General features: G+C 39.3%; 37 protein-coding genes across 63 annotated transcripts in view; 19 read left to right on the top strand and 18 right to left on the bottom strand.

Moving 5' to 3' along the window:
- Positions 1 to 21018: 21018 nt before the first annotated feature.
- On the bottom strand, positions 21019 to 36561 carry LOC6566848 (tyrosine-protein kinase Dnt). The gene is made up of 4 exons (XM_001992764.2): positions 36067 to 36561; positions 23070 to 24249; positions 21997 to 22293; positions 21019 to 21874 (listed from the first exon to the last, which is right to left on the bottom strand). The coding sequence occupies exons 1-4, from the start codon at positions 36224 to 36226 to the stop codon at positions 21763 to 21765; spliced, it is 1749 nt and encodes a 582-aa protein (XP_001992800.1). The 5' UTR covers positions 36227 to 36561; the 3' UTR covers positions 21019 to 21762.
- Positions 36562 to 37615: 1054 nt separating this feature from the next.
- LOC6566998 lies at positions 37616 to 38392 on the top strand. Its single transcript, XM_001992763.3, has 2 exons — positions 37616 to 37819; positions 37890 to 38392. Exons 1-2 carry the CDS (start codon positions 37664 to 37666, stop codon positions 38256 to 38258), a joined length of 525 nt encoding a protein of 174 aa, XP_001992799.1. The 5' UTR covers positions 37616 to 37663; the 3' UTR covers positions 38259 to 38392.
- A 472-nt stretch (positions 38393 to 38864) lies between these two features.
- LOC122322421 (protein GVQW3-like) lies at positions 38865 to 39206 on the top strand. Its single transcript, XM_043214420.1, has one exon. It carries the CDS (start codon positions 38865 to 38867, stop codon positions 39204 to 39206), a length of 342 nt encoding a protein of 113 aa, XP_043070355.1.
- A 1275-nt stretch (positions 39207 to 40481) lies between these two features.
- LOC6566997 lies at positions 40482 to 42608 on the top strand. Of its 3 annotated transcripts, XM_032739375.1 has the most exons (5): positions 40483 to 40714; positions 40881 to 41840; positions 41902 to 41966; positions 42022 to 42081; positions 42143 to 42608. In XM_032739375.1, exons 2-5 carry the CDS (start codon positions 41747 to 41749, stop codon positions 42524 to 42526), a joined length of 603 nt encoding a protein of 200 aa, XP_032595266.1. In that variant the 5' UTR covers positions 40483 to 40714; positions 40881 to 41746; the 3' UTR covers positions 42527 to 42608. The 3 variants fall into 3 exon arrangements, with proteins under 3 accessions (XP_043070381.1, XP_032595264.1, XP_032595266.1); XM_043214446.1 differs by having other exon boundaries at positions 40482 to 40645; positions 42022 to 42211; XM_032739373.1 differs by lacking the exons at positions 41902 to 41966; positions 42022 to 42081; positions 42143 to 42608 and having other exon boundaries at positions 40482 to 40645; positions 40881 to 41874.
- A 7365-nt stretch (positions 42609 to 49973) lies between these two features.
- Positions 49974 to 51198, top strand: LOC6570958 (parkin coregulated gene protein homolog). The gene is made up of 4 exons (XM_001997132.2): positions 49974 to 50177; positions 50232 to 50302; positions 50357 to 50736; positions 50801 to 51198. Exons 1-4 carry the CDS (start codon positions 50079 to 50081, stop codon positions 51073 to 51075), a joined length of 825 nt encoding a protein of 274 aa, XP_001997168.1. The 5' UTR covers positions 49974 to 50078; the 3' UTR covers positions 51076 to 51198.
- Positions 51199 to 60404: 9206 nt separating this feature from the next.
- Positions 60405 to 62988, top strand: LOC6571098 (filaggrin-2). Of its 2 annotated transcripts, none has more exons than XM_032742349.2 (4): positions 60405 to 60644; positions 61764 to 62048; positions 62118 to 62258; positions 62343 to 62988. In XM_032742349.2, the coding sequence occupies exons 1-4, from the start codon at positions 60578 to 60580 to the stop codon at positions 62816 to 62818; spliced, it is 969 nt and encodes a 322-aa protein (XP_032598240.2). In that variant the 5' UTR covers positions 60405 to 60577; the 3' UTR covers positions 62819 to 62988. The 2 variants fall into 2 exon arrangements, with proteins under 2 accessions (XP_032598240.2, XP_001997305.2); XM_001997269.3 differs by having other exon boundaries at positions 62121 to 62258; positions 62343 to 62947.
- A 9-nt stretch (positions 62989 to 62997) lies between these two features.
- Positions 62998 to 65572, bottom strand: LOC6566994 (uncharacterized transmembrane protein DDB_G0289901). Of its 3 annotated transcripts, XM_032739289.2 has the most exons (6): positions 65481 to 65572; positions 65173 to 65185; positions 65065 to 65091; positions 63629 to 64868; positions 63371 to 63598; positions 62998 to 63257 (listed from the first exon to the last, which is right to left on the bottom strand). In XM_032739289.2, the coding sequence occupies exons 1-6, from the start codon at positions 65527 to 65529 to the stop codon at positions 63105 to 63107; spliced, it is 1710 nt and encodes a 569-aa protein (XP_032595180.2). In that variant the 5' UTR covers positions 65530 to 65572; the 3' UTR covers positions 62998 to 63104. The 3 variants fall into 3 exon arrangements, with proteins under 3 accessions (XP_032595180.2, XP_001992795.2, XP_032595179.2); XM_001992759.3 differs by having other exon boundaries at positions 63371 to 64868; XM_032739288.2 differs by lacking the exon at positions 65065 to 65091 and having other exon boundaries at positions 63371 to 64868; positions 65481 to 65551.
- Positions 65573 to 67426: 1854 nt separating this feature from the next.
- LOC6566993 (RNA-binding protein FUS) lies at positions 67427 to 71203 on the bottom strand. 3 transcript variants are annotated; one of them, XM_001992758.3, is made up of 6 exons: positions 71180 to 71203; positions 69347 to 69453; positions 68258 to 68468; positions 68093 to 68164; positions 67820 to 67967; positions 67427 to 67748 (listed from the first exon to the last, which is right to left on the bottom strand). In XM_001992758.3, exons 2-6 carry the CDS (start codon positions 69408 to 69410, stop codon positions 67572 to 67574), a joined length of 672 nt encoding a protein of 223 aa, XP_001992794.3. In that variant the 5' UTR covers positions 69411 to 69453; positions 71180 to 71203; the 3' UTR covers positions 67427 to 67571. The 3 variants fall into 3 exon arrangements, with proteins under 3 accessions (XP_001992794.3, XP_043070538.1, XP_032598174.1); XM_043214603.1 differs by lacking the exon at positions 71180 to 71203 and adding an exon at positions 70512 to 70540; XM_032742283.2 differs by lacking the exons at positions 68093 to 68164; positions 71180 to 71203 and adding an exon at positions 70512 to 70540.
- A 1383-nt stretch (positions 71204 to 72586) lies between these two features.
- LOC6566992 (peroxisomal acyl-coenzyme A oxidase 3) lies at positions 72587 to 79100 on the bottom strand. Its single transcript, XM_001992757.3, has 6 exons — positions 78812 to 79100; positions 75252 to 75451; positions 74252 to 75175; positions 74059 to 74184; positions 73652 to 73997; positions 72587 to 73588 (listed from the first exon to the last, which is right to left on the bottom strand). The coding sequence occupies exons 2-6, from the start codon at positions 75384 to 75386 to the stop codon at positions 73032 to 73034; spliced, it is 2088 nt and encodes a 695-aa protein (XP_001992793.2). The 5' UTR covers positions 75387 to 75451; positions 78812 to 79100; the 3' UTR covers positions 72587 to 73031.
- A 586-nt stretch (positions 79101 to 79686) lies between these two features.
- Positions 79687 to 104587, bottom strand: LOC6566991 (paxillin). Of its 7 annotated transcripts, XM_032739682.2 has the most exons (9): positions 95169 to 95237; positions 92315 to 92441; positions 91247 to 91413; positions 90952 to 91186; positions 90732 to 90873; positions 90574 to 90665; positions 90361 to 90503; positions 83131 to 83877; positions 79687 to 80261 (listed from the first exon to the last, which is right to left on the bottom strand). In XM_032739682.2, the coding sequence occupies exons 2-9, from the start codon at positions 92397 to 92399 to the stop codon at positions 79995 to 79997; spliced, it is 1878 nt and encodes a 625-aa protein (XP_032595573.2). In that variant the 5' UTR covers positions 92400 to 92441; positions 95169 to 95237; the 3' UTR covers positions 79687 to 79994. The 7 variants fall into 7 exon arrangements, with proteins under 7 accessions (XP_032595573.2, XP_032595576.2, XP_032595574.2 ...); XM_032739685.2 differs by lacking the exons at positions 92315 to 92441; positions 95169 to 95237 and adding an exon at positions 104497 to 104587; XM_032739683.2 differs by lacking the exons at positions 92315 to 92441; positions 95169 to 95237 and adding an exon at positions 98028 to 98127.
- Positions 103365 to 106040, top strand: LOC6566465. 5 transcript variants are annotated; one of them, XM_032739690.1, is made up of 3 exons: positions 104370 to 104385; positions 104695 to 104916; positions 105125 to 106038. In XM_032739690.1, the coding sequence occupies exon 3, from the start codon at positions 105137 to 105139 to the stop codon at positions 105848 to 105850; it is 714 nt and encodes a 237-aa protein (XP_032595581.1). In that variant the 5' UTR covers positions 104370 to 104385; positions 104695 to 104916; positions 105125 to 105136; the 3' UTR covers positions 105851 to 106038. The 5 variants fall into 5 exon arrangements, with proteins under 5 accessions (XP_032595580.1, XP_043070657.1, XP_043070656.1 ...); XM_032739689.2 differs by lacking the exons at positions 104370 to 104385; positions 104695 to 104916 and adding an exon at positions 103365 to 103505 and having other exon boundaries at positions 105125 to 106040; XM_043214722.1 differs by lacking the exons at positions 104370 to 104385; positions 104695 to 104916 and adding an exon at positions 103573 to 103676 and having other exon boundaries at positions 105125 to 106040.
- A 2324-nt stretch (positions 106041 to 108364) lies between these two features.
- LOC6566464 (RNA-splicing ligase RtcB homolog) lies at positions 108365 to 110263 on the top strand. The gene is made up of 2 exons (XM_001992754.2): positions 108365 to 109717; positions 109782 to 110263. The coding sequence occupies exons 1-2, from the start codon at positions 108425 to 108427 to the stop codon at positions 110007 to 110009; spliced, it is 1521 nt and encodes a 506-aa protein (XP_001992790.1). The 5' UTR covers positions 108365 to 108424; the 3' UTR covers positions 110010 to 110263.
- A 243-nt stretch (positions 110264 to 110506) lies between these two features.
- LOC6566463 (ras-related protein Rab-9B) lies at positions 110507 to 114014 on the top strand. Its single transcript, XM_001992753.3, has 3 exons — positions 110507 to 110984; positions 113086 to 113280; positions 113350 to 114014. The coding sequence occupies exons 1-3, from the start codon at positions 110793 to 110795 to the stop codon at positions 113761 to 113763; spliced, it is 801 nt and encodes a 266-aa protein (XP_001992789.2). The 5' UTR covers positions 110507 to 110792; the 3' UTR covers positions 113764 to 114014.
- A 4905-nt stretch (positions 114015 to 118919) lies between these two features.
- On the bottom strand, positions 118920 to 124844 carry LOC6566462 (alpha-tocopherol transfer protein-like). Of its 5 annotated transcripts, none has more exons than XM_032739712.2 (6): positions 122592 to 122622; positions 121416 to 121561; positions 121015 to 121194; positions 120127 to 120221; positions 119884 to 120037; positions 118920 to 119815 (listed from the first exon to the last, which is right to left on the bottom strand). In XM_032739712.2, exons 2-6 carry the CDS (start codon positions 121417 to 121419, stop codon positions 119328 to 119330), a joined length of 921 nt encoding a protein of 306 aa, XP_032595603.1. In that variant the 5' UTR covers positions 121420 to 121561; positions 122592 to 122622; the 3' UTR covers positions 118920 to 119327. The 5 variants fall into 5 exon arrangements, with proteins under 5 accessions (XP_032595603.1, XP_032595602.1, XP_032595604.1 ...); XM_032739711.2 differs by having other exon boundaries at positions 122541 to 122620; XM_032739713.2 differs by having other exon boundaries at positions 121416 to 121556; positions 122592 to 122620.
- A 1609-nt stretch (positions 124845 to 126453) lies between these two features.
- LOC6566461 (heparin sulfate O-sulfotransferase) lies at positions 126454 to 128609 on the bottom strand. The gene is made up of 6 exons (XM_001992751.3): positions 128274 to 128609; positions 127945 to 128204; positions 127794 to 127879; positions 127596 to 127734; positions 127305 to 127525; positions 126454 to 127240 (listed from the first exon to the last, which is right to left on the bottom strand). The coding sequence occupies exons 1-6, from the start codon at positions 128386 to 128388 to the stop codon at positions 126997 to 126999; spliced, it is 1065 nt and encodes a 354-aa protein (XP_001992787.2). The 5' UTR covers positions 128389 to 128609; the 3' UTR covers positions 126454 to 126996.
- Positions 128610 to 128808: 199 nt separating this feature from the next.
- Positions 128809 to 130619, top strand: LOC6566460 (inhibitor of growth protein 5). 2 transcript variants are annotated; one of them, XM_032739590.2, is made up of 5 exons: positions 128809 to 128959; positions 129024 to 129383; positions 129451 to 129662; positions 129980 to 130138; positions 130205 to 130619. In XM_032739590.2, exons 1-5 carry the CDS (start codon positions 128923 to 128925, stop codon positions 130304 to 130306), a joined length of 870 nt encoding a protein of 289 aa, XP_032595481.1. In that variant the 5' UTR covers positions 128809 to 128922; the 3' UTR covers positions 130307 to 130619. The 2 variants fall into 2 exon arrangements, with proteins under 2 accessions (XP_032595481.1, XP_001992786.1); XM_001992750.3 differs by having other exon boundaries at positions 128840 to 128959; positions 129451 to 129620; positions 130205 to 130617.
- Positions 130620 to 130854: 235 nt separating this feature from the next.
- LOC6566459 (interferon-inducible double-stranded RNA-dependent protein kinase activator A homolog) lies at positions 130855 to 133545 on the bottom strand. 4 transcript variants are annotated; one of them, XM_001992749.3, is made up of 5 exons: positions 133398 to 133545; positions 132445 to 133275; positions 132088 to 132373; positions 131380 to 131517; positions 130855 to 131265 (listed from the first exon to the last, which is right to left on the bottom strand). In XM_001992749.3, exons 2-5 carry the CDS (start codon positions 133239 to 133241, stop codon positions 131017 to 131019), a joined length of 1470 nt encoding a protein of 489 aa, XP_001992785.1. In that variant the 5' UTR covers positions 133242 to 133275; positions 133398 to 133545; the 3' UTR covers positions 130855 to 131016. The 4 variants fall into 4 exon arrangements, with proteins under 4 accessions (XP_001992785.1, XP_032595478.1, XP_043070620.1 ...); XM_032739587.2 differs by lacking the exon at positions 133398 to 133545 and having other exon boundaries at positions 130855 to 131262; positions 132445 to 133274; XM_043214685.1 differs by lacking the exons at positions 131380 to 131517; positions 133398 to 133545 and having other exon boundaries at positions 132445 to 133273.
- Positions 133546 to 133663: 118 nt separating this feature from the next.
- LOC6566458 (coatomer subunit beta') lies at positions 133664 to 137582 on the bottom strand. The gene is made up of 4 exons (XM_001992748.3): positions 137102 to 137582; positions 136004 to 136623; positions 135346 to 135928; positions 133664 to 135142 (listed from the first exon to the last, which is right to left on the bottom strand). Exons 1-4 carry the CDS (start codon positions 137454 to 137456, stop codon positions 133941 to 133943), a joined length of 2760 nt encoding a protein of 919 aa, XP_001992784.1. The 5' UTR covers positions 137457 to 137582; the 3' UTR covers positions 133664 to 133940.
- Positions 137583 to 137736: 154 nt separating this feature from the next.
- On the bottom strand, positions 137737 to 139243 carry LOC6566694 (coatomer subunit beta'). The gene is made up of 3 exons (XM_001992747.3): positions 138707 to 139243; positions 137959 to 138641; positions 137737 to 137884 (listed from the first exon to the last, which is right to left on the bottom strand). The coding sequence occupies exons 1-2, from the start codon at positions 139053 to 139055 to the stop codon at positions 138070 to 138072; spliced, it is 921 nt and encodes a 306-aa protein (XP_001992783.2). The 5' UTR covers positions 139056 to 139243; the 3' UTR covers positions 137737 to 137884; positions 137959 to 138069.
- A 2157-nt stretch (positions 139244 to 141400) lies between these two features.
- LOC6570249 (coatomer subunit beta') lies at positions 141401 to 142864 on the top strand. The gene is made up of 3 exons (XM_001996265.3): positions 141401 to 141909; positions 141975 to 142658; positions 142733 to 142864. Exons 1-2 carry the CDS (start codon positions 141561 to 141563, stop codon positions 142607 to 142609), a joined length of 984 nt encoding a protein of 327 aa, XP_001996301.2. The 5' UTR covers positions 141401 to 141560; the 3' UTR covers positions 142610 to 142658; positions 142733 to 142864.
- A 1295-nt stretch (positions 142865 to 144159) lies between these two features.
- On the bottom strand, positions 144160 to 145474 carry LOC6571045 (coatomer subunit beta'). Its single transcript, XM_001997217.3, has 3 exons — positions 145126 to 145474; positions 144376 to 145060; positions 144160 to 144301 (listed from the first exon to the last, which is right to left on the bottom strand). Exons 1-2 carry the CDS (start codon positions 145472 to 145474, stop codon positions 144489 to 144491), a joined length of 921 nt encoding a protein of 306 aa, XP_001997253.2. The 3' UTR covers positions 144160 to 144301; positions 144376 to 144488.
- Positions 145475 to 147335: 1861 nt separating this feature from the next.
- Positions 147336 to 149375, top strand: LOC6566693 (protein disulfide-isomerase A5). Its single transcript, XM_001992746.3, has 3 exons — positions 147336 to 148011; positions 148108 to 148719; positions 148786 to 149375. The coding sequence occupies exons 1-3, from the start codon at positions 147336 to 147338 to the stop codon at positions 149046 to 149048; spliced, it is 1551 nt and encodes a 516-aa protein (XP_001992782.1). The 3' UTR covers positions 149049 to 149375.
- Positions 149376 to 149584: 209 nt separating this feature from the next.
- On the bottom strand, positions 149585 to 151564 carry LOC6566692 (stAR-related lipid transfer protein 7, mitochondrial). The gene has a single exon (XM_001992745.2). It carries the CDS (start codon positions 151187 to 151189, stop codon positions 149915 to 149917), a length of 1275 nt encoding a protein of 424 aa, XP_001992781.1. The 5' UTR covers positions 151190 to 151564; the 3' UTR covers positions 149585 to 149914.
- Positions 151565 to 151903: 339 nt separating this feature from the next.
- Positions 151904 to 154434, top strand: LOC6566691 (transcription factor TFIIIB component B'' homolog). The gene is made up of 2 exons (XM_001992744.2): positions 151904 to 153369; positions 153435 to 154434. The coding sequence occupies exons 1-2, from the start codon at positions 152005 to 152007 to the stop codon at positions 154257 to 154259; spliced, it is 2190 nt and encodes a 729-aa protein (XP_001992780.1). The 5' UTR covers positions 151904 to 152004; the 3' UTR covers positions 154260 to 154434.
- A 9-nt stretch (positions 154435 to 154443) lies between these two features.
- Positions 154444 to 155213, top strand: LOC6566690 (NADH dehydrogenase [ubiquinone] 1 beta subcomplex subunit 9). The gene is made up of 3 exons (XM_001992743.3): positions 154444 to 154649; positions 154731 to 154870; positions 154934 to 155213. The coding sequence occupies exons 1-3, from the start codon at positions 154552 to 154554 to the stop codon at positions 155128 to 155130; spliced, it is 435 nt and encodes a 144-aa protein (XP_001992779.1). The 5' UTR covers positions 154444 to 154551; the 3' UTR covers positions 155131 to 155213.
- Positions 155214 to 155393: 180 nt separating this feature from the next.
- Positions 155394 to 156394, bottom strand: LOC6566814 (DET1- and DDB1-associated protein 1). Its single transcript, XM_032739243.2, has one exon. The coding sequence runs from the start codon at positions 155874 to 155876 to the stop codon at positions 155553 to 155555; it is 324 nt and encodes a 107-aa protein (XP_032595134.1). The 5' UTR covers positions 155877 to 156394; the 3' UTR covers positions 155394 to 155552.
- A 195-nt stretch (positions 156395 to 156589) lies between these two features.
- On the bottom strand, positions 156590 to 157937 carry LOC6566813 (immunoglobulin-binding protein 1). Its single transcript, XM_001992741.2, has 2 exons — positions 157731 to 157937; positions 156590 to 157664 (listed from the first exon to the last, which is right to left on the bottom strand). The coding sequence occupies exons 1-2, from the start codon at positions 157860 to 157862 to the stop codon at positions 156675 to 156677; spliced, it is 1122 nt and encodes a 373-aa protein (XP_001992777.1). The 5' UTR covers positions 157863 to 157937; the 3' UTR covers positions 156590 to 156674.
- A 171-nt stretch (positions 157938 to 158108) lies between these two features.
- LOC6566812 (glutaredoxin 3) lies at positions 158109 to 159104 on the bottom strand. The gene is made up of 3 exons (XM_001992740.2): positions 158792 to 159104; positions 158468 to 158730; positions 158109 to 158414 (listed from the first exon to the last, which is right to left on the bottom strand). Exons 1-3 carry the CDS (start codon positions 158999 to 159001, stop codon positions 158237 to 158239), a joined length of 651 nt encoding a protein of 216 aa, XP_001992776.1. The 5' UTR covers positions 159002 to 159104; the 3' UTR covers positions 158109 to 158236.
- A 376-nt stretch (positions 159105 to 159480) lies between these two features.
- On the top strand, positions 159481 to 162046 carry LOC6566425 (ribosomal RNA processing protein 1 homolog). The gene has a single exon (XM_001992739.2). The coding sequence runs from the start codon at positions 159604 to 159606 to the stop codon at positions 161686 to 161688; it is 2085 nt and encodes a 694-aa protein (XP_001992775.1). The 5' UTR covers positions 159481 to 159603; the 3' UTR covers positions 161689 to 162046.
- Positions 162047 to 166377: 4331 nt separating this feature from the next.
- LOC6570087 (phenoloxidase-activating factor 2) lies at positions 166378 to 167698 on the top strand. Its single transcript, XM_001996267.3, has 2 exons — positions 166378 to 166630; positions 166696 to 167698. Exons 1-2 carry the CDS (start codon positions 166400 to 166402, stop codon positions 167551 to 167553), a joined length of 1089 nt encoding a protein of 362 aa, XP_001996303.1. The 5' UTR covers positions 166378 to 166399; the 3' UTR covers positions 167554 to 167698.
- Positions 167699 to 169642: 1944 nt separating this feature from the next.
- Positions 169643 to 170699, bottom strand: LOC122322420. The gene is made up of 3 exons (XM_043214419.1): positions 170450 to 170699; positions 169844 to 170097; positions 169643 to 169781 (listed from the first exon to the last, which is right to left on the bottom strand). Exons 1-3 carry the CDS (start codon positions 170513 to 170515, stop codon positions 169643 to 169645), a joined length of 459 nt encoding a protein of 152 aa, XP_043070354.1. The 5' UTR covers positions 170516 to 170699.
- Positions 170700 to 175858: 5159 nt separating this feature from the next.
- Positions 175859 to 182663, top strand: LOC6567186. Its single transcript, XM_001992737.3, has 9 exons — positions 175859 to 175948; positions 176414 to 176930; positions 177798 to 177917; positions 178706 to 178790; positions 178925 to 179391; positions 179685 to 180394; positions 180809 to 180979; positions 181039 to 181192; positions 181523 to 182663. The coding sequence occupies exons 2-9, from the start codon at positions 176550 to 176552 to the stop codon at positions 182126 to 182128; spliced, it is 2694 nt and encodes an 897-aa protein (XP_001992773.2). The 5' UTR covers positions 175859 to 175948; positions 176414 to 176549; the 3' UTR covers positions 182129 to 182663.
- A 46899-nt stretch (positions 182664 to 229562) lies between these two features.
- LOC6570049 lies at positions 229563 to 244660 on the top strand. The gene is made up of 6 exons (XM_032741916.2): positions 229563 to 229728; positions 237736 to 237854; positions 237912 to 239540; positions 240150 to 240513; positions 243052 to 243232; positions 243302 to 244660. The coding sequence occupies exons 1-6, from the start codon at positions 229563 to 229565 to the stop codon at positions 244035 to 244037; spliced, it is 3195 nt and encodes a 1064-aa protein (XP_032597807.1). The 3' UTR covers positions 244038 to 244660.
- Positions 240577 to 241569, bottom strand: LOC6570140. Its single transcript, XM_001996271.3, has one exon. The coding sequence runs from the start codon at positions 241551 to 241553 to the stop codon at positions 240603 to 240605; it is 951 nt and encodes a 316-aa protein (XP_001996307.1). The 5' UTR covers positions 241554 to 241569; the 3' UTR covers positions 240577 to 240602.
- Positions 241626 to 242518, top strand: LOC6570141. The gene has a single exon (XM_001996272.3). The coding sequence runs from the start codon at positions 241670 to 241672 to the stop codon at positions 242432 to 242434; it is 765 nt and encodes a 254-aa protein (XP_001996308.1). The 5' UTR covers positions 241626 to 241669; the 3' UTR covers positions 242435 to 242518.
- Positions 244661 to 248404: 3744 nt separating the features above from the next.
- The window catches only part of LOC6570061 (probable phospholipid-transporting ATPase IIB), a 12865-nt gene continuing 6031 nt past the window's right edge, over positions 248405 to 255238 (bottom strand). Inside the window, exons 1-6 of one of the 2 annotated variants that reach the window (XM_032741846.1) lie at positions 253192 to 253586; positions 251541 to 252378; positions 250674 to 251445; positions 249258 to 250602; positions 249120 to 249193; positions 248405 to 249056 (exon numbers count right to left, since the gene is read on the bottom strand). In XM_032741846.1, coding sequence (XP_032597737.1) covers positions 248923 to 249056; positions 249120 to 249193; positions 249258 to 250602; positions 250674 to 251445; positions 251541 to 252378; positions 253192 to 253289 — 3261 coding nt within the window. In that variant the 5' untranslated portion in view covers positions 253290 to 253586 and the 3' untranslated portion in view covers positions 248405 to 248922. Of the gene's footprint in view, positions 249057 to 249119; positions 249194 to 249257; positions 250603 to 250673; positions 251446 to 251540; positions 252379 to 253191; positions 253587 to 255238 lie in introns of those variants that run through there. The other variant, XM_001996274.3, reaches the window with a different exon arrangement.
- LOC6570063 (DNA fragmentation factor subunit beta) overlaps positions 253616 to 255238 on the top strand; it is a 13988-nt gene continuing 12365 nt past the window's right edge. The window contains exon 1 of the mRNA XM_043214644.1: positions 253616 to 253634. The gene's annotated coding sequence lies outside the window, so the exon portion shown is untranslated. The remainder of the gene's footprint in view (positions 253635 to 255238) is intronic.

The following is a 255238-nucleotide window of genomic DNA, read 5'->3' as shown; positions in this document are numbered from 1 at the left end:
CTAGTTGTGTACTGTGTATACTGTGCAGTAAAAATTGCAAGCACACAGCTGGCAAAAGTGTCCATTATATATTCTATATGTTTGGTTATTGAATGGAGTGCACAATTTTTTTTGTTTTTTAACTGAAACAAAGTTTGGCTTTTATGGCATTGCAACTGAGTCTGCAACTGTACATTAAATACAACAACCCCAATTCCGACAAGCCCCCGCCTTAACTCCCAATTCAACGGCTCAGATGTTTGACTTCCTCGCTGTGGCCCCGAGAGCCTACTCAGGTAATAAGTGGCCATATATATATATATTTATATGTGTATATATACTTTCATAAAACGTTGCCCAGGAATCTTCGCGTCGTAAAAATGTTGCGGCGGCAAAAAACTCCCTTGGGTTCATGGGAAGGAAGTGGGGGGCGCAACGGCAAAATATTCTTTCATTTTTATATAATTTTAACTGCCACTTGAAAATACTTGGGCATTTGAAAATGTTGCCCATAAAAACATAAACACAACATCACCGAAAAATTGTGTACAAAACAGGCAAATGAAATTCGAGTTGCGTTCGTTGTGGCAACAAACGGCACATCTGCATATTATTAATGACCGGTAATTACCTAGGCAGAGAAAGAGATGGAGAGAGAAATATAGGTGGAGAAAGGAAGAGAGCTCTGTGAGAAATGGCACAAAGAGCCGGACTGAGGGCGCTGCTGCAATTGTAGTCCGATTTCTCGAGCTAATGGCCCATGGGCCACCCCCAGAGAGAGAGAGAAAAGTAAAGATTGGTTTTTGGGTTTGGGTTTGGGTTTCGACGAGCGATTTATTTGTTTATAAACCGGTGCACATACTCGTTACTTGGCCGATTTTATGATGGAAGTGGAATAAATAAAAACTTCAACATATATAATTTAAAATAAACAAATTACCGTAGATAGGGCAGGGCTGCAACTCATCGACAGGCTGCTGATGGTTTTATTGTACAATTAAAAGCGGCCTAGTGTGGAAATGGAAATGCAAACCAAATAAATTGAAATTAATTTCCGTCTCGTTGTTTGAAATATGCCAGCAGCCCCCAAAGATCTCAACCCGTGCGTGGAAGTGGCTGGCGCTCCGCGCTGCTCACGTTTAAAAATAATATTGATCTTCATTGGAACGAAGTGTTAATAAAATATTATTCTTTGCGCCGCCTTTTCATTGCCTTCCATTGAACGTTTTTTGTAATTTGTGCTTACGAAAAAAATAAACGAAAATGAGTTCTAAAATAATCATGACGTTTTTATGATGCACTAATGTTGAAATTATGGCTCACATAAATATATAGCTACCAGGCGGTTGGAGAAGTTGCCTATAAAAAAAAATTATGGTTTATGTGACCGTTGTGCATAAAGAATGTGTCCAGCAAGTAGTAGCTGTGATTCTGTTGACGTCATGATATTCGCTGTGGTTGCTTTGATAATCAGGGAAAAAGTGCAGATAAGCGATTACTATATGGATATTTGGTGAGATCAATCTTAAGTTCAGTCGTGAAGAAAATGTGGCATTACTTTGGAGTTGGGTTCATCACACACATCGCCCGTACGCTAAACAAGCCATAAACCAAATGACAAACGATGCCACATAAATTGTGAACTACCAAAGGCAACAACAGGCGGGCTTTCCGTAAACTTATCAAAACATTTAGGTAAAATAAACGCCAGACAATAAAATGCGAGACAAGCTGGAGAAAAGTTCAGATAATCAACGGCAACGGGGCGACAACGGCGATAAAAAATTAATGCGGAACAACTTTCTTAATGAGCTGCCAAAGGCGGTCAGACCATCCACTCCTGCCTCCCCCTCCCCTCGTTGCATTTCCCCTTAGCCGAAAAACTAAATCAAATTTGAATAAGAAATGATCCCGCTCGTTGTAAAAATCGAATCGAATGGCCCTGTTCGATTGGGCTGGATGTGATCAAGTGATTTCGGCCTTTAGCTATGTGTCGTCGTCTAATCTCGAGAAGATCTGTAGGCGGCTGCTGTGCGGCCATAAAACGATTATCATGCGGCATGGGGCAGTGGGGAAACAAGGCCCCCAATCTGGGTCGATTGGATAAAGAAATTGTAATTAATTAAATTTATGCGACATGTTTACAGTTTTCCCATTGTTAGACCCACAAATTTACATAATTTTTCATGGCATGTCTCGCATTCAGAATCAAAATCACATGTTGCGTGTTTATTGTGGACATAAAATGAACTTGTTCTCCTTCGTTTTGGCCTAAACAATGCCCTTTATGAGCACTTCTTGAGATAATGCTGTGAAGTAGAACTTAGGCCGTGGGGCAAATACTTACGATCGCTAAGTGATATATCAATAATCTGGCTATTCTGCTGAAAACTGTATAGCGCTATTTGTTTTAATGCTCTCTTAAATTTGTATTTCTTTGGAATGTTAAGATCTCTATTTTGAGCAAATTAAAGTGAATTCCTTCCAAGGAATACAGGTCTTTAGAGATTCATAGAATTATGAAATAGATAGTACATTCCTTTATTTCTATTTTGATTGCTTGTGAAAGTGCATTTTTAACCTATAAGAAATATGTATAATAATCTTCCTTCACTTCACTCAACTTTCGCTCAACTTTTATATAAATACCACTTCCATAATTGTTAAAGAGAGAGTATTAAGATTAATAATTAAAGATAATCCAGATTGGATTTACATATTATAATTCGAAACAAAAGCCAAGTCTTTATAAAACTCTTTCTTGTATATTAATTATTGAAACTAAATTTAATTCGTGTACTATTGAGAAAACTAATTAAAGATAACATAAAAAGTAAGTTTTCCAGACGATTAATCAAACTTGCCAACTCTTACAGGGGTCGGGTTTGTTTCAGCTGTCAAGTAAATGTTGCAATTCAATCAGCAATTGTATAAAAGGCCAAATGAAAATGGCAGATGCCAAAATAAACCAAAAAAATGCAGTGTAAATAACTCTTGGTTTGCTTTTTTCCATACTTATAGTAAAGATTCGCTTCGATTCTTATGAAGTAAATATAATGTTGCTGCCAGTTTTTTTGATGTGTTCAAATGGAAATACCAGTGGAAAAGTACAGAAGCTGCTGTAGTGAACAAACATTAAGAAGTTTAGTTAATAGTATTTATTTGACTGTTTTTTAATTATTTCTCTTTCGCTTACAAGATGTATGAGGCTTAGTTGTTTTGGTATGGTAGCATCAATAACTTAACTTAACCCAGACATGCGTCCAATATTTCTTATGCATATCTACCCGGCCCAAAGCTAAAAAGCCCCAAGTAACAAAGCAAATGCATCATTCAAAATCAGTTCGACATATTGAGCAGCAGGGAGCAGCAGCCAGCAAAGTTGCCAGTTACCAGTTACCAGTTAAGAGCAACAGAACCCTCTGTCTGCATTATTAAAACCTCCGCTTGGCTGCTTGACCAGCACTGCAGGTGATTTTGCTAACAAATCCAAGGGGTCATTGTCGAGGTCCGACTGACGATGCCACAAAACAGAAAAAAACAAATATGAGGGGGTAATAAATTTGAATGCATACATCTGCATACGTACATGTCCATACATATAAATATAAATATATATATAAATATGTACACATACATATACAGTGTGTTATGTTTTTCTTGGATATTTATATGCCAAAGTTTGGATTAGCTGCTTTAACAGATTCTTTTGAACACTTTGATTTAGTTAGTTATTAGTAAACTTTCTTTTGATCAAAGGAGTTTGATAAGCTGATTGAAAAAGCAAACTGTTGGAGACTGAATTGAATTCGATGTGTATAATTTGTTAATAATTTTATAAATAAATGCAAATTTAAATATGCTTAGCTAGAAATATTAGATTAAATTTATTGAATATCTGTAGATAAGAGAAGCTGTTCGAATCAGTTAGTTATTCAGTATATATGTATTTATAGTTGTGTTTACAAACTGGTCATATTTATGTGTGTCACTCAATTAAGATGTTGCTCAAAGTCACAAGTTGCAAGTTGGAAGTTGATGCAACTGCGAGTGTCATATGATGATGTGTGTGGGTTTAGTTTTCAACACATCTGCACCAATTATGTTACATGGTGGCCGCCATATTTACGCATACCCATATACCCATATGGATATACATATATGTTTATATACCCAGATCCAGACCGCAGTCAAATCAAAAGATGTGACAAATGAACTGTCAAAATAATGCAAGTGACGACGCGAATGACAACACATGTGTGGCACTGGGTTCTCTGGGCGCGGCCTGGTTCTATCCCTGACTTGGGCTCTGTGGATGTGTTTTTGTGGTGCTCAACTATCAACTGATGACAGCTGAGTAAGCCGCAGACAGAGACAGTTTAGTGGCAGACAAAGCCACAAAGCAATTTATGGCACACTGAACTATGAACTTGGCCGGGACTTAAACAAATTACAAAAACACTTAATTACATGCTTCCTGTGAGCTGTGTGAGTTGTGTGGCTGCTGTGATAAGCGATGTGAGATTGAAGCAATGGACAAGTCAGTGGTGGTCAATGATCCGATCGGAATCGCTCAATCGATCGACTGCAGCAGCAGGTAGGAAGAGGCTCGTTAGCTCGTAGTCGAAACAGCCGAAACTAAATACGAGAGATGAAAGCAAAGCAAACCAAAGCCAAACGGCAGTCAAAACAAGACCCAACACCAAAGATGAAGATAAAGGTGAAGATGAAGAGCGAGAGCAAGAGCAAGAGCAAGAGCAACAGCAACACTAACGATGGGCACACACAATTTCTTGGCGATGCTTATCGGCTGTGGCAAGTCGAGGCAAGATGGCCCAAAGAAAGGGTTCATTACAGGCCTTTATGGCCTAACCTTAAACAGGCAGCGCACGTAGTGGACCCAACTAGAGTGCCCGCTGCGTGCTGTTATTTATTGTGCATGTGTGTGTGTGCGTTGCAAGCTGCGATTGCCTTGTTGTGATAATGTGAGACACACATACTGTACGAAAGAGCAGAGAGCAATCAATTAAAAAGGCAGCAGCAGCCAGACAGCACCTTTTTTATGGTTGCCAGGCCTGGCAAAAACTTCCCGGGAATCGAAGTCGAGCTGTAATGAAGCAATTTCTACCGGAGATTTCGAGGCAGCGATTACAAATGTCGAATTCTGTTTGGGTATACTTTTTTCTTATATTTTGTGTAGTCTTATAAATCGTTTGTGTTATCGCGTCATGTAGGACACAAATACACACACAAACACACTCACACATAGGAGTGCAAACAGCTGGGGCCAGCTGATAAGGGGCAGCAACTGCGGACGCTGTGATTTATGGCAAGTGCAACAATTGTGCAGCTATCGATGCGATTATCGATAATATTTACAAGCTAACAAACTAATGCCCCTCACTCCGGCTAGCCCCAACCCCTACTCCTACTTGGCTGGTACAGTTGCCTGTCATTTGAGTAGCTTGCGGCGCTGCCAACTCGCTCGTTTACACAAATGTCAAAAAGCATGGGAAAAACGTGGGAAAGGAAAAGGAAATACTCTGACAAGGTCGATGTCTGTCTACATGCACAACTGATTTCCCGAAACAAAGCGATACGAATTATGCAAATTAGCTTAAGGCGTTTATCAAAAGCGCGTAGCACTTGCATTAATCATCTATTAGATGGTTACAACGTCATGCATATGTAAGAATCTGTTTAAAAAACACACACACACAATCAGAAAAAAATGAGAGGGAAACGAAAAAGAATGTTTCTCAGTCCTTGTGGTGGTTGTTGCCTGGCGCCAAGTGACATTTTGCAGTTGATTTATTGTCTTGGCTTGTGTGGAAAATATTATAAAAATGATTTATAATCCTTATCTGTGCAGCCAGATCGTGTGTGCTGTTGTCAGGGCAGATAGCCATGGGTGAGCAGAGCGACAGATACGACAGGGATAAGCCAGGAATGCAGGTACCTACATTATCTCGCAGACCCCCCTACCACCCCCTGGCGCATACACATTTCCAATTCAAATGGCAGAGCCATTTGGCTGTAAGCCTTTCTGCTTCACAAACAATTTTGCTTACCGCTAAAACTTTCACAGCAACTTGGCCTTTTCTAGCCAAACGGACAGATCGACCGACTGGGCCGCGCCAACGCCCCAAAGGCGCAAACATCGAGCATATTTCTGTGCATGGCATGCGATTATCAGCGCTGTGGAGTTGGAAGAGCTCAAACTGGGAGTCCAATGCAAAATGTGTGTCAAAGTTCAAGCATAGGAAACGTGAAAGGAAAACGGCCACAACCAGCGAGTGCGGCGTAGTGGGGCAGTGATGGCACTCAGCCACGTTCGCTGTGAGTTATGACCGCGCCAAGCAAATAATTGCAAAATTACAGTCCAGCTGTAGTACCAATCCACCCCCAACCACACCCCCTCTCCTGTGTCTAGTTGAGACTCGGACTTTGACTGCAATTTTGTTTCGCCATCAATTGGCAACAAATAACACATATCAACAGGGATTGTGCCAATCTTCAAATATTTGATTTCTATTTACTTATTTAAGTTAATGCAATCATCTGCTCATTGAGCATTCTATGTTTCAAATTATTAATAAAATCCCAATTTGGTTATTAAGACATCCCATCTGGGAACACGAATCCGAAACTTCATTAATGGATTCAGTTATTTAGTTAAATTAAACATTTCGACAAAAAATATTCATAAAATAGTTCGATGTTGCTTAGTGTAACTTTTAAGGTCGATGTTTGGGGCAGTTCAATATGAAAATGCCTACAAATTGTTGGCTGGCTGGTCAACTAGGTTCAGATGTGGGGCTGTGAGGGAGTGGGAAGTGAGAGATGAGTAGTGGACTTTTAGTTGATGGCATGAACAAAGACGGAGCATGCTTTCAACATAAATTTCCATTAGATTGCGGCAACAACAGCAACAACAATAATAACAGCAACAACGCGATAACAACGACAACAAGTTGCATGTGGCATGAAAAGCTGCTTCAGGAAATATCTTTCGGCAGCCGCAAATAATTCTCCACGTTTGAGCTCGCACTTTGACATCTGGCCAGGGGGCTGCAACTGCCAGAGACAGACTCAGAGTGGCTGAGACAGACTCGCGTCGAGTATCGAGTTGGGATATTTTAATATTTGTCTCTGTGTTGACATTAAAAGGCAATATATGCAGCGTCATTATTATCAGCTGCCATTGAGTTGCATTCGAAAGCCAAAGTAGAAGTTGACGTCGAGACAGTGTAGCCTTTGCCACTGTGCCTGTGGCATGCAACTTTGTGCATTTTTATGCAGCGGTTTTAGTGGTTGTCATCCTCGATGCGTAGGCATATATCGATCTTCATTATTGGTTAGCATTTGACTTTAACAACTCTGCCATTTCATTTAATGGCATATTGTGGCTGTGAAGCTGCGAATATTTTTGCCGTGCTCTGATCCAGAATATGCTAAAAATAAAGCTTGACATGAATTCTAAATTGCATTTTTGCATTGCACGCAATAAATCAAGAAATAGCCAAACGCTATTTGTTTGTTTGACTTAAATGTCAAACCAGACTTTAGAATTTGTGGTGATACCACAGAATATCATAGAGAAAATTGTTTATAATGGATAGTTAATGTTCATTGAACTGAAGCCAATTGTAGATTCTAAATAATTGCCTGTATTTATATTATATTTTAATTCCTTGTGTTTGCAACCTATTAAAGAAAAACTTATTATTATTATAGCCCAAACGTATCCCAAGAGGAATACCCAAACTTCAGTTTATAGAGTTTCCACGAATACGCAAGGACAAAGCGTACACAAATTCCCGCAAGGACTCGCTTAAACAAACATCAACTTCAAACACAGCAGCAGTCATAATATTTTTTGGAGGGCGTAACCCAGTCAATGATTACCTCTCGGAATTAGTCGTATGCTGGAAATGTACCCAGAACAAATGCTACATTCGAGGAGGATGACTGCGTAGAAAGTGTCACGCTGTCTTTATGAAGGTTGGACTGCATTTCACATATTTATCCGGGTACCGATGCTCAGGTAGTTGAGAAACCCTCACAGCTGAGCCGCAAAGGTGATTAGTTCAAAACAAAGCGAGTGGAAAATGGATTAGATAAGGTCTAATTGAGGTCAAGCGCAAGTAAAGTGTGTGTGGAAAATTGAAATAGCCCACGGCGGAAAATGCTATGATTTAATTGATTCAATTAACCTTTGAATGGTAAACAACAATTGACCTATTCAAAAACAGCATTTCACACTTAAAAACAAAAATGGACTTTTGCATTTGACATAAATGTTTAATTGGTTGAGAAGAGAGAAGTGGCTGTTGGGAAGTTGGGAAGAGGCAATTGTTCCAATTATGTTGCTGCAAATCGGTAGGTCTGCTTGTTGTTAACGTCTACTCTAATCTTGGCCATATTCCCATGCAGACCGCAACAGCAGCAATCAAAAGTTTTAATGTAACTGCAGTCAGGCTTGAAATTGAAGCCAAAACAATGCAACAGACAGCAACGAGAAACTATGGACAGTAAAAAAACACTGAAAAGCCAACTGAATGAGAATGCAAAAATACTGAACACAAAAATTGCACCAATTGCAGTTGATTAAGCTGAGGTCGAGGGCGAGTCGGATGCTAAGGCCAAGCACTCGGTTCGGGCCAGGCCAACAACTGAATGTGCAGCGAACACCACAAACAATAAATTCCCGGCTCGAGTCGAGGGTTGCTGGCTGAGGGGCCTAACCGCCACAAAAGTTTAGCCAACAATAATTTCGAGTTAACTTTGACACTTGCAAAACGGGCGGACAACACAGAATGGGACAGAACATAACAGAACAGGACCTCCCGCCAGGAAACAGGCGAGGAAGCTGAGGTTCGCCCAGAGTGGCAAAAGCAGAGACTTTGCTCAGTTACGTTGGCGTTGGCTTACTCTGCAAATGCAGTTGTCATAATTTTGCATTTCACTGGAAGCCGCTGCTGTTGCTGTTGCTGTTGTTGCTGGTCACCAATGTAAAACTCGCCTGGGACAATTTGTGCGGCTGGCGGCCTGCTGTGACTTGTGCCAAGTTGTTTGGCTTTTGGCGCAGAGTAAATGCAAAAATGCTATCAAGTTATTGCTGGGTGACAAGCGACCGGCGACCAACGACTGGCGACTGTCGACTGGCGACCAGTTTACAGGTAGCACCTCCGCAGGTGCCAATGCACTTGGGGGACTGCAGATTGCAGGTGCCTTCTCACTCGTTGCTGGCCACTTGCAGCCCGAGCCCATTACGTGCCAGCTTAGAGCGCCATCTGTAAATCCTCTTGCCATGATAGCCCATTGAAATGTGGGTCAAATCATAGCGTGACAGCTGCAGCATTCACTAAATAGCCATTGCCACAGCACATGGCCAGCATGGCCTCTGTGGTCAGCCGGGCTGACTGCACATAAATCCTGACACTGCAGCTGAAAAACAATTTTCTACGGGTATGTTAAACATCTCGTTGGGGACATGAGCTGACAACGACACCCAAGCCGTTGCAACCAGCAGTCCAGAACCCGCTCCAGCTCCAGCTCCAGCAGGCGTCCGTTCAGATTCAGAGACGACTTTGGCAAAGCAAGAGCAACGACATGGCTGCAATGCCACTTGGGCGGGGCATATCTTTCATATACTGAGAGAAAGTTTTCGAAATCAATTTGGGATTCTTACAAACTAATGACTGAAGTAACCAAAACTACTGCTGCTAATCAAACCAAGGCGAGTCCCTAAATTGTATGAACACCTACAAAAAAAAAGAGAAAAACAATACTTTGTCTATTATTTTTGCTCAAAGTTAATAAGCGAACTCTTGTTAATCTAATTCAATCCAAGTTTCAGCTCCACTGTGAAATAAACCGAAAGAGAAATGTCTTCATACAATTTGAATTAAAGAGCGTTTGCAGTAACCTTGAGAATCACCTGATTTCTTTAAGACTCAACTGGCAGAGCGATTTTGTATGCAGACACTCAGTCTGATAATTTACATGCATATATATACTCGACTTAACATATGTGCATAATTTTCTCACAGTGCACATTCAACAGAGTACTGAAATGACGTAGCAAAATTCAGACGCCAAAAGCAACAGCAAAACTGCAACATTTTTATTTTCTTTGTACTTGCTGCAGATTCTGCTGTTGCAACTGCCGCTTGATGCTGATGCTGATGCAGCAGCAGCAGCAGCCGCTACGGCAGCAAAATGGAAACAAGTATGTCAAAAATCTGCATGTCTGCCACCACTTGCTGCTCCACCAACAGAAACAGCAACGGCGACACGAAATCGCCTTTTTAATTTATTGCACAAGTGTTTTAAAAGACCACAGCAACAACAACAAAAGCCTACGACAAACAACAGCTCCCATCTCCCCCTCCCCTATCGACAACACCCACTCCCGGTCCCAACTAAATCTCCTTCATCTCCGAATGGTGCCTCGGGGTTAGCAGCGGGAGGCAAAATATAACTTGCTTGGTTATTAAATTACAACAACCGCCGCACAAAAGTGAAAAAGACACAAAATTATATTGCTCGAAAACGGGAGACGCAAGACACAAGGCACTCATGAGGGGTATGGGGTAAAGGGTAGGGGAAGCAACCGATTTCTCGTCTCCTCATTTCCATTGAAATTATATTTGCATAAGTAACGCGATACGCAATGCAACAAGCCTACAGTCTCCAGGCTGGCCGACTGGATGATGATGACGACGATGACGATGATGATGATGATGATGATGATGATGATGATGATGATGCCTCCCAAACACGATCACTTGAGCCATTATGGCCATTATGGCAACGAGGCAATGCGTCATGCACGCACAGCATGCGGCATAACAATCCAGGGCGAGGGAGTTGTGGGCGGCAGAGATTAATGGGTGGAGAAGGAGGAGCTGGAATGGAAGGCGTTGTCGCCGAAGCCCACGCTAAGAAATGGCAAACAAGACTGATCCGTAGAATCCAACTTGAGTGAAGTTTCGTGTCCGCTTCAAAAGTGATAACTTTTGGCATTACCAAGAATTCTTACTGTAAGGACAGTGAGGTCCCAATTTAACCTGGAACACAATGTATGACTAAGCATGAGCTAAGACTGATGGGTCATTTAAGAAAAGATATAACAACAATTTTTTTGAAAATGTATATTTATTTATCTCTATAAAGTATACCTTTGACAATTTGGTGAAAATCTTTTGAAATTAAAGATTAATCAATTTTAAATATAAGGCCTGAAAATATCGAAAAATATATTTAAATTATAAAAATTTGTCACCAAACTGTAAGCAATAAATAATAATAAATATATTCTGTGAAATTGACACATGGAAATAATTAAAGTTTAAAAAACGATCTATGTATTTTATGTGTTCTACAAATAAATCAACAATAAATAATAATTTATTTAATGATTTATAAAACTGAGCGCATGTCATTCACATCCTTTTTTCTATACCCATACCGAGCTCCATTTTCTGCTGCGCTTCCCAATCAATACTCAGTTGAACCGAACCAAAACTAACCCATTGGGTCAGTGGCATCAGCCAGCTCGAGGCACCCTCCATCTGTCCAATCATCAAATGCTCGTCAATGTTGCCAGACAAATACGGAAAACATTTTCCGCTTTGAGAACAATTTGCTTTAGATTCTAATCGCAATGGCGGAAATGCTATACCAGCTCCGGTTCGTCCTTGTCAATGGGCCATGAAAATTTGTGCTACACTTGTGACTTATCATAATTAAAAATCAGCAACAGCAATAGCAACTGGCCAAGTTCATGTTGTGCAGTGTAATAGAAAATTCAAACTCACATGTTAGACAGTGTCACAGGCAACTCTCAACCTTACTGTGGACTCTGCAAATCTTTCAAATCTATGCGCATAATTTGCCAGTTGCTGGAGCGCTGCAGTTGGGCCGAGGAAGTTGCCTGATTTGCCTCTGACAGCCAACTGACAGAAATTGATTAAAAAACCATTGCAAGGCATCGCTTTAGTCTAGGCCGGCTCACAAATCTGCCCAAAAGAATACAAAATGCATAGCATTGGCTCCAACTAAAGGTTTTTCAATGCAAATGAAGCCACGTGGGTTTCCATTTGCATGGCCAGAAAGATTTCCATTCGAGATGGACGCGTGAATAAAACGTGATTGTCGTGAATTAGGCCAAATATATTCCAAAATGTTTCATGGTATTTCGCCCTTATGGCTTGAATTATAAGTAAGCTAATCTTAAGTATTGATGAACTAAAGTTTTAATTTCCGCTTTACAATTTCGATGCTAAAAGCGCAAAAACCATTCACCTAAAAACATACGAAGCATATAAAAAATAAATCGTTCTGAGTAAACTTTTATTTGAATTGGTTTTTATTTTGGTCGCAGTTGACGGCCGTGAAAAAAATAGGTGTAAGCTTAAATTTTTTATTAAAGCTTTAATAAATTCGTCAAATTATGAATGTTTACATGCAAAAAACTAAAGCTGACAGGCATACTATCAAAGAGAAAAAATTAATTTTTAACCAATTTTTACATTTTATTTTTTGTCAGCATTCAAGGCACTCATTTATCCAGCTTTTTGGCAATTAAAAATTCCCAAATCATGCACTTACATGCAAAACTGATTTAATACAAGTATAAATGTGAGAAAATAGCAAGTAAATTGTTTAATTCTTTGCAAGACGAAAATAGAACATCTGCATATACCAATGACTATAGAGATATATACGATGATATCTCCATAATCTTTGCATATACCTTCTGAGGAACTTATAAATTGATGGTAATTTCAAAAGTGTTAGAGTAAAAAGTTTCGAACCCTGCTGTTCTCTTGATTTAATTTTAAGCATAACAGTGGTTAGAGAATTTACTTGATTCAATAAAGTTTACTTTTCTATTCATCGACTAATGGACAGAAATGAGACTTTGATTTCATACACTGTAATCAGTGCTGTTAGCACCTTTCGGACATAAGTGCATACAATCATACACTTAGAAAAAAATCGACTTACATTTTAGAAAGAATTTCCTCTTGTTTAAAAAAATATTTCATAGTAATACAAAATATTTCTAGAAGTGAAAAGTAACAAACAAAAGTCCTGATATTAAATACGTTCTAAAATTCAAAAAATTGTAGTGAAATTTTAATTTTTCGGGGAAGAAAATATATATTATATATATATATAACAAAAACAAATAACTATATAAAAATCACCAAGGATTTTAGAGAAATGTACCCTAGAATTTAGAACAGATAAACACTGTTTTTAGATAGGGCCAAGTTATCTTTGAGTTATCTTTGGAGCCAAAAACATTGATTATTTTTCTGTGTGTACAATACTATTGTATGTAGGGGTCTTAAAATACCAACCGACCATCGAGTGACGCAACTAATTTGCATGCAAATGCCAAAACGCGTTGCACCTGCAGCATTAGCATAAGCAGACCTATAGATATCGATGATTGGACATAGATGTGTTAGGTGTATGCAGATCAGCAGCTGGCCAAATGCGTGGCAGCATAGTAGCAGCAGAGGGGGAGGGGTGTGAAGAGAGTAGTGGCAGTGTTGTCTAAGCAACATGCTAATCAATAGGCCACACAAGTGCCAATGATTATTTGGCCATAAAATTCAGTTAGTTCTCTCGAGAGCTATCCCATCGTGCTGAGAACTGGATTCTCGATTCTCAACTCTCGTTGGCGTTCTCCCTGCACAATTTCCAATGGCTTATGGGGGCCAAGTTTGCATACGGAATTAGTTTGCCTTGTTTGGCGTTGTTGCCGTTGCTGCAGTTGCAGTTGGAGTCGCAGTTGTGCCAAGCTTATGCTAAATAAGCCAGTGCCACGCCACACCCCACCGCCCACAGTAGAAGTGATTTCTGGCTGAGACGCAGCTGCAAGCGCTGCAAAACTTTCTGGCCATTAAAGCAACTGCTTAGACTTCAATGCTGGGCGTGGCGGGTGAATAAGAGAGGGGTGTGTGTGTGTGTGTGTGTGTGTGGAGTGTAGTTGAAACAAGACAACTTCAACTGCTTTTTTGTACTGAGAAATTTTCCTCTATTTATTTTATTTCAGTTGACGCCAAAAATTTTTACAGTTGCTCTTCGCCAGAGTATATCTTCTTGCTACTCTTTTTTAATGTGTTTAGTATACTCCACGTAATACGCCTTCAACACCCCCCACAAACACCCTACCCATCTACATTCCCTACTGCCACAGACAATTTTCCGCGCTGCCATAAAAACTCAGCAGTTTGTGCAACATGCGCAGTTTATTTCCGTTGCAAATACCTTGGATTTGTTGCTGTTGTTGATGGAGGAGATCCTTGAGGGTGGAGGCGGTAGCAGAGCGGAGTGGAGGGTTTGTCAAAGTCATCTCCTGGTTGCTCGTGGACCACAGCTGCTGACGTCTGATGTTGTCGGCTGCTTTTGTCAACACTTTGGCCGTTGATGGCTGACAGCTGTATATTAATAGTTAGTATATACTTAGTTGACTATTTCGCTCGCCACTGCCTCGAGGTTATCAAGGGACCAAAGTGCATTGTGTTTTTTGTTTCTATTATACGTGCACGAGTAGCGTTGTTGAGTTGTTGAAAAGATTCCAAAGTGACGTGGTTGACAAACGCGACAATCTACTTGAAACCTTAAGGCGATTCTAATCACTTACATCAAGCTATCCAAAGGCCATTTATCATTGTGTTAGCCTACTGTTCGGGTGCAGTCAGCCAAAGGGATTTGCAAACCTTCCTTCATTAATTGACACTTTGCAGGCCATACAGAAAATGGCAGCCACCACTGAATAGATAATGACCCTCCACATTAACGCACGATCTTTTCACTGGGGCATGTCAAAAGGGTAAGTGCTCTTCCATAATTGCATCATTTATCAAACAAAACCAGCTAAACAAATGAAAAATTAAAAAAAAAACTCACAAGCAGCGGACATTTTTGGCTCATTAATTTAAAACCCAAAATAATAATCGACATTAATCAGCGAAAGAGATTATCGATAAGTGCGTTTAGCCAGCGTTTAACTGGGCTGCCACACATCTGTTGCTCTGCTCTGTGCCCCGAGGCTCCCACTGTCAGCAACGAGACTCTGCGTGTTTACCTTTGGAGCCGCCTAATTGATTACGCCCAAAAAGCGAGCCTCCAACTTTATCATCCTCATCATCAAGAACAACTGCAGCAGCAACAGCAGCCAGCAGCAGCATCACCAACAGCATCAGCAGCAACAGCAACGGCAACATCTTTTTGGCTCCATCTTTCAAAACCAAATCACGTTTAGTTGAGAATCTGTTCGGTTCATGTTTTTATTCTTGTTTCTGTTGTTACCCTTCTCTGCATGCGATGTCTGGGCGATAAGCCGACTTGCTAAGCATATGCGCAGTGGGGAAGAGTAATGGGAAGGGAAGGGAAGGGAATAACTCCGCACTGGCAGGAAGGCTCCCCAGTGATTATTGTGACTGTGATTTTTATCGTTGGCTGTCTTTTGATGTTCTCATCTCGTTTGCTCTTCACTGCACATACATATTTTGTTTCCATATTTTATTTATTTACATTTTAGTATGGAAATATTCAATGCATATTTGCATTTCATTTGGGAATTAGTTTTCAACAAATAAAATATGAGAACGCACAGATTTTTATCGCAGTTTATTAGAAAATCTCTTATCCATAATGCAAATGTCATCTAGATTTTGTTGTTGATTGTTTAGATTGGTTTGGTTTAGGTTTAAGTTTTGTTTTGGTTTGGTTTGGCTTATTTATTCAGCTAGCATTCAAAAATTCATTCGTTTCCATTTCATCTGCTATCCTTTCGAAACTCCATCAATGTGCGGACCAACTAATTCTAGTAAACGCATCACTCGTCCTCGCTCGGCTTGACCCACAAATCCATGCACAAGCCCAAAACAAACAAACATAAATCACCAGAAAACTCACAGAAATGGTATGGAATAAAAACTGAAACGGAGCGGGTCTGAAATTTAAAAGCAATCTGCCAGGCAGTCGCCCAAAGTCCGGTTACTCCTACACCTCCTCGTTGTCCTTCTGTTTCGTTCTTTATTTTTATTTTGTTGTTGTTACTGCTGCTTTTGTGTGTGGCCTTTGGCCAATTTTCTTATTAAAAACAACAGAGTCGAAATTGTTTACAAAACACAATTCCCAGCAAATCCAGCGCTGCTTACTGGTCTAAACTGTAAATAGAGCGGCCAGTGAAAGTGCGGACAGCCCACACGAGAGTGAAAGAGGCTCACAAAAGGACACAAATCCTTACACCACCACATGCTGAGTCTCTATCTGGCCTGCCTGTGGGCGCTGGTATCGGTATCGGTGTCCGGGTATTCTCTATACCCTGGATCCATTGTCTGGCCATCGCAATTGTACCCCACACCCAAGCCACGAAAGGAAAACGTTTTGTTCGAGGCAAAACCGAGAAGAAAAAATAGTCACTGCTAAACCCATTAAATGTGCCTGGCCAACGAAGACCGAACAAAAAACAATTGGATTGACTAAAATACCAGACAAATTGACTCAACAAAAGGATACCCTAAACCATTCACACTACTATTAAACATGACGCAGCGCAGCAAGGCAAGTGTTCTTTGCCGCTGAGCATACCCTATATCTCAAGTACTGGGTATATTCACACAACGGGAAACGAGGGGAAGAAAATAACATCCTATTTGCTGGACTTGCACTATTTTTATATTGTGCTTGTCCTTTGCGCTGACTTTCACTTTCTATTGAGCGTCTGTCGCGGCGATGTATTATTGTCTGCTGCTTGACACTTGGAGCTGGGCATAAATATTTGGACATGGGACTGATTAGAGCGAGCAATGGGACCAACGGGCAAACCAATTTGCTGCCAGCTACCGAAACTTTAATCGAAAATTGAATGCCATGTTCGGTCTCGAATTGGTTGTCCTGTTGGCAAACAACAACTAAGAGCACTAACATCAATCAAGACCCAGGTTTTTTCCCTTCCATTTTCAACATTTTCTCTTTGACGCTCGACATTGTCAAGGAACTCACTCGATAGGTGCTGGAGTTGAGCGGGTGTGGAACACCTTCGACATCGTCTTGAGCATTATGTTGGACACACGCCAAGTGCATTGCATTGGCTCCAGTTCGCATTCGCTTCTGGCTCCTGGCACCTCCTGGCTCCTCCATTTACCTTTGGCTCTTACATGATTTACTACAACATTTTCCGGAGCCACCCGCAAACTCTGCCTCGCCCGGTAGCTGTTGCCATGTTTGACTTGATTTCGTCTAAATTGAGTTCAGTATCAACAGAAAATACTTCCGCTTCCTACCCTGCCAGTCTGTCAGTGTCCCGTCTCTCGCTCTTATCCCCTCTCCGTCCCTCTCTCTCTCTCTCTATCACTCTTTTGGCTTGCTCTTCTATTTAGTCTGTTGTGTACCTCTGCTTGATTTTGCGTTTTATTTTGAAAGTACCAAAGTAACCCATCCAACAAGTCGCCCTTCCTTGCCTTTCCTTTTCATCCCTCCACCTCTTAACCCCTACACCCATCCAACTTTGTGTGTGTGTGTGTGTGTCGATGTCAGACTGTGTGTTTACTTTGGCATCTCGTCCTAGTTTCTGCTTCTAGTGTTAGATCCAGCGCCAGCACTAGCTCCTGGCCGTAACGCTGCTTCATCATCATCGTCATCTTCGTCTTCGTTGAGGTGTTTGCCGTATTTTTAATGTTTTTTATGTTCAATTTGTTTCAATTTAATGTTGTTTTGCCAGAGATCAGCCAGAGCGCGTTATATTTTGCATGCATTTCAGATGTGTGCACCTTGTATGATAAATGGCATTAAAGGATTTGCGTGAATAGGAAACTCACGGCTAACATTGCATAGTTGGCATAGTTGAAAGAGTTGCCCAAACTTTGCAGGTTAAGCAAGAAGTTGCTGCCGGCTTTTATTTTAGATGATGGCATGGAAGTAATGCTCACAGCAATTGCTTCTTCTGCGCAATATGTACATAAGCCAACTCTACATAAAATCGAAGGACTCGCATGAGAATATTTTGATTAAATATCTAATATTTAATCAAAAAAATTATGCTTGATTATAAATGTATTAAGAATAATTTATGAATAATTTATTGAAGTACTAACAAGCGAGATTAAAATATCTTAGTTGATATATTATAAGCAAACTCTGTATTCGAATAATTGATTGATTATATTGAATAATAGTATCTAGATATATTATATATGCATGTTTCTCTTGCAGAATATATATTTCATTTTGTTGTATTGAACCTCAAAGCACCCATAACGATTGTTAAAAAACATATTCTTACATGATTTTATTTTCTTCTCATATATTATTGACATTTATGTGAGTAAATTATATATAAGCTGTCAATATTGAGCACAATGTGTAATCAATTTCAGATCCCTTCTTATCTACTGTAAACTATGTACTGTGCTAAGTTGAAGATTGATTATCTTTTTACAAATGAAGTGTATCAAGTTATTTTATTTTTTATAATCGCTTTCAGTGCTGACCAACAAAAAGTGATAAGAATTATGTTAACTTTAGGTTTGTTAACGTATCGTTAACTTCTTTTTTATTTGTTGTGTTTATTTAAATTATTATTATTATTCCGCGCACGATTATTAACCGAGTTTTTCTCAGCAATTGAACATATTTAATTTCTTTGGAACTGCGGTGTCAATTGAGCTACAAAAGTACATTTTCACTTATTAACAACAATAATGTTCCACTAAATAGTCGAAAGAAGAAGAAGAGGCAATAAGTGCTTTATTCAATATTTGAGCAAAAGCAAAATTTATGCGTCGACAGCGACTATTTTCAAATGAAACATTAAAATTCCATTAGCGGATGCGTTTCACATAAATTTGGAGACTCCAACCCGCTCCCGCGCGGTCTGGCGATATAGGGGGGCCTTATCGCCCGGGCACCGGGCAAATGACCAGAAATTATGCATTTTGTTTGGTTTAATTGCAGCTCACTGTATTTATTTAGTTTTCTACGTTGGATGGGTTGAAACACTGGACTGCGGCGTGGGGAAGCTTTACTTCACTCAGCTCGCGATAATCGAAAATAATTTATAGAAAATAAATATTTCCACACAATGCGCCGTCGATGGGGAAACACAAAAAAAAAAGAAGAAAACAAGAAAAATACAACAACTTGAACTGCTCCGCTTCCTTTCCTGCCATTGTGCAGTTGTTTATTTAAGTTGTCATTAGAATTGTGCAGCAGCTCCATCTACAGCAGCTCCGCAGCTCTGCAGCTCTGCATCTCTGTCTGCCTGGCTGGCATTGGATTCGTGCATAGGCAGCACAGTCGACGGCAAATAAACTTTTTAAATTATCACCGAGGCGCACTGCAAGTGTGTGCCTCACATGAGGAGCGTTCAGGGGTGGGCCGGGCAACCCATTGGGGCGCGTTCAACCGGGTACCACTTGAGCAGCAGACGTATACGTGGAAATCGCATGGCCATGTGAAATGAAAATGGAGCCCCAACCAAGAAACCCCTTCGATGCCCATGCAGCTTCCACAGCTTCCACGGAAATTCAAGCATCGGTCCGACTGTCTGTCTGTCTGTCCGTCTGATCGTCTGACTGACTGGTTGTCGCTGATTGTTGGCGCCCTGGCAGCCGGAAATAGAAGACGGTCTTCTTGCTTATGAAATTGAACTGTTTATTGGCCATGTTTTGGAAATGATGTTGCAACTGCAAAACAAAACTAAATAACACATGTGCATAAATAATAAATATGTTTCCATAGATTTATAAATGTATATATATATATGTATCTATATATCAACATACGAATAACTGCAGCTGTCAGATTAGCCAGTTGCCATAAAGTGAGAATAACCCGGCTATTATCAAAGTAATAAGTATAAACAAACTATGTGCTTAAGCAAACTGTTTACAATGGCTGCTTGTGTGTCCTGTGTGTGTGTGTCCTGGCCGTGGCTAATGCCTCATATATCACATGGCTGCTTTGGGTTTAGCTGCTTGAGGGACAAAGTCAAAAGCAACAGGCAACGGTAAATGTAACTTTAAAGCCGCTTAAGGCTATAACCAAATGCCATGGCAAACGAAGCAGGTCAACTCACAAACACAAGGATTACTGCAAGCCAGGACAAGGCAAGGCAAGGCCAAAGGCAAACTGAGACAGCTGGTGCCGCCCACTACCCAAAGACAACAAAAACAACAACAACAACAGCAACAATAACAAGCATTCGAGGTGAAGCTGGCTAACACAATGGCCAACACGGAAGGCAATCGCAAAAGCGATTCTGTCAAAATATTTACGATATGGTTCTGGCAATGGCTGTTAAATTGTAAGAACACACACACACACACGCACGCACACACACTCACAAACACATGCAGGGAGCACACGGACATGTTTTGTCGAGTCACACACACACACACACACACACACACACACACTCACCTACTTAGCGCAATTCTCGCAATTTGCCCATAAGATATATATGGATATGCTCATCTTAGCCTCCTACATGTGCCATTATCCTTCGCTGTACGTGTGTGCGTGTGTGTGTGTGTGTTTGCGGCCAAGGACAAAGAGAGTTAGAATGAGAGAGAGAGATAGAGCGAGAGTGAAAAAACAAAATTGATTTGTCTTCCTGTTGGCTTGGCGTAGGCGCTAACCAACACTTGCCGAGCATGCCTTTATCTTCTTAGTGCCTTCCATTGTCATGTAAAATTAAAATTTATGGCTAATTTGTGTGACCGAAGCATTTTTATTTCTCATCGGCAGCGTATCCTTGATAGTTGTTGTTTTTTTTGGGCCATGCCAAGGTTCCGCCTCTTCCAATTTCCAGTTTCCAGGCACTGTCCAAGTTTAGTGCGGAGATCATAAATTTTCGCACTCTTTCTCTTCGATTTTATTGTTTTCGCTGGAATATGGAAAATAGATGACTCAGCTTTAATGGGCTTATCGGCTATAATACCCTTGTTTACTGGAAATAATAAAATCCGATTTAGATCGGCTGTTAAACGAACAAAGCAAAGACGGTTTATTTTGATTTTGTGGAATTTTCGATTTATTTCTGTATTTTATTTATATAAATTTTCAAAAAATCAATTTATTTATATTTTAGTTTATTTTCTTTCATCTAATATGTATAATTGTGCTGTTTTATAAATATGTGTGTTATTATCATGTTTATGGTTGTATACTTTTAAAACTTATTACATTAGATATATGTATGTATAACTACATAATTCTATAGATAAATATCACTATATTTGATTTCGGTTCAAGGTTCTTTCGCTAGATATAACTTAATTAATTTGTTGTTTCGATATTAAAATGCTTGCAGAATGCACAAAAACCTGTACAATCTACACAATATGTATGTATGTATGTATGTATGCATGTGTGTATGCGTGTATGTGTGTGTGTGTGTGTGTATGTGTATCTGAGTCTTTCGTTGTTGAACTAAACAAGAACTTAGAACATAAATCGAGTAACTACAATATGTACTATATACAAAAGCACGTCCAACCGCTGAATGAGACTCTAAATATAAGTTTTGGCAATATAACAATGTACATGGACTAATTGGACTTCGGCTAACTATGGTAAGTGAGTGTGTGGAATTCGAGGATTCGAGTTGATGCAACGCCGAAGCTGATAAGTTCAATGGACTAGACACACACTTTACAAGTGCGTGCCCCCCACGACAAGCTGCATATGTATGTGTATGTGTACGAGTGTGTGTGTGTGTGTGTGTGTGTCAGTAGCACCCTTAACTACCTAAACGTAGCGTGTGATCTGTGAGTAAAAGTCCGAGAGGCAGGATTGCAGTTGAGCAAACGTTGGACGCTCTCCGGGCAGCAGAGCCCAGCAGTAAGCCATGATTGTGAACCTGCAGTGAGAGAGAGGAAGAGCGAGAAGGGAGATAATAGAAAGTAGAAAGAGAGAGAGAGAGAAAGCAATTGCTGCATAAGTATCAAAGAATAGCTCGAATTTCTAAAGCTCTATACTCACAGCTCATCGGGGCAATTGAAGGGCTGTGCGAGACGATAGCCATCCTTTAGATAGTGCTCCATTTCAAAGGGATCCACCTCAGCGTATGGCTGCTTGGCCGATGTGCACAGCTCCCACATGAGCACACCGAATGCCCACGAATCGCTGGCCTCCGAGAATTGCTTATGCTGCAGTGCCTCCAGTGACATCCACTTGATCGGCCGATTCTCGCTGTCCCCCAAGCAATTATAGTCCGCGGGGAACAGATCGCGCGAGAGCGAGCTATCCGAGAGTTTGACGCGCAGCTGATCGTCGATGCTGCGAGAGAGAAAAATTAAAAACAAAGATAAATAAATAAATATATATATAGAAAATGTGTAGAGACATCTTAATACTACGCGGGGCTCAATTACAAAATGCAGCTCCGATAAACGAGAACATTTATTCCAAATTGAGATTGATATTATAACCATAGTTGTTTTATATGATGGCCTAGGATCACAACAGTATATAAGACGATCACCTCGCTCATAATCTGTTTCTACATATCATTACTAGATATATCAGATGAATATTTCATTGATGAGCTGCCATTGATCTACAGAATCGTTCAATACCAATGTAGTCAATGTGATGGCTTTGTCGGATCTCAACCAAAAAATACTGTTTGTAATGTTGTTAATCCAACAAGCTTTGAGAGACTGTAAAGAGGTCTTGAACATCGTCTTGAACAACATCAACTGGCGGTTTTGTATAAATACTAAACTTAATATGAGGCATCCACACATCAAATCTAATTTTTTATATTATTTAATATTATTATTTCAGGGAAAGCTTAGTAGTAAAGCTAATAATAATTACAATATATAAATAAATAATTTTATAGCTATCCCATCTTTTAATGTTTATTTTTCTTCAGTATTGATTGCTTGTGTTAAAATAAAATATTCATAGTTTTAAACTATTCTCGAACTATTTTATTTAATATTATTTTAGCCATAGCTGTCTATAATTGTCTATACAACTTTACGATACTATTATCATTAGGGGCAAAGGAGCTGTTATGTGTTTCTTCTTATTTCTTTGCTACTCACATGCAGTTCCTTGCCGCAATGTCCTTATGCACCACGCCGTGACTATGCAGATGATCCAGAGCCATAGATAGCTGGGAGGCCATCATCACAATCTGAATGGTGGTAACGGTGCGAGCACAGGCCGGATCCAGCAGAAACAGTTTCAGATTGCGTGTGTTATTCAGCGCCGGATAGAGAACAAAGGGCGTTGTGTGATCCTCAATGGACACACCCAGAACGGAGAGTATGCCCGAATGGGAGGCGCCATACAGTAGCATGCCCTCTTGGAGCAGGAGCAGCACTTGCATTTGGCTGGCATGCTGGGCGACCGTCTTGACCAGCACATCCTGGGTGTCGTTGTAGGTGCCGCGATAGACGCGACCAAATGTGCCTTCCTGGAGCAGACTGGAGAGTCGCACGCGACAACGTTCCACGGTCAGCTCGGAGATGCGACGATGAAGTTCCTCTGGCTGCTGTTGCGGCTCCATGGGCACGGCCACCTTGCGAGGTAAACTGGACGCGTGCACGGGACCAATGAGCGATGGCGTCATGTAGGCGGCGGAGCCCATCGAGGATTGGCACGGAGGCTGTGTGTTGAGTCGCTGGAAACTGGAGGTACGCATTGGTTGACCGCCATGCTGATGATGCTGGCGCTTTGCAGCCGCGCCACGAACACAATACGCAATCACCAGCAGGATGCAGACAGCACTCATTGCCACCGTGACGCCCACCACCAGGGTGATTAGACCTGTGGGCGGTGGCAGCACCGTTTCGAGCAGCTGCGGATCGTCAAGATCATTGCCCAACGTCTGCTGTAGCTCTTCCCCGCTCTCGCTGAGCAGACAAATCTTTTTGCGTCGAAATACCAAATGGGTCACATTATTCAGGGCACGATTCAGCATCACCTCCAAGCTGATTGTGATGTCCACCGCCCCGGCACGCAATCCGCTGCACTTAAGCGCCACGGCCCACGTCTGAATGTGTGTAGGAATCTCGCCAATCTGTGACACATTGATCGCCGGTCGCGGCAACATCTCCGGATCCGAGCTGACCACATTGAGACTGTACGGCAGCGGACGACCAGACAGCGACTGCCACGTAAAGGTGACATCCCGCACACTCGATGGCACCGGCACAATGAAGTTCAGCGCATAGTTGTTGATGTGACCCTCCCGCACATAGTACACCTCTGCGGAAACGCCTGAAAAGCAAGAGAATAAAATGATTTTGGTTTAGTTTGTGTTTCATTTAAGCCACATAAGCCACTTAAATTAAATCGAAGATATTTTACAAATTTATTAGAATAGGTTTAAATTCTTAGATCAATAACCAAAAGAGAGAATTGAATGAGTTGCTGGAATGCTTTGCTTACTCCTGTTTTCAGACTGAATGAAAACTGATAGTGAGCCAATTTCAATAACAATTCCTTGTCGATTTAAATTGAAATTAACCTCACAAAATTGCTTAATGGAATCAATTGAGTGTTTGGAATGCTTTGCGTAATATAAAACAAACCAAAAGCTGTTAGTGAACAAAATTCAATTACAATTTTATATGAAATTTCTAGTGAATTTAAATTGAAATCAACTTTGCAAAATTACATAACTGAATAAGTTACTTATAAATAATTCCTTTAAAATTGAAATTAACTGCACAAAATTGCTTAAGGGAATCAACTACTAATAGATAATTCCTTTATATTAAATAAACACATACGTAACCAGGCAAATTCCATCAGTTTGTTACCAATCAGATTGAAATGCTTTGGGATGCGCTTTCCACTCGATAAGTTTGTTTTGAAAAGAACTCACTCGATTCGCAAGAATGCGAAACTCGCTTAACCTATTCAATTCCAGTGCAAACAAACCATTCTCGTTCGTCACGTGCGCCACCCAACAAATTTATAAAACAAACTCATGCACTTTACATGTAAATTTATCTAGATGCAGACGCATATACAAACATGAGAATTGTTTGCTTACAGACTGGGAAAGGGAAAGAGAGAGGGGGATAGACAGATAGAGAGAGAGATAGAGAGAGGGCTACGTTTTGTATAAATAAACATGCGCGGCCGAGTTTAGGGAATTCCTCGAAACTATTTTCGAGTTTATCAGTATCTGTAACTGCATCTGCATCTGCATCTGCATCTGTATTTGTATCTGTATCTGTATCTGTATGTGGATATATGTGTAACAGCAAAACAAACTAACAACAACAAGATTAACAACAACAGCCACTCCTCATGTCGCCAGGTCAAGATTCAGATTCAGTTTTAAAGGAGAAGTAGCAAAAAGAAAAAAAAAGGTAACAAGTATGAATGCGACAGTCGAGAGAGCTCGACTAGAAGATACCCTGAGCCCAGCTATGGAATATACTATTGCATCGATTCAAACAGATATCGATGCAGGGCAATGCCCGGAAAATTAGCGCCAACTGATACCTGAGCAACTTTTTTGTTGAATATACAGAAAATGCTGGCGCCTGCTGATTGTAAAGAGTTCAAAGTATTAATTGTAAAGAGTTCAAAGTATATTATGTGTCAATTGGAATGCTCTGCTTTTAAAATTGTTGCTTTTATAACTTGAAATAAGCTTGAACTCTAGAACTTATATTCCAAATTTGAATTCAGTAACTCTTATGAACGCTGAGATTGGATGGACAGGCGAACATGACCATATCGATTTGGCTATTGATGCTGGTGAAGAATATATAGAGAAACTTTATCGGCTCGGAGGCACTTCCTTCTACCAGTTACTTACTACAGCACAACATTATTACACCCTTCATACCCATTTTTAATGAGCTCAGGGTATAAGAAGACAAACAGAAATGAGCCATGAGCATGTCTGAGATTTGTTCGTTCGACGAGTTGGTTATTATTCTTATTCTTATACTCAACTCAATCTCAATCTCATTGTCGTTGTTGTTGTTGCTGTTTTTTTTCTCGTTTTGTTGAGTTTTATTTGCGGTTTGACCAAAAATCGAGTTAATGAGGCAACGCCAACTGCCGAGAGATGTCTGCCAACGATTGCCAACTCATTTCGTGTGTGTATATGGGTGTGTGTGTATGTGTGTGTGTGTGTGTGTGTGTTTGTGTATTATGGTTGTTTATGTTAATGATTGTGAAAAGTGCAGGTAGTCTTTGAGTAGATTATAAGTAGTTCAAATGATTGCCAGCCAACGACCACACACACTGTGAAACAAAATTGTAAATTAACAGAAACGCCTGCGTTGCATTCAAAAATTGATTATTCTAAACTAAATTGTAAAATTCAAATCGCATATAAAGATTATAACATATATCTGAAGCTTTAAGCCTGTTATTTGGTGCATTCAACTCTGCTGAGCTGCACAAAAAAAGCACAGGAAATAATTTACGAAAAATGGATAAAGCTGACAGAGAATTGTAGAGACAGAGAATTGAGAGAGACTGAGAGGCAGCACGGCACGGGGCACACTTCCTTTGACAACTGGCAATAACAATAAAAATCAGTGAACATGTAGGTTGGTTGACAGAGAACTCTGCGCTTGCCTCAAATGTCTCAACTTGGCGGGCATAAATTGTGTCAGGCATAGACACGTTGTTGGCCCACAGTAGGAGGCAAGCCGAGATGCAGGCATACGATGGAAATGGAGATGCAGATGGATGGAGAGAGAGGGAGAGAGGCAGGGGCAGGGGCAGACAGCGTCGTCGGTGCGACTTCCTCTTGAATGTGCAACATGTTGCACGTTTGTACATGCATGTAGCTGCGACAAATTCCACGCTAGAGTTTAAAAATAGCGCCCATAGCTTAATCAAATGCAGTTAGACACACAGACTGAGAGAGAGAGTGAGCGAGAGAGAAAGGGTGAAAGGGAGAAAGGGAGAAAAGGAGAGGGGGCAAACTGTACAGGCCGCACGCTTCCATTGACCCTTTGACTGTGACTTTGCTTGGCTTAGTGTAGAGGCAGCTATTCGATTCCCATGTCTTTTACATGCAGCAGCAGAAAGGAGGCACAGTTCACAGGTTCATGTGAAAGTTGCCGCTGTGTTGCACTTGAGTGGGGGGATGAGAAGGGGCTACAGTAAAAAAAAAACCGATCTGAATTTTAGAACATCTTCCAGAAAACTAAAAGGTTATTTTTGATAAAATTCAAACCTTTACTTTTAGAAAATATAATTCTTAAAAATGGTTTGAATATGTGAAACTTTGAAATACAAATGTTTGTTAAGGCGTCAAAAGTATGGCGAATTCATAAAACGCAAGGTGATTTTATTTTTGTTGAGTGTAGGCTCTTAGTCGAGACTGTCTTGAAGTGGTGTCGCCGTCATCGTCGCCGTCGTCGCCGTCGTCTACCTTCATGTCACGAGCAAATGTCACTCGCATGTGCCCAGCTCGACGGCTCTTGAACTTTTTTAACCTTTTGTGTGCGCCATGTTCATAACTAGCTGTATATTTTTTTCTAGCAGTTTTTCTTCTTCTTTATTTTTTTTTTGTCGAAATTTTGGTGGGGCGTGCCTGGCAGCTACAGTTTGTTGCAGCAGGAGCAGGAGTAGGAGGACGATAGGTGCCCAGGTACAGAACGTATGTCGAATTTTTCAGAGCGTGCAGTCATGACGTTGTCGTTGTTGTCTCGCTGATGTTATTGTTATAGCTATTGTTATTGTTGTTGCTCTTTTTGTTGTTGTTGTTGTTGTTGCTTGGCAGTATTTTTTAATAGCTTGCTACCGAACCGAGTCGTGACCATTGTTGCAGGCAACAACAAACCAAGTTTAGAGGACTCCCAGGCAAAGGCAAGTAAATCTAGCCAACTAGACAACTGCTAACTCTACGCTAGATACTCAAAAATTGTATTTTTTTTTTTTTTAGCTGTAACTTTGAATGTGGTTTGCCATTTTCTTGTAATTAGCGTTGCAGTTCGTGAAGTTTGTTTTTTTTTTTAACTTTTTTTCTGTAGCTGATGCTGATTTGATGATTTTTGGGCAAAATGTTTTGAGAAGGTTCAAGTTACACAGCAACTGATACATTTCTTCATCTGGTGCAGGGTTGGATTTCTCACTTGCCGGCAACAGCTTTATGTGGCAACTTCATCATCAGCATCATCGTCCTCCTTTGAAGCACAGCGAATTGCAATCGTTGACAAATGATGTGCACGTTCCGCATTGAACTTTGGTGTCCATAGGCAAGTTACGCTTATCTAATGGCTAATATGTCACTTGGCTGCATTTCTGCATTGCTCTGGCCAAATCGAAAAATAAATAAAACAAATGATCTGTTGCCCGGACGGAGGACAGCAGCAGTTAGCCAGGTTGCTATACCCAAAACACCCCAATCTCCCCTCAGGTCACACTCTACTCTCCTCTCTTTCTCTCTCTCTCTCTCGCTCTCTCTCTCTCTTCTAATATGTGTAAGCTTATCACGCACACCAATCTCGCTTACAAGCTTACAGCAAAGAACCAAAACGCCTACCACATGTCAACATTTAACATGTTTTTAAGCTTTGAGCCACGTCTGTATTTCCATCTATCTGCAACATGTATCTACACTCAGGTAAAAGATCGCATTGAAGTTTAATTTGCGCCTGAAAATCGCGCTGAAAGCTAGAAAAATGTTCCGATTTATATAAAAATGTAATAATGTAATTTATTATTATTATGTTTTATTTTATGTTATTAATTTATGTTTTATTTTACTATTTAAATTATTTGGTCTAAAACAGTTCACAGTTCTTGAAAAGGTTTCAATTTAAAATGAAAGTTAGTAATTATATTAATAAAACAAGGCGAAGTTAAATAACAAATATATAATTAAGAGAAAAAAATTAAAATAAAGGGTGCAATAAAACATAAAGAAAAAACACCTTTGGATATTGGACATACTTTTTCCTATAATTTAGTCAAATTTACTTAGAATAAAAACCCCTTTAGAATTAGGTAATCTTTCTTTATATAACAGACGCTAAAAATATGTAGATTTTCTAAATTTTGGGTTTGATTTTTTTTCTGAGTGTATGGCTATATAGCTGTATCTATAGTTATATAGCTAACAGCTACAACTGTTGTTGCCTTAGCCGTAGCTGTATCTTTGCCGTTTGCAGACTCACGTCTTCGTTATGATAAATGATGCGCCTTTTCTTCTTCTTTTTCTTCTTGCTGTTGTTGTTGTTGGTTTTGTTGTTGCTATTTTGCCTAATATTTTGTTCGCTGTTCGGTTTTACTGTTTTGTGTTTAGCTGGCTTGTTTTTCGCACTGCTTACACCGCTCTGGGAGCCGCGGGCGCAGCGTTCTCGTTTCTTGTTACTCGTTTACGGCTTTGATTGTAACAAATTTGTGCCAGCTAAATTAGCCATGTTTTTAGGGCCTCGTCTCGTCTTCAGTTGTTTGGCAACCATTTGGCACAGATTTCTGCTTGCCTTTTTTTTGTTTTTGTTTTTTTTGTTGGTTTGCCTCTCGGCTCGTTGCCTCGCAAATTGGCTCAAATTAATCATACAAATTTTTGCGCCTGACAAAAGTTATTGGTCGACGGCAAGGCGGCTGGCTTGTAATGCCCAAAATCAATAGTAATTAACCTTAATCGCCTCGAGTCCAAGTGTTGACTTGTAGAAGCTGCCAACGGAGGCCAACTAAACTCTTAGCCATTAACCATTAACCATTAGCCAAATGCGGGAGGATGGAACTTTTCAAAAACCCAAATCATCAACTTCAAAATCTGTCAAATTTTTTTTTTAATTTTAAATGTTTACATGAAAACCAACTCATCGAAATGTTAATAATGGTGTTTTTTCGAACGTCTGAAAAATGATAAGCGTCTTTTGTTATTAACAAATTCAAGTCAGGTTCAACTAAAATACGAAATTCCTCAAACCAAAATTGCCAACTTTGAGCTGCCCTCTTGCATGACAACTGCTTAACAAATCAGACAGCATTTAAATGTTAGAACGCAACTGATTAAATTGGTTATTGAAAAATATAAAGATATATAAAGATGCCTTTGATTTGAGTACACTAAAATGACGTAAACACAAACAAACTTTAGAGGATTAAATTTTAAGAACAATAATAATAATAATAAAAATAAAATAAATCAAAAATAATTGGTGTGAAATTAAAAGGAAAGGTTCAAGTAATATAAGATGTAAAATATAAAATATAAACTATGAAATATAAAATGAAAAACGTAAAACATAACATAAAAAACGTAAAATATAAAATATAAACTATAAAATAAAAAAAGGAAAGGGTATTAAAATATAAAATGTTAAAAAAACGCAATCACACCAAAAAATGTTTATGACTGGATTAGTAATACACCAAAAATAGAATGGTAAGAATAAAGACAGAGCAAAAGCAGGGAGAAGAGAGAGAGAGAGAGAGAGAGGGGAAAGAATGAAGAGCTGGTAAAAGATATGAACCTGTGTAAATCAAACATATTCATGATTAACGCTGCTGTCTCCAAGGGAAATTGCACTAAAACCTATTTGCACATTTCTCACAGATGGAAGGCAAACGCTCGATTTTATTCACTTGTATCTATAGCATATATGTATATACATATATATATATATATATATATACATATTCATGCTCAAGCAGCTTTTCCGATGACTTTGGGTAGCTGTGAGTTTGGTTTGTGCGCTGCGCCAAATTCCCACAGACTCTCCCAAAATAAACATGCTCGTACAGCTCAATAAACATAACAAAAGATGCAACATGCACATTGGAAACGCTGAATGAGTGCGCTCGGCGCTCGAGTTGCCTGCCGCAAAGCTCGCAGCTCTTATTTTCCTTAACAGTTGCACTGTTGCAAAGTTTCACACTTGCACAGTTGTAGTTGTTGTTGTTATTGTTGTTACTTACGAGCACAGCCGCTGCTGCTGTTGCTGCTGCTGCTGCTTCTGCCACTGCTGTCAGCTGCCTCCACCGAGTGTGGCATGGAAATAAAGTGCGACAGTGAACGAGCTTGAAATTTCATTCATTCATTGTGCCACATCGCTGTTGTTCTTGTTGTTATTGTTTAATGTAAATATGATTATTCCTTTTTGCGCTCTATATATATATATATATATGTATACAGATATATAGAGAGTGGCGACTGGCGGATGGCAAACAATGCAAGTTATTTATTATTGACATCGGCAGCGTGCGCGTAGCCTGGGGGGTTATCAGTTGACAGTGGTAAGTTTGACTCTGCCGCTGATAAGCCCACAAAGCTGCCACTGCACCTTCCCCCCACCCACCTAGCCACCTCCACCGTCGGCTAACTTTAACATCGTATTGCGATTTTACGTTTATTTGATTTGAGTTGATGTATTTTACAATCGATTTTGTGGCCACGCCCAAAATCGCCTTATGCGATTTTTCATTTATTTAAACGCCGTATTTTGTTGAACACTGGAATCCGTTTAATCCAGGGCTAAGTCTTGGCAACAACTTGTATACAAATGGCCCTCGCCTGTTTACAAAATGAGGCACTTCAATGTCATCACAAAAAAAAAGTCGCCGTAATTTGAGACATCAAAATGTGACTCTTTATGAGCTGTCAGCTGCCCAGCGACGTGCTGTAATCGATAATGCAGTCGAGGCCACAGCGATCGATGAGCATTATAAATAGATTGAGCATCAAATTCCAAAAAAAAAAAAACACACACATACAAAACAAAAGTAATGAGCACTAAATGGGATGACATCTTGTCCCCGAACAAGATGGTTCAATGAAAACCAGACTGCAGCCGATAACGATTATCACCAGTGCTTGACTAGGGTCTATTTAAGTAGGTTGCCTCAGTGTTTGAATTAATTTGTAGCTTCAGTCAACTTGTACAGCACTATTTAAAAAAAAAAAAAAAGGGCATTCGTTGAGAACAACAGAAAGCTTGAAAATTTTAAATTTAATAATAACACAACATTTTTGACTTAAACAAAAATAGGAATATGTCAGTCGAGAGACCCCAACTAGGATTCTAAATTCCAGCATCAATCATAAATTTATACTCAGACTGAAGAATATATAGGTTTTGAGGTCGTATATACTTTCTTTTGTCTGTTAAATATATTTACACAACTTCATTACACCCCTCTTGAGCTTTTTAAGAGATGAAAAAAAGAAACAACCAAAGAATGCTACTTGGTAATTTTTAGCGCCTTTTATGAAGCTAGCTGAGAATTTATGGCAAGTTTGATGCAACACCTGTTGAGGGCAGTAAACCTACTTCGCTGCAACACATAATCTGTTAATTGTCTTACATCGTGGGGGAAGACATGGTTATTAGTTGTCACGAGATCCGCTGTGCTTATCGCACATATAGCTTCATTAGCTAATGGCCACTTCATTATGCGAGCAGGGAGAGATCTGGAGAACAGAAGCGCAACAGATTCTTGTTGCTGTTGTTGTGGTCGTCAGGCAGGTAGGCAGCAACAAACCAATTAAAATATAGATCATACCAAGAGAACGAAGCAAAAGAGTGCTGGCTGATGATATCGCAGCGATTCCACAAACCGTTAACACAACTTTGGCCCCCAGAGATCGGCGGCAGTTCGTGGAAGGCATTTAGCACGCAGACAAGAAGATGGAGAGAGCTGGAGCTGGACCTGGTGCCGAAGTTGGAGTTGGAGTTGGAAAAGGAGAAGCCAAGTTGTTGCCAACTACAATCAGCTGTAATGATCTTGGCAAGTAGCGCGAAGAACAAGCCATAAAGCCGAGACGATAATATTGTGGTTGCATGCTTGTTATGGCCAAGCAGCAGCAGCAGCAAAAGCAGCGGCAACGGCAGCTTCTAGGTGCTAAATGTGGCTACTGTGGCAACAACAACAGCTGCCCCTCTTTGTGTATTTTCTTTTTTTTTTCTTCTTAATTTTTAAGCTTGTTTGCCATGTGTGAAACTTGAACTAAGCCCACTTCAAACTGACGCGCCGAATAGTTTCAATATTTATATGCAAATCCGTCTACGTATAGAAATTGGGAATTGGCCAAGAAGAGCGAGCTGCCGGTTTGAGCCCGTTTATCGTTTAGCGCGTAGCTTTGTCTCTTACCTTAATTTATTTAACACAGTTGGTGGTAAATTTAACACGTTCGTGTTATTATTATCTTTTGTGCTGCTGCTTCGCAAAGACTTAACAGTTGCTGTTGCTGTTGTCATGCCTGTTTTAGCAGCTGCGTGCATTGAACACCAAGTTATGCTAGGGTCGATCGTTAAGGGGAGTGGCACTGCTGCAAGTGCAGTAATCTTTCAAGCAGGACAGGAGAGAGAGAGAGAGAGAGATGAGAAATCGTTGTAGAAATGAGAGCGAGTCACTTTCAAAGACACCCAGTAGCGAGCTAGTGAATGAACAATATTTACCAAATGCGTTCTGTATTCATTCAACGGGATTCATTCTCTAGCAATGCTCTTTTATGCAGAGTTGTATGCTGTATTCAGCATCAAAATCTGTGCACAAATGCAAACGCGTGGTTTCCAATCTGTTTTAACATCCCTTTTAATTATTTCAATGGCACAGCTTAGCTTACTCTAGTTTGAACATAGATTGTAGAACACAAATCGAAATCGTAATGGGGTCTTTGCGCTTGTGGGAGCTTAACAGAGATGTTACAAATTTCACCCGTAAAATGCAAGTAATTTTATTATGATTATTGTGTGTATTTTACATGTTTAATGCTGCTTTATAATTACACAATTACTAATAAATAATTCTATTCAGCATTATAATATATTATAATATTATTAATATAAAAGAGGAATTGTTTTCTATAAAATACACATCACTTTTATCTATCCGAATTGTAAAGCTCAACTCCAAAGTTTCCGCTCTCTGTCTTTGTCTCTCTCGCAAAGCTCTCTCGCGGTGCAGTGAACTTTTTTAATGCAGCTTCATTAACGCACACAGCAAATGGGCAATAAAATTAAAGCAAAGCACCCAAAAAATTACACAGCGACCAATGGGCCCATAAAATACATTTGGTTTAGTGTAGAAAAGAAACAGAAAATTCCAAAGCGTTAAAGTCGTAAAAAGTTGTTGAAAGAAAAAAAAACTACGAGAATTGTCGAAAAATGTCCAAAATAAAATGGCATTAAAATTCAATTTAAATAAAATGCCACAGCCAAAAAAAAAAAAATGTCATTTTAAAATGTAGCGCGTGTCACAGCAGAACACATAAAATTTGTGTGCAACGAGTTGTGGCACACAAAGAGGGAGAGAAGGGGAAATAGAATATTATTTACTGAACGACAAGTCGAATTGATCGTGTGTGGATTTTAGACCCTGCCCCACCCAGCTGTCTGGCTGATTATCATATATCATATGCCAGTTTTATGACTAAAGGCTTACAAAATGAAAAATAAAACCGAGCGGCATTGAACTCTGAGGCGACTCTGCGATGACTCCCTGTGGGGATGCTTATAAAAGTGCAATGGAAATAAAAATTAATTCAAGCCTCGGCTCAGTTTCAACTTCCCCTTTTGCCAAAATGAGAAACACACACACACAAATCAAATGCAAATTATGCTGCCTAATTGATTTATGGCCTTAGCGCTTCTCTTTATTGCGCTCATTTATCAAACAAAAGGCAAAGAGTGATAAAGCATAAGGACAAAGAGAAAGAAAAAGAGCATTGGTGTGGTCTGCAAACTTTTTAGCTTAGTCTTAATTAGTCTCAATGCTGCCTGGCTGAAGCTGCACTGAGCGAAAACGGAATGCGCTTAAGGCGCCCACAAACGACTAACGACAAGCGACAACAATCCAAATCCAAACATACGATATTTTGCATATTTGATTTTACGCCCCAAAATTCACAATGCATACGCAAATTATGCGCATCGTCGTCGTCGACGTCGACGTCAAAAAAATGCAGCTCCCACACATGGTTGTAAAAAAAAACTCTATCTAAACTTAACAAGCAGGCAGCATGCCAAACAACAACAACAACAACAGATACATATGCAGTGGGCGGCAGCTGTTTTTGACTTGCCAAAAATACGAGTGCCAAGCGAGAGTCACAGGCGTCGTCGCACAGTGGCCTCAAATGCAATCAGAATGTGCAGGCAGAAGGATATTGAATTGTAACTATTAGAACATAAAATTAAAACAGCTTTTTAAATAATAAAAAATATATATACATATATTATAAATAATTTCTGTTCTTCCTGTTACATTTCCGTTCACGAATTGAGTTTCCAAATTGTGTATGTCCCTTGGCGACCACTGTGCACTGTTATAGCCCCACAAGCACTAACACCAACACAAAAGCAAACACCGACAGCAACAGCAGCACATAACACACACACACACACAGCTGACAAAGATGCCTGCGCTCTCATTGTTGCTGTTCCTGCTGCTTCTGATTCTGCCCTCTTTCGCCATCTCTCCTCTCCGCTTGCGTTTTGTGCTGCTCCAAGTCACGTTTTGGCTTTGCCTTTGCCTTTGCCTGTTCCCTTCGCCGTTGCAGTGTTTCGTTGTTGTTGTTGTTGTTTCCTTTGCGTTGTCATCTCGTTTGCGTGTCGTCTCTCGTGTGTGTGTGTTGTTTTTTTTGGTAGTGGAATTTCAATTCCAAGAAATATTCAAAAAATATTCCCTGGCAGTGAAATAAATTTAATGCTGCTTGTAAATTTGTATTGTTGTTGTTGCTGCTTCTTTTTACGAAGCGTAAAATTTCTTAACGAACCAACAGAAAGTTATGTTATAGAAGAAACAGTTTTTGTTTTTGCTTTTGCATTTGCTTTTGCCTTTGCCCGTTGTTTGTTTATTTGTTTAACTGTTTAACAACACCTGCAGCAGCAGCCACAGCATGCAAGAGCGAGGCAGATAGATGGCTTGTAAGGGAGCTAGAGAAGGATGGTCAAAGAGATCCGTCTAAAATTAAGTCAAAGCAAACAAATCAACATACTCGAAAAAAAAGCATTTTCTCAGTTTTCAGTTCTCAATGAATGAAATAATTTGTTGTAAAACTTAAAGCTGCCGCATAATTGGTTGACACAAATTATGGTTGTGGTTATTTTCTGAGGTGGAGAAATCAATAACAAAAGGAGGGGGAAGGGGTAGACTCACCCAGCAAACGCATCACTTCTTCTGGATTGAGGAACACATTCAAATGGGCTGCGACGCCAACGTTGCTAGCGCGCAGCAGCAGCGCAGTCAGCGCCAGCAGAGCGAGCAGCATTTTATTGTTGTTGTTAATCATATTGGTTCTTGTTGTTGGCATTTTCATTCAAAAACGCTAATTTTCCGCTAGTTTTTATACATTTAAGCACACACACAAATTCGTAAACAATCGAATAAACGGCGAATATGTTGGCAAAGCACACGCGCAGAGAAAAGAGCGAAGAGCGAGGAGCGAAGAGCGCAGTGGAATAACAGTGGCGTCGTACGGGAAAAGCGAAAATCTTTAAAACATCAACACTGGATTGGCTAAAACATTTTTTACACTGGGCACAATTCACTTAGTAAATATTTAACACAAGTTTACTCGCGAAAGTTGTATGTTTTGTCGTTTTTCATCTCATTTGCCGGCCGCAACAACCACACGCTTCAACACAAAATTCATGAATAACAGGCCTGTTAACGCTAAATTGTTTAGCTAACAGCGATAGTTACCTAAAATGTTAATGCTCTGCACAGCCACTGCTAAAAACAGCTGTTTTCGTATTTGGGCGCGCTGTTTTCAAACACTGATTTTTCACTCTTACATTTGTACGCATTTGTGTTTATTATTTAAGTTATTATTTAAATAAATATATTTTAACTAGGTAAGTTTATAGTGTTATTTCGTTAAAAAAAAATATTTAAGCATATTGTGCATAGAAATACACTTCTGTTAAGTGCTAGAAATATAACGCACTAAACTGTTTTCTCTTTCGCTCTGCGTCTGTTGATCTAACAGAATGACAGCAAATCGAGGGAATCGACTGTATGCCAGAAAATTAACAAATGCGCCATCTGTCGGAAATGCCTTTTGTTGAGCAATGTGTAAGCCGCGTAGTACAGTTTTAAAATGTAGGGGAAAATCTGAATTCGCGAGCTGCTGTTAAAAATGTTGGATTAGCAGGATCAATGTTAAGAATGTTTTAAGTTGCTTAATTTTAAATTAAATTTTACTTAGCTTGAAAACTATATTATTCTTTCATTGTTATAAAAATGTTCCATAAAAGGTATCTTAATTTTTTCAGTCACTATTTATTTATTTATTAATAGTAATAACAATATTGTATTTAATATGCTCTTCTAAATTGACTACAGTGCATAAAAACCAAGGACGGAAATACATATATATATATATATATACAATCAAAAATTGATTATATATGTATATAAAGAATGTATAATATAAACTTATATACAGATAAACATGTAGTCAGAACTTGCTGCTGCTTATCAGTTGCGGCTATAGAAAATACCACATCAGAGTGAGAGAGACGCAAAGATAGACAAATGCAGAGCGAGAGAGACAGAGAGAGAGAGAGTATCTCTTAACGGAATTTGAGCACAATGTAACAAAAGCGTTTTATTCCAAGCTAAACAGGAGAAACTGAAAACTGAACTGAAGCTTATAACTGATTAGAGCAATTAATGATTAGGCGTTTCCTCATTGGCAACATGAGGCCAGTGTGGAAATGTATATTTCAGGTGCAGTTCCCTATTCGTCGCGATGCCAAACAGCTGTCAATCTGAGCGTCGCTGGACGCTGCTCCTCTGCCTTGGACTTGCTGCGCTGATTCCCACAGCTGCTGCCATGCGTTGCAAGGTGCCATACGAGAAGGTGCAGGAACATTACTGCTACTTTATAGCTGACGGGGAGCCACTGGTGAGTGACTTTATCCGAATTGCAGCAGACTCTAATCAATAAATATATATATATATATATATATATATAGATGAGCTCTTTTAGCAACTTTTGCTATCGGGAGAAGCGCACTTCGCGGGTCTGCCTGGACAGCGAGGCGGAGATGCACGTCCTGGCCAATTATCTGTATGCGAATGGCTATCAGGATGGCACACAATTCTGGAGCGCTGGCCATCGCTGGCCGGGCGATATGCGTTTCTATTGGAATTACTTTGGACGTGCTCGCGCCCTCAACTACACCAACTGGTTGGAGGGGGAGCCGACTCCGCAAATGGGTCGCAATTGTATGCTGCTCACGCTGCGAGCCGGCGAACTCTTTATGACCACCGAATCATGCCACACGCGGGCCGTCGACATCTGCGAACAGCTGCTCACCAATGAGCCAACCATAATGCACTGACTTCAGATTCTGCAGTTGTACAAACATTCAACGCTAAATGCCTCGCAATCCATTCGAAATGGTTACCCAGAAAAATGGTTTCAATAAACTTGGGCATTCTCGGTTCCAGTATACTACTGTCCGGCTTCACTAAAGCGCACACTTTCCAATCGAATCGAATACCTAATTCAAATCTAATTGAAAATTCTTTCAGAATTTCCTTTAACTCGAAACAAAACTAGGCACTTTTATTGCGTAATTCGTGTCGAAACAAGTCAAATTGGCAATTATATGAGGTGTGTTCAAAAAGTATCGCGAATTTTGAATTTTCGCGGGTTACGTATATTCGAATTTCGATTTTTTTGTAGCGTTATGTTGGTACTCATGTCTCTCACTTATGCCGACAAGCTCGGCCATTTTGAATGTTCACTTAATTGTTGACAGCTGCTTTGCTTGCACGTGTTTTGGATCGTCTTCGATTTTTACCTATTCAAAAAAATGGATCAAAGAACCTGTATCAAATTTTGTGTGAAAAACGAAATTAAGTGCGCGGATGCATTCCGAATGTTGATTGTGGCATACGGAGAAGCTACCTTGGACCGAAGCAACGTTTATCGATGGTACAAAATGTTCTCAGAAGTCCGAGAAGATGTGAACGACGAAGAGCGTGCCGGACGCCCGAGCACTTCAACAACAGACGAAAAAATTAATGGAGTGGAGAAAATGGTATTGGCCAATCGTCGAATCACCGTTAGAGAAGTTGCTGAGGAGCTAGACATATCGATTGGCTCATGCCATTCGATTTTTATCAATGATTTGGGCATGAGACGGGTCGCCGCGAAATTCGTACCAAAATTGCTCAATTGCGACCAAAAACAGCATCGCATGAACATTGCTAATGAGATGTTGGACTCTGTCCGCGACGACCCAAATTTGCTCCAGAGGGTCATAACTGGTGACGAATCGTGAGTTTATGGTTACGACGTGGAAACCAAAGCTCAATCATCTCAATGGAAGCTGCCGCACGAACCAAGACCGAAAAAAGCGCGCCAAGTTCGGTCGAATGTGAAAGTTTTGCTGACAGTTTTCTTCGATTGCAGGTGCTTCGAAGATTGGAAAAACCGTTGGCACAAGTGTATAATATCTCATGGGGATTACTTTGAAGGGGACAAAATAGATATTCATGAATAAATAAATAATATCTGAAAAAACACAAAATTCGCGATACTTTTTGAACACACCTCGTAGATTAAAGATTTTTTTTACTTGTTTTTTTTTAAGTTAATATTTTGGTTAGTTCGCATTAGCAATTTTTGACTGTATATAATTACTACAACTATATCTTCGAATTATACTAAGTGAGTAACTGCTTGCGCTATCAGCTTTTTGTTAGCTTTATTTTCCATTTAACAACACTAAAATATTTCCACGTTATCAACTTTATTGAATTAATTTAGATTGGAAGTCAAATGCGTAGGCTGCTCTGCACTTAACTGCTAAGACTAATAAAAAGCTATTTGTATTTAGCCACGTGGGGCTCCAACTTCAAGCATCAACAACTCATAATCAATTAAATGTTTTTGTTGCTGCTGCCAATAGTAACATTAAATTTATATATTTTTGGTAAGTAATCGTATAAATACAAACTACTTGATAGGGCCTTATCTCAAATAGTTTGTATTTACAAACATAAATATAGAATATAATATATTGAGTATATAGCAAGTCTGCTGATAATTACTACATGGGAAATAATAAATGGGTTGAAAAGTTCAAAGGAATCAAAGTATATATATTCTTGATTACGAGCAACAGATAAATGCATGTCCGTATGAACATGCGGATCTGAAATTAAGAGACTTTCAAATTGGAGTATAAGTTCTCGTATACTTATAAATTATAAATAAAGTTTAAGGGAAAAAACTTCTTATTGATATTGATATTGAAAAAACATAGACATAGTATTGATAAATCATTTCATCTAGGTTCAGGATATATCACCGTCACAGTATTCTAATTCGTTTTGCATATGCATTTTTCCGAAAATGAAGATTAGTTATTCTTATATATATATTTTTAAAAATGTACTTTATTATTCAAATTTATTTGTAATTATTATTAATATATTTTCTACTGTTTATATTTTTCTGAGCCGACTGCATTCGTTTCAATGTTTAATCACACAGAACGGAAATCAACGAGTCAGAATAAATAATTGATATCAGCTTTTAAAACATTTCAGTCTTGTTTCGGATCTGGCGCGAAAACGACGTATAAAAATGAGTATTTCTGCAATATTATTAGTATGCATATTGCAATGGCTTGTTAATACAGCCATTTCCCGCGAATACAATTACACCTATAACAGGATTGGCGATGGCAATTACTTTGTGGGCTTGGAACACACGGTGAGAAACTAAGAGCGTGAAGAAACGCAGACAATTCAAATGCATTTCGGACTCACCATTCCCTTTGAGGTATGACCAAGACATAAAGCGTTTTCAGTTTTCAAAATTTAAGTCAATCATATTATAATCAATATAAAACTTGGGGTAAGTCCAAAACAGCGAAGATGTTCAACGGTCTTATTGTAGAGTCTTGTGTTTAATTTCCCAAATCAATGACTAATTTTAATTGCTTTAGGATCAGGAATTTTTCGATTGGTTCGATGCCCGTCAGAGCTGTTTGGATCATAATGGCCAGCTGGTGTCGGTGCAGACGGAAGCGAAGATGATTGAACTGCAGGACTATCTTGTGGCCAAGGGATATGCGAATGGAAGCACATTTTCCACATCCGGGCATAATTTTAATCAGGAAAATCCATTCAGTTGGGATGCACTGAAACAGCGGTTTAACTACTCCAAATGGCTGCCCAATGAGGAACCGCGCTTAAAGGGTTTTGTGGGTCTGCAACTGATCGGCAAGGAGCTGTTCATGTTCAGATCGTGGGGTTATGATCAGTTTTATATATGTGAAGAAAACTCGATATTGCAAAAGCTTTGGTTACTCCTAGATAGTGTTTATACTCTTATATTCATTACATTTGTTTTAGTTCTATTAATTTGTTATAAAATACGACGAGAAACACGGTCACCACATTGTTACGTCAAACCACGAAATGTTAGAAAATAATATATCACAAAGAGTTATAAAGGCTTGAATATATTTTTAGTTTTTAACATCTTTTAATTAATTAATATTTTAAGACAAACGAAAGTTTCTTTTTCAAACGTGATATATCATGTAATGAATTAACATTTAAACATTTTGGGTTTGTTTCTTAATTTAAAACTTATTGCACTTTAATTGTATTGCTAGACACTGGTCTAAATAAGCTGGTAGACACTGTATATAACGTACCCTAAACACTTGGCCAACTGAACACCTGGATATCCGATACCAAGAAACTTTTGTTGAGATCTTTGCAATTTGTTGCTTTCCACTTGGAGTTATATAAAAGCTGATGTAAGCTTCGATTTAGTTTACAGTTTTCGTTTATTCTATGGAAGATGGCAATGCCAATTGGAATAGCCTGGAATCTATTTTTACTCGTACTCCTTATGTTAACTAGTTATGTATGCATATATTTAGAGTTCTGGAAATGTAAGTAAGCTTAAATATACAATAATTATTTGTATTTAACGCTTTTGGGGCTCATTCATAGCGCGTTGCACGCAACCTTTTGTGGAGATTGGCGACAATTGTTACTTTCTCTCCACCAACAAAGCAGTAAGTACAAATATTAACTTCGCCTATATACGCAACTTATATAAATATATTACAGCCCACCTATGATTACTATAAGGTGTCCTACAAGGGTCACATATTCAGTGTGCCCGCTGAAGTGAGTCGATCCCTCTATCCATCCGTGAATCTTCATTTTACAGTTCCTCCTTCCAACGTAGCTTGATTGGCTGCAAGCCAGATTTGCCTGCGAGACACTCGACGCCAATGCGCAACTGTTGACCATGAAGTCCGTTGAGGAGATGAGCTATCTGGCCAATTATATGCGCCGTTATGCCCACTCGGGCACCCAACCATTCTTCTGGAGCGGCGGACATCGCGGCAGTCTGTCCCACAGTGAGACCGATCTTAGCACCCTGGACAATTATTACTGGCACTTCGAGCCGTATCCCATGAACTACTCCAATTTCTTCAAATCAAATAATTTACGCTTTGCGTCCGGTTTCTGCGTTTATTTGGAGTATATCGGTGGAGAGCTGCTTATGGCCACAGCCAGTTGTAATCAAAAAATGCCATTCGCTTGCCAACTTCAGCCTTTACATTAATGTCCAGTGCTTCTCGCATTCATCATTAAATTTTGAAATAACTTGGGAAATAAATAAGAAAAGTAAAAAAACAAAGAAGAACGAAGAAAATATAAAAACTACAGCAGCTACTAAGTTAAACTAAATTCCATTCATTTCAGAATGTATTATCAAAATCGGTCGTTGGTTTTCATGGTTAACCAATCTAAACCTCATAAGGAATTATGTTGGATTGTTGTTATATCAGCGTATTGCGATTATAGGTTTCTCAATATTAGAACTAATTTTTTAAAAAAAATAGAATTCGAATTTCTAAGTTTTAAAAATATTTTATATTATTGAGAAATATATATTCTTATATTTCTGAAGCATAAAAAACTTTATAGTTTTCAGAGCGATTGTTTTTCTGAGTACCATTCACATTGTATCTCAATAGAGCAAAGTCTTGCACAACAAAATATTCAAAACGAAATCGTGATAGATAAGAAATGATAACGGTCGATAAATCAGAATCTGCCTTGAGATGAGTAAAGAAGATTATTCGTATGTAATACAATATTTAATGTGGAAGGGAATAACCGCAGGCTATTACCCTTAAACCCACTACGAATAAGCATTATTCGCCTTCGCCTCCTCTCCTTGCATATTGATGAACATCTATGTAACTCCCCAAAAAAAAGAAAGGGAATTTGTGCTTTAGTCATGCATCTGTGACGATTCCTTTGACACGCCCTTTAACCTAGCCCCAGCTTGTAATTACCCGCACCATGGTGACCTCAGTAAGATGATATAATTGTGCGCATCATCTTGAGATTTCAATGCGACTCATTTGCAATTGTTCTGTATATATAACATATAAGAAAGACTATGAAATAGAACTAACAAGTGCATGAAACTTTGTACTTTTTTATGATAAGGTCGGGTAATTTCCTTTGTTATTCACAATCAATTGAAACAGCTGTGATGTCAGTCAGCTTTTTTTCCAGAGAATTAAAGCAGCTCTGGAAAGTAAGTAAAGCTTCTGTTAATCTTATATATATGTACACATATCGAATATTTTATCTGCAATATGCATTTATTTGAATAGTTATACAGCTGGTATGATTGATAAAGTTTTAAAATTGAAGAAATAGAAATAAATAAACAATGGCAACTGAAAACATATATTATAATATATTAAAATATATTATAATATTATATTAAAATATATTATAATATATTAATCACTCAACGGACAATACTTTTAAACAATAAATCCGTGTCAACCGTGCTTAGCCTTTCTGGCAACCTTGTCCCAGCACCGGTCTGGCAGCACACCAGTTTAACGATACATATCGCAATATCATATATCGATACTGCGATCGATCTTCTTTACTCTTCTTCATCCACGCTTATTGTCGTGTGCCGTTAGAAAAGTCTTGTTAAATAATTGTGTAAAATAAATACTTGTGCATTTCTACTCTACAAAACAGATATCGGAGATTGCCACAATTATTCAATAACTCATTACGGAGATCACAAAAAAGAGGAAAACCTTGTTTAAATTTGACAAAATATGTAAAATATAATATTTCGATAGTCAATAAATTAGATAGTTGACATGATTGTCAAAGCTTCATCAATTAAAGAATTTCGAAAAATAAATAAGCAATAACAACTGAAAACGGCAATTAAAAAATGAAAATATGTATGTGCATACATAATTATAGATCATAAAATACATTAGCACACCAAGTGTTTAGTTTTTATTGGCACGCTCAGCGACTCCGAGTGTTACTCAAGCACTTTGCATCTTTTGCCGGAAGCTGTTGTAAATTCAAGTCATAATCTGTCAAGTGTCTAATTTAATTATTCAGCTTTTCTTACTTAATTTAAATTTGGCTTTCGTTGTGTAAAACAAATAAATTTCGACTAAACGCTTTTAAGCAGTCGCAAGCACATGGCACAAGACTCACGACGAGTCACGCTGACTCACGACAAGGCAGGCGCTGCAAAGCAGGCAACGCAAAAGCAACAGCAACAGCAACTTGTATGCCACAAGTTGGGGCAAGGCGAGGGAAAGTGTCGCGACGCGTCAATTAAGGCAAATTGATAACGACGACTAAAGTTGTAGGCGTCTGAAAATTGACAAGTAAGGGTTGTTGAAGGAGGGGCGGGGAGTTAATGTGTAAATATGGCTGCCTTCTGGCCGTGATGTGATTTCGTTTCTGCATACAAATGGCGACACATTGCGACACGTACCGGAGCATTATTCGGTTCGGTTCTGTGTTCAGTTGAATTGAGTTCAGTTTTCATTTGGGTTTGGGCTTCGTTTGCCCCTTGGCATAATTAAAATGAAATAATTTTCGACAAGTTGGCTGTTTGTTGTTGTTGTTGTGTTTTTGGCTCTTAACAGCTTTTGCATCGACGGCACAACATTGGCACGTAGCGGCAGTTAGACGGTCTGCCATATGATGAAAACTTCGCAGCACTTTGGCACCTCCTGCTCCGGCTTCGGCTCCGGCTCCGGCTCCTATTCCGGCTCCAGGTCCTACTCCCTTTGGTTGCTACTGCCAGCTCCTGCTCAATGTCTGTTGTGTTGAGTTCGTGTTGGAATTTTTATTTAATTTGCTTGACTGTCGTCGTATGTTTGCTGCTGGCCTGGCTTGGCTTGTCTTCGTTGCCTGTTTGTCTTCTGTTTGCTGCATTGTTTGAAATTAATTTCACTTGTCGTTGCTAGCTGCTGCTGCTGCTGCTGCTCCTCCTCATCATCATCATCATCATTGGGAGGCCGGGCCCGGTGTGCGTGTCGTGAGCAGCGTGTTGCTGTCAATGGCGCCCAACGTTGCATAGTTGAAACGCCAGAGCCGAGGACTACAAGTCGACTACAGTTGAGTGATGTCGCCTCCTTGAGCTTCTCGTGTCAATTTGCACTCAATCGCTTGCCAAATCGGTTCGCTAATCATTCAAATCGTATACGGGTGCAATGCATTCAAGCTCGCCAACAGACTGACTCGCACTGACTCAATCACATATCAAGCACTGTCAACAGCTTGTCGGCCTTCCAACAGAGCCTAAACTACATGCGGAACAATTTTCACGCTAAAATAGTTCTATGAATATAAACAAAAAGTTTTTCTTTTTTCTAGAAATAGTTTCGAAAATCTCTTTAAATTCTTCAGTTTTTCCTGGTTTTATATACTATCTGCCTAATGCAAGCAGTATGTAAAATTTATTATTGTTTAATTAAAACATTTGACTTTCAACGTAGGCAGAAATGTAAGCGCTTTTCTAAAAAAAAATACCACTTTTAAAAACTAATCTCACAAGAATTAAGATGAGTTAGTTTTTCTGTCGACAAAAGTATGGCGATTTTCGAAGTTTTAGTGCGATTTGTTTTTGTGAGTGTAGGCAATCGAAAGCAGTCGCATTCCCCGTTTGGTTCTTATCTTCTTTTTTTCTTGGTTCCTCTGCCGGAAGTAGTAAACCCATAAATGTCATAGAGGGAGAGACTGCCAAGAGCAGCAACGAACGGGAAAACGTTGCTTGTTGTCAGCGCATTTGGTTGGCTAACTTATGTGGCATCCGCAGAGGCATGCCACCCGATTCCCACTTCACTCGTCTATGATGTCATTAATCACTGACAATAATGAACTTCCGTCGTTTGTAGTCGCAAAATGGCGCCGACTTTTGGATTCGAATGCTCACAGATTGCAACTGCTGCTGCTGCTGCTGCTCCTGCCCCATCTTGGGCTTGTTGTCATTAGCGCAATGTTGCAAAATTTATCGTGTGACTTATGAGACGAACAACAGCAGCAGCAGCAACAAGAACACCAGAAGCAGAAAACAGCTGCACATACCACAGCTGAGCTGGGGCTGAGCTGACCAGGACAGACCAGACAAAACCAGACCAGGCCAAGAGTGTGGCGACCATGATGGCTGCTGGCCTCTGTTTTGGTCGTGTGATTTTATCGCTTCGATTTACGACTCATAAAAATGCTAGCAACTTTATATGCGCCAGCATCGTTACTGTTTCTCTAAGCCCCTCCCCTTTCAAATGGTCAGTGCTGTTTTTTCCGATTTTATGCTTGACTTGGTCTGATCCTGCCCCATCTCCACTCCTGCTGTCTGCAGGACAGTTTGTTGCATGAATGTCTCTATATACATTTTTTTTCTACCATATATCTATATGTACTACGTTGATTTTTATGGCCATTTAGTGATGCAGAAAATATTTGGAAATGTTGCTCTCTATTTAGCAACAGCAATCGAACCAAATAAATAAGCTGCGAGCATTGTAAGACTATTAGAAGGTTATGCTAGAAATGAGGCAGAGCTGAACTCTGATTTATGACAGATTGTACCCAAATTCGACTGCGCAAATTTATCATTATTATGTTATACATCGAATCAATTGAAATGATAAATATAAATCTATTCAATATAAAATTTAATGAATGCATAAACAAAAAAACATTTTACAACTGGCAGCATCCCAGGTTTGACAATTTAATAAGCTTTTTTCAAAAATGTTGTCTTTTATGGGCATTGCGAACATTGTGTTACCCTTGCACAGTAATAACCCATTTTGTGTGTCCCTGGTCAATCCTTTGGCTGTTGGGCTCACACATCAATTTGCCGAGCAATTTAGTTGTAATACAAAACCCATTTGACCAACAAGTATCCATCGCCTGGCTTCGATTGAAGTATCAACATGCTGCATCTGACAGTTATTAGATTAACACCTACACATACTAAGTTGAATACTCGGGAATACTCGGATCCTGCTCGATACTCGAATAGGCAGATACTCGATTACTCGCTGCCTGAATTTTAGCAAACAATAAAGCGCTGAAAGTCTATGCGAACATACATAAAATCTCTGGCCAGACAACGAGGATGGTGACAAAACAAAAGCAACTGATGGCAATGTTCGGTCCGGCCCAGGACCAGCAACAAGCGATGTCAATTTCAGACAAACAATCCGGTTATATGCAAACTCGTTGCCATACAGAGAAAAAAATGAGGCATACATTCCAAGCTCAAGTTCGAAATTTAGTTTAGATTGCTTAAATCATTTTTAATATTTACAATATATATTTTTTAAGGAAACAGAAAGCATATAATTTTCATTTAATTTCTTTTATTGGCAATTACTTCATCACTAAATACTTGGAATTTTCCAACGAAAGATACTTGAGCTGAAAATACTTGACTCAAGCAAGTGAGTTTAATATACTATATATTGTTTCTCTCTATGTACACACATTGATACATATACATATAGATATAGATATATGTTTGGCTTGTGTGACGCTCAAGATGTGACAGCCGCCCACCGATTTTCACTCTGTCCACAGATTGCACATTTCGAGCTACATAAAAAGGCGCTTACGATGCGGTCGGTATGGGGAAAGGGGCATGCGGTACAAAGGGAGGGAGATGGGAGGGTAGAGTTTCAAGAGTCGACGGTGGCAAGTTGAAAGCTGTCAGTGGCTGTTTAGATTTACGTGCCGCAGTGCAGCAGTATTAGATGGCAAACGTAGACGGACATATGGCCATCAAGAGGTGTGACAGGCCCAGCATCCCCAGACCCCAAAACAAAAACAAAAACACCCCCAACTTAGCCAGCTCTTCCCTACCCAATGCACTTTGTAACAATGCAAAAAACAACAACAGCACACACACAGACACCACACACAGACCGGCAGTGGGTTGATTGTCATCGCTCTGACTTTTTGTTAATGAAAGTGTCAGCTAGACAAACGCACCCAAACCCAAAGGACATCATCGAACAGTCATTCGTTCTACCCAATCCCAACCCCAGCCCCAACCACACCCCAACTCCATCCGCCTAGTCATGCGCTTTGTTTGAAATGATTTCCATTTTGGCCAATAAATTATGATCAGGCCGATTTTTAGAGGACCTTTTGTATGCATCGGCCCTTAACAGCGTGTGGCATTCCGTGTCATTAAAATGTCCTGCACAGGATTGTGACCGTTATTTTTGTTTAACGCTGTCACCAATGACGAAACTTGTTAATCGAATTTGGGGAAAATGTTGAGATCTTTATTTGGCAATCCACATATATGTCTAAGTAAAGTGCCAGCAAAACCAGCCAGTTACTAAAAAGCACATTGAGTAATATTGAGGCGTGCTGTAATTTACACAAATCTATTTCGATTTTAACAAAAATCAGTATTATCATTATCTGTATTAATCAAGCTATCTTACGTATAATAGAAGGCTTAACTATAGTCTAATCATTGCTGCTACTTTTTTTTTTGTAAAAATAATAACTTTTTAGTTCTCAGTTCTCAGCTTTATAAGTTAACATAATTAATTTAAAACAAATGCAAAATATTACTTTAACTGTTAAGCAATCTGTTTTCTTAGGTTTTCCGTTTAGCATATGTATTATATATTTCATGTCCTAAATCGTATGTTGCTTAAGTGACAAGATCACGATTAGTCAAATAAAAACTTATCTCACGTAATATTTTTATGTCATATTCTCGCGCCAATTTAAACAATTAAGTTGGCATCTCGAATGCCAGCGGCTTTTTGTGGCATTATCCTAAACGCTTTTAACTCAATTTACTTGCCGGGGGCGTGGTCGAAATGGGGCGTCAGGCATACGAATTGCCTCCGCCGCATTATTAAAACGGATAAATCGCGACGTGCAACGGCTCTGAATAAAAGTGAAAACCTGTGCGTGGGTAATTAAAAAGTCAACGAGTCGAGGAGGCAGATGAAACCTAATTCGCATGCTGAATTTTAATTAATTAAGAGCGCAGTCGAAGGCACAGGCAGAGGCTGAGACAGAGAGAGAGAGACAGGAGAGAGAGGTTGGTGAGTTAGATGGCAAGATAGATAGGCAAGTCACGTGTCTCGTTCGCACCCAGAGACTAAAGTAGGTTAATGCGCTTAGAGATACGAGTGCTAAATTGTGCGAGGGTGGTCTGGAGAGGGGTATGGGGTGTGTGCAGGGGGGTGTTGGATCTGACAGACACCGTAATTGGTGGCGTTACAAAATATTTACAGTAACCGTTACATGGAAATGGAAAAAGATGATAAAGTGCGCAAATGTTTGCACTTTCCCTTTACGACTCTTTAGAGACATTTAGGTGTTGAGTTGCCCACCACACCACACCACTTCCCCCGCCCCCTGCCCCTTACATACACTTCGTTATATCCTGTCGATGGAGCAGGCAAATTTTTTTTTTGGGGCGGTTGTTGCTGTTGCTGTTTCTGTTTCTGGCGTGTCGACGTCTTGATAAGCAAAATGTTAAAATAAATATAAATGTGAATATTTCTATATTTATACGAGTAATTTATTTACATACATTTCGGTTGGGTTTAAGGATAGACAGGGCTAAGGGAGACCCAGCCCCTCCCCATGCCTCTTGGGGTGACAGGCAGTTGCTATCCAAGTTGGCCTTAAGGAAAGAGTATTCAGTACATATTTAACTGGCATTTGCTCAGAGTAGCCTGTTCAACTAACAACATTTCGGTCACAGTCACATAAAGTCTTAATATATATATATATATATTTTCTATTTCAAACTCATTCTTCATTCTCATTCACAAACAATGAGCGCTAATAAGTGTCCCGATCTTCATGAGCGCGCCACACGTATTCACGAACCGGGTCGAGTCTGTCGCGAGCAGCTCTATTTGCGCGCCAAGCGGGTAAGTAGCCCAGGATTAGGCTGCAAGTAGTTGCACTAATCCGGACTTTCCAAGGTCAAGCGAGAGGTGCCCGCGTTTACCTATCAGGCATTGCAGAGGGGCACCTTTGTAAAGCCACCCAAAAAGTAAGTGGCTTAATCACTTTGTAGTTTTGTATAATAAAAGATCAACGTTTGCAGAATCGACATATTTAAACGTCAACCGGTTAAGGAGACCGTCTTCAAGATCTACTTTATGCGTGGCGATATTCCTGTGGCTCTCTCCGGTCGCAGCAACAAGCAGGATCCCATCAAGGATCGTCCGTTGCGCTGGCACTGCAAGCCCGAGACTCTCGACTACTGCTACTATCTGCCCATCTTCCTAGATGGCTTGGCCGACATTGATAGCGACACACGTATGCTGGCTGTGAATGCAGCCGTCGATCTGATCATGAGGCAGCCCCACAAGGTGCTCCCCGTGCTGCCCAAGCTCATACTTCCGCTCAAGCGCGCCTTTCAGACACGAGACAAGCGCATCATTATCTCTGCCCTCCAGGTGTTGCAACTGATGGTGCGATTGGGTTAGTTTCTTTTTTTGTATCCATAGCAATTTAATACTGATCTGACATATGTGGTTCCATGTAGGCCCCTGCGTGGGACAAGCCCTGGTGCCCTTCTATCGCCAACTGCTGGCTGTATGCAATCTGTACAAGAATGTGAACGTCAATCTCGGCGAGGGCGTCGATCCAGATCGCAGTAAGCGCATTGGCGATGTCATTGAGGACACTCTGAAGCTACTCGAGTTCTGTGGTGGACCCAATGCCTTCATTAATATTAAGTACATGGTGCCGACCTATGAGAGCAGCGTCTTTCCTCGCTGCCAGGTTACCACTGGGCAAGATGCGGGGTCCATTTCGTGATAAGCATTCCAGTTCCCAAATTTGTTTGGTTCGGTTTCTGAGTTCGCTAATTGAAAACAAATTATCATCAGTTTGGTTCGAAATTCTATGCAATAAATGAAATCAGCACGATCTATGATCCCTGAAGAACTTCCTGAATTCAAATATAAAGTGGCCCCCGTAGGATCTTAACTGCAACATATAAACTTTACTTCCGCTGTATTGCTTTTGTGGCCGATCAGCATATAAACAAGTCAATATTCTTAGTATCAAAGCATCAATTAATAATTATTCCCACTTCCGGTCCCCAATCACCTCTCACTTCAGGTCAAAAGTCCGATTCTCCATTAAATATACATATATAAAGTAATTCTTCATTTTATTTGTTACAAAATATAAATAGTTTTTGATAATTGTTTAAAAATAATAGTTGTAACCAAAAACCATAATAAGAATAAATATTAAGTTTATCAAGCTCTAAGCCATTTTAGGCACAAAAGATTTAAGAACATTAAAAGTACAACTTTTATAAGGAAAATCATATTTTAGTTATAAAACTACGAAACTATGAATTCTTAGATAAATTTGGAAATTATTTAATGAATATTGTCCCTTAATTTTAATCATTATGTTTTACTTTTCTTGAGGAAGTAAAAGTATATATATTTATATATATTTATTTATTTAAATATATACATATGTTGTGAAATAACACAATTGTCTACTTCAGTATTGCCTTGTAAGATTATAAAAAAAAATGAACATTGTTCAACATTCCACACCAATTGTCGTAGCTCTCTGGCAGTAGGCAGTTCTCCCGAAAATGTCAAGCCATCTGTTAGCGATTCTCGATTTCAACAACCACACCAAGGGGAGCCAATGATAAATGCCTAATTAATTTTTAATTTTCAAAACAAGCTTCTGCCGTGCAGACACTTTTCAACAAACGAAACGAGCAGCCGTAAATAAAAAGCTCATTACAATAAATCATAAAGTGAAAATTGTTCAATTCGCCTGCTGCTTTAATGGAATATCCATGTTGAGTGTTCACTTTCTGTCTGCTTGTCTGCCTGCCTGCCTGCCAGCCTGCCTGCCAGCCAAAGTCAGCCAGCAAAGCCAGCCAACCGACCGAAGCGCATTTGTCTAAGGATGCGTGTGTGCAATGGCCCAGAGAGAGGGTGTGTCCCTTCCTCCCTACTGTGCGCTTATGCGATCTCCCTGCCTGAATGTCTGACTCTATCTGTCTCTATCTGTCTGACTGCCTGTCTGCCATTCCCGTATCTGGCCAAAATCAAGCATTGGGCCACACTCTTAACTTTTGACTGCTGCCGGCACTTTTCACAAATCGAAGAACGAGCACGCTCTAAAATTAATTTAGTTAAATTGCCGCCTTAAGGGGGGCAATGCGACTGTGCGACTGGGATGGGGTTCTGAGTTTGGTGGTTTGGGTATATGGGATGCGGTTTCTCTGGTTTCTGTGTGGTTCTGTTGCGCTTTTCAACGTAATTAAGTACACACCCTCCATAATTTTGAAAAACAAATCTTGTTATCAGCGCGAGCCAACACAAAACAGTTGCTGTCCTGGTTGGTCAGTCCTTGTTGTTGGTTTGTATTGCGACCTGTGAACTCCAAACTTCAAGCTGCGGACTGTGTGGACTGCTGACTGTTTGAAACCACCCGGCTGGTTGGCTGGCTGGCTGGCAGGCTGGCTGGTTGATTGTGGTGCGTAGATAAAAACCTGCCAAGTGTTGCAACTCAATTTGCCCCCAATACTGTTTTTATTTGTATTTTTTTTGTTATTTTGGTGAACCACCCTCCGATTGGTAGCTTCGTTCCACAACACAAGTTCTTAATTCACTTTTTGGGTATAACGTCGAATTTTGTGTGTGCGTGTTTTTTTTTTTTTTTAATCTCCTGTTGACGGTAAATCAAGCAGTCCCCCTGGGTGCAGCGGCACTTGACGACTCACCCGCCAGATAAATTGCATTTGGCTGCTTGCGAATTTTCATTTTCATTTTTATTGTGCTTAAGCTGCTGCTGAGGCTGCTGCTGCTGCTGAAGCTGCTACTTCCAATGATGTCGAAAACGTTTTGACATTTTTACACACTTTTTGAGCAATTTTTATTGCGTCTCATCGCTGGCTGTGTCTTCCAGGGCAGGGCACGAGGGCAAAGGGTTCGCCGCGGGGGTGCGCTTAACTCTGATTTAGGTGGAAAAGACTACTACAACTATCCGCCTGGCCTAGACTTCGAGCACTTCGAATTCAATCTGTACGCTGCTGTTGGCCAGAGCATCCCCAACTTGGTTACTCCAATGCCCAGGAGAGCATTTCCGTCATACACAAACACACACACAAACACACACAAACACACACAAACACACACAAACACACACACCCACTCGCACCCACTCGCACTCGCACCACTCGAGAAGCGAGTACATATTCATATGCATTAAGTCATGACCATGTCCGGAACCGTTGGGCTGGAAATTGCTTTAATATACCGGAAATTGCAGGAGAGTTGCATAAATTGACACAAAATGCCCCGTGGGCACAATCCAATCTAATGAGACTCAGACATTAATGTGGCTGAGCAAAATCGAAAGTGTTGCACACATTCGGACATCGTTCTATTTATTTTCTTCTTCCATTTCTATCGGAAGTAAATATTAAAAATACCATTTGCGAAGTGCGATTAAAAAATATCCGGAATTTTAAAAGCGATGGGAATATTTAAATGTGGCTCTTAATTGTAAATAATGATCCAGCAATTATTAAAATTGTTTAATTATTATTATTATCGGGTTTCTCAAATAATAAAACATATATTTCGCTATAGATTATCTGACCTGACAACTTTTATGAGTTGGTTGTGTGATTTAAGTTAAGTGTGCATTGCTTGAATGACTTCACTCTGATCTGAAGTAAACATACACAAATCTATACACTCATTCAGTAGCTCAGAATAAGAATAACTTTTCGAGCAAACTTTGTTCGATTCTTGGATACTTTCATGTGAAAATTCTCTAGAATTGTGCTACCCCAAATCGCCTCAAATACTTACCAAAGCCATCAATGTAGACAGAGATTATGAAACTGTCAAATGTCATAATCTGACTCTCTCCAATTCCAGTCAAGCATTTTGCGAGACCTGTCAATCTACTGCCATCAAATTTAAAGAAAACATTTCTACGCATCAAGCAAAGATCTGATCCTGTTTCCACAAGTGCTTTAAGACTAAGTTTTCAATCCCAATTTGGATGAGGTAAACATGCTTCTTGCCATTGATACGAATTTATCCCTCACAAATGGGTTAGTTCGTCTTGCTTCAGTTGTTCCTGGTTGATTACATTTTTGGGAAATCTGACACCTCATTATAGATGATTGGGTAATATTACAATATTAATATACATAATTTTTATAAAATACTGACATTAAATAAATAAATAAAATACGTTATGTAAATAATTGTACTAACATTGCATTTTATTTTCTAATTCTAATTTCAAAGCTTACTTTATAGTTAGTAAAGCAATTTTTTAATTCGACTCATGATAGGATCAAAATCTTGTGAGAAGGTATCTTTTAGTCTCCCTTGCTGTGAAACAAAAACTCGTTGTAAAATGCTATTTTAAAATGGGAATGCATATTTTTTAATAACTCTTAATGCAAAGGCTTAGTGTGCATAAGTAAATGTATTCAGGATGGCTCTAAAGATGTAAGTCAATCCAGAACATAGAGTGATGAAGTGATGATCTTTGTATATGAATTCGACTCTCTTCGAGCTGAAGGTCCAGTCATTAGTGCTCTTACTATTATTATTATTATTAATTGAAATATTATTTTGTATATAACTGTATTATAGTCAACATATTTAAATAAATAAATGTCAAATTCTCTCAGTACTCCCAGTATATAATTTAGCTATCTGATCAGGCATTTGATGTTAAGTTCAATCAATTAAGCGTTCAACCATTTAACAATGTGATGTGTATTTAATGTGGGATCTTGTTTGTTGTAATACTCAGGAAACCAACGACCAACACGAACTTAATGCAATATTAAGCTCTTCAGATATATTCTGAAGATACGTGTATGTCAATTGTTGAACATTTATGCTTTAAGCTGAGCTGATAAGTAATTGCGTAGCCAATACGAATGTGTCACAGTGCTGACAAGCTGGCATATTTTGTAGCTCCGGCTTTGCCAATAGTCGGAGCCATGTTTATCCAGTCACGAACTGGCGCAAGGAGTGCGGATCCGAGCTCGGCGCAGATGCTCATATTTCGCGAACTGCGTCGAACCACGTGCGCTGCCCGGAAGCGAATCGAAATTATCACCAATTTGCAGTCATCGAAATCCAATTACGTACGGGCGTGTGACTGTGTGTGTGTGTGTGTGTGTTACCCCGAATTCTGGTCCAGGGACAATGGTCGTAAATGCAGACAGAGGTGTACCTCTGGCCATGCGGTGGCCATATGTTGGCATCGATACAATCCAAAACTGCAGCGAGTGCAGCCCTCGAGCCGGAGCTGAATCTGGAGGCAGACATTAATCGGATTAGGTTGGCTGGCCTCGCCAAAAACATAATTTGCGAGAAATGTCACACGGCACACGGCGACTGCCCGGCGACTTATTTGCAATTTGCGAAATGGAAAACGAAGCGAAAGTCGAGTGGAATTCGTACGGGGGATGCAGATGGCAAGGGTGGAGAGTTCAAATGCTGTTTGTGGGGCAGGTTGTAACAGCGCACTAAATCATGCATGACAAGTCGAGTAGTTGTCGTCTCTATCAAACCCATCATAATCGCCAAACGCGTACGCATCATTATCGGGATCGGGCTCCTGGTTTGCTATACGAGCGCATCCGCTCGATGGGGTGGGTCTCGTCTCTCGGGTGCTGCTGTTGTTGTTTAGTTCCGGTATGCGACAGATGCAACAGACGTGTCCGGAGTCTGTGGTGAAACCACAAGCGGCTCTCCAAAGGGGCGCCACCCCAGCCATCATTGTCCACGAAGCTGTCACTGCTCATTGTCAGCTAAGTGCCGGGCAATGGGCGAAGTTGATGACTAGCTGGAGTTGGGGCAGTTTGTTCGGACGCACAACAAGCTGTAGCCGTAACAGCAACAGCAGCATCTGCAGTGGCTAAAACCATTTTCATTTTCAAGGGCCCTAAACCAAATTTTTTGCTCTCAGCGCAACCTGCTCTCTTGGATGGTAAGGTAGCAAAAAGAAACCCTGCATGCACTGTGGAACAAACTTTTGCCAGCTCTCAAAATAAAAATTAAAAAAGACACGTGCTCAAAATACGAAATATTTATTTATTTATTTTTTTAATGTTTACATATAACATTAATCGCAAAACATTATTCTAAATCACAAAGTTTATCATCTTTCAAATGGGAAAATATAATTTATTTATGTATTTTTATTTATTTACTTAATATAAATTAAGAACTGAAAATTAAATAAATAAAATAAAATAAGAATTGAAAATAAGAACTAAAGTTAAGAATTAAATCATATAAAATTATAAGTAATTTGTTTCAATGATTTTGAATTAATATTTTTTTTTATTTATTGGTAATATTCTTCTTTCTTTATTTTTCTTAATAATTAATTTTACAAATTTTTATATTATCAACAAGCTATTATTAGTTTAATTTATATATATTTTTTAACTTTTTTAATTTATGTTATGTGTGAAATATATTTTCCTCTTCAGCCCAGAGTTTTATAGTCGGCTTTTGTTTTAACCCCAACAGCTGCTTAATATCTTATCTCGCAAATAAAATTGTGTACCACTGTGGCTGGCTGTGCCACCCGCTAGGCGGCAACCGCAGCGACAGCGGCGGTGGCGTCTGCGTTGTGCACTCAAAACGGGAAAACGATAAGACGCAAGGACAGAGTCAGGGTTGGAGGGGGAACAGCAGCCATCCCATTGCTTCCGCTGCACTGCAGCCACAACGAGGGTGAGGATGATGCTGATTGTGAGGGTGGGTGTCCGACACCCGACAACAATAAAAGCAAATTCAATGCGTTCTGTGATAATTTCGCACTACAAAAGCAACGAGAAACGAGAAAGGCGAAGCGATAAAACGGAGCACCCAACAACGATTGCACAGCTAAAGCCGTAAACGAGCAAATAATAAAAATTGTATATAGCAAAGCGGTACAACATGAAAATAAAATATTATAATAATGCCGCATATAGTTGTTGGATATGAAAAACATGAGTGTGAATAGTCAATGAGTGTTTTTTTTTTGGTCTAGTGGGGTGGGTGGGTTAAACAGGTCGGATGCGGATCAAGTGATGCTTCTTGGCATCATTGTGGGTGACAGGATGCTCTCGAGGGTGGTTGATGTTGCTGTTGGTGTTTGTATTTGTGTTGGTGGTGGAAATCAAACGGTAACAATGCAATCAAAATTTACGTTTTCCTTTACCTTGGTGCAAATTTAGTTATTGTCTAGACTCTGGAGTCGGAGTCGGGACACTCGAGGGAATTGTTAGGCCATAATTTAATTCAGCTGGCCCATTATTTCATTAGTTGAGCGTCGGCAGCCAACTCCCCCTTTCTGAAAATTGTGCAATTTATTTTCAGTATTGTATTCGGTTGCGTAAGTATTGTAAAATGGCACTGGCAGCTAGACGCATAAATTTGTGTATTTCGATTTTGATTTTGCCATTTTAATTGTTTGTAAACTCTGCCACATGCTTTGCCACTTGCTCCTTTGTCTGTTTGCCACACTCTATATGCCCATCTGTCTGTCTGTCTGCCTGTCTGCCTGTCTGTCCCTGTGTCCCTATGTCTATATTGTCTTTGTTGGGCAAACATGTTGTATCTTTGCATCTGTATCTGAGCAGGCTTTCAGCAATGTTTGTGCAATTTTTGCGTAGTTTGTCTTTAGTTTTTGTAATTAACATTTATGCCGAAAAGCTTGAGATATTCATATTTGTCCAATCTAAACCTTAGCAAAATTTCCAGCTTCCGATTATTCCCATAATTCGTAGAAATATGATTTTTACTCAGTTGATTACCAGAGAGAGAAAATATATTTGTTAGCAATCAATAATTGACACAGAAAATACAGGAAATACCAACACAATAAATCCAGCAATGAAAATTTAAATAAATATTCTTAAAACCCTTGTATTCTATTGCAAATATAATTTTTCTATAGGCTTAAGCAAATCACTAAATAATTGTTACAAAATTCAAGTCGGCTTTTATTGGCATTTATGGATAAATCCTCAATTAAGATGCAAGTATATTTATATAAAATATTCATAGTTACAACTTTTTAAGGCATTTATAAAGCACAAAATCCAGCAGCTGAAGTATTCAAAAAATAATCAACTTTTTTTTAGTTTGTGCCATAAATTGAATGGACTTTTTGATATTTTTTTATTTATTACTCCCAAGCTATTACTTAATTATTTTTTCGCTTCAAAACAATTGCACATTTTTTTTTTATAGAAGATGACTATTCTGATGAATAACGAGATATGTCATTAAAAAAGTTATTGGAATTTTATCAAGATAATAAAAGAAACCAAGTGTGAAATAAATGAAGACTGGATTGGTCACTTGCCCCGTATTTGTTTTCAGTCCGGGCAATATGCAATCACTGCCATTATTATGCATGCCTAAAAGTATGCCGCAAAATATGCAAACAGTGTCAGAACTCAATAGCTCGATGGGTGCTGAGTGAAGCTGAGAATTATGCAAGTGCACAAAGAAACTGTTGAGTGGAATGTGCCGCACTTGAACTTACCAGCTACACTCGAGTGAGTCCACCCCGTCCACTGGGCAAGTGCAACATAAATGCATAGAGACAATGAAAATTAAATTGTTGCAAGCAAGCAGCGCACAACTTTATGCAAATAACAAAAAGACGCAAACGGCAGAAGGACAGTCGGCCGGACAGATGAGATTCTAGTTAGCAAAAGTATATTAAAAAAACAAAAGAAAAGAAAATAATGTCGACAACGAAATCCATCTGTTTAATGGGTCTACAAGAGCCAAGACAGGCCCAACCCAAGCACACACATGATTGTGGGTGCTGCGATGGGTGTGCGCTTCTAATCCGCCAGATTACAAAAGTGTGCGGCAAGGTTGGAGCTGTGGCAACGGGCAACCATGATCCCAACCCCATTAGACGAGGTCCAACCCTTGGCCAAACTATTACATTTGATAAATTCGAGATTAAAGTGAATTTGCAGTTGAGCTGAGGGCAAGACCAGGAACAGAATCAAACCAAACCAACCCAAGCCGAGCCGAGCCGAGCTGAGCCGGGTCATCAAATTTATGGCCATACACATTTGCCAGAATTTTCTTTTGTATGAGCACTTGGCCGACTCGTGCGCCCTTTTAATTATCACACGTAATGACAGCAGCAAATGCAATTGCTAATTAATTGCCACAACTGAAGAGCCCGACCCATCGAAATGAAAGAATTTATGGTGTATACATTTGTCCGGCTTGACATATTATTATTCCAACATGTGTGTGTTCCTATATATACATATATATATATATATATATTGTTCGAATGCAATTTGGCGCAAGACAAAGGACCAAATTGGGGGCGTAGGCTGGCAAATGTCTGCGACTCGCATAGTTCATTAATGCGTTGCGGCTTATCTTAGTTGGGGTTTTACTGGCCAAGGGATCAGATCGGCAACGCAATAAACTTGAAGTTCAACTTGAACTTGAACTGAAATGTGATTTTGGCGTTATTTGGTCATTTTGGTGGTTGTGCGACCAATCTCTAATGAAGATAATCGTTTGTGCTGTCAAAACTGCCACAAAATATAATTGTGATAGCAACACGAATCGCCAGCGCATGATTAACGATGGGAGGCATTATGAAAAAGACCAAAAACAAAAATATACTTAGACAAAAAAAAAATTAAGAAGAAAAAAAAGCAGACACAATGAAATCTTTAAGATACAAACTCGTACGTATGTACAGCGGAAACTTCACTAAAACAATAACAAAAGATGCCAGCCAACCGATTACTGGCAATTTGGCACGGGGCATGGAGAGAGGGGTTCGCCTTTATACGCATTACACTTAGAAGCTAAAGCTGCTGCTAAGGCTGACCAGCCACACACTCCTCCCTCCAGCTGCAACTGCAATCCGGGTACGGTAACAAACTCAGCGACTCACTTAGGGGCCCAAGTCAAGATGTTATCGCAAAAGCTCAAACGTCAAAACATCAGAACAGAAACTGAAACTGAACAAAACAACTGAACAACTGAACAGTTGGCTAGTTAAGTTTTTAATGAATCTCGGTAGATATTTAAAATCGGTTGCCTGTCGCTTTACGTATTTTTTTTTAGTCGTTTGTCGGCAGTTTTCAAGTGCGCACATCAGGCGCGCTTCAATCCAATCCACCAGTTCTCAACAGTGCTTACCCAAAAAAAACCCCATAACTCAAGCCAGTGTCAAGTGTCAATAAAAAAAAAATTGAAACTTCTTTTTAATATAGAAGCCTCTTGTTGTGTGTGTTCCTGAAATGTTCCTGGGATCTGTAGTCTATTTGGGACTGTGCTGCTTTCTGTTGACTCATCATTGCGCACAAGGTGGTACAGCAGATTTAATTCTTAATAGCTTATTTACCAATTAGCGATAAGTGCTGTCATTGTTTTCGATGAAAAGATAAAAGATCCCAATCTCAAAATCCCACCCACGCAAATCAATTGTGGGTTTTTCCAGTGCTTCGCAAATCATTACAAAACTAGCCAAAATTAAACAAAAGAGGTGAAGGAACTTTAGTTCAAAAATGTTGTAAACAACATGATAAATGATTGGGAAAAAATTCGAAATTAAATTTCTTCTCCCAATTGTTAGCTCCTCAAAGCATGTAGGTATAAAATAAACATATTATTGTCTGAGCAATCAGGGATTTCAACATTTGAATTTCCCATTGTAATTCACTGTGCAGTTGAAAAAGTGTCGCATCTTTAATTGAATATAATTGAATATATATAATGAATTATATAATTTATTTTTATAAGCCATCAGGTTCTTTGCTCATTAGCTTTTTTAATTAAAAACATTAAATAATCAGCTGAGCATTGATTTAAAATTTGTTTAAATTTTTGAATTTGTAACAATAATATATTCTGCAATTTTTTACTGTAATAAATTCTACTGACATTTATCTATTTAAAAACTATTCAAGATTAAAGTTATTCCATTCTGAGCTTTAGTTTAGCCCTGTAAACAGTTCGACATGAGTTTGCTTTTCACTTTCACTATTAATTAGATAATTATTGTGCTTGAATGTGCTCAATGAATTCAAATAGAATCCAAAACCAGTTCAGTCTAACCCCATTCTGTAATCAACTTGAGTTGGCAGTGCAAACTTTTAATATTGAAGTGCAATTAAAAATTGGTCAAAGTGCGCCAGGTCCACTCGGTAGGCAGTCAACTGTGTGCGGTGGTTACGAGAGAAGTATCCATAAATAAGTCAGCGTGAGCTAATTGCGCCACTTATAGATGCTGCTGGAGACACGCTCCAGTTCATCCGATGCTCTTTTGGGTTGTGGTTGGGGACGGGTTGTGGTTGGGGTGGAGGTCGAAGTGTTTGCATAACTTAAATGAAATTTCTCCACTAAATCTAATTTCTATGCTAAACCGAAAAACAAACAACGCTGATGATGACTGGTACGTGGACACGGGCCGTAAACCGTAAGCAGGTCAGGCAAATAAAGTGTCATCCAAGCTGGATTTCGATGACATGGAGAGCAACAACAACAACCAAACGGGTGTGCCAGTTATAAGCGGACAGGGGCAGGGACAGGGACAAGGACAGGGGCAACAGGGTAGTGGTAGCGGTGGCTATGATCCGGGAACTGGACGCGCTGCAAATGCAGGTGGGGGCGGAGCAACTGGATCTGGTGGAGGCAACAGTGGCAACCGGCCAAAGATACACGGAGTGCGTGTTACAGTCGATACGGGCGATGGGCAGCAGCAGACGAAAGGTAATTAAATTTGGCTCACTGCAATGCAAAGCAAATGAGACTGAATACAACTAAAAGCGAACTTCAAAGCAGAGTCCAAGGAGAGTGTCGAAATTACGGACTTGGGTAAACACAAGAAACGTGTGGGCATCCACACGGACATCACGTTCGAGATAACGGCCGAGGGGGACGCAAATGAGACGAGTTCCGCCCAGCAGCAGGGGGAGAAGGGTAAGCAGCTTTATAGCATCACCTGCCAGCTCACTTTCACTTTCACTTTCACTTACCCCCATCTCCCCTATTGCCAAATACCAGAGGATGCCAGCGTGCCCATTTATAAGGGTCGTGCCAGCAGCAACGATGGCAAGCACAAGTCGAGAACACACCACGATCCCAAGTCACAATGGAATCCCAACTTCTCCAGCGAGCATCGTGGCTACGATGTCGGCAGTCGAGGTGGCTCACGGTCCAGCTCAGATGGCTACTATCCGCAGTATTATCCACAGCATGTGTATACGAGTGCCGGTGTGGATGCCGGCAACATCTATCGCAACGGGGAAAGCTGGACACACTATGTGCCCGTGTGGACCACAGAGCGTTCACCGCATGAGCAGAGCCAGGTGCAACGACGCCCCTCCTGGAAGCCCTGCTACTGCATGTCCTCATATGGCACCGACTACAGACGTCGTCGGGATAGCAAGACCAACAGAAGAAGCGACACTGGAATCAAGGGTATAGTCAAAAGTCACGCTGTGCACATCGATGGCAAGTTGGAGCAGCCCTTCTCCTGAACAACGCATCTCCATCTAAATTACACTGCTTACAAAAATAACTGCATTGGTTGTGTAGAAAAAATGATTCAATTCCACAAAGAAATGCGCCGAATAAAATGGATTCCAATTATAAATCAAAAAGATCAAAAATCCATCTGGAGACGTTTAAGACGAACGCAAACAACAAATTATTATTATTATTTTTGAAATTTATTTTATTTTATTGTTGACATCTTGTTAACCTACTACGAGGTAGGTGTGAAATTCGTTACTACTACAGTTACAGCTTTTGGTGAGGGGTATCTTAAGAGTGGACACTGTAAGTGCTGACCTTGCCATTGTCATCGACAGAGGCGGTGGCTGCATTGTAGCCAACCTGCTTGCCATTCACATTCTGGCTCTCGCTCTCGCCAGTGGCCAGATCCTTGTAGTTCTTCACATGTCCATCCGAATCGTACTGTGGAAATAATTGAAGATACATAAACAATTAAGCACGCATCTAGACAAATGCACAAGCTTTTGCTTGTACACAAACAATGGAGAGTTTTTCATGTCTAAAATCGAACTCACCTCAGACTGGGAAGACCACTTGGATTGCTTCTCCCATTGCTTGGTCTGGTAGCCACTATTGCCACCAAGGCCTGCGCCAGCACCAAAGTTGCCAGAGCCCGCCAATTGCTGTCCACTTGAGAAACCCGTCGATAGACCAAAGTTATTCTGTGCATTCATCTGGCTGTTGCTCGAGGAGCCGCCCAGCAGGGAGCCACGGTACTGGCCACCCAACAGAGAACCGCCCAACTGGGAGCTACCCAACAGGGAACCGCCCAACAGCGAACCACTCGTGAGGGAGGCACTGTTGCCTGCATTCATTGAACTGGCAGCGTTCAGGGAACTGGCAGAGTTAAGGGAGCTGGCGGAGTTCATGGAGCTGCCCGCATTGTAACCATAGTTGGAGTTGAAGCCACTGGAGCCGCCCATCTGCATCTGATTGGAGGAGGCCAGACCAGCACCGCCGCTATATGAGTTGCCAGAGGCTGCCTGCTGCCTTGCTGTCTGATGAGCCTGGTTGATCAGCTGATTCAACTGGGAGCTACCGGCGCCAAAGTGAACGCCGCTCGTTTGACCAGCGGATAGCTGGGCTTGGTGTCCAAAGTTGCTGCCGAAGCCGACATTCTGGTTGACCTTGAAGGCGGAGTTGGTGCCAAAAGCGGAGCCAGTGTTTGAGGTGTACCTAGAAGCGGGCTGCTGAATAATCTGTGGTGCCGAGGCAGTAGTTGTCACCTTGCGCTGATAATAATGCTCCGAAGTGGACGCGGGCTGAGGAACTGGCACATACTGAACCGTGGGCTGCTGCTCGACAACGCGCTCCACATGCTGCACGTATCTCTGGGCGCCACCGGGCACTGTATAAACCACCTGCTGTGGCGCACTGGACACAACGCGCTCGTGATGCATGTACTCCACATTGCCACCGGTGCTAACTGGTGCGGTTAAAGCCAAAGGTGCCTGCAGATTGCTAGCGTGCAGCGACTCGGAAGTGCTTGATCCTGCACCACCAAAGTTGACCTCAGTGCCAGCATTGCTTGCATCAGCAAACTGCACATTGCTGCCAGCACTTTGTGCACTGTTGTAGTTGGCGCTGGTCTGGAATGCCGAGTTCGAGGAGAAGGCACTGTTCGCTCCGAAAGAAGAGCCACTGCTGGCACCGTAAGAAGAGCCACTATTGGCACCGAAACCAGCTGAATTACTGGCACCGAAACCAGCAGAATTACTGGCACCGAAGCCAGCTGAATTACTGGCACCGAAGCCAGCTGCATTATTGGCACCGAAAGAAGAGCCACTATTGGAACCATAGCCGGAACCGCTGCTCGAGCTGCTGTCGGCACCCTCAACGGCACCCACCGAATCGTAGGAGCTCTCCAAGTTGCCCAATGAAGCACCGCCGCCAAGCGAGAGATCCGCACTGCCACCAACTCCAAGTCCGCCCGATCCGCCAGAACTGTAGCCACTGGAGCCGTAGGCCTTTCTGCGAGCCGTTTCAATTGCCTGCTGATGCGCATTGTAATGGCTAAGGATGGGATTTAAAAGCAAGGTGATTCTTATTAGGACTTAGATTAAAAAAAAAGTATAAAAGTACAGTTTTATAGGTGCCGAATTATTTAGAAGATTATATAGTAGTAGTGTTAGTACCATGTAGCCAATTGGAAATTTCTATTTTGTCAGTTACAAAATGATATCTTCAATATTTGCCGCAGGGCACTTACCGACTGTGGAAATCGTCCCGTTTGAGTCTAAGCATTATTTACCCAAGATAAACAAAATATAATTATCAAAGTTGAAGTTCTTCTTGACTTTCACATTGACCAACTTACCTGTCCTGGAAATCTGCAAGAGAAACATTAAAAAGTGTATTTTTATTATTCGTTTTTTACTATTTTTTGATTGTATTTTTAATTGGGTAATTCAAATAAGTGTGGCGTCATCTAATCTCGACACATGCCTGTAAGTCACACGTTGCACAATTTGTGTTGTGTTAAAAGTTTATTCGGCACAACGACTGATTAAGTCAACGAGTTAAAACACGTTTTGCAATTGTCACCAAATAGGGAAACGTCAAAAGGATTTTTTTGAACACTTTATGCCAGTCTTTGGGCATACATAAATAGGAACAGCTCTTTACCTGCACAGACCACACCCAGGCAGAGGGCGAGCAGCAACAATGATCTCATATTGAGTTGCTTGAAAAATGTATATTTTAGCAGCGTAGAAAAAACCGTGCGAGTCTCACGCCTGAAATTGTACTAATGAGCAGGAGCGTTGGCAACTCGCTTTAAAAACCAGACGATTGGCTCAGACAATTATTGATAAGACCTGAGCTCAACTCGGACTTGAAACAGATTGAAACAGCTTCTTGACCTAGAGAGCAGATAATGTCTGTATGTCTATGGATGTCGATTCAATAAAATTCAAATCGGAATTGGTGCAGAAAATCTTGAAAATATATATATAAATATTTTTTTTCAAACAATGATGAAAGTAATTGCGACATGCAAATGTATATATATATATATACATACATGTAGGTTTATTACCTTGTATGAGCTTCTATATATACAGCTGATAGGAATTGTTTTCGTGTCGAAACCTTGGGATGCACACAATACTCATACATAGCTGCTATGTACAGTTCTGATGAGAATATATATAAATATGAGTATATATATGAGTCTGCCATTGATAGAAGCATTAGAGCATTAGAACATTTTACTACATATATGTCTATATATATATAACTAGTTGTTCTCTCTCTCTTTACATTAGGTGAAGGAATTCATGATTTTCTAATCTAACATTTTCAATTTTTATATTTAGTTTCAAAGATTATGCAAATCGTCATTTAAGCGTTGTTTTTTTATGAATTGTATACGTCAGCTATTCTTGATTGATACTTTTATATACATATACACATATTTTTAATAGTATTATATATTAATTTATTGAAAAATATAATATTTTAGAAATATGTATTTCAAAAAGGTGAACGCTTTTTATTCTTTCTTTCTTATTTGACGTTTGAGCAAGATTGCAAAATTTTACCTGTACAAATCTAGCTAAATCTATATATTTAAGATTTTTAATAATTATATAATAGCTATATAAAAGCATAATTTAAGGATTGGCTATAATTATTTGCGTTCTTATAGCAGTAATTTTTTCCCAACGAGTTTCATTCTAATTTTCAACTATATTTTCATGTTTTGATGAAATAGAAATAGATAAAATATATGCAGTCATTTAGTTGCCATAATTATAGTACTCGTATTTATATATTATATGCAAGAAATTCATTTTAAATAAATAAGAATTAAATATGGTATTCGATTGCAATTTCAAATAATACTCCCTTCACTTAGGAGCAGAACAGGTTCTTTTACGCATGGGTTATTTTTGCGCATTCGTTTCAAGTGTATTTTGTTTGACGTTTCCCGGAATCAAATTTGACTGATTATTTTTATGATCTGTAAATTTAAAAAAAAAATTGTAAGTTGTTTACAAACAGAAGCCTCTGCTTTATTACTTCCGCTAAATGCTAATAATCGAAATTTAACTGATTAGAACTGGAAGTTCCCCTTCAACTTGAGATGTATATGAGATTTGTATGCTCTGCAAAAATTATTATTAATTTATAGTTTGAACTTACCTGAGATTTTTTACGTATTCCTTAAGACTGTTTAGATCAATAGGAACATTGTCTACAGTTTAGCTGCCTTATATATGGTAGTAGTAGGAGATACGAGATAATACAATAATAATTACTGTTCCTAATGAGTCAAATTAATTAACAATACATAGACAATTTCCTGTGGCGCCTGATAAACTTTGCCCGGCTAATAATCTGTCAAACATTTACTCATACATACTATATAGCAGATTGTTCAAATATAATACTTAAGAGCTATTAAATCAAGGTCAATAGGATTTTTGTGAGCAAAAATTGTATTTTTATTTAAATAGACAATTATCAGTAGAAAGGTAGCAATAAACTTTCGCTGTCATGGCAAAAACCCATTAAATATGAAAGTCGCACAAATTGCAAATATGTTATAAGAACTATATATATATATATATATTATATATGTATGTATATATTTTGATTTGTATTGTAACATATAAATAGAGAACTGTTAGCGTTCTTAAGGTTTATAATATGCTAAACACCAAAAATTGAGTTGAGTTGAGCTGAATTCAATTGAGTTGAGTCAAGTCAGCTCTACGAGTGCACCGAATATGACGTCACCTTGCCATTATCGTTGACGGTCGTCTGGGCGCCACGTCGACTGGTGCCATCGCCATTGCTGGTGCTGAACGAGGAGACGGAGACGCCCTTATAGCCACCACCACCACCGCTGCTGCTGCCACCAAAGCGATTCACAATATTGGGTTGGGCCTGTAAAAAGAAAAGTGAAGGTGTAGCTTAGCTTAAGATCCAAGCAAGTAGAATATCACTGACGAACTTACCGGATTGGCGGGACTAATGTAGGCAGTCTGCCTGTATCCATTGGATCCAATCGAGCCAGAAGCAGCGGCATAGCTGGGCGCATAGCGATGCGAATTGTAGCCACCTCCACCTCGGTTGCTATTGGCAGCGATCTGATGCTGAATGCGTCTGTGAAAGTGGATGCGGGAAACGGGACGAGGATTAGCAACTGATTAGCACGGACCACACACGCACAATGCGGATTAGTATAGAAAATTATTGACAAGTGGAAAAAAGCAGTTTTGTGTAATTACGTGTCATCGTCGCTTATGGCAGCATCCGCGGATACGGACGCATCACCAGAAGTGGCCAGTCCCGTTATAGCTCTACAAGAATAGATTACAAGCGCTGTTAGCATCACCATCGCCCACTAAAAACTACTCAAAGATGAACCACCCAACAAATAACATTCAACTTACTGTTGGGTCGCATAGTTCTGGGCCAGAATCTGATTGGTCAGCTGCTGATGGAACAGATAGGGATCCGTGATGCCAAAGTACGGTGTATAGCCGCCGCCATAGTCATCGTAATCATTGTAGCCGCCAGTGTAGCCACCAGCTGACCCACCATTGGCATAGCCACCCGCATAGCTGCCGGCATAGCCGCGACGGCGGCGGACAGCTCTACGTGCTGGAATACAGACACAGTTCGCAAGATTAGAAACGATAATATATATATATATATATATGTAAAAAATTACTTTTAATTAACTAATGGGCTTATTCCTCATTTTTGATGGTCAATAATATTTTTGTATATATTTATTTATAATAGAGCCGATTGAGATAGTTTTTGGCAACAGATTTTTCAAGATTTCCCAACTTGTATTCTCCCTGGTCATTATTTCTGATAGTTGAAATCCCTAAAAAACGAAAATTCAATTTAAGTATCTTAAATTTGTTTTAGATATTTCATTCCTTTTCGTCAATTTAAAACCTTCTTATTTTGAATATAAATTTTATGCCATATCTTAAGATGTTTTTTATATATACTCTAAGTGAGATATTTTGTAAATATTTTGCCCAAACTGGCTCAGGAACTATAAAATTGATACAGGTGGCTTTTCTAAATTTGGTGACTTCTTCTTCAATAAAAAACAATAAAACAAATTATAAAAGTGAGAGGAACATTCGAAGATTACGAAACAGCTTTCTAAAGCAATACACTTAAGCAGTTTATATGTGTTAATTATAAATGGGTTTTTTAAAAGACCACACCAAAGATCAAGCTATTTCTCTCTAAAATTCATATACTAATAGAACGATTAATCTTTGGCTTGCTTTCGGATTCATCTGCTTTGGACAGTAGTTCTTATTTTTTCCATTTCTTTTCATCAGATTTCAGATAAATTAATCTTTGACTCGCAATATTCTTATTTTCTCCACATTTTTTACAATCTCAAGAATATGGAAAAAGTGCTAATGTGTTAAAGCAAAAAAAATAAATGTTGTTGAATAGTAAATATTTAATAGATGTGTGGTGATGACTGTCATTTGTTATGTACTCACCTACGGCATCACTCTCATTGTATAAACTGCTCATAACGACACAAATTAGTAAAAATTTCCACATTTTATTCAATTGGCATTTGCAATATAAATTCGGTTGGTTAATGCTAAAAACAAAACAAAAAAATTAAGTATTAAAAATGAAATATTTGAAACAGGTCTTGGATTATGTGTAAGCGATCCGGTTTCGAATTGAGATGTTATACTTGAGTCGTCTGTATTAATTACAAGATTTTGCTGATACACCTAGATAATGAGCTTATATAAACTTATATGTATATATATACATAGATATATATGGGAGTCAGGAACAAAGTACTCATCTGCAATTAATGCAATTTGTTATAGGAATAGTATCCCATTGTTTGCCATTGTTTCCCGCTTTCTCACTTATTATAAGTAAAGGTTAAGGGGCGGCATCAATTAATCAGAGCTTACCTAATATGACAAACAAACAAATTGATGATGCGATTGCCTATTTAATACTCTTGCACTGCATATAATTGTTCTCGTTTAGAGGGAACATCCCCCAAAACCGGAGATACTTTTGAGCCCATCACGAGGCTTATTCAAACCCATAATTATTTGATCAAATCCTGTCATCGGCTTTGGCCACCCAGTTAATTGCCGTTACACGATTTTTCGATTATGAAATTGCGAAAATGATGTAGAGAAGAGAGTTGATATATGTAAAATAGAATGCGAGCGAGCTGTGAAGTGGGCCTCTGCCGTTAAGTGAGAAAATAACAAAAAAAAAAAAAAAATTTCAAGCGGAAATACCCAAAATGTAAATTAATGGATTTCTATATGACTTTGTATATTTTTCGGTTCGATTTGCTAGCTCAGAGATTTCTAAACCGGTTTCGGTAATTGGTTGCTCTTTTTTTGTATTTTGTTGTTGGTTCTTTATTTATTTGCGATTAACCAAAAATGGTTTATTCATTAAAAGCATTTAAAATTTGGTGCGCATTTTGTAAAACACTTTGAAGATGCGAGCAAGAAGTACTTTGTTGAATATGTTTATTATTATTATAATTATTAATAATAAATTCTGGCCGTCATACGCTGTTTATTTTATGAGTAGTATTATTGCAGCTCACTTTTTCTGCGTTTTTTTTTATTGGGGGTTTTTTGGACTGATCTCAATAATATAATTTGGATTTACCAGCCACTGTGCATATTAAAAACAGAATAACAAATGATCTTTCCCCTCGCCCAGCGCTTTCTTTTCGAGAGCCAGCCAAACCAGACATCAAATTAACATATCTTTCGTAAATTCGCACAGACTGAATGTCGCTGGAGCTTTATTTATGGAGCCCAACAACAACAACAGAAAAACAAAATTGAAGAAGTGTTTTCTTGTTTTTTGACTTTACACTTTTTGTGGTACTAACACGTTTTTGAAGTTCACTGTTTTTTTTTATAAATGTGTTGAACAAGTTGTTCTGCTGATAAGCACTCGAATAAATGAATGCCCTTCCCAAATTTCTAACAAATACACACAATGCCGAAAAACAGACTGAAACTGCGCCACAAATTTGCAAAACCAACAAAGTTATAGAACAAACGAAGCGTCTATTTACAAATCTCTCAGTTCGCGGCTCACAGCACTCTCTGCTCATCAGCTCGACTTGATTCGACTTGGGAGCGTCATAAATTTGATGAGCTCGTCTCTGGCTTTGTCAGAGCTCAATTGTATTGTTATTGTCAGGCCAGACACGATTGTTGTTAGCCAGGCTTACACTCTTGCCGCTCACTCGCTCACACACTGACTGACTGACTGACTCACTCACACTGAATCACTCACTAAACTTTGATCGGAATCACGCTCACCTGCACTCTGCGGCAACTGTGCAACGTCTGAGCTGGAACAGGTAAGTACAGGTCCTCTTATAAACGGGGCTCGCAGCAGAGCCGGCCTGGCCTGGCCTGCTCGTTAGTACACTTATTTATTGACAGTGACGAGCACCTTTTGCCATTGCTGCTGATGATGATGCCTACTCTATGCATACACACACACATAAAGATATATTTACACATGTATATAGGTATGTGTGAGTATATATACATATATATATATATATATATATATATATATATATATATATATATATATATATTTAGATTGCGGTGGGTGTTTGAATGTAAAAAGTTGTTTATACGCTTCGGTAGCTGATTAATTATGACAATAGATGGTTTCTGTTTTCAGCCGTGTTCACAAACGAATAAAAGCTTTTAAGTTATTTCCTTACAAGTCTGACAACTATTAAAACTATTTTAGAATCTGGCTTATAATTAACTATTTGAATTTCGACTCTATCGCAAATCTCTGCATGAGATGGATAAGTGGCATGCTATTGGCCTGCTATGGGTTCCTGGACACCAGGACATTGAAGGCAACTGATGAGTTAGCTAGGAAAGCAACTCTATTACCATATATTAAGGAAGGTATAAGTAGGCCATAGCTACCTGCAGGCTCAATATCAAGGAAGAAAGTAGACGCAGGTCAAATGATAAACGGCGAAAGATCACCCAATATTAACACAAAGCACAGTAGACAGCTGTGAAATCCCAACTCTAACAGGTCACTGGTTGGTCGGCATTCATGCCAATAAACGCCAGGTGCCGCATAATGATTTCTGCAGAAGCTGCAAAGAAGAGGAAGAGGTAGAATTTCCGAAACACTTCTTCTCCTTCTGCCCAGCACTTGCCAGCAAACTGCTGGCAATCCTGAGAAGTTATTCCCTAACTAGCCTATCACAGCTAGCGAACATAAGACCGGCCAGGATTGCAAAATTTATAAACGAAACTGGCTGGTCAAATCTCTGACTTTTTGAGGTATTTAATACACGAGTGTAGGAGAAATCTACCTGAGATCCCACACGGCAACACAACCTAACCTAAACAAGACTCTATCAAATGCAAGCGAATTCTTAAAACCTACGTGGAGCTTAGTAAACCTGATAAGTTTTGACTGATTAAAATTGAACAGACTAAAACAATAATAAAGTCCAAGTATGTTTAGAAAGTCTGTGATGCGATCAACAATTGATAGTTTTGGAGATAACGTAAGCATCGAAACCGGCTTAGGGGTATTCAGTGCTATAATATTTTCTTTTCTTTTCTTTTTTAGTTGCGAATTAATCTTTTCACATATATTAATCCAAACCACTTTGGGTCTGTCGGAGCAGCTTTCCCCCTGCCCAACATTATAAAGCAAAAATGAAACACTTTTTAATACAATTTAATTTGAATACATATATATTTTTCAAAGCACACAATCAACAACATACAAATGAAAAATTAAAATAAAATAAAATATAAAATATATATACAGATACAGAATGATGTTGTTACAGATATACTGAAAAAACGGTCAATATTTCAAAATTAAATACAACTGTAGCCCGACAGTCGGTGCCACATTATGGAAACTGAGGCTTACTAGCAGTGCTAGTAGAAATATACAAGAACTTTGTGAATTGCTTTTAAGTTATAGATAATTTAGAGAATGCGTATATAGAATGGATATTTGTGTATGTATATGGAATGCATTCTATTAGAACTAGCAGTAATACCTGATGTGATATGAAACTATAACAATTGCTGTTAATTGGGTGACCGATCCATCGATCTGCCCAGGCACTTATTCATTCTCATTTCACTAAGCTCTCTCTCTGTCTGCTTATAGCTTTGATTTTTCCTGGGACTGTGGGATGATGACGTCACGCCACCAATCGGGTCGCTGGAAGGCGCCCTCGTTGGTCATAAATTCGTTTTGCAAATTCTCGTAGAGCAGCCCATCGGCACGTGCAATCACCGATTTGAGGGCAAAGTCTGGCGGAGCAATGGCATCTGCCACACTCACAGCCACATCCTTTAGCTTGGCACAGCTCTGCAGCAGACGCTCCTGCACAGCGCCAGCGAAGGCGCCACCGACAGCAAAGCCGCCCACGTAGAACATGGTCATATGCTGCTCCAGCAGCCACATGGCATACACATCGTACAGCAGACGCAGCACCTCCGCATACGGCTGCTCCACACCCAACTGTCGCACGTGACCGACAAAGCCACTGAGCGCCATGTACTCGGCAAAGGCCAGCGACAGTTGCCGTGCACCCACCACCTGCGCATTGTTGCGCGCCTCGAAGCGATGCACGCCTGAGCTCAATTGGGTCTCGATGTGGGCACTGGTGCGGGACATCAGATGGCAGAGCAGCCATTCGTAGCAGCTGAGCGCAACTGCAAGAAAATAACGGCGATTAGTCAATTATCTACAGATGTGTAAATCTTTCGTTTGCTTACACTCCCAGGTGTCCATTGGACTCTGCTGCACCAGTTGTGCATAGTGCAACTGCAGCAGTTGGTGGCGTCGCTCCAAGAACTTAACGCTGCCAATTGGCGTCTCCAGCTCCTTGGCGTTCCATTGGCGCAGCAGCCAGTTAGATGCCTGCTGGCCGAGCACATTGTTATCGCCCTCGTAGGTGCACAGCGGATCGTGATCGGAGCGCATCTGGCCCAGACGGGAGGCTTGCAGATATCCGTGGCCACCACATGATTCGCGCGCCTCCTGAATGGCATCGCGTGCCGACCAAGTGAGACGCGGCTTGGACGCCGAGATAATCGCATGAATCTCAGCTGCTTTCTGTGACTGTAATATATATGGAAGTGTCATATATGGATACACCAGTCTACTGCCTCACTACACTTACAAGTACATCGAATCCATTGGAATCATCCTGAGAGCCAGCTATGATCGCCAGATAAGTATTGCTCAGCTCCTCGACGGCAATCTTTTGCACACAGGCAGCAGCCAAGATGGGAAAGATGCGATATTGCTGCGTGTGTAAATCAAGAGTTTATCCTCAATTCTCAAATTCTGATTCTGGGATTCTAGATTCTTACATGCAACTGATACTCAATGATGGGCATCTCCTCGCCCTGGCGTTCGGGGCCAAACTGTTTACGGACAGCCGCATAGCGGACAGCGATCACAGCCGCACTGCACAGAGTATTGGCCGCCTCCTGCATGATGCCAACGCGTCCGGCGGAGAAGCTCTCGAGTGCGGCGCCCAGCGCTTGACTGGGATCGGTGAAGACACTCTCATAGACGCCTTCGGGTGTCACATTTCCGGTGCGATTGAGATGATTGTCGAGGGGAATGCGATAGTTGGTGAATACCACAAAGCCATTGTCGATGCCATTTAGGCCAGACTTCTCGCCAATATCACCGACAAGTACGCCCGGATACGAGATCAACGTTTTCGGATCACGAATGGGTATGAGAAATCCATGTAGGCCATGATTCTCACCGTCTGCCGTTATCAGATTCGCAAAGGTCATCGCAATGGTAGCCGTTTTGCCCATATTACCCACCCAGCATTTGGCCGCCTCAAAATCCGGTGTATTGATGACAAACTCCTGCATGCGGGGATCATAGGTGGCCGTGGTGCGAATACGCTTCGTGTTGCTCCCATGCGAGAGCTCTGTGACGGCCAAACAGGTGATCACCTCCCGATTCCAGGTAGCCTCAATGTATTTCTTGTGCTTCTCGGTGCCCATGGCGCGTATCGCATTGTTGAACAGGCCCACACTGAGGGCTATCTTCACTGACAGACTGGGCGAGTAGCTCGCCAGCGCCTGATTGATTTCCATCAGATACTTTGTCTTGGCCGAGAAGCTCAGGCTCTCAATCTCCTTGGGCACCAGCTGCAGTTGCTTCATTCGATTCACCTGCATGGCAGCCAGACGCTTCTGTTGGTCCATGGGCGGTGTGCGTGAGGGGTGTGCAAAAAGGGGATCACTTTCCAGACGACGCCACACTTTGTACTATTCGGAATAGATAAATATGCTTCAGTTTATATAAAGTTCTACATATTTTCACTTTACTCTATTCATCACTCACCTTAATGCGCAATCCCTGCTCCTTTTCTAAGATCAAGCGTAAACGCTTCCAGTCAAAATTGGCACGTTTGCGATAAACTTCAAGTGGTCCGCCCGTTGGCAGATCGGGAATAAAGCTTGTGTCCATTTTCTCCATCCTGTACTCCTATTTGTGATGTCTAAACTTCTCTTATCTATATATATATATATAGATATATGTAGCTGCAAATCAGAAATTCAAAGAAATCAAATCAGAAATGAGTGATCAGCTGAGTTGTTTACGGTACTTAGTACGAGAATGTAATGTTCAATTTGGCTGCAATTGAAGTAGAGCACTTCAGCCAACTACGAAGCCCTAGTAATATAGAATTCGTAACCAGAACACAGTCGGTTACCAGCTGCAAACCTTCAGCAAATAACGAGCCGGTTGACTGGCGCAGTTGCAGAGCAACTGTTACATGGCTAACTAGCACGTCGCTGTTTGACAGTCACTGTTCGATGATAAGAGCTTGACAGGCCTTACAGTCACAGCCAAAATTAACTCACCCAGCAGTCAAACAAATTTCAAATATCGAATCTCCTATAAATGATTACGATAAGATCACTCGCAGACACCAATTTCCTAACTCTTGTGAAACGCAAAAGAATTCGAAGGAAGTGCAAAGGTACTTATGATAAGCAAATACTCAATTTTTCGCCCGTACAAAAATCCAGACTTTCTTATAGCAATTATTGAAGAGTAATAAAGTGCGCGACTACGTGAGCACAAAAGTATTTCCGATGGCTATGACAAAAGTGCCGCTTATAAGAAACCAAGCAATCTACGAATTATGGAAGATTATGGAAGATTATAGGTCTAGCCGAAATAGTTTATTTATGAACCATTAACCATAATAAAAAGTTAATATCTTATCAAAAATTTCATATCATGCATACATAAAAATAATATTACATTTTATAAGCCATTTGTATTGTTAATGTTAAAAGTTGCAAATTTATATTTATTTTTTATTTCAAAAATATTAAAGTTAAAATTGAATAAATTCGAAAATTACTTGTAAATATGTATTTAAAAATGAAAACCAATCAAATATTTTAATCAAAAACAAAAATTTAGTTTGCAGCTCCACTGTGCAAATGAGACACAAATTGAAGGTGCTGAGAGCATGTCGAATTCCGCTTATATCAAAAACAATTTAGTAGTTATTAGCACATAGACAGAAACAAAATTCTTAGCATCAGTGTGTGATAAGAATACGACACTGGATGATAAATGGGGAGCACAAACTAAGCGCTTTTTATACATATTCATCTCGTATCTGAAATGCCCTATTAGCACCTCTCTCTTTCAATATCTCTCTCTCGCTCTCTATCAATAAAATATGACTAGACAATAATAAATAGAGGCAGATACAATGTGGCCACTTGAAAATTAGTCGGCATCTATTTATTATTGCCTGTATCTGCCTCTGTTGCCACTTGGAAATTCTTCGACATCTATTTCGTTATTTATGTGAATTTCACCTTCCCAGGGGGTCTCGCTCTCTGTTATTATCTTATCAGACTCTCTTGGAAGCTTTTATGAGTACAGGGTATAAGAGAGAAGAGCTTATATATGTATACCTCAGAGATATTTGAATAAATATAGATTACGCGCAGCATATTTGCATGTTTTACTGTTTTACAGTGGAATGCACAGATAAATGTGTTGCTTGCACTCATAACTGTGGGGAGAAGAAGAAAAATGAGGAAATATGATGCAATCAATTGCTGAGCAACAACAAACCACAGAAGTCGTTTGCTACCCCGTTCAAAGAGAACTGGAATAAGAATAGAAAAGGGGGCGTGCGTCAGCCAATATAAAAACTGTGGTTAATATCGACGAATCAATACTCTTCTTGTAGCTCAATTAATTCCGGTTGGGTTCTAATCAATTCTTAACTTAATTAATTATAAAATTGCGATTTGAGGAAGTTAGTTCAAATGGGTGTATTCTTATCGTAGGCTGACTAAAGACTTTTGAATCTTATCAGGTATATGTAAAGCACAATTTGGATTTGCAGATATGTGGGGATTTTTTACATTTATTGTTTACTCAGATAGTCCATAAGTCAGATATATTATTAATATACCAAAATAAAGATAATTGTTCCCATTCCTGGTAATTCAATCATTGGGTTACGTTTCCGCCTCAATTTGTTCGACTTTGATCTGCAGTCGAGGGTTGGGCACGGCTTTAACGCTTTTGTTTTTGGGCACAGACAATGACGTTAATTTAATAAATTATTATTGAGGTAGAAAAGTTTTTGACATATCGATTTTATTTATTTTTTTCGTTTATGGATATAGATAGCTATTGGAAAGATTATTTCGACTGGGTGCAATTCTCAGATATACATTTTTATATTCATTCATTGAAGAATTTATTATATTTGCATATATATATTTATGAGAATATAGGTAATTATTTTAATTTTTTATAAGGCATCAGAAAGAGTACACTTTATTTTGCAAAGAGACCCACACATTTAGATCTCAGAAAGGTAAATTAAGAAATTGTTCAGTTTGGGCGATAAGCAATGTAAATACAGCATAAGTTGGAGAGCAACTGTTCAGCGTACAGCTAATACAGTCGATCTCAAACAGTGAAACGTACGTGGACGCCTCTAAAACTGCAGACATTTTGTGACATGCGCTTAACTCCATTAAAAGCCAATTTATCAGCGAGCTTGAATGTATGTTTAGATGTAAAAGCAAAACACTGCACATAAAATCTGATTGACGGACAACAAATACTGTTTATCATTAATCAGTAAGCGATTATTGCGTGTTGTATGTCATTCCCACCCTCCCAAATAAATACAAACTTATGTAAATGCATATGTATCCAACACACAGTTTTCGAAGCATTGGTCTGGGATAATGCAGCGGTGTGTTGGGGCGGTTGCTATATGAATTTACAATGCAACTTAAAAATAAATTCAAGTGCCGTAATTGGCATTAACAATAAGAGCAACGCTTATAATAAAAGCTGCAATAGTGAATTTCACTTTTATTTACATAGCGCAATCATTGACAAATTGCTGCAAAAACATATCAACAAACACAGACACAACTTGACATTCTGGCGGGCAATTGATTCCTCTCACTCTCTGTGTGCCTGTATATGTGTGTGTGTGCGCGTGTGGGTGTGTGTAAACTTAATTGTTTTGGTATTCTTGCTCTCCCTCTTTCTCGCTCTATCTGCTTGACGCTGTTGTTTATGCGGGTGGCGTGCGTGACTGAGTCTGATCGAATTTCGACTAGGACTGGCAGTGCAAATAGAAAATAGTCAAAATAAATGACACCCTGTGCAACTGGCACGTTGAGCGCTTTTGCCAGTGTGTTTGTTTTGTTAAGGACTTGAGCATAGGCTCTTATTACATCACCGCAACAATAACTGCATGTAAACAGTTCTTCGGCATGAAACTGAATGCGAATGAGAGTCAAGTGATATCATCTTTGAGTGTGTGTGTGTGTGTGTACAGGTGTGTTCGTCTCTCTGCCTGTGTGTGTTTGTTTGTTTGTTTGTTGTGCACCAACCTGTAGCGCTCCTTTCTGACTCCACCGACAAATGTTGTCCTTTTTCTTTGCTCACTTGCTGCTCGCTCTTATCTGATTACCTTGGGAGTTTCGCGCTCTTTGTTTAAGCCAGGAATACACAGTTTTAGCTATGCAAAAAATGAAATTGGACCGCGTGATTCAGATACAAATGCTGCGATACGAAAAATGTGACGAGGCAAGAGCGGCCAATGCGAATACAATTGCGAGGACCGGCAGCGGCGACTGAACCGACACAGCGAACGGATAAATAGTGAGTGAATGAACGAAGCGACTTCGACGCCGACTGATTCATAACAAACCTTTCGTGATGCGAACCCTACGTTTATAGGGAACGACGCAACGCATACAAACACACATACAACACACACATGCAGCAATTTTGGAGAGAGGGAAGTTAAATACACACATTAATACGTTGGCGTGAGTACGCAGGCTGAGCTCAATGTCAAGTGGCAAGTGCGAGCGAGCCGGCAAGCGAACAGCCAGCCGGCCGGCATCTTTACTAGATATAAGAACCGCACATATGCTTGTGAGAGAGACTGAGAGCGAAAGAGTGTGGGAGAGCATAAGACGGTGTGTGTGCGCAGATGGTGAGCAAATAAGATACATATGCAGTCAAAACTGTAGTCGACCCGCCAGAAACTGACCATTGCCAGTAAGTGATGCTTGCGCGGGTTCGTGTCTTCGCTTAAATGCTTGTCACTATAATTTGCCACCAATTCGGACGATAGCTTTTGAAATAATTACACTTTTCCCATTTTGTATGTCGACTTTTTGTATTACTTGTTTAATTTTGTAACTAATTAATCAATTGTCGACAATCCACATGCATATGTAAAAAATTCAACAGCTCATTTATTAATTATTGTAATGATTTTATTTTCAAATGGCAGAAATATCGTTTGACCATTTTATTGGCTTGGGTATTAGTGTCGTCTAATTGATTATTCTGATCGTATCGAGTGTCTGTGTTAATTTTATATGACTAATTTGACTCGGTTATACAAAGCACAGATGAATTATTGCAAGTATTATTGGTAAAAAGACATAAATCGTACAAAAAACAGCATCATATCATAACTAAATGGGTTGGTTATGCAGTTGGATATCATCGCTCCAGTCCAGTCCATCCAGGCCAACCAGTCCATCTTCACGAACCGTCTCAACCGAATATCTTGTCGAAGCAGGCGTGGCAGTAGGGCTTGTCCTTTTGCTCCTTGAACGTGCCCTTGTTCAGCTGCTTGAGACAGAAGGCGCACACAAAATGTTCCGGATGGAATTTCTTAAACATCGCCGTAATGCAGCGTCCCGTTATGGGCTTCGAGCAGCCGGCACAGAGCGAGCCACGCTTGGCATGATAATGTGTCTCACAGTACGGTAGTCCCTCGTGATCGAAGAACGAGCCACCTTGGAACGGTTGTCGACAGTCCTGCAAAAACACCAAATAACGAACGGAAATCGTGCCGAAATATTTAGAATATGTTACTGCGCCATAAATGATACGACAAATATAATTAAAATAAGCAGATATATACAAGAATACAAGAACACATTTTGAATGATCTATTATAGAACAAGTGTCGTTAAAATTTTCGCTGCCGCGAACGCTAATTACAGCTATAACTTAGCGGTCATATGGTAGCATATAGCATCGCCGATTTCTGTGTCTTGGCTAAGATATATATTTTTGCAAATTGCAATTCCGTGCAATTTTATGCCTGGCCTCAGTAGACCAATTATCATGCCAGAAAATTGCCAGACGAAATATTGAAATGTGATTTGGCTTGTCGCTTGTACCACTGTGCACAGTGGGCGGTGCACGCACACACACACAGATAAAGTCAATATATGTTTCTGCAAGCCAATTTTAAAATGGTCTTTTTGCTAATTGAAAAATAAAAATAAGAATAGCCAACGATCAAAATGATACATTTTGGCACATTTTGGGACGACTTTTTTTTAAAAATACTTTTCGGAAAAAACATTTGTAAATCAGCATCAGCAGCCATAACAACAACAACAACAACAATAGCAATAACAAATCACATTTGTTTTAACAATAACATTTTGCGCACGCTTTTGGCCAATCTGAAAAAGGCGCGACAAAAGTAAATTAAATATGGCCTTGGGGGCATCCAATCACTTTCGGAAATGAATATCTAAATAAATATATATATATATATATCTAAAGTATGCAATTGACTTGGGGCATCCAAAACATTTAATCGGAAATTGAAAACGTAGTCAATTCCAAGAAATATAATTTTCAAAACAAGTTCAACAGATAAAGATTTTGGAATTTTTGGATAATACAACTATTTTGGTCAATGTGCGTAGTATCAAATTTGTAAACTGACTTCCTGCTTGACCGGAAAGCTTTATCTTCAAGTGATTTCAGCGTTGCTGCAAAATTATATTAAAATAATAGCAACAGCTGAAGAGACACAAACTCTTCAACCAAATGATTTAAAGGGCAAAGCTTAACCCAAAATGCTATCATTAATATTATCTTTAATAACAGGCGCAATTGTTTCTTGAAGTATTGTTTTTTTTTTTTTTCAAATTATTAGCAGCTATTTGTAACTGAGGCGAATTCAGAAATGTGCACACATTTGGCATCTTTGCATATAGAAATACTTTCATTGGAATTTATATTGAATGGGAAAAGAATCTGTTATAAATATATTAAATATGCATTCGTTTATTTTTGGAAATGTGCATGTGAAATTGGAAAAGTGACAACTGATAACTGTAGAATGCCCTAGAGAAATTCCTTTCGATTTGTAAGAGTTTTGCACTCGCTTTGATTTCATCAAGCTGTTTTGCACATCAAATTAATATTGAAAGAAATTATTGAGATTTATGGGCAGAAGAAGATACACAATATATGAAAAGTACTTGGTGAGTGCAAACACATCGTTATATATATATATATATATCAAATGTATATCAAATATTTGCCTAAATTTGTTTTGTGTATTTTATTTATGATCGAAACGTCAGCAACCAAAATAGTTTCCACTCAGTTGTGAAGACCATCCCCATTGAAGCAACCCCCTCTCCCTCGCCCTGGCAGGGGTCTAGCGCGTACTTTGCTTATTTACTAATCTAATCCCAAAAATCTATGAAGCAATACTGTAATTTGTTTGCCAACACACACACACACACACACGCACAACAAAAGCAACTGAAGGTCGCTGAAAGCGACATGCGATCATATCGAGAGATATATCAAGGTCAGAGTGCTTGACACTGAACTTGAACTCTGGCAAGGAGTGACCTGGCAAGTGGGCGGGGGGGCATTAGCCACATGCACAACCAGCCATGTGTCAGACTCCAATTGAATATTTGTTGTGCTTTTTGGTTGTGTTTTTATTTGTTTTTTTTTTGTTGTTTTTTTTGTGTGTTGTTTTGTTTTTTTATAATTATTTAAATTTTATTTACAAAAACAAATTACAATATTGCTTCATAAATGTTTAAATTTAAAAAATACCTAAAAACCTTAAGACTAAATTTGCATACATAGAAAAGTTCAACAGTTTTCAAAAGGGGGCGTGGGGGGGAGACTCTCAACAAGGGGCCACACATACAAAGGGGGCGCAGAGGGGTGGTGGCATTTTCATAAACAAGGGAGGTGAAAGAGGAGCGTACGGTTCTTGTAGGCGGCAAACAGCCGACCTGCCCAGTTGCCTGGTGGTCAGCCGTACACCGTTCCCAGAGGAGAACCGACGCCGGGGCCGAAACAAATACACAAAAAAAAAATGGGAGATTCTGCTGCTCCTTTAGACGTTGTTGTTGTTGTTGTTGTTGCTGATGTGTAGCCGTGTGTGTTGCTGCTGGATGGCAGGTGGCAACAAATCGCGGCAAGGGTGAACACACACAAAAATGTGCACACTTTCAACGAAAATAGCCCCGAGAGATGTGAAGAGAGACCGTGTTCTGATTGCGTTCTGTGAGTGAGAAAATGGCACGCAGCTGACGCTGGGTGGATAAAGATACAACAATTTTTTGTATCTAGGCGGGGGCTATTTTCGTGCTGCTGAACTTCAACAAGTTGCTGCTGCTGCTGTTGCTGTTGCTGCTGCTGCTGTTTGCTTACTCCTCCTCGTCAACGCCCACACACTGCGGACAGACGGGCTTGCCCTCCATGGCATAGAAGGACTTGCCACGCACAGCCTTCTTGCAATCCTAGATAATACATACATATACAGTTGGATAAATACAAATCTTGTGTAATTTGTTATAGAAATGTGTTATGAGTAGGAGGAGGCGAGAGCAGGGTAGAGGGGCTAACTTACCCGGCAGACAAAGCAATCGGGATGCCACTGCGAGTTCAGGGCAGAGATATAGTTCTCCATGATGGCACGATTGCAGCCATTGCATTTGGGGGCAAACATCTCAAAGTAATCGGTGCGGCAATAGGGTTTGCCATCCCGCTCATGGAAGCCATCCTCGCCAAACTGCTGGCCACACTGGGCGCAAAAGAAGTGCTCCGTGTGCCAGGTCTTGTCCAGGGCCGTCACACACTTATCGAGAATGGCGCCGTTGCAGTAGGCGCAACGTGGACTGAACAGATTGTGATAGTCCGGTTCGCAATAGGGGAAACCGTCCCGCTCAAAGAAGTTGCGTGTGCCCAGCTCCTGACTGCAGTGATTGCACGTAAAGTGCTCCGGATGCCAGGTCTTGCCCAATGCTGTAATCACCTGGCCAACAATTGGCTTCTCGCATGCATTGCAGCAGCCCTTCTGCACCGTATTGACACCTTGACGACTCATATTGGCCTGTAGATTGCCAAGCATAGAATCCAATTGATCCTCGCGATTATCGTCCTCCTCCTGGACAATCGTTGTCTCCTCGATCGTTTGCGTCAGATGCGCCTGCTGTGTGCCCCTGTTTGGCTGTGCGTAGTCCGTCACCTGCGGCTGCTGATGCTGCTGATAATGATGATGATGCTGCTGCTGTTGCAACTGTTGCGCGCTTCCTGCCGTTTGCTGGTCGTAACCGTTGCTGTTGCTATTGATGTTGCTGGCGCTGCTGCTGTTGACCTGTTGGAATACAGTGCCTCAAATTAGTTGATGTCTATTTGCTTGCTTTTTTTCTTTTCTGAGGAGAAGGAGATTCGCTTACGTCGTTGCTCGATGTGCTCGGCTCGACTGAATTCAATTTTATGCGAGCGCCAACAGAATAACTTTTGCTTTTTGCTTTCTGCTTTTTGCTTTCTTACCCGTCGAGACGCCTCAAATAATTTTTCTTACAACAAAAATGGCTAGATGCTGCTACAAATGTTTTTGTTGTTCTTGCTGCGTGTCGTGCGAGTTTCCATTTCAACATTCAATTTTCTTTCATAAACTTTGTATTTTCATATTCTGTTCTATGTGTGTGTGTGTGTGTGTGTGTATCTGTGTATGCTTCCCATAACTAACCTAGACGCCTAATTGAGTGCTGTACTTATACATATATAATACACACATGTGTGCTGTGTGTGTGTTGTGTGTGTGTTTATCTTTCTTTCCATCTATTTATCTAGCGAGATCAGTGACGTTCTAGAATGGCCAACAGGAGCCAAAGGGGCGCCAAAAGCGAAAGTGTTTTTCTTATTAACAGCTATCAATTTATAAACAACAATTGAAGCTCAAGTTTTTTATACAAGTGCTAAAAAAGTAAAGTCTTTTAAAAAGCAGAATCGATCTAGACATGTCCGTCTACCCGTCTGGTACGAGCACCCGGATCGTGTAGACTTCAAATTTGATATATAAGTTAAGATTACATTTATTTTATTTATCATTATATAAAATATAAAAATGTAATTAAGATCGAATGAGCAACACCCAAAATGCATTATATATTATATTGATTCTCATACGTCGTCATAGATATGAATCTTTGGATGCCCAATCAATAAATATCGAAGAACTTTTTGTTTGAGTTTGGCTTCAGGAACTCAATACAGTCCTTTAATTAATCAAAATACATTTCAGCAGAATAGTTTTTAACTCTTCATTTTTAATAAAATCAAAATAAAATCTTCATCTTTAAATAGATCAAATAGATCCAAAAAACTTTTCTTTACTTGATTTTTAGCTATTTATTTGTTCATTTTAATGCACAGCAGCTGTGTTTATTGGAAAGACATCCTCCTATAAAATAACCTTATACTTTGATGCAATTTTGCTTTTGCTCTTTTTAATATCAGAGACAACAAACATGGTTCGAATTGAAATCATTGGACTAAATGTAAATACAGTTGTGGCTGCTATCTCAAACTCTCAGCTCTTAAAAAAAAACCCCAAATAATATGCGAATCAGTAATTCTTTCGAATTGTTGCCATTTCCTCTATTAAATAAATTCAGTGAAATGATTCTCTATTTGAAAGTTTGATAATAACAAAATTTTGAAGTGCCCATTGCTGAAAACCCCCGCAATCCGCTACTGCAATCGATTTACTTGGTTTATTTTATTAGCGTTGGCGGTTTTTTGGGGGCTATTTTAAGAAAAAGAAATAATGTTGCGTCCACACAAGCCAGATATACTGAAAAGATCAGCAGCTCTCGTTGGGGCGCTATAAAACAGAAAGCTTGTCGGGTGGCCAACAGGATTTCCCCATAAAAAGCGCAGGGGCACGTTCCCGATGCTGCTGCTTGCTCTGTGGCACACGCTGCCCAATATATAGATGCAGCTAAGGTGTGGCAAGGGGAGGGGAGGCTAACGGGCGCAAGCTGAACAGGAAGAGGCCAGGAGGAAATCTCGATCAATGAGCGCTGTTTATGAATGGCAGGGGGCAATTATCGGGTGGTGGCGCAGAGGGAAGCAGTTTCAACAGACAGCAGATTGCCAATTCGGGTCGGCAATGAAAAAGAGCATAAAAATATACAATATTTATCCACACACTGAGAAATAAATATAGACGCACAAAGCACACATCGATAAATACATATATATGTATATATATATACATGTGTGTGTGTGTGTGTGTATTAAAAAACGTGTTCAAAAATAGACGTGCAAATGATTTGCAATGAAAAAGCTACAAAACCAACAACAACAAAAAAGAAGAAAAATCACAAAAAAATTAGAAAAACTATAACAAGCTGCTCTCCGTGAAAAAGTTGTTGACAGGGGGGTGGGCGGTTGTGGCAGTGGCCGCAGTGAGGGGGCGGCAGCATCTGACTGCCAGTGTCGTGTGGGCGCCCCAAAAAGAACCCAAAAGCAAAGCAAAGCAAGGCAAGGCAAGGCAAAGCGACCACAGTTCTAGTTCTGCTGAGGTGCCGTGTGCAATATTGTTTATATACTTTTCATGTATTTTATTTTTTTCGCCTTCCACACACACACACACACCAGACACACGCACAGACACAACTAGCCAATTTCATTTTCATATTTATCATTTCTTTGCGGCGTATCAACAAAAGTCACGGACACGCCACGCCTCAAAAGCGACGGCAAAAATTGAAAATGATATTAAATAATTAACAAACACGGCCACAAAACAGACACACACACACACACATATACACACACACACACACACTCGCACATGTCTCTGCATTCGTCAATGACATTGAATTGCAATTTTCAATAACCCACCTCCCCCCTCCCCAATATACACCGACCCCTTCCACCCATGACTCACGTTGTCTGTATCTTTGGATGACCATCACGAATTGCCAACAAAATCTTCAGCACTTGGTAATTAATTATTAATTAATTACATGTTGGCAGTAATCTAAGGAAGAATCCCAAACTAATTAAGTGCATTACGAGATAGTTTCTGAATTGGCAAAAGATTATTCTCAGCCACCTTTTGAGAACCTGATATGGCCATAAATTGATGTTTCTATATATTTGTCGCAAAAGCAAGGTCAACATTTATATAGAATATTTATTGCCACAAATTAAAAAGCATAGCAAATAAATTCATTAAAAAATTAAATGTTTGCTTAAGCCAAAACCAACCGATTCGAACTAATTTAATATGGCATAGATTTGACAAGGAATATTTATAGCTGAGCATGTTTCAGGGAAATACAGTTTAGTAATCGCATCCTGACCAATAAAACAGTTTTGGAGCAATTGTAACTTGGCTAATTTGAATTAAATTTAGTCTTAAGCAACAGCAATTGTTTGTTGTGTATTTTATTTAATTAATTAATTTAATTGTATATATTAAGAGCCAGATTACATTAGCTATTTTTAACGTCAACCCATTTATTTATTTTTTATTATGGTTTTGCTTGTAGCCAGCCAGTCGTGTTAATAATAGTAATAAAACCGCAAAAGGTTAAGCAACAGGCAAATTACAAATATTTCGACACGAACGACTAACAAAATTATTTATATTGTCAATACTCATTTACATTTGAGTGATTTAATACGAACGACGAAAAGTATTGTCATATTCTCAATATTCATTTATATTTAACGAATTTAAACAACCTTAAAAATATATTTGTTAAAGATAAGAAATATTAAAAAGAATCTTTGTTAAACAGAAATGTTCTTCATGCAAGAAAACATCTTTCAACCGATCGTTGCACGGATCGCTATATAAAAGTCCAACTTTATAGCTACAACAGACTTAAAAATGAATACAGCAAAAATACGTCTACATTTCAAATTCGTCAAGCTCGAAAACTGAAAGAAACAGACGAAAATGACTATAACGCCTCGGCTAGTGATGCTCGATGATCGAGAATATATATAATCTATCAGAATCTTCAACGTGTTGCAAGCTGCTCGATAAAATCATAATACCCACCGCAGGAGTATAATACGATAAACTGTTAAGAGACACTAACAAATAAAAAAAGAGCAAAGTGGCTATATCAAAACTGCCTTTAAAACATTTATGCGTTCTGAAAGTGTCTCCTTAAATGCGTAATACATTTCCTGCTTTTCTTGGCAAAAAAAAAGTACGATATAAATACATAAAGAATATATTGTTCAAAGACGACAACTTGACAACTTGATGCGTGCGTGAAGGTTAAAGGGAATTAAGTTTTCATAACAACATTCAATATTATTGGGAAAAAATACAAACTTTTTGGAAAATCACTTTTGTTTTATATGGCATGAAAATAAACAAAATTTCCAATTATATATACTGCTCATAGCCAAAGAAGAAATAAACAATCAACAAGGATAGAGTATACAGATATAGACTATAGTCTATGCCACAAAATAGGGCAAATATAAACTTTTCATTTCACTTCGAAATCAAAGCATATTCAATATTTCGTAAGTCAATGAAATAAACAGAGTATTGAACCAATGTCAATAAGTAAAGTACATTTCTGTTGAACATTTCTGTTCTGTTATGCACTCAAGTTGATTGCTTAAACAAGTCGTAAATGCATTAATGTGATTGCTGTCACATTGCAGGCGCCAAGGACCCGCCAAGGGTGGGTTGTGCAGCCTTGACCCAATATGGACAAAATACAAAACAAGAAAAGAAAACAACACAAAACTGGGCTGACTGACTTATATGGAACAGGCGACTGCTGAGTCGAATAAAAAATGACAAGAAGAATGCAGAGAACATCTGTTAAGATATATCATCGTCATCATCCATCCGTTGTGCACAATGTCAGACAGCAAGTTCTAAAAACAACTGTCAGAGCTGCGAGATGCGGCCAACTTTCGGCGGCAAATATGAAAGCAGCACAAGCTAAATAAAAATACAAATAATACAAATAATACAAATCCCAGAAATGAAAAGCACAATCAAAAAAGCGGAAACATTTGCGCCTAATGCAAATCCTCTGGTAAATGTTTTGTTTTCGACTTAATAGTCACTGATTGATTGTTTTATGGACCGAGAGACGACTTTAGTTGAGCTGAGTTGAGTTTACTATTTATTATTAATGTGAAGAAATATTGGCATTTAGTTTTATAGCGCCGTGTGCAATAAATCGCATAAATGCGACAAGAATTTTGAATCGTGATCGTTTTCTTCTTTATTGTGTGGCATGAGAATTTATGGTCCACCTACAATTTGACACAGCACAAGTCAAAGTCAAGAGCTATTCGTGTCTCTGACTTTCCATCACTCAATATAAAGAGTGGTATAATTTTGTAAAGGTGCAAGGGACAGTCGAGGTGGCGTCTTTAGATTCGCTTGAGCGACATGCGTCACACGATTTGACATGATATATTTTGTTGGTTTTATAGTTTTTATTACCATACCGAACAAGTTTAATGAGAAACACACACAATTAAACGTTTGTCCACCGATTTGGATGTTGTGGATGTGCTAAAAATATCACAGTGTATTTTTATATTCTTTTTTCTTTTTGTCAGCAAAAGTTCTTACAATGTATACAAAGGAGCCTTTCGCTGCATACGCACATATATATATATATAAATGTATCTAATTTGCTCAGGCGACAGGTAAAAAAGTGAAAACATTTGGTGCCGAAAATAAACAACGAGAAATACTCTGACCAACCGTGAGTTTTTCGGTTTTCAGAATCCATGCAACAAATGTTGCATTTAAATACCGCAATAAATCTTATGGCTTTTTCTTATTTTTCTTTAATTTAAATTATATTTTTTAATTTAATTTAATTTAGTTGTTTATTTATTTATTTTTCTGTCAACTGGTATTAGTCGACACTCAAACAAATAAATAAATATAAATGTAAATGATACCCTATTCTGAGATTTAAAGTGTTTAAAATACAAAAAATGTATTTAAAAATATAATTTTTAAAAATACGATTATAACAAAATGTTGATGGCAAACAGAAGGCAATGTCAGGGCTTACAAATATTTTTAAATAAATGGCGGACGCTTTCTTCTATGAATAGATTGAAATCATAAAAAACTGTATTTGTTCTTATAATATCATAATGGCAGCTAATCTGAATTAACAATTGCAGTGAACTGATTGCATCTGTTTTAATCCCTTTGGTTGGCTAAAATCAATTAAATGCCAGATGTACATTTGCATTGAACAGAACTGGAACGCTTTTTGAAGAAGTTTGTTTATTTTTAGTTGCATCTGAAAAGCTTTTCAATTCGTTCTTATATTGCTAACCCAATTTGTTTGCCAATTAAAATCATCTTTCAGCAAAGCAGAAAGAACTCGTTAACAAATCTAATAGCCTGAACACAGCTGTTAACAATATTCTAGTTTATATATTTGTCAATTAAAAGTTTTGTACATCCAAATGTAAAACAATTAAATCAATGACGCCTGCTGACTGAGAATATACAAACCAAATCACTATTAATTCGTATATCGATCATTTTCCTGATAGTAACATTATCACTGACTGTATGAAGCCTGTTCTCAATCAACTTTACAAAAGGTATATGTACCAATTAATAGTGGGTTGGATTCTGTATACTTTATTGCATTAGTGCATTTTTACAAATGCAATTTGTTCTGATTTTTGCCTAGACACGATTAATGTTGCATACTTTCAGGAACTACCTGAAGAACCTGTTGCACACACACACACACAAAGATTTAATTGTTTAACAAAATGTTGAACCTGGTACAAGAGTATTGATAAGTCAGCTCACCTTGAAGTCAGACAGAGATGCCATTAAATCATCCAATTCCTTGGTGGCCTGCGATGTGTAGCCTTGATGCTGAGGTGCTGGCGCTGCAAGATTTGGTGAATACGATTCCTTCTGTTGCACAATCTGCTCCTCAATGGAACCAACTACAATCAGAGACGAAGAACATTAAGTGAGTAAACTTGCACATAGAGTAAGCTGCACATTGCACAGTACCTGGTCCATCTGGTCCCGAGAGCTTCTCGGTCTTCGTTTCGCGCACAGTGATTGTAACATGTCGTCCTGGCGTCGGAGACTTGTGTGCAGATCTAAAGGAGGTAAAGAAACTCATTAGTTGAGCTCAAGTTGAAGCTATATGCGAAGAGTGCACCTACCCATTTGGCACCGCATAGATGTGGGCAGTGTCCAGCTCATTGAGCAAGCTATCCACAGTGGGTCGCTCCTCGACGGACGTATAGCTGTTGAAGGTGTTGTATTTGGACGCCGGCGAACTGTAATTGACAGGCACATCCACATCTGCTTGCAACCAAAGAGTGGGAAGATGCAGAGATTACAATCTGTGTGTATCTTCATATATCAGTTCTTTCTACTCACCCTTTCGCTCTGTGGCCGAGTTGTTGTAGCGTGCATTCTGCAAATCTTGCAGCAGGGAGTCGAGCTCTGACAAACCAGAGCTATTCTGCGCGCCACCCTGTCCATTCTTGTAGGGCTGACGGGGCAGTGAGCCGGTGGCTTGATGATTCTGATAGCCATTGCTCTGCTGGCTGCTGCTGCCATTAAAGTCGGCAGCCGTTGGGGAGCGGGTCTCAACGCTATAATGCTCCTGATACTGAGAAGAGTGAAGCTAATTAGATAATCATCAATATTAGCTGAATGCTTTGCCACTTACCACTTGTGGCTGCGCCTTGCCCCTCAGGCTCCCATAGCCGGGCGTGTTGTCCACAAATTGTTGCTGCTGCTGCTGCTGCTGCGGTTTGGGCTGAACAGTTCCGTATTGTGGCTGCGACTGTGCCGGCTGTCCCGGCACGCTGTTCTGCAAATCGGCAAGGAGTGCATCTGCAAAAGATAGTTAAAAAGGAACAAGCGATGAGTACTCGAGTGCAAAAGATTATGTAGAGTATCTGAAATCTACCCAAATTATCGTAATCCCCATAGTTGGCCATGGCCCATAGACTCTGCTCAACTAACGTAACTTCTCTGACACATAGCAAACTGATAACTGCAGCCCAACGGCAAAGTTTCTATACGTATTCTCACATATCTTCACGAAAGTAACTGATAAGAAAATACCTCTGAATATGTCAACATTTGTTTGCCTTTCGGGTGGGCAATTTTTTGGCGAGGCAAAACTTGTGAAAACTTGACGGTTAAGTGGGCTTTTACGGTTTAGCCAGGTTTGTGTCTTGGCTCCAACAACTAAGCCAAATAACATCTAAAGCTTTTTTAAAATTATTGGCTAAGTTTAGACTTAGAAAAAAATACATAAATTGAATAAGATAGATAAATGGAGTAGTTGCTTAAAGAGCATCTAATGATTAGTGTTGCTGTCCAAAAATGCATTTCGAACTTGAACTTGGCATTAGAACTCTCTAGAACTCACCAGGAAAACTTTTTAGAAGAGCTCACTAGACGAACTCTCTAGGAGAACTTTTTAGGCTAACTCTATAAGATAACTCTCTAGGAGAACTCTGTAGAACTCTTTAGGCGAACTCACTAGGAGTACTTTCTAAAAGATCTATAGGGGAACTCCCTAGGAGAACGCTCTAGGTGAATTCTCTAGGAGAACTCATGCGAACTGTCTATGAAATCTCTTGGAAAACTCTTTAGGCTAACTCGCTAGGAGAATCATCTAGAAGAGCTTTCTAGGAGAGAACTCTTTGGGCTAATTCACTAGGAGAATCATTCCTCTTCGGTCTGAGCCCACATCGAAAGCTCGTCACATCTGGAATGGACTTACCCAAACGTCTCTCAAACGCGCCTACTTTGAAGCAGTCGTTGAGGGACGTGCTGTGGAACGACGATGATATCAGTTTCGAAGACATTTCTCAGCCCAAACACAAATATGGCCAAAATCGATGAAGACGCTGAACGAGGTATAAACGGTATAACTCCTTTATTGGCCAAATTGAAACACTGGCAGCAGCCAACCAAAGAACAACAGCAAACAAATAATATTTTTTTCTTTCTTTTTTGTTCAAAATTAGTTGCCAACTGACCGAATTTGAACAACGTGCATGAAAACTCAATCGGAAAGCAAAGCCAAAGCCGAATCAACTCCCACACTGTGACGACCCCAAAAACAGACATAAATCGAGGGACAGACAATAGGAGGGGGATGGGGAGGGGGGCAGAGCTGGCAGCGGGGTTAGACGACCATCGAGAGTAGACGAGGTCTAAACACATATATATATGTACATATATACTTATGTTTTTATTTATTTATTTGTTGTATTTGTATTTTTTTTATTTTTGATATCTATGCTCGTGGGACGAACTAGTCGAACGAGCTAAAAATCGCACCAGGGCATGAAATATCGCATATATGATTATTTATATATATATGTATAAATGAATTAATATATATGTGTGTGTGTGTGTTAAGACATATCTGATCAAATTAGCGTTGTTTGCCTTTTGTTTGGCTATAATTTGGCTAAAAGCAACAAACAAAATACTCAACTCAACAAAGGCAGGGCCCCAACGTGATTACTGAGATTTTGGCCAGATGAAAAATGCGTCTGATGTGCACTCGGCTAGCTCTACAAAATGTCAATCATGCCACTTGCCAGTTGCCACTTGAACTGCCCAGCCCAAGAGAGACTAGAAGACAACATGGAAACATGACAGACAGCGATTAAGACATCACTTAACAAGCAACCAACAGAAAAAAAAATACGAAATACAAAAAAATAAATAAATCAAACAAATCAGCAAGTTTTATTTGTGTCTTCTTCTTCGCTTCTTGGCATTGATTCTATGGGATGGGTTCAAAAGTTAGAGCCACCTGCAATTGGGCCAATGCCAACATATACACAGATGCTATATATATATAAATATATATGCATATATAGATAGATAGAAAAGGAAAGCGAACAAAATCACTCAGCATTGAGTTGCGCTCAGTTGAGTTATGTAAAGCTCATCATCATCACAGTGAGTGGCGTCAAAAAAAGGTGTGACGCGTTTTTTTGGCAACCAAATTTATTGTGAAAATAATAAAAATGCCAAATGGCAGGGATTCCGTAGGGAGGTGATGGATAGAGATCGCTGAGCGATAATCTATATTTAAAAGGTTTTTTTTCCTCAGTTTTCGATTTTTGTTTTGGTTTTGGAACAAATGGCAAAACGTTTCGCAATTCGCTTATAAATAAATCGATAGGAACCGATCCATAAAACGGGCCTTCGAACATGTGGTTGACTCTTTGGAGTGTGTCTGTATCTGTAGCCATATATATATATATATTTACATATACAGTTATATGTGTGTATGCTTGCTGTATGTCTAAAAATAGAACTGCTGGGGTTATCAGAGCGTCGCGCTTGAGTGGGTCAACGTCAAGACTGAAAAAGAATTATGATGCGAACTGAGCGAATAGGAAATGACACGGAAAGCGACATGAATCTTTTCCCTCATTCTAAATGCCACTGGGACTGTAAATGATTGCTGTGAGTGGCAGATTCTGTATTAAGTTCAATATTTAGGAAAATATTTATTGTGCTTAGGGCCTAAAGAGACTTCTCGACTGATGGTCTATAAAATAAAATCAGAAATATGCCTGATGCAAAGTACATAAATTTAAGAGAAATATGCCCTAAAAGGGATGCAAGGCTTATTTATTGTTGCACATATTAAACAAACGATGCATTTCAAACTAAATGACTCGTTGAATTTTCAGCTGAGATGCATATATAGAAAAATGCATAGTTTTTCCTATTATTTTCTTGGAATTGAATTTTGTATTTGTGTTCGTCGCCCAGAAGCGCAATGAGAGATTCATTAAAAAGCAATCAAATATCGGCGACAAAATGCAGCCTCGATGACAATTTAAGCGATTGGTTAACATTTTCGTCAAGTTGTTCGTCGCGTTCATAAAAACACAATTAAAATCAATTAAGAGTCAGCATAAGAGCATCGAATGGCGGGAGAGGGAGGGTAAGGGAGAGGAAGAGGAAGAGCATCAATTGAGCGAGCAACGCAACAAAGTTGTGGAGAGATGCAGTTAAACAAAATAACAGCATAGGCAGCAAAGAGAGAGAGGCTTAGTTGCTGACAGCGGACAGCTGCAGTTGCAGTCACAATAGTCGCAGCAGCAGGCGGAGTTGAACAGATGACAGTTGTTAAGACGGCCGTGCACAATGCAGCGCAAAAGGGAAAGAGAGAGACAGAGAGGAAGACAGATGAAGAGAGAGAGAGAGCGTGGGCGAGAGCGGGTCAAGCAGCACGCGCATGTTCAATGGTATGCTTTTGGTAGTTGTTGTTTATGTTATGCTCTTGACTGCGCTGCTGCTGCTGCTGCTGGTGGTGCTAGTACTGCTGCTACTCAACAACTCAACAGCTCGCAATTGCTGTTGACATTGTTACATATATTTGCAGTTTGCGGCTGTCACTTTCGTTTTCATGTGATTCACTTGTTTGTTTGCTGTTGTAATTCAGTTGTTGCTTCAATCGTGATTCGCTACTTGAATTAAATTCCACACTCAGGCATTGCCACAAATAAGTATAAATATTGTTATGGGCACACTCGCACACACACACATATACACACACACACTAGCGCACACAAACAATCGATCGACGATTTTTCACGCACAGAGCAACAGCGACGGCAAAAACAGAGCACCAAAAATTATTTTTCGCTCGGCAAAATCTTAAAAGCAACTGAACAAGACGTTCGACGAAAACCGTTGCTGAAGCTGAGGCTGCTGCTGAGGCTGCTGTGAGACGCACGGCAGCAGCGCACACTGGTACATTGTTCAAAACTAAGTTTTCTATTAAAAAAAACAGCTGGCACATTTGTTGTTTGCAAACCCATTAAAAAGTTAGTTGTTAACAGAGGGTAATAATGTAATTGCAAGTTTAATCAACTTTAGTATTATATATAGCTATTGCTAATCATACAAAAATTATGGTCTTCTTTTTAATATGAATGCGCTATTCAATTACAATTCTTAGAATGTAAAAATAAGTGCATATATATCATACTTTATATCGATACACTTTTAAAGCACTATAATTAAATAAGTCTATTGAAATGTGTGTAACATTTTTTGCATTATCCGCAACCAGTGTGCAGCGCATAACTCACTCAAGAGAGGGTGGGAAAACTCGCTCAAACTCAATTGAGCATTTGTTTGTGTGTTGTTGCTGTTGTTTTTGTTCTTGCTGCTTGTTGATTGCAACACATTTTTATGAGTAGTTGTATAAAAGTGTTGGGTAAACGTTGCCATTTGTTGCCTGCTTCTTGCCTGACTGCCTGCTGTCTGCTTGCCTGCCTGCCACAGGCTGCATTGGGTGGGCGTTTGTCAAAGTGGCGCCACCTGCCGTGCAGAATCATCAAACAGAATGCCGCGCAATTTTAGTGATTTTGTTTGGCCACCGATGACTCACTTGACTTTGACCAAAACTAAAATTAGTATGCAGCAAAAACAGAAACAAAAGCAACAGAAAAACACAACGACGAATGGCAACAAATTAAAAGTGTTGCTGTTGATTATTTTGTATTAATTTGACAGTTGGGTGTTTTTTTTTGTTTGGTTTTTATTTTGTCTCTTATTTTCCTTACGATGAGATACGCAATTGATGGCTCAGATTATTTGTTCTCGGGCAGTTCAATTCAAGGTTAACAAGTAGAAATTTAAATTGACAAATTTATGCCTCGAACTCTATTGTGTACAGCCAAGTAAAGATTATCGGCCAACTGGTTTCGTAGTAGACAACTTCCGGTCTGAGAGGGGAACGCTGAATATTAATCAAAGCAAGCGTTGCATTAACATCTGGCCTGAGTTCATGTTTATCAAGGCTTGTTATTGATATAGCATTGAATCACATTTACCTTTGCAATTAAGAACGCTTACATAATCACCCATACAGGTGTATGCCACACACACACACACAGACACACACGCACACATACATATCGATAGTAAAAACGACAATAAATAGAACGACGCCCACATTTGGAATGGCACTTTTGAGTTGTCGCTGAATGGAATGAATGATCTAATGAATGAACCACGTCGTGAGGGTCGACGTAGTAAAACACGCAACAATTCAACATTCTCACAGATTGCAGCCAGCAGCTTACCGATTTTCATTGCTAATCACCGTATTCACTGTATTCTGTATAATGCACTCCGGGCGACGTCTAATTACAAACTGAATTCAAAATATTCAAATCGATGTCTGACAAGTTTTGAGACTTCACTTTTGATGCAATCTCCCAGTAATGTTTAGGTGTTTGTTCAGTGCACATGTCTCTGTGTGTGTGTGTATGTGTGTGTAATTACGAAGATCCAACTAAAACAAATATCACTGATCTGATCGAGTGTTACAGACTACAAGCTACTCTGCAACCTGTACTTAATAAAAGATAAGTTTAGGGCTAACTCATCCTATAAAAATAATGCATAAAAGGATGAATTTATATAGATATTAATATAAGATCAGTGATATTCTTACATAGTACAGTTAACGCACAATTAAAAAATAGATTCTAGAAGTAATTTTAATAAAATATGACCAATATTAAAGGGCTCTCAAAACTTACAAAACTGTAGTACAAAATATAAAAATCAATTTTTTAAATTAAAATTTTCAAATTTCGGCATAATGTTATCTTCAATTAGTTTCAATATAATTTGCTACCTTTTTGATTTTTTTATGAATGCAGGGTACAAAAAGGTCGACAGAAGCGATTTTCTGATGGGCATCTTGTTTATAAACTTCCGATCGATTTTGGGGCCCCAAAATTTCGACTTTCCATAACGCACAGTTGCAATAAAGTGTGTGTGTTTGTTACGTCATATTTGTGTTGTTTGGGCTTCAATTGTTTACGCAGCGATTGCAAAGCGTTGTAAAATGTGTAAGCAATAAAAACAACAACAAAAATAATTGATATGTTGCAGGAAACAAAAAGAATTTTACACTTTTTGCTTAACAATTTTCGTTACACATAATTAATATTCGTGCTTACAAATGCTGATTGAATAACAGCAGCGTTTATTTAATATTTAAGCAAACACTGCGAAAATGAGTGTCAGTTCTCATTATTAATCAAATAAATCAAATGAATATATGCGAAGTAATTTTCAATAAATTGTCTGTATCTTTAATTGTGGCCTCTAAGACCAAATATGCCCAAAAGTATGCAACGTTAAGTAAACTTTCAGTATATTTATATAAAACGAGACATAGATGGCGCGTTGTGCTGCATCAAATAAACTAAGATTTCAATTGATTAACAGTCTTTTCTGAGCCTAATGATTATAGCTGCAACAATTTGTAAGTAATGGCTATACCTAAATAGTAAAAATAAGAGAATATTGCAAACCTGATCAAACTGCTAGTTGATAGAGCTGAATAAATAAGCCGCTTAATTAATACTTTGTTAATATTTTGAGGGTTGCAACTTGTGTTGCACGTTGCAAAGTTTAGTTTGTGGCATACTTACAGCCTGGCTGGATACCCTTGCTGCGCACCGTGCGATAGGGTTGTCGCGCTCCCGGATCGATTTTACCATACATTGTTCTATCCATTTTTTGTGAAACACTTTGAAATTTGGCTGCATCAAAAAGTCAATAAAAAAAAAACTATTCATAAATCTGGATGCAGCGATTTTGAACTACTTTCGAGATATCCACATACATATATATATATACAACTAGGGGGTGCACCGTGTTGATTTATTTAAAAGCTTTGCCCCCCCTTACTTTCCCCTAGTCTATATTCTGTTTGCATTATTTATAAGCGCATTTTTATTTTTGGCCCGTCGACGGATTTGTCGTCTTGTTTTTTTTTTTTCATTGTTTTTCTCTGTTTTGTTGAGTTTGGCTGTCATTTGGTATCCGCTTGTCTGTCAGAGTTTTGTTCCACAACTCCCCGCCCCGCCCCATTGTGCCCCACGTCAGCTTAATGATATAAATTTGTAATTGTCTGGGAAACAAAATAGGTTCATTGTTTTAAAATGCCGACGACAAAGTAAGTTCAATTAAAATTACAAATTTTACATTTATAAGACTAAATGTCGATTATGGAAATAATTCTAAAATTTATTTAAACTAGAAGGTGTGTTAGCAATTATCTTCCTCACAGTTCGAATAGACAATTAAGGAGAGCTTAAAACAACAGGATGTCAAATCGATTGGGAACATAAATTTGTATATAGATCGTTATAATAAAGATCCGATTCAGATTTGGGTTCGATACCCTTTTAACTGCAGACAAGCAAACATTTATAGAGACAATTGTCGATTAAGTAAATGAGTTCAATAGTTGCTTAAGAAAAGAATATAAATTATCTGCCTCACATTTCAAATAGATAATAAACTACAGTTTAGATCAAATAAATCTCTGCACAATGCTTCCAAAATATAATTTTGAATATCACATTTTGAGTAGACAATCTGTGAGAAAAAAGCCAGATTTATCTCGGATTTATATCATTAGAGTAATCCAAAGTTGGCTGAACAATAAAAATGTGTAAATTTGAAGTCAATAGCTTAATTAAATGAGTGGGTTACTCCAAAGTTCAAACAGTCTTGATACATGAGACTTGATTTATTTATGATCACCCCCGCGGTGGACAAGCGGACATCCATGGCATGGATCGGGGTGATCCGAGCGGTCATATTGGCCAGATTTATGAATCATTAAAATACCAAAATGAAATTATACTGGCACACATACAGCCAACATGTGTCTAAACAAATAACGACACATTGGAAAAGGTAACAAATAATAAACATAAATTAGTGAACTAAAAAAATGAGAGAGAAAAAAAGAAACGCTGAAAACAGCATTCAGGTTTATAAATTCGGATTTTTTTTTGTTGGAATGGATGCTAGCGGGGAATCAAGGTTGCCAAATTACGTCAACAGCATCATGATAGAGAACTAAAAATACAAAAAAGAAAACACAAGAAAAAATAGTAGAAAAAGAATTCTCGCAAATCAAAGGCGACGTTCTCGTCTCGACTAAAAAAAAAAAGCGAAGCGAAAAGCGAAATTAATTAAATAAAAAGCCTCAACATTTCCGCACTGCATTGCCAAAAAGGTAGCCAACTATCTCTCCACTGGCAGCATCCCTGGGAACCCTGACCAAACAAATCCCATGCACACTTTTCCAGGTCTCGCAACGCGTCGGGGAAGGCGCAGAGGGAGGGGCGGGGGAGAGTAGTCGCGATGACGTCGGGGGCAGCGAGAAACAAACGATTGTGTTTGCCAGTTCTAAATATAAAAGTCAAAGGCACCAAATTTTATGGTATACCCTGGACTCAGTGAGAAGGGTATACGGAAATAAGAGATAAATCAGAAATATGCGAGTGAGGCCAGATATAGATATGTCTATAAATATAGAAACACTAAAAACTAAAGAATATTATTTATATGAGTGAATAGATAGGGTTTATTAGACTTTATCGATAACCTGCATTACTTATCGATACTCGATACTTTCGATTGCAATTAAAAGCAAACATTTTGGAGATGTAGCCGTTCATAATATTCTTCAGCTGTTGAAATTTCATTGAGATCAGTGTGGAACCACAGAAATTTGCTAAAGAAAGCAAAATTCAGATTATCTCTGACTGATCAAATACAGGGTAGCTTCTAAAGAATTAAATCTTTGCTTTCCGATTGAATATGAATGATAAAAGTAGAGTGAATCTTCTATTCAAAAGAATATTTTCATTTTTTTTTTGTTGGTAAAAATACAGGGTAGCTTTTAGCCAATAGCTTCTTTACTTTTGATTCCTTGTTGCTTTTGGTGAATAGGGTATCTTCTAGCCAATTAACTGTATGTTTTTCGACGCTATTTTTTTTTGTATTTATTTTTTTTTTGGGCGCAGGAAATTCCAAGCACATTGGCGGCCAGTGCTCGATGGACTTGGACTCTTGTTGACCGACGCCTCGTATGAACTCGTCGAGATCTCTATGTAAATATGTGTGTGAACATTTGATCGGTAAGTACATAAAAGCTGTGAGGGTGTGTGTGTTGTGTGTGGCTGACCTTGCCTCAGGCGCCAAAGGTGAAAACGCAATCTGTGTGGCCCAAAGAAACCAAACCAAACGAGATTTACACTCACGTGGGTGTTCGGATCGGCATACAAACATATAAACACAAATATATACACACATAAAGCTAGGCCGGCCTTTCGCCTATAAATATGCTCTGTTTATGCCACACAATAAAATGTTTTTATATTGGCCAAATTCGATGCATTTGATCAACTGTGGTTGATCATCTAAAAGACTAGCTAATTTTTACACTTGAATTCAAAGCTGTGAAATATGAATGTAAAGTTCTTTAATGGAAATTCGAACTTTTAATCGCAAACTTTGAATAACAAAGTTTATTGCCAATGAATTGATTTTAAAAAAAAAACAACCAAATCACTTCTCAAATACATTTTTATTAACATATTAAAAAAGAAACCCAAAAAAATACATTTATTCATAAATTTTTACGCGTATATATTGGGAAAGTCTCAAGACTCTGCTGCTTAGCTCAATCAGAGAAGAGACAGAGAGAGAGAGAGAGAGAGAGAGAGAGAGAAAGGGAGAGGGAGGGAGAATGCCAGCTGGAAAGTTCTCCCTTTGTCGTCGTGCACAAAAACAACGCACACTAATTGAAATTTTATTAGTTGCCACTTGGAGATTAGAATCAGTTTGCTGATTGAAAACGAGAGCTTGCTATACACTCACACTCACACTCACACTCACACTCACACTCATACTCATACTCACTCTCATACTCATACTGATAGTCGTACTCGTACTCATTATACTCAGAGTCGCAATGAACGATGAACTCATTGATGAGCGGTCGACGTTTGAGGAGGTTGTCATGCGAGCAGCCAAGAGGTGCTAACAACTGCCATCTATTATCTATTTGCCACAGAAACCATTTATCTGAATCTGGAATCGTGGAGTGAAGTGGAGTGGAAGAAGGCAACCCGTTAGAGTTGCCCTCGCTGCATACGTGTGGGCGAACGTAGCTGGGGGGTGGGCAGATCCAGCTGTTTCGTCATAAACACAAACAGCGCAAGAGGACTGACTGTGTGGCACTCAAAAGATACACAGATACACAGATACCCAGATACAGTTACAGATACATACTGTGACCAATTGAAATTCGTTTGGCGGCAATTCCAATAAGTGCATTTAATGGCTGGCCTGCAAACGCTGCTTGAGCGACAGTTCCCATAAACATTTTCCATTTTTTACATTCATTACTGCATTCAATATAACAATATTTCAAGCACTTTCGTAACTTTGTTTACATTTTTTATTTCAAGTGATTGAAATATGTTTATTGTGTGTGTGTTGTGTGTAAAATGTCGTCCTCTCGTAATTGCCGTTTTAATGGTTTTTTTTTTTTTTGTCGTGTTTGTTTTTTATTTTCGTTCCCATTTTCCAGTTTGAGATCTGATCAAACAAATTTCCCTCTTCGACGCCCACGAGTTTGTCGCATTTTCTTTAATATCGCTTATAATCCGTTTGTCGGGGACGGGCCAAAATTAATGGCACTAGCCAAATTTCACTGCCTCTTGTCACATTTAGGCATATTTCTCGTTTTTCATCTTGTGTTTTTATGCTGCATTCAATTTAAGAATTAGCTTCATAATTAGTTACAAATTAAAATTCTAAATGTGGTGCTCAAGATTTCGCGGGATTTGCCGAGTGACAGAGTGAGATCATTAATCTATTGACCGAAAAAAAAAAATAAATAAGAAAAAATAAATGTTTGCATATAATTTGCGTCTCTTCTTTGAGTGGTTTTGCTTGATGTGTTCATTTGTCTCGAGTGTGTGTTATCAGTTTAGCTACTGGAATTCCACTTTTATCTTCCTTCGCATTATATTATCATTCTTTACCTACATAATACGACGAAGAGACGACTTTTAGCAGAAGTAAACAATTTTCCCACGCTACAACACCTGTTGTCGCATTCGAAATGTCCAACAATTTTTCATTGACTTTTTGTGCAGTTGATTTTTTTTGATTCACATTGAGCACTTGTTGATCGATTGATTGACTTGTTAGATGCACTCTTTGCACCGTTATCGATTTACACGTTGTCACTATGTTTTTTTCTTTTTATTTATTTTGAATTTTGATTTTGATTGCACTTTGTTCAAACTGTTGTTGTCTCATATATATTTTAGTGTTATTTATTTCTCAATACGAACGGCAGCCGATAGAAACGCGCGCGTTGCGTCGTGTCTAAGCAAAAGCGTCGCAAACGACTGAAATAGAACTTGGCGCTTGTGCACTCTAACGGAACATGAAATGGAACTACAAACGCAGCGTCAATGGAGCTTCATTAAAAACAACAAACGCAATGCGGCTCTCTCTCTCACGAGCGACGCGCGCATAAGAGAGAGATAGAGAGAGAGAGAGTGAAGAGAGAGAATAAACAAACGAAAAGTGGCTCATTCATTTGTTTCGTTTTTGCGGTGTGTCGTCCTCATCTATCGCTCGGTCAGCGTCGCTGCCAGCGTTCGTCTGGCTGCGGTTGCTGCATGTCGTGATGATGAGGTTGTGACGACAACGCCGCTGCTACAGCGACAGCAACACAACCGCAAAGCGAAAGCCGCAAGTGGGAGGCAAAAGGAGGAATTAAAAGCAAGACGGACAAACAAAGATTGTGAAGCGATCTACGCTCACAGTGGTCTTTAAAGCATCAACTAAAAATAATATGCAATCATTTTTGTGTCTCTTATATTTTTTGTTAAAGGTTTCTATTTCCTTAGTGACCAATTTTTTGAAAATCTTGTTGATCGAAAACATTTTTTCCACTGTGCTGAGTGACAATGCTCTCAAAATGCAACAAGATGAGAGACATCAACACCTTTGGTGCACACGCAACCCGACTCCGATTCCGGATGTTGCGTGCAGCAAGTGGGCAGCCTCTCCTAGTAATCAATAAAGTGGGTACACTCACTTACTCTATATAAAATACAAGCGCTTTCAAGCTTATGGAATGTGAGTGCTTTCATTTTGCGCAGAAGTGCACCACTGTGCGTGGGCAGAGTGCAGTCAGCTGCGCTTCAACTTTAAAGTTCGGTGAAGTGCTGTCAACTTGCTCGCTTTTCCACACTGTGAGCATGAGTGGCCTTTAGTCAACTCTTAGGAATGTCTCCACTCGCGTATGTGTGAGTATGTGTGCCTGGGTGTATGTGCGTTTATCAAAAGACATTAACAAAAAGCGCAACAGGCAGCAACAGCCGAGAAATTGTGTCATAAAGAAAATAAAGCACAATAAAGGCAGAATAACAGAAGATGACGATGACGATACTCACAATTCTGCTGATGATGACTAAAATTGTGTATATGTGTTTTCTGTGTGTGTTTGGAAAAAAAAGCAAAACAAATAAGCAAACAGAGTTATGTGCTGGGTCAACCTAACAATGCCAGATCATGAACAATACCAAAGTACATGACAAAGCCTAGCTTCGAAACTAAACTTGTTGAAATGTCAACGTGTAAATGATTGAAACGTCGACAGCGCAACACTGCTGCTCTGAGTTCAAAAAATCGCCAGGAATGCAAAGGCAAAGATGCAAAGTATTCGTGAACTTCGATAAGATTTGGGCAGTGAATAACACTCTTTCATGTTGTATATACATTTATAATCGTACTTATCTCTAGATAAGGAGGCAACTGGATTTAAAAAAAAAAAAAAACAGATAAGAGAGATGCATGAGTCTTACTCAAATTCAAAAATTATTAATCGCCATCTACCGGGAGCTGTCTGCAACTATAAACGTGGAATGCTAATTAGCTATGTATGCTCATGCTGCTGAAATCGTGAGTCGACCTTGAAGCAGCATAAAAAACATATTGATGACTAGCACCCTGTGCCAAATACGAGGTGCCACGCCAACAGGAAGTGTATGTGTTTTTTTTTTGTGCACTCACCTAAATCATCCATTGCGCCGTTTCCTTTGACTTGCTGTTGTTATACTTTAGGCAAATGTACAACTCTGTGTGTGTGGTGAATTCTCCAATTGTGTTAGACAAAACAATACGTCAATTTTCACAAGTGCTGCCACGCCTTATTATCAATCATATATATATATATATATAAATATAAATATATACTCTGTATATTTTCAGTTGGAATGCTTGAAGTCAGACAGAAAGGTAGTTAATTGACTTTAGGTTTTTAATCCACGCAAACATTTTTTTTCCTGTGCGGCGACAACAACAACAAGAAAAGCACAGCAGTTTTTTAGAGTCAACGACGACTGGTCGCCGTTTTTTATCCGTCGGGTTCGCGCTTGGAATTGAAAATAATTTTGCTGAAACGGCAGTGAACGCTGCTCGCGAGTGTGTCGCGTAAGTTGGAGACGAGTTTTATATGATTCACTTTAATTTTGGAGCGGCATCGGACCACAGACACGCAGACAGTAGCGCCGACATAAACAATACACACAATACACACAATACACACACACACTCACACATGCAAGCAAACGCGCGAACAGCTGTCTGACTATCGATAAATTCCGCGCCATTTTCAAAGAGTTTTTCTTTATCGTTTCAGTTACGATTAGCAATGGAAGTGGAAACGACTTCGTTATTAATTCTAAATGACGATTGTTTGGACAATATATTTGTGTATTTTACACTGGACGAACTGATGCTGTTATTTGGAAGTCTTCACTCGCTCATCGATGCAGCAGTCGAACGACAACTGCACAGATTTCGTCACTTTGAGTTCAGCATGCGCTTCCCACCTCAATATAATGAGATTCAACTGCAAGCACTCGGTCGACACTTGCAAAGTCTCAGCGTAAACGTGGGATATTCCGTTCGGTCCAATAGCAGTGTGATCGGCCAGATGCTGCATCCGTTGCTTGTGGGAGCGGCTGCTGGGGAAGGCGGTCGACTAAGAGCCCTGAAAATACAACACACCTACATTAATAGCAGCTACATAAAGCTGATCTCGCTGGTGGTTCACTGCTTGTCTGAATTGGATCTCAGTCGGTGCGACGTCGATGATACAAATGAATTTATGCTGCTTTTGCGATCGGCAACAAAATTGAAAGCACTGGCTTTATACAACGAGCACGCAGCTGTTCTGGAAGAATCGTTGCTCAGTCGCCTGCAACTCTTAAAAATTAATTGGATGGTGGGAACACAATTGTTTGACGTCGCTGCACTAAACCAAAAATATCCATTTTTGAGTATCGTTGTTTACCAGGCTAATCAAGTGGATGTATACGGACCACCTGCTGTCGGCAAAATTGCATATTTCCGTGATATTTGAAATAAAATCAGTTTCTGCAAACAATTAATAGATGATGGTGGGTGGTTAAAAGCATTAAAGAAACGCAACTCTGCATTCGATAATAGCAGCTGCATTTTTGAGCAACAGCTGTTATGTTATGCGGCCAGCATCTGTTAATTTCAATTTAAAACGTCAATGACCGTTAGCCAACCATTGATAAAACTTGTTAAGCAATAAACTCATTCAAATAATAGTTGAGATATTATTAATGCGTTAATTAATACGCTATTAATAATAATAATATTTAAAAAATATTTAGCATACATTTTCTTAAATTTACTTTAAATATAACATAAAATAAAGTACCTTTGAGGTTAATGTGATGGACAATAGTTATTCTAAAAAAAATATAAATAGGGTCGCGAAAGCGATCCAACGATGTTTAAGGAAAGCTCCGATGATTGAAATAAATTTAAAAACATCGTTATATCGATATTTTCACTAATTTGCTGCAACCCTAAGTGCGTCTTCAATTTAGAATCGTTCCTGTTCCGGTAAATGCAACCAGCTTTGTGTGGATGTGCATCTAAAGAATTCTCCAATTGTGCTAGGCGAAATTAGTCACTGACTTTTCATAAGTGCTGTCACGCCTTTGACACACATTTATTGGCTATATATGTATACATATATATATACATATATATATATATATATATATATATACATATAAATATATATACACATATATATATATATATATACTAGTCTCAGACTTTTCATAAGTGCTGTCACGCCTCGGACACAAATTCATTGACTATATGTATACATACAATATATATATAAATATTTATACATATATATAAGCGCGTAGATTGACTATCGATACCTAATCGCCACTTTAATAGTTTTCATCCTCGTTTCAGTTAACTGTCACAATGGCAACAGAAAGGATTTCATTATTAATACTAAACGACACTTGTCTGGACAAAATATTTGTGTATTTTACACTGGACGAACTGATGCTGTTATTTGGAAGTGTTCACTCTCATATCGATAAGGCCGTCGAACGACAGCTGCGCAGATTTGATCACTTAAAGCTCGACAATTTCTCCCTCACTCAACTTAATGGAAATCAACTTAATGCGCTCGGCAGACACTTGCAAACTCTTATCGTAAACGATCATCACTTAGGCGATATTTTGCATTCACTGTGTGAGGGAGCGATGGAAGGCGGTAGACTGAGATCTTTGGTAATTAATTGTTCGGTGATAGATTACGAATATTTAGAGATTTTCTCTCGGGTGGCTCCCCTCTTGGTAGAATTGTCTATCGGCCATACCATCTCGTGTGATAGAAATAAATTTCAGCTGTTCTTGCGATCGGCAACGAATTTGGAAAAACTAGACGTGAGTGGAGAATATGCAGATCTTCTGGAAGAAAAGATGCTCAGTCGCCTGAATAACTTGAAAATAAAAAAGAGAGTTCGATGAGGCTGCTGCCAGGGGGAATTGGCCACTTTTGAGAATTGAGGACGGATACAGCTTAACTAATTGCATGAAAAGTGGTAACACTATATTATCTATATATTATATATTATCTTATAAGAACGCAACTATTATTTTTGTATAAACTATTATTTTTATTAACTGAAACCTGGTGCCGGAATAAATTAATATGTTATATATATTACAAAAATTGCAGGCTTTGTCTTATTGTTGCCGTTAAGCTGATTAATTAAATTTGACACACATCGATAACCAAACTTGCACAATGGCAACGGAAAATATTTCGTTATTAATTCTGAGCGACGATTGTCTGGACAATATATTTATATATATACACTGGATGAACTGATGCAGTTATGTGGAAGTCTTCACACAAGGATCCGAAATAAATTGCAACAGTATAAATTTGATATCGATGGTGGCCCAGTTCTTGATCGAATTGGGTATCTGTTCGTGCAACGTGATGGATATAAATGAATTCCAGCTGCTCTTAAGATCGGCAAAGCAGTTGAAAACACTGGCTTTGTACGACAAGCATGCAGCTAGTCTGGAAGAATCGTTTTTCAGTCGCCTTAAAATTTTAAAAATTTGTAAATTGAATTATTTTATGCCGATAACACAATGGTTGGACGTCACTACAGTTTAGTTGTAAAGGTTTTACTATATGGACCCCGCGTGCAGAGGTATTCTGTATCCAAAGGCATAATTGAAATCAGTCTCTGAAAAGTTGTAACTGCTCTTCAATTATACAAAATGCTGCTGGTTGCTTAATAACATTAACAACGCAGCCCTGCATTCACTAATAAATGCATTTTAAGCTGTTAATGACAAATTCAGACAATTTGCATTTAATGATTGTTTAGACTCTTTTAACCAAATATTAGTTGAGATGTTTTGTATATTTTGCAAAAGTCAAATAGTGAGCCGCTGTTAATAACATTGCAGTAAGTTAATTTTTTGAGGTGCCCACAGCACAACAGCATGAACAGCTGTTCATGAGTCATTAATGCCGGCATTGCAAATTCTAACGAAATAGTTTGTATTTATTAGCTCAGCGAAATAGGCTTGATATACAGACAACAAAGAGAAATAATACGAACTGCACAAAATGGTGGTGCGGCCCTACAGCGAGGAGCTGAAATATCTGGAGAAGATCAATGATCACTGCTGGCGCATCAAGAAGGGCTTTCAGCCCAACATGAATGTGGAGGGCGTCTTCTATGTGAACAGCCGCCTGGAGCAGCTCATTCTAGACGAGCTAAAGAACTCGTGCCGTCCCGGCGCCATTGGTGGATTTCTGCCGGGCGTCAAGCAGATTGCCAATGTGGCTGCATTGCCGGGCATTGTTGGCCGCTCGATTGGATTGCCCGATATTCACTCGGGCTATGGCTTTGCCATTGGCAACATGGCTGCCTTTGATATGGATGATCCGCTGTCGGTTGTCAGTCCCGGTGGCGTTGGATTTGACATCAATTGTGGTGTGCGACTGCTGCGCACCAATCTCTATGAAAAGGATGTGCAGCCGATAAAGGAGCAACTGGCTCAATCGCTATTCGATCATATACCCGTGGGCGTTGGCTCCAAGGGCGTAATACCGATGAATGCTCGTGATCTGGAGGAAGCTCTCGAAATGGGCATGGATTGGTCATTGCGCGAGGGCTATGCATGGGCCGAGGACAAGGAGCATTGCGAGGAATATGGCCGTATGCTGAGCGCCGATCCGGGCAAAGTTAGCATGCGTGCAAAGAAACGCGGTCTGCCCCAGCTGGGCACTTTGGGCGCCGGCAATCACTATGCCGAGATACAGGTGGTGGACGAGATCTATGACAAGTGGAGCGCCTCCAAGATGGGCATTGAGGAGAAGGGCCAGGTCGTTGTCATGATACACTCGGGCAGTCGCGGCTTTGGCCATCAGGTGGCCACCGATGCGCTCGTCGAGATGGAGAAGGCCATGAAGCGCGACCAGATCGAGACGAACGATCGCCAATTGGCATGCGCCCGCATCAATTCTGTTGAGGGACAGAACTATCTCAAGGCAATGGCAGCAGCGGCCAATTTCGCTTGGGTCAATCGCAGCTCGATGACGTTCCTCACGCGTCAGGCATTTGCCAAGATGTTCAACACGACACCGGATGATCTGGATATGCACGTCATCTACGATGTGTCGCATAACATTGCCAAGGTGGAGAATCACATTGTGGATGGCAAGGAGCGCAAGTTGCTCGTGCATCGTAAGGGTTCCACGCGTGCCTTTCCGCCCCATCATCCCCTGATTCCCGTCGACTATCAGCTTACCGGACAGCCGGTGCTCGTTGGTGGCACAATGGGTACCTGCAGCTATGTGCTCACCGGCACCGAACGCGGCATGCAGGAAACCTTTGGCAGCACCTGCCACGGCGCAGTAAGCGTAATCCGTAGTCTTAATCTGTACATTCCTCATTTGTTTTTAATTCTCTCTCAATTAGGGTCGTGCCTTGTCACGCTCCAAGTCGCGTCGCAATCTTGACTACAAAGAGGTGCTGGATAAGCTGGAGCAGATCGGCATCGCCATACGTGTCGCCAGCCCAAAACTGGTCATGGAGGAGGCACCCGAGGCATACAAGGATGTCACCGATGTCGTCGACACCTGCCACGCGGCTGGCATCAGTAAGAAGTGCATCAAAATGCGACCAATTGCCGTTATCAAAGGCTGATCAAATCTATATATATATATATATATATATTTATATAGTATATTATATGTATATTTATATAAATAAATCCTTATAAATAAATCTAATTATAAGGTTTGTACTTTTATAAAACAGACAAATCATTTCAAAGGCATCAAATGTACTTGTTTATTTATATTTTCTAATTTCATATGAAATCGTTGTAGAAAACTATTCGCAATCATCTAATGATAACTTTTGTATGTTTATAAAAGAGACAAATTATTTCAAACCCATCAAATGAATTTGTTTATTGCAATTGTCTGAATTAATGTCAGTTTTATATCTTAACATTTTCAAACATCTAATTGCAGTGTAATTATGTTATCAGCATTTGGTGCTGCATAGCTAACATAGCCCTACTCTGCTAACCGTACATTTGTTTACGTTCTTAACAGTGCGCTGGTTCCGTGAACCTGTTCGTTTTGGGCTGACCAAATCATTCGGCAACTGACTGTTGGTCCAATAAGTCGCGTCGCCGCGCAATTGCGTTGAGTGTTTAATTTTTTAATGGCTTTAATTGTTTGGCTTACACGTTAATACTTATAATTAATTAAACAAAAGTGAATAATTAGGTGTAGTGCAACGAGAATCGTGACTGATGACATACAAAAAAAAATAACAAATTTTAAGCGCACATCACACGAATTTTGTATGTAATTTCCAATTGCGCAGCTTTTGCAAAAAGAGAAAAAATAGTAGCGCATTCTAGTACATTAATATATTACTGAGACAATCGTCGAACGTATATACATACATATAAACATGACAAACATGCGCCCCCCGCAGAAATCCAAACTACTCAAGGTCATCATACTGGGGGATGGGGGCGTGGGCAAATCAGCGCTACTCACACGCTTCGTATCCAATCGCTACGAGGAGAACAATTTCCATACGATTGGCGTTGAGTTCATGGACAAGGATATCGCTGTCGATGGTGAGAAGTACACACTGCAGGTCAGACAGCAATGCCAATAATAACTTAACTTAATGCTTTATTGTTGTTGTTCGTCTTCTTGTCGCTTGATGTGATAATGATTCAGAAATGTTCATTTCGATCAAATCTATACTCCAATTGGACAAACTCATGTCTGAAATGTTCAAATCGTTCACATCTTTACTGCAATTGGACCAACTCATTGCATAGTTTTTGCTTTCGCTTTTTAACCACTTGTTTTGCGTACTTTTTTGATTATCTGTCTGGGTATCTGTTCCATCTGTGCTCACCCACACACACACACACACACGCAGACACGAAAGCTCAATTAACAGTACAGTTTAGCATGCCAGAATCCGAATCAACAGCGTAAACAACAACAAAAACATCAAAAACAATGCGGCGACTTTGTTTCAGCTTTGCTATTTGTAACAAGCACACACACACACACGCAAACGCACACACACCAATACAAATACACAATGCGTAGGAAACCTTTATGTAAATGTGTATGTAAATTCTTAGCCCATGTCTTTCTCAGCTTTTTCTGCTTCACCTTCAGCACTGCTTCTTTCTTTGCTGATGCACTCTTTTTATGTATTCCCAGTTTTGAATACACAAATTCACCACCGACTTCTAAGTCGGCTTATAAATATGCAACATGGGGTGGGTTGTGCAGCACAATGAGTAAGCAGTTAATTGCTGCAAAATGTCATTTAAATAATTCGTATAATTTACGGATTGCAAATGCGCCGCCAATCAATGCAACAAATTCCTTCACAAAAATTTGCACAACTATTTCACAATTGTCTACGCTTGTTCGTATGTAGTTTTTTACCTGTTCAATTATAATTGTTCCTATTACTCACTCAATGTTGTAATTTGCTGCATAGAAGCAAAAGTTGACTGTTTTTTTTCCATTTCTTTTTTTTTTTTTGTATTAACGCTTCGCTGAGTTTGGGCCAAACAAGAAGCGGGCAACTTGTTGAGCAGGATGGGTTATACACAAAAAGAAATATGTACAAGTATATATACATATATATATATATGTACTTATCTACTTATATATATATACATATATAAATATGACTCTGAAGTGCCCTCCAGCGATTGTAAATAGCGGGAATGCCCCTACTCATAATTATGCCAACAATCTCTGCTGCAATTTACACTTTAAAATCTATAATATAAATAATAATATAATATAAATAATTTGATATGCACACATATTTCGCATTTCAACCGCAATTCCTAACATATTCGTCTGTATTTGCATAATATTTGTATGTTGACTCAGTGACTATTTGCTAAATATACATTATTTGAACAGTTAACAAGAATATTGTGAACAACTTTGTATTCCATTTTAAATTCCATTCTAAAATTCGACCTCGACGTGGAAAATGAGTGTTCAATTTTAACTGTGGTTCATTCCTTCTAGCGCTGCCCACCACCCACCGCTCTACACCCTTTTTGCATATTAAAAAAGTTGCCCTGAACAAAACAAAAAAAAAAAAAAGAAAGGAAAACAACAAACAACAATTTTAATATTTCATTAAATGAGCAGTAAAAATGACTGGCAAATACAAAAAATGACCGATTCAGTCTCAATATATGAAAGCTTCACCAAAATAACCATAGATTGTTTTAATAATTAACGTTTTGACTATTTTAATATATATATATATTATATATATATATATCCATGTTTTCACTCGATGACACACCTTTATTTATTTAAAAGTTGTAAGAATTTTCAGTTGTGAATTTGTATTCCCCTGGTTATCAGCACATTATTATCAGTCACTTGGTTTGTCTTTCGGCTTAGGTTTCTGGGATCTCAGGCCATAAGCAAATATATATATATATATATATATATATATACATATAAATATATATGTAGCCTTGTGCACAACATTCTGCTATCTTTTTTTTTTCTTTTGACCAAAGTTCTGTTTGCCAGCAGTATTTGTATTTTGTTTGTTTGCTTCCATTTAGTGCTGCGAATTCTGACAAACTTCCAATCAGCAATTGAAAAATTTCAATAAACCGTTAATTGAATAACAATCAATAATCAATAATAGGTGTTCTTCTTGAATAATAATGCGTGTTTAATTTTAGATATGGGATACGGCTGGCCAGGAACGCTTTCGCGCACTGCGTACACCCTTCTATCGCGGCTCGGACATGTGCCTGCTGTGCTATGCCTTGGATGATCGGGACAGCCTGCGAGGATTGCGACTCTGGCGCAATGAGTTTCTCAACTATGCGGACGTCGAGCCGGACAGATTCCCCTTCATTGTGGTGGGCAACAAGGTGAGCGGCGCCGAGATGGCGGATTCGAAGCGATTGCAAATTTAATTAATATATTTGCAAATTTTGTAGAACGACATTCGAGCGGAGAAACGGCAAGTGAGCTCGGAGGATGTGCAGAAGTGGTGCACGGAGCAGGGGATTAGCGCACACATCGAGACCTCCTCGAAGGCGGCGACAAATGTGACGGATGCCTTTGTGCTAGCCCTGCGCCAATGGAAGAAAATGGAGTGCATTGCCGAAGCGGAACAGCGACAGAATGGCGAGACTATCAACTTAACGCAGCCCATTCGACTAATGCAGCGTCGCAATTGTTGCATGGGTGGCGATGGTGCAACAAAATCGGCTGACGTCATCGATGCAGATGACGACGATGATGGGCGAACTACGGATGCTGCGATGCATGCACCCAACGCAATATCACGTCATTTATTTGGACAGTTTCGCAGCTCACCAAAGGCGCCATCAACCAATTACCGTCTATGAAAAGTCTGTCTACTTTTCACTGCTTCTCTACTGCTTAACCCAGAGGCATACACTACACATTCCAGTTAAATGGGTGATACCCAACAAAGAAACATAGAAGGAAGGACACACTAAACAATCTGTAGTAGACACATTTTGAATGCACACATTCCACAAGCTGTAGTTGACACATTTTGAGATTAAGTTAATAACGAGTAACGAGTGGTTTTTAAAACAGATAAGACTTTAGAGATATATCTATACATGTATATCCATGTCTCTTTCTATATATATATAGATATATATATATATATATATATATATATATAGTGACATATTCAGATCACACGGATCTCTCATGTCCACACACCCACACACACACACACGCACAAGCCAGACATAAACAAACAAACACTCACATATACACCCGTACCCAGCTGCAAGCAAAATAGCTGATGCTGCAAATAATAACAGTTCAGTTGCCAACCAAAAAACGCGCAACTGAGTGAAGAAGTTACGATCACGCTGCATTTCTCAACTCAGCAGTTCCCACGCTGGACGACGAAAAGAATATCCATATAAAGCAGCGCATTCAGTATTTAAGTCAGTCACATTTTGTACTCATAAGTAAGAAGTCGTGTTTTCAATAAAATTATATTTTTTTATTCTAAACCGCTATCCGACTTTCAATTGGCGCAGCCGGTAGGATAACAGCTAATTTTTTTTGTGAAACGTCGTGGTCCTATCACAGGAAAACGTACTAGTGTTCCGCGATAAAAACTGTTATCCGCATAAGGACCTCGTGATCCTTAAAAAAAAAAACTTTTTTCTAAAAAGTAAAACGCGAGACAGACGACAAAGAATTTTTCTCAAACAAATTTTGAAAACTCCAAACAAAAAAAAAAAAAAAAAATAAATAAATAAAATGATGTTGGAGACACAATTAAACCAAGCACTCGGGCAAATCCGCCAAGTGCCAATTTTCAATGGAGAAACGGACGAGCTAGGAGCCTTTATTGGAAGGATCGATTTTATTATGGAACTCTTCCCAAGCGTGGACGCAAAACAAAAACTGATTATGTACAGCGCGATCCAAATGCAGTTAGAGGGAGATGCAATGAGGACATCGCTGAGGCACCTACCAGGAGATTGGGGAGCACTACGAAGCATACTGATCTCCACTTTCAAGACCCAAACACCTTGTGAGGAGCTACTGAGAAGAGTTTACAACACATATTTTGGTGGAAGTATCCGTAAGTTCCTCGAAGAACTCGAACAAAAATCCTTTGTAATATTAAATAAGTTAGTAATAGAAAATAATGCAGAAAATAAAACATTGTACTCAAATGCATTAAAAAATACGGTTAGAGACGTTATACATAAAAGACTACCAGACAGGCTATACATGCAGTTAGCCAGATATGATATATCAACAACCGATAAATTAAAAGCAGTAGCCCAAGAATTAGGTTTATACGAAGACCGCATACCAGAAAAACCAAAATCTGCAAATAACACCCATTACAATAAAAATAATAACAAATATTATCCAAAAGCTCAATCAAATTACAACCCAAATTATAATCAGAGTTTCAGGAATCAACAAAATTATAATACAAATTATAGAAATCAAAATTCACAAAACGAACCAATGGTCAATAAACAATTGTATAACGAATATCAACAAAAATTAAATCAAGGCAGAATGCAAAACCCAATTAATTATCAATCAGATTGTAACAATACCAGACCACCTAACCAACCCACTAAAAGACAAAGACCTAGTAATAGTGGACAATCAAGAATGGAATGGGCAGAAAATTTTCATCAAACAGCCTCGGAAACAAACACAGAACCCCATTCATAAGAATAATTATGAATAACCAACAAATGCGATGCTTAATAGATACAGGGTCATCAGTAAATATGATGAATAAAAATTTCTTTAATTACCCAACTTTTAAAGAAAATATTACTTGTCAAACCATAAGTGGAGAAATAAAATTAAATACCAGCATATCATTAGCCCCTAGCAAACTGTGTCCAACAGATCAAAAGTTTTTCATACATAATTTTTCCGAAAATTTTGACATCCTCTTAGGCCGAACGTTCCTTAAGGATTGTAGAAGCGTGATCAATTACGAAGACGAATTTGTTAAACTTAATAATTTTCAATTTTCATTTAAATATAATAACGAAAATAAGGAAGAAGAATATAAAGACCCACTACTAATAAAAGATATACATACAGCATACGCATTGGAAAACGAATTAGTGGAAAGCAATCAGTTTAGATTAGAACACCTAAATACAGAAGAAAAAGCCACGTTAACAAACATTTTGTTTGAATTTAGCGATATTCAGTATAAAGAGAGTGACAATTTGACTTTCACAAATACTGTAAAACACGTTATCAATACAAAAAATGAGGACCCTTGTTATAAGAAACCATATAAATATCCACAAACCTTTGATGACGAAGTTAACAAGCAAATGAAAGAAATGATGCAACAAGGTATTATACGACCATCTAATTCACCTTATTGTTCTCCTATTTGGATAGTACCAAAAAAAGAAGATGCATCAGGAAAGAAAAAATATAGAATAGTAGTAGACTATCGCACCCTTAACGAAAAAACAGTAAGCGATAAATTTCCCATACCTGTAATGGATGAAATATTAGACAAATTAGGAAAATGTCAATATTTCACAACAATCGATTTGGCTAAAGGATTTCATCAAATTCAGATGGACGAAAAATCAATAGCAAAAACAGCATTCTCAACCAAAGCAGGACATTTCGAATATACGCGAATGCCATTTGGCTTGAAAAATGCACCAGCAACCTTTCAGCGTTGTATGAACAATCTTTTAGGAGACTTAATTAACAAAAATTGTCTAGTTTACATGGATGACATAGTAGTGTATTCCACTTCATTGGAAGAACACATATTAGCGTTAAGGAAAGTTTTTAGAAAGCTCAGAGAAGCAAATCTAAAACTACAACTAGATAAGTGCGAATTCATGAAAAAAGAAACTGAATTTCTAGGACATATAATAACAACGGAAGGAATAAAACCTAACCCAATCAAAATAAAAGCCATTAAAAAATTTCCAATCCCTAAGACCCCAAAAGAAATCAAAAGATTCCTAGGATTATGTGGATTTTACAGGAAATTCATACCAAATTTCGCAAAAGTTGTGAAACCAATGACAATAAAGCTAAAGAAAGGAGCAAAAGTTAACGAAAAAGAAATAACATACTTAGAAGCCTTTGAGAAATTAAAATTACTCATAACATCAGACCCAATATTAGTATATCCGGATTTCAAGAAAAAATTCTCACTTACTACAGACGCTAGTAATTATGCGTTAGGAGCAGTTTTATCACAGGATCACAAACCAATATGTTATGCTAGTAGAACTTTAAACGAGCATGAGATAAAATATTCAGCGATAGAAAAGGAATTATTAGCAATAATATGGGCAACGAAAAATTTCAGATCATACTTATTTGGCAGAAATTTTGAAATACTTAGCGATCACAAACCTCTTATATGGCTAAACAACATAAAAGAGCCAAACATGAAGTTACAAAGGTGGAAAATAAGACTAAACGAATACGATTATGAAATCAAATACATACCAGGCAAAGAAAACTACGTAGCTGATGCACTTTCAAGGATTAAAACAGAAGAAAATAACGTAGAAGAAAATTTCATGGGGAATACTCAAGATAGCATAGCAGCGACAATACATAGCGCAAACGAAGATAATCAAAATTGTATTCAAACCACAGAAAGACCATTAAATAATTATAATCATCAAATAGAATTTATAAAAGGAAATACCGAAGAAATAAAGAAAATAAGATATTTTCACAAAAACAAGAAAAAACTATGAAATAAATTTCATAGAACCAAATGTAATATTAACTTGGAACTTACCTAAAATTACACTTAATCAAAACTGTATACCACAAAAGATTGAAATTTTAGGAAACAACATTATTAAAGCAACCAATTGTTCTGTCCAATTAGAAGATATCCAGATATCAAATGTAATATCAGATTTTACACAAACCGTTTATATCAGTAATAATATAACTAAAACAGAGCCGTTAGCATTCATACAAACTAAAGAACTCATAAGAGAACATACAAGAACAAACAATACATTATTAATCATAAGCTTAACATCAGTAACAATATTATCAATAGTAATAATTAGCTATTCTTTATTCAAATACAAAAATTTACCAAAACGAACGATAATAGAATATAAGAATAGTACAGTAACAACACCACCCGTCGAAAATGAAGACAAAGCAACCATGGAAAGCGCCAACGACTTAAGAATATACCCTACACTGAACGCTTGAGGACAAGCCAATTTCTAATGGATGGGGAAGTGACATATTCAGATCACATGGATCTCTCATGTCCACACACACACACACACACACACGCACAAGCCAGACATAAACAAACAAACACTCACATATACACCCGTAGCCAGCTGCAAGCAAAATAGCTGACGCTGCAAATAATAATAGTTCAGTTGCCAACCGAAAAACGCGCAACTGAGTGAAGAAGTTACGATCACGCTGCATTTGTCAACTCAGCAGTTCCCACGCTGGACGACGAGAAGAATATCCATATAAAGCAGCGCATTCAGTATTTAAGTCAGTCACATTTTGTACTCAAAAGTAAGAAGTCGTGTTTTCAATAAAATTATATTTTTTTATTCTAAACCGTTGTCCGACTTTCAATTATATATATCTACAGTCTTTGATAATACTACAAGTTGTGTATAACAATTGTGCCTTGGAATTGGATCAAATGATTTGACCAAATGAGCTTCAAGTGAACATTTTTTTTTTTTAACTTTAGAGCAGTGCATTAACTGTTATACAAATATATACACATTTATATATAGCAGCTTAATTCATTCAGTTTGTGCTTTTAACAGTTAACTATCTGAAGCCAATTGATATTCAACGTGCGAAGTTAAGCTTTTGGACTGCTTTGTTTAACGAAAAACTTACTTAGATCAAGCCAATGAAGATCATTATAAGTAATAAATACATTATTCGTTTGTCTACAACTCAATTGTAAATAATATGAATGAAGAAACTCAAATAAAATGAAATGGGTAAAAATAATTTGAAATTCTGCTTTCATTATAACATTTTGACATATATATATTTCTATTAATGTGTATCTTTATCTATGTAAGTAATATAGGTAATAACAGGCTATAATTACGCTTACCCCCAATTAAGTATATATATATATATATATGTATATGGATGTGTGTGTGTGTGTGTGTGTGTGTATAAAGTGAAATATGTCAGCTATAACACTTACTGCATAAGACTAAGGCAAACTTGTTGGCTCTATCACTAGCGAAACCAGCGAAAACTGTATAGTATCGCAAGCGTTGGCGTTGGCATTGGACAAGCGTATAACAGATATTTAGGCTTAATGCATATTAAACGAGTTTTCGATAGACGAGGGAGAAATATCACTTGCTGCACTGCACACATTGCGGACACGATGCGCGTCACTGCTCATCGCTCCTTCTCACTTCTTTTTGTAGCCATACGAATTGATGGCATCGTATTCGCCATCGCACATGAGCAGCAGCTGATACCACTGATCGCCATCGACGCGCGGAAGCTCCAGGATGCCGCCATAGCAGGCTGGCAGGCACTTGGGCGACATGTACTTGTGCAGGGAGTCGCGATCGGTGCCATGGAAGATGATGCGACTGCGCAGCTTCTCGCGCAGGAAGGGCTTGAAGAGCGCAAAGACAACATTGAAGATCTTGGGCTGATTCACAATGTGAATGGCCTTGATGCGCAGTGCCACCGAGTCCTGCAGCCAGTCGACAATCCGCTTGGCAAATGGCGGCGTAAACTGCCATGTCTGCTGCAGACTAAGGCCATCCATGTCGAAGATAACGACAGCGCCATTGATCTGTGTCTCCGGCTCCAGCATGGCGGCCTCCAGGAATATGACGGCACCCTTGAACACCTCATCGAGTGTGACCTGCTTGTGCTTCCAGCGTTCTGAATGCAACAAAAATCAGATATTACAAATGCAGTCATATTAACCCTAAGGCCATATATCCACTTACTGCCCAGCTCCAGTAACAAGATGCGGCGTCCGCACTGATCACGATTGGGGAACACGGTGAGTATATTGTGCTTAAAGATGTTGGCCTCCCGCGTCGGTTTCAGGTCATTATACACATCCGAATGCTTCACCTTGAATGAGTAGTAGCGCTTGATCTGGGATTGAGAAGTTGATACATTAAGTTAATGGGCAACTGCTTATTAATTATGTATATATATATATATATATATATATAGACGCATACCAGGTCACGCGCACTCTCTGGATAATACTTGCAGGGACGCAGGAAGCGTATCAGCCACTCCTCGTTGTCCTTGGGGCAGTACAAATCGGTTTCCGCTAAACGTTAATAAATTTTTTTAATTGTTATGTAATTATAATAAATTTTGCTTTCAAACTGAACAAAGTCCAACAAGTTTCTTTGTTAATTACACAAGTGTGATGCGACTGATCTCTTTGACCTTTTCCAATAACTGACGCTATACTTGTAGATATATCTTTCTCTAGACTCAAACTTAGCTGTGCGTTTACTTAAATGGTTATAACATGTAAACTACTGTAATAAGGGGGGTCGTCAAGGAAGTCGACTTTTAGTCTCATCGTAATTGGAAAGATAAGTAAAGGTTCTGTCGCTATATAATTAATGTCATGCTAATAATTGCACTTTCTTACTATGGAGTATGTATTGCAATATGAGTTTAAAGTCTACAAAGTCTAAAAAAAACCAATTGGAATATTGCCCTGCCTCAACATTTTAAAAGTGGTTTGTATAGATTGGTTTTGTGACCCAATCAAGCTGTTTTTTTTTTTGAGTGATTTAAGTTTGCACTGCTTATAGAAAGCATCAGAATATCGGTAACAAAATGGATTGTCATTGAACTTTGTGCCCCATTCAATTAATCTGAACTCCATCATCATTAGATTGTATACATTATTTATAATCACTTAATATAAAACACTTAAGTCAAGTAGAGTTCTGCTTAATGAGTGTGCATAAATTTGTTGATTGAAATTATTGGAATTTCCTTAGCAAATAGAATACTAAACACAACTAATCCCCAGTTCTACTTAATGCTTGATTGGGAAAATCATGAGATATCTATATCTATATACATATAAATGGCGGACTTACCGTCAAGCAAACGCTTCAGCTCCTGCGTGGCCTGCTTTTGACGCTCGGGGGTTTCCCGCAGTTCCCGGACTGCAACTTCCTTGGCTGCAGCGGTGGGTTCGCCCAGTTCAAACTGAAGCGTATAATCGCCCAGCTTCAGCGTGGGCAATGCATCGAGTTCCGATAACATGGTGGGCACTCCTATTAATCAAACAACAATCAAAAACAAAATTCAAATGATGGAAAAGAAAATGACAATTAAAATGCAATTAGTGCATGTAACAAGTAGCGTGTTTGCCTATATATATATATATATGGAGAGAAACCTTTTGACTAACAACAATTTGCAATTCTATATAATGTCTGTATGGGTTATTGTGTAAGAGCTCTGTGGATAAACAAAATCAGTAATTATTACTTACTCATTTTGCAGCAGGCGTATTTGTTGCTGTTGGTTGAAGCACTTTTGAAATGAAGTGATAAATATATATATTCTTTTGTGCTTAGCACTCAATTTTTGCTTAATTCTCGTATTGACTTTACGATCTCAAGTATTCCAGCTACTGCTCTGTGACAAATTGTACATATATATATATATTGTTGTTGGTTTTCATTTACAAACCGGATCGTTGCAATATCAGCACAAATGCAGGCCGATCCATTGCCGATCAACCGGTTATATCTTCTATTTTTTTCTTCTTTGCAACCTTAACCTTAACCTTGACATTCGCTTTGTGGTTTGCAAAAAAAAAAAACAACCGATTTCAATAACGGATGCTGCATAAAAGTTATTATTTTCAGCAACAGTTTTTTTTTTTTACTTCCGCTGACTTTGAGATGAGAATGCATTTGCCATGAAGATATTGGCGAATTAAACATTGAGCTAAATTCTTAATCTCAGCTTGTTCTACTTGGTTTAATTGCAATCTTGTTTTTGCTTTTTAAATTACACATTTCAACATTCAGCTAAACGTGTAATTTAAAAAATCTAAGGCTAAAGTTGTTGTGGAAGATATATATATATATATATATATATGTAAATATATATAAAATGATCATTATATATAATAATATATGTATTTTTGAGGCTAATACGCAACTCAACCGATTATCTATGGGAATTTGGGTCTAAACAAAAGACAATTAGATCGACTCAAAAGCGCTCAGAGACATTGATGGACTTTGATTGAGATGAATGAGCATTTAATTTGGTACTTTGTAATCACATCAAATCGTAGTAAATAATAGTAAATAGTAAATAAATAAAAGCAAACGTTTAACGAGAAGTTTCGAATAGTTTTTGGCGCAACCTAAAAATGCACAAAATGCGTACAAACAACAACAACAACAACAACAACAATATATGTATAATGTACAGCATAAACTTATGAATAGTTAATGTCTTTTGAAAGCAACACGATAATAATCGTATAATTTATATAGTACACACTCCGAGCACAACAGAAAAACACCAAGACACAATTTGAACTGAAACCGAAAACGTGAAACTCGTTTTTTGGGGGAGCTGGCTATACTCGTAGTGCTACCATAAAGATCAGTGATAATGCCGTGTAGACGGAGCAGCGCTGACAACAAACCGTGTAACGGAGCCGAAAGAGCAGACGAAACTGTGGCAGCCAAAAGCGCGTTGCGAAGATTATATACCAGGCCAAGAATTAAAAAACTGGAAATTCACCGATGACAACAGCTGAAGCAAAAGCTAAATAAAGCTAAAGCTACAACTGAAGCTGAAGCTGAAGCTGAACTTGAGCATGACATTCGCGGAGAGCGAGAGTGAGATTGAGCTAAAAGTGAGCAAAAGCTGAGGGGTTGCAAGAGAAGCGAATGCATTTGGGAAATTATGCCAAAGCTGGTTTTCAATGCGGATACTCAGCTGTTGTTGCTGCTACTGCTGCTGCTGTAGAGAGTATTCCAAGAGCAACACCAACAGCAGCAGCCTCTTCGATATATGTATATATGTATTTGTAATTGTCTCCAGTTTTGACCCTCAGGCTTTGTACTTTCGGTTCAATGTCAGCTAGTGCTAGCGATAGTGATACACGTTAATTAGCCATTACACAGTAATTACAGCTGTTTGACAACAATGGCTCAGAGTGTGCGCTTCGCTTATAATTGTGGTTGATTGGGTCCAACACGTTTCAGACAACAACACAGCCCAACCATGGGCATGGGACCAGACCAGCACTTCTTTCGTCACCTTTTTGTTTCTTTTGTATATTCGACGCCAACACGTGCGAAGCTCGCCTTTGACTCGCAACATCCATTCATTATTTTTTGTGTGTGTTTTGGCTTGTCTTCTCAGTTTTGGCCAAAATTCACTCACGAATCAAACAGCCGTGTCGTTAGATATAAAATCAGACTTTGAGAAAATATCATCGTAGAGTAATAAACACACCTACATATGTACAGTGGCGAGCAAAAAAATAGCACCACTATTTGGCATATTATGTTTCTGATCACAAATCGAACAATTACTTTTTGCAATTTTTTCAACAACTGATTTTTAAACAACTATACGTTAAATACAGTACTACCTGTTAATTGAATATTTTTCAATACATTTTTATTTTTTTAATTAGGGAAAAGTGCTTTATTTTTAAGAGTCTTCCACTTGTAAAACCATATTCATAAGTTCATTAAACTTAAAAATAAAAATAGATTTGTAGTAGATCATAAGAAGCTCAAATTCGATTTATATTGCACTGTTTGTTTAGTGGTGTTACCCAAACAATGTCAAAAAAGATAGCAAAATTTGCAATTAAAAAAAAAACATGCGAGAAAACGCGAAAAAGGGATAAACCGAAATAACCATGACGTAAAGACAGTAAGCATAAATGTCAAGTAGTCTTGCCAAAAAAGAAAAAAAAATTAAACACACACACATAAAGATATGACATTGAACTATGTTCATGACAAATTCAATGTAAAAAGTGCTTTAACCTTACATGCCAAAAACTTATGAAAGTTAAAAACATATGCATGTATGCATGTGTGTGTGTACTTGTGCAAAGTAAACACATTTAAAGTGTATGTGTGTGTGTATGATATGTATGTATGTATGGCTGTCTCACCTAAACCAACGGAAGTGGAGGCTGCTGTCCTAGGCAAGCAGGTTGTTGCTGCACTCGGCGGCATAATGACAGAAGCACAGCTCATCTCGATATTCATTTTTATATATTTAATATTTTCACGTTGACTTTGTAGCGTAAACAGCAATAACAATGCATGTGCATTTGCAGTTGCACTTGAACAGGAACCGGCGCAAGCTTTTAGCCTGAGCTTCAAAAGTGTCAATGCCAACCGTTTATTAAACTTCTCAAGCAAAATTCTATACGAATTTCGTTAAATGCGTCTCCTTCACACAAATCCGCAGCAATTCCAGCCACTCTTTGACAACTCACAATTACAGCTTTGGCGGCGAAGCCGAAAGTGAATGCAAAAGGAAACGCGAACATATCTGACAGCTTGGTGCAGTGCTGGCAAGCGTGCAAAAAGGCAACCAGTTGCAAGCATTGCATTTGTTGTTGCTCTTTTTGCTCTGCTTGTGTAGACATTGAATTTGTGCTGTTCATTATGCAAAGGGCAAGCACAAAAGAGAAGCGAAAAGCGCAACGAAGCCAAAACAGAATGCTTAAAGCGCACGCATCAGCGCATCAGCACGCTGCAGTAAATATGTATGTATCTATGCAAAAACAATAACACAACACTGAAAATAGTACACTTACCAAAATTGAATACGGGCTCAGCTAATCCAAAAGCGAGTTGCGTTAATATCCTTTAAATGCGTTTTCTTATGAGGTTGTTTGACTTGTTGAATGAAATATTGCAAGCTATACGATTTATGGCTGGTCTATCTCGGTCTTAACACGCTTAAAGACTGAAAATATAATGCTCTTTATTCAACAGTTTTATACCCGGATCGAATGTATTTTGTATGTGTGTATATCAAGGTAGTTAAGAATTAATGTACGCTCACACACACGTGTCTGTATGTGTTGACAGGTCACACACAAAACTATTACTTATGGCTAATTTCAGCTCGTTGAAAAGTGCTGGCATCGTTAGCTGTTATACAGCGATTTACTGGAATGTCGCTAAGGCTTAATGGCTAAGCCCTGTGCAGTTGTCTGCTTAGTCTATATTTATATATCAATGAGAAAAACGCCGCACTGGGTTAAAGTTCAAGGCAAATTTCCAACTCATGCAAGCCTTCATAAACTGTTATACACATATATTACACCATATTGCTCCCGAACTGTTATAACGAATAACGAATGTGCACCACAGATATATAACTGTTACATATATATGTTACAGCGCGAAGTTAGTAAATCCTGGAACTGTTGTAACTAACAGCAGATGCCTAATTTACAGTCATTTCTCTCTTTATAACTCGGACGCATATGCTGTTATACACACATATTGCACTATATTGGTACCGCAACTGTTATAACTAATAGTAGTCAACTATTTCACAGTCATTTCTCGCAGTGCACCGCAGAAGTATATAATTATTGTTGAACCTTTGAACGCTCAAGCAAAAAGCCCACTCAGTACCCGGTATGAGTCGCATTCAAAAGTCGGGCTAAGGTGACTTAGCCTATTTATATACGCAATATATGTACATATATGTATATATGTACATTTATATAAATATTTATGTGGTGATTTAAAACTAAAAAAAATCTCGCACGCGTCGCTATATTTAATAATAACTGCTACATGGGTTCGAAATCTAAACTGCTCGCACTTTGTATTTGCCACTTTTTTTTAATGCCTTAAGTTACTTCATAATTAACTGCTTTTGAGTAAAATAAAAAACTAAACTAAACAGCAACGAGCTCAAGTCAAACGATTCGACGACTTGCGTGTCTCCGTTCAAATGTTCAACTGGCGATAATGCAAACTCATTGTCTTTGCCCGAGCAATTAATGTATTAAAGTATCGCATGTGTGCCCGAAATTTAATTCAATTTCCATTTCTGTTTCTTTTTGTGCTTTCTGTAATTTATATAGTCAGCCGGTCTTTCAGTCACTTAGTCAGTCTGACAGCCTGTCAGCCAAACCGTCAATGCTGAGAGTCGAGCTACGTCAGCTTTTTAAAGTTCAATGGAATTTCGCTGAGCTGCGATGCAATTTCAACAGCAATTAACTTAAGCACAGTTCGCCATGCATTAAATAAATATTGACTATTTACTGATAGATGACTGTGTGTGTTGTTTATATGCATAAATAAATAACCAGTCGACAGATTAAGTCAATTTATCCAGTTGCATGCAACTAATCGCAGACAGCCGCTGATAGTGAGCTAGTTTCAGAGTTGACATGTAGTTAATATGTATTTACAATGTATTTGACTTGATGAGTTTCTTAGTTACAAGTGCTAAAAGCTGATATACATTTTTTCTAGAGTCACAATTAATATCATTATAGATCGTACTTACAAATTACTTTAATCTTTAATCACAAATAATATCATTAAAGATCGTACTTACAAATTAGTTTAATCTATAAGTTACCAAAAATTAGTTGGTAATTGGTAAGCGCAGCACCCAGCAATTAATCTGTATTTGGGCTTTACGCTTAACGCGGTATTGTCAAATACTAATTATAAAAGAGTACAGTTTACTAGACGAAGGACTAAATGCATTGTGCTTCGTATAGTTATTACAATTGTTGCTAAGTATATATTGCTTACGTAACTCTAAGAAAAGCGTTATGTATGACTTACTATATAAACTATACTAAACTATGTGTGTATATATATATACAGATAAAATCATTAATATGTCAACGATATTCAATTCTAAAGTCTTTAGTGTCTTTCACGAGTTCTTTGCTTGATTTTAAGTACAGATTACATCTACAACAGCTATATATATATATATACAGGATTCTATTCGTTTAACCTGCACTTGGGCTGCAATTTGCCATTTCTGATTCGGTGTTTGCCTTTTGTTTTACCCTTGCTTCTCCCAAGCAATCATTTGGGCCGAACTTTCTCGTACATGAACTGTTGCAAATGCTTATTATCTGGCTGCATCAGTTTCTTTTTGGTAAATTCGAACTGTGCCAGTGCAAACTCGTACAGTTCGTTCTCCATTTGCCAAATCTTGGATCTCTGTATGGTCTGTTTGGTAGATTCAGTGGGCGGTAACTTTGAAGAGGTCACACGTAAATGAGATTTATTGGAATTTTGATAGTGCTCACGAAAGCCTTGAAATATTCTGCAAATTTAAATGTCATTTAAAACATGCTCATCTCGGATAGGATTTCACGACTTAAACTCACCTGGGCAGCGATCTTTCTAGGAGGTCCACAAACTCGTACATTTGCTCTGTGACACCGACCAAGAAGTACTCGTTGACCAAATTGCGCTTGGCCTGCTTTAAGGCCCAATCACTGCCGGGTTCCCAGCACTCGGCAGCGTGCCCACAAAAGAATGGTATTTGCAGCCACATATTTTTGGGATCACAGTCGGCTTGCTTTTGAATAACGCACTCATCGAATGTCTGCATAATTGAATCCAAATCAAATATGACATATAGAATATGTAAACAAATATAATAATTAGATACTTACAATTTTATTGCCAGCTTTTTTTCGCACCAAATTGGGGCGATAATTGTCGCCATAACGCAGAAAGTAGTAATATGAGACGAGTCTATCCAGGGGCTTACGCACCACATTTATATAGATGGGCTTGTGTGCGATTTGGAATCTGCAAAATAGTGATATAAATATAATAATATTTAATGTCTATAAATTTGATACACCTACTTGGAGAAATCGAGAAATGCCATGTGTCCGTGATAGAGAGCCGGCTTCATTTCATGCCATCTAGTCACATTGCGCACAAAGGAGATCTAAACGAAAAACATAACAGTTAAACAGCTCTAGTGTGTTCGATAGCGATGGCCACTAGACTCACCTGATTTGGCAGCGAAAGTACGTGCATATTGGCAGTTACATTGATATGCAGAACGTGATATCTGTTTTGTTTGCACAAATCGTAGGCGATGTTCACGAAACTGGTTGAGCCCGTCTTGGGTACCCGATTGTACAGCACCACCAATTGCTCCTCATAATTGAAGTTATCCAATGTGGGCGCAATTTGAGCAAGCGATGATTGCGATGATTGCGCCGCTTGAGTCGCACCGTTGCCAGCCATGTTCGACAGTGGCTTTATGGCTGCACATAGGGAAATATAATATACAATATTGCACAAATGATATGGCAAATGGGAGTCTGAGTACAAACCTTGTTTCAATCGCAATTCGACCAACCAATAAAAGGTGACAAAGATGCAGAGGGCGAGTAGAAACCAGTGGAGTGGACGCATTGGAGGCAACATCTTACGCAATTTCTTATACATACTGTTGCTGCCTAAATCTGATGTGTTCTTCAATCTTTTGTAGCGGCTCTACGCATTTTTATTAAATGATTTTTAGCCAAATTGTGTGCAGGTATTTTCCATTTTGGGTTTTTTTTCTCAGTGAGCCGCTGGCTGCAATATTGACCAGCGTAAAAAACAGCTGTCTTTGGCAGTGTTGTGCACCGCACGCTGGACGATTACCAACTGTGCTATCGAGTAATGTGATTTTCACATATGTAGGATATAGGATATATTATTCAATATAGCGATTTTAATTCTGCTTATAAGCTTTGAATTATATTTTTGAGGTATTGTTATTACAAATTAGTATGCATTATTATCTGCCACGTAACTATTTAGCGCAAGAGCGAGATGGCGAGAATGTACCATTGAACAGAATCTGTAAACATTGCTGCACACTAAAAATAAAACAGCTGCTTGTGAGTCGTAAATAGACGCTTGGTTTTTGTTAGTAAAGTGCAATTAAAGAAGGAAAAATAAAAACAACTAAAGTCCGCACAAGATCTATACAAAATGTCATCAGCAATATATTTAGAAAATTATCTAGACGGTCTGTGAAAAATAAAAGCTAAAAACAAGCAGAGGCGGCAATTGATTTCGTTTTTCTCATTTAGGATTGGAATCACTGCCAACGGAACTGGAGCGGAACTTTAAGCTGATGAGGAAACTGGATGATCGGGCACAGACTGCGATGAAAAGCATCGACAGCCATGCAAAGGATTTTATGCGCAAACTAACCACGGAGAGCGGTTCGATGAGCGAGGAGGAGCGCAAGGAGCGCTTGGAGGACATTAAGGCACTCTTTGGCAAGGCGAAAGAATACAGCGATGACAAAGTTCAGCTGGCTATACAAACGTACGAACTGGTGGACAAACAAATCCGAAGACTCGACAATGATTTGGCGCGGTTTGAGGGCGAGATACAAGAGAAGGCCTCATCCACGCGTGCCAAATCCGAGGAAGCGGTCGCCAAAAGTACGTAAACTACATTGAGACAGTGAACTGAATGTATCAAATTAATTTATGTTTATATTTTATACAGAGGGTGGCCGTAAGAAAACCAAGGATGGCAAGGCAACGAGTAAAAAGAAAAAGCCAGCTTCCTCAGATGAGGAGACTGGCCGTGGTGGCAATCATTCGAACAGTGCCAGTGGCGCGAATCTGAATGCTAGCAGCAGTGCTGGCCAAGGTAGCAAAAAGAAAAAGTCTAAGGTAAATCAAGAAAAAGAAACACGCAAGGGGGGCGCCCAAAAGGTAAATCATCTTCATCAAGCATTATTCATATATGTATTCGTCCTGTTGCGATTGTTACTCCCTCTTTCTAACCACTATTTAGTTTAGTTTGTTTGCCTGATAGCCTACAAAGTAGCAAAATCGCTGAATATACTCTGCACGAAAGATCCCCCTCCATTTGCCTCTTAACGTATGTATTCAGTGTATTTGAGATTAGATATTCAATTAGCTTTGCATATTTCATTTTTTACATTTCACCTGCCTGCATGATCCCCGATAAGAGCTAAGCATTTTTGGAGGTATTTATTAAATCTCGTTTTCTTTTTGCCACCACACAGAAAGCGGTTGATGTTGATGATTCTGAGAAGGAATCTTGCCACACGACTGCAACGCATCCCAGCGATGTCATGGACATGCCAGTGGATCCGAACGAGCCAACATATTGCTTATGCCACCAGGTCTCCTATGGCGAAATGATTGGCTGCGACAATCCAGACGTGCGTTTATTCATAATTATTGTTTACCTATATGATTTTAAAATGCCTTTTCTTTTATTTTGCCAGTGCCCTATTGAGTGGTTTCACTTTGCCTGTGTGGGCCTCACCACGAAGCCAAAGGGCAAATGGTTTTGTCCCAAGTGCACGCAGGACCGTAAAAAGAAGTAGATATTAATGACCATTTCCACAGGCAGCAATAACGAGTTGCTTCTCAACTGTCGGTCAATGTAAATAACCCTTACGCCACTTAGTTCTTAGTTTCTTAGCATAAGTATGAATCACTATTAAACACAGTTTTTTATACATCAATCAAAATGTTTATTTGGTAACCTGTGTTGTTTACAATAACATACAAGCGTTTCTTTTCTTAAAACTATTCCGTGTTACCTTTAATTAGTTCATGTTTCAGTTTCAGTTTATTTTCATTTAGTTTCTTTGCCATCTTTAGATGACATATGTTAGTCATAGCTGTTGACATGGAGTTCATTTTGTACAACAGTTGTTAAAACCAAATGTGATTTCCATATCCAAAATATAACATTTTTAAAATTAGATTTTTAATTATATCAAAATTTATATCTAAATATATTACAGTTGATTCGATACAATTAGTGTGCAACATTATCCATAGACTTGTGGGATTTTTTCATAAAAATTAATTCGTTTGTCAATTAAATTAAAATTATGCACTACCTGTGCAATTTAAATCAAATAGATTTTCTTAATGTATTTAATGTCTTTGCTAATTCAATGTGTTAACGAAGATCAAAACATGAAAATAATATATATTTTAAACACAGTGCTGAAAATTGCTGCCGTGAGCCTCCGAAGACTGTCTTCGTGATGTGCGTTCCGATTTTGCAAATTAGTTGGTTGGCCTACTTTTTGGTCATAATCTTCAAATACTCAAGGGCATTCTGAGCTGCATGTCGCTGCGCCTCAGCAGGCGTTGTCCCTGTGCCAAGGCAAACGCCGACCGGCAACGTGGATAATTGAACCAGACACTGAAACTGCCTGGTAAACGTCCTCTCCTCAATGTCCACGTAGGTAACCTCGAACTGATTCTCCATAGCAATCTCCGACAGCAGTTTAACGTAGTCAAGTTTCGAGCTCTTCAGGCATGTCTTCTGAAAAAGATAAATCCATATCAATCATAACACATCTCGCATACATGGCCTTTTTCAATGGCCAATACAACAGACCGTCGAAACAGCTGCATCTCTAGTAGCAGTACAATTTACCTGTAATTTAAGCAGTTTTTTGCCTGTAGCATTTTTCAATGTCTTGTGGAATTGCGACACTTTGTTACTATGTTGTGTGGTCAGTGTTGGCACAGTGATATCTTTCAAATCACCATAATAACTATCGATGTTACGGGGCTGCAAATAAGAGCGCAACATTTTCTCATTTAATAAGCAAAAAATTCCTCGCCAATCAAATGGTGAGTTGAAACATATCACGAATTTCCAACATGTATTATAAATTCACGATAAAAACGTCAAAATATAATTCAAGCTAAGTTTGCATTTGAAAAAACAAGGGAAAAAAGAAGTAGAAACAATCAAAAGGTATTTGAAAAAAACATACTTTCAAATAATATAACATTTCAATTATTATTTCATACATATTAAAAATGAAGCCGGTTAAATTTAGCTAGATTGTAAGTACTATGAAAAGCAATAAATTCAATTAAAATGACAAATACAAATATTTTAAATTAAGCAACGAGTATTTACACATGTTGGTTGCAAAGGTTAATATTTTCTATTTCTATATGGAAGCCAAAGAATTAATTACGTTAAAAAGTTAAAAAGAAACACATTCTACAGTTCGTACACATTATAATTGGATGAAATGCGGTCGTAACAACGACTGGGAGCTTGTGTTAGTGGTTGTGGTTGTGGCACTACCGGCAGCTGCACGACGCTTACAACCGCAATATTACTCACATCACCCTCCAGTTCGTTGCAGATGCTGTCATTGATTTGGTTAGCATCGATGGGCGTCTCCTCCAGGCGTGTCCACATCTTATGGGCGGCCAGCCGTTTGGCAATCTTCTTGCTCTTGCCCTTGCCCACCTCGCGATAATGCAGGATGGTGCACGCAATCGTAAATAGTCGCTCATGCGGCAGTCCCACCTCTGTCTCCGTTTCATACGATGGCGGCGGCCAACGACGTTGCATGCACTTCTCCTGCAGCAAACCAATGGGATTGCCCACAATCTTGTCGCCAGCGCTAACAAGAAGAGTTTAACACATTAACAATTGATACTATTTGGTATTTGAAGGGGTTATCAAAATATTTACTCGCCGCTGCCGGAAGTATTGGCATTGCTGCCATTGCCATCGCCACCGCTGCCCACAGCCAGAGAGTTGCCAACAACCGCTGCAGCGGCTGCTGCTGCTGCTGAATTTCCCTGAGATTCCAGCTGGACGCCAATCAGCTTGTTAATCAGGGCATGGGCAGCCGCATGCTTAGCCTCTTTCTTGGAGCGGCCAGCGCCCATAGCGGTAAATGGTGTATCTTTGTCCTTGAAGGACACACGAAACCGGAATGTCGGCTCATGTATAGCGCCCTCGATCTGTACCAGCTCGTAGCCCGGCGTAATGCCGAGTCGACTCAACATTTCCTGCAGCATGCTGACCGGTGTCTTCATGGCCAGCCCATTGGCATCCGTTTCGTTAACAAACTTGAGCGTGTCGTCAACTGGTAAAGTGCCGGTGCTGCCCAACGTACCACTCAGCTCAGGGAGATGTTGAGGATGATGATGCTGCTGTTGCTGTTGTTGTTGCTGCTGCTGCTGTTGGAGCGCCTGCAGCTGTTTCTCCTTCTTCATCTTTGGTCGCTGCATCATTGACGGCTTACCCATCAGCGAGTCGCTGCAGCCAACTACACCACCATTGGCCAAAGAAGCAGCCGCCAAGGCAGCTGGTGAGTTGCCCATGTTGTCAAATTGCCGACGCGGCGCAAATCCCGCCTGCATGGGCAGCTGTTGCTGTTGGAGCTGCTGCTGCTGAATATGTTGGTAATGCATTTGTTGCTCAAGCAAATGCTGTTGTTGCTGCTGCTGCTGTTCATGAGCATGGTAGTGTTTTGGATCCATATTAACGTAAATAATAATTATAAATAGTGTGTATCTGGAAAAAGAATGCAACGTTGCTTGAAAAATCAATAGAATGCAATCAATGACGACGCATTAATATGCACTAAATAGTGTTTATTTGTCAGATATGCACTCTGTGTGCTTAGTAGTACTCACGTTTGATTGGCGGGGTTTTATACTGTTTTTTATTTAATAATAATTTATTAATTGTTTATTAATAATTCATTCTTAAATAAAAAATACAGCAAAATCCAGTCGCACACACACAATATCTGCGGATATATATGTATTTGTGATGCTGCTGTGTTGCCGTATTTAATAATAACTGACAGCTTGCCCTGTGGCAACGCTGATTGTGTGCAAAAATGTCAGAATGTCAAACAGTAAGAAGAAGCAGCCGAGCGCAATTTCACAAAAACACATTTTTAAATATAATATTTATTGCAATTCGATTTTGCTGCATAAATGTTGTACATTATAGATAGGTATATATATAATAGATTTTTAATTTGTATAATTAATGCACGGGAAACACTCGTTCAATCAAATCAACGGTGAATGTTTGTGGAATTAGCAGCTTTCAATTGCGATTGTGGTTTTTGTTTTTTTGGAGTTTTCTTTCCCGAATCAACAAAGGAATTTACGATATTTCTATGCATATTATCGAATACAGCGTGTGCTTTGGGGCAGCCAACACATCTAATCATCGCTGAGAAAGTCGTCATCCAGATTAACATCTGTCGTATCTATGTTGTCATCCAGCGTAATCCCATCAATCTCCAGATCCAAATCGTCATCGTCATCATCCTCACTGACGGCAGCAGCTGCAGTCGCAGCAGTGCTGCTTGCTGTGGTCAAGATCGCTGCTGCTGGCACAAATGCCGGCTTCACTTTCTCCTCCTGCTGACCAACACCACTCTGCTGCTCGATCGCATGCAGTTCCTCGAGCGGATTACGCTCGCTATTTAGTGGCAGCTGACCGGCGATGCGAGCGGGCAACTTGCGCGTTCGCTCCTCCAGCAGATGTTGCTCAACGCGGAGGGCATCGCCCAGACCCGGAAAGAGATTTGTGTACTGTGTGGGATCGGCCAGCGATTGGCCAGCCTTCTCATTGACCTTGCTCAACTCCTCACGCCACAATTCCACCACTCGCGACATTTGGCTGGGCAAGTAGGTGCGGGCAAAGAACGCCGCCTCGGGCAGACGATTCGTCTCGATGAGAATCTCCAGGCAACGGTCGACATCGGAACGGAGAAAGGCAGCGAGGAATGCAATATTATGGCGTCCTTGGGCGGAACTAGTCGCACCCACCTCCTCCAGCATCTGGGCATCACTCGAGGCCGTCGAGAGCAGCAGCAGGCCACTGAAATCGTTGGCCTTCTGCATGCACTCCTTGACAAGGGCCATGTTATTCTTGCGTGCCGCCACATCGGCCAGCTGTGACCATTTCTGTGAGTTCTCCGCCTCGCGTGCCAGCTTCAATGCGATTTCCAGCTCGCCAATTTGCAGTGCCAGATCAAATTTGTGATCCGCATCTGTGGACACCTGCAGCGCCTGCTCCTTGAAACCCTGCTTCTCCAGGAAGTGAGCGACACGCGTGCGATGCTCCTTCGGTATGGTGGGCAGCACAAGATCGGCGCGCTCAAAGTCGCGTCGCATCACGGCCGTCTGGTACTCCAGGACGGACAACTGCAGGCAGAAGCTAATCACATTCAGCTCTTTGTCGCCTAAATACAAGCGATTGTCCTTCGGCACATAACCCAGCAAGTACATGGTGCGATCCAAATGTGATATGGTCACAATCTCGCCGCCCACGTAGTAATTGATGCGATTCACCGAATTGGTGTAAATGAAGCAATCGCCCACCCACAGTCCAGTTTTCACAGACTCGGAAACCTCGCCTGCAACAGAAATAGTGCATAAATATTTTGGTTTTGGAGATCAAATGATTATTTAAAATAGCTATTCCACAAAGGCACAAGGAACCCATCATGGGTAATCACCAATCAATTATTATTTAACAATAGTCAAGGTAACTTTATCATTGGCAGCTTCATCGATTCTAGTTGAGTTAATAAAATAAACTATAATTACAATGACTCACCGAGCACATTAAATGCACTTTCCACACCATCATCCTCAAGGCCCTCCTTGGTCTCCAGCGCATTGGCGATTTGTGCCGCATCCACACCCAAGATGAAGTACGAGTCATCGGTGGCAAGGCAGACGAGGCTGCCACTTTCGTTCCAGAACACATTGCGCGGCTGCACTTCGATGCGTCGCACCAGCTGCAATGTCTCCCAGTCGTAGAAGGCCAAGCCCGAAGAGGTCTTTACGCCAAAGTAGTAGCCACCATAGATGCTCTCGGCGCCATATTCGGGCGTGAAGCTTTTTCGCTCCTTAAAATTTCGGAAGATGCGAACCGTGCCATTGTTCTCGCGTATGGCATACTCATTGCTCTCTAGCGCCCAGACAAACTCCTGAGCGGAACCAAAGGCCTTGTTGCGCAGCGCCATGGATGTATAGATGATGTATTCGCCGTCACCACAGACGACCACAAAACGGCCATTGGGATTGTGTGCAATGGTCTGCGGATAGATTTCACAGGCGCCCATATCCTTAACGGCAACGGGCAGACGCTCGCCGTCCTTGATTTCGGTGCCATCCGCAATGGTTTTCAAATTGACCTACACAAATAATAATTAGTAAGGTCTTCATTGATTGACTGTTCGAGTTAGATTCGCATATCCTCCTTAGCTTACCTGTTGCATTTCGGAATGTTTGGCCCAAATGATTTTGCTGCCAACCACATCCATGGACATGGCCGGTTCCTCGCGGCCCACCTTGATGATGATGGAGCCCTCGTCGTAGCCCAAGGCAACGTTGTTGGTGCCACGCATACTGGAAATAGTCCACACGCGCTCAAAGCCATAGTTGAGGCAGGTCTCCAAGCGGTATGTGCCCGAGTGCCAGATGCGCACGGTTCCATCTTCGGATCCAGTGAGCACAATGGGCAACTCGGGATGGAAGCAAACGGACGAAATATTCTGTGCATGCCCCTCGAGTGTTTGCACACAGGTCTTGTTCTGATAATCCCAGATCTTAACCAACCGATCGTCGGCACCAGAAATCAAATACGGCTTGTCACCGCCATGATAGTAGTCCACACAATTGACACCCTTCTCGTGCCCCTCCAGCGTAAAGTTGGCAAACACCGAACCCAGCTGCCACACCTTAACGGTACGATCCAAGGATGCGGAGGCAAAGGTGTTATTATCCTTCGGATTAAACACAATCTGCATGACATAGTGTGTGTGACCCTCAAAGATGCGCTGACATGCCCACATCTTCTCCCAGTTCCACAATTTGATAAGCATATCGTCTGCAGAAATATGATAAAATATTGATTACAATTATTTTGATCTACGAAATGTGATACGTGGTAAACGATAAGATCTTTTTCAGTGTTCGCTCTTTAATTAGAACATTTCGTAATAGGAAAAATACGAATATGTTTATTATCTTTTGTATCTAAATAATTTTTTTTAACACCAATTTAAATATTTTTCTTTTAACTTTAATAAAACAAAATTGCCTGCATAGAAAAACACGGACAGGCGTATTTAATGACTCTGATTATCATATTGATCTAGAATAAATAAATGTTTAAAAAAATCTGCAAAGCTTCATTCATTTTATAAATATGCTTTAACGTAATTGCTAAAAAAAAAAATTGTCTACCATTTATTTGAGGCTGTTCCATATTTTGAGAGATTGATGATTGGGGGGATTGATGTGCAATGTTTCATGTATTCAAATGTGTTAAAAATTATTAAATAAATGGTAAAAATTAAACCTACCGCTGCTGGTCAGCACCAGGGGCTGTGTGGGATGCACTGCAATGCAGCGTAGGTAATCGGAGTGCGCCTCGAAGGAGTGGACCTTCTCCAGTGTGTTGTAGTTGAAAATACGGATGAGCATATCATCGGAGCCGGTTATAATCCAATTTTTGCGAGCCACGAAGCGAGCGGAGCGCACAGGGACGTCGCATACCTCGAAATCTTTAACCAATTGCTGGTTCTCATAGTTCATGATGTGTACGTGGCCATTGTAAAGAGCACACAACATCCACGGCTCGGCCGGATGCAGGTCAACGCACTTGACACGGTCTGAGCGCGATGTGAGGCGTCGCTTGATGTCCAATTTAAGGGGCATCTTTATGCTGTCGTTGATGGCGTTCAATAATATGCCCTACTAAAGCTAATCAAAATAAAAATCCACTGCGGCGAAATTGTAAAATTACTTGCTGTCGTGCTTCTTCTTCTTTTTCTGCCTCTTATTAATGTGTCAGAGTTGTGGGCTAGTGTTGCCAGCTGCCACGTAAATTTGACAGCGGTGTATTTTGTGAGCGAATCGATGCGCTTACCACATAATGACCACATTTTAAAAGCTGCTTGTCAAGTTGAGTAAGCTTTTTAAATTAAAAAGAAAACAGTTTAAGTGACAATAAAACCATTTATTTAATACTTTTAAGAATAAAGGAAATTTGAATTTTGATAAACTTTTGACAATGGACGTGTAAACACTTTTTCGATGTGGCAACGCTGACGTCTTCATCGGCATTTTAAGTTCCAATTGTTGATCTGCAGGGGGGAAGAAAATGCGTTTATTACATTAGTTTGAACAAGTTACTCGTATTGTTAAATTAGTTACATACGTTTATTAAGCAGAACGTAAGGCAATCAATATGTGCATTCGTCGCCGTGAATTTGGGCTGGAATTTGCGCTACTGGTGGCTATTGTTGCCGGCAGAGCCGAAGCAACCTTATCACTTGGACTTGGTCGGTTCCTCGCTGCTTACTTTGATAATGATGGAGCCCTCGTCGCACCCCAAGGCAACGTTGTTGTTGCCACACATACTTGAAATGGACCACACACGCTCAAAGCCATAGTTGAGGCTGGTCTCCAAACAGTATGTGTCCGAGTGCCAGATACGCACGGTTCCATCTTCGGAGCCCGTCAGCACAATGGGCAACTCGGGGTGGAAACAAACAGACGTAATGTTCTGTGCATGCCCCTCGAGTGTTTGTACACAGGTCTTGTTCTCATAATCCCAGATCATAACCAAGCGATCATCTGCGCCCGAAACCAAATACGACTTGTCATCGCCATGATAGTAGTCCACACAATTGACACCCTTCTCGTGCCCCTCCAATGTAAGGTTGGCAGACACCGAATCCAGCTGCCACACCTTAACGGTACGATCCAAGGATGCGGAGGCAAAGGTGTTATTATCCTTCGGGTTAAACACAATCTGCATGACATAGTGTGTGTGACCCTCAAAGATGCGCTGACATTCCCACATCTTCTCCCAGTTCCACAATTTGATAAGCTTATCGTCTGCAATGTGTCATATTTTCAAATTGTTAAAAATTGTTAAATATGTTCATTAATAAAGAACGTACCGCTGCTGGTCAGCACCAGGGGCTCTGTGGGATGCACTGCAATGCAGCGCACGAAATCGGAGTGCGCCTCAAAGGAGTGGACCTGCTCCATCGTTTTACAGTCGAAAATACGGATGAGCTTATCATCGGAGCCGGTTATAATCCAATTTTTGCGAGCCACGAAGCGAGCGGAGCGCACAGGAAGATCGCATAGCTCGAAATCTTTGACCAATTGCTGGGTCTTATAGTTCATGATCTGTACGTGGCCATTGTGAAGAGCGCACAACATCCACGGTTCGGTCGGATGCAGGTCAACGCACTTGACACGGCTAGATGCGAAGCGGTGCTTGATATCGAATTTAAGGGCCATCTTTATACTGGTGATGATTGCGTTCAATAATAAACAATACTTTTGAAATTTTTTGCTTAAATTTTCGTCAGAGCTTTTTGCGATTGTGCCACGAATTACGCACTTCGAAAGTGGAATATTTTGGAATGGTTGTCAATCGAATCGTTGCGTTTAGCTTTTATACTCTTTATCAAGAGACAAACAGAACATTGTTATCGGAGGCAGCGGTATATCGGTATGCTAGCTAGCTCAGGGGGATGTACTGGGAGGCAAGTGAGTCACTCTCTGTATGGTCTGTTTGCGTCTCTGTGTTTGGTGTTTTGAACAGCCCACCCAATAATAAAATATTTCGTCAACTTTATTCAAATTTCATATTCTTTTCAACATTTTAATTTATAATTGTTTATTTATTTAATATCAATTAAAGTCAGGCGACACAAAAAAAAAAAATTCAAAAAGTGCGAAATTGATTAAATTAAATAAAAAATATAATTTTAAATTAGTTTTAAGAATTAATAAACTAAAATTAATTTTAGAAAAACTTATTAGATTTCAGAAGATATTTAACATTTGCTGATTGGGAAACCTCAGAAAAACCCAATCAAATCATGAAAATAGTTTGAATTACTTAACCAAAGCAGATGAAAATGCAATTGAGTTCTTAATAATAGAAGTATACGATTCTGAATTGATTGCGTGATAAAGTATATTATAAGGAATAATTAATAGTACAGCGATTAAGAGAAAGTGGGAAAAAGGTACGAGACGATCTAAAAGGAACACAAATTTACATTGAGGAGACCACCCAAAATATCTGTGTTCCAAATCTGGAACGGGTTATTAAATTCATTCGAGGAATGTATAATAAACTCTGAAGTTGAAAGGATTTTTTGAGAGTGAATTTAATTTGACTGTTGAATTTTAATTTAAGATCAAGAAGTAAGCCCAAATCATTTACTTCTTGAGAAACGATAAAATGATATAACCTTACACTTAGAGCAGTTCAAATGGAGCAAATTCATTTTAAACCATGCGGAAAAAGAAAGTAAGTCCACCTGCAGTAATCAGTGAGAGGTCGTATCATTATATATCAGGCATAACTTAACATCATCATTACTGAAATCAGTATAAAACATCGGTTTGCGACATCGGTTAGCATTTTATTCTGAAATCCTTTAATCACAAGGAAAGTAAATTCAAGAAGGTTAGTGGTAGTAGACCTATATTTCAGAAATCGTTGCTGGAAAGGTGGAATTGTAGACTTACACTGTTGCAATTGAGTTGTCAACATTTTCTCAAATGTCTTAGGTAGTTGTAATTGTTTGCATCGACCGTAGGATGCTAGGGATCTTCGGAATTATTCTTTATAGTAATCTACTCGACTTATTCCTACTACTCATATATTTATTATTCATTTCAATATTTAAAATTACACCATTGTCATTCCATAAAATCTGGCGTCCGGATTCTGGCCAAGTTTAGGTCACATTTTTTTGGCACCAAACCCCACCGAATACTTATATTAGAGCTCTAATATGGTAGGATAGGGATTGAGGGTCACCGAAATAACAATGATCATATTCGTTCGATTTGGCAAGAGTCTCGATTCAAATTCAAAATTGAATTGCCGTTTGAAACTCACAACGCCACCTAGCGGCGTGTTTTGTCGTTATTTAGTTATATCAGATGTTTGTTAATAAATTATAAGGGAATATAATGATCTGTGAGTAAGTTTAATGGAGGGGAGAATCGCCGGGAGCATGGAATAAATTAATCGTCAATTCCAATTTAAGGGCGATGGGCAAAACAAATCCGTGTAGGATCATTGCAGGAAGGGCGGGTACGCATGTGCATGTAGGTGTCTATATAGTGTTCTGTAGGTCAAGTTAATTTTGGAGTGAGTACCGTCCACGGGCAGGGTTGGAGTCGTCTGTAACAATTACAATCGACTTGATCACGTAATAAATCTAATAAGTTGTTCTTAAATTAATTTTACTTTATTAATTCTTACAATTAATTTAAAATTATATTTTTTATTTAATTTAATTTATTTCGCACTTTTTGATTTTTTTTTTTGTGTGCGCCTGACTTTAGTTGATATTAAATAAATAAACAATTATAAATTGAAATGTTGAAAAGAATATGAAATTTGAATAAGGTTGACGAAATATTTTATTATTGGGTGGGCTGTTCAAAACACCAAACACAGAGACGCAAACAGACCATACTGAGAGTGACTCACTTGCCTCCCAGTACATCCCCCTGAGCTAGCTAGCATACCGATATACCGCTGCCTCCGATAACAATGTTCTGTTTGTCTCTTGATAAAGAGTATAAAAGCTAAACGCAACGATTCGATTGACAACCATTCCAAAATATTCCACTTTCGAAGTGCGTGATTTGTGGCACAATCGCAAAAAGCTCTGACACATTAAAGGATATTTAGAGGCAGCAGGAGACGAAAATTTAAGCAAACAATTTGAAAAGTATTGTTTATTATTGAACGCAATCATCACCAGTATAAAGATGGCCCTTAAATTCGATATCAAGCACCGCTTCGCATCTAGTCGTGTCAAGTGCGTTGACCTGCATCCGACCGAACCGTGGATGTTGTGCGCTCTTCACAATGGCCACGTACAGATCATGAACTATAAGACCCAGCAATTGGTCAAAGATTTCGAGCTATGCGATCTTCCTGTGCGCTCCGCTCGCTTCGTGGCTCGCAAAAATTGGATTATAACCGGCTCCGATGATAAGCTCATCCGTATTTTCGACTGTAAAACGATGGAGCAGGTCCACTCCTTTGAGGCGCACTCCGATTTCGTGCGCTGCATTGCAGTGCATCCCACAGAGCCCCTGGTGCTGACCAGCAGCGGTACGTTCTTTATTAATGAACATATTTAACAATTTTTAACAATTTGAAAATATGACACATTGCAGACGATAAGCTTATTAAATTGTGGAACTGGGAGAAGATGTGGGAGTGTCAGCGCATCTTTGAGGGTCACACACACTATGTCATGCAGATTGTGTTTAACCCGAAGGATAATAACACCTTTGCCTCCGCATCCTTGGACCGTACAGTTAAGGTGTGGCAGCTGGATTCGGTGTCTGCCAACCTTACATTGGAGGGGCACGAGAAGGGTGTCAATTGTGTGGACTACTATCATGGCGATGACAAGTCGTATTTGGTTTCGGGCGCAGATGATCGCTTGGTTATGATCTGGGATTATGAGAACAAGACCTGTGTACAAACACTCGAGGGGCATGCACAGAACATTACGTCTGTTTGTTTCCACCCCGAGTTGCCCATTGTACTGACGGGCTCCGAAGATGGAACCGTGCGTATCTGGCACTCGGACACATACTGCTTGGAGACCAGCCTCAACTATGGCTTTGAGCGTGTGTGGTCCATTTCCAGTATGGGTGGCACCAACAACGTTGCCATGGGGTGCGACGAAGGCTCCATCATTATCAAAGTAAGCAGCGAGGAACCGACCATGTCCATGGATAAGGTTGCTTCGGCTCTGCCGGCAACAAGTGCCACCAGCAGCGGAAATTCCAGCCCAAATTGATGGCGACAAATGCACATATTGATTGCCTTGCACGTTCTGCTTAATAAAAGTATGTAACTAATTTAACAATACGAGTAACTTGTTCAAACTAATGTAATAAACGCATTTTCTTCCCCCCTGCAGATCAACAATTGGAACTTAAAATGCCGATGAAGAGAAAATGTTTACACGTCCATTGCCAAAAGTTTACCAAAGTCAAAATTTACGTTATTTTCAAATTTATGAATAGTTTTAATAATTTAATAAATAGTTTTATTGCCTTTTAAATTGTCTTCTTTTTAATTTAAAAAGTATATTCAGCATGGCAAACAGTATTTAAATGTGTAACACGTGCAGTGTTTCCTAGTGGGCAACCTCGACTAGCTCGGTATTCCCAGGGGTGGCTACCTCCAACCCTACCCGTGGACGGTACTCACTCCAAAATTAACTTGACCTACAGAACACTATATAGAGACCTACATGCACACACCAAAACAACGAAACAGCTGTTCATGGCCACGACGTACCCGCCCTTCCTGCAATGATCCTACACGGATTTGTTTTGCCCATCGCCCTTAAATTGGAATTGACGATTAATTTATTCCATGCTCCCGGCGATTCTCCCCTCCGCTTATAATTTATTAACAAACATTCGATATAACTAAATAACGACAAAACATGTCGCTAGGTAGCGTTGTGAGTTTCAACCGGCAATTCAATTTTGAATTTGAATCGAGACTTGCCAAGTCCGACAAATCAAAAAAAAATCGAACGAATATGATTATTGTTATTTCGGTGACCCTCAATCCCTATCCTACCCTATTAGAGCTCTAATATAAGTATTCGGTGTGGTTTGGTGCCAAAAAATTGTGACCTAAACTTGGCAAAAATCCGGACGCCGGATTTTATGGAATGACAATGGTGTAATTTTAAATTTTGAAATTAATAATAAATATATGAGTAGATTAGAATGACAAATAAATATACAAATTACTTAACAAATAAATAAAAATACATAAATTATCATCTATCATTTATACAACATTTACTTAAATAGTAGGAATTTGGACTGGATGTGCTGAAGCACTACGCCTGGGGCGTTGAATTTTGGTTTGGCACGATCTATTGTTCGTTTGGGTATAATCAAAGGCACGCAGTCGACTTGCACTCGACTGGACGTAGATTTGATTTAAACGCACACATTACGCCGAATTTTATTCCAAAAAGCCCAAAATATAGCGGAGGGTTAGTACACTCCCAAAGATACTACAATCTTCGTTCGCACGACAAAAAAATGTACGCGCCAAGAAACATGACCTGCCTCACTTTTCGATTTTTTTGTATTGTGCTAATTCTCCCTAACCTACAAAACGCCACCTTGCGGAAATGCGGTCACATTCAATGGTGATATCGCTGACCTTGCCACACTTTTCGTTTTTTTCAGCGATGTGGCCCTTTAAATTTCCTTTTTTCGTGGTGGTGTGCGATAATTTCCTATCGATATATACGCAAATGCAACACATTTTAAAAGCTGCTTGCGATGTTGAGGAATAACATGAAAACAGTTTAAGTGACAATAAAATCATTTATTTAATACTTTTAAGAATAAAGGAAATTTGGATTTTGATAAACTTTTGGCAATGGACGTGTAAACACTTTTTCGATGTGGCAACGCTGACGTCTTCATCGGCATTTTAAGTTCCAATTGTTGATCTGCAGGGGGGAAGAAAATGCGTATATTACATTAGTTTGAACAAGTTACTCGTATTGTTAAATTAGTAACATACTTTTATTAAGCAGAACGTGCAAGGCAATCAATATGTGCATTCGTCGCCGTCAATTTGGGCTGGAATTTGCGCTACTGGTGGCTCTTGTTGCCGACAGAGCCGAAGCAACCTTATCACTTGGACTTGGTCGGTTCCTCGGTGCTTACTTTGATAATGATGGAGCCCTCGTCGCACCCCAAGGCAACGTTGTTGGTGCCACGCATACTTGAAATGGACCACACACGCTCAAAGCCATAGTTGAGGCTGGTCTCCAAGCTGTATGTGTCCGAGTGCCAGATACGCACGGTTCCATCTTCGGAGCCCGTCAGCACAATGGGCAACTCGGGGTGGAAACAAACAGACGTAATGTTCTGTGCATGCCCCTCGAGTGTTTGTACACAGGTCTTGTTCTCATAATCCCAGATCTTAACCAAGCGATCATCTGCGCCCGAAACCAAATACGACTTGTCATCGCCATGATAGTAGTCCACACAATTGACACCCTTCTCGTGCCCCTCCAATGTAAGGTTGGCAGACACCGAATCCAGCTGCCACACCTTAACTGTACGGTCCAAGGATGCGGAGGCAAAGGTGTTATTATCCTTCGGGTTAAACACAATCTGCATGACATAGTGTGTGTGACCCTCAAAGATGCGCTGACATTCCCACATCTTCTCCCAGTTCCACAATTTGATAAGCTTATCGTCTGCAATGTGTCATATTTTCAAATTGTTAAAAATTGTAAAATATGTTCATTAATAAAGAACGTACCGCTGCTGGTCAGCACCAGGGGCTCTGTGGGATGCACTGCAATGCAGCGCACGAAATCGGAGTGCGCCTCAAAGGAGTGGACCTGCTCCATCGTTTTACAGTCGAAAATACGGATGAGCTTATCATCGGAGCCGGTTATAATCCAATTTTGGCGAGCCACGAAGCGAGCGGAGCGCACAGGAAGATCGCATAGCTCGAAATCTTTGACCAATTGCTGGGTCTTATAGTTCATGATCTGTACGTGGCCATTGTGAAGAGCGCACAACATCCACGGTTCGGTCGGATGCAGGTCAACGCACTTGACACGGCTAGATGCGAAGCGGTGTTTGATACTGAATTTAAGGGCCATCTTTATACTGGTGTTGATTGCGTTCTATAATAAACAATACTTTTGAAATTTTTTGCTTAAATTTTCGTCTCCTGCTGCCTCTAAATATCCTTTAATGTGTCAGAGCTTTATGCGATTGTGCCACGAATCACGCACTTTGAAAGTGGAATATTTTGGAATGGTTGTCAATCGAATCGTTGCGTTTAGCTTTTATACTCTTTATCAAGAGACAAACAGAACATTGTTATCGGAGGCAGCGGTATATCGGTATGCTAGCTAGCTCAGGGGGATGTACTGGGAGGCAAGTGAGTCACTCTCTGTATGGTCTGTTTGCGTCTCTGTGTTTTGAACAGCCCACCCAATAAGAAAATATTTCGTCAACCTTATTCAAATTTCATATTCTTTTCAACATTTTAATTTATAATTGTTTATTTATTTAATATCAATTAAAGTCAGGCGACACAAAAAAAAAAATGCAAAAAGTGCGAAATTGATTAAATTAAATAAAAAATATAATTTTAAATTAGTTTTAAGAATTAATAAACTAAAATTAATTTTAGAAAAACTTATTAGATTTCAGAAGCTATTTAACATTTGCTGATTCGGAAACCTCAGAAAAACCCAATCAAACCATGAAAATAGTTTGAATTACTTAACCAAAGCAGATGAAAATGCAATCGAGTTCTTAATAATAGAAGTATACGATTCTGAATTGATTGCGTGATAAAGTATATTGTAAGGAATAATTAATAGTACAGCGATTAAGAGAAAGTGGGAAAAAGGTACGAGACGATCTAAAAGGAACACAAATTTACATTGAGGAGACCACCCACAAGATCTGTGTTCCAAATCTGGAACGGGTTATTAAATTCATTCGAGGAATGTATAATAAACTCTGAAGTTGAAAGGATTTTTTGAGAGTGAATTTAATTTGACTGTTGAATTTTAATTTAAGATCAAGAAGTAAGCCCAAATCATTTACTTCTTGAGAAACGATAAAATGATATAACCTTACACTTAGAGCAGTTCAAATGGAGCAAATTCATTTTAAACAATGCGGAAAAAGAAAGTAGGTCCACTTGCAGTAATCATTGAGAGGTCGTATCATTATATATCAGGCATAACTTAACATCATCATTACTGAAATCTGTATAAAACATCGGTTTGCGACATCGGTTTGCATTTTATTCTGAAATCCGTTGATCACAAGGGAAGTAAATTCCAGAAGGTTAGTGGTAGTAGATCAGAAATCGTTGCTGGAAAGGTGGAATTATAGACTTACATAAATGTTGCAATTGAGTTGTCAACATTTTCTCAAATGTCTTAGGTAGTTGTAGTTGTTTGCATCGACCGTAGGATGCTAGGGAACTTCGGAATCTTTTCTTTTTTCCTTCTCTTTCCTAACTGTCTTTCTCTTGACAACTCCGCCTTAAGCCTCTGGTCGTCATGTCAACCGTCAGGTGGCGTTGCTTATTTTACATTAACCTTCGATAGATGGCGCTAACACACACACTCAATTACTATCCATATATTAGCCACCCATAATAACATAATGACGACATGTTAAATGTGGCTTGCCATGCTGAATATACTTTTTAAATTAAAAAGAAGACAATTAAAAAGACAATACAACCATTTATTTCATAAATTTGAAAATAACGTAAATTTTGACTGTGGTAAACTTTTGGCAATGGACGTGTGAACAGTTTTTCGATGTGGCAACGCTGTGGCTAAACGCTGACGTCTTCATCGGCATTTTAAGTTGCAATTGTTGATCTGCAGGGGGGAAGAAAATGCGTTTATTACATTAGTTTGAACAAGTTACTCGTATTGTTAAATTAGTTACCTACTTTTATTAAACATAACGTGCAAGGCAATCAATATGTGTTTTCGTCGCCATCAATTTGGGCTGCAATTTCCGCTGCTGTTGTTGCTGGTGGCACTTGTTGCCGGCAAAACGAAAACATCCGCTGTGCAGGAGGACATTGGAGACTACAAGGACTTTAAGAAACTGCTGCGCACCAAGAACAACGTTTTGACCCTGTACGTGTCCAGCGCTAAGGAGGCTGCCGCGGAATTGAAGGTGTTTCGGGAAGCGGCGGAAGCGATTCGTGGTACAGGAACCATGTTGTATGTGGATTGTGGCAATCAGGAGCGTAAGAAGCTCTGCAAAAAACTGAAGGTGACGCCCGCACCGTATACACTGCGTCACTACAAGGATGGTGACTATCACAAGGACTACGATCGGCAGCTGACTGTTGGCTCCATGATCACATTTATGCGCGATCCCGCTGGCGATTTGCCCTGGGAAGAGGATCCCGCCGGTTCGGATGTGTTGCATTTCAATGATGCCGCCACATTCACCAAACATATGCGCAAGGACATACGGCCCATGCTCGTCATGTTCCATGTGCCGTGGTGCGGCTTCTGCAAGCGCATGAAGCCGGACTACAGCAAAGCTGCAACGGAACTCAAAGCCCAAGGTGGATATCTGTTGGCCGCCATGAATGTGGAGCGCCAGGAGAATGCAGCCGTTCGCAAGCTGTTTAACTTAACTGGTAATATTTGGGAGTCCTTCAATCACCGAGTGAAATCTGAAAATCTAAGAATTTGGAGGTTAACATGATTTAATATCTTATTGAAATTGTTTTCAGGTTTTCCAACCTTAATTTACTTCGAGAATGGCAAGATGCGGTTCACCTATGAGGGCGAGAATACTAAGGACGCACTGGTTGCCTTTATGCTGAATCCGAATGTCAAGCCAACGACTAAGCCGAAGGAACCCGATTGGTCGGCTGATACAAACTCGGAAATTGTGCACCTGACAACGCAGGGCTTTGAGCCGGCACTTAAGGATGAGAGCTCGGTGCTGGTCATGTTCTATGCACCCTGGTGTGGCCATTGCAAACGCATGAAACCGGAGTACGAGAAAGCCGCACTCGAGATGAAGCAAAGCAATGTGCCGGGCGTGCTAGCCGCACTGGATGCCACCAAGGAACCGTCTATAGGCGAGAAATACAAGGTTAAAGGCTACCCAACTGTAAAATACTTTGTCAATGGTGTCTACAAATTCGATGTGAGCGTACGCGAAGCGTCCAAAATCGTTGAATTTATGCGAGATCCCAAAGAGCCACCACCACCGCCGCCGCCAGAGAAGAGCTGGGAGGAGGAGGCGGAGAGCAGTGAGGTGCTCTTCCCCAATGACGAAACTTTTACGTCGACACTGAAGCGCAAAAAACATGCACTGGTCATGTTTTATGCACCATGTAAGTATTGAGTATTGGCTGTTGTTAAATATTCTGCTTAATCCTAACATCTTTCGTCCTTTTAAGGGTGCGGGCACTGTAAGCATACAAAGCCGGAGTTTACGGCCGCTGCGAATGCGTTGCAGGATGATCCGCGCGTTGCCTTTGTTGCCGTCGATTGTACCCAATATGCGGCATTGTGCGCCAAATACAATGTACGCGGATATCCCACCTTAATATACTTTTCATACCTCAAAACTAAGCTGGAATACAATGGCGGACGCACCAGCAAAGATTTCATTGCCTACATGAACAATCCGCCCAGCGGAAAGGAGCACACCGAACTGTGATCAGCCTCAACATACACCTATCAAATCTCTATCTCTCCCTCGATCAATCTCCGTAATCTGTATTAATTTTATATTTACAATTTCTTTCATATATATTGTAAAATCCCTTGCTAAGTATATTTCTAATCTGCTATTTTATTGGCTGTAATACTATTGAAAATTGATTTAACTCATTAAGAATTTAACTAACTCAAAAGTTGATTTTCTTCGATATATTTGCAAGGGTATCTAAACTTCGGCAATCCGAATGAAATCTTATATAGTAAACTGTGTTTATGAAGCAAACGCGATTAAAATAACTAAAACGGAACAAAATGTTGGCAAAAATTATGATTTTTCATTGGAAAATTGATCTAATTTGTATTTTTATTTTGGTTACTTATAAAAAAAAAATGTAATTTGTTGTAGATTTTTTTGGTTAAAGAGGGGGTTTCCTTTATATTCGCATGTATAATTTCAGTAATTTCTATATTGGTTGCTTAAAAAACAAGCTGCTAAACTTAAAACGTATGTTTTGTTAGAATATGTGTGTGTTGTACATGTATGTATTCTTTCTTGTGGCACATAGATTCAACATTTTAAATGCCTCCAAGTTGCGAATGCTGTTTTATTGCACAATTTTGCACATTTGATGAATATAATTTTTGTACAGTTCCATTAAACTTTATAATCCCTAATAATGCTTTAATATTTTAAATCTTTAGTTAAAAATATATTACAACATAAGATGGTAAGAAGGCCGAATCAAATTTCTGTTGGTATATTTTCATTGCTGTACTTTCTTTTCTTCTCTTGATGTCGTTGTTCGTTCAGATTTGTTTTTTTATTGCTGTCTGGATATCTGGGCTGGATTGCTGGTCGATCGCTTAGCGCTCGGATTTTGTGTCACTGTTGAGCTTGCGTCTATGTCGACTGAGGCTACCCAGCCAGCTGCCGCGTTGATCATTCGCCGTGTACTCATCGTTGATAAGGGTAAAGCTATTGAACATATCTTTCATCTTGAGGGCACGCGAGCAGGCATAGTTCTTGGTCGCCACATACATTTTGGTTAGGAATTCGGGCATTTGCTTTTGCGTTACCCATGACTTGATGTTCTGCGGTATGGGTATGCCTGGATCATCGTAATATGTGAGCACAAAGTGGAGACCGGGCTCGTGAAAGCCACGGAATGGCTTGATGACCATCAGGCTCCAATAGTCCGTGACGCGCACCTTGCCCGAAATGGCTGGATATGTCTTATGCTCCGCAGCCCGACTACAAACGAATATCATTTTTTTCGACTCATCCTTGTGGTAGCGCCGGCAATACACATAATCCCGATTGGCAAACAGGCGCGGCCACTGCATCTCCCAATAGATGAGATGCGAATTGCTGCCGGGCACTGGATCCTCACTAATCAGCTCGAGCCTCAGGGCCGTATCGTCCCACTGCCGGCGATAGTCCAAATCGGTTTGTACATGCAGAAAATCATCGGCAGTGATATCATCAAATCGAGCATAGACCTTGTATGAATAGAGCGAGGAGCGCTCCTCTCGCCGCCAAATGCTAAATTCATTTTTGCTGAAATACGGCTCCCAGTTGCGATCCTCCTGCGACTGTATAAGCATTTGACCAGCTGGTGCATTACCATTCATATGTAAAGATCTCCGGCAATTGCTGATGCTCACCGACTGATCGTCCGTTTTTTGGGGAGTGACGACGCCGCCGCTTTTCTTACAGCGCTGATTGCCCAGCAAACAGTAGCAGAATTTCATCTTCTTGAGCTTGCAGCTGTCGCATAGCTGATTCACCGGCAGTGTATTGATGAACTCAATATCGCGCTGGCACAAATCGAAATTGGCGAGCGACAATCGCTCCTTGCTCCAGTCAAATCCGTCGATGCCCCGCTGCTTCATGTTCAGACCCATAATGCCCACCGCACTGAGCATGAAACCGTGTAGCGGTGGCTGCAACTCACGGCGATAATAGGAGCGCCACAGCTGCTTCAAGCCCTGGGTGCCGTAGACGGACTGATAGAAGCTGATCAGTTGCTGCAAGCGACGCGAACGCTGCGCAACTATCGATTCGCATTGATAGCTCCAGGCGCGCAGCGTTTCCCTCGATTGATTTTTAATGGCCGACACGAGACGGTTGAGCAGCATGGCGACCGGCTTATTGATTGCTGTTGCTGCTGCTGCTGCACAATACAGGTGGGTGTGGGGGTGGCTGCTGCACTGCTTGCATAACAATCGGACAGCGGCAGCGGCTGTAATGTGATTAATGTTGCCTGTTCCTCTGCTGCAAAATTTTGATACACACACAACATACACGCAGAAGCGTCACATTTGTCGCCCTGCTTTGCCAATTGTATAATTTTGTTTTTGCCCCCCTTCGGTTGTTGACAAGATTTTTTTACTTATATATTATGTATGAATTCACGTCGTTGTTACTTTGTTATCAAGGCGCCCACATTTTTCGTTCAAAACGTGCAACCTGCAATTTATGTTGTTGTTGTTGCTGCTCGAATTGGTGTTGGTAAAGTCATAAATTGTGCAGCACCTGTTCTAAGCTGGATACACAGCCTACAAATATTTTTTTAATAAAACAAACAAACGAGTGTATCTAGTTATTGAATGAAATCTTAATAGGGATTAATATTTGAAAGCATTCAACGATGAATTTTGGCCCAATAAAGAGTGCTTAGTCGGCTAGTCGTTACATGTTTAATATAAACGAAGCTTATATGTCATATATATCTGAAGGCGCTGCAGATATTTATTTTTACACTTTGCATTTGTAATATAAATGATACAGTGTCATTCCAGCATACTTGTTTTGCAGGAGCTGCGTACTGTAAATGCGTTGTGCAACACTGTAAGCCACAAACTCGTGCGCTGCACTTTGGTTCCCTTTGTTGTTGCAATTATTTATTTATTACACCAAGTAAATGTGTGAAAAATAATACAAAAATTAGGCCATGTCCTCGCGACGGCAACGCATTAAGGCAACTGCCAATCTCAGTCAAATCAAACGCAAACCACGCAAAGAAGATGCCGATGCAGAACCGAAACCTGAACCAGAACCCGAACCGGAGCCCCTCCCCATTCCGTTCGCCAAGCAGGAGAGCGTTGAGGAGGATGCATCTGAAGTTGCATTTAAAATGCCAGCGGCCAGCAACGTCAATCAGTTGGATGATGTGTTCCATCACTCAGATCTGGAGGACAATGTCATACAAATGGATTTGCAGAAAACGGCAAGCGGATTCCCCATGTCGCCCAGCAAGGCGCAGGCACGCCAACGTGTGCGTCCCACGCCCGTGTTTGGTCAGCGACGCAACAGCTTTGTGGGCTCACCAATGGCGCCCGACTACGACGGGGATTATCAGTCGCCGGGCACGCCTACGCGCCGGGAGCGCTACCTGAGCGGCTCATCGATGAGCGGCGCGAGTGGAACGCCACAGCAGTCACTGGCATCGCCCAAGTACTTTCCGGGTGGTGGCGTTATGAGTCCTGGCATGGGACGCATACGCACCGAGTCCAGCTGCTCCGTCTACTCGGACAGTGGCAAGCAGCGGGGCAAGGGTGAAGGCGACAAATCCCAGTCGCTTGCCCAGCAGCGCATTAATGTGAAGCGTGACTTTGAGACGCGCTTCAACAAGGGCATTCCGGACAAGTCCACATTCAAAATGTTCGACATGATCTTTTACAATCCCGATAGCAATCCCATGGAACAGAAACCGCTGGTGACAACCATCAAGGCAGAGGCAACTGCCTCGGCGGCGGCAAACAATTCCGATGAGTCGAAGCCCTCATCTTCCGAATTGCTGGAGGCTAAAGCGGAACCGTCGGCCGGTGGTGGTGGCACTGCAGCCATGCCGGTGCCACAGCTAAAACTGGACGCCAACGGGGAGATGATCATCGATGAGAAGACATTGGAGATTGAGACCACTGCCGAGGTGGAAGCACGCAAAGTTTTGGCCAACTCATCGCTGATACTCATGGACGAAACAACGGGTGATAATGGTTTCTACAGGCGGCACAAGCGCACGCCCACCTGGTCAGCGGATGACACGGTTCGCTTCTATCGCAGCCTGCAAATAATCGGCACCGACTTCTCTCTGATGTGCCAAATGTTTCCCAAGCGCACGCGGCGCGATTTAAAGCTGAAGTACAAGCGCGAGGAGCGCATCAATGGGCAGCTAATCAATAAGGCGCTGCTCTATCCGAAGGCATTCAATATTCAGGAACTGAAGGATAAGCTCGAGCAGGAGGATCGCGAGCGTGCCGAGGCAGATCGCAAGTGGCAGGAAATCGTTGCAGCTCAGGCGGAAACCACGAAAAAGGTATGCAAAAAGATGAATTATTAATTGTTGCTGCTGATTGCTGATTAATCCATTTTTGATTACAGCGCCCCAAATCGCATCAGAGCAAAGCGGCGCGCAACCTCAGCGATGGTGATCTGGTGTACGAGAATGAGCACGTGACCAAGCAGAAGCTGGGCAAGCATGCACTGGCGAAGCGTCGAGCGGAGCTGGTTGAGCAGAATGGAGAAGCAGTTGGAGTAAAGCGGAAGCGTCGCCCCCTAAACCAACAGCCGAAGGACTATGAGCAAGTGCAGCCACAAGCTAGCTTGCAACAAGTGAGGGCAGGCGTAAAGCAGAAAGTGCAGCAGCAGCAGCATGAGGAACTGCAGCAACCTGTGCCTGTGCAAATACTGCCGGCCTTTCCTGCGATCATAAAACGAGAGAATTGCATCAGCGAAACAACTGAACAGATGAGCAGTCAATCCTTGTGTATGGCCAAGGGTGAACAGCTACAAGAGGAGCTAAATTCGTTGCTGAGCGAATCGCCGCGGGAGATTACGGAGAAGAAACCGCTGCGAGATAAAGTTGTCATCAATATGGACGATGGTTCGCTCAACTATGTCAGCGATGTGGAAACCCCAACAGACACTGACACCGAGGCAACATACATTGTTGACTTTATTGCGGAAGAGCCACCATTGGAGGATAGTCCCAATTCGTTGGATTCCGTCAGTGAGCACGATATCGAACAAATACTTGCAGAGCTCTCGGAGGGCTCAATGGTTTTGGTGTCCTCGTTGAATGCGGATCAAGAGGATCGAGTTGTCAATGAGATTTACATCCACGACAAGGAAACGGGAGAGCTGAGCGAACATCCGCTGAAAATACCTGAGCATATTGTTCAGTGTATACTGAATGTTATGAGTTAAGTCACAGATCAATATTTTTTCAGTTTCTCATAATAGACATAGTTTTTTAATTTTTATTCATATACACGATACATATACATATGTAAATATATATAATTTATTAAATAAAGTTTGAATTGAGCACACAGTCTGCATACGGTACGGCAACGCCGTATGACAGTGTTGGCTAACATTACAGCAAAGTACGTTTTGCAACACATGCAACTTTTGACAGCACTTGTCAGTTGTTGTCGTTGTTTTTGTTTGTGAGTAGCAAATTACAGATCATAGACACATATTCCACAAACGAAACATGGCTCAAGTTCCCTTGGCAATTGTGTCGCACAAGCGCCAGGTGTGCAGCCTTTACAAGCGTGCGGTACGCAATCTGGAGGCCTGGTACGATCGTCGGTAAGCACACGCAATACACCCATCCACAACCGCCTGATTATATAATGAAATCTTTGTGCATCTGTTTATCCTTGGTGCTAGCAATGTGTTCCGTTATCGGGCGGTCCAGATGCGTGCCCGCTTCGATGAGAACCGGAACAAGGGTCTGGCCGAAGGGATGCGTCTGCTAGCCTGCGGTCAACAGGAGCTTTTCGAAACGAAGCATTACCAACCCAGAAACTGTGTGTAGAAACTGTTATCCATTGATTTATATATATTTATATTATTTTACAATTTATTTCTAGTTGCAAATAGTGCTGGTGGCTGCGCCTTCGAGCGTGAGGTCATTCCGCCCGATTGGCTGCTGGACTACTGGCATCCGCTGGAGAAGGCCCAGTACCCCGAGTACTTTGCCAAACGGGAACAACGCAAGAAGGAGTATGTGGTCTGGTGGGAGAAGCAGTACGGCAAACCAGATCCTAAAGATTTGGGACACCATTAAGTCTAGCTTTACGAATGAGATAATGTAGTCAAATCAATTATTTGTTTCTGAATTAAAAACCGTCGAGCACCTATTGATTTCCATTGATGAATCTTTCTCCTCTTAATAAAATAGGGGGTAAAACTTGTGACCAGAGTTTGAGCAACAATTCTAAGAGAAACTGTGGCAGACACGGATAGATGATGTATATATATATTTCATGTTTCATTGCACAATTTGATTTGTAAAACAAAACTTAAGAAATCTTTAATGTACGCTTTAAGTTAGTTGTAAAGTATTTTATTTTAAGCATAAATGGGAAAGAAATGGTAATTTGTGGCTCTTCATAGAGTTGTGTATTATGAATGTGTGTGTGTGTGTGTTTATATGTGCCGTTGTTTTTACGTCTTGCTGCTGTCTTCCTTCCACTGTCCACTGCTGCTTCAGTTGAGCTCGTTGGCATCTAGGCGTGGGCGCTTTTTGCTACTGTTGCCATTCGGGGTGCTGTTGGCATTATTTGTGCTCGACTCTGAGCCGTGTTCTCGCTTCCGTTGCAGCGTCTTCTTGTCCCACTGTTGGGTGAGATAGCGCAACAGCACACATCGCTTATCCATAACGATCAGCTGTGCGGGCTCGGGCACATCCTCGGTGGGCAAGTAGACAGAAGCGCGCTTCTGCGATGTGCGTATGCCATGGTCGTTGCTCAGGTGTGTGAAATTGTTGGAGTCGTGAATGGGCAAACCTTTTATGAAGTCACTGACAGACATGCTGCTATCGATATTTCCAATTGAATTTTCTTGGCCTTCTAATGAGAATATTCACTCGCTGGCTATTTGTGCGCCGAGTTGCGTTATTATCGTTTGCCTTAGATGGTCTATAAATGACTTAAATGCGACTCAAACGCTGTGTGCAGCTTGCGAATTTGTAAATTTTTATATTTCCTCTTTTTGTTGTTGTCGTTGATAGATGTAGAAATACAGTGTGACCGCTCGCACATGCTAAAAATACTAACATTCTCTGTGTAAAGTTGACCATAATTAGACAAACACGAAAATGTGCAGATATTTTTAAAGAAAATAGTTCAAACGAATAATTAGAATCACGTTTCGAATCGACGATAAGTTGACACTAAATTATCGTTAAGTTGGTAGCTTGTTCAATACTGTGCGGGAAATTTAAAATAAAAATCGTAAGTTATTTAATAGGATAACATTAATCTTCGAATTTGAACACTGTTAAGTGCACACACTGTTGATCTACTTCGATGGCCTTTGCCAGATTCTGTTGGAATAAACTTGAATACTCACATAAAACTGAATATTTTTGTCAAGAATATGCAAAGAATTGCCTTTAATATAAATTATGATACGTAGTAGTCATGTTATATTTGTAAATAAATATTAAATGACACTTGCAAATCACCTCAAACAAAAAATGAATGGTTTACTGTTATTTATCCAACTAGACAGATTATGGGTTAAAATTGAGATGCAGCTCATTGTTTATTTAAAATTACGAAATACTTTATTCATGATTTGTATGTGTAGAAAAATTGAGTATGTAGTTTAACTACGATTGTGCCGGTTTCCATCACCACGTCGGACAACATCTTTGTATTCATCCATGCGCCGCATACGTGCCAAATACTCGGGATCGTCATCCTCCACCTGCAGCTCGACAACTGCCTTCTCCTCGTCTTCTTGTTCATTGGGATCCAGTGCGGCGGCAATTGCTTTCTCCTGATTTATCTTCGCCATTTTCTGCTCGTCGGGAAAGATGCCTTCGTCGACACGTTGCTGATAGAACTCATCGACAGACATGATCGGTAAACTGGGATAACCCAAACCAAAGACTGCCTTCTGAGCGGCATTTCGTGTTATGATAAATGGTTGCAGCGGTTTTGGCTTCGACTCGCCATGATGATGTGAATGATGTCCATGACTGTGGCCATTTCCCCGGTCAAAACCTTGCATATTTGAGAACTGCATATCTTCGTCCGCCTTTTTGTGGGCCAGACGCATTTTTAACATCTCTTTCATCATGTGCAGATTATCCAATTCCTGCTTAGCTTCGATGATGCTCTTCTGTAAATATTTCAAAAAGAATTCGCGACGCACTTCATCATCGGCGCTTTTGTTCTTGACGATATTGCGCATGCGGGACATATATTCGTCGATTTCCTTCATCTTGCGGAATTGTGCGATTTTCTCATTGCGATTGGATGCCGCTTCCTTCAATTCTTGTAGTTCACTTTTCTGCTGTGCTGCATCCGTCTTATTGTCCTGCTCCGCTTTATTCATGGGCCCATCATAGAGCTCGTATTCGTGACAGCGCTTGAGGTGATCTTTAAAATAGACCTCACCCAACTCCAGTGCCTCTGTATTATGCTGATTGTGAATCTTGGTGGTAAGCTTCCCCAAGAAATATGGCAGCAGCATAAAGGGAAGAGAATCCGTGGAGACCTCATCAATCAGTTCGTTGGAACTGAACATGCTGACTTGATTAACAATAACCGTGGCCTGCTCAAAGTGTCCCATTGCAGTTTTCACTTTATTCTGTATTAAAGATATTTTGATCATGTTTATATTTTTTGCATGGCTAAATTGCTTGCATTTTCTTACCTGAAACTCGGTTCCATTGAAGGGTAACTCGGTAGTTTCTAGCTCGTCAATCAAATTCCAGCCACTTAAAAAGATGTCGTAAAGCTTCTTTTCATCGCCATCAGGTGCGACAGCAGCATTGGCTTCAGCCATATTCAATTATTGTGAAATGAAAATATAATTTTCCAGTAAAATGTTTTGCAAGCCGCCTTTATCAGCTGATAAATGTATGTACATTGCTAAGCAACTCTGCAACAGTGTTGCAAAACGACACACATGGATATGTAGCTGCTTGCAGTGTACCGTATAATAAAAATGAATTAACGTGCATTAAGATTTTGAAGTACGTGTATGGTTTCAAATATGTATATTTTAGAGTTATAGATTTTAAAACAGTACACATCTAAGAGCATTCAAATTGCCATTTTTTCTTTTATTTTTGTCTATCAAAATCAATGGAAATTGTAAATTTGTGTCAAGCAAAGTTTGTTCCTGATTTCGTTTGTCCAAATATGTTGGCTGGCATATTAGCCCTTGAGTGATGCTTCCAGCTCGTTGTTAGCCAACAGTTCCTTTATGATGTCTAGGCCACCAATTAGTTCGCCCTTAACATATACTTGTGGATATGTCGGCCAGTCTGAATAAGTCTTTAAGCCCTGGCGCACTTCTTCATCGGAAAGAATGTCAAAAGTCTCATATGGCAAACTGTAAGAAATGTGCAGTTTAGTTAAATAAAGTAATGACATTAATAAACATACTTTGTTTCGTTAACAATCGCAATAAGTTGCTTTGAGAAGCCACAGCGTGGAGCGTTTCGATCGCCCTTCATGAATATCATTAGCGGCGCCTTATTGATGAGCGCCTTCAGACGATCTTCCAGCGATTGTCCCGTTGACGCAGCGCTGCTTGCACTTTCGGCCAGTTTTTTAGATTTGCTGCTAAGGGCTGCAATATCGACACCATCCACACGATCCACAGCGGAGCCCTTGGTGAAGAATATGACAGTCGGCACTGCCTCAATCTGGCAAGAATTTATAGAATTTTTACATTTGTATATTAGCTAAATGTAATGCACTCATTACCTGATGTTTCATTGATATTTCGGGGAATTTTTCGGCATTGAGCGTGATGAATTGCAATTTATCACCTAGAATGCTCGCCAGCTCCTTGAGGACATCTTTGACCTGTGCACATTGCTCGGCCCAGTCGGCTTCGAAGAGCGCAACGGTCGTTTTATTGGCGCTAATATATTTTTGATATTCTTCGGGATTTTCTACAGTTAACACTGACATATTTAAGCTAAATTTTGTGAAATTTTAACTCTTTAAAGCCAATTAAGTTGAAATTGCTATTTAGAATGTCAGCTGGCGAAAAGTGCTGCCCAGCGTCGTTTTATATTCAGTGTTAAGAGCCAACTAACTCCATATTTGCCAAAAAAATATACTACATCCCGATGAGTGTCGTTATGCGTGCTTACGTCATAGATGGCAAAAAATTCTAAAATAATTAAATACCATTTAAAAAAGTGCTTAAGTGATCATGCAATTTATAAAAGGATGCTGAAAGCTTTATTTGCTTAAAATATATAGGATTTTTAGATACTTTTTCGAAGTAGAAACTATAAATTCTGAAATATAACTATATATAACTATCGAATGTAAACCCAGAGCTGTGCACGGCGTTACCTTCTATCTTCTTGAATATTGAGAGCATGCATCTCAACTCAACAAGTGTTGTAAAACGTTGCGAGCGTACCATCAAAAATTAATCGATTTGTACGAGGCCGCACAACACGTGCGCCCTCCTCTCTCGTAGCAACCGCATTCAATACACACACCGAAGGAATTCGCAAAAAAAAAACGTAAAATTCCTATCGTTTAGTTAATAATCAATTATGGTTACGAGAAAAAGGTCAACTAAGCGCAGCGCCCATGTGGCTGCCATTGACCAAGAAAACGAAAGCGAAAATGACGGCGCCTCACAGCCCAAAGTGCCGAAGGAGCTGTTGGTAATTGCACAGGAGGTGAAAATAGTGCGTGCCCTCGCCTGCAATGACTTAACAAAGCGCAATCGTCAAATCCGCAAACTGCGCAAATGGTTCCAGCTGCGTGCTGTTAGCTCTTTTCCATTTAATGAGGACGACTTCATGCGCATATGGAAGGGTCTGTACTACAATGTTTGGATGTCGGACAAACCGCTGGTGCAGGAAGATCTAGCCGAGCAGTTGGCTCAGATGGTGGATAGCTTTGGCGGCAACACCGCCTGCAGCGTTGCGTATTTCAGCGCATTCATGCGAACCATGTGCCAGGAGTGGTTCGGCATTGATCAGTGGCGCATGGATAAATTTCTGATGCTTGTGCGTCGCATGCTGCGCTATATGCTGCGCGTGCTAAAGAAAAGCAAATGGTCACCGGATCTGATACAGACATTCAATACGAGCATGCAGCAATCAGTGCTTGCGGATCAGCCGAAATCCCGTGGCCTCACAATGCACTACATGGACGTCTTCTTTGAGGAGCTGGCCAAGGCGGCAAATGAAGAGATCAGTGCCGAGCAGGTTAATCTATTTGTTCGACCATTCGTACACTATATGGGCACACAACGAGATGCCAAACTGGTAGCCCAGTGTCGCACCCGAGTCCTCAACCATTTGCTCTATCAGAGCGAACTGGGTCGCGAGTACAGCGAGAAGTATAAGGCATGGAAGGAAATGGGTTTTCCCAGCGCCTCAATCGATGATGTTGAGAAGCTAGATTCTGGCTTCGATGAGGAAGAGGAGGAGGAGGGTGAGGAGCAGCAGCAGCAGCAGCAACAACCAGAGGCCATATCCCTCGATCCACGCGCTGGAAATGTGGATGTGCTTATGCCCGAACTGCCGTTCAATGCGACTTGCGTGCTGGATGAGCTGCAAACACTGCTGCGCAACAATGAATACAACAGCAAGCGTCGCAAGGGACTGCGAAAAATCCAACACATATTCGAGACATATGCGGGTGGCGAGTTTCCACTGGGTGTGCGCAACATGCCCAAGCCCGAAGGCACCACCATGGCCGATCTGGTTGAGCAGAAGATTGCTGCTGCAGATGAGTTTGAAGAGACGAGTTTTGGCACTGGCCGCAACCTAAAAAAGCTTAGCAAATCCAAGCGTAAGCGTCTGCTCAAGTCTATTAACTTTGATGAGGTCGATGAGGATAACTTTGATGAGATCATAAGCAAGGCGATGTCACCCAAGCTGCAGAAGCAAGTGAAACGCAATGAGAAGATGCGTTCCAGCATAAACAATGCCTGGGTCATTGAGGACTTGGAGGAGGAGCAGGAGGAGGTTGACGATGTAAGTGCCGAGAAAATACCGAAGCCAAACAAGATCAAGCCAGTTAAAGAGCAAGTAAAAAAGGCCAAGAAGCAGTTAACACCAAAAGCTAAGGAGCCGAAACCCAAGAAAAAGCTCTCCGAACAGAAATCGACAGCGGAAGAAGTGACTGAAACTGCACCAGTGCCAGTGGAAGTTCCACCGTCAACGCCAGCGTCAGCATCAGCATCAGCCCCATCGGTAGCTGCACCAGCTGCATCCACTGAAGAAGACATGCCCAAGCCAAGCAACGGCTGGAATGAGCCGCTCCAGCTTGGTGAAGAAGAATATTTTGTGCCGTCGCGCATGGTGCAGCTGAAACAGGCCAATAACAAACTTTTGCTTAATCCACTCGCTGCTTCGGCCACGACCAAGACGATAGTGCAGCGACAAAAGTTTGCCACGCCACAAATGCCAAAAAGCAGCGGCAGTAAACGGGTGCGCATTGTGACGAAGTGCAACAGCGCCTATCCCAAAAGCGATTACTATCGTCAGCTGAAGTTGTCGCCGCAGGTGCCGTACGATGCGAATCGGCTGCCCGGCAAGAGCGCCCTCAAGCCACACGTGCTACCCGGTCCGATTAATCCTAGTTACACGAAGCGCAAGCGGCTGTTCAACGATACGCTGTGACGTTGCGTAAACTGGCTGCGACTGGACTGGATGGAGGATTAAATGATGAACTGAGCGATTTACCGATCCGACTAGTAACCAATTTCGATAGTCTTTTAGCCCTACTCGATGTGGACACAGGATAGATTCGAATGCTTCTGTTATATGTGGACAGTTTAGCGAATGCAAATCGGGCATTAGCTGGCATAGTTAAGACGGTATATAATATGTACTAGATATTTTTACATACACATATACATATGTATTAGTATGCTTATTATGTTTCCATCATTTTTTGCTTGTAGATTATTTTCATGTTCAATATGCAACACATTTTGAATTCATACTAAAAGTGGAATAAAATTAAATATAAATGTGATTCCTACCGGCTTTCAATGAATTATTTATCTTAAAGTAACCTAAATCCAAATCCAACATCTCATCACGGGAAAATACATCTGTCCGAACGAAGTTCGCCTATTAAACTCATCTATCGAGGATATTATAAATAAGTTGTCAATAGAGTATATAGGTTCTTGATAAGCATCACTTGCTAAGTCGATGTAGCCATTCAATTTTTAATTTTTTATCTTAATGATACTTGATATAAATTCATATTTTAGGTTCATTAAATTATGACTCTGGAACAACGAACGTTTTTAAAAATATTTCTGTAAATCGATATATATATTTCAAAATACACAGTTCATTAACATTTTGCAGGCAAGGTAATAATTTTACAAAGCAGATTTTTGATTTTTTTTATTGTTCATGCTAATTTTGTGTGAGGACATTAAAAAAATAAGAAAGAATTTCTCGATAGCGGAATAGCCTGCTCTCATACGGCTCCTTGAGTTTAAAAAAAAAAGTAATATTGACAAACACAAATCAGATGCTGCAAAATGGAAGTGAAAGGAGCAGACGGAAACACATTTCTCAATAACAGGCGTTTGCCGTGAATGCAAACTTGTCTGCGAGACAGGTGTATGCACTCGAAGCAAGGTGATGAAGACCCGCCGACAAGTGCAAAATTGGCAAATATGTCGGGAACAATGATTGCTATGATGGCTGATTCCGCAACAGACCAAACGAATTCATTTGACAGTGATGCATGTAAGATTCTGTGCCAAAGTTTTTGGTGTGACTCACAGTCCGTTGCTTGTTACTGTTAACCTCAATTTTTAACTGAAAATAAGCAAATGAAATGGATATTCCATTGCCCTGATATTTATGTTAAGTTGTCATTTAGAGACATGGCTTTAAATTTAATGGCAAACATTTATTTTATTTCACATATTCACATCCTTGTAGAGAGTACTATATTTATGTCATAAGATGTGTAACGCATTGAAGAAGACGTTTCCGCTCCACCCTAAAGTATAAAGAATAAATTTCTTGATCAGCAACACTAGTCGAGTTTATATTTTGTACACCTATTTTTTTTTTTTGTTTTAGGTCTATCTTGATGACACTAGGCATATATCCGAGCTTTTGCTTTGCACGGATCCATTAAATCATATATTTGACATAGAAACAATTGGCGATAAGCCTTAAGTTATTGGATCGAGATAGGTTTAGACATACATATCCATTCTAAACAGCAAAATATTATTAGAAAAATGAAATATAAGTAATGAAATAGAAAACATCTGAAATAAATTTAGCTTAAAAAGAAAAACATGTTTTTTTTATTTAAGTTTTTATGCAATTAAATTAGTGTTCAGTAAAGAAAACTAAAACTCAAATCGACGAGTTTACTGGTTAACAATACTAATTTGATTTCATATTATCTGTGAGTTAATTAATTAATAATTAACTAATTAAAATGCGAAAAATATATATACTTTTCAGAAAAGTCACATATAATGTCAATTTCAAGACGACATTCCAAGAACCAGCTCTTGCAGTTCAATCGAAACTAAATTAATGCTAGAAGTTGCACCAGCAAGCAGCAAGCCTGAAGGGAGAAAAAAGGAAGCTGATTAAAATTCAGCAGCACTTCTTTCATTGCGCGAATCTGCGCGCTTAGGAAAAACACGATGCCGAAATGCTTCAAAGAAAATCTATAGAGGACGACGATACACTAGAGAGAAAACTTCAAATCGAGCTGTTGGAGTTGGAATTAAGGAAAAAGAAAGAGAAGCCAAATAACTAATTCAATTACTTCTGAAGTTCATAACTTTTTTCTCATTATCTTATAAGAATTGGAAAATTTAAACTATCGCTTTAAACTCAGCTTATAATTGATAATAATAAAATGGTTTAGTGGAAGAGACAGCCAAGCTAATAACTTTTTTGTTTAATTATTTTATTACAATCGGAAATAGATACTTTTCTTTTAGAGGTATTAGAAGCTTTACATTGTCGTTTTGAAGTAAACCCAGCATTTTTATGCAAAGAATTAGGCACTCAATTAAATACCATTTTCCCAAAAATTCTGCTCAATGCAATTGCAATTTGCTCTCATTTCTCTTCAACATATTTGAGTGGAGCGACTTGCAGTTAAGAGTAGAGACCACTCAAAGGATATGCAACGTTTCACTCCACTCACAGAAATGCTGAGTCAATAAATGAGCTCAACTGCGCCTAAGAGAGCACTGTGCCAAATGCACTAGAGTCATAATATATTAAAGAGACAGAGTTATATGTGAGTGTACTTTATCCGAAGAGTAAGCTCCATGAAAGCGACTCAGTTTACATTCAGTCGAGTTGCACTCTAATAAAATGAGCAATATTAACATTCGGGAACATTCACTCATTGTTTGTTCATATCGTTTCAGTCCAAATACTTATTCTTATAGATTTTTAATTGGCAATATTTGGCAAGATTTTTGTAAATTTTTTATCAGCTATAACCGCTGACTGGCTACAAAATAAATGAATAATTGTAATTTATTAAAATAGATTTATTAAAACTTAAGAATTGATTTATCTTTTACAATTAATAATTAACATTTCCTGCTTTCATACCAAACCAAGCCGAGTTATTTAAACACTTCACTGGAACTATGTCTTTCAAACAATTTAAAATATTTATTTTTTACAATGCATTGGCATATTTAGCGTTCACAACAAAATGCGATTGCATTATTTACGTGGCCATTTGCGAAAGGTTAAAATCGGCAATCACCTCTGAATTTACAAAAAAAAAAATTATATATGGTTTGTACCATGGGAAATGAACTTCCGATTCATTCAACAAAAGCACATAATAAATTTTCATATTAATTGAAAATGTTCACCACAAAATCATAGGAAAAACACGTAGTATGAAAGAAAATACCAACTGTTGAAGGAGTGGGCGGGGCTGGGCGTACAGCCAGCTGTAGTATATTTGATATGAGCATATAAATCACCATTCTGTTAGATGCAATAACATTTAATTTCCTTGAGGATAACATCTGTTAAAAGTGTTTGAACACGATTTAACAAATTAAGTTTTACATAACAATAGCAGGCGCAGCATAATAGAAAATAACACGATGACACGAGGACAGCAAGGACAGTCAGGACAAGGTGACAACTGCTCTTCTTTCTCCTCCTTAATCTCCTCCATCTAAGGCCAGGCGACTATGCACACTTTTGGCGCGTGCCTCGCACCCAATGTCGTCCTGTTGACAATCTATTTAAGATGCGTAAATCTCAGTTAAACAAGCTGCCGGCACTTAGAGTGCAGCAAATAAGTATAAACCAAACCAAACCAAACCAAACCACTCACTTGAGTTGTGTATCTATCAAACTATACGGGCGAACCATCCCTATTCATCTTCGCATTCACTTCCACATTCACATTCACATTCGCATTCACTATTGCAATTCACATGCACCCGGAGGCCCCAAAGTGTGTCTGTCTGTTTGTCTGCCTGTCTGTATGGGGCTGTGCTTGTGGCCAACTGTCTGACATGTTCTATGCACATCTTGTGTATTAAAACTTGTCGAAATTTTATTCAATTTACGTGCACTTAAGCGACGATTGTGCATTAAGATATGACGCAAAAGTTGCACAGCCTTCTTTATCTAATGCTAAGTAATAGATACGGATACGTGTTGATGTCGCAAAAAAATAAAATAAAATGTAAACATGAGAAAATGAAATGCAACTGCTTTTCCGTGTGCCGAATATTAAATACACTTGCACATAAATTTATTTAAATGTTCAACCATCTAACTAAATAGCATCTTAACCCTTAATTACTACTGGTTAGCTGAGCATGTATATTTGCAAATATCCGGAAATTTGTCTTTAAAAATGTGGTTTCAAAAAGTGATTATGATATTATTTAGTCAGTTAGTTAAATTTCTTAAAGTAACTTACAAATCTTTACTTACCACTGATTAATAATTTGTATTTATTAAAATAGATTTATTAAAACTTTGGAATTGGTTTTTGTATAATTTGTGTAATTAGACAAACATATACCTATACCAAAATAGTAAATCATATTTGTTATTTGTTAGTTAGCTTATTAGTCCTGGGCATTATTAACTGCCTAATAAAGCTTAAGAACTCTCGATTTGAAGAAAAGTGAAAATCATTTTGATTAGATTCCTTAAGCATTTGCTATGATTGGGTGTCAAGTGACAGTGGGCTATTTTTAGATCCTACAGTCACACTTTAAGCTATATTTAACCCAATCAAAAACCGAGCTTGACCTTTCGTGAGTCTTCTTGGGGGCTATAAAAAGCCCGAGGCCATTTCAGATGACAGTTCAAGAGCAGACTGCTTGTTAACATGGAGATCTCTCAAATGGTGTTCTGGACAATATTTCTAATATCGGCGGTGGTCGGCAGTGATGAATCTGAACGCTATACGACCTGTGCTCCAGAGAAACACTGTGTGCCTTACGATTTGTGCTATGATGGCATCTCTGTGGATGGTAATTTTTATCCCGATCGCAGTCGGACGCTTCTCGATGAGCAGCATTGTCACTATATGGAAAAATGTTGCAATATAACTGAACCGGTAAATAATCCAAACTGCACAGATACTTTGCATTATGCTCTATTGCAAATCGCTTAAATTTACAGCTTCCGGATACAAGAATTTATAAATACAATGATTCTATGATGACACTTCAACATTGTGGTTCTCGTTTGGATCTATGGCTCCATTTGCGTCCGTTGGGCTACAAGAAGCGGGAGGCCAAATTTGCCGAGTTTCCCTGGCTGGTGGCCATCTATCGCGCCAATGGATATTTATGCAGTGGTGCTCTAATCACACCACATGCAGTTCTAACCGCTGCACACTGTGTACAGAACGATGCCGCATCCGATTTGCATTTGGTGGCCGGCGAGTGGGATGCGGCGGTGCAGTTAGAACCATTGACGCATCAGGAACGTGCAGTGGCCGATTTGGTGCTGCATCCAAACTACACCCAATCGCCCTCAGGTCACAATATAGCGTTGCTGCTGCTCCATCCGGAATCGCCCTTTGAGCTGGCTCCGCACGTGCAAGTCATTTGCCTGCCGCCGCCGCAATTCATCTACAACTTCAGTCAGTGCTATGTGGCAGGCTGGCGACGCGCCGACTTCAATGGCAACGAGACGCTGCCGAAGCGTTCGCCACTCTTCGTCCTACCCCGGGATCAGTGTGCATCGAAACTGCGCTTGGCAATATTGGGTCGTCGCTATGCGCTCAATGATACGCTGCTCTGCACCGGCGGCGACAAGGACGATTTCGTTTGTGGCGATATGGGCGCCATTCCCCTCATGTGTCCATTGCCTGGCAGCGATGATCGGTTTATGCTCGCCGGACTGCTGGCACGTGCGACCCGCTGCGATGCTCCCCAACTGTTGGGCATCTACTCGAACATCAAGTTCTACAGGCGCTGGATAGATCACAAGCTGAGAGAACGAGATCTGGACATTAGACAATATATGTTGTAAGGCAGATTAAGCGATGACTAAACGAGTAAGCATGCTCAAGTCGAGAGAGCTCGCTGTCCCTTTCTTAATATATATATATATATAGTATAACTTTAGAGTTGATCAACATTATCACTAAGTGTATTAAATAATTGTTGGAAAGTTACACCTCTAAAATTGGGGCTTTCTTGGTATTGGAAATCGATTTCAATCGATAATCGCGAAACGGGCGGAGTTATCAAAAATATTTAATTAAATATGAGCGTTGTATGCGAGAACTTATATTCCAAAATTTGAGCATCCAGACAGGCGGACATGTCCAGATCGAAGTGGTTTTGATTCTTATCAAGAATATATATGGAGATATTTCTCTCTGTCTGTTACATACTCTTGCACAGCTTCATTATACCCTTTTAACCCATTTTTAGTGGGTGAAGGGTATTCATTTAACTGGAATTTTCCGAGAAAGTGTTTGTTTATCCATATACGTAAATATTTATCAGCTGAAAAGACGTCTGTGCTTGTAATGCTGTAAAAGTATAAACAAAATTTGAGCCAGTTGTGTTTAAGTGTAAAATTGTGTGGCGAATATATAATTACATAACAATTCAAATTACGTTAGCCAGCCTGTAACAGTGTCAGTTTTGCGAATGGATTCGATTGGATCAAATATGCCGAAATACGATAACGCAGTGCCAAACTCAACTATAAGAGCACTTCAGCTTTAAGGGTAAATGTTCAGTTTAAAATTAATTGTTAAATTGAGCGGATGCGACTATTGTTGAGTGCATTTATTGGAAATGCTTTGCGGTCGCCTGTTATTTCTGTTGCTTGATGTTGTTTTGTTGGTGCACGGACAGCTTTCCGTTTTTGGGGCACCCTACGAGGATGATTTTGTCGATGTGCAGTTCAAGGACTGTAAAAGCTGCGAACATAATTTTCGCAATATGGTGTTCCTGCTAAAGAGATCAGATGAAAGTGAAAAACCTACCATTTCAATTTATTCAATTGTGGTGCTGCTCATGTGGCTCTGCCTGGGCGTACTGGTGGTGCTACAACGTTGGCGCAAACGGATAATTGGCGCATACCGCGCGCAAGATTAATTGCCTTGACCTTTGTTAATTTCAAATCAATAAACTCCTTTATAAGCTAAAATTATTTTTAATTTCAATATACAGTTGAACTTCTTAAGTCTACCATCTGCCCCTTAAGAATTACACTTTTAGAAACTTTAAATATAAGAATTGAGACAAACTGAAATTTTAGTTTAAAGAAAATTTAAACGAAAAAAGACAAATGCGTTAATTGACCTGGGCAGAGGCACCTAGTCTCAGACAAGCCTAAAGTCGCTTAGGTGACTTTAATCAATATCGATTTAAGCAAGTTGCATCTATTCGGAATAATGGCCTTAGAATACTCATCGTTTGCTTGACAAAACATTTGTAGACTAAGAAATCAGGTAACTAAATTTCTTATAGACTGTATTGTTGGTTTTGTGGCAGTGAGGAGGAATCGTTAAAGCACATCATAGCAAATTGCGACGCCTTAACCAATTGAAGAAACATGTCTTAAACTGCAACCCGTCAAAGATTTTCGCATTATGTTTGTTGAAAGGGCAGTGTATGATGCCCATCAAAAATTATAACATTAAGTTGAAGTTAGAGAAGTTTGACTTTAATATAAGTATACATGATAGTAAATTTAGCATATATAATTATTATTATTAATTTGTATTAGAATAACCAACTATTGTTATTTTTTAATTATTATTCTGCATAATGTATCCGATTTGCACATATTCAATAAATATTCTGATTAAATTATCGATTGAGTCTTGCTGGACTTGACGTCGAGCTTCGCTTTTGATAAAGTGAAATTGTTGTAAACGTGTTAAATAGAGCAAAATATTTTGCAGCAACACTTTCAGCCAAGTGCAACTGCAACGTCGAGTCACGTTTTGAGACTCTTTTCTGCTGGTTGACCACATTCAATCTGCATGAATTGTGCGTAAATCCTATAGATTACTTAATAATTGTGCGCTTGGGCCAACTGTGTGTCAACTGGTAGAACCTTACTGGGCACAAATTTGTCTTGTCGCACCGTTTGTCGTTCAACCCACCCATGCCGCCTGTCGGTGACGGCGAATCTGCCATTTTGGATGCGAGTCTGCTTGAATTATGACCAGTTTGCTGCTGCTGCTGCTGGTGGTGGTTCTGCTTTGCATGTCGCTGGTGTCGTCTCGATGGCGTCTAAATTGAAAATTGAAAAATTGCTTATTGCAATTTGTTGCCACAATCGGCTGACCATACACAGAAGCAGCAGCAGTAGCAGCAGCAGCAGCAGCTGCACCAGCAGAAACAGAGCATCCAGCCCAATACCGTTGCCGTTGCCGTTGCCATTGCCATTGCCGTAACCGTTCACATTGGCCGTAGTCGGTATCGTTACATGCTCTTTGCGCTTTTGAACTTCCGTTCGGCATTTGGCGTTGCACGTGCCGCCAAGTCCGGACAGTGAAAAGGTCCTGCTCGGTGCAGTCCACCACCCGCCGGCTGCTTTTCGTATTTCCTGTGCGAGAATTTAGCAATATATTTTTCTTATTTCGTTTGATGTCGCTCATGCCACGACTATCTCGTTGGCATGAGGCAACTGCAATGCCAAATGGCAAATGGCAACTAGCAACTGGCAACTGGCAACTGGCAACTACTGGAAGGCGTAGAGCGCAAAAAGGAAAATAGTAGAAAGAAAACTTTTGCATATTTTGTACTTTATGCTTGAAATATTTATGATCTCATGCAATTTGTGGCTTACTTTTGGTCGAGCGACTGTCCGTGTGTCTGTCTGTCTGTCTGTCTGTTTCTCCGGCCAGTTGTCTGCCTGGTTGCCTGCTTGCCTCGTTTGGCTTGGTTTGTCTGGTTACCATGGATGCCATCGAGCGACGTGTCTGCCAATCTGTGAAATATGCTGCTAATGCACTTATTGCCATTGCTATTGAATTTATATGGCAAGCGTCTCAGACTCGGTACTTGGTATACGGTATTTGGGTTTTTGTAGTCGTCAGTCTCGTAGAGTTGTGGTCTCTGCCTCTTGATAGTTACTCGGCAGAGCAATTTAAGACCAGTTTTATGGATTAAGTTCGCCATATGTCCAGCACTCAGCTTAATTGTGTTTCCGTTGCAGCATTTGTATCGAATAGGAAACTTTTATTATTATTATTAAACGCATAAACTATGAATATAACTCATAAATTCTATTTTGATATGTAAATACGAGTATATTCTGTTCATTAGATTCGACTGTAGCTTTCTTTGTCTTTAACATAAATAAAATGTATTATTTATTTAAAATTTCTAAATAAATTCATTTTTTAAAAATTTAAGTGTAATATTATTTTTTTTAAATATATTATACTATGTAATTATTAAAAATATATTAGAAAATTCGTGTTTTTTAATCATTTTGCTGGAAATATTTTTTTTATAGTGCCATTTTTTTTATTGATGTGGAGCCAGCGAAAAATGATTATTTAAATTATAAGAAAACTATCAGAGAATAGTTGCTGCACAATTTAACATCAAAGTATGTTAATTTTATATTTTTATTTATTTCTATATCTAGTTTTTTCTATTTTTTCTATTTTCTGGTCATTGTGTAAAGTGCCACTGCTGTGACTTTTGCATTTTTAACTTAGTTGGCGCCGACGTGACCCAGGCAGATTAATTGCCTCAGTAGGATTTGGATTTGGTATGTCTGGTGAATTTGTGGGGGGTGGTGCAATGAGGATGCCAGCCAAATGTCGTTGCTGTTCGTTTTGGCCTTTTGGCTGGGTTGTAAAAACCCGACTACCTAATTTATGGCGCACTAAATGAAAAAGCCCCCAAAGTGCATTTGAAGTTGCGATTCGTGTGTCGAGTTTGGACCCGGTCCCGGTCCCGAGCCTGGTCCGATCATTGGCCAATGCAGTTAAAGCGTCCAGCCATGGTGTTAACACAGCCACGAGGGAACACACAGCTTGAAATGGGTTTGTTTTGCAGTTCGCTGCATTTGCTTACCAGACTCGATTCGATTCATTTCGATTCGCTTTGATTCGATTTGATTCCATGAGTTGTGTTTTCTGTTTTTTTTTTTTGTGTGTGGAGCGGTCAAGCCAAGATCTAAACGAGTTTGGTGTTGGTTGTTAAGCTGAGCTGTGCTTTTGCGGTTTTGTTTGGTCAAAGTGCTTAATCAATTGGAAATCTATGTGTGGACAGCGATGGCCTTAAAGGCGTTAAGTCCATGTTTTATTAGCTGCGGAAATTCTGTAACAAATTTGTGAGCAATTTTCTTTGACCAACAGATATCGGACATCAGCAGACAACCCATTGTGAATCCCCTTTGCTCCATACTGCATACGCCTGCCTGTCTATTGCCGATTCTGGGCTGCAACTGCATGCGCTTCCGCTAAGGAAATTACCAAACAACGGGCACATCCGGTTGATATGCGGCGCCGCCTGTGGAGCTGCTGTCTCCCGCACTATTTTTATTTTTATTTTTTTTTCAGCTTCTCCAGCCGCTGACTCCCGGGTCTCGCGCAGCCATTTGCAGACATGGATTACAAGAGCACAAAAATGAAGGGAAATTAATGAAATGCCTAGAAGCATGCCATTTTCTTTTTCATTATTCTTTTATTTTTTTTGTTAAACTCCCACTGCTGCAGATACTGCTTTTGTTGCCTTTGTTGCGTGTTCATTTGACAATGGCTGGGGATTTGCAATTAACGTTGGGATTTTTAAAATTGCATTGCGGTGAGATGTTTACTTTAATTAGGTCTACTTCAATTATTATTCCCAAGTCTGTGGCGAAGCGGGCAAATAGCTGCGAGCAAAACTATTTGTAGATTTATAATTAAAAGTTACTTGTAGATTTACAATTAAAAGTTACTTGTAAATGTACAAATTGTAGTTAACTGAATTAGTATGATTTAAAAAAAAAAAACAATAAAATAAATAAATAAAGAATTAAAATTGGTATTGATAATGTTTATTTTTCTATTTGATATAGTAATATGTGATTGCTGATGGTTTGTTTAAATATGAGGAGTATTAAACATGCCTATTTAGGGAGTTTGGTTGATCGATCCTTCGATACGGCCAACTCCGGCACATAATCCTTGCAGAAAGGGGCGGAAACTCTCCTAGTATTATCAAGACAGTTTTAAAAGTAAATAAATACTTATACCCGCTGTGAGGGTTAACAAATTGTCTCAGCAATTAAAACTGTAGTGTATTGAATATGCAAATAAATGTTAATTAAGAAAATTATAATAGTTTAATTATTGCTTAAGTCAACACATATTCCCGCTTAATAGAAACTTAAGAATGCAGTACTAAGTTTAGTTTATTTGAGCTGCTACCCCCAAAAGAAAGTGATATAGTCAGGGGCGTATGCAGGAGGGAGCAGGGGAAGGGTTAATTGTCCCCTTATATCCTAGCAATACATACAAGACACATTTGGCCCTTTTATAAAAGACTAGGTACGCCCTTGGCATATAACCATCTCAACTGCTAGTTGAAGCTTTACTCGTTGTTCGTCTCATCACTTTGGTTATTTTAATCATTATTTCAAATGAAGTCGACTGCTCGTGAATTATGCCAAGTGGCATAGGTAGGTCTTCTGCTGTGGCGAATTGAAAGCCAAAATTCTTTACTTGGCAAACTCATCAAAGTTGAGTTGCCTACAAGGCAGTAGCAGAGGGGATCGGCAGGGGTATATGAGTGGACTGATACTGTTGCTATATCTGTGTGTATCGCTATATATATAAATCATATGTATATATATATTTTTGGCAACTGCTACTTGCTACACTGCCGATAGAGAAATGTAGAGCTTAAGAATGACTATAAGTTGTCTTGAATTTGTTTGCGTTGCTGAATTTTCATTTCAATTTTCTTGCTGCAGTTTTATTTAATCTTACTTGAGGTGCAACGAGTGCGTTCGAGTGTTTACTTTGCGGAAGTTGTGGGTGGCTTGGCAGGGAAGAGGGTGGGGAAAACGTGACATGTTTGCACTGTCGGTTGTATTTTGTTAAATATATGCGGCTTAGGTAGACTCATTCATTCGACTGTTTTTCACTGTTGATTCTTCTTTCCCATCGACTCGAGCCGAGTCGCATTAGTTAATTTGTTGCATATGTTGCATATAAATATTTGAGTGGATTTGCCACAATTTGTGTGTTGTTTACATTTGCAAATTAATTACGGAAATTGCATAAAGCTCGCAGTTTGACTGGAGTTATGGACTCCGATTTCTTCTAGCAATTCTGGTAAAGAACTTTGGCCATTAGTTTGCCATTGTTGCCGTTGCAATGACAAAAGTTTACCAAACAAAACTGTTATTCCCAGTACCCAGGGCTGTGGCTCGATTACGATGACGATGTCTTTGGCTTCGTTTCCTGTTCCGCTTCCTGTTCGCCGCCTCAAACGCCACTTAGAAGGCGTTCGAGCACCTTTTTCTTTGCATATTTGTTTTGAAAACTTTTCAATTGCTTGCTGAATTTTCACACAAATAAATACGCACACTCACACACATACAATGCTACAAACCTAAAGACAGGCAGAAAGGTGGGGAGATCCAGCGAGAAATGGAGAAAGTTTGGTAGACTCTCACACAAACAATTGTCATGGCAAATATTTTGTCTATTTCTCTTATCCTCACAGCTCTGCACTTTTCATTTGCTTCGTTCGTTTTTGCCTTTTGCAATTTGCTCCCAATTGATTTCAAACACTTCAAATTTATTGGTTTTCAAAAACTTTACGAATTTTATTGTTTCCGCTAATTCTTTTGTCCAGCTCAGCAAAATACAGCCGGCCAGAAAGACAAACATCTGAACATTCAACAGTCAGTCCCAAAAAAAAAACCCCAGAATATAATCCTTTCTACCATGGAGAGGCTACACACTTGTCTACACTCGTCATAGGTGGGGAGAGCTGGAAGCTCATTGTGCATCCTTTCGGCTATGAAAATGGCATAGAGAGATATATGCACAAAAGTTGGACCGGATATGAAAGTCATTGAAATGAAGCACTTTTAGATACTTATTAGGATTGGGTTCTGTGTGTGTGTCTATGTCGGTGTTTGTGCTTGGGAATTGCATATGGCGGGCATTTGAGATTCGCTTTAATAAGCAAGTAGAACGTGTGTCTTTGCTTTAAACCACAGCCATATCTTAAAGCTGCTAACGCCTCTACCTAATGATAATTTCGGGGTGAGTTAACATCTAGTGGATTACACAATATGATTAAATTCGGGAATTGGTCTAAAAACTAAAGTATGTATGTATCTATTAATATATTATTAATTTTATTTCTTTTAATTTTGAATTTTGAATTAAATTACTTCGTTATAATTTTATACAAGTAAATTTGTAACTTTAATTTGGTTTTTAAATTTTAATGTTTCTTAGTATTTCCTAAAACATTTTTAACATTTGTGAACTGTTTTTAGTAGGCACTAAATAAAAATAAAATAAATAATACATCTAAATATGTAAATATTTAAATTTAATTTTTTAAAATTAGAAATCCTCTTATTTTTCAGGAATTTATTTCTTAAAACAAAATATTTATTAAAATGTATGTCAAACCTGTCTTAAAAAATTAGACATTCTTTTTTAATATGTTTGAAAAATATGCCTTGAAAAGAAAAAAAAAAACTAATGTTTGGAAATACACAACTCTCCGTCTGATATATTTAAATAAAATATATTTATTTTAAAAAAACTTTGTGAATAATAGGGTGATTAACCATTGTCACCAAAATTATGGCGATTTTATAATGTTAAAGATTTTTTTCTTTTTTTTTTTGCTAGTTTATTATATATTAGAATTGTGTAATTCCTTATAAAAATTGTATGTTGTGAGTTGATAAAGCCAGGTACATCTGCTAATTTATAAATCGCTTCTTTGAGCATGAATACATACTTTATATATACATACATATAGATTTACTTTGGATAATGCAACGGATAGAGACCATATTAAGTTGCTGTGATTTAAACAACACAAACAGATCCAGCTTGATTGTTTGTATAACCAAAACAAAATTTATTCAATTATTGCCACAATTCTTTTACGGCTTGGCGCGCAATTTTCAAGTCAGCTGGTAATATTCGAATAAGGACAGCAACAGCTGCTCCTGTGGTTGCCACACACTGCGCATGTCCTTTGAGCAGGCTCAGCTGCTCTTCGTTGTATACAGAGAAAGAGTAGAAGAGATGCAGTTGAACTTGACTGTTTTGACAGTTGGCATAACCAACCAGTCGAAACAACGAAAGTGTGAACAAGTGTAAAAATCTGTATTAAAACCTAGAGTGAAAAGCAATTACTATATTTAAGGCTGTAATCAAGCTCACAATAGTGCTACCCAAAATGTATTAAAAAAGGTGAAAGAAGTGCAAAGTGTAGCAAGTTCATGAGTAGTGGCCAAAACGGAATCGCACTCTTGTCTTAAAGCCAATTTGCTTTCGTCTAGGTCAAAGTTGGCAGTTACTATTATTTCAGCACTGGACTTGGTTAGCTAAAAAATTATAGCTTTGAATATCGAATGCATTTTGCTAATCAAAATTTGAAATCAGAATCACGGAAATGCGCTGCACTGATTTTTATTGATTTTTCCTTTTTAATTGGCCAACAAGGAAAACTCTCAGGCAGCTGCGTTGACGCTCTCACTCTTTCTTGCTCTCCTCTCGCTATCCCACTCTTTCTCTCTCTCTCTCTCTCTCTCTCTCTCTCTCTCTGTCTCTTTGTATCTCTTGCACTCTTTGCGGCTTATTCAGTTTTGTTTTGCTATGCGTTTTCGTTGCACTCTTTTTTTGCCTACCAGCTGACACATTGGTTTGCTTTTGCAGTTGCCACAAAAGAAAAAGCCATGCCAAATACCTAGAATCAAGTGCAAACACCCATAAGTCAAGCCAACCCACAACAACATCCACAAGTGTCCAAAACTAACCACGTACCAACTCACCCACCCTCCTGCACACCGCCATGTTAGGCAGCAGGAGCCCCCCATCGTACAAACAACTCGCAACGGGAACGGGGGGCTCCGCCAGCGCCTCCACTTTCAGTTCCAGTTCGAGTTCCACTTCAAAGTCGTGCAGCAACAGCTCCCAAAGCGGTCATCACTATCAACAGGCCTACGTGGGCCATTCCCACACCTGTTACCACCATCAGCAGCAGCAGCAACAGCAGCAGCAGCAACAGCATCATCATCATCATCATCCTAGTCACGCCCACGGGAGCCGCACCTCGCTGACGCCTACGATGAAGCGCGGCAAGAAAAACTGGGGCAGTCGTGAGAGATCAAGCATGAGTTTTCTGATTGTCATTCTCTTTTTTGCTGTCTTTGGCCTCATCATTTTAACAGAGGTAAGTTTAAGGGACACTTAAAAAAAATGTATTTAAGATATTTAAAGGAAGACAAAAGCTGTACATTATTAGATAAACACAAGTAAGAATGATACGAGATACTCTAAACTCAGCTATTAAATATATTATTCTAAGTCTATTCGCACTCAAATGTAAGCATACTTGGAAGTACTTTCACCAGCATCTGCTGACAGTAAGGAGATCAACATGAAAATATGTATCGGATTATATCTGGTGTTTCTTATCCGATGATGTACACAGTTATTATAGTTAATCAATGTTATGTCAATGCATGTTAAGTATCTATCGGAAGGATCTCCCTTTAAAATTTTGGTTTTGTCTGCTATCAGGAGTTGATGTGGATCGTTGACAGGCAGGCCTGGTTGTTGATGCAGATCAAGAATGTCTAACGTCTAAGATGCTAACTTTTGACTGTAACATACACAAAACCATTATACACTGTTTACCAAATTTTACTGGGTTCAGGAAATCATTACATCTATCTCTAAATAGACGAATAAACAGTCTAATATGACTGCTCTTATCAAAGATTACAACAGCGCTATCTTTCAACAAGTCTTGACAATGAAAGTTCGTAATAAAAAGTCAAAGAAATATTAAAGTAATACACTAGTTTCTACTCATAAAGTATGCATTAATTAATTACCATATTGCAATGGATTTATGATTGCAATTAGCTGGCGTTAAGAATTCAGCGTGCAATTATTCACAGACCAAACCCTAATTAATATGCTAAAAGTGAAGCTGCAAATTAGCTTAAAATTCAAGCGAAGGTCCCTCTGTGGTCTCATTGTGCCAGCAACCCACTAACTAACATTATTTCTATTCTATTCGCATGCACTGCAGGTATTCATGATCGATGAACGCTCCCACAGCGGCTTGATGGCTATGAGGGCGGGCGGTGGGGGTGGCGCCAGCCTGGGCGGCCGCATCGGCGACTCGATGCCAGATTATGATAATGTTAAGGTAAGTTTTGTTATGCAAATGAAATTGCAGCGATGGCAGCGACGGCAGCGATGGCAACGCGTTGCCAACCAAATGGTCAACAAATGCTGTTTATTGTTGTTGATCCACCTGGCCAAACTACAGTTCGTTGCAACTATCAGCAGCAGCTGTGGCAGCAGCAGCAGCAGCAGCACGAACGGGGACAGCTTTCAGCTTAACTATTGCGCCCATTTTTATGGTCTTATGGTCTCTTTGCGGTGCCGTGGGAAAACAAAAGATGTTGCCACTCGCCATATTTCGCTGCATACTTTTCGGCTTGTGGCAGAGATTTGCATATTTAAGCAAGCTCCACATCGCATAATGCATATGATTTACTTTTTCCTCCTTATTTTTTGCGAAATGGCACCCAAAAATAAAGCAGACTTATTTGGAACCTGGTGCAGTGCAATGCACTTAACTAGCTTATGACAGTAAAAACATATATGCATATAGAGTATGATAGTATTGAATTGTTGTTTTATAGTTACGAAAATTCGAAATAACAATAAAAGCACATTTCTTAGTGAAAGAGGATTATATGCCAAATTGTGTCAAATATAATCCATAAGCTTTCTCATCTGAAAATTGCATTTTCCTTTTGAAAGCCACAGCTAAAGGATGAAATTGTCCGCAAATGCGACCACTAAAAATGTTTATTTTGGCGATAAAGCACATCGCTAGATTTTTATATATTTTCACAGATTTTTCTTTATTATGCTTGCCATTTATTGAATTCCTTTTCTTGATTGACAATAAAATTGTGTTCACAGGACGACTACGATCTGGATGACAGCATTTTGGGTGATAATAAATTAGGTTTTATACAGTTTCGTGACAATAAACTTAAAATTCAAGGTAAGTGTCAAATGGCAATCAGCGCCAGACAATGGCCCATAATGCAATCAAAGACAGCAATGGCTTGGCTAACAAAAGCGACCCGTTACGTATACGCCTTATATCTGATGCTATTTCATTTTGTATTCGAACAGATGCCGCAGGCGTCGACGGTCAACATCCCCGCTATGCGGGCATGATGCTCAATGGCGCTGTCGGAGCAGCAGGAGTGGGTGGAGGAGCTGGAATCGGTGCTGGCGCCTTTGGTGTGGGTGTTGCTGGCGGTGGCAACGGCCTCAACATGCCATTGATACCCTGGGGCCAACTGCTGCCCGCCAAGGTGGAGGAGACACTGCCACATTTTCCATTTGGCACCGCGCCCAGTGACGGCGCCTGGCAGGTTGTCAATGGGACCCGCTTCAAGTTCTTTGTCTACTCCGCCTACTTTGATCGGCGAGATGGAGCCCGCCTTGTGCGCGTCGTGGGCGCAACCAAAACACGTGGACCAGAGCGCGTCTGGTGCCGATTTTGGTATGGACCAACGACACACAACAGCAGCGAGGCATCCTCATCCGCAGCACGTGCCAAGTACACCTCAGCCACGGTAATGGCTCGCGTCAAGGTGAGTTTCAGCAACTGACCGATTACTTTAGGGAACCTTACTGTTTAAGGTTAGTTTAGGTTTAGGTTAACTGTGTATACGGAAGAGTATAGCTATCTAAGCTATACTCGAATTCGAGTCACGATTAATTGAAATTATTAAACAAAAAACAAAAGAAAATGTTTTTGCTCTTATTACATTTTTAAATTTCCTTTGCTTAACTTAGTTTGGGCTTGTCGTATTTATACAGTAATAATTTTGCCCCAGAGCTAAATAAACAATGATTAATGATTGATTTATTAATGCATCTATAGATCATTCGAGAGAACTGGAATCTTAAGTACAGCGCCTGCTTTGTTTTGTGTCCGGTGCGTGCCCCATTGTTGGATGTGCCCCAATATGTCAGCGTTGTTTCCAGATTGAGGGCACCGCCTGGCAATTTAATAACGTTGCGCAACACGGATCAGGATGTGGACTTTGCGGCGTCCTCTAGCAATGGAAGTGCCACTGGCCCCAATCGGCGACCCTTGCCGCATGCACCACCCAGCGGCGATCAGATACCGGATCGCATGGCCGTTTGTGTGAAACCGTTTCATTTCAGCTATGACCAGGCGCTGTATCTGATGGAGTACCTGGAGTTCTATGCACTGCTGGGCGTGTCACACTTCACCTTCTACAATCACACGCTCGGCCCGCACGCTTCCTGTGTGCTGCAGAGCTATCAACGTGGTCAGGTCCCTGGCAATCTAACGGCCTTCGACTGGGAGCCTCTGCAGCCGGCCGAGGCGGCCAACAATGCAACGCCGCGTGTGCTTAAATCGTTGCACTACCAGAGACCCACTGTCAGCATTTTACCCTGGAATTTGCGCATGCGCTCTCAGAAGGAGATACGCACCGAGGGCCTATTCGCTGCTCTCAATGATTGCCTCTACAGGACAATGTATCGCTATAAGTATTTGGCTCTGGTCGATCTGGATGAGTTCATCGTGCCGCGCTACACGGACACGCTCAACGATTTGCTAAGGTGAGTAGCAGCCACAAGGCAACTGGCTACTTAGCGGGCATAGAAGCAGGCAGGCAGAAGTGAGATCCTTAGGAATGTTTGGGACAGTTGGAACCAAATTGTCCTTCAATTAGATAGTACAATCTCAAGCATTTTAAGAATTGAAGTAATACCAATATGGAACAAATGACTTCTGATACTTATCGATGAACTAATGAGGAAATCGCCTATAAAGTCTATTTATAACTAACTTCTGATGGTGTTCTATTGGAGTTTACCTCCAGCTAAGGGACAGTGAGTTGCTTGACCCCACTAAAAAAAGTCATGCAAGTCAAAATTGTTGAAGGAATTAGGAAATCTGAATTGGTTTTTTGTATCCAGGACTATATTTGAATAAACAATAATCTCAAACTAATCATACACTTTTGTTCACAGCTCTCTTAATCAGCGCTTTCGTAATCGCAACACTGGCGCCTATTCGTTTCAAAATGCCTTCTACTATCTGCAGTTTGCCGATGATCCGCTGGCCAGTTCGGGCATATCGGGTGGCAATGATCAGCTGGGCAGTGTGCGTGCCTCCTTGGTTACGCAACGCAAGACTCGCAGGTGAGTTGGCTGTGAATGCGTTGAAAAATGGTGTGTGACTATGTTCATTTACCCAACAGGCGCTACAAACTGCATCCGCAGAAGCAGCGCTCCAAATACATATGCAAGCCAGAAGCAGTGGTTGAGGCGGGCAATCATTTTGTTTGGGAATTTTCGCCAGGAATGGGATCGTTGAATGTGCCACCAAAGGAGGCCATTTTGCAACATTATCGAGTGAGTAGAAAAGTACTGCATAAATTCATAAACTGAGAAACAACATTTGTTCAATATTAATACTAACAATTAATTATTAGTTTAATTTAATTTATATTAAGTTGTCTATTATTTTCAGACTATTTATTAAAACAATAAGAAACGGACATTTTTAAACTTAATAATTGTCAAATCTTATGTTGCCTAAGGACGGTCTTGGGTACTCTAGGGTTATTTATCTTTGAATATTTTCAATTCAATTAATTAAAATTAATAAATTTGAACAAATCTATAAGAACTTAAATTAGTATTAAATACTAATGTAAACATTTAATTTATTATGCTGCGTAGGTTTGTGAATTCGGAGGCAATGATTGCATTAAGGCGCCCTCAATTTTGGATCGCACCACAACCAAGTACGTGAATCGCTTGGTGCAGCGCGTCGATGCCGTTTATCGACATTTGCGACAACGTTGCGATCTGCCCGCACTGCCCACGATACCGAGACGGGCCAATGCCCAAGCGGACCAGCAGCACAACGAGAAGCCAAAGTTACTACAGCAAATGCGTGAATTGAATGCACTCAAAACGAACGAGCAGCTCAAGGAACAAACGAGTGCCACAACGAAGCAACCGCAGCTGGAGCAGCAGCAGCAGCAGCAGCAGCAAGAGCAAGAGCAACCAAAGGCAACGATAAGGAAGATGACGACGACAACAACAACGACAAGGACGACACAGATAAAGCAGCGAAATAACGGTAATAGCAATGGCAACAGCAAAGCACAGAATCCACTCAAAGCAGCAAGCACAGCCAGCACAGCGAGCGCAGTGACAAGGACAACAACAACGGATGCCAAGCAGCTGGCGCCACCGGCAAGTGTGCGAAAGAAACGGAAGATGATCGTCTTTGAGCTAAATGATATGGGTGCTCCGATAGCACGTGTGGAATACCACTGAGATGAAATCGAACTGATTGGCGATATAGTGAGTCACGCGTGAGTCGTGAGAGTGCGTGAGTGCGTGAGTCGTGTGCCAATTACGATTAGTTGAGTTTTAGCAGCGAAGAAAGCAGAGCTTGAATATTTTGAGAATAGATTTTAGTGTTTGGGTTGTGCTTCAGAGCGGTTGTTGTATTACATTTTGCTCAATGTCATATCAAATTTGGAAAATGCGAGAGAACAATACCAAAAAAGTCCATTCAACGAATAAAACTCTCATTGTTTTTTAATTTTGTATGACAGTTAACCATATGATTTTATTTACCTTTCGTATACTAAATAATGAGCATTTAAATTAACTTAATTCATTGGTCTGTTGTTTTGGTCATCCTAAAAATAACTTTAAATAGAATACATACAAAATTATTCCTATGCAAAATTCTGAAAATTCCTAATAATAAAGTCAAACTGTTAGCCTAAGTTTAGTGTAAGCGCCCAAAATTCAAAGACAAAAGCCCCAAATACTGTTAGTTGTACGTATATATATATATAGATACATACATATATACATTTTTTAATTGCAAAGCGTTTGAAGTTATTTTCACAGCACCTTCGAGCTAAGCACAAAAATAATGAAATAAATACATAAAACCAATAGGATCTACACTTACTGAGGCACTTAGCTAGTCCCCTAAATCAACTTGTATTGCGATCAAATGACAGAAATACTAAGTAATTAAGCAATAAACAGAATCGAATTTTAAATGCTTCAAAGTATCTCACATATTTCTATATTTTATTTTTGGCTTGAAACCGCAATATAAGAACTTAAGACGCATCTACTAAACAATTACAAGAATATTTATACGAAACAGTATTTAGTAATAGTGCTCAGTAATAAAAAATTAACAAAACATACCCAACCATATGGGAAATTGTTTGAAAATACATTGCTCAGTCTATTTATATGCTGGTTGGGGTTGTCTTGGAGATTTTTACGATTACCCCTTACACTTTATAGCTAATTTTGTAAACATAATTATAGCTTAAAGCATTGCTAAACTTTCGTCAAGCTGGCTAAAAGCTCTTATAAATGCCTCATATAACACAATTGGAATGCAAAATATGACACTTTGTTGACATAAACTGGTATAAAACGTTATATTCGAAGAATTTTCTTGGGAATCTGGAATAAAACCAGCTTCTCGTATTACGCATTGTGAACCATAATAAAAGCTTGATTGCTTTTTTAGAAGCATATTGCACAATTTCAGATATAATCTGCAAGCTCGAATTTTACAAGTACAAAGCAAATTATGGTATAAGGAAAGATTTTATGGATAGGACTATAAGCGTTGGTTGTATAAATTCCCGTGTAGAGTAATGAGGCAAGTAACACTCAAAAGGGGAAATGAGAAGCTTTCGTAAAGGATGAGTGAAAGTTACTTGATTAATTTATTATAACTCTCGAAATTTATTGCGTATGCGGATATTAGTATTATATATATTAAGGTTATATATATTAAGGTGTGTTTAAGGTGTGTTGAGTGAACTCCCTGGCAAAATGTGAAGTTCCTCAAAATTCGCTATATTCTTGTATTGTTGTTACTTGAAAAGAGTCGATAACTTATAGTTGCAAGCTGTATTTTTAGTAACAGATATGAAGCATGAGTATGAACTGTTAGAATTTACACTCTGGTCAGTTTTACACTGGCCGATAAACTCGGAATAAACTGGAGCCGAACTCAAATTGCACCAAGAGCAACCGCAACACAAGTTCAGCTACAAGGACCAGCCCAAACTCATGCAATTTAAAACTATGATTCACAAGGGATGAGAGTTATGTCGATGAAACCAAAACAAAAAAAAGATACCTGAAATGTAACAGGAAGCAAAATGACTTAATGCCCCGCGATTGCCATTCCAATGGCCAGACACTGACAAGTGGCAGCATTTCGGTTTCGCAACGGCGATGCACTCGAGCAAGCGGGGCACGTGGCACTTGGGTCAGCAGAAAATGCTGAACGGTGCAGCAGCAAACGGTAAATGGAGTCATAATTGCAATGAAATCGAAAATGAAAATGGAAATGGAATGCATGCCACATGAGCAGAAAATGTTAAATAAAGTTATTGATTTATGCATTGAAATTGTGTTTTTCTCATGCTAATTTTATTGACCCACTGCGAGGACTATTGTTGTTAAGGTGTTGATAACAGTGTTTAAAGTTATTATATTGCATTATAGCTCTTGCCCTCTTACTCTCAAAAGATCTTCGTATATGTATTGAGTGAGTATTAATTGACTCTTATTCCATTATTGTTGAGGAGAGCCCAGAGTTTCTGGATGATTTTGCAGATTCTGTTGAGAATGATTGAAATATTGAATAAGAATAGTCTGCTCAAAAGCATCCAATATTTATTTTCAATTTATGTTTGTTTCAATTGGTAATTAATATTAAGAAATAAAGATTAATAATTTAATGTGCAACAATTATGAATTCTTATTTTAACAACGGTTCTATTTTAAATTCAAACTTAACTTTTTTTATATCTTGTTTGATATTTGTCGCCTATTACTTTCAGTATTTTCGGAGGTTGCATTCTGCATATTTTACACAATAATTTATTATGTTATTTTATATTTAATTCCAAATTATGTTGCTTGAACTGATTTAATTTGGTAAATTTTAGCATGAACAAAATGCGGGCCAAAGGCAAAGAAAAGTTTAAATTAATAAGCCCATAATAGGGTGGCCATATTAATATAGGGGCTAAAACTTTAGACGAAATTAACTTAATCGACATTAAAGGTATCCGTTTTGGTTGTGTTTGTATTTCGTGTGCTTCACCAAAACTGGCAAGGTTGGATGAGGATGTGGACTATTGGAAGTTGTTTTCAAGGTAGTTGGGAGATAGAAGCAGCATAAGCATTTTATTAGTCTACTGTTTGTTTTGTTTAATTATGCTGTCATTAAGTTTGTACCACACACACACATACAGGCACGCACGGCAACGCACGCAAGGACAAGGACAACTGTAAAACCGACGGTTACATGTCTAAACGCAATTATAGCCAAGTGCCGAACAAAGAGCAACGGACATTTGACAGAGACGCCGCTATAGATATGTGTGTCGGAATGCATGCATGTGGAAGTACTTAAATACATACATACATCTATGTATTATATACTCTTAATGTGGTTGAATTGCTGCTGGTAAGTGGGCAGACTTGATATCCACCATTGCCACCGTCCTGCGAAAAGTCGCGGTCTGTTGGACACTCTCGGCTAGACATTTAATTTGCATTTTCCACTAATTGGCTTGCATACGACACATTCTCGCTTCGCCTAATTAATTTAATTAGAAATGTATTTCGGCACACAGAAGTTTCCTACTTGTCTTCCTTGATATGTGTGTGTGAACAGGGGCTGCATAAGCCATTGTGGACACTGTTTAAGCTTATGATCATTAAATGTTCGTTAATTCTTTTTATTATAAATATAGTAACATTTGCTCACATTCAATTTTACTTCTATGACTACTTGTAAAAATAAATTAAAAATTTGGATGTTTTTAGTGCTTCCGTTTTTTTTCGAACCGATAAAAGGAAGTAAAAATGCTATAGTCAAATGAACTCGACAACGATTTTTATTCTAATTTTATTCTCAAATTTCCCAATAAAAAACTTTACAAATATAAGCAGTGGTGGAAGTGCTGTCAGTTCTAGTGACACAGCTCCGACTGTCCCCTTCTCGCATGCTGATAAAAAATAGATTCATTTGACAATACGTTTTGGACTTGGGGATTTCTCACAGTTGATGACTAATATGTCAGGAAAAATAATGTATGAAGAAGGCATAGCTTTTAAAATTTTGGATTTAACTACCATCGGAAATCGATTTATATCGATATTCGCGAAACGCAGTCGGACAATTCTCTGACTCTGCAATTCATCCAGCTGATAATAAACTTTTTATTACTTTTTGGGCTCAGAGTATAGAAACTTGATGAAATGAATGATGATAGCTCGTACAGGTATTTGCTGTAGAGAGCTAAAGATATCTCTTAAGACTTTAAAGATATATTAACTATACTAACGGTTAACACCAACATTGAACGGTTTAAGTTTTTATTTGCAAATATTTGTATTTGTATTTGGATAGTGGGTTAAGAAATGCATTCAGATTTGAAAATACCTAGTCTATATTAGAAATTTGAAGCTACTGCAAAGATCATGCGAGTCGTGGCCTCATTTTCACTTTTGCCCATCTATGAATCCATGGCTCTTTGTAAGGTGTGCCTTACACTCGGCGCTGCTATGTCGAGTATCCTTTTATGTTTTTATGCTGACCTCAGTTTCTGCAATGAATGGCCGGGCAATGGAGTCTGGACAGGGATGCTGCCATGGCGTGGCAATCGCGGCCATTAAGTCATTTTGTTTCCTGTAACATTTCCGGTATCTTTTTAGCAACCTCATGGTCTGGGTGGTGGTGTTGCTGGCCGGACTGGACGAGCATACTGGCTGGTTGGCCCTCGATGATGCCACGTTACTGTGGAGGTCTGTAAATGCTTTTAAAGTAGGTGGCTGCTTGTTCAATTTATTGCTCACAAAATGCATTGTTGTTGTTGTTGTTCTCAGCGCTCGTTGGCCAAATGCAACTGCCTTTCAAATTGCAGCACATAAAGTGTTGTCTGAAATTAACTTGCAGTTTTTATGGCCAGCACAGATAAAATTGTTGAAAAACTTCACACTTAATGTTCAGATATTAAATACTATCAGATAGCATTTAGTAAAATTAAATAACTATACATTAAGAGTTGTGTCAGTTAACTAAAAATTGCATATTATTTAAAAAGAGTGAAATTAAATAAATATTTATGTAGTTTTGAACTGAGTTAATTCAACATTATATAACTGATTATCTGAGCATATAACTGATTATTTCGAGTATATGTACTAAGTCAAAGTTAACTTTGATAAACATACGAGTCAAGCATTATCCACACCCTGAACTGTTGTCGAAAAATCAGTTTTAGTGGGCCAAGAAGTTGATTAGAATTGACAAGCTAAATAGATATGCAAATATGTGTGTACCACACTCAACCCATTTGCTCTGATCATAAAATGGGTGGGGAAGTGGCCCTGTACTATTCCCAATTGACTGCTGCAGTTGCGCACACTCAATCACTTAAGTAGCTGTCTGCTTTTTTTTTTTTTTTTTTTTTTGCGGCTGCTGCTGCCATAAACACTAATTTAAAAGCCCATCATAAAGATCAGAGTAAAATGCGTACACAGATTGCACATACACACATTTCCCTAAGTGAATGCAGCGAGCAGTGAAAATGTGTGTGCATTATTTTGCATATATAAATACACCAAAATGTAAACCAAAACCAAATCTAAATCCTATGGCAGCGCTGCTTATACGCCGCTTTGCCTGGGGCAAGTGCATTCGTTTGCCCCTTGGCGCACATGAGGCAGATTTAGAGTGCCAACTGTATTTTTTTTTTTTTTGCTCTCTTTTGTTTTTATCTTGTCGCGCTATGTGCTGCTTTGGTCGCTCTGGGAATCAGGCAGCAGTAGCAGCAGCAGCAGCTAGGAGTGGCAGCAACATTTGTTCATAATGAAAATACCTGACGCGCATTCAAGCTAGTTACAGTTGTATTGCCTGGCAATCCCAGCTACAACACTGGCTCTATCTCAGTTGCAGCCTCATCCTCAGCCACGCTGCTCTTCTGTTAAATGTGTAATAGCAGTCACTTAGCGCTCCCTCCTACTTGCCCCTGCAACCCCCCGTCGCTGTATGCTGTCTTTACTTCATTGGCACAATCCCCAGACTGAAGCAGCTCTTTGGGTCGTTTCATTGTTTTGCTCTGCTTTTATGTTTATGTTTTTTTTTTTTTTGCCACGTATTTTCTTTTAATGCGCTGCGGATTTGCTGTGAAATATGCCAGCATAGAGACACACACACACATGCATGTGTAGTGAAGAGTATGCCCGTATCTGGGCGACATTCCCGGTTGGCACTGCGGCCCAGCACTTTTATGGTAATTAAGTTTATGCTAATTTAACTTATTGCCACTAAGTTGGCCCACATATGCGGCCAGCCGCAAAAGTTGGCATTGCAATCGCGTATTCTCATTTTCGTATTCGCCTATTCTATTGCCTGACATTGAAAATCCATTTAAATGCAACACTTAATTGAATTGCCGGCCATTAAAGCCAAAGTAATTAATTGAATAAAAAGCAGCATACACAAAAATTAAGTTGCTAACGGCGATAACATTCCATATGATAATGCCCACTGCGTACATTGCTTGACATTTTATTTTCCCATATCCGGCATTCACAATTATACAGAGACGTATGTATATATGTATGTACACATATATGTTCGCATAATGTTGAATATTTACGACTTAAAAAGCAAACGCGTTATTCTTCTCAGCCTTTCTTCTTTCTGTGCGATTTTTGTGTATGTAAATTGCATTTAATGCAATAAATCAGTTTTAATCAGCGCACAGTCCACACAGCTGAGCCTTGCCGGACAGCGTCTGTTCTGCTCATGATAGGCCTCTTTATAAATATATACAGGCACAGGCACCAGGCACCACTCACACACACTATCCCATATACATATACATATATGTATATTCATACCAGTGGGTGAATTCAGTGTGTTTTTGGGGCATCTGTGACTCAGGTGGCATAAGCAAATGCACTCCGTAAGAACGTTGCTTCATTAAATATTTGCTGTACATTGGTTTTTTATTAAAATCCGTTCATTAAGCTGCACAGAATGGAAAAAGTGTGCACAAAGCGATTGCTGCATATTGCATTGCAAAGCAAAATTAAAAAAAAAGTTGTATTTATTCTTTTTTATGATATTTTCTTATATTTCGATATGTGATTTTTTGCAATTCATTCAATTTTATATTAACTAAATCTTGCTGTGTATTTGTGTATATCAGCAGCTTATTATTATTTATTTATTTGATTTTATTTTTTAATTTTAATTTAATGCTTAAATCTTTAGAAATTAATTTTACTATTATTTTAATACCTAAGCTTGATTTATATATATATATTTATATATACTGTGCTGCACAGATATATCAATGTCGTAATAAATAATAAAAAAGGAAAGCGTAAGTTTGTGTTAAATGAAAAATGTGTAAAATGTTAATTAAGTTTTGCAAAGTGTGTTTGTGCATTTTCGCATTTGCAATTTAATTGTACAGCTTAAATGTGTTCAAACAAATGCAACATGAGCGCAAAACACAGCAAAAAATTCTTGGCCAAAAAATGTGTACAAGTTTTTGGCATTGCCAAATTATTTGTTGCATGTAAAATTTGTTGGAGTAGAACCACACAAACACACACAGACCACGTTGGGCACGCACGCAGCTTGTTGCAGTTGATGTTGTTATTGTTTGGCATTGGAGGACGAAAAATTCGAAAAGATAATTCGAGGCAATTACGTTGACATGCCAAATGTTCAGATGACCTGCTCCTGTTCTTTGTCCGGTTCCTGATCCGAGTCTTGGCAATACGCCATTGCCACATAGTAGGATTTATAGCACTCCTGACTACCTTTTACACATCTACCACTATCAGTTTGCAATTTGAGCCTTTTTTGAATTATTTCCATGTTCCTGTTGTTGGTTCTCCAAAAACGCACACAAAACATTTTTTACGCCCCAACTGTTTAAGGCTAATTTACGACTACGCTCAAATTCGAATTTGATTTTGTGTTGTTTTAAAATAAGAGAATTCGATGCTATCTTGATTTTCTAATACAACCACTAGCAACATCCCTGCCACATCCACTCTTTTGTCGGTTGTTTTGCATTTGATATTGTTTTTGCTGCGGTTTTTGGTTGCTTTGTTTGTTATTTTCTCCACAAATTTGTCACTCTGACTATGCAAATTTTGTTCTCGTTTTGCAACATATATGTGTACGTATGTGTGCCTTTGGTGCTTAAATAATTCAGTTATTGTTCCTACTACTTCCCGAAAACTTTTTGGACCAATGAAGTTTTAATTTTGCGGCCAAGTATTCCGGCTTAGACATTGTATATATGGGGTATATGCGGAGCATAAGTTAAATTATCTAAAAATCCACCAATTATTGTTGCAAATTTGCTGCTAAAATGTGAAACGTCATGCAAAAGCTGCATTAAAATGGCCAGTTTGGTTTTACGAACAAAGAGCTGTTTCTAATTTTTTTTGTGTGTTCTGTTTGTGGCCTTGGCATACATTTTTTAATTATTTTTTTGTATTAATTTAATTATGGTTTATGGAGCTTTAAATGTTTGTCGGCTTTCAACAAATTGTGACGGCTTTTAATATGAAAAATAAATTTAAAATGTGCGTTCAATTTGCCCTCTATTGACAAGTGACGACAAATCTAAGCCCCCATTTAAGTCAATAGCGGGATTTTCCATTTAATGTCCATTTATTTTGTGTTTATCTATGGAAAGATCAATCCCATAATGAGTAATGCAATTAAAGTGAATTATTTTCTCGCACGCACATTTGAAAATGAACGAATTGATGGAGTACAACACTAATAGAATTAGCAGATTAATAGATATATATTTACTGACTTTTTTTTTTAAGTGTTGTCGAGATAAATGAATGCACTTAAGTATAGTACTTTCTGTAATTAATTCAAATATATATATATATATATATATATATATATATATATAAAGAGTCAGTAAATATATATCTATTAATCTGCTAATTCTATTAGTGTTATACTCCATCGTATATATATATATAACTATATATATATATAACTCATTATTTTCCGAGCTTAAATTGATAAATATTTATTAGTAGACTTACAAAATACAATACAATATTGCTATAAGTTTTAAACTTTGTTTGATTAAATTTACCATTGCATTTATTTATAATATTCAGGTTATTCAAAATCAAATTGTTGATGTAAGTGGATGCTAATTGTAATAGCGATTATCAATAGTTTTTCATATGGATGCAAAGTCAAAGTAGCAAAGGGAAAAACTTTCACTTTTGTGTCTTGCTCAACAAAGGGAAACCCAGCACAATGCCCCATTTACATTGTGGATATACTCGATGCTGGCAGCGCATAGCCATTGATCATTATTAAGAATAATAATAAAGTCACCTGAAGAAAATTTATCAAAATCATAAATCATTGCAAATTGCTACCATTTTTTTGTTTATGCTACTGAGTGTGTGTGTGTGTGTGGGTGTGTGTCCAATAATTTCTCAATACATGTGGCGGAGCTGGAAATATTTGCAAGCTGGCGCTGAATGGCGTGCAATGAAATAGATTGGAGTCAACTGAGTGCTGCAAAGAGTGCATAACTGTACAATATGAGTGAGTATGGTTTTGAGTGCGAGTGCAAATGAGTGACTCAAGATTGAGTTCATTATGTTAAGTGCTACTCTTTGCAAATTTTCTCTTTTTGAATTGAGTGCCTCGTCGGACTGGCTCAAGAGCTGTATTACTTCGTTACTTGAGTATCAAAGAGAAATTTTAATTCCGTTTGAGTGTTATTATTCGACAATAATCGAACTGTTTCTCTTAATTTGTGTGAGGCTTATCTGAATAAACTGTTATTGCAGTTGCATTTCATATCTGGTTAAGACACTGCTTTAAGCATTGGTATTAATTGGCTTCATTTTATTAATTCATTTAACCCGCTTAGAAATACATTTTTTAATGAAATATATTCTGATCAAAAGACAAAAATATTTTGAAAATATATAAAATTCCAAATAACATATTAAATATTAAATTAAATAATTGTTATATCGATTCAGTAACATGCCCATATATGAACTATTTTTCAATGCAGAAATATTAAAAATATCTTCTTTTTTTTACCTATGAGGAAAATACACTCGAGTCACAATGCTCTCTTATAGATGAGTTGTTTCTGAATTGAGTATTTTAATGTTTACACACAAATGCATTGGATTTTTCATGCTCTGAGTGAGAATTGTTAGCGTTGAAAACACTCAAACCCAATTCTCTTTACTTTCTAAAGAGTACAGTCGGATAACTCAATTGAAAGAGTTGTTAAATAGGTTTGTCCTGCATTTGAGCTCTTATGAAGTCCAAGATACAATTCGAGAATTGAGTTTAGCCAGGAGAATCTGGTAATAGATATAGGTTAAAGGGCAAACGAATGATAAACAGATGTGGCATATAATTTTTCTGAATAGTCAATGGCTTAGCATAACATGAATCAATTGTATGTATTTCAGCACAGTTAAATAAGTAATTATTTATTTACAACCAGCTAACATATAAGGTCTTCAGCTCAAAGTATATATTCTTGATTGCTTGATTATTAATAAATATAAAATATCTAATACACAAGTGGACATCTACGAAATTCAACATTATTTGTAAGCCCCTTCAAATGCATGTATGTAATTATAGCCTAAGAAGCTTAATATGTATCTGAAGTATTTATAATTACAAATGAAGTCGATCAGCAATGAACATAAATAATCGCCAATAATCAACAACTGCAGGCCAAAGCCACTTTATGGCATAGAAATGCACTGGCAACTTTTGCAGTCGACTAACGCGTTCTCAAAGGAAAGGCAAATCAACAAACCGACAAGCGAGCAAACAACAATAAAATGAAACCATAAATTCATTTGGCACGGTTGATAGCCACTTCAATCGCCGCCGACTTTTTCTCCTCATCATCATCATCATCCACATCCACATCCACATCCTGGTGCTCCTCTTTGGATGTGCTTCACCTGCTGCTGTTGCTGCATCGTTTTGGTTCGCTTTGAGCAGCGACTTTTTAATTAAAATAAAAAATGCAACACTCACGCGCACAAAACCGAAAGTTGATGACGAAGGTGGTGTGTGGCTTCGGATTCGGATTGGAATGGATTTGTGAAATGGGTATAATGATGATGAGTGCGCGAAAGTTACGACAACAATAAAAATTAAGTTAAACATGTGAACACTCAGCGGACAAGGCATAAAATCAATGTGCGAGAGTTTAATGCAATTCGCAAACCAAAACACTCAACTTATCACTTGCGTGTGTATATTGGCGCCGACAAAGCAACAATAAACAATTGTACAATTGTACGCACAAGGACTGCAAAATTAATTTTTGCTTTTAAATAATAGGCTTATAAAATAATTAAGCGCGTATGGCTTATGTGCTTAATGGTTCAGTCTACTATATGTGAAAGCGTTATGGTGGCTGACATTGGTGTGTGGTTAACTTTGAAGGGTCATAAAAATATGAAAAATGCTTCGCGAAATTTGTTAAATATTTCGCAATTTTTCGCAATCATTTCGAACACGCTTAAGCGGCAACAACAACAACAATAACAACAAGAATAGCAACGGACAATAAATTGTTAAAAATCAATTTACGAAACGAATGCGGTTAACTCATTTATTTGACTGCCTGTTCAACTTGTTGTCTCTCGTTTTTTACTATACATTTATTTTGCACTCCATTTAAATTAAATGCATAACGAGCTGAAAATATACACGTTAAGCGAGTCGAAATTCAAAAGTCATGTGCAATGTCAATGTGCCACAACAATATAACATTTAATGGCCTTTAACTTCGCTAGAATGAGAGCAGATTAATACTTATTCTTAATATCGATACACTCATAATAGCTTAAAGCAAGTTTGCCAAATTAAAAAAAATATTTATATTTTTTTACTTAACCTTAAAGTATGTATTTCTGATTTTATTTTCTTAAATCGATAGTTTAATTATGACTTTGCAAATCATTCAATATAAGATACCGATATCTGCATCAAAGAGAAGGTCGAGAAGCTAGCCCAGACATTTTATAACAGATGTAATTAATCAACTATTAGTTTTAAATTTAAAAAATCATATTTTATTAAATAATTTGTTTGGTTTTTAAATCAATTTTCCCACATCACCAATAATTAATATGTAGCATATATAACAGCAAACACATATATTCAGAATTGAATTAATAATAACGTAATTATTGGAAATAAATAGTTTTTTAAGTCAGACTCGTTTATCAAACAATGTTTATATAGTTGAGAGTATTTTGTTTGAACGCTTGTAGTAAAAATAATGTTGTTTCTTTTACCCAGCTCATCTCTAAAGGTAACGAATATAAACTATGTTAAAATGTAGGAAATCTGTGTGTACGCACAGTTCGTAGCAAATTGAATAAACTCATTAATGTATAATGTACAAAATGGTCAGCAACATTGATCGACACGTTTCAAAAGTTGCCTGATGCGATATCCGCTTAGTTTGCGCTAAGGAAAATTCCCTGACAGAATGCACAATGTTGTTAATATTGTTGCAGTTGTTGTCGTTGTTGCTGTTGTTGCTGTTGTTGCTGTTGCTGCTGCTGCTGCTGCTGCTGCTACTGCTGCTGCTGCTGCTGCTGCTGCTGCCTGTGTCGGTTGTTAATGATGATGGTGCGTGCTGTCTGCCTTTGTCTCTGGCGCCCATCCTGGTCGACATTGGCATTGGCAGCGTTAACGTCAACGCGCTACCGTCCACTGTCTATCGGGTGCTGTCTGCAGCATTACTCATACGCCACGTTGCACTGGACGCAGCTACGCCTCATTTCATTTAGTCGTCAAGTTCGAGTGCATTTGCATCGAAATTGATTGCTCACAAAACTGCCGATATGGCAAAATTGGCAATCTGGTGAAGGTGGCGCGGCTCTGTGTGCTGCTGCTGTGTTGCTGCCTCAACAGTTTGTTGATTAAAAGGCTGTTTAACTTAAATTGAGAGCGCGTTCGTTTATGTTTAATGCCACTTGTGCACTCCTGCAGCGTGTCTACGTGTGTACATGTTTGTTGAACGAAAGCGTTTAAAACTCGTAAATGAACAGTTTTAATAGTCAGCCATGGAACAGCAGGAGGCAACCGACAACGATCTGCAATGATTGTTTCACTTGTTGTTGTTGCCTTTTCCTTTGCGCCCTTTTTTGTATGAGCGCAACTTTGCTTTTATGTTTGTTTTCAACTTTGCCTGTGCCAAAAATATTTCATAAACTGGTATATAAAATTGCACAAAAAGTGCCAAAAAAGTTTCGCAAATATTATGGCGAAAATGTAAATCAAAATTGAAATAATTGCTATTAACTATTTGCCATTGTTTTCGTGCAAGAAAGTTAAATAAAAGCATCGCCAATGAAAGAATGAAAGCAAAAGCATCAAGGTGAACTTTGTTCGGTTTGTTTATATTGTATTTTTATTTGGATTAAAGGTTCAAATAAAAACTTGCAGGTATAGAAGAAATCGCAGCACGGTTGTTATATATAATATTTATTGTAATGCAGGTGTAATTAAATTATATATGCTTTCGACTACTGTCGTATTATTGTGGTCAGATGATAAACTTTCAAGGAGCAGATATTTGTTTTGAGCACATATAAGTTAGTTAATATATATATATATATATATATATGGTATATGTATGTATAATAAGCAATAATAAGCAACGCTTTGCAGGTGTTGCCAACTCATCATTAGTAGATAAGCAATATTTTGCAGCCTGGCTAGCCGCTTCTAATTATGAGCCCTGACAGGAAACATCAATCAGGCGCTACTATTGATAGCTGACAAAGGAGTAGGCAACAATTTGCTGTATGTTTAATATTGAGGCAGCTGAAGGAGCAATCACGATCTGAAAACATCAATCAACCGACCAGACTGAGGCCAGCGATTGACCAACTACGACTACAACAGACTCGAACTCGAACTCAAACTTAGACTCAGACTGTGAAGCTTCAATTTTTGGCTAATAAACTAAGACATTCATGTGTATAGGTGTATGTATGTGTGTAAGCATGTGTGTGTGTGTGTGTGTGTGTGTTGGAGGCTCATACTTTTGACAGCTGCCAAACAGGCGTTGCACATTAACGGCAATTGCTTTTAAATTGATTGATTTGCTTAGTCCGAGCGCTAAGCTGTGTGTGTGTGTGTGTGTGTATACTAAGTGTATGTGTGTTAAAACTGGCATAATTGCATGACCATGCCTACACGCATACGCCTACCACTGACCTACCTGACCCATCTGAGCCCCATAAGCGAATCGTTGGCTTTTCGGGCAATCAAAATATGATTGTTTGCAACTAAGCACAACTCTTTTGGAAGCCCTTGGGCAACTTGCAAGCGCATTAAATAAGCAATTTTCTAAAATTGCAGTACAACACGCTAAAAACTAATTACAACTACATGTTAAAGGTTTTCGCCAAGTGTCGAGGGTCGAATGGTTTTGCGGTAACGATTCATTGAACGAAATACACCCACCAAGTGTGATTATAATTGATATGGGCAACATTGACACTGGGTAAGGTAAAGCAACTAATAATTGCTGAGTTTCTTTTCTTTGCAATTCCTTGACATCAAATTATTTCCTCTAAGTTTATTAAACTCAAGAATAAAGTTATCAAATACTTGGATGTTTTTTAGTTGTTATATTTATATCAGTAATGCCTTTTATAAACTATACTGATTTTTCCCCTTTGCGTAAAACAGTCGTTTTAAGCTTTGCAATTCACTTTGAATAATTCTTTTGTTTTCAGGACTCAATGTCTATTGTATTGCTTTTTATTTTATTTTTTACAATTAAAGTCTTAGTTTGCAGTTGCGTCCCGAAAAGAAATTAATGAATTAAATACCTATTTAGAAACCGAAAATCAATTTGTATGGCATCTGAGAAAAAAGAGCAGAACAAATTAACAAAACTTACAAATGTATAAAAGTGAATCAGCGCTATAGAGTTAATTGGCTTAATATTCTTTTATTTAAATTTAAAGACATGTGTAGCAATTTCACATATGCCTCCTCGGACTATAAAAATATTCTATTTAGTTTAAATCTAAATTAATGATAGCCATATTTTCAGTGCTTAACCAAATTATTTTCATTTTTTGCAGCATTAACGATTTGTGGCGTTCGTTGCCAGCAGTAAATAATATTAAACATTTTGTTAATCTTTAAAATGCATCTGTCAAATTTGTTTCGCAACAAATTGGCTGTCACGTGAATAGTTGACACAATATTGTGATATTTTGACGGTGCTTTCATGTTACTAAAGTCGAGCGTTAGTTGACAAATTGTACACATGTATTTAAAAGACTTTGCCAGAAGCGCCAATCAAAGTAATCTGATTATGCGCTGTGGTAGCTGTTTTGTTATTCCGTCAAAAGTGCTGTCTGCATGCAATTTGAAAAAGTGCTGGGAACAAGTTGTTGCATACTTTAATGCGAACTTTCACACATCACAAAACTCAAATGGCCACCGCAATTCATAAACGTTAAATGAGGGCTGGCCGGCACAAAGTATGCTAATAAATTTCTAATTGAATAAGCCATGAACAAATGCACCGCCCACAGAAAACACACACAGAGAGAGAGAGAAAGGACTGGCCACATACATAACTTATAATGTCATTCGAATGGCTTAAAAGCGTTATCATCTCTTTATGTTTTTCCTTATTGCTAAGCGGTAGTCGAAGCGCGAACGTTCGAAAGAGCCAAGCCACATGCAGCGTGTATAGGGATTGAAGCAAAAGAAAAATATTGTATGCATAACGAATATGGCCAACAAGCAAATGGCAGACAGTTGGAAGGGTTTGCCACTGGACAGCTGGCAGATAGGCAGGCGGTCGGAGGCAGGCAGAGTCAGAGGCAGGCAGAGTCAGAGTCAGAGGCAGCCAAGAGAGAGAGGTAGAGGACAGGCAACAGGACATGGGGACGAATAACCAAGCAACGAACGAGCGACGGCTCCGCATTTGCATTTGCATTTTACAAACAATTGAAAAAGTAGTTAAAGTTTTTCATGCTGGCGCTGCTTTCACTTTATCACACACGCACACACACACACACACAAACTGATGCATAAAAGTATGCTACAAGTTTTTTTTATTTGTGGCAATCCTGCATATGCAATGATTCACGGTGGAGCTTGTTGGCTGGCACTTTTGTTTGGCTGTTTGGCATATTACCGTCACAGTCAATGCCATAGAGGTAGCTATACAGCCACCAGTTCTTCTCAAAGTTTTTTGCTGAGGCACACACACACAGAGAGAGAGAGAGAGAGAGATAGTTTTGTGCTAGAGCGAGAGAGACAGTGCTGTACATCATTTTGGGCTGACGTTATTTTTTTTTTAGCACTACACTTTGCGCACTTTCGCTGTTTTTCGACTTCTGTGGCTGCTTAACTTTTTGTGGACATAAAGTTCATGTGCTCACCTGTGCACATGTCCAGCTGTCAACTATGAGTTGACATATTTGCTTGCCACTCTGTGCCACAGCTGCAGTTGTCGCATATGCTTTTCCTCATTAAACGGATTTTGTAATGAGACAAATATTAGCTACGGTTGAACGCACAGAGGTTTTTATTGCATGTTGATTGTCTCTGTAATAATACATTATTCTTCTGTTGTACTAAGTCAAAGATCTGATGTGTATCTGTAATATATCCAGATAAAGTAAATTGTGATTTGTATTATCTTGAGTAACAGAGTTCTTTTAATAAATCTCATGATTGTCTAATGTTGAGACCTTCTGCTTCGCTTGCATTTATGAATTCTAATTAGTTTTATGCCATAAAACTAGTTTCTTATTAAAATATTAAATTTTAGGGCAGTCACTGTCAAACTTTAATGAAATAAGTGCCTTGGTTCAGTTAAGCAAAAATACTTATATATTTTTTATATTTTTTCACTTTAATTCCAAAGGACTTCTAAACTCTTTTACACTTTTATAAATTGAATATTATATTAATTTAGTCTATGTGCATTCTCTTTTGGATGCTGAATCTCGAGTCTTCTTGAAATGTAAAAACTAATTTTTAAAAACTTTTAGTCAAGCAGATGCTGCAAGTAATTTCGACACAGATTGCCAGAGATCAGCCATTACCCAAACGGAAAGCTCCCTAGCCACTATTTGGAGATGGAGCCAAGCGAATGGCACTCACAGCTCCGGGCTGATAGTCTATGCAAATTGTTCATTATTCTGACAATCAATAACTGCTTTATATTTGTGCTGAAGCTGCGCAAAATACTCGTAAGAGCTACCAAGAATAAAATGAGCGGGCTTCTGCTGGGTCATCCCAGAGAGCGACGTAGAACTACGTAGAATTTTGAAATGGATGAAACAAAAACAACGCAACGTGGGCAGCAACAATGACAACAAAATGTGCTGCACTCGGGGCCTGTACTTAAATGAAATGCCAACAAACCAAACAGTTAAATCGGTTTGCTGGAAAGGGAGACTCTCTGGGTCACAGCCGTTGGGGAGGGGGAGGGATGCAACTGGATGAGCAGCTTCATTGCAGCGTATAATTGAGCGGGCGCAAAATATGCGACAAGCGACAACTGCTTGGGCGTCTGGATGAGTGGGCGTGGCGTGCAGTGCAGGCAGACAGGCAGCCAGCCAGCCAGCCAGCCAGGCAGGAAGGCAGGGAACTTCAGTAGCGCATTGTTCGCTTCTAATAAAGATTTGCGGAAGTATGAAATATTCGTATTACTTTGTAGCTGCAAATAGAGCGGAAGCCAGTCAACGAATGCAACTCAGACAGCCACTTGATTGGGCCATGTCTGTGGGCGTTTGCCTACAAGGCTAGAATGGGCGTGGCACCCCAGAACGTGATGCGTTGTTGAATTTGTTATTGGGATTTCAAGAGCGCGTCCTTTTGAAATGAGCCAAAAATGATGCAACATCTACAATATAAGTAGGCAACAGGTGAATATCTCGAGGAGAATCTATCTGATATCAATATTTATCTGATTGGGGTAAATGTGTAAGCGTTAATATATTCAATAAGTCTGCAATTGAATTGAATTAAAGCATTTATTAAATTATTCATTGAACATCAATTTTCACTTAGATAGCTTATGAATTCTTCTGTTTCCAATTTCACAACAAAGTTTCAAATTAAAAAAACTAGTATTTACAACTAAGTTAGAAACTTAAGAAGTTAGAAGGTATTTAGAATTTTTATTTTTACAAATTTTGCGTTTTATTATTTTATTAAGACACTTGAAAATAATCAATAGCTGAAAACCACACATGGACTAAAATTTAAGCATGAAATTTATTTATTGTTTTAAATTAAATTAGTAGTTTAGGTGACACTCAAAGAGCTAATTTTTGATTTATCTAGTGAAAGCCAATGCTCATTAATAAAATGCCATAATTTGTGCCAAATAGTTGTCCGAACCACATATTTGTCAGCCATTAGGCGTGTGGAATGGACAATATTTGCTATCACTTCGATGATATGCATATTTCCATTTAATAGTTAATTAGTGCCATTTGCGCAATGGTTAATTGTTCCTGTCGTCTGGGCAAATTCACTTGGCTCTGTGGCTCTAATTGTTTATTGAAGCCAAATGACCGCGCAAAGGCAACACCCCCAGTTTCTGGCAACCGAGGCTCCAAATAGAACAGGATCTACACAGAGTCAGGAAATTTGGCTGCATATCGAAGGAATGCCTGTTGGCAGCTATGCAATGTGCATGTGCATGACTGTGTGTGTGTGTGTGTGTGTGTGTGTGTGTGTATGTGTGTGAGTTTAGTGTGTGTGTGTGTGTGTGTGTGCGTGCACATAAATTGTCGCATAACAAACGCTTTAAGGCATTCGAGCATGGCGTGTGCTGCGGTTTGAAGCCTCAATTGCATTGCAATCTAATTTTGTGTCTGTCGTTTTGTTGATTGATGGTTAACCAGGAAATCAATATTGCAATGCTAATGAGAATGAAAACGAGAACAAGAAGAAGAACTGCAACGAGAACAAGGCCTTGACTTGATGACATGACTGAAGGTACGATATTTGCAGACATTGGTAATGAACTATCACTTGGCACTTTATATATATATATTAACGTTTCTGTTTGTTGTGAAGCATAAAATGTGCCTGAACCTTTTCAGTCAGTTATTAAATTGCTTATGTGGCGTCATTGACGCGTGTCGCGCTTATTGCTGCCGCCTCGTTGCATGATTGAGCATTCATTTGCGCATTTCCCGTGCCTGGATCCAAAGCAAACCGCGGCTTTCACTATTTGTCATGCATGAGGCGGCTATTCATTAATTCACTCATTCACTTAACCATGCATCTGTTTTGTCAATTGTCTGCCATGCAACTAATTTAATTAGATTTTAATTTATAATTGTATTTTTGTGCATATGTCCATCAACTTAAACCCATTATTACTATTAGCATCTGAGAAGGTTGTTTAATTCACGAGTTTCATTTTCGATAAATGTGTGTAAACATAAATAATTATTTTCGATTTATGTGGTCAAATTATCTGCTATTTCGAATTAATATTTGTTTTATATTATCATTTTATTATAAATTAATTTGAATTCATAAATTCATATTATCATTTTATGAAAAATTATAATTTTCGCTTATATTTATAAGGTAAAATTTTTGTTAATTCGAAATAATTATTTAGTGTTAATATAATAAATAAAATAGCAACATTTGAATCATGTATAGCCTATATTAAATCTTCTACTTTGTATCTATAAGCTCATAACTTATATATTTTTTAATGTATACTTAAAACAGTCCACTCTATTTTTGACTGGCATTCCTGTGTATAGGGTATTACATAGTTTAGCAACTGTGTGTTGCAATGCAGAGTGTTTCGTCATTTCGAACGGCTAATTACAAAATGTTTTTTCAATGCTCGAACGTCCGCTATGCGGTTGTCTATAAATAATAAATTGGGTTTGTATAATGTTGCATAACTTTAGGCGCTTCATTTGACATTGCAATTAGATGATTGTTATTGTGAAAATGAAATTGCATCGCAAATTTTTAATGACCTTTATAAATGCACAAATTAATCGCCATTGTTGGCACAAGGGAAAAAATATTTAAAATTTTTATAAATAATACGGATAAAATTGAATAGCATTTGTTGATCAGATTTAAAGCGTGTTAATGCAATTGAAAAGTCACAGTCTGCTTATAATTACCAAATGATTGTCGTAGCCAGCAACCAGCGAAAAATCAGCTTAACTTTAACTAAGGATTAAATGGTTACGTGCCCAGCTCATAGAAAATTTGTTTATATTTAATCTATAATTAAGCGGACTTATACCTTGATGGGTGCTGACAGTTGGCAACCACTTGTCAATTAATAAGCTGAAAGTTACTGTTTGATTCACACATTTGCCACAACTATCACACACCCACCCCGGCGGGAAGATGGATGATGGAGAAACTTTGTGTCCGGCCGTGCATTTTAATTAATTTGACATTTTGCCATTAGCTGTGCAAAATAATTAACTGCCATCAACAAGATATAAATGCAAATTGACAAAAGTAAAAAAATATTTAAGTAATACAAATATATAAAAAATTATAGGGTTAAACATATAATGACGGCTTCGTCGGGTATGCCGCCGATAGCATACCCTTGCAGCCCGTAATCAGCCTGCCGACATCTATAAATTAACTATAAATTAAAATACTCGAACGGTTCTTCTAAGCAATTAGTATATTCAAGAAGAAAATCGCCGTTGTTTTGGCGTCAAAGGCATATCTGTATATTTAGAAACATTTTCAATTATAATGAAATATATTTCGAAAACATTAAAAACGAAGCAATTCTACTTTTGCGTATTATTTTATTATTTTATATTATTATTTATAAAAACATACAAATTTTTCTAGTTTCTTAGGTGGTTTATTAATATTCAAGTCAATATTTTTCTAAATTTAGTATGACTGACGAATATGTCGACAATATAATATACTTCCTGCAAGGGTATTAAAAAGCCAAACAAAAATCGTTCGATTGAAAAGAGAACTTGAAAATGTGCCAAGTGCAATGCAATTAATTGTGAATATTTTTTGTCGTTTATTTTTTTTACTTGTGACATATACAAAAATTAATTGCATTAAAATAAACCGTTAGTGGCGCAATATTAACGAGTTTGCAGAAGCATTAAACAAATGTTTGGTTTGTGCGGCAAAATGTGTGAAAAAAGTGCGTGCAAATGATATAGACTAACAGAACCTGACAGATTTCACGATAAACAGGATTAACTGATAAATCCATTTGAAAGCCATAAACAAACAAACACCCACGCCTTGCTTTCATTTCACATTTCAATTTGTAAATATTTTTTTAAAGCTCATAACAGAATTTAAAAAACGACACGCCGAAGAGTGCCAAAGGTTATCAATTGACTGTTGAGCTTTGAATCAAAAGACAAAATTTACATTTTCACACGCATGAAAATCTCCTTTAGTACTTTTAATTTTTAGCTATAAAAGAGTTTAATGAGAAGACCGCCTTTAGACGGATTAAGTTTATTTTCGTGATATTCGCTTATTTTGACAAGCTTGGAAAAATGTCGTTAAAACTTTTTTGCATTAACTTTTTGTTTTGGTTTATCAAGTCTCTCAGCTTCCCAACAATATAATTGGGTTAAACTTTATATAAAATGTGATTTTTTTATATTCTTTATAATCATTGTCTTGAGTATTGCAATCTAAAAGATAGATTGTGCTAACTGCTGATTGCGATACAATTGTCTGTTTTTAAGTTTCCACAACTTGCAGTTGGAAACCTGTTTTTTTCTAAGGCAGAGAAACTTTCTAACAATTTGGGTGCTGCAACACTAAAAATCTATTTTGAGTAATTAACTGTATTTACCATTTGAAACTGTGTTGCTGCTGCTTGAGGATGCTTCAATAGACACTCTGAATGACAATGCTCGTATTGCCTGCCTTCATTTGACATGTGGCACCTCCAACGCCATCGATTCTTACAATTAACAAACAGAAGTAAATTGCAACCGTCTGTCAGAAGTGTGTCTGTGTGTGTTTTTGTGTGTATTTGTGTGTGTGTGTGTGTGTGCTATGTATATTTCTTTGAGTCGAAGTCGCCGGCGACGGCTCAATCTAATTTTACACTTTACTTTTGCAATTTTCTGCTTCAAAAGGCGTTGCCTGGCTGCAGGTTGCCAGCTATCAGTCCCACCCCCAAGCCCGCACACCCACTTACAAATTGGCAGCGACTTGTTGCATCTTTGACTGTTTGCACAATTGCCAATGAACATTTTCGACAACTGCACCATTTGCTTTATGCATGAGCAATTATTACACTTGCATATGTATGTGTGCGTGTCTGTGTGGCAATCAATGGTGCGCGAGTGTGTGTGTGAGTGAGTGAGCTTCCTGTTTGTGTCCAATCACAACAATTGCCAACCGGCAGCCAAATATCGCAATTGCATGCCCCAAAATGATGATAAATGAGTGCGTTCTAGTTTTTTTTCTTTCTGCTTGCAATTTATTTGGCATCCATTTTTGAGGTGTCGCTTGATGACACACTCTCTGCGCTGTCTGTCCATCGGTACATTTGTTCTCAAAAAAACATGTTTCATTTATAAAAAGAGGTCAGCAAACAATAACAAATAAAATTATTACAAATATATAATAATATTTCGAACTTTTCACCAAAATTTATGTGTTGGCAGTTTGACTACTGTCTAAAAAAAGTATGGAATCTTTGGCGTGGCTCAGAAAACGGTTCATTTTTGCTGTTGCCAGAGACTATTCGCTAGCTTGAATCAGTAAAACGAACATCTCTGGCAACATATTAACGAATCAATTTGAAGGGCAACATGGTATTGCCATTAAACGCCAAATTAATCTTTTGTGTATGTAACAGAAAATACAGATTTTGTAAACTAGAAGTTTCTGCGTGTGTTTGATTAATATGAACTGTATTAAATATATACATAACGAATTATATTACAATATTAAACATCAAGTACTAACTTTAGCCGAGATTCTAACCAACTGCCAATGGTAGTTTGGCTTAGATACATGATTCTGTGTGTTTATAGAGTGCGCCGCCAGAGGGCTTCAGAAAGCACTGCTTTGGTCACAGCTTGTGGCACTGCTTTATTTCGAGCCTGTTGTACTGCTTATGTGTACAGCTTGCGGAACTGCTTTCCGCAACACTTTTAATTTTTAAATTAAGTCTTAAGTATTTATTTACATCTTAAAAAGAGTAATTTGAAATTAGTCATAGTCAAAGAACCTAAACTAAAGAAATTATTAATTGATCCTTTTTCTGCTGGAAAGTTTTCACTACATTTTTGGTATGTATTTAAAGCAAATAATTTTTATATTATTTTAAATATTATTTATGAGTGTAAGTCCTAAAGCTGATTTTAGAAGTCACTGATAATAATTTAAGTTGAGTTAAGTTTCACTTGGCAACTTTTATTAACATCCCGTATTCGCTTCCCCAAATCATAGTTACGAGAAGCGCCCTTCAAATTCAATCTCATATTTTGGTTTTCACCCGCCGCTGCTGCTGGTCTTGTTGTTATTTACCTTACCAAGTTGCCGGCAGCAAACCCGAAAAGTTTCTCAATTACGCTAAAAACTCAAGAGTCTGGACGGCAAGTGTCTACTAATCAATTATTAATGCAACAAAGCGAACTGCAACTTAGACAACAATAAAAGAAACCGTTCAAGAGACGCCAATTACCAAGCGAGGAGGACACACAGTTCAGTACGTTGAAAAGTAAATTTGACGGGGTAAAAGACTGCGTGCTTTCACTTGAACAGTAGTAACGCTCCCCAAACCCCAGTCGACAGGTGAACAAAAAACAACAAAAGTACGTCGACTTCATTTATGATATTTTTCTTGACTGTTGTGGCAACAATCCGCGTCGCACACTCGGCCTGGCATGCTGTCAAGGTCTGCATCGCCGCTTGGCTCACAACGCAGCTTTTGCCTGCCACGACTTTCATAGTGTTGCAGCAGCCGCACGAAGCAGCATCGTCACCGCTAACACCACGAGAACCACTAGCATCACGCAGCAAAAACAACCACAACTAACCTTTGCTAATACAAAATTATTACAACGGCCTTCAGCCCACCGGGTGGCGGAAATCCCCAGGTCCATTTCCAATGCTTGGCAGGAAATGCCTGCATGTTGCATAGTCAACTTTTTGGGGCTGCCCACTATGGAACAGAAGATCATATTTCATGACTTAAAAATGTTAAATATTGTTTGTGTATATTTTAAGGCATAAACTAAAAGGCGTCGCAACTAGCACTTGTAACTAGTTGGACTTACGGAGAGGGAGATCCTTCGTTGCGCACAGTAAGTGCGATGGTAGAAACGAATGAGTAGACTTGTATGAATATATTAAGACTCTAAAAGACACTCACTTTATTGAAGAAAAATTCATGGTTTATGTACAGAATTTTTAGAAGATAATGTTTGCTTATCTAGTCCAGTTATGCTATTTGCGGATTGACCTAAACAATCAATAGTGGTCTATGCGTGCACAGATACCAGTTATTTAAATGTTTAATCTACTTACATTCAATATAATTTATTTATCCCATTTGACCATCGTACCAAAGCTTTGCCAGAAAGTTTTATAGTCCAAGCTTTAGCAGAAAGCTGTGAGCGGCAGTTTTGCGAGCTTTTCATTGAGCACGAACATTGGGGCAGGCAGCGTCCTTTTGTCCTGCGAGTGTGTGTGTGTGCCTAAGGACAGCGACGGCGTCCTTTTGGCTACCGCATCTCGTGCAAGGTATACATATATCAAGAGAGAGTGAGAGTGAGAGTGAGAGAGTGGGATAGGTTTGACCCTCTCTCTGAGAGCAAAGACGCCGCGGTGTCTGTTGGCTTAAGGTCTCTGGTTTCTTGAGTTGCCTTTTCCAAGACAATGGACCATCCGATGCCAAAGCCTGTAACAACTTGCTTGACAAATAACTGTATATATATATATATATATGTACATATATAATTTTTATAATTCTATATAAATATTGATATTATCCATCTTATACAATTATTAATATTTGCTTTAGGTGTAATACTTTTGCCAGCCTTAATTAAATTTCTTTTGCACGTCAGCATTTCATATTAGATAGCATCACAATAATTTATTACAAGTAACAATATACAAATTTATTTTGTTGCGAAAGAAAAGCATTTCCTGCTCATTTAACCCTTTGTCTTGCACCGTAGTCCCATACATATATTAAGCCATCATCTGTCTATCCTTCCATCCATCATTTATAAGCTCACCTGCCTAAGCGTCAATTCTTTCGATTACGAACCCTGCCTCTCTTTCTCTTTCGTTGCGCTCTTTTCCCTTTCTTTCCTCAACATTTTCTTCTTATTAACACTCTTACTCGCTCTCCCTCTCACTCGTTCTCTCTCTCGCACGCTCTTCCTTTGGGAGCTCCTCCAAACAACAAATTGTAGTAACTTCAAACCGGCTTTTTGCAAGGCAACAACAACAGCAACAACAACAGTTGAAGTGCACAACAAACATAAGCGACGCCTAACACACACACACACACGCACGCACACATACACTCTCAGACATTTATCAGGTGATGGTGACTCACGCAGACAAATGCCGTACAAAATTTGACAGAGAGAGAGAGCGAAAGTTTATTGAAGCTTTGAGAGAGTCTCTCTCTCTCTCGTCTCGCTCGCTCGCTCGCTCTTTTTGCCTGGCTCAGCTGCTGTGTATTTGTTGTCGTCGTCGTTAGCTGTTCACGTGGTCTGCTTTCCATTCGTTTTTTGCTGCTATTGCTTTGGGCCATGTGCAGTCCTGGCACACACACGCACACGCACACACACACATAGGCGCACAAAGAGAGGCTGACTGGCTGGCTGGCTGTTATTAGCGTTTGGCTTTTTTGCAATTTAGGCTTTGAGCGCTTGACAGCAGCAGCAAACGCTCAGTTGGGCGACAGACTCTGCAAACGCTACACACGACGAGCTGAAGCGCACCGAGTAGCATTCAGCTGCAACTGAAATGATGATATTGGAAATAAATTTGTGTGAAAATTAAATACAGTCTTTGCTACTGTCAGCGTCAGTTTGGCTACGATTTGGCTAATTCGCATGTAAAAGCTAGAACACCCTGTGTGCGCAGTGTGTGTGTGTTTCCAAAAGAAAAGTGCGTGACAAAAATTTACTTAAACTCAAATCATTTTCCATTTTGCCTAGTAATACAAACTATGTGCAAATGCAACAACAACAACAGAAATAGCAACCACAACAACAACGACAACAACAACAGCAACAACACCAATAAGAAATGCAAAAATAAGTGTTTTTGTTTATGTTCAGATTAAGTTAAAGGATCTTCTTTGACAGCAGCAGAAAACAACAACTACACAAATGTAGCGTCAAAGGTGAGTGGCTTAAGTCAACAATTTTGATACAGGTATGTCCTTTACAACAACAACGGTAAATTTCCCCTGCAGCAGCAGCAGCAGTAGCAGCCAATCATTGAACAGCGGTACAGCCACAGCTTTGGCATTGGGCCCCTTTTGTTGTTGCTGCATCTATTGTCGCTAAATGTCAGGGGCATGTGCACCCAACGATGTAAACCGACTCAGCATGTGATTTCCTTGTATCCACATTTGAGTTTCGTTAACATTGCCCACCGCCGTTCCCATCAATAGATGCAGTCCAAGTCGAAGTCTTAGACACAATTGCCACAATAGCGTGTGGCACGAGATTCGTTCGCCGGCTGCTGACCACTAAATTGAACAGACATTAAATATAATTGTCTCGCAGGATAATTTTGGGGTTGTTTTGTTTATTTAGTATTTGATCGCAGGCATGCATTAATGGGCCAAGCAACCCTCGAGCCGATGAGAGGGATATGCAGGCACTTGCATCGCACGCTCAATCGTCCTGCGGTCCTAGCTGTATTTATATGTTGGGTTGATTATGTCGAATAATTGGGAGAGGCAGCCAAATTCCGGACAAGAAATGCCAAGCGTCAAAAACTTTTAATGAGATTTTTGCCTAAAGTTTCGCTTTCGTTTTCATTTTCATTTTCATTTTTGTTTTGTTGTTTCGCATTTTATTCGTTGTTTGGGGCAAAACAATCGAACGCATTGCCTTTAAAACTTCACAGTGAATCAGCAGCTGGCGAAAATGTAAAATAACACTAGCCCTGCGGCAGATGAATAGATGGATGAGGGGAGTGGGATGATGAGGGGCAGTGGGAAGCCAGCCAGTTGCTAATGGGGCAAACAAAGATATGCGTCTACAAATTTACCGAGTGCTAGTTTCATTCATTTTTCTGACTGTCTTTTTCCTACTTATTTTTGTAATCGCAATTTTCCTGCTTTTAGCTCCTTTCTGCGCTGCGTATCGAAAGTTTTGCACTTTTCTGCAGGCAAGTGCTGACCAGGCGCCAGGAATCATCCACATACCTACACATACCCCGCATGCCGCGTGCATTGAAATTAAAAATTAATGTTCACTTATTAGATAGTTCTGGCAATGAGCAGCCTCGAGCTCTGGTATTTAAATTAAATTTCCACGCTTCCTTTGAGATTACTATATATGCCTTAATGGTCAGCTGGGGCAAGAATTTTTGCCAGTGGCAAGCAGCAGATTTAATAATAAACTAATTATGGATTTTTATAGAGCTCATTGTAATCTGGAATCGGTTTTTTTTCTCTCAATTGAATAAGAGTGTGGCAGCTCTGTAGATATTCACAAGCCCTGCGATAAAATCGCGATTTATATTTAAATCCACATAAAAACACATAATTCTATATGCATTTCGTTTTTACAGCTATGCTTTGAAACAAAACAATCTAATATCTTTCTCCTTAATTCGATGCAAAATAAATTCCCTGGAAATGTATAGAAAAACTACAGAAAAATGTTCATATCTGCATGAATATGATTATTTCCAGAATTGTAGACGACGAAAAAGTTTGTTTGCACTTTTTTGTTATAGTTTGTTATTGGGAATATGACACGCAGCTCTTAAGCTTAATTACTAAAATCAATTTCCTTATTTGATTTTAAAAAGAACTTAATTGAAAAGAACTTAATCTGTGTAATTTTAAATTATTCTTAAATCGTAAAAGTTTGACGGCTTAAGAAATTTAACACAGAAATCAATTTTGTAACCGCTTGGCAAAGTTTTAAGCGGAAGCGGAATTTAGTGCAGATAAAAATGCTTAAGTTTCTTTCCAGTTTTCTTTTGATGAATTTTGCACTTGCCAAAAAGTTATTTGGGATACTTCCGAAATAGACCCGTTTGAAGCAGTTTAAGAATTCCTTTAAATCCAATTTAAAAAGGATGCTTCTGTTGCGGCTGCTGTTGCCTTTCATGCCACACTTGCCACGCCTAATGCATTTTAATGGCTGGCAGATGACGACAGCTAAAACTAAAATAACTTTGTGAATGCAATGGCTGAAATCTCAGCAAGCAAACATTTACTCAAAATCATGCTCAGACCAACATACGTGCCTGACATAGACTCACAGCTGAGAATAGAAACCAAAACAAATTGTTGGAATGCGAGATTGCAATGTCATGAAATTAAAATTGCATTTAATTTCGAGGCCGGTGCTTGCGGGTGGTGAGGATAACGCGGGTGGTGCTTCTGATGCTGCGATGAGTGGTGCATTGTTTTTTTATGTTGCATACTTTAGTGCGCTTGCCGCTGACACTATTTTTGGGCTGTGTGCGGCATCAGCGGCAACAGCCCGTCCACATCCCTGTCCGTGTCCTTGAATTTGCCAGCACACTCTGCGCCTGCGTTCACCTTTAACTTTTTGCTTAGTTGGGCACCAACTGCGTCCACACAAATTTATTGCAGCTTTCATAGCGCCAAGTGCAGTTGAATGCTGCAGCTTCACCTAGGCCTAGACCCACGTAGCAGATGGCCACTGACCACTGATCAATTGACACAGCACTGACCTTCTGGGGCAACACACAACACACAGCAAACAACAGACGACACACGCGACACACGCATCAATTACGCGGCACTTTCTTTGAGAGAGTCTCGTCGGAGAGGCTAAGCTGTTGGCTCCCACGCTGAGCAGCATCGGGTTTATTATTATTACACTTGATTCTATATAAATTTGTACGTGTGGTTTGGTCTGGCGACGTAAGCACGGTCAATTTAATTGATCCAGCGCCACTCGAGCCAAGCAGCGGCACATGGCAATAATATCAGCAGCAGCATCAACGTATAACAAGCGATCGATCAGCGGTTTGTGGCACTCACATGTGGCGTGCACCTTCAGTCTCACGGCTCGCGATCTCCGGTTCAATCATTGTTGCAATGCCAACGGCGACGTCATGCAAACATCTTTCTTTTTAACATGAATTTCTGTTACGCTCTGCATAATTGGCCTGATTTTAATTTATGACTGGGCGACCAGTGATTCAATTGACTTAATTGAATTTAACCTGTCATCAATGATAGCCCTTGCCGTGCAAGATTGAATTATGTAGCTCTGTTGATATTGATAAATGGCAATATTGCATTCGAATGATGTGAAAACATATTCAGAGACCCCAAAACTAAGTACGTGAATGCTGCACAGCAACCGCACTTCAAATTGAGATCAATAAGTGTCCATTAATACTCAATTCATTGAACAATACCAAATTAAGATTTATGTCTGGTAAATGCTGTACGGAAATGAGTACCATCGAGCTGAGTCGACATCGCATCATCATTTCAAGTGAGAGTTTCTTGCATCTCAAAGATAATAAAATGACTTAAAATGTTATATATATCCTATATATCAGCGTTGTCATTTAGCCATAGTTTATTTATCGTAAACAACTGACAAAGTTTAAGTTATAACAAGTCTCTAATTTCTGACAGGCACTTATTCATCTGGAATCACTTGCTCAAATTGAAAACTTTTGTTAGTGAAACACACAATTTAAAATTCAACTAAATGCACATCTTAATAAAAATACATCAATTATAAAAATATGAAAATTAAATTAAATCAAACTAAATGAATATCTAATTTGACATACATATCTAATATTAAGTATAACATACATTTAAAATATAATCGTTAATATTTTATTATCTTTTTTATTATTATTTATTTTACTTTTGTAAAGCTGATTAATCATTACTAACTAGTGGAATATAACTAGAAACAGGTTCGAACATAGAAATGCTTTGGCAGGTTTATTGAAATCTTTTAAAATATTTCCTATTATGCATATCCTACCTAGGACCTTATCCAGGTATGCATTTGTTGCTGCGAATTAGAGGTGCGAATATTTAATTTATATTTTAAACTACCTACTATTATGCAATACAAAGATAAAGACTTAAGTACTGTGCAACTTAATATGCATTTATTCTAGCCCTACACTTTCCACAACAAATTAACGATGCCTTCTTTCTTTCTTTAACAATAGATAATATATGCATCGCAGTCTTCTACTAATTATACCATTTTTTTAATGGTAGTATAAATAAAGTATCATTAACCAATGTATCTTGAAGTTAATCTTCACAATTTCAACTAATTATTGGTTTAGTCAAGGTCATGAACATAACGGTAAATAGACAAATGTTTGGGTTATTATTTTTAAGCAGTAAATATTATGGAACCAATTACACGGCTCATTGCTTAGTTACCTCTCCAGACCGCCCACGGTCTGTGGACCGTCAGAGCGCATTATGAAAACAGTTGACGGTTTTGTTGTTGTTGTTTATACGTGTATTAATGAACTTGAATCATCGATTCGCGTGAAGAGACAACGCAGATCCATTCACCTGTGAGGTCGACCGATAAACAACAATAATAATTGCAAGCAAGAGTGAAATTATAAAATATTTGCACAGTATAATGAGAATAACAACAATAATTATAACATAATAAATACCCAGGCAGTGGCAGCTTTAAATAGATGTGATAAATATTTTGCAGAATTCTACGCAGGCCTTTTCTGAAAACTAATTAACATTAAAATTGCGCATGACTTCATTAAAAGAGCATCAGCCCATGTGGGTTGGCATTTCGTGTGGTTCAATGAATTACAGAGAACACCAACTACAGGGAATCAAAAAATTAAGAACCCTCTTATTAAAAGTCTCAAAAATGTTCAGGCCGTTAACATTTTAAAGGTGTAGCTAAAGCAAATTGCTACTCACAACTGTGACTGGCTTTACATAGCAGATGATATTGTTCATTTGCGAATTAAGCTGGGCATGTCATAAATATTTCAATTAATGTTTCGACTGTGCCCAGAGTCAGAAGCTAGCAGAGAGAAGCTAAGAGCTCAGGAACAGCCTGAACCCTGGCAAATTGTTGTATTTATGTGCACTTATCCTTCAGGCGCACTCTTTTCGTTGCTCATTTGCTTTTCCGCATTTAATGGCAGGCCCTTTTGTTGTCCTCATTGTTGCCATACCTTGTACCCAAAATTAGGTAAATAGGGCATCATGCAGTTAAAATCATGTGTGTAGCAGCACATGTTAAGCATTCATGTATATGCATTAAATACCATGTTTTGAATGTATATTAAAACAGAGGAATTATTTTATATTTTCTCTATTGTTTTTAAAAGTATTTAATCGGGCAACTTAACACTTGGAAGAGGTGTATATTAATTGGACAGGCTTTCAAGTTTCTCAAAATAATAAATAAATTCCATGTGTTTTTATGCAAACCAATTTTCTATATGTTTATTAGAACATAAAAAGCATTTCAATTTATTTTTAGTTTTAAAAGTATTTATACAGCTAAATTAAAGCATACTTGGAAGAGATGCATATTTCGTAGGCAGTCTTCTAACTTTCGCAAAGTATTTAAGGCAAAGTCCAGGGTATCTCTTAGTCGCATCACTGTTGTGTTTATTGTAATGCTTTGCACACGCTTTATACAAAATAAATATTGCATACTTTATGGCACGGGTAACGGCAACGGCAGCAACAACAAAGTTGACTTTTCGTCATCGCCGTTGGTCTTTGTGCGTGCCCCACGCATTGTCGCCATTTTATGACCCAACAACAACAACAAGAACAACAAGAGCATAAGCGGCAAAAAGCAACAACAATGTAGATTATATATCGCGTTGTGTAAATTTGCCAGCCTCTCAGTTCCGTGTGTATATTTGTGCGTTTTGCTGCTATATTTGTGTATTTCCCACGATATTTAACATGTGGCATCGATTTTATGGCCACAGCCAGTTGGCAGCCAGAAGCGGTTAGACGCTTAAGTGTTGCCCCCAAATTAATTGCCGGATAGGTGTGAAAAGGCTGCCACGACACGTATTTAGGCTGTGTGCCTCAATGAAAGGCACAAATAAATACGAAATATATAAAATTCACTTAAAATTGCAGCTTCTTTAATAAGTGAAAGGCAAAACTTAATTAAAACTGTTTTAGTTTTCTGATGGCTTAAGCATAAATCATGTAATAACTCAAAATATATTAAATATTTAGAACAAACAATGAAAGAGAAAATATGCGTTTCAGTTAAGGACTTATTCAAGCTACTTAAAGTAATTAAGAATTCCATTAGGAATATTTGGATAATAGCACCTCTTTAAACACCTCAAGCTCTGTTTGAAATGCAATGCTGTATAATTTAATAGATAATTTTAACTAACCCGCCCAACCGTGGCGACTGTGACATTATTTTCATATTCGGGTCATTAAATGTAGCAGTCATGCGGCTAAATAGCTCTGACCCATAATCTAAGATTTTGACTAAAAGAAAAACAAACCGCATAATACTCTCACGAGTGGCCAATCAATCATGAGGCTCAGTTTTATTTTATTCAGAACACTAGTAATTAAAACTAAATTGTATCAAATGAGGCGGTTCTCAGCTGCACAATCATTTGGGTATGGATATGTGTGAGAGCTTCTACGAAATCGGATTCTATTTGAATTCAAGTTGCGATGAGTGGCAGAAACGCAGAAAAGGCAGCAAAGCAAAAGAAAAATACAATGAAAAGCTATTAGGTTAAATGGGCAGCCAGAAGCCGATGAAGATGAAAATGAAAAAGAGGAAGAAAAATGTAGGCTCTTGGGGCAGGCAAATGCCTGCCAATAACTTTTAAAGCTGTCTACGACACAAAATAAAATGAATCAAACTGTTGGCCTACCTCAAAGGGCCAAAAAAGTTGAGAAGAAGATGCTGAAGAAAAGATAAAAAAGTATTTGCATACAACAATTTAGATAGATGACGTTGTAATACCCTGTACTCACCTGAAACCGTAAATAAACAAGTTAAAAGAATTTCTTCTAATTTATTTAGATATCTCCATAATTGCCTGCCAACTTATTTGCATATACAAAATTGGTTTGGTATATTGTTGTAATTATGTTAAAATATTCTTGGCTTAGTCTAGCTTCATTATGTATCTGAAGCATAACCCAATTTTGTTCAAATATTTCAAGCTTTGTCCAGTATTATTATTCATTTATGTATTGAAAGCAACTTAAAATTGGAAGCTGAATGCATGTCGTCTAATTTGGATAATGGCATGCATTGGGTACTCGACTTTAATGGCAAAACTGTGGCTGTTGTCATTATCATTAAGTGTACGCCGTGTGCGCTTCTAATTGCTATTTACACATTTTCTGCCTGATTTGTCAATTTTAATGAGCGTTATTACTGCGCAGCAGATGCCAATAGACAAGAAGCCGCTGCCAGTCAGGACCTGTTCAGGCTACCCAAGCAGATGGCCAAAAGCCAAGGGCAAACTACGCAATTGCCTTGCGTTGGAGAAGGGTCTGCTGCGACCCAGCTAGCCCGTCAAGCCACATATAAACACGCACACACACACACACACACAGATAAACACACCAACCCACAAATAAACACACACACACACAGACACATACACACACAGACACTGAAATCCGTATACATACTCAACTATGCAGGAAGGCCTCTGCGTTTTGTCGAAATTGAATTCGTTCATGATTGATTGCGCATACGCCATGTCCGCCCGTGAGCTCTTCTACGCCTTCACATTCCCATCCACCTCAGTGTTTGTCTGTGCGCCGCAATGTAGGCAACACTCTTCTGAAACACCATCCAATGCCATCCGATTTTTGCTACCAACATTTAATTCCACACAATTCGCTTAAATTTTGTTTCAATTTCAATTTATCTACGTTTTCTCACCGTTGTTCAACGTGTACACGAAACATTTTCGGATGCCATCACATATTTACTGAGTGTAGAGCAAACCGACAGGGGAAACAGGGCGAGGCAAACATGCTCGTGGTGTATTGAACTTTCATTGAATTATGTTTAGGTTGTGCGGCGCTGTGGATTGAATTTTGCTTAATTCTGTTTGCATTGTGTGCGTGTTGAACGCGCTGCACAGATATCGACTCCTGACTAACTGCCCGACTGACAAACTGACGCGATGACTGACTGACTCACTGACTGACTGACTCAAGCTTTAGAATTTGAGGCTTGCACTGTTTGCCAGCTGCCTGTTGCTTTTGTTAATTTTATTAATTCGATATGTATCTGCGTGGGGGCAACGAATTTTGACTGTTTGCCGATGGGTTTGAAATGTTGAAAGGAATTATTTTAATAAGCATCAAATCATCAATTCAAGAATTTCAATCAGCTTGCAGCAGAAATGTAACAAATAAATATTTGAAAATGATCGATACACATAAATACAAGAAATTCCAGCAAATCATTTGAGAAGAAATAAATCTTGGCACCTTTAAAGACAATTTGATAGTTTATCTCTCATTTAATGCATATATAAATACAAGAAATTCGATTCAAATTTTCTAACGCTCAACAGAAATTTTAATTCAATTCATTCTTCAAACGAATAATTGCATTTTATATTTGTCGGTTTATATAGTTCCCAATAAATTAATAAATAAATATCTATCTGTGAATTTTTATCGTTTCCATGTTAAATAACTGCACCAGTTATTTAAACAAAAACGATATCCTACAAAAAGATTAAGCTGGCAATTACAAAACAGTTTTTTTTTCTAAGTTGTAAATTTGAATATTTCTTTATATTTTATGCGACTGCAATATTTCTCTTTTGGCTCCACTACAGTATTTTTATAGGGTGGATGCGCAGTGAAATTTACGCTTTTTTCACTTGGCATTGAAAAGAGACACAGAAGTTTTTTATACGCTTCAGCATATAAATTTTCACGCACAATTGTTGTAAAGCATTTAATTTAATAGTTTGTGCTTGTGACCGCTATTATTTTTTGTATTGTTATTTTTTGTTGACTGGTAAGGGATACAAATCTTTTTAAGTGTGCAAATTTCGGTCGACATTTCTGCATGTTTTTTACGACGAGCATGTATAACAATTTGCAGGCAAATGCAATTTGCCACAGCGTTGGCGTGACTGGGGGAACGTGGGCGTGTGGCCATGCCACTCCCAGTGGCACAACTAGAGTCTAACTGGAAACCAGTGGCGTTGTCTGTCAATTTTTGTTAAATTGTTTTGCAAACATTTGACAGCATGTTCGACAGTGCCAAAGCTCTAAAGAGGCAGATCAAGTATATATGGTGGATGGAGCTCCATATCCTTGATATGTGGTATATATATATATATATATATATATATATATATGAGCATGTTTGTGTATGAATGTGCGTAAGCAGCTGCAGCTTCTGCTCTCTGACAACTGAAATGCTTGTGGGTGGCTGTCGAGGTATTTATATAGAGCGCACACTGAGTATGGTTGTCTATCTATTTCTTCGCATCGGTTTCCAACCGAAACCATTACCAAAAGCCCGCAGCCATTGTCTGCAGCGCCAGCTGCATTTAAATTGCATTTTAAATTGACTTGAAAAACGCAAAAATTGTAGACCAATACGAAGGCAACCACAATTTGACAGTGGCTAAGTGTGTGGGTGTTTAACTCTATGCAACATCTACCGAAAATAGCCACTAAAATCCATTTGCCAAATTTTATTACACACATTTCCCAGAAAAGAAATGTAATCAAAAGAATATCTGTCTGCAACAAAATCAGAATATTTATATGATGACAAAGCGATAAATAAGTTTGCAAATTGATTGGGGCATATGCGAATTAAATAAATACAAACGGTGAGCAGAAAAACTTAATTGTTATTCGTATTCATTGCCATTTTTGGTCTGGTTTGGTTTGTTCTGATCGATTGCCAATCCAACGCATACAAAAAAAAACAAATAAGAGAAAAATAAATTCATCGAAATTGACGGGAAGTGCGCGCATCTGAAATGTGTGTTTGAGCCAACGCAACATTTCCCCGGCCCCCCGACATTTCCCCCCACTCCATAATTTTCTGTCACACACGAAAAACACACACCGGAATAAAGAATCATTTATGTTTGGGTTTTGTTGTTGCGGTGGTAAATGCTGTTTTGGCACTGTAAATAATTGTAAAAAAGAAAATCAATTGTCAGCTTATAAATATAAAATGAGCTGAGTGGGAGAGGTGAAGGACAAAAGAGAGATGACAACACAAATTGCTCTTATTATTTGTTGTTGTTTTGAGTTATTTTGGCAGCAGAAGCAGCAGCAGCAGCAGCAGCAGCTGTTATTGTTGGCTTTGTTTTTGGCACAGGTAAACAGGGCTAATTCCATTTCAGTTTAATTGAGTATACTTGACTTTTTTTGAATTAGAAACAATTAGAAAGTGGCTTGCGCCGTTGGACAAATTAACTTGATTATAGTTGCCCGCTTTAGGCATATTTGCAGAGCTGAGCATATTAAGTGGAAAATTGTTCTCAGTGTTGTTAATTTGCGATGCTTCTCAGCAGCATGCCATGCCACTGCTGCACGGTTGCACTGTTGCCCGGCTGCACTGCTGCTCTTGTCTGCTTATCGTGAGTGCTCTTTGGGGCCTATGGGGTCTAAGTGCAGCCTCTCGAGTAGTCCGGGCTTGAGTCCGAGCATGAGCCTCACTTCTGAGGCCACTGAGAGTTGCCTTCGCCTTTGACATGTGCCGCTTGTTTGAATTTAATTTATTGTTTTGCTTGAACAACTATTTGATCTCTGTCTCTGTCTGTACTGTGTAGCTTTGTCTCTTTTTACTTCTCTCTCTCTCTCTCTCTCTCTCTCTCTCTCGTCTTACTTGGCCCAGTGCCTGTTCTATTGGTGTAAGTGTCCCAACAATGTCGCAGTCGCTGTTTTTATTGCCAAATATTTTTTGCGCACTTATTTGCGCTAATTTAATTTCTTGTGTAATTTCATTTTTATGTAGTCAACTTACGGCGACTGCCTTGAAACCGAGACTGCTTGCAAGCGACAGCAAACCCATCCGGCAGTTGTTTGCCTTGAGGCGAACTTTGTCAACAATTCCGCGCACAGCATTGAAAATTGCTGCTGTTTGCAAAAAAGGACACAGGACCAAAGCACAAACAGCGCATCATTATGAGCACGAGCCCCCACCCCCCCTGTTCCAGTGGTGAAAGCGGGGGGCGTGTCAGTGTGTGTCACTTTAACGAATTTTTGCAAAAGCAAAAATAAAAAACAGCAGTCGTTCCCCCGTTGCCGCTACACAAGTGTCTCGAGGCACTCGTCGCTCTTGGGCTTAAGGTCAAGCGTCTTTGTCATCTTCCATTGCCTACTTTTAGGCGCAGTTGCGCCGCCATTTCCAGCAAATAAATAAAATTCAAACACATATACACATATACATATATATATATATATATACCCGTAGACACTCCCCCACAGACACCCTACTTTGTGGCGCCTGCAGGCGACGGCTCAGCCACTTAACATAATTCACGCGACTCTTGTTAGATGGCGCCACTGCCGAAATGCACCCAAGCCAACCTGCTTGTCTCCACAAATGTCGAAAGTAGCATTTGCCCCAAATTGATGCCGATTATTTACCTTTCAATGCAGCAAAATGAGCAAACTTTTAGCGTCTATAACCGTTATGGTTATAGTGATTGTAATAGCCATTTGCAGTTTGTATTTTTTATTGGCACTTCAAATTGTATCCTTTCATAGATTTATTGCAGCATAGCAATGGTCAATGTTGAGCTAAGTACTTGGACTAAGTAACTTTGGTGATTACCAGTGCATATATTTGTAATGAATTTGTATGATTGGTTTTAATATCATGCCTGAGATAAATCTACTGCGTCATTTCCTTCGCTGTGCCTGGTGGAAATTAAATTCCAATCTAACAGCGCTCAATCTATCTAGACAACATCCGTTGACAGTAAAATGTCGAAGTTATTTTTATGATGCATTAAATTTAACATTTATGGACAATAATCGTATGGCAAGCATAATTTTTTCCAACAGTAATTGAAAGCTTAAGTCAAGTTGTAAAATATCATTTTTTAAAGACAATTTTAATCCTTGGATTTATTTATACAAGATGATGAGAAGTTATCATAAAATTATTTGCTAAATAGGTTATAATCTGCATTTATTGAAATTCTAATTGAGCAACAGCTGCTTTTCACCATTACTTTCTCACATATTCGCTGAAGGGCTAAGAGTGTGGAAAAAACTAAGTTGAACTATTTCTATTAAATATATTTTATTATATTTTGTGCATATTTAAAATTATAGTTGGCAGCTGATAAAGCTTTCTGTCATTTCAAATAACTTTTGTTGACTCAAATGGCATATCAAAATTTTTGCAAGCACCATTACCCTTATTTTTCAGTTAGTTAGATTTCACATAGGTGGAACGTGGACTATCCATTAGTTGTGACTATATACATAAGTATTTGAGCTCGTGCGCTTTTTTGGCTAACCCGAAAAATGTTCATTGCTCATATTCTCGACTCGCTTACGAGGCAAAAGTTTAAGTACAGTTCAAATGATTGGCCCAACTTTTCTGGGGCCAGAATGAAAGGCGAACTTGCACATACATATATAGATAAAGGGCGAGAAAAACAAAGAGAAAGACAGAGAGAGAGAGATAGAGTAAGGTAGTGGGTCCATAGATAGTAAACCTACACGTTGAGCGCTTGCAGCATAGAGAAATGTTTGCATTAACATGCAAAAGTGCAGCTACCCACACACGAGACACACGAGACACACACACACACACACACACATACACTCATAACACATACGCAGCTGCACATGCGATAAAAGTTTTGTCAGTCCACATTATTTTCACATGCGATGGCTGTGATGCATTTTGGCAAGCGCTCAAAAGTATGCAATGGAAAACACGTCTCTGGCTAACAACGCACAGCATGCCTATATACATATACATATATATATGTATATGATGATATGTGAAGTGTGTTTGTTTGTTTGTGTTTGTCCTTGCGTGAGACTGCCAAGTTTTGCGTCAGATTTTGGCTAAGTTGCGTGCCGCTTAATAGAACTTGCAACTTTATCTTGGCAGCCAAGTCGTCGCCAGCTAAGCCGCATTGCAGCAACTTAATTAAAAAGGTTGACACTGCCACAGACAAATTGAAACAGAGAGCGAGAGCGAGAGATAGAGATAGAGAGACTTTGTTAAGTGCTGTGTAAAACTCGGAAGTAAGTCAAAAGTCAACACGCATAAAAATCACTCGACACGCGCGCGTCTAAAGCACAACGCACAAATCGCGACCCAAACGTTTAATTTAGCAGGTGCGGCTGCGTGTGCCCAGAGGGGCGGAGCAGGAGTGCGGGGGTAACTGTCGGAGTCTGGGGCAACTGGGCGTGAACCCGTATAAATTGTCATGCTTCAAGACGCTTTGACACAAACAGGCAGCCGGCCACTGCCACCAATACATCCAGACAACGTCGTAGCAAAAGTGTGTGGCATACTTTTCATCGCCAAAACGGAAATGCTTTCGCAAAAAGGCAGCTAACAACATGGCGACCGACAGCTACAACAGCAACAACAACAGCAACAGCAACAACAAAAGCAATCACAATAATCTGCACAGATTTACTTTCGTCTTTCTCTTTCTGTATTTCTAGGTCTGTCTGTCAAGCGACGAGTTGATTTTTGTCACAGTTTTCCTTTTTTTTTTATGGCATATAATTTTATTAGGACATGTGTTAAGCATTAAAGTCGATTTCTCCGAGAGTCTCTGAGTCGATAAACATACACAACTGGCTGCCTGTCTGCCTGTCTGTCTCAGCATTTGTTACTAGGCTCTAAATATTTGTACATCTGCTTAGTTACAACATTTATCAAGTATAAGTCTACTTCTTGTTGACCTACAATATTGAACAGCTTGTGGGGCTACTCAGTTTCAACTGCGGCGTCAGCAATATAAATATGACTTTCGCTGGCTTCACTGTTTTTTTCTCTTATACTCCGATATATTTATATTTTGAATGCAGAGTTACACAGCATCCGTTCAGAAGTTTGAATATTATTTTTACAGAAAGCTCGACTTTATTCCGCTTGAACTGTGAGGCAACCGTCTTTATTATCGTTATAAAATATTTGCTTACTAGAAATATTTTATTTCTAGTAAGCAAACATTTTATGTATGTTCAGAATGTTTTTATTTAAATATTAGCTTTTCATCAACTGCCAAAATAATTCAACAAGAGGTTCAACTAACATTTTTCAAGCTGACTTATTACTAAATAAATTTAAAAATAGTTATACATTTAAAAGACCCAAAAAGAGTATTTTCTGTTCGGGTAGTCGACAAATACTTTGCACTGCCATTTCCTTTTGCTGTTTCTTTATAATTTTGCTTTCTTTTATCGTAACTTTTGGGCGTTTTGTTGTTTGTGGCTGGGGCTTTGGCGCAAATGTGTCTTTTATTTTGCAAATTATGGTCAGGCAAGAGCAGTAAGAACAGCTAGCCATGGCAATAATGTTTATGGCCAACCATTTCGGCCGCTGGCCGCCATTTTATGCAATTTCTTTTGTCGCATTCAAGTCGCTGCCGCAGCCGCAGCCGCAGCAGAGTCTTCCAAGTAGCCAAGCAGTGATTTAGTGCTTATGGCAAGTTTATAAATTAAATTTAATGAAGCAGCAAGTCAAACTATTACCCAGTACTTTCCACTTTCGCTATTCTCCTCATTGTACGGTGCATTGATTATGTGCCACTCACATCACCCACACACACACACACACTTTACATACCCACACTTGACCCGGGTGTGCCAAATATGATTTAGTAGCGAGCAGGAACTTTTGTTTAATACTTAAAAACTTCCGAGCTGAATTGGCCAGGCAGATTGAACGACTGCACGTTAAGTTGCCACCCTTGTGCATAGATAAAGTCATTTGAAAACATATGACTGGCATTATGCAATAACAATAACAAGATAAGAGCTTTGCCAACGGCATCGCAAGCCGAACTGGCATACATAAATGTCGCACACGCATCAATTACGAGTGTCTCTCACAAAGGCCAACCAAAAAGTAATTATCGGCAACTTGTGCCAACGACGACCCAAAACACCCAAGCAACAAAATGTTTTAAAATTCAATGCACAGACACACACCGATACACACACACACACACCAACACACACACACACACACATACGCACAGACAGGCAGCAAGAAAAGTGCCAACAATAGAACGCCTGAGCTTATGCAACATAATCCTAGTTTATGACGGTTGGGGGGCCTCTCCTTGCAGGTTTGTGTCTGTGTTTGTGCGTTTATGTGCCCATTTGGAACCAGCAGCTGCTCAACCAACTGTACAAACATACACCAACAACAACACACAAACAAATATATATACACAGGCGTACTTCATAGAGAGACTGCGACCAGAATGTGGATCGAATCTGCCAGAATAGGGAAGTGTATTGAATTTGTGGCTTTTCCCATCTGGGATTTTTTGTCGAAACTAACATGATTTTAATCAATTTATGTTTTATATTAAATTAAACATATTAATAATCTACTTAAGAGTTCGAGTACTTGCTGCTAAGAGTCCTACGACTCTGTGGCCCTATTCAATATGTGTAGCTAAAATCTAGATTTTGTTGAATAGGTTGTCAGATATAATATATATGTATATATGTATATATATACGATTTTCATGTTAGCTGATGAAGTTTCTTTGAGCAAGTTGAATGGTTTTCAAATAAAGAGACTCAATTCCTCATCTTTGGATTGCTGCTATCAACAGTTGATTATTGCTTTTGCCATGTTAAAATGTGAAGATGTTCATGAATGAAAAGTTTCAAAGAGATTTGAGACTGGCAAAGTTATTTAGAACCTCATTCTGCCTCACTGTGCCTCACTGGTCCCACACACACTCAAAAGCCGTACACATGTACACACATATCTCTACATAACAAGTGTCATCAGCACAAAAGACACGCCATGATATGGGATTGCTGTTGCTTGTCAGTTTCTACATACACATATATAAATATATGGATACGACCCCGGTTCATATCTTGGTGACGCTGATACAGCCTCCGATTTCCAATACCTCCCCTTCCGCCCCGCCCATCCATTGCAGCCCGCAGGCCAACGTTGTTTGTGTATGCCATAATTGAAGGTTTCTTTGTATTGCTACAAAAAAAGAAACAAAAAAAAACAGAAAACGAAAAAAATAATAGTATTCAACGGCATTCACAAAATATATTGCTATGTGCGAGGGTTGCAATCTAAATTGCAGCCACAATTAGAGTATAAATATTTGGCAATTGTGTGCAGTTGGGTTTTTAATGGCACTAGCTGGCAAAAGTTTTGAATGCAAGGTCACTCACTCGCAGTAAACCCGTTCCAAGTGCTGGTGGATGGTGCTCCTCAGAGGGAAAGGCACAAATTACGGAACCATCATGCAAATATGCGGGCGGCTCAGCATTGCATACATTTTGGGGGCTGGTGAATCAGAGGTGGCAACAAGCCGTTAACAGTTGTCATCCGATTCTGTATCCTGTCCCTGACATTTGACATGACAAGCGAAGAAAAAGAAGCATCTTTTCTCTAAGCTGGGGCTCATTTGCATGCTGTTTAGGCGCCTCTTCAATTTCGAGCGGCCCCAAAAAATGCATAAAACTTAAAGTGCGCCATATGTTCGCACAGTTAGCGAATATGTCAGTTGGGTATATGTCAGCAGCTCTGTGCTTTTATTGCTCAACGAACTTGCGAATCTTGCTTGAGCTTCGTTTTTATGTATTCGTCTTATTTGCAGGACACTCAGCACAGGACAAAGGGCTCATGTATTGGTTCCCAACTTGTTGGTTTTGTTTTTGCTGTCAACAATTTCCAGCGCTCGAAAACTTAAATTGATGGCAACAGAGAAAGAATAAAGGAATTATGGAGTGAGGTGCTGAGCTGAACGGAGTTTCTACAGAAATAACGTTCAGCGGTTCGCTTCGGTCTCTAGTGTGTCTGCTGGTTGTCAGTATTTCTTTTATTTATATATATACATAAATATATATATATTTTTTTGCAACTATTCATCCATGATTTTGAGCTTCCGCTCATTGGCCAAGGACGAGCTGTCGTCTGTCTGGCCGTCGATTTGTCCTGTCCGACTTGGATGTGGATATGGCAAGTTAAGCTTTAATAGCCACACCAAAATTGATGTTGGCCATTAAACGCAGCGCAAGCACTTGAGCAGCACTTGAGCAGCACTTGAGCGTTCGGAAAAAGCTGAAGCACAGCTGGCTTAAGTCTCTCAGCAAACCTTTAAGACGAATCAATGCATCAAAAGTTACAACACAGACATGTCAATAACCCCGTTCGATCGGCGCGTTTCATTGATGTAAGACTTAATGTTGACAGCTGCATTATTAATGCTTGACTTAGGCGACGGCTAATGCCATTTTCCGGCACAATTCGCAATTTTAATTGCAAACATCAAGAAAATGCCAAACAGACCAGCAACTGGGCTCAGACTTGACTGGGCTCAGACTCGAATATTTCTCCTCATAAATCTGATATCTTTGCAGCACAATGATATTTAATATGTTTGTGCACAAATGTACACATATTTATTTACATTTATGTATTATGTTCATCTTTGCATCGTAACATGTATCATTGTGTTACGAACTTGTTAATCTTTTCGACGTACTTTTCCTTTGCTCATATCATGTAAAATAACATATAACTTATAAATTAAATAATATGTATTAAATTAAAAGAGAGAAATTAAATTACAAACTTAAAATTAAAATGAAATGAATGAATAAATCTGCAGATGTTAAAATATTTAATAGTTAAACATTTATTGCAAGGATTGGGGAATCTCAGTAAATAAGCTAATCAGACCAAAAGTTGTTAAGCTTTGGTAATTAAGTAATGAGGAAAGTAAAAGCGTTGAGCAGGTAGATAAAAAGAGAGATATCTCTGAACCTAGATAGCTTACCACAATTAAGCACATTTGTCGGAGATATGTTAGTATCGAAAAAGTAATTAAAGGAAGAGAGATTTCCCTCGAATTAAAGCTTTATATTTTTGAAGATATTTAATTTCAATATTAGAGAAACTGTGCTTTTAAGATATCCAAATTATTGCGCTTGATAATTATAAGTTGCATTCACGCAATTTGTTTAACTAACTTACAACATATTCTGAGAAGATAATTTTCTTTTATTATTGTATATTTTTATATTCAGAGTGTTCATTTAAGTAGACTTAATACCATAGCTGCAAGCAGATGAAAATATTTGAGATTGCTGTGCAAATCATGGTTAGGTTTTGTCTTTAGCAGTTTGTGTATGAAAATGCTTGTGTAAATGTAATCGTGATTTGTTTTTACGCATGACATTCTTCTTTTTCTCTTTTTTGTTGTAAAGAGCTGTAAGAGAGTTAGACAAATGTCATACTACGAAAACCTAAAAAAATTACAATGCCATCGTACTTTTTTTTCTCTCTCCCACTCTGTCCACTGTCTCCTATCCCTTGGGCTTGCTTTGAATTGTTTGTTGGTTGCTGTTAGGCAAAAAATGTAGCTACGTTTTTTGTTGACAGTAAATTTCTTGTGCTAAATTTTCGCTGTCAGAGAGACAGACAGAGAGAGAGAGAGAGAAAGAGACAGAGTGTCGAACGGAGATGCAAGGCAAGGCAGCAGAGGAGTAGTGCTGAAGCGTCCGTTAAAGTCGTGTGTTGTCTTTGTGGCTGCTCACCAAGGCAGCAGAAAGCATTCTCATACCAATGATTCCCTTCCGAATTTTCCCTCTCTGCCATTTGCTTGCAGAGTACGCTTTAATTGCGGTCAGCGTGGTTATGTCTTTGTCTCCCAACCAAGTTGCAAACAGGGGAAAATTTTAAAGCACCGCATGCAAATTCCGTTGCATACTCTTAGGCGCTTGCAACTCGCTTGGCAGATATTTGCCCGTAAATTCTATGCAGGTAGTTGTGCTCAGGTATTCTCTTTATATTTTTTCATTTTATTTCATCTTGTTTTGTTTTGTGGTCTCATTTTTTTTTTTTTTTTTGTGGTTGTTCTGTGTGTTGTTCTCCTTCTAGTTTTTATTATGTCCTTTTTTCTGCTTCAGTTTTGCGCATCAGTTTGTTTGCATTTACAACTAGCAGCGTATTGATTCGCTGTCACTGCGACGTCAACGTCAACGTCAACGCTGGCAGCGACTGTAACATCAACGCATTTTTCCCATTTGTCGGCCTGTGTCCAAATATATGTCCGTCCGTTGTCCTTATGTTTTTGCCAGCTTTTGTTCTTGTGGCCTTTTTTCCATTTGTGGCTTATGCAGCATTGATCTGAATTTCCAATGCATTCTGACAAAAAGCAAATAGTTTTTCTCACAACCCAATGTTAAATGATTTCCCATTTGATTTTTAAGTAAACAGCATGTTTAATTAATTATCTTTTGGAATTCAATTCGTATTATAAATTCACTATTTGTAATTTAATTCACAAGAATACGATACAAATTTCACCTTATGTTTAATTTTCGTGACTGACACGAAAAAGTTTCCATTATGAAATTCATTTAAAGTTAATGGCACGATAAATCAATTATTATTTGCGGTTAAATGTGTATTATACATTTATGAATCTGATGCGTTTTAATCAGTGTTATAATTTCATGAATTATAAATTGATAATTTGTTAATTAATTCCCAATAATATTGAAATAGTGCCTCGGGGTAAGAGCAGCATTTCATTGTATATTTCATTTTGTGACTGATACGAAACAGCTTCCTTTATTTACTTTTTATGGCTATTGATTTTGCAGCTCCTGCACCACTGTACTCAGCAACGTGGCAAAGGCACGTTTTGACTTTCAATTAAGACCGACTTTTTTTATGCATTGATGGGCTTTAGGTTTTAATAACTGCAGATGAACCAGTTGTGTATTGGCGCATCGATTTTTCCACTATTTGGAATATTCAACATGCCGTTGTTGCGGGCTTGGTAACTATTTTTGAGTTGGCCATTAACACAATATCGAAAAATCGACCATAATTGTTATAATTGCTGAAATATGAGATGGCCGCCAATGCGTATGCGCGATTTATTGCATTTGGAGCTCATTAGGCCTACGCTGTATGAAATTGCAATTATGTATTCAATCGCAAACCGCATAGGCCCTACACACACACACACACACGCACACATACATTTATAGATATACAGATGCATATTACCTATAAAGTAGCATATGCTCCGTGACTGGGTGGGTAATGGGCTAACCGCTTAATTGAACTAAAAGCAACTGCTGCTGATGGTAATGACGGCGCTGATAATGATGATGATGGGGATGCCGTTGCTGGTGCTACTGTTTCTGTTGCAGCAACTGTCGAAACATTTAAGTGATTTATGAGGGTCAGACACACGCACACAAACTCAGCACACACGGAAAGGCGACTTCTTTTTTTTGACGTTCATATTTCAGTGTACATATTTCTCATGCATGTGTATGACTTTTCAAGATTGTCAAGAGCTGACAACTAGTGCATGATGAAGTCCCTGAAATCGTCGAATATAATTAAGAATTAAATATTTACTTGACATGAAAATGGGTTGGATATCCAGCAAGAATTGAGATGGCAAAGAGTCTGACGCTTTTTATGCTTCTCACTAAAAGTGAATGTGAATCCAGTGAAAAGTATAAATAAGAGATGAATTTTTTTTTTAAAAAATCGGCTGTAGGACAGTGTAATCATATTTACCCAGAAATGCAGTACTGAATTTCTTTGAATCGGAACAGTAATTACAAACGAACTACCAAATCAGATAATTTTCAATTTCTCCGAATTGAAAATGCAAAAATGAATGTTTTTTTACAACATTAACGTAAATAAACAATGGAAACCATAATGAAAACCGCACTGAAATTCTTGGGAAAGATGATTTACATTTTGTGTGGTCGAAAACGTGAAGTTGATTTTATAATGAATGACTGAAATATATAAATATAAATTCTTCTTGTGAAATATCATATTTCACAGATATCTTTAATGTTGACTGCTTTAATTAAATAAAAACCTTAACCGAAATCATTGCAATGAAAACCAACCTTGCATCAATTACTCATTAATTTTTTTTGCTTTAATCAAAGCATAATTAGAAACATTTGTTAGGTTACAGGATTAAAATGTTAATTAAAAACTCATCGATTACTTAGTCAGCTAAGTGGGCGATGTATTTCAGGTCTGATTGATTCCGTGCAAAATGTCAAGTGAAGCAAAGAGCAATTGTCAGCCGTAAATGAGTGCTGAATGAATGAAAACTGTAATGAAATAGCAAAGGCAACACATTTAATTAAGCCAACTCACACGTCACGACACGACACAGCCCGGACAGATGTCGCAACTACCTCAACTAACCTCGCCCCATTCGAGGCGATACGCAATCAACGTCGATGCAGTTCAGGAAGATCAACACGCGCTGTCGCCGAGCGCCCCCACAGGTCTCCTCCCACAAAGCGGTGACATAGTCAGCGCCATCATCGTCGTCCTTCTGCTTATTCGTCCTTTTGTTCGGCTCCACGTCTATGTTGCTCGCTCATGCAGAGGCATCAGAACATGGCAGAGATATACCTTATGGTTTCATGCTGCCAACGAAAGCTTATTGAATACCGTGCCTCTCATTTCGCTTCCGCTCCTGCTATCGCTTTCGCTATTCCATTCTCTCTCTTTTTATTCCTTGTTGTATTTACCAAGAGTATTTATACCACGTACCATCAATATGATGGGGTATGCTGGCAAAACACTTGTGTAGAAGTAATTTGAATTTGCCTTAATTTGACCAACCAACTGGAAGCGAATATCCAAGTTGAGTAAGTAAAGTAGAGCAATAAAAATAAACATTATTGCTCAGTCTTGGTTAGAGTATATTATAGTTGAGCAACAGTTTGTTTTAGATATTCATTTTTTATTTTCCGTTGCATGTGCACAGTTAATTCCATTCACTGCGTGGCTGTCGTGTGTGGGGCTTATTTGAATTGACTTTATTTGATGGATTGCCGTCTGCATGTTTCGTATGAATTGATAATGCAGCTGTATTGTTGATTTTGGCCTGGGAAAAGCATTCATTTATATTGTAAATTAAATTGACAAACCCATAGTTGTAGATTGTCTGGCTGCTGGAGGGACAACTGTGGCATCCTTTCAACAACTATTGTGACAATATTAACTAGATTGCTGCGTTCTTGCTAAGTATTCAAATCTCATAACGATATCAAAAGCTTATCAGAATTTAATTTCTGTTCTCAACAGAAACGAACAAGGCATACGAGATTTATTAGTGGCAATTAAATTTCAGCCTTTTCGCTAAGCTGTTCGTATTTGGGTTTCTGGCATAGCCGTTAAGCATATGCCGCATGAGCTGAGAGGCCAAATAGTTTGACAAATGTGAAAAGCAGTATCGTAAATCAAATGTGCACAAGATCCGGCCCAAAATATGGCCAACATAGCATAAAGAACAACTCTACATAAGCTGCTGTTAACGGGAAATTGGGTAGATGATGAGGGGAGAGATGCTCAAGATGCTATGACGAAATTGTGTATGAAAAGCACTTGACGCTGGCGGGGCAGAAAATATATTTCCGCCAAATGCAGAAAGTGTCGCGGAAGTTGTCAAAACATTCGAAACGAAGCGATACGAAGCGAAATGACAGATAACAGAAGCCGCAACAGAAGCACAAACGATTGCCTGTTGGTCTAAACTGACAGATAGACAGACTGACAGACAGCGCGCACACATACACCGGACACTGAAGCTGCAGGACAGCAACATACACATACACATATAGAAGAGAGTGGGAGAGAGAGTGGGAGAGAGAGAGATAGTTGCTTTCGACCTTAAATGGAGGCCATCTTTCAAGCGCACCTTGGCTGGTCTTAAAGTCTCTGGCTACTCGTGGCAGCTCGGCAGCCAACCAACTGGCCAGGCTGCATCTTTGAGCCGAGGCGTAAATTAATTTTTATGTGCTTATCGGGCGGGGAATTTATAATCTCAACCACTGGTCGCAGAGTCCTCGGCGCGAGGTTTTCCTTATTTATTGTTTAACTGCGCAAACACAGATAATAAATTTTGCCTTCATTGTCGTTGTTATTGTTGTTGCTGCTGTTGTTGTTGCTGCTGTTGTTGGCATGATGTTCCAGGCGTGAAAAATTGTTGGCGTGCATTTTACATTTATTTCATAGCATTTTTTGAGCAGCCATTAAATATGCAGCCAGGCCATTTTTGCACACTCGTCTCGCGTTACTTTTTTTTCGGTCGACTATCCTTTTCAAGGACTTTGTGACAAGCTTTTAATGAAATTAATCTGGCGGGCAAAGCCTACGAGTCAGGCGCAACTGCTGCCAGCAATTCTGCATATAAATTGTAATTTAAGATGACCATTTATCAATGCTCATAACTTTCGATGAGCCCTCAGGCCCTCATCCAATCTCAAACTGCAGGTCGTGGCTTTAGCTGCATACAGTATGTGTATATATATAGAATATAAACGGGTGAATTGTTCAACCAATGGAGAACTTAAAGCCTTTAGCAATGATTGAGGATTGAGTGAAACTTAATTTACTCTCGCGTTAAATCAACAATACTTTTTCGTGCGCTTTATTTGATTATTGTTACAAAAGCTTAGCCAACAGCTCAATAAAACTTTGTCTTAATTTATTCATATGTAAATATATATTCTTGGTGTTCAAAACTTTGACATTAACTTTGACATTTTGTGAATAATATGCTGTTTATTCAAGGCCCTGTAAAAGTAATAGCAATGATATTGAGTATTTAATTTATTTCAAAATGCAATTAAACTTGTCAAAGAAAATGCATAATGCAAACCGTGTTTGAGCTATTGGCCATTTGAGATGCGCTTACGGCAATCATTGTAATTTGATTATATAATAATATAATATTGAATGAAGTGTACTTGAATAAATATAACATTACACATCACAATGTACACCTGACTATAAAACTAGCAGATATTCCAGGCTTTGCTGGACAAATCAATTTCTATCAATTTCTACTCATTTTGTAACCACTTACTTTAAATCTGCTCTAATTCTTGATAATGTCTTGATAATTTTCTGAACCTTGAGTGAACAATGTACAGTGAACAGTAAATACAATGATTCAGCATAGTTCTTATATTAACGCAATTAAATAGTGCACTCAAACTTGCTTTACCTAAAACATTTTAAAGATTTCTATATTCAATTTGGTAGTTTTATCATTTATTTAATTGATGTGTAATGCAAGGGTATTATATCTTATATTTATGGGATATATTTTCAGATAGACTCACGTACATAGAATATATGTAAATGTATTGCCTGTGCCATGTGCCATGAATAACATTAAATTCGAGCTCAATTAAACAGACTTTGACAGTTTACTGTTGGCTGGTGGACTGTGGGATAGTGGGGCAACATTCGACACTAACTGACACGACCTCGTCCTAACCAGCTAACTGAATGGCATATGAGACAATGCAACTGACAATGCCAGAATTTGCTAAATTTGCATAATGCCTACGTAACAAACAACAAAACAGCTTGCGGTAGTCATTGAATTGGCGTTGTGTAAAGCTTCCACACGGACAAAGTGCACTTTTCAAGTCAATTTATGCAATTGCTGCAATAACAAAAAGCAGTCAACTTTGTCTTTAAGCTTTTAATGTACTTGGTCCAAATGTTCATAAGCAATGCTCAACCATATTACTCATACGACGCATGTGATTCAGCGCTTACAGCATGCATACATCTCTCACGTGTAAATAGCTCATTAAAAGTTTTATACACCCACACACATATACACGTACACCTAAACATACATGCACTCGGTAAGGCCATTTATTAAATGTTAGCTTTTCTATAATTTCATGTGGGCAAACATTTTGCTATAAAACAAACGAGCAGCGAGCAGACAAGTAGACAAAAAATGTCATAAGGCAAACAGTGAGCCAGAGCCAGAGAGCAGCATGGAGGCATGTTAAACATATATTTATATACACACACATATATATATATATAGCATACCTACTATATATAGCGGGCATAACGTAGATGGCATAGCAAACAGGGATGTCTACTTCCGTCTCCCGCTTTTTGTCTGCCTGAGTGTGCGAGTGTGTGCGAGTGTGTGTGTGTTAGTTTTTGCACTCTGCCTGCAGCGCAACACTTCCTGTTTACATAAACAAACACGTCAATGTGTCTGACGTGTAGCTTACCTCCTTGCCCCCTCTCCCTCTCTCTTTCTCTCTCTGTCTCTTTTTCTCTTTCACATCGCTTCACTGTGCATGGGCTTCGCTAACCCTGCATGCACAAACATTTTGCATTAGCTCAACAAGGATTTTGTTTTCAATATTACAACATCACATGGAGGACATTTTGGTGGATTTGGCTATCGTTGTTATTGCTGTTTTTGTGGCATGCTGAAGGATGCATTGAAAAAGTTAACTTTGGCCGCCGGCAACTAAATACATTTGGGAATATTTTCAAATTGATATTTTTAATGATTCATTGCTTTTCAACTTTTTCGATTTGCAATTATTTTATATTCAATATAAAACTTTTCGCTTATATCAGAAACGTTTGAGCGTAATTTTTTTACAAATTGATTGTATTTAAATAAGTAATTTTCGTAAAATATATTGAATAGGAGAAAAATATCTCTATGAAAATAAGAAAATTGTAAAATTAGGTTTCTTGGAAATCCGTATAATATTTGCTGGCTAAAGTTTATAAGCTGAACAGCAAACATTTTTACTACAAGCTTAGTGTTATTAGCTGAGCTAAGATTGAAAACTTATAAAGGATTCACAGTTGTTGTAAAAGCTTAAGAGGTTTTACGCATTTTGCTTGCGCCACGCCACATAGTTTGTGAACAACTCTTGGCAACATTAATGCCACAAAAATATTTTCCATTTTAATTAAATTGCATTCCCTGCCAGTCTGCTGAGCTCGACAATTGCCCCAGAGGCAAACAACCCACTACCTTGAATTTTCTGTTAATCAAACGCAGCGCTCTGCATGAAAATGCTGAATTGTATTGTTACATAACTTTTGAAGACGGGGCACTGAGCACTGAGCACTCAGCAATGAGCAAAGAGATGAGCTTACTCATACCATGCTTAAGAGTTACATTTTTAATTTTGAGCACGAAAATTGTGTTCTTCATGTTGGAAGTGAAGTTCGTGTCACGCGCCCACCTCTAGCACACAGCTGAAGTCAATGTCTGTGTCAGCGTCTGAGTCTGCAGCTGCCATAATTTATTTGGCACTCGATACAAAAGTCTTCGGCAATTAATTCACGCGCCCGTTACTGATAAATCAATGCGGGATTCCGTTTCAAAGGATAATTAATACGTTGCGCAGCAACACGGCCTGCATGTGACAGCAACAGCGAAGTTCAGCAGTAAGGACTGCCTTTGTGGGATTTCATATTGTTGTTTAAGTTCTGCAACACATAATCACATAAAGCCAATTCAAGTAGCTAATATAAGGATTAAAAGGAGATTACTGCGTACATTTTTGAATTCACTATTATTCAAAAATAGCTTATGCTTAAAAGCAATGTGCATCATGCAAGCAGTACGCAATGCAATGCAATACAATGTTATATATATATATATATATATATATATATATATATATATATAAGTCTGTTCAAACAAGAGGTACAGTTGCTGGGCGGGGCTTAAGGCGCAAGCGGACATGTTGCGACATGCTTTTGTAATTAAATTAGCATTAATGTTGTCGCTGGGCTCCATGGACTGCCAGCGCTCTTGTTAGCACTGTCGTCATCAACGTCTTTTCTCCGTGTGCGACTTCATTAAACATCGCTCATACGACATGTTTGCTGGCCAGCGGATGTGCGACTGTGTCTGTGTGTGTGTGTGTGTGTGTGTATGTATGTATATATGCCTTGCTTGAAACGTACTCAAGTGAATTTCTGACACACTTTCTGCTCACAGTTGCCTTCCTTGGACTCTCTATTACCGCTCTTCAGCTCTTGCTTTTAAGCTTCCATTTCAATTTGAATTGCAACAACTATGCAGGATAATTATTTTTGGATTTTATGAGCTGCAAAGTCAGCGTGCTTCTAATTGCTGCTGCACACAAAATTATACGAGTTCGTGCATTTCTGCGAAGTGGCTATAAATATAAACCCGGCACAGCCAAAGCAGCCAATCAAATTTTGCTCAAAAGTCCTGCAAAATTGTAATTTCTTCGTTTTTTAAGCTTAAACAGAAAAAAGTAAAAATGATTGAAGCATAAAGTTGAAGCTCAAAGTTAAATGAAGTTTTTCAGCTCAGCGCAAGCAAAAACTAAGAATTTGCAATGCAAAAAAAAGTATAAAAAAAACTTTTGAAAGTAGTTTGCATGTCTACAAACTGAATTTCAAATACTCTTTCCGTAAATGGTTAGTTTGGTGAAATTTTAAAATAGTAATTTTTCAGAATTACTTGGAAATTGTGAAGAAAAATAATTTGTAATTTAATTTAAGTGCGAAAATCGGTAACTAAAACCTATTTTGAATCGTACATTTATATTTATACATCGGATAACTTATCTTTGAAATGTGGACGATTTTGGGCAAATTCTTTAGAAAGTGTAAATGTTGAACAAGTTTGGCCATAAATATATTTAACTATCATTTCAAGAAAGGAGAAAACAACTTTATGACATTGTTATTTTATGTGCCAGCTGTTGCAAGGAGCTCGTAATAATGACACCAAAATCGAAAGTGTTGCGTGAGAACCACGCACAGACTTTGCGGCCGGAAGTGTATAAAGAAAAACGTGCTTCTGGTTGGTTGTGTGTGTGTTTTTGTGTGTGTGTGTGTGTGTTTGTGTGTGTGTTTGTGTGGTAAATACAGTTGTGTGTGCATGTGACTGTTGCTTGAAATTTCAAGCTGAAAGCGGTGTGAGTGGCATTCAAGCAAATTGCCAATGTAAATATTGCAAGAACTAGCAGCAGTCGCAGCAGCAGGAGCAGCAGCAGCAATAACAACAAATACGACCCTTGTCGCAGCAGTGTAAACAGTGGCAATAACAACAACAATGCCGATGTTGCTGACGTCAAGAGACACGCACACACGCATTCAGAAATTCACACAGTCTCAGCACACAAATTACACACCAATACTCGCGCACACAACCAAAAACACTCACACAAAATGCATTTAGCTCACGTCTCTCTATATAAATCACGAGACCCACCTCCCTTGCGTACTATTTGGCTCTGCTTCGAATGTTCATGCAGACAACACAACTCAACTCAACTCAGCTCAACTCAACCAAATTATAGCGAACTCAATTCAAGAGACCGACCAACCAAAATGGCCGCAGCGGAAGTAGCTGGCCGCCATTTGCCTTTCAGCCGCTGCACGCGCGCTTCAATTTGATCTGATTTTATTGCTGCTGCTGCTGCTGCTGTTGCCATTGCCGCATTGTCCGTGTTGGTGTCGTTGATGGTTGTATTTGGTTTTATTTGATGTAGTCGTTGTTTCAACATTTAGTAAAGCATTTAAGTGTGTTTATTTGTCACAGGAAAACGACTCACACAAATCATTAGTCGCTCCATTAGTCAATCTCATCAGCAAAGGCTTTGCTTAAGCCACATTCAGCTTCTGCTAGTTGCTCCTGCTATCTAAAAGCACATATGTTTTATGTGCAGAAATTTAAATGCGAGAATTAACAGAAATCAAATTAAAATCATATTATGTGCATGGATTTCACAACAAACTTGGCCTTAGCACTTTTGTCTTAAATATATACATTTAGTACTAAATCTTATTCATTAACTTGAGTTTTCAAATAAATATATTATAATTAGAAATGCATAAGTGTACCAACAACATGATAACTTAATTATTTGTTTCTGCATTTATTTGTTATTCTTTAAGTTGCAGCTATAATTAAGTTCCCTTGTGGACTCAATTTAAATAACTAGTTAGATAATCATTTAAGTCTATTTTAATTTGGTGTTTGTAGGTGATCAGAAATATGTATTTGTTTATAATTATGGCAATAACAGATTTGTAGTTCAGTTAAAGGTATAAGTTGGCTGAAGTATAAAATCTCAATGATATTAAGCTTTATAATTTTAATTGAATGCCTGCCTTCACTGTCGAGGTGCATCTTTGTATTTCCATTCAACTTGCTGGCTCTGAATGATTTCTGTGGTCCTTTGATGCAGTCTGAACTTGTGAAAGGCTCTCAATAAGAGAGGGCTGCATCACTGTCTGTTTGTCTAAGTGAAAGATGCTCGCGGTTGCTATTCGCACCCTCAAGTTGTAATTGAAAGCCACAAGGCGTATACTTAATTCCCGTCTAATTAGTATCCTAATAGGCTGGCATTACACATGCGAGAATTACTCGACTCAAAGCATCCTTTTCACTTGTTCTACTTTCAGCAGCAGCAGCAGCATCAACAGCAACAACAACAACATCCGCAGCAGCAGCAACCACAATACAAGCAACGGCCAAAGCAGCAGAAACCGCAACAACACTTGTTAAGTGGTAGACGCGAGGCAAACAGTAAACAGCAACGCCTTCACATTGGATTACGCGCAGTTTTACTTTAGACCGGAGCCAATTAGTGGCCAACAGCAACAACAACAACGACAACAACAGCAAGTGGCGCGACAACAACAGGCGCAGCCGACGCAACAACAGCTGCAGCTGCAGCGACAGCATCAGCAGCAAGTGCAGCAGCAATTGCTCGCTCAACAGCAGCAGCAGCTGCAGATACAACAGCTGCAACAACAACTGCTGCTGCAACGGCTCGAGCGTGAGTTGCAGCAGCAACAGCACCAACAGCAGCTTGCCCAACAGCAGCAGCAATTCCTGTACCATCAGCGACAATACTACGAGCGCCTGAGCACACCCGGGCGCCATCGTTGGCTCACCAACAGCAATCACTACGATTACAGGCCACTGCATCAGACGCATCAGCAGCAGCAACAGCAACAGCAACTGCAGCAGCAGCAACAACAATACAGCTATTACTTCAGTCGAGGCAGCAGCAGCAGCGGCAGCGGGCTGGGTTTAGGTCTGGGTTTGGGCTTGGGTTTCGGTCTGGGCAGCAGCAATTTAGCCAGCTGGTACCATCTGCCCTCCACGTCGGCGCACATTTACATTGGCAGCAGCAGCAGTGGCGGCGCCCCATATCCGTATCGGTTAGGATACAGTGGCGGGGGCTATCCTGCAGCAGCGCTGATTAACTTTGACGCCTCACCCACACCGCTGTTGGGATCGGACAGCAGTTCGCCGGGTTATCTGCCACCACTGCCGGCACCGGAACTGCCACCGCCACCACCGGCGCCAAGCGTAGCCACCGACTACTATTTTAGCAGCAGTCGCAGCCGGAGCAGCAACAATCGTGCGCCCGCAATAGTTGCTGCCGATCCCCCGTTTCAGGAGTACGCAGCGGCAGCAGCAGCAGCAGCATCAGCAGCAGAGGCAGCCGAAGCAGCAGCAGCAGCTGCAGCAGCAACAGTTGCCTCAGCGGCGGCGGACGAGGAGCTACAAGCTGGCGCCTATCGCTTCAAGACAACGCCACGCCGGCGCTACGACGCGTACGACAACTACGGCTATCTGCCGGGCCTTGCCAGCACCACCGAGGACGAGGACGATCTGCTTGAAGAGTGCCTGCCAGCGGCATTGCTATCCACGGACTGTGAAAGTCTCGAGGACGTACGCTTCCTCCAATACAATAGCAACCACCATCCGGAGTTCAACGACTACGACGACGACGAGGAGGCGCAGCTGGCGCACATACTCGACATTGATCTGCCCGATTTTCTACGCCCTTACAGCAGCAGCAGCGGCGGCGGCGGGAGCAGACACAGCCACAAAACGCCGCCGCAAAACGAATATCAAACGGAGCACGGCGCCTCAGCCGGAGCAGGAGCGGGAGCAGGAGAAGGAGGCGGAGGAGCAGGCGGAGCAGGCAGCACCAGTGGCGATCCAGGGAATCAGTCACACCGTGAAACGGAACAACATCGCTATCACCACTACCAGCAACAGCAGCAGCAGCAGCAGCAACAACAACAACACCAACAGCAACACCAACACCACCAGCACCACCATCAGCACCACCAGCAGCAGCAACTTCTGCCAGGGCAGCAATCACAACAGCAACAGGCCTATCAGTCCTATCAATACCCTTCGCACGACAGCTGCGAGGGCTTCAATCAATTCGCCAACGACGCCAGCAGCTGTCTGGGCAACCAGAGAATGATGGTTAGCAAATTGTGGAACAGCTGCTTTCCGGAGTTCACGCCGGACCATGTTCATCGGCACAACTTCTACGTGTGCCAGGTAAGACAATTTACTTTAAACAGCAAACGACGACCAAGCGATAAACAGCAAACGACGACCAAGCGATGCTCCACTGATAAACATTACTACAGAGAAGAATTAAATAAGAATTGTATATTAAATTAAATTTAAACATTATATATATTATATCCAAAGTATATTAGAATCATTAATTACACCCTGAACCCATTAGAAATTGGAGTAAGAGAGCAGGCAGCAGAAACATCTCCTCTAATCAGCATCAGCAGTCGAGTCAATTCAGTCTGTCTGTCCTTCTGACTGTCCGAATCTCAGACTTATAATTTTAAATATAAGTTCCATTTATTTTATAGATTAAGTTTACTTTATTTTATAGACAACTTTCCAGACTTAGTGAACATTGATAAATATAGATTACCGATGGAAATAAAATCCACAATTGTACAGACTGAGCCTTCCAATAGGATATTTAATATACATTGACAAATTATATGTCTCACTTATTTATAATGTGCGAATAAGAAACTGCCATTATATTTGTATTGTATTTTTTTTATCAGGTAATTGCAATTGATTTGTTGTGTGTCTGCCACTAATTAATCGTATAATCATTTTAAATATCATGCGCAGTGGCAGCGGAATACGCAGGTGCGTATTGTGTATTTGTTCTATCGCTGGATAACAGCGATAACCTGTTTGGCGGCATTGGTCTGCTCGCTGCTGGACATTGGACGGACAGAGGAGCACTTTGAGCACCACTATGCCAAGTGGTGGATCTATCTGACCCACTGGGGACTGCTCTTCTGTACGGTGCAGGCATGGCTGGCCGCCTGGATAGTCACCCAGGGCATGATGGTGGAGCGTGAGGACTTTGAGATTGTGCGGCAGGCGAAGAAGAGTCGTCTGCACCACCTGTACTGGGTGCTCTACACCTGTGCTACAGTTTACGCCTTTATTGTCACAATGTGCTACTGGCTGCTGGTCCACAATCCGGGTAAGTAAATCAAATAATACGAAAAATAAATAAAATTAGTTATTATAAAACATTGATGGATGGATAACATGGATTGCTGCTCTTTAAGTTCAATTGATTACTTCAAATGTATGAATCATTGACCGCTTTTGACAAAACATTACATCCTGACAGTCTTCCGATTCAATAGCTGTGTTGGTAATTCGATATACGATCACCAAAGCACCCACAGTGCAACCATATGCGATATACATTTTGGCCGCCAGATGCAGGTAGCTGTACTCCGTGATGTATTCGCGGGAAATCGCATGCAGCTTATGCGTATTGTACATGGTCCAGGGCCCAAAGACCATGAGGTTAACACAAAGCGGCACGTAGCAGTGCATAGCGAGGCCGGTAATCAGTGCCAGAGCCGAAATGAGCACTACGGTGAGGCTTGAGAATATCAATATCCATAGATTTGCCGGCAACAGGGGCGGCATCCAGAGCCCAAAAGGCGTATAGATAACCAGCACAGCCATGCCAATGACTATAAAGTACCAGGTGAGATCCAGTTCACGCATGCTCAGGCACATTATGAGCAGCGTGAGGCTCTCGAACATGCAGGCAAAGACGATCCAGTTCAACGGGTAGATGTTCTGCAATCGCCGAAAACCGATAAAACCCAACGACAGATTCAGCCAGGTTAGCAACAGCAGCAGTACAAAGAAACTGCGCTCGTTTGGATTGATAGATGGCCGCCAGCGATATGTGGCGCCCAGCCATTGGAGCGTGGATAGAAGCACCTGCAAGCCCAGCAGCACATAGACGTTGGCCAGGAAGGCCAATCGCGAATAGGTTGGGCTGAGAATACTCCGACTCGGTTGCTCTTGCGGTGGCTCCTCCTCCTCCTCCTCCAGCTGTGTAGTTTCGGGTGCATCTATAATCGTATGGCCCGATGGGGTATGGAACTCATTGGATGCAGTGGTTTTCTTCTTTTTTTGCGTTTGAGTTTCAACTGACCGTGCATAGAGTTCGGGCGCTGAGGCAGATTTGTAAAAAAAACTGCTTGTCAAATACATCCTTCAATTCAGTTCAGTTCAGTTGAGTTCAGTTCAGTTGAATTTAGTTTGCTTTTCCGTTCGAATATCAAACTGACAAAAACACACAAGCAAACATATACAAAAAATTAAAATTGATGAGCGAACCGTTCCGGGGATTGCCGCAAAGCGTGCGCAGTTATTATCTACAGTTATTTGGAGCCGCACTTGTTTCCATACTAATCTCCGTGCTGTTGCTCCATCTCGTTGGCCAGCTGCATGATGTCGTCGTCAAAGACGAGGATTGCTGCATTGCCGCCATGGTACTGTTTGTGCTCGGTTTAACTACATTGTGCATCTATGTCAATGTAATTCAACTGCGACGCAAGTTTCCAGTGAACTGGATTATTTGCTGTTCGATTGCCCTGCTGCTTGCCTTGGGCAATTCCTTTCTGCTCGCCCAGCAAGACTCCGAAAACCTTCTACTGACTCTGGAGGTCCTTTCGCTGATGTGCCTCTTCCTGCTGCTCGGCTACTGGCTGCCGGCCCATTGTCCGCCCCTAATCTATATCGGCTTGACGTCGCTAATTGTCTTGGTGCTTGTGTGCATAATATTGTCCATAATATCACATCTATCCGAGGATGACAATACTGTCGCCGTTCACATGGTTCATGGCGTAATGTGGGTCTGCATGTGTCCAATGCTCGTCTTCCAGTCCCAAGTGATCAATGGGCATCTGCAGAATGTGCTGCCAGTTTTGGACATTCCACTCTGCTCGTTGCTCCTGCTGATCGACTTTATGGCCTGCTATGCATTCGTCGAAGCAGCCGATGACATTATAATGGCAGTTCAACTGGTCTCTTCTGATAACAGGAGAATCATATACGATGGCATAGCCAATATGCTGGAAGAGAAGCTATAGTTCTCTAACTCGAATAGAATTCAATATTGTTTTATGAGCCTTATTTTATATTAAAATTTTAATAGTACAAGGACTTTTCTCAAAGTGAAGTGTGAGGGAAATGAGAAAATTCAGTTAAGAATTTGACTATTGAAATCAGGTTGGAAACGTTAGCATTTAAGTTATGCCTTTGGGCAACCTGCAGCGGTCTCAACTCTTAAAATTTGCATATTTGTTAAGGCCAAATGAAGACTTCAGATCTTATATAACAATCTTTCAACTTAGTGCAATGCTTAAAGTATAAAAGCAAAGCGCCAATTAGCTTAGAATAATATATGGCTAAATAAACAAAATGGCTTCCTGCTAGAATGGCCAGTTGAAGCTTACATTTTACATTTTGGTTAACAAGGATTTTTGTTTAATGGCCGTTTCTCGAGTGTTCTCAAAGGACAATTTTCAATTAAAAAGCTTTAAGCAAAAACTAAAGTTATCAAGCAAGTCTAAGTTCTCTTTCTCTCTCTATCTTTCTCCCTGTCTGTCTCTCTCTCTCTCTCTGTCTCTCTCTCTCTCTATCTCCCTCTCTCTGAATATATCTGACTGCACTTCTGCACATTTTTGTTTGCCTCTCTCCGCCATAGACATCCACAAGATTGACACACTGAACATAATGGTGCACGTGCTGAATACGATTATAATGCTCATCGACTTGGCCATTGTGGGGCATCCGATTAAGATGAGCCACGCCTACTTTACTACAGGCATTGGACTGGCGTATGCAATCTTTACGGGTATTTATTTCTTGGCCGGCGGCACAGACAGGTAAGCCTTAAACTTAATATTCAAAACCAAATTCGCATAATGAGTTTTTGTGTTGTTTGGGGAAATTAGAAAAAATCAAACTGCCATCTATCCGATGATGGACTGGACCAAGCCAGGCAAGGCCATCATTGTGACTGCGTGTGCCATCATCTTCACGTTCTTTGTGCACTTCTGCTGTTATCTACTCTATCGTGGACGCGTCTGGCTCTTCACCAAGCTCTGCATACGCGGACGCCACAATCGTGATGGTGAAATGGGCGAGGGACTCAACGATGATTCTGGATCGCGCATGGGTGCTGGCGGTGGTGGTGGTGGTGGTATCAGTGTTGGAGGTGGTGTCGTTGTCGGTGGTGGTGGTGGTGGTGGAGGCAGCATTGGTATTGGTGGCGCAGCTACTATAGTTGGCGGCGGCGGCAGCAGCCAGGACTATGCTCATCAGCAGCAGTATCCCATTGCGCATACGGAGCAACCGCGCCCAATTTCACAGCAGCCGCCATCCAGCTACCAGCTGCCTCCACAGTATTCGGGCTATCTGCAGCAGCCGGTGGTCGCCGGCGTCAATGTGGGCGTGGTCAGTGCGGATGGTGTTTATCAGCCGATTGGCACAGATACGGGACGCACCAGTGGAGGCGGTGCTGGAGTCGGCAGCGGCAGCGGTGTTGATGGCATTGGCAAGCACAAGGTCACCGGTTCCGGTTCCGGCTCTGGCAGCGGTTCGGCACTGACACGTACTGTGGCCCATTTGGATGCTGCACAGCGGGAGCAGTTCCTCAATCCCAACAAGATCGTCGAGTATAAGATGTAAAGGCGTTGTACCCGGCACCGGTATACGTTCCGCTTGTCCATGAAGTTTCTGGAGAAGCACTGTGCGCAATGTGAGGCGGCGCGTCTCGCGGTCAGCGAAGAGCAGCGCCATCTGGCGACGGCAGAATCTCACGCGCACAGTGGTTAGTTTAAGATTTGCTTTCGCTGTTTGATTTCCAATCCATCTGCCAGCCACTTACGATAGATAGTATGTATGCTAGCCTAGTAAGAGCGCTTAGTATTCGGTAATTGGTATTTAGTATTTGGCACTTGGGCATTTGGTATTGTAGCCTGTGTATTTGGTATTCGTAGCTGTAAAGTAGTTTCGTAATTTTGTAAAGCTTTGCCAGTGTATTTTTTTTAAGGGTTTTTTGTAAGTGTAGCCGCATTGCCAGCTACAGTAGTAATTCGTTTTGTGTACCAGCGCGCCCGCCCAGCACGAGCGTTCGCATAAGCGCAATATTTATCTTTAAACTATTGATGTATGTAGTTGTCGTATCCTTTATAGAGTATAGACAGACTCATCGATTTTGAGCAATTTCAAACATTTTCAATGGACTAAGTTGAACATTCTTATGTTACAACTACACACACACACACACGCACACACACACGCCCCCTCCCTCTAATTTAATTAACAGCAATTGTGTTCAAAAATATATATGTATATGTAGACAACAAGATATAGACACACAGCGTCCATTAATGAATAATTTGTTTTACCAAACTATTAAAGAGGAACACATACTGCCGCAAGTTGTGGCACTTTCAGCACATTATACAATTCACGCTTAACCTTAATTGCAATGGTTGATTTAATGCTTGATTTATCCACAATTTTAAATATACATTTTTATCGGTGCAGGTGTACAACAAAAATGCGTGCAAAATGCGTTCTGAATGCAGCAAATAATGAATTTGAATTTTCTGTTGGCATTTGCTTGCACTCAGGACACTGTGCGCACGCTTAAAACCATAATTACATAATTGGCAATATTTTGTGAGGCGAAACTCACCATAAAATAATTTTTAAACAAATATATAAATAAATATTAAGTTTAAGACATGCTTGGCATTGCTTAGAGTTTACACAAAACACAAGATCAATGAAGCAAAATACAAAAAAAAAAAAAACAAATCACAATTTAAATTAGCTAACAAGTAATTGAGTATTTTGAAGCAAGCACAAATGCTGCACAAAAAGAAAAATAAGAAAAAAAAAATCAATGAATCAAATATACAAACAAATACCTAAATCAAATATTTAAACACTCAAAATTAACATACCTGTACGTATGATGTTAAACCTATTGAAAACAGTATTAAACTATGTTATGAACAATGCTTTTTGCTCAGAACACACAAAATAGTTATACGATGTAGTTGATGTTGAATCGAGGGCTCAATGATTTGTGAATCGCATACCTTGTACCACAATTCAATGACCTGAACACCTGGACAACATAATATACCTAAACAAGACCTAAATAAATGAACATGAAATGTAGCAAATGATTAGAGTTAATGCAAATACCTAAGTATATGTATTTTAAATACTTATGTGTATGTAAATAGTTGGTTTTCATATACGTTCTATATGTATATATATACGCAAATGTATATACATATTACATATGTTCAAATACATACGAAAATGTTGCAAAAAGTAATTAAAGATCTTACTACAAGAAATACTATGTGAAATGTTGTAATAGAAAAATTGAACAAAAATAAAAAGCTAAGAAAACAAAAACAAAAACAAAACCAAAATGCAATGAATAAAACTCGTCAAGAGGAATGTGTTAACAAACAAATAGATACAAAATGATATTTAACTGCATACATACTACACTCATCTACAGTAAATGAAATGCAAGAATCCAACATCATATCCATCAATATACAAGCTCACATACATATACACACACACACACACACACACACACACACCATACATGACACACACACACACACACACACACACTATACGTACACCATGTATGTATAAGAAATATGTGAAAATTACACTTAATTTTCGATAGATTTACATAAACACAATATTAATAATAAACAGGCACAGACATTTAAACCCAAAGAATATAACAAAAGAAAGATAGATATATATATATATACATATATATATAACATCTTTAAAACATATAGTATGTATGTATGTACATATTAACAGTTTTAAACAAGCATTACCCATTTAGTATTTCCGTTTTATATACCCTAGCAGAGGTCGATTCAACACAAGGATGCAGGTTTCTCAGGCCTCAATTGGTCTTCAAATTCTTAATCACAAATGCTCTCTGGTGTCCGTCAATTCTCTTATCCGTTCTGCCAGCAGATAATCAGACTTGTCGCAGATCTTTTTTTACATTCACACGGTCGATCGATCGATATTCAACTTTATAATCTTCAAATTTGCACAACACGTAGAAATTGTTGAAAAATAAGCATTTTTTTGGTGTCAGTCTGCATGGGTATTGAATCATCGGCGTGCCGAAGATTATTGTATTTTTTTTTAATATTGTATTAATAATCGTGTTTTTTTTAATATGCATAATATAATGTGTGTATGTTTTTGGTATTTTCGAAATTTATTTTGTATTTAACCAGTTTTGGTTGGGGTTTTAGCAGAACTGAAATTATGCTTCATATTTTTGCTTTTCTGTTCAAGCCTTTAGCATAAATGTATAAATGTATGTTTATATAGACTGAATATTATTAAATAAAGATCTAAAGAAGAAAAAAAAAACAAGTAAAACAAGTTATTCATATACACAAATTATTAAAACAGTTTTGAATTGTGTAACAAATAAATGAAAACTTCGTAATAACCACAAAATAAAACAGTAAGCACATATCAATAATTAAAGAATTAAAACCAAAATTTAATAAATAAATAAAATCAAAAATAAGCAGAAATATTATTGAAAACAAAACATAAAGTTGCATATTCTAAAAACCAAATCAAAGTTGACCTCATCAAAAACCAAAAACAAAAAAATCGAAGAAAAAAAACAACATAATTAATAAACATGCATAAATGTTAAACAATCATAAAATGTATACATTCAAATATATTAAGCAAAAGAGAAGAAAATTAAATATTATATTTTGTAGATTTTTAGTAAATTAATTGAAATGTCAAGATACATACATATATATCTACTATATACTAACTATAATCATCAAAACAAACAGACACATAACACACACATACATACGTATTTAAATGAATGGTTAGCTATATGTACTCGAGACGAGAATCCGTATTTGTATTCAAATGTTCAAGCAACAAACGAGAAATGGCAAAGCTTTAAGATACTAGAACTGTTGGACGGAAACTTTTTACTGCAGCTTAAATCAGTAATTAATGTTTCAGTTCTTAGCAAGATGTTGGCTCATTATACAGATTATACATAGAGTACATAAATATTTACGTAATGTCGGATCCCAAGAATTGCTCAACAGGCACTAGCAGTTAGTGACAAAACTATACTATAGATAAACAACAAAAAAAAAACCAAAATCAAAAACTTCTTAATGAATTGCACATCAACAAATGAAAATTAAAAAAAAAAGAATAACAATTTTAAAGCCCGCAAATTTAAATACGTGCGTTGAAAATAAAAGCATTCGCTTATACAGAGATATACATTTCAATATACTTAATTGTGAAATTTAATAAAAGCTACACACAAATGAAATAAATTAGACCTTAAACCAATTGTTTACCTTTAAAGTATTTCTGCGCATTTAAGCAAAATGATAACAAATTAAAAACTGTTCAAAAATTATTTAAAGCAAAGAGCCGAATTTGTGTTTATAACCTGCGACTAAATCAACAAAAATTGAACAGAACATTTATAAAGCATATTTAAACCAAGGTTTTTCTTAACGACAACTATACAAGAAGAAGAACATGAAGAACTTTTAAAAGCGAAAAATGTAGATGGAAGACAAACATTTTAAGATAAGCATAGCAATTGGAGAACTACATGTATTATTACCAACAAAAAAACAAAACAAAAAAATACAAAAAATACAAAACTAAAAAATAAACCCATAATTACGCATATATACTTTAATATGAAGTATAATTAACTATTATTATGTATTTGAAAGCAAAGCATTGTGAATTAGTATTAAAGCAACCAAACAACAAACAAAAAGGTGGTAAATAAAGATTGTAAACGAAATCAATAAAATATTTAAATCATGTTGGGAGATTGGGGTTTGCATTGGTGGATTAACTCCAAGTAATCCCTTCATAAGTGACCATCGGCGTGGTACAGTTCATCGATATAAACTGTAAGATATTGAAATGGTGTTGTCCTTAACAAGAAAATAGCCAACTTATAGTTTTCATACATTTATTAATATATGTTGTGAGTTCTAATACTTAATACAAAATCTATTTGTCGTTTTCTTTTAGTTTCATACATTTATAATTGATTTTCAGTTTATAGTCATAGATACATTTAGTTTTACTTTTATTATTACATTTTTATTAAATAATTAGTAACATAATTTGGTTTACTGCGACTTAAACATTAAACATCCTTTAAATGTATACATAATCACTTTCCCTTCCTTTCATTTCCTTTCCTTTCCACTTCACTTCACGTTTCGAGTAATTTATCAAATGATACATACAAAACAATAAAGGGAGACTGCGAAAGTTAAGTAATTACACTTTATATCACGTATGCGGTTTGTGTGGTTGGCAGAACTTGGACAAAAAAAACAACAACAGAATCGTATGCAAAAACAAAATCAATCTTACAAAAGAAGTGCAATATAATTTAACAAAAATAGAGATATTTCATTATATTCAAAATTTGTCGCTTGCTCGGTTTGCCTTGGTTCCACCACATCTAAGACAGTTTCAAATACGACGGAGGCGAGCATTTTTTGCGCAAGAACTTTATTATGTACAGGGGCAAGCAGGACACGAGCGTGATGAGTGATACCTTCCACAGAAAGTCGTACGACCAGATGAACTCCCAGTCTACAAATAAAAAACAACATTAGATACATATCGCAGTTGGGGACTTTTGAAGATAATACGCACCGAAATACTCGTGCAGTACAGCCAACGAGATGAGATAAAGTGCCAAGCTGAATAGCTCTGCCAAGACCATTAGCCTATTAAATAAATAAAACAATTATATTATATTTACACTGGAAAACTGTAAATAATTTGAGTTACCTGTGCCAGGTGCGCACCGTCAATGCCACCATAATGAGTTCCGTCATAATAAGCGCCGAGAAACTGATGGCCACAATGTGTATAAACTCATCCACAAATAATATGAGTGCACCGTACATAATGACGCCACCCTGGTATATGCTGATCAGTACCCAGATGAAGAAGGTCTTATAGCTAAGACTGCGTCCCTTGGAGAGATCCTTGTACAGTTCCGGATATGTGACTGCCGTCTCTGAGGTAATGTCCTGATCTAGTACCAGAGAGAACACCGGAAACATTGTATACAACGTGGAATAGCCGACCATCAAGAAGCCCTGATACAAAGCCACCGAACTCAGATAAAACACCGCCGAGAATACTGCCTGCAGTGTGGTAATTATCAGTCCGCGATGTATGACAAACTGGGAGAGAGCCGCCGAGCGTTTGTAACTGCGCCGACCGTGAATCAGCAGCAGCTTGGCAATGTGCGAGAACTGCGGAATGCTAAAGTCGCCGGCCAGCGATGCCTGCCGGCCCTCACGTCCCTCGATGCCGACGCCCGCATCAGCCTGCTGAATCATGCTCACATCGTTGCCGCCATCGCCGACGGCACAGGTGCGCTTGCGCGTATGCTTCTGGATGAGCGCGACCACCTGTGCCTTTTGAGTGGGCGAGCAGCGGCAGCAGACGACCGCCGGTGAGGCAGTGGCCAGCTCCAGAAACTCCAATCGATAATACTGCAGACACACCTCCAGGGACTCGCCGGATATGACCAGAGCGTGGCCCTGCTTGCGTCGGAATTGGTTAAGCTCTTGATGCGCCTCCATGCGCGTCTTTACCGAGCGCAGCACATGCAGCCCCTGATTGCGTCCAATGAGCTGTGACGATTTGGCAATGCAGCAAGCGGTCTCCAGCTTGTCACCCGTCAGCATCCAAACACGCACGCCGGCATTGCGCAACAACTCCAGCGTGGGACGCACATTCTCCTGCAGCCGATCCTCGACACCAGTGAGACACAGCAGTTCCATTTCCCGTTCCAGTGATTCGACGACGGCAGCCACTTTGGCCACACGATCTGTAATGCTGAGACGGGCCGCATTGTAGCGCATCTCGAAGTCGTTGTACTGCTCCTCGGTGAGCATCTTCTTGGCAACGACGAGGGTGCGCAGACCCTCGCGCGCCATGTTGTCCGATTCCTCACTCAGCCAGTCGTTGTACTGCACAATGCTGGACATAACCACATCGGCGCCCTTTAAATAAAACGTTATCTGACCCGTCTTGCTTTCTCGCACAATGATGCCCATGCGTTTGGTCTCGCTCGTAAAGGGGAACAGCTGCAGGATCTGATACTGCATCAGTATGTCATCTGTGCAGAAATTAGTGGGATTAGTTAGCAGATCGATTCGATGTCACTTAAAGTAGATGCAAGATACTTACTATCCTCGGTGGCCGTCTTCACTTGCAGCGTCATTGTGTTCAGATCTCGGGCTATGAGTGTTAGGCCTACCTGTTCGGTCCACTTGACAAGGGCTATTTCGTCGGGCGAGGCGGCCTGATACTGGTGTTCCGTATCGGTGCTGCCAGGCGCCTCAATGTTTATCACAGATTTGGTGGGTGAATTATTGCCACCAGTCACCGTCGAAGCGGTGGACACCGAACGATTGTCCTCATCATCGCTTACTGGCGTCACATTGTGGCACAAAGCCAGAGCACGTACCGCCTCCCACTCCCGCCAGCCCTCGGGACGGCGCATGCGATTGCCAGCAAACATGGGCTTAATCGACTCGCCAGCGCTGCTGGAACTTGAGAGACTGCCCTGCTGTTGCATCAAATTGCCCGAAAGCTTTTGTATGATTTGGCCAATGTGATGAAATGTGTCCAAGTCGTGGGACACAATGCCCAGATGGATCTTCTTGAAGACCATCTCGTTTTGGGTGAGTGTGCCCGTTTTGTCAGTCAGCACATAAGAGATGCGCCCCAGCTCCTCGGGTATTGTTGTGGAGCGCACCACGGTGCCTTTGATATTGTCATCGTTTTGCATTTGCCACGAGTAGAAGGCCTTGCCCATGTCGAGATTCACGCGCAGACTAATCGGTATGATATACGAGAAGAGCAGCACAAAGCGGAACATATAACGATACCATGGACCACCGAAACCCTTCAGCATCATCATCACTAACGATAATCCTAGCACGGCACAAAATAGCACCTATTCGATGGAAAAGAATATGAGTTAAATTCATTCTCAAATCATTAACTTGCCCATATCTGAAATATATATTTCCATTAGCAGTTCTTACGCACCTTGGTCAGTCCGTTGATTTCGGTGTCCAGCAGACCCACCTTGGAGCGGGGCTGTGAGTTATTCATTACGCTGCGCGTCTCGCAGCCCGTGTAAATGACAATTCCGGTGGCAGTGCCGGCAGCAACTACAGTGTTGGCCCACAGGGTGTTCTCCACGCTGAGACCGGTGTCCTCGCTGCCATCGCTAATGCTGAATGTGGCTATAAAGCTGTGTATATCATTTTGTGGCTTCTCCACATAAAAACTCGCATCGATGTTGTGCAAATCCGCATCCCGATTGAGTTTCTGGGTGTAGGGCACCGCCAGTCGTGGCTTCCAGTCTGTTTCGCCATCCAGTTGATCGGTGCGCACAAAAACCGAGCCGCTGCGATCGCTTGTGCGCAGTAGTATAAGATCTGCGGGTACTCGCTCGTTCTTCTCAACAATGATGACGTCTCCCACTTTCAACTTGGAGCTGGGCACCATCTCGTAGCCGCTGCCATGTGTCGCCGAGAGGCGTTTGTACTTCTGCGAGTTGACCTCATGATCCCGTTGATGGCGTCGCAAATCGTCGACTGCCTCGCGGCAAATGGTCACCATCAGCACAAATCCGAGTGGACCCCAATACGTGTAGGGATAACCAATGCGTATATCTGGTATGAACTGCGAGAGTGCCATCAGCAGAAAGTACAGATTGAGAAAGAAGCGAAACTGCTCGAAGAGAACCAGCGGCAGGAACGTGATGAAATTATACTTCTGGTTTCGTATCTCGTTTGGCGGAAACTTCTCCGTATTCGATCTGCCCAAGTTGACGGAGCGAGCTCGCAGCTCGCGTGGCCTAAACCATTTCTTCCAGCAACTGCAAGATAAGAAAACTATTAGTATCAAGTAGCTGAGTCTTTAATTTTGAAATTTAAGTTTTGCTTCAAGCAGTTAGAAAAAATAGCTTATAAAACGAAGAAGACACGAGCTGCAAATTTTCGATTTTAGGACAGCTTTAATTTCTATATAATATATTCTTCAAATTTAAATTATTATTACTTATTTGTTGTCTGATTTTCTGATTTTTTGCATTTTCTCAAATCCATGCAACAAATGTTGGACCATATTGCATTTAAATACCACAAGAAATCTTCAAAATATTTATAATTATTTTTTAATTTTAATTTAATCTGTTTCCCTTTTGAATTTTTTGTGCCGACTGATTTAAGTTAACATTATATAAATAAAAAATGCTTTAAGCACCACCAAACAATTTCCAAACAAATTGTATTTCATGTTTTATCCGAAGTAAATAAAATAGTCGTAATTAAGAGAGTGGGAGGAATTGCCAAGTGACCTTGGCGAAAATGAATCAATAATAAAAACATCGATACACACAGCTGTAATACACAATGTACGTGTGATGCACCCACATTGAGGTACACCCAAGCACACGAACACAAACACACACACAAATACCCATGCGTGGGGGGAGTAAGTTGAAAGGTTGTTGAAAAGGGAGCGAGGCGAAAGAAGAGACAATTCATATTAACTGCAACAGTGCTCTCGCTCTCTCTCCCGCTCCCACTCTCTTATCTGGACTGTCGCCTGTGCGAAAATGCAGATAAACCAGAATTTCCGTTAGACGGGCTGGGGATGGAGGTCAGAAATGTTGAGATGGATGATTCACCTAAATGAGTACCAACGATTGCGCTGGCGATTCAGCAGCGGAATATTCTCTCTGGTCATTGGGGCTGCTGCGGAGGCTTGCGAAGTGCCGTCATTCATTTTTACCGATTTGCTCTAATTTCACAAATTTATAGCTCAATTTTGCTACTTTTTTATTTCGCTTTGTTCTAGCAGCAGCAACAGCAGCTGTGGCGTTGTTTGTTGTTTTTGTTGCAATGTTTTTACACAGTAGTGCACAAGGTGCATTGTATACGCATTATTTGACGCATTAGCATGCCAAATTTGATTAACTGAATTATACACTTGTATTATTATTATTATATTCTTGTGCACAAATTTAACGCAAATGAAAATTCCGTGTCAAAACTACTTTGTCTGGCATTTGTGGAGCAACCCTGTCTGTTTGCAAAGAGAAATCAATAAAAAAAAAGCCTGTGCGTGTGAGTGAGTAAGAACGTGTTTGTGGTGAGTGTTGGCAGAGTGCAGCTAGTGTAACAATCACGGCTGCCAACAGTCTGGCAACACTATGACGGCGAGATTGCGCGCGCTCTGACACATCATTTGAAATGCGAAATGTCAAGCGTTTTTAAAAATGAATGTTAACTGGCAAATGCTGTAGCTGATTGCGCACTTTGCTGCGCTCGCAGACTGGTGTTAATTTAATAAGCAGCGTCAGTCAGGCTTTCGCTGTTGCCGACAGTCGCTTCTTAGATCATAACTATGAGCAGCAACCGTCTGCCACAATTGTATTTGGCTTTATTTGCTTTGGCTCTCTGGGTAAACTTGTTTTTTGCTTTTATGGGCTTTTGTCTGTTGCTGTTGTTATTGCGGGCGTTAGCGTATTTGTGTTTGTGTATAACTCATTCAAATGGAGTGCGCCTTTATAAAGTTTTGTCAATATTGTTTTGAAAGCATGCTCGCTGCGTTTTCGTGCTATGATCTCATAAGAAAAAGTTGCCAACCGAAAAGAAGCAACCACCATAAAAGTGAAGAGCAACCACCTCAAGAATGCCAACAACAACAACTGGCATAAGGAATGGCAAAACGAAAAAAAAAACGGTTCAATGACATCAGCGTGCTTAATTTCTTGTAAAAAGCTCGAAAATTGAGGAATGGCCAAAGACAAAGATCTCGACTCGACACCGATACAAAGGGTCGTCAGTCGTCGACTCGCAGCTTTGTAATATGTAAGACAGGCAGAGCTAGTATTATGATTTCCATGGATCTGGAACTCGATTTGAATCTCAATTCGAGTGCGAATTTTACTAGGCTCTGACTCAGACAAGGCAGACTCAAGGCAAATTGCACTTCAAAAGGCTGCGCCGCAATATGTTTGTCACCGTTCCATTTTCATAGCGCGTGCTGCATGCATTTTTTTTGTCGTTGTATATTTATCGTTGCTGTTCCTCATAATTGCTTAGCCAAGCTGAAAACGTAAACAGTGCTAACTCGTTTCATTGGCAATTTCGTTGCTCCGCCACTAATTACAACATACGAAATGCATTCGCTGCATTTCGCTATAATTTTATTACAGCACGTCTCGGAAATACGAATCGGAATTATGAAACATTTCAAGAACTGACAGCAGATATCATTGTTGTTATTGGATGACAAACACGATATTTATCTCTTGATAAATAGTTGAACAGCTGTATTTATTCTTTTTACACTTATTACGAATAGGGACTGTTTGAGATCATTTCATTTGATTTTTACACTTTAATCACTATTTGCTTAAGTCTTTATTTGCGAGTTTAGATATGTGGATGATCAAATACCCTACCCTGATATTGATGATTTTTGTCCCAATGTGAGGGGCATTAAAACACTCATATGGGCTAAGTTTGACCCCGTTTCTTGTTGAAAACAAAAATGTTTTCCATACAAGAACTTGTCTTTCGACTGATTGTTCCCATGGGAGCCAGATGATATAGTGATACGATCCGTATGACTTCGATTTATGTAGCAGTTCTATTAAGAACATATACATTATATATATTCCTATGGAATCGGAGACGTCTCCTTCAATGCTTTACAAACTTCTCGAC

This window comes from Drosophila grimshawi, unplaced genomic scaffold, assembly GCF_018153295.1.
Source record: "Drosophila grimshawi isolate 15287-2541.00 unplaced genomic scaffold, ASM1815329v1 contig_1377, whole genome shotgun sequence".
NCBI classification, from domain to species: domain Eukaryota; kingdom Metazoa; phylum Arthropoda; class Insecta; order Diptera; family Drosophilidae; genus Drosophila; species Drosophila grimshawi.
The sequence above is the reverse complement of the archived record's forward strand: the minus strand, read 5'-3'. Positions and strand labels throughout refer to the sequence as shown.

Bases quoted from the DNA above. Each gene is read 5' to 3' on its own strand.
- LOC6566848 (XM_001992764.2), bottom strand. From the start codon at position 36,226: ATGAAAATGCCAACAACAAGAACCAATATGATTAACAACAACAATAAA. The intron at 24,250-36,066 runs GTGAGTCTACCC...CTTGCTTTTCAG, and splicing joins AGAAGTGATGCGTTTGCTGG to GCGTTTCCGCAGAGGTGTAC. The intron at 21,875-21,996 runs GTGAGTATAGAG...CTCTCACTGCAG, and splicing joins TTCAATTGCCCCGATGAGCT to GTTCACAATCATGGCTTACT.
- LOC6566998 (XM_001992763.3), top strand. From the start codon at position 37,664: ATGCCAAACAGCTGTCAATCTGAGCGTCGCTGGACGCTGCTCCTCTGC. The intron at 37,820-37,889 runs GTGAGTGACTTT...ATATATATATAG, and splicing joins TAGCTGACGGGGAGCCACTG to ATGAGCTCTTTTAGCAACTT.
- LOC122322421 (XM_043214420.1), top strand. From the start codon at position 38,865: ATGTTCTCAGAAGTCCGAGAAGATGTGAACGACGAAGAGCGTGCCGGA.
- LOC6566997 (XM_032739373.1), top strand. From the start codon at position 40,517: ATGAGTATTTCTGCAATATTATTAGTATGCATATTGCAATGGCTTGTT. The intron at 40,646-40,880 runs GTGAGAAACTAA...TAATTGCTTTAG, and splicing joins TTGTGGGCTTGGAACACACG to GATCAGGAATTTTTCGATTG.
- LOC6570958 (XM_001997132.2), top strand. From the start codon at position 50,079: ATGAGCGCTAATAAGTGTCCCGATCTTCATGAGCGCGCCACACGTATT. The intron at 50,178-50,231 runs GTAAGTAGCCCA...GGACTTTCCAAG, and splicing joins TCTATTTGCGCGCCAAGCGG to GTCAAGCGAGAGGTGCCCGC. The intron at 50,303-50,356 runs GTAAGTGGCTTA...CAACGTTTGCAG, and splicing joins TTTGTAAAGCCACCCAAAAA to AATCGACATATTTAAACGTC.
- LOC6571098 (XM_032742349.2), top strand. From the start codon at position 60,578: ATGTTCCTGGGATCTGTAGTCTATTTGGGACTGTGCTGCTTTCTGTTG. The intron at 62,049-62,117 runs GTAATTAAATTT...CGAACTTCAAAG, and splicing joins TGGGCAGCAGCAGACGAAAG to CAGAGTCCAAGGAGAGTGTC. The intron at 62,259-62,342 runs GTAAGCAGCTTT...GCCAAATACCAG, and splicing joins CCAGCAGCAGGGGGAGAAGG to AGGATGCCAGCGTGCCCATT.
- LOC6566994 (XM_001992759.3), bottom strand. From the start codon at position 65,529: ATGAGATCATTGTTGCTGCTCGCCCTCTGCCTGGGTGTGGTCTGTGCA. The intron at 64,869-65,064 runs GTAAGTGCCCTG...TCCCATCCTTAG, and splicing joins CGGGACGATTTCCACAGTCG to CCATTACAATGCGCATCAGC. The intron at 63,258-63,370 runs GTGAGTTCGATT...TTATTTCCACAG, and splicing joins AGTGGTCTTCCCAGTCTGAG to TACGATTCGGATGGACATGT.
- LOC6566993 (XM_043214603.1), bottom strand. The intron at 68,469-69,346 runs GTGAGTACATAA...TCTGTATTCCAG, and splicing joins CAATGAGAGTGATGCCGTAG to CACGTAGAGCTGTCCGCCGC. The intron at 68,165-68,257 runs GTAAGTTGAATG...CTATTCTTGTAG, and splicing joins CAGAACTATGCGACCCAACA to AGCTATAACGGGACTGGCCA.
- LOC6566992 (XM_001992757.3), bottom strand. From the start codon at position 75,386: ATGGAGAAAATGGACACAAGCTTTATTCCCGATCTGCCAACGGGCGGA. The intron at 75,176-75,251 runs GTGAGTGATGAA...TATTCCGAATAG, and splicing joins AGCAGGGATTGCGCATTAAG to TACAAAGTGTGGCGTCGTCT. The intron at 73,589-73,651 runs GTAAGCAAACGA...ATTTTCTTGCAG, and splicing joins TCCAATGGACACCTGGGAGT to TTGCGCTCAGCTGCTACGAA.
- LOC6566991 (XM_032739683.2), bottom strand. From the start codon at position 98,112: ATGGATAGAACAATGTATGGTAAAATCGATCCGGGAGCGCGACAACCC. The intron at 91,187-91,246 runs GTAAGTGGCAAA...CACTCTTCTCAG, and splicing joins GCAAGGCGCAGCCACAAGTG to TATCAGGAGCATTATAGCGT. The intron at 90,504-90,573 runs GTACTGTGCAAT...CTCTGATTGTAG, and splicing joins CTCGGGACCAGATGGACCAG to TTGGTTCCATTGAGGAGCAG.
- LOC6566465 (XM_032739689.2), top strand. From the start codon at position 103,389: ATGCTCTCAAAATGCAACAAGATGAGAGACATCAACACCTTTGGTGCA. The intron at 103,506-105,124 runs GTGGGTACACTC...TTATCGTTTCAG, and splicing joins CTCTCCTAGTAATCAATAAA to TTACGATTAGCAATGGAAGT.
- LOC6566464 (XM_001992754.2), top strand. From the start codon at position 108,425: ATGGTGGTGCGGCCCTACAGCGAGGAGCTGAAATATCTGGAGAAGATC. The intron at 109,718-109,781 runs GTAAGCGTAATC...TCTCTCAATTAG, and splicing joins GCAGCACCTGCCACGGCGCA to GGTCGTGCCTTGTCACGCTC.
- LOC6566463 (XM_001992753.3), top strand. From the start codon at position 110,793: ATGACAAACATGCGCCCCCCGCAGAAATCCAAACTACTCAAGGTCATC. The intron at 110,985-113,085 runs GTCAGACAGCAA...GTTTAATTTTAG, and splicing joins GTGAGAAGTACACACTGCAG to ATATGGGATACGGCTGGCCA. The intron at 113,281-113,349 runs GTGAGCGGCGCC...CAAATTTTGTAG, and splicing joins TCATTGTGGTGGGCAACAAG to AACGACATTCGAGCGGAGAA.
- LOC6566462 (XM_032739710.2), bottom strand. From the start codon at position 124,182: ATGAATATCGAGATGAGCTGTGCTTCTGTCATTATGCCGCCGAGTGCA. The intron at 121,195-124,085 runs GTGAGACAGCCA...TTTGATTAATAG, and splicing joins CTCCACTTCCGTTGGTTTAG to GAGTGCCCACCATGTTATCG. The intron at 120,038-120,126 runs GTATGCGTCTAT...TCTCAATCCCAG, and splicing joins CAGAGAGTGCGCGTGACCTG to ATCAAGCGCTACTACTCATT.
- LOC6566461 (XM_001992751.3), bottom strand. From the start codon at position 128,388: ATGTATAAGAAATTGCGTAAGATGTTGCCTCCAATGCGTCCACTCCAC. The intron at 128,205-128,273 runs GTTTGTACTCAG...CCCTATGTGCAG, and splicing joins CGAATTGCGATTGAAACAAG to CCATAAAGCCACTGTCGAAC. The intron at 127,735-127,793 runs GTAGGTGTATCA...ACTATTTTGCAG, and splicing joins GCATTTCTCGATTTCTCCAA to ATTCCAAATCGCACACAAGC.
- LOC6566460 (XM_032739590.2), top strand. From the start codon at position 128,923: ATGTCATCAGCAATATATTTAGAAAATTATCTAGACG. The intron at 128,960-129,023 runs GTCTGTGAAAAA...TTTCTCATTTAG, and splicing joins TTTAGAAAATTATCTAGACG to GATTGGAATCACTGCCAACG. The intron at 130,139-130,204 runs GTGCGTTTATTC...TTATTTTGCCAG, and splicing joins TTGGCTGCGACAATCCAGAC to TGCCCTATTGAGTGGTTTCA.
- LOC6566459 (XM_001992749.3), bottom strand. From the start codon at position 133,241: ATGGATCCAAAACACTACCATGCTCATGAACAGCAGCAGCAGCAACAA. The intron at 131,518-132,087 runs GTGAGTAATATT...TCTTATTTGCAG, and splicing joins GCAACGAACTGGAGGGTGAT to CCCCGTAACATCGATAGTTA. The intron at 131,266-131,379 runs GTAAATTGTACT...TATCTTTTTCAG, and splicing joins AAAAACTGCTTAAATTACAG to AAGACATGCCTGAAGAGCTC.
- LOC6566458 (XM_001992748.3), bottom strand. From the start codon at position 137,456: ATGCCCCTTAAATTGGACATCAAGCGACGCCTCACATCGCGCTCAGAC. The intron at 135,929-136,003 runs GTAAGCTAAGGA...TTATTTGTGTAG, and splicing joins AACATTCCGAAATGCAACAG to GTCAATTTGAAAACCATTGC. The intron at 135,143-135,345 runs GTGAGTCATTGT...TTTCTGTTGCAG, and splicing joins AAGTGCATTTAATGTGCTCG to GCGAGGTTTCCGAGTCTGTG.
- LOC6566694 (XM_001992747.3), bottom strand. From the start codon at position 139,055: ATGGCCCTTAAATTCGATATCAAGCACCGCTTCGCATCTAGCCGTGTC. The intron at 138,642-138,706 runs GTACGTTCTTTA...GACACATTGCAG, and splicing joins CCTGGTGCTGACCAGCAGCG to ACGATAAGCTTATCAAATTG.
- LOC6570249 (XM_001996265.3), top strand. From the start codon at position 141,561: ATGGCCCTTAAATTCGATATCAAGCACCGCTTCGCATCTAGTCGTGTC. The intron at 141,910-141,974 runs GTACGTTCTTTA...GACACATTGCAG, and splicing joins CCTGGTGCTGACCAGCAGCG to ACGATAAGCTTATTAAATTG.
- LOC6571045 (XM_001997217.3), bottom strand. From the start codon at position 145,474: ATGGCCCTTAAATTCAGTATCAAACACCGCTTCGCATCTAGCCGTGTC. The intron at 145,061-145,125 runs GTACGTTCTTTA...GACACATTGCAG, and splicing joins CCTGGTGCTGACCAGCAGCG to ACGATAAGCTTATCAAATTG.
- LOC6566693 (XM_001992746.3), top strand. From the start codon at position 147,336: ATGTGTTTTCGTCGCCATCAATTTGGGCTGCAATTTCCGCTGCTGTTG. The intron at 148,012-148,107 runs GTAATATTTGGG...AATTGTTTTCAG, and splicing joins CAAGCTGTTTAACTTAACTG to GTTTTCCAACCTTAATTTAC. The intron at 148,720-148,785 runs GTAAGTATTGAG...CGTCCTTTTAAG, and splicing joins GGTCATGTTTTATGCACCAT to GGTGCGGGCACTGTAAGCAT.
- LOC6566692 (XM_001992745.2), bottom strand. From the start codon at position 151,189: ATGCTGCTCAACCGTCTCGTGTCGGCCATTAAAAATCAATCGAGGGAA.
- LOC6566691 (XM_001992744.2), top strand. From the start codon at position 152,005: ATGTCCTCGCGACGGCAACGCATTAAGGCAACTGCCAATCTCAGTCAA. The intron at 153,370-153,434 runs GTATGCAAAAAG...TTTTGATTACAG, and splicing joins AGGCGGAAACCACGAAAAAG to CGCCCCAAATCGCATCAGAG.
- LOC6566690 (XM_001992743.3), top strand. From the start codon at position 154,552: ATGGCTCAAGTTCCCTTGGCAATTGTGTCGCACAAGCGCCAGGTGTGC. The intron at 154,650-154,730 runs GTAAGCACACGC...CCTTGGTGCTAG, and splicing joins GAGGCCTGGTACGATCGTCG to CAATGTGTTCCGTTATCGGG. The intron at 154,871-154,933 runs GTGTGTAGAAAC...ATTTATTTCTAG, and splicing joins GCATTACCAACCCAGAAACT to TTGCAAATAGTGCTGGTGGC.
- LOC6566814 (XM_032739243.2), bottom strand. From the start codon at position 155,876: ATGTCTGTCAGTGACTTCATAAAAGGTTTGCCCATTCACGACTCCAAC.
- LOC6566813 (XM_001992741.2), bottom strand. From the start codon at position 157,862: ATGGCTGAAGCCAATGCTGCTGTCGCACCTGATGGCGATGAAAAGAAG. The intron at 157,665-157,730 runs GTAAGAAAATGC...TCTTTAATACAG, and splicing joins TCAATGGAACCGAGTTTCAG to AATAAAGTGAAAACTGCAAT.
- LOC6566812 (XM_001992740.2), bottom strand. From the start codon at position 159,001: ATGTCAGTGTTAACTGTAGAAAATCCCGAAGAATATCAAAAATATATT. The intron at 158,731-158,791 runs GTAATGAGTGCA...AATTCTTGCCAG, and splicing joins AAATATCAATGAAACATCAG to ATTGAGGCAGTGCCGACTGT. The intron at 158,415-158,467 runs GTATGTTTATTA...CATTTCTTACAG, and splicing joins GCGATTGTTAACGAAACAAA to TTTGCCATATGAGACTTTTG.
- LOC6566425 (XM_001992739.2), top strand. From the start codon at position 159,604: ATGGTTACGAGAAAAAGGTCAACTAAGCGCAGCGCCCATGTGGCTGCC.
- LOC6570087 (XM_001996267.3), top strand. From the start codon at position 166,400: ATGGAGATCTCTCAAATGGTGTTCTGGACAATATTTCTAATATCGGCG. The intron at 166,631-166,695 runs GTAAATAATCCA...TTAAATTTACAG, and splicing joins GTTGCAATATAACTGAACCG to CTTCCGGATACAAGAATTTA.
- LOC122322420 (XM_043214419.1), bottom strand. From the start codon at position 170,515: ATGGCAATAAGTGCATTAGCAGCATATTTCACAGATTGGCAGACACGT. The intron at 170,098-170,449 runs GTAACCAGACAA...ATTCTCGCACAG, and splicing joins GTCGCTCGATGGCATCCATG to GAAATACGAAAAGCAGCCGG. The intron at 169,782-169,843 runs GTGTATGGTCAG...TTTTCAATTTAG, and splicing joins CTGCTACTGCTGCTGCTTCT to ACGCCATCGAGACGACACCA.
- LOC6567186 (XM_001992737.3), top strand. From the start codon at position 176,550: ATGTTAGGCAGCAGGAGCCCCCCATCGTACAAACAACTCGCAACGGGA. The intron at 177,918-178,705 runs GTAAGTTTTGTT...TTGTGTTCACAG, and splicing joins CAGATTATGATAATGTTAAG to GACGACTACGATCTGGATGA. The intron at 179,392-179,684 runs GTGAGTTTCAGC...ATGCATCTATAG, and splicing joins CGGTAATGGCTCGCGTCAAG to ATCATTCGAGAGAACTGGAA.
- LOC6570049 (XM_032741916.2), top strand. From the start codon at position 229,563: ATGTCGCAACTACCTCAACTAACCTCGCCCCATTCGAGGCGATACGCA. The intron at 237,855-237,911 runs GTGGCGCGACAA...CTGCAGCGACAG, and splicing joins AACAACGACAACAACAGCAA to CATCAGCAGCAAGTGCAGCA. The intron at 240,514-243,051 runs GTAAGTAAATCA...TCTCCGCCATAG, and splicing joins GCTGCTGGTCCACAATCCGG to ACATCCACAAGATTGACACA.
- LOC6570140 (XM_001996271.3), bottom strand. From the start codon at position 241,553: ATGTATTTGACAAGCAGTTTTTTTTACAAATCTGCCTCAGCGCCCGAA.
- LOC6570141 (XM_001996272.3), top strand. From the start codon at position 241,670: ATGAGCGAACCGTTCCGGGGATTGCCGCAAAGCGTGCGCAGTTATTAT.